This window comes from Dendropsophus ebraccatus, chromosome 7 (genome assembly GCF_027789765.1).
Source record: "Dendropsophus ebraccatus isolate aDenEbr1 chromosome 7, aDenEbr1.pat, whole genome shotgun sequence".
In the NCBI taxonomy this organism is placed as follows: Eukaryota; Metazoa; Chordata; class Amphibia; order Anura; family Hylidae; genus Dendropsophus; species Dendropsophus ebraccatus.
Genome location: NC_091460.1, coordinates 57194960 through 57482024, shown reverse-complemented (window position 1 = coordinate 57482024; position 287065 = coordinate 57194960). Strand labels below are relative to the sequence as shown.

Below are 287065 nucleotides of genomic sequence, written 5' to 3'. Positions count from 1 at the left end.
CCCTTGGCATATTACAACGGGGACAAACTATTTCTTTGTTAGGGGCCATTTTAGATAACTTACTTGGTGTATAATATAACCTATAATTAATAAAAAATTGTGTAATCTTGTGCGACGCATTAAGTGATATATTCTTTCCGATACCCCATATATCTTCCCACTCTTCTTGTGTAATTTCTCCTATATCTACTTCCCACTTTACACTACTTGCATGTGTGACTACCTCCTTCTTCCCCTCCTTTACCAACCTAACTATCCTAGCCATCACCCTTCTTTTAGAAGTGTCCTCTATCATATAATCAATCCACTGTGAATTTTCTTCTAACAAATTATCCGTGTGATCTATTTCCATACTAACTTGTCTTAGTTGCAAATAATAAAAATACCAATTTCCTTCTATCCCATATTCACCTTTTAACTCTTCTAATGAGCGTAATCGCCCTTCCTTAAAGAAGTGTGTCACATACCTCAAATTATATTTTTCCCAAAACCTCCATTCATAATTTCTTCCCAACTCTTTAAACCTAAGATTGTTAAACATTGGTGTACATCTGAATACTCCCTCCAAACCCAGTGCTTTTTTAGTTTTTTCCCAAACTTTGTGCATCAAGTCTAACAATGGCCATCTCTCTCTAGACCTTCTACTCAACTGTCCTGACTCCAAAATTTCCCATACATCCTTTAATCCCCATTTATTTGCTATGCTATGCTATGCTATGCTATGTTTAAAGCAGAGGTAATGGCACGTCTGGGAGTCATCCAAGCGGTGAGGGCTCACAGAGTTCACGAATGGAACTTTGAAAAAAATAAGCCGCCACGTTCCCAGATGTTTGATCTTCTGCACCTAGTTCGCAAATGGCTACAACCAGAGACACTGAGTCCCACTGATATTGTGGATAGAATAGTTCTGGATCGCTTTATGTGTGGACTTCCCCACAACATCTATCGCTGGGTGGCTCAAGGGGAACCCCAAACATTGGACCAGCTGGTATCTCTTGTGGAACGCTATACCACCACAGAGAATCATCTGGATTATATTTCTAAGTCCCAACAGCCTGTGCAACATACTCAAGTTCCTGCAAAGAAAGGGAAAAATGAACTAAAGAAAGTGCTGCCTGCGTTTAGACCCACAACTGGAGGAAAAGTGGATATTTGCACTGGAGGCTCTAAGGTACTACCTGCTAGGCAGGAAGTTTCAGTTAGTATCAGACCATGCTCCCTTGAGGTGGATGAGTAGGAACAAGGGGAATAATGCCAGGGTGACACAGTGGTTCCTGGCACTCCAAGATTATAATTTTGTAGTTGAGCACAGGTCGGCTAAACTACAGGACAATGGTGATGCCCTGTCAAGGGTTCACTGCTTATTGGCTTCAAGTGCCCAGTCCCTTGGCCTTGGGCAGAGGGGGGGATGTGTAACCAGCTAGCAGGCAAAGTGATAAATGGGAGCAGGGACGGAACTACCGCCTAACATCCCCTAACATCAGGGGGCACGTGGCCTCGGCCCCCCAAAGATGACCGCCTGCAACACCTGGCCGCCGAGCGGGCCTACCAGGTGTTCAGTGTTCTGACTGACAGCGCGAGAAGCCATAGGCTTCCCGCCCTGTCAATCATTCTTGTGACCGCAAGCAAGGGTTCTGCTTGCAATCACAAGAGTGTCCCGCTGATGAGCAGCCCTCTGGTGAAGTCCTGGCAGCGCCATTGCTGAGCACTCAGTGTGCGCCGTCGTTGCTGGGACTTCTGGTTTGTGCTCTTAGTACCGGAAGTCCCAGCCGCGGCGGCGCACACTGAGTGCTCAGCGATGACGCTGCCAGGACTTCACCAGAGGGCTGCTCATCGGGCGGAGGCAGAGAGAAGAGGAGACCGGCAACCGACGGGGGAGCGTGTGGTTAGGTGAGTTATGTGTTTGTTTGTTTTTTTAATCAGAGGGGCAACACTGGGGGCTATGTGGGGACTAGGGGTGCACAATACTGGGGGCTATGTGGGGACTAGGGCTGCACAATACTGGGGGCTATGTGGGGACTAGGGGTGCACAATACTGGAGGCTATGTGGGGACTAGGGGTGCACAATACTGGGGGCTATGTAGGGACTAGGGGTGCACAATACTGGGGGCTATGTGGGGACTAGGGGTGCACAATACTGGGGCTATGTGGGGACTAGGGGTGCACAATACTGGGGGCTATGTGGGGACTAGGGGTGCACAATACTGGGGGCTATGTGGGGACTAGGGGTGCACAATACTGGGGGCTATGTGGGGAAGGGGATGCACAATACTGGGGGCTATGTGGGGACTGGGGATCCACAATACTGGGGGCTATATGGGGACTGGGGATGCACAATACTGGGGGCTATGTGGGGACTAGGGGTGCACAATACTGGGGGCTATGTGGGGATTAGGGATGCACAATACTGGGGGCTATGTGGGGACTAGGGGTGCACAATACTGGGGGCTATGGGGGGACTAGGGGTGCACAATACTGGGGGCTATGTGGGGACTAGGGGTGCACAATACTGGGGGCTATGGGGGGACTAGGGGTGCACAATACTGGGGGCTATGTGGGGACTAGGGGTGCACAATACTGGGGGCTATGTGTGGACTAGGGGTGCACAATACTGGGGGCTATGTGGGGACTGGGGATGCACAATACTGGGGGCAATGTGGGGACTGGGGATGCACAATACTGGGAGCTATGTGGGGACTAGGGGTGCACAATACTGGGGGCTATGTGGGGACTAGGGGTGCACAATACTGGGGGCTATGTGGGGACCAGGGATGCATAATACTGGGGACTATGAGGGGAAGGGGATGCACAATACTGGGGGCTATGTGGGGACTAGGGGTGCACAATACTGGGGGCTATTTGTTGCTAGGGGTGCACAATACTGGGGGCTATGTGGGGAAGGGGATGCACAATACTGGGGGCTATGTGGGGACTAGGGGTGCACAATACTGGGGACTATGTGGGGAAGGGGATGCAAAATACTGGGGGCTATGTGGGGAAGGGGATGCACAATACTGGGGGCTATGTGGGGAAGGGGATGCACAATACTGGGGGCAAGATGGGGGATGGGGATGCACAATACTGGGGGCTATGTGGGGATGAGGATGCACAATACTGTGGGCTAAGGATGGACAACACTGGGGGCAATATGGGGGCTAAGGATGGACAACACTGGGGGCTATATGGGGGATGCACAATACTGGGGGCTATATGGGGGGATGGGGATGCACAATACTGGGGGCTATGTGGGGATGGGGATGCACAATACTGGGGGCTATATGGGGGCTAAGGATGGACAACACTGGGGGCTATATGGGGGATGGGGATGCACAATACTGGGGGCTATATGGGGGCTAAGGATGGACAACACTGGGGGCTATATGGGGGATGCACAATACTGGGGGCTATATGGGGGATGCACAATACTGGGGGCTATATGGGGGATGCACAATACTGGAGGTTGTATGGGGGGATGGGGATGCACAATACTGGGGGCTATATGGGGGATGGGAATGCACAACACTGGGGGCTACCCATAGGGGAGATGCACAACACTGGGGGCTACCTATAGGGGAGATGCACAACACTGGGGGCTACCTATATGGGGGATGGACAACACTGGGGGCTACCTATATGGGGGTGGACAACACTGGGGGCTACCAATATGCGGGACAGGGATGGACAACACTGGGGGCTACCTATATGTGGGACGGGGATGGACAACACTGGGGGCTACCTTTATGGGGGATGAGGGACATCTAAAAGGGGAACTACACAAAGGGGCCATCTATGAAGAGGACTAGGGGGCATCTATAAGGGGAACTACACTGGGGGTGGACTACACAGAGGGGTCATCTAAGAGGACTACACAGAGGGGACCATATACTGTACGGCAGGGATAGGGAACCTTGGCTCTCCAGCTATTGCAAAACTACAGCTTTATTTTTGACTGTCCACACATGATGGGAGTTGTAGTTTTGCAGAAGCTGGAGAGTCGAGATTCCCTACGCCTGATATAGATGATGCACAGAGGGTGTCATCTACTATAAATGGATTACACAGAGGGGGATCTCTACTATAGTAGATGCACATGGGGCCATCTATATGGAGGACTGAACAAGGAGCAATCTATAAGCTGTCTACACAGAGTCTAATTTGTCTGTCTGGCAGATTCTGTGGATTTGTGGCTCGGAGAAGTTCTTATAATGGGCCAGGGCATATGGAGAAGAAAATGAAAAGGAAACAACTCTAATGAGAGAAGACCTCCCCTGTGAGTTGCTTAATATAACTGCAGTGTAATTTATATGGTGTAAAGAACCTGTGTAGAGCTGGGTGTGTTGATGGCATAGTGGTTGGTCGAGGAGGGGGGGGCCCCAATCAAAAGTTTGCTATGGAGCCCAGCCATTTCTAGTTACGCCCCTGAATGGGAGGTATGTGCCACTGAGACTTCTCCTCTCAGTGCTGTAATGTTCCAAACAAGTATTACTGAGGGGTAACCCCCATTGTGGTGTTCTTTTAATTGTGAATGATGGGAGTTGTTTGGGCAGAGCTTCAATCCACTCCAGGTTTTTCTTCCTATCTGATGTTTAGCACAGGTGCGGATCTGAGTAAAATAAACAGGAGAGCAGCTAGCATAGGAGGGGGCAGCATGTCTTCTAGTGTGTGAGCTGCTGGATGTCTGAGTCTGCTGAGCTCTCCAGAAGGAAGGAAAAAGTCCTGCCAGACAAGTGAACCGTCCTTGGGGTGAGACACAACCTGAGATCTTGGACTGTGTAACCTGTGGAGCATTTCCACCCATTTTTGTGTTTGCTGCAGAAAGCATATGTTTCTTTATTTTTATGGGACTGTTTTGCTGACTGTTTTAAGTTGCTGTGAAACCCTGGACTGCTACTTTAACTTGCGCTTGGACTGCTACCTTAATACCCCCTGTCTACGTCACCCAGGCCACTATATATATATATATATATATATATATATATATATATTAGCAAGACTACTACTTTAGGAAAAGAATGCTGGTCTTTAACCATCACAATCACAAAGATCATAGTGAAGGAAATAATAGCAGACATAAAGTAACGAATAACATTTTGTCACACGGTAATGACTTGTGTCTGTGTGCCTGGCATGAGCTCAACAGAACAAACTACAGTATCAAGTCAATTAGGAGGAGGAAGCAGGAGAGGCGGCTGCAGAGGAGATGACAATGACAGATTTCCTGCAGAAGTACAAGGAAGGAAAAGCTTCAGGGTCATTCGTATCCTGATAAAACAGCTAAACACTTGAGGAACAGTATTAGGATATTGATGGTGAGGAAATAATGGTAACTAATGGTGAAACAACACCATCTGCTCTGCTCCATAGATGTAGAGGCCCTTTACAGCTCCATTCATCATGAACTAGGACTGAAAGCGGTGGGTCATTTCCTAAGTAGCAGGAGTACCCATGATAGACCACATAACTTATTTATTTTACAACTCTTGGAATTTGTTCTAACCAAGAACTATTTCCTTTTTGCTTCCCATATCTTCCACCAGCTCAGGGGCACTGCAATGGGCGCCCCTGTGGCGCCTACTTACGCAAATTTGTTCCTGGGCTGGTGGGAGGAAGCTATGGTCTTTGGTGATCACTTATTGGAATACCAGCAGCATATACAATTATGGGCTAGGTATATTGACGACGTGGCAGTAATTTGGTCAGGCACGCGCAGCGAGTTCGTGGATTTCATGCAGTGCCTCAATACCAATGACATTGGGATGAGGTTTACTTATGAAATCCAGGAACAAGAATTGTGTTTCCTGGATGTTACCCTTAAGAGAGGGGCTGATGGTAGGCTTAATACGGCCATCTATCGAAAACCCACGGCCGGTAATTGCTTGTTACGGTGGGACAGCTATCACCCACAACCACTTCGCCGAGGTATCCCGAAGGGGCAATACCTCAGGGCTCGGCGTAACTGTTCCTCCCCAATTGCGTTTGAACAAGAAGCAGATACGCTGTATAAGCGTTTCCGCGATCGTGGTTACCCTAACCATATACTCAAAACGGCCTACAAGGAGGCCAAGCAACGAGACAGACGGATGTTACTGGTACCTAGGGACATACCAACAGAGGGACTGTCTAAAACGAGAATCATAGGGACCTATGACTCATCAGCGACCGAGATCAGGGACATACTCAATCGCTTTTGGCCAATCCTTAAATCTGACCCTGTGGTTTCCCAACTAGTGGATGACAGACCGGCTGTCACCTACAGACGGGGTAGAAATTTAGGCGATCGTTTGGTGCATAGTCACTATTCCCCTCCATCTACGCACATGTGGCTGAGACAGGCCCGAATGGAGGGTACCTATAAATGTGGGGCCTGTAAGGCCTGTAAGTATATTCTGCAGGTTCGTTCTTTCCATGGGGCAGATGGGAAGCATTACACGAATCGAGAGTTCGCTAATTGCAAGACCTCTGGGGTCATATACTTGGCAAGCTGCCCTTGCCCCCTTCAGTATGTCGGCAAAACGAAGCGGGAACTACGCAGACGTATACTAGAACATATGGGAGACATCTCCCACAGTCGAGATAAACCTCTTGCTAAACACATGCGATTGGTCCACCGAGTTGACCCATGGACGGTCAAGTTCCAGGTGATTGAGGTACTACGACCCTCACCCAGGGGGGGTGATCTGGATAAACGCCTTCTCCAAAAGGAGGCCCAGTGGATTTACAGACTTGGGACTGTGAGTCCAAGGGGCCTCAATGAAGCACTTGTGTTTTCATCATTCATTGGTTAAAAATGCCCTTATTGTGTGCTCTTGGTGACTGTTTTTTGGTTATTGACATCATATTATGTATCTTTAGTGGCTTTATCAGCCCAGGAATGTAACCCCATATAATTGTATTTATACCATATGTTCTCGCTACCCATCACATTATTCTATATGTGGGTGAATGGTGTATGTTGGGCTATGACTGTTTTCTCTTTATATTTCATTCATCATGAATTACTAGTTATACTTTAGTTACTATATATTTTTCTTTTTATATATATATATTTTTTTTTTTTTTTTTTTTTTTTTTTTTTTTTTTCTGTAAGTTGTGGGCTATTAACATAACTTGCCTTTGCCCTTATATTTACTATGAGGTATTTGCATTGGTAAATATCCTCATACACATCATCAGTGGCATCTCTGACACTTTCGGCGTCCTATGGAAGCTTCTGTAGGCTGGTAAGTGGCGCTTGTGCGCCCTCTATACAAGCAGAGGCTATTTAACATTTAGTCAGGACTGTAGCGGAGTCACGTGACCGCATCTGGGTCACGTGACCGCATCAACCTAGTCATGTGACCACATCTAGGTCACATGACCGCACCAACACACTAGCCTTTACCCGGAAGTAATACCACTATCACTGGTATATATGGGTCACGTGACCGCATCAACCTAGTCATGTGACCACATCTAGGTCACATGACCGCACCAACACACTAGCCTTTACCCGGAAGTAATACCACTATCACTGGTATATAAGCCTGGCCTGCCTCTGATTCAGTGTCACCCTCTCATCGTGGGGTGAACATGGACCTTCGCAGGCAGCACAACTTCAGTCCATCTGTATAGCTAAGTACAACTATTTGCTATATTCATCCGTTTATTTATTTGGGGTTATTCTTTTGTTCTCCTTTGTTATCTCCTTAATTGCTGTCACCATATTGAGTACGAATCATTTACCACTATATTGTGTTGTACCATTCCTAAGAGGTCCATGTATTTGTTATGATGAAAGGATATCCCTCACAGCAGGAATTGGTTTAAGCACATCCTTTTGGAGTGCTATATGTGTTCCCTGATGAATCCATCCACAATTGGGATGGCTGAAACGCGTCGGAACGAACACAGCTTTTGATATAGGCGCTGTGTAGGAACAAGCACAGCTTATATATAATAGGTACTGTGTATATAATATGATATTTCTTGCTGGTTGTTTTTAAGGTGGTTTTGAGTATACACCGTTTTTTCACTCTTTTCTGTCTTCTGTGCTTCTTGTTTCCTACTGGGCACGTGCAATAAGGAAGGGACTGTCACCGTGGTTGGGGCCACCCTGTTAAGGAGGTGGGTTCCCCAAAAGGCAGGGCAAGAGGTTATTAGGGCAGAGAGCAGGGCGCACCACTACTCTCCTCTCCTTTTCTCCCTGACTCTTTAATTGTATCCTAGGTGTTTTGACACCGGGCCATTAGTCCCTAAGTATTAGCATCCCTTTGGGAACGTGGGATATCTCCCCTATGTCTACATTTGCCCTGTAGGTTACCTCACTGTATATAGAGCACATTAGTGTATGTCTTTTTGTTGTTAGTGTGGACCTTTTTGCTACAATTTTTAATGAATTATTAAAAGTTAAGTATTAGTTAGTCCTAAGTGGTCCCCATACGCCGGTGATTTTTCTAGTTTGTCTTGACCACTGGACCTTACGCTACTATGGTGTAACGGCACCTGTATTTCCGTTATTTGGATTTTCATAATGGTGAAACAGGTAAGTAAATTGATTCTCCCATTTTACCTTATTTTTTGGACAAGAGGAATGGCTTAATTTACTATTCCAAGACAGAAATTTTTGAAGGGGTTGTTCAGAATTCGAAAAACAGCCACTTTTTTGCAAAAACAGCCCCACCCCTGTCCTCAGGTTGTGTGTGGTATTACAGTTTGGCTCCATTCACTCCAATGGGCTCCAAAACCAGACAAGAGTGGTGCTATTTCTAGAAGAAACCAATCATGTTTTTCTGAGCCTAACCACTTTTAGTTAAGATCCACTTATTTACTTGTGCCATTAAGACCCTATGAAAACTATTTGGTGTAAAATTAACTTTGAGTCCGCGTGTCAATGAAGTGGGGCCTAGAGCATCCATGCCCAGTGGCGTAGCTACCATAGAGGCAGGGTAGGCAGTTTCTATGGGGCCCATGCAGGAGGGGGGGCCCGGAGGAGAAGATAAGAGCCGCCTCCTTCTGCTTAACCCCTTATGTACTGCAGTGTGTATGTGACCCAATGTTTACTTACATGCTGCAACACAAAAGAAGGGTTAACAAGCAGAAAACAGAGATCTTTGCTTCACTGCTTTGATAACCTCTAATCTCTGTTCTCCAGCTACAAATCAACTAGGAAAATGTGCAGAGGTCAGGGGTTATCAGTGTACCAGCAGTAAAGCAGATATATATAATAAGGGGGCCCCTTTTTGCTATGGGACCCTATGAATCCTAGCTACGCCCCTGTCCATGCCCCAGGCCTGCAGCGCCTTTCCCCCTGCCTTTCCCCCCCCCCCTCCCCCTGCACGCCGAAGATAAAGATCCCGTTCAAGTGCATGCCAGAGGATAAAGGTGAGGCATTGCAAGAGGTGCTGTAGGCGTAAGGCAGGGATGCTCAAGGCCCTACGTCATTGACACCCAAACTCAACGTTTTTTTTACCACAAATATCAGCCCCAAGAGGCAGGCAGACCTCAGGACGGTCATTCAAATAATACTGGCAGTTTAGGCAACATCTCCAAGGGTACAGGTTCGCTTAAAGCTGTTCTTTGTATTTTTTTGAGGCCGAAAACATTTAAATGGTCTACAAACAGATTACAGATTCTAATACAGCATAGTTTCCCCTATATTCTTCAAATAGAGCAAATTACTCATGGGGAACCAGCAGCTGTCCACACCTAGATGAGTGGCATTTAGATTTATACTATGTTCACACTACGTATGAGACCAGCCGTTCTGTGACCCGGCCGGGTAACTGAATGACTGGTCTTTGAAAAGATCATCCCAGCCGGTACTGCAGTACCGGACGGATGATCTTTAGCGCTGCTAAGTTCTGGTGCGGGCGCAGAACTCCCCACTGCACACAATGTGCACTGTGTGCACTAACAGGGTTTTCTGATGCGGGAGCATCCGTGTGGGCGCATCAGAACTCCCCACTGCACACAGTGTGCACTAACAGGGTTTTCTGCGGCCGCTATTCAATGAATAGCGGCTTCAGAAAACTGACGTGTCAGTTTTTTATGACACCACTAGGGATCTCGGCTGGAGTGTATACTATGTGTATACACTCCGGCCAGGATTCCCTCAGAAGGTAGCACTACGTAAGTTCCGTGGGAATCACGGCCGTGGTTCCCACGGAACTTACGTAGTGTGAACATAGCCTTATAGTGGATTTACATCAATCGTGTCGGTAATAAATATTTTTATAAACATGGCTCCCATGGGCTTATTGTTCCAAAGTGTGGCAGAAGGGCGAACTCCCATATATCTGCTAGAAATAGCATCACAAACGAGACCGCCGGATGTACCCCTCATCTTGCCAATGCTCAGAAAAGTCTGGTCACAGATTAAATCCTTCTTGAACTGTACGTCATACACCAAATACACCCCTATATGGCATAATGCAGATTTTTTCTCATTTGTGCAACTTAGATGGGGCTACCTTCTGGGAAACGAAGGGGGTACGTACACTTTCACAACTATATAGTGAGGGTACTCTGAAATCATATGCCCAACTCCAGGCTGACTATGACCTGCCACATTCTGCCTTCTATAGGTATCTGCAATTACGACATGCCTTGGAGGCGCAGTTTGGTAGGACGGAAATCGCTATATCCTCGATACCAATATTGGACACAGTACTCGCTGCATCAGATTCCAAGGGTCTGATATCAGTAATATATCAGGAACTGCTAGAGGCCTATCTCTCAAGACGACCCCTGGTGGTTAAGGAGCAATGGGAAGCAGACATAGGCCCAATAACGGATGAACAGTGGACAGAGGTACTTGCCTTAACTCCCAAATTGGCTGTGTCTGAGACGCATAGGTCCTCTCAATTGTATTTGATACACCGGGTATATAGGACGCCCAAATTTCTACACAGGATTGGTATACGTGCGGATTCTAATTGCCCCAGATGTGGCCTGGCAGATGCACATATTATACATCTGATGTGGAGTTGTACTGAGCTGGAAGAATTCTGGAGGTGGTTGCCCTCATACGAAGGGTGTATGGAGTTGCTGTGCCAATGGAACCCCTAAAATGCATATTGGGCCTAGTGCCTGAGGAGGACGAGCCCACTGGTGTTGAATTAGCTATGTGTAGGATTCTATACCAGGCACGTAAATTAATCGCCTGCCATTGGATACGAGCGGCTGCACCCACCATTGCGGAACTCATTGCCAGACTTAATGAGGTCATACGTTTGGAAAAAGGGGTATATCAGAAAAGAAAGGCATCTAGGAAATTTGAAAGTATATGGGGCCCTTGGCTTTATGCGCCTGGTGTACCGTCCAGAAATCTCCGGCGCGACCCCATGGAAGCCCTCTTGCTACAGGCAGATCGTAATGCTGTAACTAATAGACGAAATGGAACACAGGGTGGGAGGGGAGATTTGCGTGATAGACGGTAGGGTTATCCTGATGGTGGGTGCCCCGGCCTATCCGCTGGGTTCTGAATGGGGAGACTCCTATCCATGTTACTGACCATACCGCTGTGCCTTATTATTATTATTATTATTATTGTATAATGGTTGACATTGGGGTGAGTTGCACACCCTTTTCTTCTTATGATGACAGCCCTTGTCGAGGTAGCCTAGCCAATGTTGATGCTTCCAATACCATATTATTTCTTCCCTGTGGAAGGGATGCTGGTTGGTGGGTGGGGGTGGGGAGGTTATATCTTACATATGTTTTTGTTGGGAAGGGGGAGGGTGGGGAGTGTGTTTTGTTTGTAAAAAATACACGTTTTGTGTGTAAAAAAAACTGTAATCTGATTTTAAAAAAATATATATATATTTTTATAGCGTCCCAATTCATGATCAGTGATAGTTCTATGATTTATCGTCTCTTTCATCAACACTGACCAATTATTTTTCTGTTATGATAATTGGTGAGTGATAATGAGCCTCTAATAGGGGTGTACATGGGCTTGGTGCCTAGGACAGCATGAGCCTCAAGACCTTGTATTCTCTTATAAGACTTTACTTATAGTGGAACATTTTCAGTCATAAAACAAGCCACAAGAGGCTGCTCTACATCCAGAGAAAATTCTGGTTGGGTAGCTGCATAAAGAAAACATCCAGTTAATCTAGTGTGATTCATGTTGCTGGAATATTAGTGAGTTAATGACAGTAGCATATTGCCAGCATGCTACATATATATTAGTCTAATTTTAGATTATTTGAATATTTATTTCATGACAGAAAAACATGTTAGTAGCTGCCCACAGCCCATCTTTCTACTATACTGTACATTGCAAATCCCTCTTAATGTGATTCATAGGAACAAACTACACCACAACATATAGAATAGTATGTAATAGATGACAGCTGCTCCCTCCAACTATATTACCTGCTATGTGCACAAATCTCTAACACAAAGGCTGGTGCACCCATAGTAAGAAGGTTTCTGTGATTAACCTATGATATATGTAGTGTCCCAGTACAAAGTGTACATATATGTAGTGTCCCAAGTAGATTTTTTTTTTTTAATCAGATAACTTTTTATTATCCAACTCATTGCATATACAGTAAAATAAGTCGTTGAATACAAAGAACAGAGAAAAAAGTAAGTTGCTTAATACAAGGACAGTTTCAACAGCATAGATAAAGGCACTAATTAAAACCAGCTTGAAGGCGAATATATATGCAATGAGTCCACACCTTTTTCTGTATTTTCCTCAATACATGCTTGTACCACCATTTGTGCACAGTCCAAACTAAGAGAAAAGTAAATGTCCAGTAACAGTAAAGGTGCACAGAAATAACCTTCTATTATAATAAAGAAAAAGGAAAAAAAAAACCCTTTTGGCTCAACAGGAGCCAAGCAATCCGCATTGCACCTCAGGGAACCTACGAGGTCGCTGAGGCTATCAACCCGTTATCCTAAAGAACGGAAGAGCATGAACCATATACACTTGGAGCCATGGATAATAGAGCTACTCATCTTTAACTAAGCTATCTAGCGTTATTTACCCATTGCGTGGAGAAATTGTTGGAAGGGGTTTGTACACATACGCAAAAGAATCTGGCTGGGTATCCCTGGGGCGTCTAACCATTGACCCCAGATTTGCTCAAATTTACGGGAGCACTTTCTCTTAGCATAGATTCCCTTTTCCAATCTAATATTCATATTCATTCGGTTTACAAAATCAGTTATGACAAGGGCAGGGGCGTAACTAGAACTCGCTGGGCCCCATAGCAAAGTTTTGATTGCCCCCCCCCCCCCAACAACTGACCACTAAGCCGTGAAGAGAGAGCAATATGTATATATAGTATTAGGAAAAGCATTATAGCACCATGACCACTGCCATTACCACTATACTGTTACCAACCAAATCCAGTATGTTAAAGTGACTGTACCACCTGGCCCAGGCTGTAGCACTGGAGGCGGCTGACCCACCCTTAGTGGGAGGAAACCCTAGCCCCTAAATGATGTGACTCCATTAGAATCAATGGAACCCTATCATAGAGGGGCGGGGGTTTCTTCCCACTAAGGGTGGGTCATCCCACCTCCAGTGCTTCAGCCTGGGTCTGGTGGTACAGTCCCTTTAAGTTGAATAATACAAACAATACCAGTTTACATGGGACAAATATTACCACCTCTCACTATTATCACTACATACTGAATAATGCTACCACTGCTATGGAATAAAATCCACAGTCCAATATCACCAGTGGCCATATAGTGGCATGTATAAGCTCTACACACCATAAGTGATTACAGTGCAGTTACAGCCAATAACTCACAGGGGACGTGTTCTTTGAGTGCATCACAGGAGTCGTCTTCTCCAATTGGAGTTGCTCACTTTTTCCCTTCTTCTCCATCCAGCCTGGGCCACCATGGATCTTTAGGATCTGCCAGACAAACAGTTTAGGTTCCTCACTCATCATCCTACACATTTATTTGCTCCATCTGTTCCCTCATATAGTAGTCCCCTCTGTATCCATAAAGTAGTTAGACCACTGTGTCCCTCATTAAGTAGTTAGACCCTTCTCTACCCCCCATATAGTAGTTAGGGCCCTCTGTGCCCCTATATAGTAGTCGTACCCCGCTGTGCATCTGTATAGTAGTTAGGCCTCTCTGTGCAGGTAGCCCCTTTAGTAATTAGTATCCCCATGTAGCTATTTCTCCCATAGTTAGTGTCCCTGGTAGGTAGGCATCCCCCTGGAAGTTAATCTCCCCCTATGTAGTCATTTCCTTGGATCTTGGATAGTTAGCCCCCTCCTGTAGGCATCTCCCCTGGTAGTTATGCTCCATCCTTCCCATGTAGTCATGTCACTTGGTTAACCGATTCCCTCATACAGGCTTCCACCTGCAAGTTACCCCCCCCCCCCATGTGGGCAATTTTATGTAAGTAACCCCCCCCAAATGTAAGCAATCCTGTGTAAGTAACCCCCCTCCCCCCATGTGGGCAAACCCATGCATGCTAATTGCCCCCCCCTTCCAATGTAGGCAATCCCATGTAAAGTAACCTCTGCTCTCCCGTGTAGGCAATCCCGTTAGTTAACCCCCCATGCAAGCAATCCCATGTAAGTTAATCCCCTCTCTCCCGTGTAGGTAATCCTGATAGTTAACCGCCCCATGTAGGCAATCCCATGTAAATCACCCCTCCCCCCCATGTAGGCAATCTCATGTAAATTACCCCCCTCCCCATGAAGGCAGTCCCATGTCAGTTACCAAATTACCCCCCCCCCCCTCCCATGTAGGCAATTCCATGTAAATCCCCCCTTCCTATGTAGACAATCCCATGTAAATCCCACCCTTCCTATGCAGACAATCCCATGTAAATCCCCCCTTCCTATGTAGGCAATCCCATGTAAATTTCACCCCCACCCCCCATGTAGACAAGCCGATGTAATTAACCCCCTCCCAATGAAGCTATCCTCCTCCCCTTCCCCATGTCGGCATCCTCATGTTAAAAAAAAAAAGTTTACTCACCTAACTGCAGCAGCGTCTCCTTCGTCCTGCTCTCAGAGTATGAGTGACGTCACTCAGGCTCCGGAGCGCGGGGAGGAAGAGCGGCCTCTTGTGACCGGAGGCAGAATGCTGCCTCCGGACACAAGAGTGATTGGCAGGGTCGGAAGCCAATGGCTCCTGACCTTGTCAATCACGGGCTGGCATTTAACTGCGAGCGTTCACCTGGAGCGCACGCAGTTAAAGTGACAGGTCCGGGACACCATTTGCAGCACCCAGCAGGCCCGGGAGGCCGCCAGATGCTACAAATGATGAGATCTCAGGGGGCCCGGCTCCCTCGGGCCCCCTGATGCAGTGGGCCCCGTAGCGGCGGCTACGGCGGTAGTTCCGCCTTTGGACAAGGGGTTCAGAGTCGACCCATCTGGAGGCCACCGTTTTTCTTGCTTGGAACAGTATTCTCTGAATACCCAGAACAGTGTGATCATCCCATTGTAGCGCCTCTAGCAGTCCAAGAATATAGTAAATAGGCAGCAAGGGTAACGTTAGATTATATACTCTCTTTATAATATCTTGTACTCCCTTCCAATAGTCATTTAACATTTGGCAGCCCCAAAACATATGTAAGATATGAGCTTCTTCCATGTCACATCTGGGGCAGTTAGATGTTTGTCTGTAACCCATTTTGAACATGACATGTCGGGTTTTCTAAACCCGACATGTCAAGAATAATTGCGGTAGTCTTTGAGCTTCACATAATGACAGAGTGGGAGTCAGCTCCACTATTTCTTGCCATTGGGAGTCACTAATTTGGTCCATATCTTGCACCCATTTATCTTTGACCGCTAGAGGCGCTTTAGCCATTTTGCTCTGCAAGGGAGACATACATACCTTAGAGATGGCTCCTCTTACCAACCCCTTATCCCCCACTTCCGTTAGCACATGGTGAGAATTTATAACCAATGGAGTCAGCGCATGCTGCGTTTGCAAGGCATGTCTAATCTGCAAGTATTTATAAAACACTCTATTCGTGAGTAGGTAAGTATCCTTAAGTGTGTCAAAAGATACAATCATTCCCTCCCTCCAGAGCTGATGTAGGTAGTGTATGCCTAACCGTTTCCAAGGGGAGAAACCCTCTAATTGGACCAGTTCCGGTAGGCTGGGGTTGTTCCACAAGGGAGAAAAATCTGTGAAACCCTTGTGTCCCAACTGCAACCCAACTGTGTCCCAAACTTTACTAAGCAATCTAAGAGTGGGCAGTGCTCGACTGTGTTCATTAGTACAGCCACTATCAACTGCAGCAAGAGGTGTCACTTGCCCGGTTAACCGCATCACCATCCTGCCCGCCACCCCCAGTTCCTCAGCCTGCCCCCACCCTTTCATGTGTTGCAATTGGGCAGCCGGGTAATAAAGAAATGGGTCAGGTACAGCAAGACCCCCTTCAGTCTTGGGACGCTGAAGTGTGTCCAGTTTAATCCTAGCAGATTTCTTTTTCCAAATCAGATCTCTAAATAGCGTACTCATCCGTCTAAAATATCTAGCCGGTATCCATAAAGGAGCATTATGAAGTATATATAGCAACTGGGGCATGAGTATCATTTTAATAACATTGCTCCTTCCCAAAACCAAAAGGGGCAACCTACACCATGTGTCTACTTTGGTTGTACTCCTCTGAAGTATCGGATTAAGATTATCTGAGATATAGTCTCCTATCACTGCCGAAACTACGACTCTCAGGTACTTAAACTTTTCTACACTTTGCAGGGGAACCTGAGGAACATGAAGAGACATTGAGCGTGAGTCCAGGGGTAGTACCACTGACTTGTCCCAGTTAATAGTCAGTCCAGAGTGGGAGCCAAACATGGGGATCATAGACATTATGGGGCCTATGGATTTTTCATCGTCTGCGTATAGGGAAACTTTTTCCTCCCCCATGGGATCCCTATAATGTCTGGAGAGTTACGAATGAGGGACGCCAAGGGCCCTATGGCCATAGCGAATAGGAGTGGCGATAGGGGGCATCCCTGACGTGTGCCCCTATGCAGCGAGAAACGATCCGACAACCCTTCGTTGGCCCGTATACGCGCTACTGGGTTAGCATACAATAGTTTGACCCATTTCATGAATCCCTCCCCTATTCCCATTCGCCCCATAACGGCCCATAGGTACTCCCACTCGACGCTGTCAAAAGCCTTCGCAGCGTCGAGTGAGAGCACCGCCGCCCTCCCCCCTCCCCCCCTTTCCTGGGCCTGGATGGTCATATACAGACGCCTAATGTTCTGAGCCGTGGATCTATTGGGCATGAATCCTGATCCTTCCCCTGGATGACTCAGTAACTGGGAGGAGGCACAGACTTTATTTAACTTGTAATAGTAGGCGTACCTCGGCACCTGCCCGTAATCAGCTTAGCCACATTGGGATCTCTGGAGACGTCATATTATGGAGGATAATTCATGCCCGCCTTGGATACTCCTGGATGTTGCTCAGCACCTCAGAAAATAGTCTCTAATACCATAAGGTGAAGCGAAGAGATGATGCGGCACTCATCCAGTCTTGCAAAGCAGTGTCTTTTATTGTTTACATGCTCGTGGATACAAACAAAACAAAAATGGCTACGATCGTTTCGCGCTCTCACCGCGCTTCCTCTCGGCCACTCAGGCCGAGAGGAAGCGCGGTGAGAGCGCGAAACGATTGTAGCTATTTTTGGGGGGCGACTTACTGACACTTTTTATCTCCTGTCACCAATGATTTATGGTGACAGGGGATAAAAAGTGCTTCCCTGCACTGGGAACATAGTATATACATATAGTATATACCGCCGATCGCCTGTTCCGGGACCCCACAGGGGGGTCCCCGATCACTGCCCCGTGCTCTCCGCTACCTCCGGTGGCGGAGAGCATGGGGCTTTGATAATTTTTTTTATAGTGGTATAAAGAAAATAAAGCAGCACGGTGCACTCACCATTTTGCAGTGATGTAGCTTTATTTAGGATTAAGGTTCAATCCATGCGGGTAGTGTGGACGCCAACACCCTCCACTGGGATGACAGCCGTTTCACGCCCTAATTCGGCGCTTCGTCAGCTGACGAAGCGCCGAATTAGGGCGTGAAACGGCTGTCATCCCAGTGGAGGGTGTTGGCGTCCACACTACCCGCATGGATTGAACCTTAATCCTAAATAAAGCTACATCACTGCAAAATGGTGAGTGCACCGTGCTGCTTTATTTTCTTTATACCACTATAAGAATGAACTTGTTTTCACATAGTGCACGGTAGCACCCCGTATGCTGGTCTATCTAGAGTCATTTTCCTTGTGCTTCTAAGAGGTTCACCTGCAAACTAATAGTGCCGACCGTCTCACTCTCCTTTTCAATATAATTTTTTTTATTTCCATCCCTGTGAACAGAGATAGTCTGTTCACAGGGATGGGGGCGGCCATCTTGGATCTGATGGCCGCCCGGGGAGGGGAGCGGGTTAGTTATCGCCCTACTAGGGGGGCTGATCTGGGGTCTGATGAATACATTTTCATTTCCCCCCACCGTGGATTCACTGTGGGGGGAGATGAAAGCGATCAGCGGCGCCGGTAATGGCCGGTACCGGAGATTACCGCTATAACGTTGATAGCGGCGATCTCCGGTATGGGAGCCAGGGGCAGGGGGGCCGGGGGACATATTAACGGTGGCGGCGGGAGGAGGCAACGTGTCGCAGCCTCCTCCCGCGGCTCGATCGGCGGCAAACATCACATCTCCCCCATAGACGCTGCGGTCGCATCGACCGCGGCGTTTATGGGGTTAACTGCCCGGGGAGAGCGCGGCTCCCCTCCGGGCAGAGGCAGCGGGAGGATGCTGTGTGACATAGCTCTTCTCGCTGCCCGATCTCACATAGGGACAGCGGGGGAGGTAGGGAAAGCATGACGTTTGGGGAACGTCATGTTGCATTAACTACCTGCTTTACCTGACGTTCCCCAAACGTCATTTTGCGGCAAGGGGTTAAGGAACATCAGCTTAGTGTAGCAGAAGACAAGAGATTCTTTATTAAACAGGCCTATTACCATGAAGGAGAGAGTGCAGGACATATGTTGGCAATGATTGTTAGGGCTCAGTCCGGCCTGTCGCATGTAACCAAACTACTGCCTTTACTGGGGCGAGTTACGGATGATAAGGACATTCTAGCAGGCCTTAGTGCCTTCTATAAAGACTTATACACTTCTAAATTGACGGACTCTGATAGACAAGGGATAGACAGTTTTGTTACAAGTATTTCACTCCCTACTTTAATGCCCGCCCAGACTTGTGATTTGGATGCACCAATAACTGTTGAGGAATTGGAACGAGCCCTGCAATCCCTAGCTAATGAGAAGGCCCCAGGGGTAGACTGATTACCCGGTGAATTCTATAAAAAACATAGTGCCATTCTCCTTCCACAGCTGCTGGAAACGTTTAAGGAAGCTCTCCAAACCTGTAGCCTCCCACCATCCCAAATGGAAGCCATTATAGTGGTTATCCCCAAACCGGGTAAGGACCCCACTCGACCTGACTCGTATCGCCCCATCTCTCTACTGACTGCAAATGTCAAGCTATTGGCTCGGGTTCTGGCGGATAGATTGACAACTGTTATACAAGTAGATTTTTGCATGGTTTAATAAAATATCAGCTGACTTTGTTGTACCACATGTAAAATGCTCTGTTAGGCTATGTTTGTGACACGGCCATGTCATTGAATGGTCACTGTCTATGTAGTTCAGCCCAGCAGATACTGTAATTGGAATGCGGGCACATTCGGGTGTGCCCCTGTTCCAATTAGCCATTGCAGACAATATAAAGTCCGGCTGGAGTTGTGCTTTACATCGCCTGCACAGTCAATTTTGTGCAGCCTCATTCAATAAATAGTGGCCGCACCAAATTAACATGTCAGTTTTTTGTGTGGCTGCATGGAATCCCGTCCTGAGTGTATACAGTGTGTATATACTCCAGCCGGCATTCCATAATAATTAAAGTATCGGCCACTGTCATTAAATAACGTTTATAAGAAAATATACGTTGTGTGAACGTGGCCTAAAGATGTAAAATTGAATTTATATGCACATATAATAGTCATACAGTTACAAAATATTACCACTATACAAGGAACAAATATTCTCACCATACATGTTGTGAAACGCCAAATAATACACAATGACAACATATTACCAACCCATAGTGACTAAATCATATAACCAATATTACCACTACACAAGGAAAATATAATACCGCCACATCCTGACCACGTTACCACTGCTTAATGACTAAAAAATACCCCCAGTACTGCTACTGCATAAAAACCACCATAGTCCGGCATCAAAGTGCAGTAACATCCAGTGACAAACAGGCGACGTCTTTTCTCATCGGAGTCGTGCACTTTCCCTTTTCTTCTCCATTCTGTCTAGGTGAAGATTCAATCCATCATGAAGATTTTAGCAGCATCTATTAGACAATCATTTTAGGTTCTGCGCTTTTCCAGCACCCTCTTCACCAGAGATGAGCGAACTTTTCAAAAGTTCGGTTCGACCGAATTTCGGATTTCTTCGTATTTCATAGTTTAAAGCATCTATATGATACGGGGGTAGTGTATTTGGTTGAATTTAGGGCTCTACATGTCAGTAACCTCGTTATCTTTTCTATTTACAAAGCCACAGACACCGGCACTACAACTCGCTCCATGAGGCTTGGATCCACACCAGAATGAGTGAAGTAGTACACTCTTTATGCTATGCACGGTGGTGCTCGCTTGCTGAACGGCAGTCAAGCACTTCCACATACAATCTTCGAATATAGAAAATGCAAGGGCACTCACCAATTTGTGCAGTAGTCTTTATTATCTTCTTAAAACATAGTATAGCAGGCGACGAGGACGCCAAACCTGCTCGCCGCCTGCTATACTATGTTTTAAGAAGAAGATAATAAAGACTACTGCACAAAATGGTGAGTGCCGTTGCATTTTTGTATATTCGAAGATAGTTATCTTTTCGATATCTCAAACTCAACATTACAGGGTCTATGCAGGAAATTCACCATTACAGGGTCTATGCAGGAAAAAGGTCACAAATGCAGTGAAGAAGCAGCAGTAGTCATTGAAGGCCAGTGGAGGTCCAGCAATAGTCATTTGAGGCCAGTACAGGAGCAGCAGTAGCCAACATGGAGGCAAGGCACACCAGTAGTCAACCTGGATGCCAGTTAAGGCCCAGCAGTAGCCAACAAGGAGGCAAGGAAAGGCACACCAGTAGTCAACCTAGATGCCAGTTAAGGCCCAGCAGTAGCCAACAAGGAGGCAAGGGCAGGCACACCAGTAGTCAGCCTGGATGCCAGTTAAGGCCCAGCAGTAGCCAACAAGGAGGCAAGGGCAGGCACACCAGTAGTCCACCTGGATGCCAGTGAATGGCTGAAATGGTTACACAGCTTTCGAGCCATTGACAGCACAGTCTGTAAATAGGATGAAGACTTTAGAAAGTATGTAACTATTAGGTTTAAAACATGTGCCATACACGGGGCGTGCCTCATACCTCCTCAACGCAGCGCGGAGAGAATGTTGCTCCCATTGTCACTCACAACCGCCCCAACTTTAAGATGGCGTGGAGTCAGCCACGAGAGGATTTACGTCTCAAGCAGGCGGTGCAGCTCTTCTCCTGTGTGTCTCTTTTCACCCAGGCAGGCTAAATGCAACACCGCGTGACACCTCTGTGCTACACCCAAGTGGTACAAGGGAGGAACACTGGCGGTTGAGGAGGTTTTGGACCTACTGGAGGAGGTGGAGGGGGACCGCGACACAGGAACCCTGCTGTTACAACGGGGTGGTGTCATCGCCCTTCCCTGGCCAAGTTGCTGGGGGTCCGCCGGCCATATTACATTTACCCACTGAGCAGTAATGGACATATACTGCCCTTGCCTGTAATTACAGCTCCAGATGTCTGTGGGTAAATGTACATTCCACCGTGGCTCCGCAAATGACATCAGTTCACGGAAAGGTGCTGAGTCGACAAATTTAAAAGGCAGAGCCTGGAGCACCAGCAACTTGGCCAGGTGGGCGTTCAGCTTGACTGCTGCGGGATTGCTTGGTGCATATGTCTGCCTCCGGTATAGGGACTCCATGATGCCAGGCTGACTACTGCTAGCAACACAGGGGCCACCAGCCGAAGAAGGGAGTGAAGCCACACTTCGTTCCACAGAGGAGGTCTGACTCTGTGAAAGGCCCCCCTGACTACTGCTGCTTCCTGCTGCTGTTGACCACAGGTCTGCCTGGGCCTGCTGTGACCCACTATCACCCCTTTTCTCCCAGGCGGAAAGGTGGTGGCGCTTCATATGGGCAGCCATGGGGCTGGTGCCAGGATGGCAACTCTTGCCTCTTTTAATGCGCCTGTCGCACAGGCGACAGATGACCATATAGGTATCCTCCGGGTACTTTTTAAAAACTGCCACACAGGCGAGGTGTAGAGTCTAGTACCGACAGGCTGCGAGGATGGGCGGGCGCTGCCGATACTAGGACCTGCAGTGGAGGAGGTTTCCCCAGTGGTCATCTGCTTATCCCGGCTACGATTCCGACTTGTTAGTTGACTACTGCTGCCTGTCTGCTTTTTAGTTGTGGCGGGCCTGCTGGCGGACGGATTCACGGTTGACAAATTCGTAGAATAAGCCATATCCTACCGTGGATCCCATGTAACATCCGATGTAGCATCATCCTGTTCCAGAATGATGCTATCATCCTCATAAGGCTCCTGCCCAGCCCTCTCTCGTCTACTGCCTACTGCTCTCCTGCCAGGCCTAACATGGGCCTGCTCTGATATCGCCTCCAACACAGCTCTGCCCTGCACTTGATTGTCCCCTGTCTCTTCCCCCACATGCTCATCATCATCAAAGAGCAGTTGGCTGCTCATAGATGCCAACAGTTCCCTTGCAGGTGGCGGGTCAAAAGTTAGCGGGATGTTGCTGAGGATGTCAGATGGAGGGCGTGGGGAAATTGCTGCATGCCTGTGCCAAGTCAGGGTCGTGTCCGAGGTACCCACAGATACCTGGCTGTCTGTCTCACTGCTCATCCTTGTGGACATCGAAGTGTGAGCCAGCCACTCCAGGACTGTGGAATTAGACGTGTGGACACAACCCTGGTGTGACAAAGGAAGCTCAGGCCTGCCACTGGACCCTCTTCCTGCGCTACTTCCTCTTCAGCCCCTTGAGCCAGGCTCTCTGCCCTCTTTATATAGCACTTTTTTAAGATATTCTGCTATACACCTGCACCAGGTATTTTTGTCTCTCAGGATAAGACGGATGTGATATACACACACATCAGAAGTATAGGACTATAGTATATCTGTACAACACGTTTTTGTTCCGTGCACTCTTTGCTGCCCTATGCCTTATCTATCTATCTTTCGCCCTCTCTATATTTCTCTCTCAATCACTAGATGGTTCTCCTCTCCGCTTTCCTAATCTTTCCTTTCCTACAATATCTTTTCAGTAGTCTATAGTACACAACAGCAGCAGCAGCACCAGCAGCTTTTTGTCAATGATGAGCTCTGTGCACCGCTAACAGTATGCTTCCTCTCTTTCTTTCTTTCTTTCTTTCTTTCTTTCTTTCTTTCTTTCTTTCTTTCTTTCTCTCTCTCTTTCTTTCTCTCTTTCTCTCTTTCTCTCTTTCTCTCTTTCTCTCTTTCTCTCTTTCTCTCTTTCTCTCTCTTTCTCTCTCTTTCTCTCTCTTTCTCTCTCTTTCTCTCTCTTTCTCTCTCTTTCTCTCTCTTTCTCTCTCTTTCTCTCTCTTTCTCTCTCTTTCTCTCTTTCTCTCTTTCTCTCTTTCTCTCTCTTTCTCTCTCTTTCGCTCTCTTTCGCTCTCTTTCTCTCTCTTTCTCTCTCTTTCTCTCTCTTTCTCTCTCTTTCTCTCTCTTTCTCTCTCTTTCTCTCTCTTTCTCTACACACTGCGTGGTGTGGTCATGTGGCCGCTCCTCTCAAAGCAATACCGACGTCACACAGGGGGTGGGCAAGTTCAAGATCCCTGCTAATTGGATGTGTTCCGGGCATCATGGGAAAGCGCTTTTCCCGCCCGGAACACTTCCTGCTTTCTAGAATGGCGGCTGCTATTTTAGAAAGCAAGAAAAAATAAATAAAAAATCGGAGCGAATTTCCAAAAATCCGAATTCGTTAGGACTTAGATTTTTGGAAAAATCCGAACCAGATCCCATACCGGCTTGCTCATCTCTACTCTTCACCTCTATACAAATTCCTAATTCATACTACCCCAAACATTTAGTAAGATTGCTTCTGTGCCTCCACACCATTATTAATCCTCTTCTTTGCCCCCAAATAATAATAATCCCCCTCCTGTGCCCCCAAGTAGCAATAATCCCCCTCCTGTGCCCCTGAGTAGCAATAATCCCCCTCCTGTGCCGCCAAGTTGTAATAATCCCCCTCCTGTACCCCTAAATAGCAATACTCCCTCTCCTATATCTATAAGTACCATGTACCCCTAAATTGCAATAAACTCCACCTGTACCCCCAAGCAGGGCCGGATTAAGGTTGGTGGAGGCCCCGGGCGACAATCCCCCAACCCCCAAAAAAATAAAAATAAATAAACTATACCGCGATCTATACAGATGGCTGCTTACTGTAGGTGAATTAGCGCAGACCCCTCCTCACTCCTGGCTGTATGGGTCAGCATCCTCTTCTATTATGCACGTGGTCAATAGAGGCTGCAGTACAGGGGAAGATGCCAGGCCCTAGAGACAGGAGCAGGGGGGGGTGGACTAAGTATAAGAGTGTATTCCCACATTGTGTTTGTGTTATCGCAATGTGAGAACACAGCACTTTCTGCGCGCTGTTGCCCACTGTGTTAGGGCTCTATTACATGGCCTGATATCCTGGGTAAGCAGCACCGTTCTGCTAGGGTTCGAGCTGGTGGGGGCCCCTAAGTGGTGGAGGCCCCTGGGCATGTGCCCCTGGTGCCCTCCCTTTAATCCGGCCCTGCCCCCAAGTAGCAATAATGCCCCTCCCGTTCACCAAAAAATAACCCCCTCCTATGCCACCCATGCCATAGATACTGTAATTAAGGTTTTTTAGCAAAGTAAAAAAAATAACGATTTCTCTAGTTGCTCCCATGCTGCTGTGCCTCACGGGATGCTGCCTGGTAAGGGCTCCACGCCAATCTTATGAAGCAGTCTGTGCTAGGCAGACATCACTAGCTGCCAGATCACTTCTAGATCTCAGGCCTAATGCAGCTTGTGGTCTAGATGTGAAAGAAAGCAAAAAACTGCTCCCTGCTCTGTGCCTTCCGTTAGCTGCGTCCGCACCCTTATATTTTAAAGGCACAGGTGACCGCGCCAGGTACAGTACAGGGGCAGGAAGTCCAGAGTAAGACTGAAGTTTCTGCTTCAGTACACATATTCTGTTGTGCAGTATGCTATTCAGGGCCGGGACAAGGAATTTTGGTGCCCTGGGCAGAGAAGGCAGATGGCGCCCCCCCCCCCATCAGAATCGGAGCTCCCCACACAGTATAATGTACTGAATGTGCCCTGTATTAAGATCCCCAATACATACGGTAGTTCTCTTATAACACTCCTACCACCATCCAGTGATTACGTATTACATGAATACTGCTCTAAACAAAAAAGGAAGATATCACCAATGATGCCATTACATAATACCGCCACACCATGACCCCTATCACTACAGACCCTATAACAAAGTGCAGTTACATCCATTCTCTTCCCCTCACCCTTGTGGCAGTGTTTTGCCTGCGGTCACAAGAGGCGCTCTCCCCATCACATAACAGTGCACCCACACACCCCTGACCCTGCAGAACATCGCATAACAGTGCACCCACACACCCCTGACCCTGCAGAACATCACATAACAGTGCACCCACACACCCCTGACCCTGCAGAACATCACACCCACACATCCCTGACCTGTAGAACATGACACCCACACACCCCTGACCTGTAGAACATGACACCCACACACCCCTGACGTGCAGAGCATCACACCCACACACCCCTGACCCTACAAAACATCTCATAACAGTGCACGCACACACCCCTGACCTTACAGAACATGACACCCACACACTCCTGACCAACAGAACATCGCATCCACGCACCCCTGACCTGCAGAACATTGCACCCTAGCAGGGGCGGATTAACTTTACCATAGGCCCCGGGCTGTTCACCAAGCCTGGGCCCCCCCACCCCACTGTAACTATGGCAGCACTAGCCTGGCGTTCATAGTACAGGACAGATAATGTCATGATGTCCTGATTTGTGCAAAATTGCCATAAAAAAACAGATTTTTTGCAAATCATGGCGGAAGTGTAGCCAGGAGACAGTACACCAGTGAAAGTATAAGACTTTTTGGGTGGTCATGGGCCCCCCAAAAGCTCAGGGCTGACCTGCAGAACATCGCACCCACACACCCCTGACCTGCAGAACATCACACACACACACACACACACCCCTGACCTACAGAACATCACACACACCCCTGACCTGCAGAACAGAGCCCTCAGTGTGGCTTACTGCCTGCTTAAAGTGACTGTACCACCAGGCCCATGTGAAAGCACTGGAGGCGGGCCGACCCACCCTTAGTGGGAAGAAACTCCAGCCCCTCCATGACGTGACTCCATTAGAATCAATGGAACCCTATCATAGAGGGGCGGGGGGTTTCCTCCCACTAATGGTGGGTCGGCCCGCCTCCAGTGCTTTCGCATGGGCCTGGTGGTACAGTCACTTTAACCCGGGAAACCAGCTGCCTCATAGAAAGCCTAGAAGAGGAAGATAGCTCCTCCCACACTGGTCACATGGCCATTACATCATCAAAGATCCTTTACACCTCCCTCCGGACACTCTATTCTAGTTTCTACCATGATCCTGCTGTGGGTGAGGGGATTTCTACACTGTCTGCCCGGGAGGGGGAGACAGTGGTAGGACATGCGGGTGTTGGTGGTATGTGAGCAGGGAGGGGCAGCGCCACCAGGAATACAGGAGCCTGTAGTAATTTTTTATTTTTTTTTTAAATTGCGTCGCCTGTAACACCACTAGATTGTGCCCTAGGCCATCGCCTACCATGGCCTACCCTTTGTCCCGGCCCCGATGCTATTAGCATAGCGTGCCACGGAATATGCATACAGGAGCTGAACTCCCTACTCCTGTACAGAGCACTCCTACACATAGTGGATTAGTAAATGCATGACCGCTCACTATTAGATACACTCGTTCCAATGGGTATACAACAATCATTAATAAGCATTCACATGGGTCTATTTCTCACCCGTTTATCTTGTTACCCATAATACAGTTGAAGCCTTACATACACAATTTTATACCAGAAGCAAAAAAAAAAAAGGCTTTTAAATAGAGATGGTCCGAACTCTCCGAGGTTCGGGTTCGTATGAACCCGAACGCTCGGCATCAGATTCCCGCTGTCTCCCGCTCCTTGGAGCGGGTGGATACAGCGGGAGGACCGCCTGGAAAACTGGGATACAGCCTATGGCTATGGCTGTATCCCAGTTTTCCAGGCGGTCCTCCCGATGGATCCGCCCGCTGCACGGATCGGGCAGACATCGGGAATCATTACCGAGAGTTCGGGTTCGAACTCTGTTCGGACCATCCCTACTTTTAAAGTTAAAATATTTCCTTTATTTTAATTTTATCACATTAAAAAATATCATGTGTCCAGAGGTCACAAAATGGTGTCCTGCAAACACACCACCAAAATTAACCATGTAACGGCTCAAATGCCCAATAGCAACAGATATTACCTATATATGTGTGGGAAGTATAAGAATAAAACATAATTGTGGCCACCTCTTAACCATACAATAATTTTTAATATACTAACAATGACTCACCCATGGCAGTGTGATGGCGTCTACCCCTACACACGTTTCGCTTTGGCTACGCTTCCTCGGGGGGGGGGGGGGGGGTACCTCTCTGTCTTTTGCAACTTTTTTTTATCCAATAATGGAAACACTTCGACACATGTCCCCGGAGGGCCGGAAATCACATCACATCCACCTCGGCACTCATCACTGGAACGCACATCCGCCGCGTGGAACACACACAGACATGCGCCCACCGATCCTGAGGCCAAGTAGGAGTGAAGTCCTTGCCCTTACCCCCAGAGCATGTCCGTGTGTGTTCCACACAGTGGATGTGCGTTCCAGCGACGAGTGCTGAGGCGGATGTGATGCAATTTCCAGCCCTCCCGGGACATGCGCTGATACCCCGGAAGTGTTTCCATTACTGAATATAAAAGGTGCAAAAGACAGAGAGGTAGACACACACCCTGAGGAAGCGTAGCCAACGCATAACGTGCGTAGGGGTAGATGCCATCACACTGCCATGGGTGAGTCACTGTAAGTATATTAAAAGTTATTGTATGGTTAAGAGGTGGCCACAATTATGTTTTGATCCTACTTAGGAGGCCTTCTTATACTTCCCACACATATATGGTTAATATCTGTTGCTGTTGCTGTAATATTGAGCATTTGAGCCGTTACATGGTTAATTTTGGTGGTGTGTTTGCAGGACACCATTTTGTGACCTCTGGACACATGATATCTTGTAATGCTTGTGATTTTAATTTGAAAATAAAGGAAATATGATAGAGGAGAGGGTGGATACAGCCGGAGGACCACCTGGAAAACTGGGATACAGCCTTTGGCTATGGCTGTATCCCAGTTTTGCAGGCGGTCCTCTGGCTGTATCCACCCTCTCCACGGAGGTGGAAGACAGCGGGAATCATTGCCGAGAGTTTAGGTTCGTACGAACCCGAACCTCGGCAGGTTTGGACCATCCCTAATTAAAAGCCTTTTTGTTATTGTGGTTGTTGTTGTTGCTTCTGGTATAAAAATGACCGCTCACTATGCAGAGGCAGCTGGAGCTGCCCCCTTAAGAGCATTATGGCAGATGTGGCCCTGCCAAGACTTTCATTACCCCAATTCAGTAGTTTTAAAATACTCATCTGTTCTATCATCTTCTCTTTACTTCTTCTACTTACTTACTTACTTACTTACTTACTTACTTTACTTACTTTACTTCTTCTGCACACTTCACCCACTCACAGCGCACCTTAGTTACGCTGAGGAAGGAAGTGACATGGGTAGAGGAGATGTATGAGTCATTTGTGTTGGACATTGTAGAGAAAGGACGTAAGCTAGACAGCTTTCTAAAGTGGTACTCTCTTGGCCGTGGCCCTCTGCCAGGTACCCTACTCTCAGCAGTTCAGTCTTAGTCAGAACCCCGTATAGGTAGGGAGCAAGACAAAACACAGCTCACAGTTTCTGCTCAGTAATGCTACACAAGACTATGCAGTGTTAAAACCCTTACAGGAGAGGACAAGCCAGAGACCACCTCAACCCACGTCGTGGACTAGGAGAGTCACAGAGCAGGACAGTATCCGCAGACAGCAGTAAGCTAGGAACTGATTCGGATAGAGCAAAGTTGCTAAGAGCCTAGGAACTCTATCTCGCATCGCGGTTGTCAGCAGGGAACCCTCAGCATTCCGCTCATCCCAGGTAACAAGGTCTAGGGCCTTGTGTCACCCTCATAGGACAGTTCACCCGACACTGGTGGGCATAAGGTGGTGTGAAGACCCAAAGGTCAATACACGGACACAAGTATTTTCTTCTTTTTCTTCTAGGCATTCTTGTACCTCATCCTCGAACATCCCGGCAGAGCACAGTGCTACTTGGGTTAGGACTCTCACAACATCCTCCTCTCTGCTACTCTGATTCTTTGTATCTCTCAACACACTACTCAGTCAGCACGACCGTATTCCTCACTGTATTCCTATAACAGATCTGGTTGCTGTGTCGTCAAGTGTCTTATCAAGTGCTTTATCAAGGGAACTATCAAGTGTATTGCACCTTGTCAAAGCACAGCTGTATAACTTGCTGCATACAAGTATGTTTCAAGTAAAAACAAGATTATTTATGATAAAGACACTCTGTGATTCTTCACCTCACAATGACACATTGTACACCATAACCTTGGGACATTTCCCCTTTCTGTAGGTGGCAGTTCCGATAGTGCGGGAGGGTTACTAAATCACTCTGGCCATCCGTGACTACACTAAGGCAAGGGACCCCGTAGTAACCCCGAAGAACACTGTCCACAGCGAAACAGGGTACAACTGGCCTTCTAAACAGGCGTGTCATCACACCTGTGTACCCAACCGGCACTGGCGTCATGACATAACATCTTAAGGCCCGACTGTATCTTGGCCAACCACCATAGAATTGGCATCAAACCTCACCATCTAGCAAGTGACCGGCGCTCCTTCAACACAACATCCAAGAGGGTTACCACACTACCACCAGGACATCAGCAACAGGGAAGTACCCCAGAGGATTAACTGCTTAAAATCTGCTTTACTGCCTCTCTGCATGGCAGTCTGTTGTGGTAACTCTGGGGAACACTCTGGTCCATCTGTCTAGAGACTTAAAGGAGTATTGCAGAATAAACATTTTGTTTGTATCTTGCTTAGGGCCTTCAATAAAAAATACCTACTACTTACCTACAACTGCAGCTGTCTGTCCGGCAATTTCTGGTCTTCCTGTTAAAAAAAACTATACTTACCTATTCTGTTCCCTGCTATCCCACATCTCACTGTAAAGGGACATCCAGTCCCCTGCTGCCCTTCTGCTTCTACATGTTTTCCAGATTCATTGGTTAAGGAACTACCTGCTTAGCCAATCCCTGATTAAGGACATCAATTATGTTTTTAGTAAACATTTTCTGATTTACTTTGAAAATGATTAAGCATCTTTAATGGGCTTCAATAGGCTTTTTTTTTTTTTTGTACGTATCTGTGGTCAGATGATGAAAAATTAAAAAGTGTCAAATTACTGTCATTTGGAAAAAAATGTTGGCATGTCATTCAGGCATGTCAAAAATTTTAATGTGTTGGGGTCTTAGAATTGAGATCCCCACTAATGTCTATAGCTGGCAAAAAGGGGGAGGGGGTATTTTGGTGACTGCTACATGACAAGCTAAGTGAATCCTACATGACACTGTCATTTACAGAAGGGCTTACTGGGTGATAAGCTGTTGTATATCTTCCTACACATTTCTTCCTGTATCATGACTCAAAAGAATTGAGTCTTGTGGTTTACTAATTACATGCGTGCCCTACCATCTGTCTGTAATTAAAAAATGATGATAATTGGAGGTACCTCCATCCTAATCCTCTACCATAAATTATTCATTTTATTGAAATGTTATTCTTTAGACTACAAAGGCAAACTATTATCATTTAGGTTACTTTTACTATAGTGCTACAATTGAGTTCAAAGTATTTCCAAAATGAGATCTTAAAGGGGTAGTGCGACGTTTAACAATCATTCACTAAATAACACACATTACAAAGTTATACAACTTTGCAATGTATGTATGTTAGTGAATCGCCCCCTTCCCCTTGTTTCCCCCCACCCACACCAGACCCGAAAGTGTAGTGCTTTCTACATACCTGCCTCTTGCCGACCCCCGTCCGCCATCTTGTGCCAATGATGTCATCTTCGGATGGACAGCCAAACCGCTCCGATCATTCCTAGTGCCGGCCGCCCTCTGCCGCGTCACAAGCTACTCAGCCGTGATTGGCTGAGCATAACTGTGCTCCGCCAATCGCAGGGAGGAAACACGGGGAAGGGGGCGATTCACTAACATAACATACATTACAAAGTTGTATAACTTTGTAATGTGTGTTATTTAGTGAATAATTGTTTAGCGCCGCACTACCCCTTTAAATGTTATGAGGAATGTTATGAGGTTTTGGTGACAGCATTTTACTATTTTTAAAAGTGTTCAACACAGAAAGTGGTAACAACAACCAGGAACATTCTCTCTGATGCACAGCTTTTTACCATATTCAATGTGCTGTCCCTGGTGCTGAACACAGAGCTGAAGGTGTAACCAACAACAAAGATTTTTAACTTTCTGTGTTGATAATTTTTGAAGCACAAGAGACATTGCAAATCTGATTGCGGCAATCAATTTCCGAGACTATTCTGGTTTTGTCCCATTAACAAAATTTGCTCCTTATTGAATATAGCAGATAGCGGCCATGTTCCAGACATAGATAACCCCCCATTAATTCCTGGGGTATTCAGATATATCATTTTCCCTTTCATTTCTGAAATAAAAGGGTGTTCTGGGACTTTTGACTTTTGACCCTGTACTTTATTTGCTGCAACCCTAAATATTCATGTTGCACTATTAAAAAAGGATTTGTGGCCATCAGAATCTATGCATCCCCCATGCTGCTTTGGGATGTACAGTATACAGTGGTTTGCAGTTAGAATATCAACTTTTTTTTTTTTTTTTCAGTAATTCAATTCAAAAAGTGACCTCATATATTCTATCGAGAGTGAACTTTTTCCAGCATTTATTTTTGTTAAAGGAGTATCCAGCGCTACAAAAACATGGCCACTTTCCCCCTACTGTTGTCTCCAGTTTGGGTGGGCTTTTGAAACTCAGTTCCATTGAAGTAAATGGAGCTTAATTGCAAACCACACCTGAGCTGAAGATAACAGTAGGGGGAAAAGTGACCATGTTTTTGTAGCACTGGATAACCCCTTTAAAGTTAATGATTATGGATTACAGCAAAGAAAAGCCCAGAAGTCAGTATTTCAGAAAATAAGAATATTATATGAAACCAACTGAAAAAAAATTTTTTAACACAGAGATGTTAACCCAATGAAAAGTTTGTACAGTAAATGCCCTCAATACTTGGTTGGGGCACCTTTTGCATGAATGACAGCTTCAATGCGGCATGGCATGGAGGCGATCAGCTGATGGCACTGCAGAGGTGTTATTGAAGCCAATGTTGCTTTGATAGCGGCCTTCAGATCGTCTGCATTGTTGGGTCTGGTGTCTTTCATCTTCCTCCTGACAATACCCCACAAATTCTCTATTGGGTTAAGGTCTGGCGAGTTTGCTGGCCAATCAAGCACAGTGATGCTGTGGTTAGTAAACCAGGTATTGGTACTTTTGGCAGTGTGGACAGGTGCCAAATCCTGCTGGAAGATGAAAATTTCATCTCCAAAAATCTTTTCAGTACAGGGAAGAATGAAGTGCTCTAAAATTTCCTGGGGGACGGCAGCGTTGACTTTGGTGTTGATAAAACACAGTGAACCTACACCAGCAGATGACATGGCTCCCCAAACCATCACTGATTGTGGAAACTTCACACTAGACCTCAAGCAGCTTGGATTGTGTGCAGCCTCTCCATTCTTCCTCCAGACTCTGGGACCTTGATTTCCAAATGTAATGAAAAATTTACTTTTATCTGAAATAGGCACCTTGGACCACTGATCAACAGTCCAGTTCTTCTTTTCCTTGGCCCAGATAAGACGCTTCTGGCGTTGTTTATTGGTCAGGAGTGACACATGGGATGCAACACTTGTAGCCCATTTCCTGCAGACGTCTTGATGTGGTGGCTTTTGAAGCACTGACTCCAGCAGCAGTCTACTCTTTGTGAATCTCTCCCAAATTTTTGAATGGCATTTTCGCTACAATCCTGTTAAGACTGCGGTCCTAGCGATTGCTTGTGCACCTTTTTCTACCACGCTTTTTCATTCCACTCAACTTTCCATTAATATGCTTTGATACAGCACTCTAAGAACAGCCAACTTCTTTAGCAAAGAACTTTTGTGGCTTACCCTCTTGTGGAGTGTGTGAATGACTGCCTTCTGGACATCTGTCAAGTCAGCAGTCTTCCCCATTATTGTGTTGCATACTGAACCAGACTAAGGGACCTTTTATAACAGTTAGGAAGCCACTGCTGGTGTTTTGGGTTAAATATTCAAATTTTCTGAAATACTGACTTTTGTTTTTTTCGTGGCTGTAATTCATAATAATCAACTTTAACAGAAAAAAAAACGCTTGAAAAAATTTACTCTGTATGTAATAACTCTATAGAATATATGAGGTCCCTTTTTGAATTGAATTTACTGGAAAAAAAATTGTTGATATTCTAATTTATTGCAAACCACTGTATGTAATAAATGTTCAACTAGAAGTGTCATGACATTGTCAATGACATTGCCTAAAAAACAAAGTTGACAGCTGCATTTAAATGTCATTTGTCTTCCATCCCTGGTGTCTAGTGAGGGAAAACTCCCCTTTTGTGATGCTATAGCAAAGGGGAGATCCCTTCTTCTTACCAGGCCGGGCTCAGCATCAGAATGACGCTGATCCTGGCTCGGTAAACTATAGATCTGGGCTGCAGCAGCTCAGAGAAATACAGCACTGATATAATTGATCAGTAGTGATGAGCGAATAGTGAGATATTCGAATATTCGATATTCGTATGAATATCCCGCGAATATTCGATCGAATATTCGATCCCGTTAAAGTCTATGGGAACAAGTATTCGATTAGTGAAAAACATCTATTTGACCATTTGGGGGGTAAAACCGGAAGCTGGGGGACTTGAACACTTATCGAATATATATCGAATATTCGCGGGATATTCGTACGAATATCGAATATTCGAATATCTCACTATTCAATCAAATATCTATTCGATCGAACAGTATTCGCTCATCACTATTGATCAGTGCTGTATTAAATATATTACACTGATCACTATGAGAGATCAGTGCAGTATTAAAAAAAAATGTCCCCCAAGGGGAGTAAAAGTTCATTTAAAAAAATATATATATTTTTACTAATAAATAAAATCCCTTCCCCTAATAAAACTTTAAATCACTCCCTTTCCTCATTTTATAAATAAAAATAAATAAATAAACATCTTTGGAATCAACCCATGTAGAATTGCGCAAACTATTAAATTATCACATTACTGATCTCGCAGGGTAAACCGTGTAAGTGCAAAAAACACCAATTTTTTGTCTCAACAAATCCAGAGAATTTGTAATAAAATGTGATCAAAAAGTCACATATATGCAAGCAAGGTACCCGTAGAAAGAACAGATGGTTGCGCAAAAAATGAAACCTCAGCCCCATAGACCAAAAAATAAAAGTGTTATAAGGATCAGAATAGAGCAATTTGAGGAACTTCTAGTTTTTAAAAAAGGTTTTAATTTCTTTAAAGCTGTCAAATAAAATAAAAGTTATACAAGTTACATATCATTGTCATCGTATTGACTTGAGGAACATAGATAACATGTCAGTTTTACCATAGGGCAAACGTCACAAAACACCGCCAAAATCAAGAGAATTACACATTTTTGTCAATTTCACTGCACAAATAATTTTTTCCCGGTTTTGCAGTATATTTTATGAAAAAATTAAGTCTGTCATTGCAAAGTATAATTGATCTTGCAAAAAATAAGGATTCATGTGGGTCTTTAGTTAAAAAAAAATGCAAGTGCTATGGCCTTTTAAACACAAGGAAGCAAAAATGAAAGCGCAATTATGAAAATTGGCCTGGGAGGGAATGGGTTAATAACACAACAAGAAGATGGCATAAAATGAGAGAGAGAGAGAGAGAGAGAGAGATAGACAGACACACTGAGCTCACCCACTCCCCTGAGGCCCTAAGCCATGAGCAGTCATTTGTGGTCTGCAGTACCTTCAAAGGCTGTCCAAGTGGACACAAACTTTTCCATCTTTTCCCGTAGGGACACCTTCAGCTACTCCATCCTTTGTATCTCATCTACCTTCCGGATCCAGTGACCAAAGGAGTCATGGATTTCCAGTGTGCTGGGATACAAGATCTAGCTGCATTCACTAAGAATCATAAAAGTGATTTTTTTTTTTTGCATCTTTTAATGGGGATTTCTGAGAGGTCTAATAGGAAAAGAGCTGGAGTATTTGGAATTGGGTATGCAATTTATTGGAAATTACATTGGGAAATCCCTTCCAGAAGGATCCCAACATTGGACAGGACCAGAAAATATAAAGCAATGTCCCCACTACACCACACCACCACCAGCAGGAAGAAGAAACATCTAGAAACATTTCTTGTAATTTAGATGGCACATAATACCATCTCCCTAGGAGTACCATGTACCATGCCTCTTGAGATTTACTGGCAATTGCCGATATGTGAGTGAAGTGATATATCCTGTCCAGCTGTTGATCAGTCATGGAAATGTTTTAGTCCTTCTCCCAGCTTGCTATAAAAGGGAAGCGAAATTCTTCTAGGGGAGAAGTCAGCAAAGAACAAAACAGTGAGACGGAGTGCTGTAGTGGCTCCAAACCCAAGCATATTGTTTTGAAAGAAGTGAGTGTGTGAGAAAAACCCGAGAGATCTCAGGAAGTGTGATAACTGTCAACTCGCCAGTCCATTCGGGCTGCCAGGTCCCTAATTCCAATTCCAAATGTAACTTTTTTTTTTTTTTAATAAAGTCCTGTCATCTGTAATTCCCAGCTTGCTGCTAAAGTCTAAAGGAGACGTGGTCCTGCCTGGAGAAAACTGAGGGTTACCCAGGATTAGAAAAAGTGTTGAGGGACTGGGCAAGATGTCTGTCTTAGGGAAGATTGTTTGACATCTAACCAATGTGTGCCCTAAGGTAGGATGTGCTGATAAATTCAGGTGCGATGGGTGTATCAAAGCGAAGGATTTAGGGTCAAATGCAAAAACCTCTGTTCCAAGCGTACCCATAGCTTAAGGTCCTCATGGTGATGCCAATCCAATACCCTCTGTAAAACAGAAGACTCATAATAACTTCCTATATCTGGGAGACCTGTACCGCCCAAATATTTGTTTCCGAATATGTAGAAGTGCTCAAGAAGTTTTAGCCGCCCTTCCAGCACAAATGGACCTAGTTAAGTCCTTGGAGAGAAGTCTAAAGAATTGGTTAGGTAATTTGATCGGTAAAGTCTGAATAAGGTAAAGTATACTAGGTAAGAGATTGATTTTATATAAGGTGCATCTACCAAACCATGTATAAAGCCCTTTAGAGTAGACCACCTATTAAGATCTGCATTGATTGTGCTATGAAAAGTAAAATAAAATAGGTAAGTATAGTTCAGACATATTCTTAGAAATCCAGACCCCAGATATTTGAGGGCTATCGAAAAATGAAGGAACCCGCAAGGGTCGTCTGCAGGGCGGCAGGTAGCAAGACATTAAGGGATTTTTGGTAATACATTTTGAAGTTCGCCAATTGAGAGAAGGTCCCTAGTTCTGCTAAGAAATTTTGAAATTAAATCTGTGGGCATGTGTTAAAGAAGAGAAGGTCGTCCGCATAAGCAAATATTTTGAGTTGGATTACTTCTAAAAGATAGGCCTTTGATGTCTGGGTTACCTCTTATTTTTCTCAATAGAGGTTCCAGAGTGAGTATTAAAGGACAACTCCCACGAAATTTTTTTTTAGTTTATTTAACACACATTACAAAGTTATATAACTTTGTAATGTGGGTAAATACCCGGTCTGGCCCCCTTTCCCCACTTTCGGACCCCCTCCCCCCCCCCTCCCCCCCCGGAAGCTAAAGAATGTATACATTTCCTATTACGATCATCACGGTCCTCTTCTCCCGGGCGGCATCTGGTGACAACGACGTCAGAGGCGGGGGGCGGTCCGGGTCTTCTTCCTCCTCGGCGTCTTCATAGAAAGTGAATGGGACAGAAAAGGCTGCTGGTGCACATGCGCACCAGCAGCCTTTTCATTGGCTGGAGCGCATCACATGGCTTCCAGCTTGCTCAGCCCTGATTGGCTGTGGTTGCTGGAAGCCATGTGATGCGTTTCAGCCAATGAAAAGGCTGCTGGTGCGCAAGTGCACTGGCAGCCTTTTCCATCCCCAGGACCCAGAAGTCAGAGACATCGCTGGACGGCGGCAAAGGAGAGGCGGACGGTGGGCGAATCGAGTGGCGATCGTCACCGGAGGGATGGTGAGTATGGTGTCTGTGGGTTTTTTTTTTTGTGGGGTCCCGCGGGAGTTGTCCTTTAACATCAACAGGGATTGTAGGCAACCTTGACATTTTCCATTTTAATTGAAAATGGCGAGAAAAACACCCCATTGACCTTGGTAGCCACAGTGGGAGCTAAATTAAGCGAGGCTAATCCAGGCTCACATAGATGGCCCTAACCCAATATGTTCTAATACAGAAAAAAGAAACGGCCAACTAACCCTGTCAAACGCTTTCTCAGTGTCTGATTAAAGCAGGCATAGCGGTATTTTTTTACTTTGAGAAAAATGAGGTAAGATTTTTCTTTAACCCTACTGTGACCAGACCATGAAAACCAAGGACTACGACCCACATGTCTTTACCCACCAGTTCATGGGCTACACCAGGGGGGGTTAAAGGGGCCAGGTTACATACTTGCAGCGGAATGAAAATTCTGTTGCGGGTATATAACCCCATTAAACTTCACACTACCAGGATTCACAGCAGATTAAGCTGCAAACTCGCAGCGTGAAATCCGCTGCAAATCCATTACGTGTGAAACTACCCTAAAGAGGCTTGGAGATAGGAAGCACTGTAGTATCGCTTCACATTGGAATGTCACTTTAAGATCCTAATAGAATAAGAGTTAACTAATGTTTTAGACTTTTCTCCTTCCAGCAAAGCTGCACTTAAACACAGCACCACTGTACATTTTGCTATTGATTCTAATGTCAGAAGTGAGTAATAAAACCAGCCAATGGAAATATGAAAATAAATTGGCACTTCTTGCCATCATTACCTTCAGGTTTGATAAAGGAAAGTACCTCTTTGTATGCGTGCCATGTTTTCTGTGCCGCTGTATCTTTGTTTTCCCTCTTGTATTTAATTATTGAAATGCGTGAGGCCAAAGCTTGGGATGCATTTCCAGAAATTAGTGTTGACATGGTCACATCTAAATAAACAATTCCAATAAAGATAAGTGAAGCAAAGAGGAAATAATTTGATTCTGCCAAGGCCTAAAGGTTCTCATATGTTTCCAGACATTTTACTTCTTTACTGCATTTTGGCCAATGCTTACAGGTTCACTGACTACAAATCATTATTTTCTTAATACTTAAAGGGGTAGTCCACCCAAAAAAAATTTCTTTCAAATCAACTGGTGCCATAAAGTGCCAGAGATTTGTAATTCACTTCTATTAAAAAATCTTAAGTCTTCCAGTACTTATCAGCTGCTGTGTGTCCAGCAGGAAGTGGTGTTTTCTTTCCTGTCTGACTCAGTGCTCTCTGTTGCCTCCTCTGTCCATGTCAGGAACTGTCCAAAGCAGGAGCAAATCCCCATAGAAAATCTCTCCTGCTCTCCAGACTGGAAATAATACAACTTCCTGTTGGGCATACAGCAGCTGATAAGTACTGGAAGGCTTGAGATTTTTTAATAGAAGTAAATTACAAATCTCTGGCACTTCATGGCAGCAGTTGATTTGAAAGAAATTTTTTTTGGGTGAACTACCCCTTTAAAAGGCATTTCTTAAACTGTACAGGGCTCACTTCTCAAGGCATACAGAATGCTGTTAGCTGTTTATTGAATATCACTAGTATTGCCTTCTTTGATTTTTGTTACTTATGTGCCAGGCTGCTACATTTTTTTTTATTAAAGGGGTTCTCCAGTGAGCGCAATACGGCTAAGGCCTCCTGCTCATTTGCTCATTGGCGCTGAAACTTTTTTCTCCTTCCTCCTTCCTCCTTTCCAAGACGTCGGGGGGGGGGGTAAACAACCCCTTTAACCTCTTAAGGACCCATGTCACTTAAGGACCCATAACGTACCGGTACGCGGGTCTTTTAAGAGGGCGCCACGGACCGGCCGCATGCGATCGGGAGAGATGGCCTGCAGAAATACAATGCAGGCCATCTCTCCCTGTCGGCATGGGGGGGTTGTTAACCCCCCCCCCCCCCCCCCATGCCGACGATCGACGCTTTTGGCTTATCAGTTCAGATCAGCCAATAGCGGCGATCGGAACCTTTCCGGGCCATCGGTGGCCCGATGACCCGTAAAAAATGGCGGTCGGTGCTGTCCGAGGACGGCACCGACCGCCATTACTGTAAAAAGTAATGGTGGTCACGGTGCCACCGGCCCGATCGCCGTTCACGGCGATCAAAGTCCCCAAAACTTATAAATACCTGCTCCGGACCCCTCAGCTAGGTAGCTGAGGGGTCCAGAGCAGGTATTTGTACATTACTCACCTGTCCCGGGGTCCTGATCGGCGTCTTCCGGGTTCGCGGCGTCCTCGTCTTCTCGTCGGGTCTTCGGCTTTTTCCGTGCAGTCCCCTTCGGCTTTTTTCGGCTCCAGCGTCGTCTTTTTTCGGTGTTTGCGCTCTGCTGCCCTCTAGCGGCTGATAGTGTAATACACTTATCAGCAGCTATAGGGATGTTCAGTATGTAATAAAGTTTTTTTTTTTTTTTTTTCCAAATTTTTTTCTCTATTTTCCGCACCCTATCGCCGCTGAGTGTTGATCAGCATCGCACGAAAGTGCGCTGCTAATCAGCAACTCCTCCTTTTTGGTGTAGGGTGTTTTTTTTTTCTATATCCTACTGCCACGGTATGCTGATAAGTGCCGCACATTGTTCGGAAAATCTGTGAAGCACCTGTGGGGTCCAGATGCTCACCGCACCCCTTGTTACATTCCTTGAGGGGTGTAGTTTTCTAAATGGTGTCACTTTAGGGGTGTTTTTTAAGTTTTGGCACCCCAGAGCCTCTGCCAACCTGAAGTGGTACAGTCAGAAATTACCAAATATAACGGAGCCATTGAAATGCACTAGGCGCTCCTTTATATCTGAGGCTTGTGGTTGCGTCAAATAGTGCAATAGGGCCACATATGGGGTATTTCTATAAACTGCAGAAACGGGGCAATAAATATTGGGGTGCATTTCTCTGGTAATAGGTTCATAATTATGAAAAATATTGGATTACAATAAAATCTCTGCACAGAAAATTAAAATTTTCAAATTTCTTACACACTTAGCTTTTATTTCTGTGACTCCCCTAAAGGGTTAAAAAAAACTTTCTGGATGTGCTTTTGCAGAGTTTGGGGGGTGCAGTTTCTGAAATGGGGTGCTTTGTGGGGCTTTCTAACATACAGGCCCCTCAAATACACTTTCTGTTCACACTACGTATATTTGAGGCTGTATGTTTGAGGCTGTATAGCAACCAAAACAAGGAGTGGATTGAAAACACAGAAAGGCTCTGTTCACATAATGTTGTAACTGAGTGGATGGCCACCATTTAATGGCAAATATGTGCTGTTATTTTAAAACAACGGCTGCTGTATTGAAATAATGGAAGTTATTTACCGTTATATGGCGGCCATCCACTCAATTACAACCAGGGGCTGGCTGGCAGATTTTAGCCTGGGGGGCAAGCACACGGCACTGGCCCTTGACTGGCAGGCTAGCGGCCCATCCACCACCCTGGCCCTTACCTGGTATTACCCTCCCCAAATAAGTGCGGGAAAGGAAGATTACACATGCGCCACAGAATTATAGTATTGTGGCCAGTGTTCCCAGCCACGAAAAGCCCTTGTGATATACATCTATTGGATTAAAGGGAACCTAGCTCCAGGTGCACAGCATAGTACCTTAGGGTGCCTTTAAACAGAGAGATTTAGCTGACCGATGTTTGAAGCCAAAGCCAGGAACAGACTATAAGCAGAGAACAGGTAATAAAGGAAAAACTGAGATTTCTCCTCTTTTCAACTCCATTCCTGGCTTTGGCTTCAAAAATCTGTCAGCTAAATCTGTCTGTGTGAATGCACCCTTAAGGTACCATGCTGTGTACCCGGTGACCCTGTTATCAGTGCTGTAATGCCCTCTTGGTTCTCTTATCATGTTAAAACCATCAGCCCTGAATCTCTGCAGCACCAGCTGTTATCAGAGGATGTACTACAACTCCCAGCATATCCTGAGGGCTGCAGACTGTAAGTAAATGCTGGGAGTTGTAGTGTTTGCAGCTGTTGTACTTGGAGGATTCCTGGTGTATTGTATACTGGAGGCTTTGTGAGAGATCAGTATACAGAGTTCTGTGGGGGATCAGTGTGTGGATGTGACCCCAGAACAGAACTAATAGGGGATAGAAGAAATATACCGTTACTGACCAAATCCAATACACCAGTATATAAGAAACATATATTGTCACTGTGACCACAACCATTACCACCCCATACTAACTAATACCACCACACCATAACTGAGATCCAGTATAACAAGACCAATAATACCAGTATAAAAGAAACAAATATCACAACCCCTTCACCACCACCGCCATTACTAACTAACATCCACTGTACAAATACCAGGATCATCCCCATAGAACATGGGTCTCATTATTAAAATGTGTCTGCTGGTTGTGATCTCATGTGTAATCAAAGATACATAATGAACTGCTAGATAGCTATTTCCTACTGGATATCTATCTATCTATCTCCTATCTATCTATCTATCTATCTCCTATCTATCTATCTATCTATCTCCTATCTATCTCCTATCTATCTATCTATCTCCTATCTATCTCCTATCTATCTATCTATCTATCTATCTCCTATCTATCTATCTCCTATCTATCTATCTATCTATCTCCTATCTATCTATCCATTATCTATCTATCTCCTATCTATCTATCTCCTATCTATCTATCTCCTATCTATCTATCTCCTATCTATCTATCTATCTATCTATCTATCTATCTATCTATCTCCTATCTATCTATCTCCTATCTATCTATCTATCTATCTCCTATCTATCTATCTCCTATCTATCTCCTATCTATCTATCTATCTATCTATCTATCTCCTATCTATCTCCTATCTATCTATCTATCTATCTATCTCCTATCTATCTATCTCCTATCTATCTATCTATCTATCTCCTATCTATCTATCTATCTATCTATCTCCTATCTATCTATCTATCTCCTATCTATCTATCTATCTCCTATCTATCTATCTATCTCCTATCTATCTATCTATCTCCTATCTATCTATCTCCTATCTATCTATCTCCTATCTATCTATCTATCTATCTATCGCCTATCTATCTCCTATCTATCTCCTATCTATCTCCGGTATAAGAACACTGACAATAGAACACAGTTGTCAAACTCCGTCCCTCCAGTTGTTACAACACTACAAATCCCATCATGACTGGACAGATAAACCATGACGGGAATTGTAGTTTTGCAACATCTGGAGGGACATAGTTTGACACCCCTGATAAGTTATAAGACCTTATAAGTTATTATAGTGCAGTTACATTCAGTGACTCACAGTAGGCGTCTTCTTTGCATGAAGAGTCGTCCACTTTTCCTTTTCTTCTCCATCCGGCTCCGGCCATCATGAAGGCTTCTCTGGCCATGACTCCTCTCCACGGGATCTGTCAGACAGACATTTTAGGCTTCTTGCTCCAGCAACATCCTCATCAATACATCCCTCCATATAGAATAGCCCCCCGCTGCACATCTCTCCATATAGAATAGCCCCCCCCCCCCGCTGCACATCTCTCCATAAAGAAAAGCCCACCTGTGCATCCCCCATATAGGATAGCCCCCCCCTGTGCATCCCCCCATTTAGAATAGCCCCCCCCCCCCCCGTGCATCTCCCCATATAGAATAGCCCCCCGTGCATCCCCCCCATATAGAATAGCCCCCTTGTGCAACCCCCCTCGTAGAATAGCCCCCTGTGCATCCCCCCTCATAGCATAGCCCCCTGTGCATCCCCCTTCATAGAATAGCCCCCCTGTGCGTTCTCCTTTATAGAATAGCTCCCCCTGTGCATCCCCCTTATAGAATAGCTCCCCCTGTGCATCCCCCCCTCATAGAATAGCCCCTTGTGCATCCCCCCTCATAGAATAGCCCCCCTGTGCATCCCCCCCAATATAGAATAGCCCCCCTGTGCATCCTCCCATATAGAATAGCCCCCTGTGCACCCCCTCATAGAATAGCCCCCTGTGCATCCCCCTCATAGAATAGCTCCCCCTGTGCATCCCCCTCATAGAATAGCCCCCATGCACCCCCCCATATAGAATAGCCCCCATGCACCCCCACATATAGAATAGCCCCCCTGTGCATCCCCCTTCATAGAATAGCCCCCCTGTGCATTCTCCTTTATAGAATAGCCCCCCCTGTGCATCCCCCCTTATAGAATAGCTCCCCCTGTGCATTCTCCCTTATAGAATAGCTCCCCCTGTGCATCTCCCCCTCATAGAATAGCTCCCCCTGTGCATCCCCCCTCATAGAATAGCCCCCTGTGCATCCCCCCCTCATAGAATAGCCCCCTGTGCATCCCCCTTCATAGAATAGCCCCCCTGTGCATCCCCCCCTCATAGAATAGCCCCCCTGTGCACCCCCCCTTATAGAATAGCTCCCCCTGTGCATCCCCCCCCTCATAGAATAGCCCCCTGTGCATCCCCCCCTCATAGAATAGCCCCCCTGTGCATCCCCCCTCATAGAATAGCCCCCTGTGCACCCCCCCTTATAGAATAGCTCCCCCTGTGCATCCCCCCCTTCATAGAATACCCCCCCTGTGCATTCTCCTTTATAGAATAGCCCTCTGTGCATCCCCCTAATAGAATATCTCCCTGTGCATCCCCCTTATAGAATAGCCCCCCATGCATCCCCCCATATAGAATAGCCTCCTTGTCCATCCCCCCTCATAGAATAGCCCCCCATGCACCCCCCCATATAGAATAGCCCCCCTGTGCATCCCCCCCTCATAGAATAGCCCCCCTGTGCACCCTCCCTTATAGAATAGCTCCCCCTGTGCATCCCCCCCTCATAGAATAGCCCCCTGTGCATCCCCCCTAATAGAATAGCCCCCCTGTGCACCCCCCCCCTTATAGAATAGCTCCCCCTGTGCATCCCCCCTCATAGAATAGCCCCCTGTGCATCCCCCCTCATAGAATAGCCCCCTGTGCATCCCCCCCTAATAGAATATCCCCCTGTGCATCCCCCCTCATAGAATAGCCCCCCTGTGCACCCCCCCTTATAGAATAGCCCCCCTGTGCATCCCCCCTCATAGAATAGCCCCCTGTGCATCCCCCCTCATAGAATAGCCCCCTGTGCATCCCCCCCTAATAGAATATCCCCCTGTGCATCCCCCCTCATAGAATAGCCCCCCTGTGCACCCCCCCTTATAGAATAGCTCCCCCTGTGCATCCCCCCTTATAGAATAGCCCCCCTGTGCACCCCCCCTTATAGAATAGCCCCCCTGTGCATCCCCCCTTATAGAATAGCCCCCCTGTGCACCCCCCCTTATAGAATAGCCCCCCTGTGCATCCCCCCTTATAGAATAGCCCCCCTGTGCATCCCCCCTTATAGAATAGCCCCCTGTGCATCCCCCTTCATAGAATAGCCCCCCTGTGCACCCCCCCTTATAGAATAGCCCCCCTGTGCATCCCCCCTTATAGAATAGCCCCCCTGTGCATCCCCCCTTATAGAATAGCCCCCTGTGCATCCCCCTTCATAGAATAGCCCCCCTGTGCATCCCCCCTCATAGAATATCCCCCTGTGCATCCCCCCTCATAGAATAGCCCCCTTGTGCACCCCCCCTTATAGAATAGCCCCCCTGTGCACCCCCCCTTATAGAATAGCCCCCCTGTGCATCCCCCCTTATAGAATAGCCCCCCTGTGCACCCCCCCTTATAGAATAGCCCCCCTGTGCATCCCCCCTTATAGAATAGCCCCCCTGTGCATCCCCCCTTATAGAATAGCCCCCCTGTGCATCCCCCCTTATAGAATAGCCCCCTGTGCATCCCCCTTCATAGAATAGCCCCCCTGTGCATCCCCCCTCATAGAATATCCCCCTGTGCATCCCCCCTCATAGAATAGCCCCCTTGTGCACCCCCCCTTATAGAATAGCCCCCCTGTGCATCCCCCCTTATAGAATAGCCCCCCTGCGCACCCCATCATAGAATAGCCCCCTGTGCATCCCCCTCATAGAATAGCCCCCCTGCGCATCCCCCTTCATAGAATAGCCCCCCTGTGCATCCCCCCAATATAGAATAGCCCCCTTGTGCACTCCCCCTCATAGAATAGCCCCCCCCCCTCATAGAATAGCCCCCCCCCCCCCGGTGTGGCCACATGTTAATGGGTTTAAAAAAAAAAGAAAAACAACTCACCTTTCCTCGGGCCGGATCTTCAGTGTGCAGCAGCTTCTCCCTGCTGCTGCAGCGCGGCGGCTCCTCTCCTCTCCCTTTCCTATCAGGTCCTCAGCGGTGCGCGTCAGGGAAGTGACGTCACCGCTGGGGACCTGATGTAGGTGCCTGCAGACGTGCCTGCGTACAGCACGTCTGCGGCTCCTGGGGGATCAGGCGGCCCGGAAGAGACTGAGGGAATAGCGCGGCGGCCGGCCGCGCTATTCTTTCAGTCTCTACTGCAGAGAGTCGGCCGCGGGTCGCGGCCCACTCATTGGTGGGGAAGACCGGCCCGGGGGGCACATGCCCTCCTGCCCCCCGGCCCAGCCCGCCCCTGATTACAACATTATGTGAACAGAGCCTTTCTGTGTTTTCAATCCACTCCTGGTTTTGGTTGCTATGAGGACCTGACATGAGGACCAAATACAGCCTCAAATATACATAGTGTGAACCCAGCCTTAACCTGAACAGGTCCCTAAAAATATCTGATTTTGAAATTTTACTGAAAATTTGGAAATTTGCTGCTAATGTTTTACGCTTTCTATTGTCTAAAAAAAATGAAAGATAGTTTAATAAATGCTGCGAACATAAAGTAGACATGTTGCTAATGCTATTTAATATATAATTTATGTGGTATAACCATTTTCTGTATAAGCAGAAAAGTTTTAAAGTTGGAAAAATGCATTTTTTCACAATTTTTCACGCTATTTTTTTTTTTTTCATAAAGATTCGTTATAAGTATCGACTCCAATTTACTAGAAATGTGAAGTACAATATGTCACGAGAAAACAATCTCAGAATCAGCCGGATAGGTAAAAGCATCCCGAAGTTATTAATGAATAAAGTGACACTGGTCATATTCATAAAATTTGCTCCTGTCCTTAGGGCCATTTCAGGGGTTAAGGTGGTATATTTGAAGGAGTAAACCAACAAAATGGAGGGGATAAGTGTCTGAATATAAAGGTTTGACTGTGATCTCGAGAACAGGTATCTGACTCTCCCAAATGAAAGGAATGGCAAGTCATGCACATGCGCCACTCTTCCACTCATTGCCTATGGATGCTTCCAGGGATAGGTGAGTACATCCCATAGACATGAATGGCTCCATTAATATGGCAAGAATCTCTGCTTCTGTACAATACTCTGAACAACTATACCCATTAACTGAAACCTGCAGAACAATATCTATAACTAGATATCAGATCAAACACCGATTCTGGTATGATGTAGATCGGGGGCAGGAGAGCACTTGGCCTTTGTGCAGTAAAGTAGAGACATAACTGGTGTGTACAGGGTAAGGGTGTCCTCACACACGTTTTGTCTGGTGTATTTCAGGCCAGAAAAAAACACCAGTGCGGCGCATTGCATTTTTTTCATGCATTTGCGTTTTTTCTGGCATTTTTTTCAAGCGTTTTTGACTTATGTGTGAATGATCTTGTTTGTGGTTTAAGGATTTTTGTGTGATGGACTTTTTTTCCTCTACCATCACATGACCTAGCTGCTGGAGAACAAAAGATGACAAAAACGCCTGGAAAAAAAATGCCATATGCATAGCAATGGTGTTTTTGAGACATCTAGAGCAATCCTGTTGAAGTCTATGGGAGAATAAAATGTCACCGTTTGCAAAAAAAAAAAAAAAAAGCCACACCTTCAGCATGCTGCGTTATAACAAAACTGCCACAGAACCTCAAAAACGCCGGAGAGGATAGAAAAACACCACACCAAAAAAGCATCACATATGTAAGGCATATCATAAACTTCCATTGACTTCCAGCTAACATTTGGCCACTGGCATTTTTAAAATAAAAAACGCCATGGTATTTTTCCAGGATTTTGTGGCAGTATGAAGCCAGCCTTAGGGTGTCCAAAAAACATGTTTTCCTGTGACCCTGCTGTTGCCATGCAGCAGAGCACACACTTTCCCACAATCCTCCTTGCTTGCATGTGCAATGAAGACTAACTGCCAATACTAATAGGAGAGATAAGGAGACTGCAGCATAAGCATGAGTGCCCCCCCCCCCCCCCCTTAGAGGATGCCCAAAGGCGGGACAGAAGAGCAATAGGTTATAAAAATAAAGCGGGCACATGGGGGATATTTTTGTGTACTGTATATATGTGTAATGCATATGTATAATGTGCATGTATGTATTTATGTCTGTAATGTTTAAAAATTTGTGTCGGCAGGGTTCGAACTAAACCTTAAACAAATGGCACTAAAACAGCTATATGATTACAGGTGTTTAGCTGTTTTAGAGCGGTTAAGCAAGTTAGCTCATCAATACTTACCTATCCACGTTCCCCGGTGCCCCCTGTTGACCTTTACATCCAGAATGAGACAAGAGTGACCGTCCGTTCAACCAATCACTGGTCATGGTGCTGTCCCGTCTCAACCAATCACTGACTGAGACAGTGCCGCGGCCAGTGATTGGCAGAGCAGGCTGGAGGCGAATGCGATTGGCAAGAGACACCGCAGGAGGACACAGGGGAAGCATAGGTAAGCATAGGGTTTTTTTGGTCTTCTATGTGTAATAAAATGTGCAGCCACCATCTTTACGAACTTGTTAGTTTATAATGAATCTCAGCTGAGTGAAGGTCAGTTCACTCATTTCTATATGTGTGTAATATGTAGATCAAAATCATACATTTAAAATGTGCACAGGTGGCTGTAATATGTGTATATTCTGGTGTACTGTATTTGGAGGATCAGTCAGTGGCATGGCAACAGGGGTCGCCATTGCAACTGAGCCCTTACACTAAGGGGGATCACTGGCCTCCCTTGCCGCATGCTGTCACTCTACAGTTCTTCTGAAGCAGGTGTAGAAATGTGTGTAGAACTGTGGTAGAGCAGCTCTCTTCCTACTCACTTTTGTCAGCTAAGATACAAGTGAATAGCTGAGTGGCAGTAAGAGGGTAGCCCTATGCTTCTGTCCTGCATAATGCCAGCAGAACAGTGTGATTAGCTCCACCCACATTACACAGGATGCAGACCTGACCAGAAGAGGCCAGAGCACCGGAGCACAGCAGGAGCCAGGAGAGTTGAACATTACCAGGGAGGCTGTGACGCTCCAGGCTGTAGAACCACAACACCCATCCCGCCCCTCGAATAAGTACAAATTTAAAGGGATTCTATATCTGAAATTTGAATTTTTCTATGTTCTTGCATTCCTTTGCTATAAGCCCACAAATAATGGAGTCTAAGTGGTCCACTCCATTATATTCTTGAGCTAAGTAGTCCTCTCTATGCATCAACATGCCCAGTATGTAGGCTTACAGCGGGGAAATACAAAGGAGTAGAAAGATACAGATTACATATTTGGAATCAGCATCCTTCATCTTACAGATGAGATGACTTTAGTTCAGGGTTTTGAGGAAGGTGGGTTGTAGGTGAGTCCCTTTAAGTTCTAGATTTGTTTGTGTACATGGGGGTGATAAGATGATAGAAAAATCAGCGCCATGTTAGCTATTAGGGCATTAAAAGTTGTAGCTTTCCTGTATTAATCTCCTTCCTTAGAGAGTGGAATCAGGAGGACACTGGAGCACACACAAGTGATTTTAGGCTGCACACATTTAGTACACATAAGGATTCAGGACACAGTCTAGTTTCAGTTTTGGCTGGAGGTAAGCATTAATATTTAGAATGTTTAGTTTTTGGCTAAATAAAATGGAACACATTTTGATGTCTTTTTATTTCCTCTATTTTCCCTTCTTTGCATGGTTTTCAGTCATTGGGAAGTCATTGAAGAAAAAGGCTGACAGTCATTTAAAACTCTATTCTGCTTCCTAAGCAATAGGAATCTGGCAAAGTAATGCACAAAAAATAAAATGTACTATTTGAGTATACTTCTCAACCCTTCAGATGGGAAGAGAGGGACACATGAAATATTTATGTGCAGAAATCATCCAGTTTAACTACTTGTACTTAGCTTAGAAGCCATTAAAAAGAAAAAAAAATCTAAGATTTGGAAATCTAAAGTAAGAACAAAAATTATAGTGACAGAGTTAGGCCCAATTCACACATTCATAGAGATATCGTCAGCTGTGGATCCACCACTACAGCCAGCACTGTGGCATCCGTAGCCGTTCACATTAGCACAAGTGCATTCATTGAGAATAGGCAATCCAGAATAAGGGCCCATTCATGAAGAAGATGAAAGCGTCCATTGGATTAAAAAATTTAAAGATACCTCTCACTTAGGGTTCAAACCCACTTGCCTGATCTGCAGCGAGTCTCCTTGCTGCGCTTTTGCAGCGAGACTCGCTGCAGATCCCAGCCCTATACTTTCATTAGCAGAGAAACTCGCAGCAGGGATGTACATCCCTGCTGCGATTTTGTCTGCAGCCCTCCCCATTAACCCCCTAGCCGCCGGACATTATACATTACCGGGTCCCTGTTCCTGCTTGCTTCGGGGCTCCCGGTGTCTTCATGGCCCGCCCGGCCAATCAGTGCGCTGCGGCAGGGCAGCGCACTGATTGGCCGGGCAGAACGTGCCGGGAGCCACCGAAGCAAGCAGGAATGGGGACCTGGTAATGTATATCCTGCCTGCCCCCCCTCCAGCCCCGATCGCCCCCGGCCGCATGCCCTGCCGCAGCGCACTGATTGGCCGGGCGGGCCGTGAAGACACCGGGAGCCCCGAAGCAAGCAGGAACGGGGACCCGGTAATGTATAATGTCCGGCGGCTAGGGGGTTAATGGGGAGGGCTGCAGACAAAATCATGTTGCGCAAGTCATGTTGCGGAACTCCCGAAAGCACCGTTTATGTAAACTAAAAAAAAAGCAAAAACGCAGTGTGAACCTTGCCTAATCCAAGTCTAAAACCATCAGTCAAAATATGCGGCAGAAATCAGAGTTTCAGATTCTCTACCATGTAATTTTTTACTAGCAGAAAAATACACAATGTGGGTAGACTCTTAGGCTGTGTTCCAACATGCCAGTCCTATATCACTCCCCCATGCTTTCACCAATGGCCATGTAATGTTGCCGGTAATTCCAGCAACATTATGTAGCCATTGGTGAATGCATGCAGGTGTGGTTTTGGACACGTGATTACCAGCATATTGAAACGCAGCCTAAGCTGTCTAATGCTGGGGTTACACGGAACGATTATCGTTCAAACTTGCATGATAACGATCGAATTCGATCGATAATCGTACGTGTAAACGCAGCAAACGATCGAACAACGAGCGAGAAATCGTTCATTTTGATCTTTCATCTTGTTCTTAAATCGTCGTTCGCCAAAAATTCACCGATCGTTCCGTGTAAACAGTCGTTACGCGAAAGTCCGGCCGCCCGCAGCCCGGCCGCCCGCAGCCCGGCCCCCCCACTCATCCGCAGCCCGGCCCAGCCTCTGCGCCGGCTCGATCGCCACCCCCTGCCGCCCCGATCGCCACCCCCGCTGCCGACCCGATCGCCACCCCCGCCGCCGCCGCCCCGATCGCCACCCCGATCGCTACCTCCACTGCCACTCCGATCGCCACCCCCGCCGCCCCGATCACCCCCCCCACCGCCACTCCGATCACCCGGGCACGAGCATACGTTACCGGCTCCGCGTAGCAGGTCTTCGAATTCCCCGGCTGCCCTCTTCAGTGCATTGATCGGAGCGGCGGGGGATCGGAGCAGCGGCGGGGGGGTGATCGGAGCGGCGGGGGTGGCGATCGGGGCAGCTCAGGGGGCTGCGTTTGACCGTGGGGCCGGGCTGCGGGCGGGCCGGGCTGCTAGCATGCAATCGCAAAACGATCGCAAAACAATTTTTCCATGCGATATATTGTACCGTCTAAACGCAGATCGTTAAGAAAAAAAAATCGTTACTCCGACATCGTTAATCGTACGATCCGGCCAATTATCGTTTCGTGTAAACCCAGCATAAGGGTCCATTTACACAGAAAGATTATCTGACAAAGATTTGACGCCAAAGCCAGGAATAGATTTGAAAAGAGGAGACATCTCAGGCTTTCCTTTATGACCTGATCTCTGTTCATGTTTCTGGCTTTGGCTTTAAATCTTTGGCAGATAATCAGTCAGATAATCTTTCTGTGTAAATGGACCCTCAGCCTACAGTATATCTGCATGTTTCAACAAGTTGTCATCACAGGTTAAATCCTCGCTACCTGTGTTGGAAACTGTAAAAAAAATCTAAAAAAGTGCATAGAATAAAAATAAAAAAAAAATTCATGGCAATTGGTGTGCAGTTGATATTCCTGTATTCAGGTATATCCTAAACCACCCACCCCCTTCCTTAACATCTTAACAAGAAAGCTGCTACTGGGGACAAAGGTATTGTTTAATGCCGTATATTCAAATAAATAGCTGACCATATGGGCTGTCCAGATCAAGAGCATCTCTTTGTGGTGAATGAAGAGGGGTTCAGAGTGGTTGGGCGTCCACTATGGTCTCCATTTGGAGCGCTGGAGGCAATTTGGGGAATATACAGTCCACATTATGTCAGTGGATTGTCACCCGGATACTTTGAAAAGAGCTTCTAAAACTACTGAGGCCAGAAGTGTTCTCTCATCAGTCAAGAGTGCTAGCCAGTACTATCTGACCACCAGAGGAATCCAGATATATTTTAAAGTGTTAAATGGATGGGAACTTTATTCCAAAAAGGGGTATGAATGCTATGCTTGGGGGTGGGGTGGGGGTGGATTTGGAGGCTTAGGGGTTCAAATCAGGTTTAGGGGTGTGTGATTATGAAGCTCCTAATCACACCATCTGAGCCCATCATTCACACCCTATTTTACATTCACGTTTCCAGGGAATGAGAGCATACTGTACGTACAAAGCTTTTCTTTAGAGTGACAACAAATACCAATGGGAGCTGAAGGGGCACAGGACTCCACAGCTAATCACCAGATATTCACCACTTCGCAACTTCTAAAGTTTGTCTTTATGTAATGTAAGAAACACACTGAAGGGCCTTACACACATTATAAAATATTATACAGACGAGGGTCCAATTTCCAGCACCTCCGCCAATCAACTGTTTGAAGAGGCAAATGAATGAAGGGTTAAGTCTGCAGTACTGCTAGGGGCTCAGAAGTTCACCCTTCAAACAGCTGAACAATAGGGGCTTCCAGAGTTGGACTACTGTTGATCTAAAATTGGTGACCCATCCTGAGAATAGTCCATCAATTTTATCATGCTAGTTAAAGGGAACCTGTCACCAGGACAATGCTATCTAATCTATCACCACTGTGTTATAGAGCAGGGAGAGCTGAGCAGATTGATATATATCTTTGTGGGAAAAGATTTAGTATTACTTGTAACATGTTGATTGAAATACCTGCTCAGAATGAATGTGTTAAGGAGTCCAGTGGGCGGTGTCACTCAGTGGACTTTTAGCATGGAAGCATCAGAGATTTCAATCAATAAAGTACAAGTTATGCTGAATCTTTTCCCATAAAGATATATATCAATCTGCTCAGCTCCTTCTGCTCTATAACATGATGCCGATACCTTAGGTAGCCTTTTCATGGTGACAGGTTCCCTTTAAGCCCTTTAAGAGCTGAGAAGTGCATCCAAACCTTCTTATTAACTTCCCGGATAACCACCTCTATTTTTAGTTGCTCAGTTGTGACTAGGTTCTCACATTTTCAGGCACAAGACTAAAAATATCTAATTCTTTTTCAGTGTTCATTTCCCATCTCGGGGTGTTCTGCGCAATAATGCAGTAGTGAATGCAATTAGCTAAGTGCTGAATTACAGATGGCAAAAACTCCAAAAAAAATAGCATTAAGGTCAAGTGCTCTAATTTATTCTTGCATGACTTGGCGTTCAAGCTGATTCTCTGAAACTCCATGACTTTACATAAGTTATAAAATGGGATTCGTAATGAATATTAATCATCTGAAATAGTTATAAAATAAATACATTAGCAGACAGTACAGGAATTTCCTAATATATGGCTATCACTGTAATGACTTCTTCAAGGAATTATTCTGGGCAAAGCTGATCCATTCTGTGATGTCTATTATAGAGCAAGTGGGGTGGGGAATGACTTCGTTATCGCTCCCATCCACGCCCCGCTCTCCCCATACACTAGAATATTCTGCACGTCTGAGCGATCCTGTGTTTTCTATGGGGAAGGGAGAATTGAAGGGGAATATTATATAGATTTGTAATTTACTTGTACTTAAAAATCTCATGTCCTGTAGTTACCAGTTGCTGTATGTCGTACAGGCAGTAGTGTATTCTTTCCAGTCTGACACAGTGCTCTCTGCTGCCACCTCTGTCCATGTCAGGAACTGTCCAAACCAATAGTGAATCCCCATAAAAAAAACTTCCCTGGTCTGGAGAGTTTCTGTCATGGACAGAGGTGGCAGGAGAAAGCATAAATAAACCATTTCCTGTAGGGCATACAGCAGCAGATAACTACTGGAGCACTTGAGGTTTTAAAATAAAAGTAGATTACAAATCCACATAAATTTGAACACCAGTTGAATTGAAAGAAATTTTAAAGTTTTTGCCATAGTTCCCCTTTAAGCCGCAGCCAGAGAGCTCTTACCATGGCTTATCTATCCCAGAACAAAGGAGTCAGGCAGTGATTTTCTCCTATCTTTCCATACATCATCTGTCAGTGGTTGGTTCAGAGCGCTCCATACACCTCCCTGTGTTCTATAGGCATAAATCAGGCACAATTTTTACCCAGACAGATTACTGAATTTAGGGTCTGGTCCTGTGACAATGGAGTTGCAGGGCCATTCTGTGGCCCCCCTTCTCTGCTTGCGCACGTTTTGCGGGGATTGTGGTCGCTGACTGGCACAGTGATGTTTTTTGGTTAGGGACTCATGTGTATCAGAAGACCTGCACGTGGTACATGAGGCAATATGGTTTGGCCAAATTATATACTAACTTCTGATGTTGGTTTTAAATGTAGCTGAATAAGCTTTCGTATCAGCCATGGGTGCGATGTGCAGCCATTTCTGTCTTTTTGGCTTGTGCAGATTACTGAATTACATTGCACTTTTTAACAGGATTGTTCATTTTGCCATGTACTGTATTGTAAAACAAAAAGGTGAAAATAGAAAACTTTGCATTTCTTTTGGACAATGTATAACACTTTTGGATACCATTTAGTATGTGAATTCTAGAATCTGTTTAGATATGGCTCTGATTATAGATCTATATCTAGTTTTATATAATATTTTTAATTGTATACATGTTTTTTATACCATATGTGTAAGGGTCTGGGTACGGGGGGGGGGGGGGGTATCAGACGATTTTGGAGGTTATGGGTTTAAATTCTAACACTGTGGGAGAGATTTATCAAACATTGTGTAAAGTAGAGTTGTCTTAGTTGCCCCTAGCAACCAATCAGATTCTGTGAGGAATGAAAGTTGGAATCTGACAATTCTACTTTACACCAGTTTGATAAATTACTCCCTATGTTTTTTAAGGGTGGGGGAGGCTGGCGTTTTTAACACTTTTTTAGTACAAGCAATTATACAGTAATAAGCAAATCTCAAAAAATCTCAGCCACAAAAGCCTTTTAGGCTTGGCCCTCAGCATTTAGGAGGTTATCGGCCATACATTCCAGCAGTTATCTATCTGATCACTTTAGGCCTAAGCTAGACAGGTTTGGAAGCACGCCCTCTTGCAACCTTAAACATCACTTGTCAAGTCTTTTTTGGAATTGCATTTCACAGTAATTTTGAAGCTGCATCATATTTCCATACATGATGGAATTAGTTAAGAAGTACAGTAAAAGAGATCTGGTCATGAAGCAGAGAATGATCTCAATAATAGAAGTGTGTTGGGGATTGGTTGTATATATACAGTAATTCCATAAATCAACACTTTGGTATGAGTAGTGCTGGGGCCTGGTAGAAAGGAAGGCAGTAAATGACATGTGAATTCGAAGAACATTATGTATATTATTGGAGTATATCATTGGTGTGATTATTAAAGAATTATCTGCTACATATATTTTCTTTCAGTTATTTACACTGAAGCAATCTTAATTTCTCCCTACAAATAAAGCAAACTTTAAAGTTGGGTAAATCACAGTATGTAATGGCCTAAACGCTCATAAATATTCAATTGTGCTTGGCTCTTGCCCAACTGTCCTTAGAACACAGGATTTAGTAACTGATTGATCGTATGACCTCACACTCTTTATTAAGCCGCAATAAATCTGACCCTTCATTACAGCTTCAACCTTAAAGAGGTTGTACTGGGAACAGAAAACAACTGATACCTTCTGCTCCTTGATCCTTATTTCCTCTCCTTCTAAATATCTTACTTACTTCTGCTCACCGGACAACCCCTTTAAGCCTATGTGCACATTTTAGGGGAGATTTATCAAACATGGTGTAAAGTGAAACCGGCTCAGTTGCCCCTAACAACCAATCAGATTCCACTTTTCATTCCTCACAGCCTCTTTGAAAAATGAAAGGTGGGATCTGATTGGTTGCTAGGGCCAACTGAGCCGGTTTCACTTTACACCATATTTGATAAATCTCCCTCCTTGTGTTTAAGGCTAATTTTCAGTCTCAAAAAAATTTGTTTTGTAGGCAAAAATATGAGATTTCTTTAGCTGTTTTTATTTTTTTTGCTTTTAGGACAGTTTGTATTTTTTTTACTGTTTTTTGAAGCAATTTTTAGCTGTATTTGTAGCTTTTTGGGTTATAGTAAACACGTAGGGGGACATTTATTAAATCCGGTGTTTTTTACGCCGGACTTAAAAATGACCCCGCATCTCCAGCGCTACGGGGATTTATGTAGAGGCGGACTGCCTCTACATAAATCTCGTGCGCTCTGGTGCGCACCGCCGAAAACCTACGGCAGCTGAGGACTGGAGTAGGTTTTCGGCGTATCTTTTGGCGGAACGGATGGTGAATCGCGCGGACTCTGAGTCCGTGCCCTCCGTTCCGCCCCCTTCACACACCCTCCCCGCCCCCCGGCGGAAAGTGCAAATTTGTGAATATTTTATTCGCAAATCGGCCATTTGTGAATAAAATAATGCGCAAATCGGCACTTTCCCACGAAAATCATCCGTACGCCGGATGATACATGTTCCCCTTAGACTATGTTTACACAACGTATAGTTTCATTAAACAACAATGCGTTTTTATGAAACTGCCGATTACATTCAATGTAATGGAATCCTGGCCAGAGTGTATACACTGTTATACACTTCATCCGGGATTCCTTGTGGCCGCAGAAAAAAACTGACATGTCAGCTTTGTGCATCCACTATTCATTGAATAGCGGCCACACAACACTAACAGTTCAGACAATGTAGTCTCAGTTCAGACAAAGTTGTCTAGGGGAGCTTGGTTTGCTTTGTCGCCACTGTGTATGTAGTACAGATTTTGGTAGTTAAAATCCCTACAAGGCTATGTTCACAAAAAGAAAAGGCGTCCCCTTTTTCTATTTTAAAAGACATCTGTTATTGCCAGGATTTAATTGATTTCAATGCAATGCATGTTAACTGCATGTCCAACGTCCAATGCACAGAGGGGGAGATTTATGAAAGGGGTGTAAAGCAGAATTGGCCCAGTTGCCTCTAGCAACCAATCAGATTCCACCTGAGTGCTAGGAGCAACTGGGCCAATTCTGCTTTACACCCCTTTCATAAATTTCCTCCATAGTGTATGAAATAATGGACGTTATCTGTGCCGATGTAAAAATAATGTTTGTGACAATAATTTTCCGACATCTTTTGCAAACACTTGACTTTATTTTTTAGTTGTTCACACTCAGTTTTTCTTTTTTCACTGTCCTTTCCCCATTCTTACTATTCAATTCAATTCAATGGAGTTTTCAATTAAAGACACACCCAAAGGCCAATTACTCCGCCCTAACTAGAATAATATACCAACAGCCGTCATTGCACTGACCAGCGGCCAAACAGCAAAATGACAGACGTTATCTTGGACTCAAAATGATGGACGTCATTTTTTCTTTTAAAAAACGGAGAGGAAAAAAGGTAGAGCGAACATTGCCCAACTCAGTAGTATTGTATGAAGTGTTGATTTACCCATACAATACTTCGACTGTTCCATACATACTGAGTTGTTGTGCAGTCGCCAACCAAAATCTGTACGGCACTCTAGATGGTGGGCGCTCCATCTCTATAATAAACTAATACTAGTTAGGGTCCTATTACACTGAGCGATTTTTAACGATTAATGACTAACGATAAACGATCGCAAACTAGATTGTTTATCGTTAACCTGAAATCGTTCACCATATTACACAGAACGATAATCGTTAGTTATGATCGTTACTATGATCATTATTGTGATCGTTACTATGATCGTTTACTCCTTCTGTTCCCAGAAAAACAATGAACAATGTTCTATTACACTGAACGATTAGTGAAAAAATGCAGAACTTGAGCGAACGAACTTGGAATTACAGCGAACGATTAACGATAATTTTAGGTTCAGATCTAAATCAACGATCAACAACATGCGAACGATTTTTCGATCGTTGCCTGCAATTACACAGAATGATTATTGTTTAAATTAGAATGATTTAACAATTTTTCGCACGATAATCGTCCCGTGTAATAGGGCCCTTACACTGTAGATTTTGGTAAAAGATATACTATTATATATATGTATAGGTTGACCTTAGGCTGAGAAAAGATGAACTTACAGTTCACAAGTCAGATCCAAGTTTTACAAAATATCCTACCTTATACAATAGCAGAGACTGTGAAAGTCACTTATCTTTTACCATTCTTGTGTGAATGCCGTCTTGTCAAAATTAGTTTCTTTTTATGGCACAATGTTGCTCCCTCTGATAGTAGAAATTGGATGTGTTGGGCTATCTAAAATGCAAAAATGAATAGAGGTTTTAACAAGAAGCATTGGTCAGATAATGACACCATTAAAATATCATTTATAGAAATGTTCACTTTCTGGTTTAATATAATTGCTCGATTGTAAAAAAAAAAGTTTTATTTTTGTTCAAAGGAATACGAGTATAAACTACTACAACTATTAAAAAGGTAGTCCAGCGTTACAAAAACATGGCCACTTTCTTCCAGAGACAGCAACATTCCTGTCTTCAGTTTGGGTGGGGTTTTTTTAACTCAGTTCTATTGAAGTGAATGGAGCTTAAAGGAGAAGTCCGGAATTTTTTTTAATTAAAGAATTGTATTGCCCCCCAAAAGTTATACAAATCACCAATATACACTTTTTCCAGGAAATGCACATAAAGTGTTTTTTCCCTGCACTTACTACTGCATCAAGGCTTCACTTCCTGGATAAAAGGGTGATGTCACAACTCGACTCCCAGAGCTGTGCGGGCTGTGGCTGCTGGAGAGGATGATGGCAGAGGGATGCTCAGTGTCCCTCCAGTGCCCTGTGTCCCTCAGTGTCCCCCTGCCATCATCCTCTGCAACAGCCCCCACAGCTCTGGGAGTCGGGTCGTGACATCACCATTTTATCCAGGAAGTGACATCACCATTTTATCCAGGAAGTGACATCCCCATTTTATCCAGGAAGTGAAGCCTTGATGCAGTAGTAAGTGCAGGGAAAGAAGCACTTTATAAGCATTTCCCCTAATAAGTGTATATTGGTGATTTGTATAACTTTTGGTGAGCAATACAATACAAAAATCTTGATGGACTTCTCCTTTAATTGCAAATCACACGTGAACTAGAGATAACAGTGGTGCGGTCTCTGGCAAAAGACGGCCATGTTTTTTGTAGTGCTGGATAACCCCTTTAATATTCATTTGTCACTTGCAGGTAAAGCAGCTGCTGTGTGAGATTAGGTAAAATTACTGACGTTATTGACGTTTTTCTTCCAGAAACAGAGCAGGACTCTTGTCTTATGTCTGTGTCTGGTTTGCAGCTTATCTACATTTATTGAGTGGGGCTAAGCTGCAGTATTACCTAAGAAGCCCTAATATAAAGAGAACCAGTACCTGTTAGTGTAATCTGTACCCCAAAAATGTAAAACCATCAAATACTCTTGGCAGGTAAGCAGCAAATCTGAATTACATTACAAGAATTTGGGGAAGAATAATATGAGTATTTAAGAAATCTAATTTTAAAGAAAAAAAAACATTGTTTGCCATTGCACAATCTGCTCTTTAGTGACAGCGTATTTTTGGAGAATACCATTGGAATGCATAGTATGGTACATGTTATCTAGTCACAAAATCGCTTCTAATAAGGGGCAGGATATTTGTACTGGTATGCTGGAATGTCACCTGTAATAAGGACACCAGTTTTACATAAATCCTGTGCTAGTGCTGTAGCATTGAAAGAGTTCCTGTAGCTAGGACACCCCTCCATATTTGTCTAGTCACTATATCCATTGTTGCTAGGCATGCACGTCATCTTGCAACTTTTACATGACAGCTATGCACTTGCACAATGTATGTTGTTCATTTCTCTGAAACTGCAATTTACTGTAACTTTGAAGAAAAGTGGAACAAACATACACCATAAAGACCATTTAGGCCAATGGTATGGAGCATTCCAAGGTAATATTGGACACAAGCTGGATCTGTTGTACCTGACATCCCATTTGTGGCCTATGGGGTATAATGCCAGACCTATGGATAACTTGGCATAGTTGACCTTTAGTGTTACATAGTTAGTATGGTTGAAATAAGACACGTCCATCGAGTTTAACCAAGAAGGGGATGGACAAAGGAAAGGGGAATGGATGATGGGTATACATCTATGCATGTGCATTTATGTTATTTTAATCTCAAAACCTGTCAAGGCCTATTTTGAAGTGTGTTGCTGTACTCTTCCTTTGTACCTAAAGCAACCATTGTACCACATGGCAAGTGTTCTAGATCACTGTATAGTGTCCCACCAAGGGTGTTACCTGTCTTTACACCTCTCGCAAAAAGCCTGTATTTTAAAGTATCAGTGGTGGTAAGGTATTACTTGAGTTTCGCCACTAAATGTTGCTAGTATATGTACTGTATGCCTAAGTATTACACAGCTATCATGCCTAAAGGGTTATTGGTTCTGTGATCTGTGCACCAATGAGAGCTCTTTTTCTTTTCTACCTATCTCTATCCTTCTCTTTTCCTTGCACTCTCTTCTCACCCACTCACAGCACAGGTTACGGAATGCTGTAGGAAGTTGTCACATGGGGAGAGGAAGTGTAGCCATACCTTTGGGAGACTTATTTTGGATTCTGTAGAGGACGGACGCAAACAAGAACGCTCCCTACAGCCGTCAAGCTGGGCCCTGGCCTATGCCACTCAAGTTCCGGCAGAGCACAGTACTACTTTGGGTTGGGACTCTCTCGACATCCTCCTCTCTACTTCTCTGAACCTCTTCTACCTCTCAGCACACAACCCAATCAGCACGACTACACTCCTTCTTAGCTTAAAGTAACTTATCAAGCTGAAACTTACTGTGTATCCCTGTATCAAGTATACTGGCAGTAAAGAAGAGTTTATTTATTTTAACTGGACTCTGTGATTCTTATCCCAGCACCTACACAGCCATTGCTCCCTAAAATATAAACAGGTGTGCCACCATACCTGTGTGGCGCCACAACAGCATAAAACCTGGCTGAGCTATATCTTGACCACCTACTACACTAGCGGAGTCGCACAGCACCATCGTGCCTCCCAGCGGGGCGACACCACAACTGGACATATGTAAACCTGTTAAGTCAACAAGTTGGAAAGAAGGATCCCACAACCAGGTATAATGATCATGGTTTAAAGGAGAAGTTCGGTGAAAATTTTTATTAAAGTATTGTATTGCCCCCCAAAAATCACCAATATGCACTTATTAGGGAAATGCTTATAAAGTGCTTTTTTCCCTGCACTTACTGATGCATCAAGGCTTCACTTCCTGGATAACATGGTGAGGTCACGACCCGACTCCCAGAGCTGTGCAGTGTATATTGGTGATTTGTATAACTTTTGGGGCGCAAAACAATACTTTAATAAAAAAAAAAATTGCCAGCCTTCTCCTTTAATCTTTTTACGTATTTTGTCTGGGAAATGGGCAGCACTTTTGCATTATATATCCCTGTCCCATTTCTGTGTCTCCCAGCATCTCACTACTAAGCTGTACCCATGATTGGTGGCTCTTGTACCTTCTGTCTAAAAATGTTATCTGATCTGTGTGTATATGAAAATCATTTTTTATTCTTACGTCTCAATAAAATTGTGATTTGTGATTTGTGTCTCTTTTTTTGTAGGGTTGTTATATTGTCAGCAGGGCAGCCCATTGACATTGTTGTGGTCATTGTAGGAGGATCATATGGCAAGTATGCCAGATCGCTGGACATATGTAAACCTGTTAAGTAAGCAAGTGAATCTAGTCCTGTGGTCTACTGCATAAGCTGACAGTAAGGTAAACAGCCTTATTTTCCTTAGACCCGTGTTCCCCGCCCAGTAACTTAAAGAGGACCTATAACCACTCCTGGCCTTTCTGTCTAGCACAGTGCTTCCCAACCTTTTCAACCTCGGGGCACCCCTTCGAGAAAAAAATACCTTGGGACACCCCTACTAAATAATGTTCTACAAAATACGAAAACCGTTCTTCAGTGACTAACAGTTAACGTCTTCTTCTTCGATCTGAGGCATCACTTTCCCTTTTCCTCTCTATCCGGCCCAGACCACCATGATTTCTTCCATCTACGTTTTATCTCTTCAGAACCTGCGAGACAATCATCTTAGGCTCCGCACATTTCTAGCAACTTCCTATCCTTTCTCCCTCTTATAGGCTCCCATACAGTAGTAACTGCTCTATTTGGTGTTATGTGCAGTAAAGCGAATAGGAATGTGCTGTGCCCTTTAATACTATACTTATAATGCCCTCTCATAGAGCGGGCAGAACATCAAAGTGATCTGTGCATTCCTAGAAGCTGCGCGGCCGCAGGCATGCTTAAAGTGACAGTGTCACTATTCCAACCAGGGTCCCGCGGCACCCCTGACGGCTTCTCCCGGCACCCCGGTTGGGAAGCACTGGTCTAGCATATACATGCAATGCACATAGAAATGTATGACACAATAAGCATCGGGCTGTTACCAGTTGGAGTGTGCCCTTACACTGTCTGACACTATCCAATCAAAGCTGAAAGTGCCAGACTGTGCAGGGACATGCCCCCAACTGGTAACACCCTGTTGGTTATTGGGTCATACATTTCTAGGTCCCCATTATACACAGTCAGGGAGAGATCTGTCAATCAGGAGCGACAGGCAAAGTTACAAATGTGACTTCTATTAAATGGTATAGCTACAAATTTACCCCACAAATGGTTGGTGACCTTTGTTCTACACTGGAAGGTCATATGAGGACTCTTTTTACTTGTTTTCATACACTAAACATGTTTTTAGTTGTATCTGGGGTGAAAGTAAAAATGGAATAAGTTCTCCTCCAGAGGAAGAAAGACTGGCTATCTAGTGTCACCTACAGGTTGTTAGTATGCACAGGAATTGTGACTGAACCACACTGTAAAGCAGAGATAGAGAACGTTTGGCTCTCTAACTGTTGCAAAACTACAATTCCCATCATGCTGTTCAGGCATGATAGGAATTGTAGTTTAGTAACAGCTGGAGAGCCAAAGGTTCCCCAATCCTGCTGTAAAGTATCACTGATGTGTGTTGGATGGGAATAAAACTCAAAGAAGTAAATAATCATACACGACAGGTCAGTCATTTCAAGTACGAACAATAAAAGTTGAATGGCTGCACTTTACCTCCTGTTTCTTTCCCAGTACCTTATAGATTGTAAGCCCTCACGGGCAGGGTCCTCTTCCCTATGTATCAGTCTGCCATCTGCCTTCATGTAATGTGTTTTGATCTTGTAATGTTCTTGTTTGTTACCCCTGTCGGCTGTATAGCGCTCTGGAATTAAGTGCGCTTTATAAATAAATAAATAATAATAATAATAAAATTATTGTGAATGTCAGGCTCAATGGTCATGGGGACAATGCTCAAGGGCTAAAATGTCTGAAAGCTTTATATAATAAAATCAAACCAAACATCCAGCATTTACCATACAATAACATGGCCCATAATTACCTAGAAATAAGGGTATGTGAAGCTGCCTAATCATGTTACATGACTGAGACTGAAGATGCCGGCTTTGTTCATTGTAAGGAAATATTTACTGTACATTACTTCTTCTTTCCCGTCGGTTATTTTCCTTTTGAAAGGCTGCAGAACATATACTATTATATACTGTAGCTGTGTAGTCTATTGTTGCTGGCTGCCAACCTCTGCATAATCAGCAATAAATATGAGAAACACGTTGTTCCTGCGAGTCTACAGTCTTCTCAACAACAGCCTGGAGTAACTGGAAAAACCAACTGCTTGATTTTACTGAGACAAGCTCCAGGTGCTGGTCGCCTTCTAGATTCTCATCATCTGTGCAAATGAAATCAGCTCCTCAGCATTAGTCTGGCCGCTCTCACATGTCACTTTCCACAGAATCTTAAAAAGTATGGCCATCGCCTGCAGCTCCGCTTCCAGCATCAAAATCTTCTTAGCTGTACACCACCAATCCTGCATAGTCTCAGCTCAGGCCACTCAATACAAGGGTATTTGAGCAAATTACCATTCTTCTCTTCTTTTTCTTCTGAGTGTTATTTGGGGGGAGGCAGGTACAGTACATGCATTTTTGATGCAGTTTTAGGGTACAAACCCACTTGACGTATTTGCTGTGTGAATCAGTCTTAAAAATAAGCAGGCAAAACGCAGGTTGGCTTTATACGATTGTTCTGCGTTAAAATACGCAATTGCGTATTTTTGAAGCGTGAAGCTTGTTGTTAGCAAAGCATCAGTTAACAACCTGTGCGAAAAACGCATGTAGCTTCACGCTTCAAACGCAGAACGCTTGTATAAAGCCAACCTGCGTTTTGCCTGCTTATTTTTAAGACTGATTCACGCAGCAAATATGTCAAGTGGGTTTGTACCCTTAAGCCAAAGCCAAGAATAGAATAAAGAAAAGAAACTGGAGAAATAGATACTTTCCTATAGATCCTCCTTTTATGATTCACTTCTGGCAATGGCTTTAAAGTGTCACTGTCGTGAATTTTTTTTTTGCAGAAATCAATAGTCCAGGCGATTTTAAGAAACTTTGTAATTGGGTTTATTATCCGAGAAATGCATTTTTATCATGAAAAAGCAGTTTGAAGCTCTCCCCCCTGTCTTCATTGTTCTCCTATGGAGAGAGCTAAAGAAAAGACCAAAACAGGACAACAAAGAGTTAATCTACAAATCCCCCACGGGATATCTCTTCTGACCATCACCAGTGACCTGTCTGAGCTCGGATTACAGCTGTCACCCAGCTCCGTGCCTGTAATCCTCTGTTATCTGCTTTCTGCTGCCGGCTAACTCCCTCCTTCCTCCTCCCCCCTCCCCTCTCCCTAGAACAGACAGGGGACGTCTCCTGCAACAAGTCACAATTTTCAGATTTTTCAGAGTGGATGAAAAAGAGGAAGGAGGGGGGGACCTGGGAAAAGGCTTTTTACATGCAGATAATGGCAGATTTGGCTAATAAACCCAATTACAAAGTTTCTTAAAATCGCCTGGACTATTGATTTCTGCAAAAAAAAAAAATACGACAGTGACTCTTTAAAAACAGCATCAGAGGAGTCAACAGTGATGTGACTGACTAATATTATCATATGACGCTAGATAAACCATTACAGTGTAAAATTTACTGATCGTTATTTTGTTTTGTTTTTTATTTTGCATAAACGCTAGCATCCAACTATTAGCTAGAAGTCAATGGAACTTGCCCTCCGGTCTTCTTGCAATCAGTGCCTGATCAGGGACGAAGCTTCAGACACTGATTGGCTGAAATGACATTTGTGACTTGTCATCTCAGCCAATCAGCTGCCAGATGCTTTTTACAGTGTGCGACACAAGGTGTTAAGTGAGGATGCATGGCATCCACACATAACCCTTTGTGTGCCAGACTGAACAATGTGGCCCCTAGGGGATTAAGTGAGGATGTATGCCATCCTCACTTAACCCCATGGGGACCACATGGAGGTCACAATGTACCCATCCCAGCAAGGAAGGGAGTGAAGTGCCCCCATCCAAGTGCCCCCATTAAGGGACTCTATCGATCAGGTACCAATGAGCTATCCTGTGGACATTTTGCCCACAAAATACAAGTTTGGGCTGGGTTCACACTACGTATATTTCAGTCAGTATATGTATATTTCAGTCAGTATATTTTAGTCAGTATTGCAACCAAAACCAGGAGTGGATTAAAAACACAGAACGGCTCTGTCCACACAATGGTGAAATTGAGTGGATGGCCATCATATAACAGTAAATAACTGCCATTATTTCAATACAACAGCCGTTGTTCTAAAATAACAGCAAATATTTGCCATTAAATGGCGGCCATCCACTCAATTTCAACATTGTGTGAACAGATCCTTTCTGTGTTTTTAATCCACTTCTGGTTTTGGTTGCAATATGAGGACCACAATACTGACTGAAATATACATATACTGACTGAAATATACGTAGTGTGAACGCAGCCTTAGCAAGGAGCCAAATACAAAACAAAAATATGCAACAAGATACAAAGAAGAAAATAACAAAAAATATAAATATTAGAGATGAGCGGATTTCCCGAAGTATCGGCATCGGCATCTGACTCCCGCTGTCTACCGACTCAGTGGAAAGGGGGGATACAGCCTAAGGAACGCCTAGAAAAGTGGGATACAGCCATTAGCATAGGCTATATCCCAGTTTTCTAGGCGTTCCTCAGGCTGTATCCACCAGCTGCACGGAGCCGGCAGACAGCGGGAGTCAGATGCAGATAGTTCAGGTTCACACGAACCCAAACTTCGGGAAATCCGCTCATCTCTAATAAATATATATAAAAAGATATACTTACCTATAAGTCAAGAGTACAACTGTCTAGGGAAACGTGCTAGATTGATATCCAACACACACCTGTATGGAAAGTAGTTTAACATCCAAACATGGTCATGAGCAGTCATCAGCCACACAAACCTCTGTATAGTTTCATTGTAATGTTCCAAAAAGCCCAACCCCAGGCTTACATGCACTGAGCTTATATACCCTCTGTAGAATTACAGAACATAGCAGATATAGAAAAATAAAGAAGATATCATAAATCAAAAAATACAGAATGAACCCATCCATACACCAAAACCACATGAAGTTATTAAATGACAGAGTATTTTAACCTAAAATGACCTTTAAACGTTAGTTAAATATTAAATCACCAGCTAAGTATACAATGCGGGAAAATACCTAATGACTTTTAATGGCTTCTTCCTATGGATATTGCAGAATTTATTTTTTTTTTCAATGAAAGTTTTTATCCAAAGATTTTTATAATTTTTTTTATAAATCAAGGTATTAAACTAGCCTACAATAACATAGACATAATAAATGTATACAGCCTCAACGAGAAAATAAAGGATAATACAAGGTTTAAAGATGTTGCAGAAAATATTATCTCATTAAATGGGAACTCCAGGTAGAGGTTAAAAAAAATAAAACTTCTGCGGAAGCAAATAGCATTACTTACCTGTCTATCCCAGTTTTGAAACTACCAAAAATCCATTATTTTATAGGGGGGGGGTTTCTGTGTTGTGTTTCTGCACTTCCTGGTTGAGCAGATGTACTCTGTACTACAGGTTCCAGAATGCAATGCTTCCCCTCAGCTGTTCATCATAGTCCCCCACCCTGTCTATTCCCCGCCCAAAGCTGTTGCAGAACATCTAGGCTGTGTTCATACATTGCAGTTTCATTGTGTTACTAAATTATCTGCAGTACTTTATCATGTCATTGTGGTCCCCCCCCCCCCCCCCCCCCAGCACGCTGTATTTTCTACCTGTAATGCTGATATTGGAATAAAGCAAAGAACTTTTTAAATTTATTTATTTTTTCTTTTCTTTTCATCTCCACGCACATATTATGATCAAGCATCTTTTATCTTTGAAGTTGATTCCCACTATAAGGAAATTATCCGGTATTATCTTACATAAAATGTACTGTGTATGCCTTGTTTTTTCTCCAGGTGGGATTGGCACTGCCGGCTCTGATCCTCTCTGCCGTTTAGCATCATTTTCTTGTGTTACTGCATCATTTTTGTGCAAATGCTGCAGTACTGCAATGAAACTCCAACGTGTGTGAACACATCCCGAATTTTACTGCAGAGTTTTGCACAATCAGCAAAGTTGAAACACCTGCTTCTGGCCGGTCAGAGATGGTGAATTACGCCCGGCCCCCTATCTGCATCATCAGCCTGTCTCTAGCAGGCACACACAATCTGAGACAGAGACATGGAAGATTTGTATCCTAAGGGGGGAGAGCAGTGGGAGCAGAAGACAATGTGGATTGGCACAGAGGCCATTTTTCTTCACTTCCTGGATTTCTATCAGCTACCAGTGTGGCAGAACCGCACAGATACGGTAATACATTATATAGACACATCTAATTTAATGCACTTTTAAAAGAAAACTTTGCTTCAGATTTTTCAGCACAGGAAGAAAATTGCATCAGTTTTCTGCTCATTTTCACATAGATTCTCATTTTAGGATCAGTGGGCACTTTAACAATTTTTTTAACAAAAAATAACCTGAAATAAATCCCAATTGATCACAATGTACAAATATATGAATGGACAGTACAGAGATCGTTGTAATGGTCTTTTTACTCCTAGGTCTGTAACCATAGCTAGGGGGTATCCTTAACGTCTAGAGGAAATAAGATTTCAGCATCAGCACAGACGTGGATTCTTTACTGTAAGAGCCGTGAAACTATGGAACTCTCCGCCACATGAGGTTGGCATGGCTAATTTATGAAATAAGTTCAAGGGAGGCCTGGATGCTTTTCTTGAAAAAATAATATTACAAGGAATATTCTCTCTGTGATGGGGCAATTGTCATCTGCCTCACAGGGGGGTTTTGCCTTCCTCTTGGCCAGCACAGTAGGGTTTCTCTAGGTTGAACTTGATGTACTCTTGTTTTCTTCAAACCTTAATAACTATACTAAATCTTGAACTCTCCAAAACTATACTTTAATAAAGGGTTTTTTTCTGATTTATTTTTTATTTTTTGCCTTTAATAAAATTACACTGCCTAGCCCTTCTAAAATCTCATTGACTTCTATTGCCAATTCAATTCAGTTGTGTTTTGGGGTACCACGGGTCGTCTCATGGTCTGTGACATCACTGGCTCCTGGCTTGTATAGTGTTTTTTTTGTGTGCGTGTGTAGGAGCGGCCCCAGGCAGTGATAGCTTCAGGAGCGGGTGAGGACAGAGAACAGCAGGCTTACTATGAATATGTACTTGCTGTCATCTGCACAGCCATTCTGCACCTGCAGCTATAGACCGTGCTGTCACAACTGCCTGGGGCCGCTTCTACATCTGAAGGCTATAGTATTCCATCAGTCTTTTGGTCAGTCTTTTTTTACCCAACATCAGAAGTGGAACTGACAGGGCAAAATTTTAATAGAAAGATTTTCAACCCACTCCTGGTTTTGTTGGAAAAAATACTGACCAAAAGACTGACAGAAATACTATATGTGAACATAGCCTTATACAGCAATGCCCGGGACCCTGCACTGAAGGCATCTTGGATAGCTCATTAAGTAAAAAAGTGAATGATAGATGGCCCACTATTGTTATGAATGCTGAGGTTGCAGAGAAGAACCCATTATACTTAAGGTTGGTCGTAATTCTTCAACCAAGTATTGGTAATCTACAATGAAGCAAAGGTTTAGGTAATAAACTTGTCTTGACAAGCAAATATGACATCATCTTATTCTTTATGTGTGGCATCAGAATTCACATGGAAATTAACTATTTGCTGTCTCATTTGATCCTTTTCTATTTCTACAACTAATAAAACTAAGAGGAAAAGTAGCAGCATAAAGATGACTTGTCAGCATTCCCGAAAAGTCTTTTGGAGAAAATACTTCTATACTTAATAAAATAATAATGCTGGAAAGTCTTTTCTAAGAACTTTGCATTGTCTGGTTCTCTATTATTTCTAGTAGAATGTATTTCCAGGTGGAAACAGAGGAGGAGCACAATGCAGAGTTCTAAGAAAGGATGTTCTGCAATTACTATTTCCTGGGGAATAAAGCAGACAGGTCAGGAGAGGCCACAGCTACGCCTCAACCCTTCCCTTACCAAAGGTCATTGATGCATGTATGTCCAGGTCACACTTAAGCACTGCTCTACTCCTCGCTTTCTAAGAGTCATAAATAACGCTTTAATTTTTCCACCTACAAGGCTAGTTGGGGGCTATTTTTTGCACCATGATCTATAGTTTTTATTGGTACCATATTTGTGTAAATTGGAATTTTTCATTGCTTTTCACTAATTGCCTTATTATTTTTTATTGGGGGAGGGGCTTTGTAGTATTTCTAAAAACTTCTTTTTTTTACACTTAAGTCCCCCTAGGGGACTTTTATAAGTAATAATTAGATTGCTTATACTGGTCAATGCAATTGCATAGCACTGATTAGGGATGGTCCGAACCGAGTTCGGTTCCGGTTCGTACGAACCCGAACACTCGGTAATGATTTCCGCTGTGGATTTTTCGGGTGGATACAGCAGGAGGACCGCCTGGAAAACTGGGATACAGCCAAAGCCATAGGCTGTATCCCAGTTTTCCAGGCGGTCCTCCCGCTGTATCCACCCCCTCCACGGAGCGGGCAGACAGCGGGAATCTGATGCCGAGCGTTCGGACCCGAACCCGAACCTCGGCAGTTTCGGACCATCCCTAGCACTGATCAGTGACATTGGCGCTCTGCTAGCAGAGTCTCTCTGAGGCAGACTCTAGGAGACGATTGCCGATCCAACAGGACAAAGATAGAGACTTCTGGTTGTCAGGAAAACTGATCGGTACTCCCGCAGTCCAACTGCGGTCCGCTCCTCTCACTGACACCCTTAAATGCAGCAATTGCAATTGATCACAGCATTTAAGTGACAGCATTTAAAGTGACACTGTCACCCCCTTTGTGCATTCTGACATCTCTACACAGGTGTAAAGGGTAAATTTAGCGTTTTTCATACCTTATTTTATATCATACGTCATGGTGCTTGTTCAAGTAAAAAGTCATCTTTTATCAACTGCAGATTGTGTTAAGTGGGCGGGGCCTCGCAGCATTAGTGCCACTTAGCCCCGCCCACAACGTCACAGTTGGCCCCGCCCCCTCGCCTGCCATTGGAACAGGCTGGCCGAAAGGTCTAGACCCCACCCCCTTTACGTCAGCCGCTGTGCCGCTAATGCCGTGAGGCCACGCCCACTTAATACAATCTGCAGTTGATAAAAGGACACTTTTTACTTGAACAAGCACCATGACGTATGATATGAAATAAGGTATGAAAAACGCTAAATTTACCCTTTACACCTGTGTACAGATGTCAGAATGCACATAGGGGGTGACAGTGTCACTTTAAGCGCTGTTAGGGATACACGGGCCAAGCCTGGCCATCCTGTGACTAGGGGGAGGGGAGACCTAACCAAAACAGGGGAAAGGATCAAAGCCAAGACCAAAGGGGGAGAGAGACAAGACAATTTGGGAGCTCTGGGTTGCACTAGCCCTACAGGTTGATTCACCTCACACACTCATGCTTTACCGCCACCTGTCGCCTTCCGCACACCCAGACACCAGACACCCACTTGGCCATGAACACTGCCTGCTCGCTGGCCAACACAAACATGACACTTCGCTGTATCTGAACCCACCAGTTGCTGTCATACACGTGACCCACCGATCGCTGCCAGACACACACCTACGAAGCACACACACAGAACTTTGCTATGTTGGGACTCACTGGCTGTTTTCATACACGTGACCCCCCAGCTGCTGCCAGACACCCAAACACAACATACATACACAACTTTGCTGCCACCACCCTATCTGTTACTGGGGAGACAGGGAACCCCAAAAGTATTCTACTCACAAGCAGACTCACCAACACGGTAGAGTTAGCCACCCAGTCATACAATACAACTAACTAGGTTTGTTTTAGGGTACAAGACAAACCATCAAACTTATAGGTTCAAATATAAGTTCAAATATTTAGCACAGGATACTTTGTATAATTCTTCCTTCCTAGGGATTTGGGCTTAGAAAGTGGTGCACAAACCAATTCGATTGGATTCCTAACTAAGTGACACTTGCTTCTTCCCTAGGTCTCACTTTTATGTAAGACCTGACAGGGTCACCTGACATCTCCAACTCAGCCCCTCTGGGCAGAGCTTCAGCCAACCCCCTCACCCCCCCCCCCCCTCAGCCCTCAAGGGAACACACCTGGGAACATCAAAAATATACTTTCCAGGTGCCATATCGACGGTACGGGCCCCAGTCCTTCTTCATAATTCACATCTGACCATTCTGATTCCTGGCATATGAAACATGATATGCACCGGACACTCAGAAGGTGAGATACCCCTTATGTAATGATGAGGACAGGTATACAGGCCATGTTTGGACTCCCTGTGATGCCCAACTCTATGATATTGGTTCTGTGGCTCTATGTTTTATTTTGACAAAGTTATGGAAGATTTCATGTTCCTATTCCTTTACTGGCACCCCCTGCTGGCATGGAGCCCTGAGCCTGCCTCAGAGGTGCGATCTCAACACTCTAGCCACAATCTACTCCACCATCTCCTATACAGCTCTATGTTTATTGCCCCTTGCAGAGAGCCTTTTGATCTTTTACAAAGGGTAACCAGACGGCCTGACTCCAAGCTAATCAATAAGTCCATATGATTAACTTGGATCAGCTATGGGCCTGCACCAAAATGCTATTACACTCATTCTATAAAATATCATTTACTATCTATAAAATATCCAGTACCCCCAGGGCCGGATTAAAGGGAGGGCACAAGGGGCACGTGCCCAGGGGCCTCCACCACTAGGGGGCCTCCACCAGCCCAAACCCAGAAGTGGTGTCTGGGAGCCAGTCCCATGCTCAAAAAGCATGTGGAAACCCTACCTGGACACAGCACTGGCCACACTGCATGCTGTCCAGGGAGGGAGAGAGGTGTAGGGTTAATCCTGTGTAAGCATCTCCCTCCCGGCAGGCTCAGACTCCCCCCTGGTGGGTTTTTGAATGGATTCTTCCTGTCAAGCTTCCGGGTGCCTGTCTCTTGCCGAGGTCCTCACTCCCCCTAGCTCCTCCCCCTCACTGAGGAGAGGACTGCGTGGGACCTTAGCAAGGAAACCTGATCTCTCCAGCAGGGATGTGACATCATATATCAGAGCAGGGGTATATACTATATAGCCTGTGTGCAACATATGACATGTAGCCTCTGTGCAGTGTATGATATATAGCCTGTGTGCAGCCTATGATATATAGCCTGTGTGCAGTGTATGGTATATAGTCTGTGTGCAGTGTATGATACATAGCCTGTGTGCAGTGTATGGTATATAGCCTGCGTGCAGCCTATGATATATTGCCTGTGTGCAGTGTATGGTATATAGCCTGTGCGCAGCCTATAATATGTAGCCTGTGTGCAATGTATGGTAAATAGCCTGTGTGCAGTGTATGGTATATAGCCTGTGTGCAGCCTATGATATACAGCCTGTGTTCAGTGTATGGTATATAGCCTGTGTGCAGCCTATGATATATATAGCCTGTGTGCAGCATATGACATATAGCCTGTGTGCAGTGTATGGTATATAGCCTGTGTGCAGTGTATGGTATATAGCCTGTGTGCAGCCTATGATATACAGCCTGTGTTCAGTGTATGGTATATAGCCTGTGTGCAGCCTATGATATATATAGCCTGTGTGCAGCATATGACATATAGCCTGTGTGCAGTGTATGGTATATAGCCTGTGTGCAGTGTATGGTATATAGCCTGTGTGCAGCATATGACATGTAACCTGTGTGCACTATATGATATATAGCCTGTGTGCAGTGTATGATTTATAGCCTGTGTGCAGTGTATGGTATATAGCCTGTGTGCAGTGTATGATATATAGCCTGTGTGCAGCATATGGTGTATATAGCCTGTGTGCAGCATAAGGTATATATAGCCTGTGTGCAGCATATGACATGTAGCCTGTGTGCAGCTATATATGCCATGATCTTTTAGGGTATATTCACATGTACCATATCCGATATAGATTCTACACAGCCTTTAAGTACTTTCTGCTCTTTACTGCTTCAGATAGTGTACATGGTTGGGAACTGGAGATGGGACTTAGACTTGCAAGTCCAGGTTCTGCCTACGATTCACAACTGTATATGCTAGCTTTGGTGGCTAACACAGTGGGCAAGAGAGCACAGAAAGTGCTAAAGTGCTGTGTTCTCGCATTGAATAAAGTGGGAACACACCGCAATTCTCACTCCTCTCCCATCCTGTCTCTAGGGTTTGACATCTTCCTCTGGACAGCAGCCTCCAGGGACCATCATCTGCAGAACAGAGGAGGATGCTGAGCCATACAGCCAGGAGTGAGGAGGGGTAGGTGCTAAGTCCCCTACAGTAATCAGCCACCTGTAAAGATTGCTGTATGGTTTATTGGTGGGGGAAGAAAATGGGGGGGCCCCAACAAAATTGTTGCCCAGGGCCTCCACCAACCTTAATCCGGCCCTGAGTACCCCAATACATATAAAACACACCACACATAAAACCCCTTTACGTATTCATGAATAGGGACAGGGCTGTCCATATTCCTCACAAGCGCGATTGCTGCTATCATTGTAATGGCTCCGAGATTCCCACTCAGCCAGTCAGGGACACTTTTGCAGTCACTGACTGGCTGAGTGGATAGTTCCTGCCGGGTTGTGACGACACATCTGGTGACACATCTTGACGGAAAAAAAAAACAAAAAAAAAAAACATTATGACTCTTAGAAGGAGTAACTAATAACCAAACTACCCTTTCATGGAAGTTTCTCCCAGCTATGATATCCCTCACCAGTTGGCTATGTCGACATTTTCTTTATACTCCAGTCACGGAAAACTCCTCCTTCCATAGTAAGAAGTACTAACAGCAGTATTTTAGTATACTTCCCTACCTCTCTGACAAGTATATTCCCCTTCCTCTCCTCTTTTGGCTGTCTATTTCACTCTTTGCAGCAGCAGCATAGTCCTCCTTCCTTCCCCCCTTGCAGAAACAGTATTATACACCTGTTGTGCACATCATATTAATTTAATTTAATGTTTTCATGTATTTCCATTGATTTATGTATTTTTAGTTTTAGGGCGTTAACCATAAAAATAATTGTTAACATAAAGGGAAATTACATTATGTGATCTTCAGGTAGGGCAGATCAATTAGATGGCTATCCTCTTCAAAGTAATTCACTAATGTAGCTCCACAGGGAACGCTTATATTGACTTAAACATCTTTATGGAAGTGCTTGTATCATTACCATCCGTTTGCACATATTTGTGCCTTTTGGTTTTACCTTTTAACATAATCAGTGTACCTAAATAAATATATATATGTATTCAATGTGTTACTTGCCTGTTCAGTCTCAAAGTCCAACAATAGTGCAAATGTTCAAGGGGTTTATTTAGTAGCCAAGTACATAACAGCAACTTTTTTAATCCAGCAGGGTCTTTTTCATGCTTGGGAATCCTAAAGGAAACCCCCAGTGGACTCCAAAGCCAAATTTGCACAAAAGCCTACTGACAGGTCTGCCAGTATGCAATCTAGTAGAGAGCACTGGTATACATTATATGGTGGTTTAGTGTGGAAAAAAGAGCTATCTGAGAATTAAAGGGAATGTACCCCTAGATTTACTCCATTAAGACACCCAAACAACCTGACTGGTGCTGACGAGCCTATTGTAACCTTACTGTTTATTCCTCATATCGCTGACCTGTTCTAAAGATCTCCTGCAGTTTGTATATATGCAAATGTGCTAGTTTGGCGCACTGGAAGTGGCCCAAAGCACCAATATCTCCTCTGCACTGGGGGTGCTGGGCCCGGCTCCAGTGCACCAAACTAGCACATTTGTTTTCATGCCCTCAGTCATTGAAGAAGAGAAGAATATGCATTAACAAAGTTTCTTCTACCTGATATTCTAAACTATATCTGTATCTATATTCTGATCTATATCTTTATCTATCGGCATATACAGGGCAACCAGGAATAATGCCCAGAGTTCTGCATTGTCTCACTTTATTCCATGTAATTGCTTCTTACCATGTCAGCCTTGGCATGTAACATGTGCCTACGCAGTTCTGTCACAAAAACATACATTTTGTGATAGACACATTGAAATCATTGAATGCCTACGTCTGTGGACACATACCATGGCTTGCCAGAGAACACTTTCCGAAGACTTGAAATGATTCAGCTTCTTTTAGTTCCAAGTTGTAATCATTTGTTTCCTGGCAACATCTAACATCTTTTGATGAAACATGATAGCGTCCTTAAATCTGGGTGAAGTGGAGATGCTGGTCATAAGTAACAAAGAAGAAGATAGGCAGTGAGAGAAAAATAGCAAAATAAATTGGGGTAATCCTCAGAAATAATTACAATAAAAAATGAGCACATAATATGAAACATAAACATAATGTAAAATGTTTCCTTAGGGGAGAAGTCCGGTGATTTGTAAAATGTGACGGCAGGCAGATGCAAGGGTGAACATAATAAAAAAGGGTTACTTACCTCTCACTATGCCCCCGATGTCTTGCTTCACAGACTCCAATGTCGTCCAATGTTGTTGTGGAGTTCCAATGTTGTTGTGACTCAATCTGGCTGATGGATTGCCCGGTCAGCCAATCAGTGACTGCAGCGGTTTCTCACTCATTGGCTAAGCAGGCCATCCATAAGCCGAGTTGTGACGTTGCCGGAGCTCAGCGTGGGTCCCAGAGTGAAGCAGCGCTTCAGAGGAACGGGGAAAGGTAAGTTAAGCTTGTGTTAGGCAGGGGGACAGGTAAAAACGCATACAAGTGAAGCCCTAAAGCTGGCACCCGTCCCGCTGTTCCTGCCTAATTGCCTCGACAGCCCTCAATGGCAGCGGACAACGGGTCGACGGTCCCTAGTCCTCGTTGAGTGTAACACAGAACAATACAAGACAATACACAATAAGGGCAAAGTCAGAAGTCCAAGTCAGAAACCAAACGAGCAGTACAGAATTGTGTCCAAAGGGTAGTCAACGGGTCAATTGCAGAAGTCAGGTAACCAGAATACGAATAAAGGAAAAACGCTAGGTCAAGATACACAAGTTAACTAGGCACTAACGCAGGCAAGGAATGTGAAACAAGGGAAAGTACTTACAGAACCCAGAGTCCCAGCCCCAGACGTGATTGGGGCTGAAGCTCCAGGTCCACCCTAAATGCTGACAGCTGGTGTTGTTAGCTGTCAGTAACTATCACTAATTTCAAACACAGCCGGGGGTGGTGAAATCCCGGTCACGACTACATCAAAGGAAAAGTGCCTTAGTGATGTCAAAAGCCTGAGAGGTTACTGTGGAAGCCGTCGGCGTCTGTCAGTGCTGCGGCGGCGTCCCGCGCTCCGGACCACCGCCGCACCCCCTCACCCTGTCCCACAGCCGCCGGTGTCCACATGCAGGGACCCTGCGCTGCTGCCACTTCGGCCCCTGGGGGCGCCTCACCTCGCCCCGCTCCTGTCCGTCGCTGTGCCAGCCGGCGCGCGCGTCCCCGCCTCCTAGGGCGCACGCGCATCGGCTGTCTCAGAGTTAAAGGGGCAGTCCGCTCCTAATTGGTTCTTGCACATCACACTCTCCTATAAGTTCCAGCCCTGCCCCACTACAGGTGTTGGAGCCTCTACATGCTTCCCATAGCGTTTGGCCCAGCTCCCTGTTGTTCCTGACCTCAGTCCTTGTTCCTGTTCCTGTCCGCTGTACCGGTCCATAGCTCCTGTCCGCTTTAATTAAAAAATCTTAATAACTAGTTCTTGGCTGTTACCTAACAATGTCCTTTTCTGATCAAATAGTATATTTACTCACCTTCTCCAATGCTCATAAAGCTTACAATTAAGTCTTCTCATGTTGCTCCTTCTGTTTGTTCAGTCCTTCATACATTCCTTCTCAGTCTGGATATTTGTCAGAGATCAGAACTGTTTGTTTTCTAAGAGAGAGGAACATTTAAGAAGCAAAGAGCAATTAAAAGTAAAGTAGTATTTATACAGCACATGAAGGGCACTTCTTGTATCTTTTAGCAGATATCATTTTACAGTATGATAGCAAATGCTTTTTTTGGCTGATGTGGATAATCCTGCTTAACTACCTCCTTCCTGCCCTACAACCTTAAAGTAACATGTGTGATACTATTATGTTTGTGATATGAGCAAAATTATCAAAAATATAATATAAGCAAAGTTATACAAATTGCTAATATACACTAATTATGGGAAATGCACATATAGTGCTATTTCACTCAATTTAGTAGATCAGGTAGGCTTCAATTTCTCTATAAAAAATGTGACATCACGACCAGCTCGATATACCTGAAGGGTCCAGCAGGGGGATGATTCCACTACATATACTTTCTACATAGAGTTCAACTTCTATACTTCTTCTATACTACATATACTTCTACATATACTGCGCCCCCTGCTAGACCCTTCAGGTATATCGACCGGGTTGTGGCGTCACTTTTTTTTTATAGAGAAATTAAAGCCTGTCTGAGCTACTAAATTGAGGGGAATAGCACTATAAGTGCATTTCCCATAATTACTGTACATTAGGAATTTGTCTAACTTTGCTTATGTAATAACATATTAAAAAATGTATTTTGCTCTCAGTGCTCTTATTCCCATGAAATTCCCTTTAACTTCTCCAGTTACCGCTAGCGATCGATTGTTATAGCGAATCTTTAAATTATAATCGCTCTGTGTAATAGGGCTTTACCACTGGAAGGAGGAAGAGTGGGTGCCCCTCTCCTTTCCATAGCCATTTTAATGCACTGGTGGGCCCAGTGCAAAGACCTCAAGAACCTAAAAAAACTAGTTTTATGGTTGTAACCAGGGCCAGCTGTAAGGTAGTAGGCTCCTACAGCCTCACAGTCCTCCAGACGACATCCAACACCCACCACCCGACCTCCCCCCCCCCCACACACAACTTCTACTTTCCTCTCCAGCCATACAGACTACAAAACCCTGCCCCCATTCAAACTACCTGCCCCCAGCCCCCACATTTATTACCAGAGCGGTGGCCATGCTGCACGACAAGGCAACCAGGAAGGCAATGTGCGGTCTGGGTGCTGGGTGACGTCATGCCGCGCAGGAGAGGGTACAAAGCACTGCAGGAGGAGGGTGCTCCGGTAGACAGACAACACACTTAACTTAGTAATAGAAATTTGTAAGTTAGATGGGCTTTCTGTCTGCCGGGGCACTCCGAATGAACCACTATGGGAGGAAGGCGGGCGCCAGCTGGGGGGGAAGGGTGCTCCAGCAGACAGACAGCACATCTAACTTTTTCTATTTCTATTACTAAGTAAGATGTGCTGTCTGTCTGACGGCTTAGGTGATGCAGGGGGCCCCTGTCAATGGTGGGCCCAGTGCAAATGCAGCATCTGCCCTACGCTTAAAACAGCCCTGCCTCCATATCTCGGTGCCCTCCAATGATAAGTGTAAAGGGCGGTAAGAAAAATAACAGGTGCACCATAGTGTGAATCTCTATAAAACTAATGATAGTAGTGGGGAGGAATTCACTCACCTGATGATGTTACGCTAAGGGCACACAATCTACAGTGGCCGAATAATGGAAATACTTGATGCAAGCCGCTCCACGTGGATCCTCCACCAGATAGGGAAACGGAGTACTGCACTAGTGGATCACCACTCCCAATGTGCTGGAGACTACTGCAGCAAACTACACATAGTTCCACATAATAAAGAGAATATTCTGCTTCATTACTCATAGTGAAAAAAGAATTGAGAGCAGTGTAAAGGACTTTCTACATTTCACGTGTGCCAAGGCCATTAAAATGCTGCTGTCACCTAAATGGTTAAATATCCAGTTAAATAAGCAGCAGCCCCAGCTACTCATAGCAGCCAAGAGACACAGTGTATGGAGCCGGCTGAAGTTCTCAGCCTCCTCCATACGCACTTAGGGTACAAACACACACACCGTATACGCAGCAGATACGCAGCAGATTTGATGGTGCAGATTTGATGCTGTGTTCAGTTATTTAGATCTAATCTGCTGCGTATCTGCTGCGTATTGCAGCAGTAAATACGCAGCATATACGCTGAGTGTGTTTGTACCCTTAGGGTACAAACACACACGGTATATACGCTGCGTATTTACTGCTGCGATACGCAGCAAATACGCAGCAGATTAGATCTAAATAACTGAACACAGCAACAAATCTGTTGCATATCTGCTGCGTATCTGCTGCGTATATGCTGTGTGTGTTTGTACCCTTAGCTGATTCACACTACGTATATTTCAGTCAGTATTGTGGTCCTCATATTGCAACCAAAACCAGGAGTGAATTTAAAACACAGAAAGGCTCTGTCCACACAATGATAAAATTGAGTTGATGGCCGCCATATAACAGTAAATAACTGCCATTATTTCAATATAACAGCCGTTGTTTTAAAATAACAGCACATATTTGCCATTAAATGGCGGCCATCCACTCAATTACAACATTGTGTGAACAGATCATTTCTGTGTTTTTAATCCACTTCTGGTTTTGGTTGCAATATGAGGACCACAATACTGACTGAAATATACGTAGTGTGAACCCAGCCTTAGGGTGCGTTCACACCTACAGGATCTGCAGCAGATCTGCAGCAGATTTGATGCTGTGTTCAGTTATTTAAATGAAATCTGCTGCAGAAAATCAGCTGCAGATCCTGTAGGTGTGAACGCACCATTAAAGGGAACCAATCAGCCCGTTTGAGCTGATATGGTTCCCTTGAGCATTGTATAAAGCACCTGGAGCGGCCCCGGCACGTACCGGCCGCGGCCGCAGCAGATGCTTTATAACAGAGAAAAAGACTTTTATTCCCCGGCTCGTGACTAGATACGAGCGGGGAAGTAGTCATGGTGGGCGGCTCTACGCTCGTATCTAGTCACTGCGCTCTGCCTGTCAGCAGGCTCAGAGGGGATGATTGACAGGCAGAGAGGTCCGTTACTGGCCTCTCTGCCTGTCAATCATCCCGCCGAGCGCACTGACAGGCAGAGCGCAGTGACTAGATACGAGCGGGGAGCTGCCCACCATGACTACTTCCCCGTTCGTATCTAGTCACGAGCCGGGGAATAAAAGTCTTTTTCTCTGTTATAAAGCATCTGCTGCGGCCGCGGCCGGTACGTGCCGGGGCCGCTCCAGGTGCTTTATACAATGCTCAAAGGAAACCATATCAGCTCAAACGGGCTGATTGGTTCCCTTGACCACATGTGTCACCTAAGGGTTAAAAGAATTTTTGAAAAATCAGATTCAACCTCTTCCACAGCTTTTGGGATGATTGCTATGGAAAAAGGGAAACCATTAGTAGGTAAGAGATATAACAGAAGCTTTCACTTTAACCCCCTTCAGGACCAGGCTATTTTTGGCCTTAAGGTCTGGGGCCTACTTTTTAAATCTGACCTGTCTCCCTTTTACTTACGCGACTTGTGGACTATCACCTATTTTAATGAATCAATCTTCTTGATATGGCACCTCACACACCTGTAACTGTGACACAGCGAAATCTTATATAGTCTTATATAGACTGGTAAAGATTGAAGTAGTGAAGTATCCATCAGAATAGCCCCCCTCCCCTACACACACACAGTTCTATATAAAGGTACCATGTATAACAAGCAAGAATGATTTAGCACAGTCTAATCCAATCCCTGGCTGCAGTGCTTATTGCACCCCCTATAGGTCACACAATAAAATGCACTTACAGTTTGGCTTATACAGCACATCCCTATAGACAATAATGTAATCTGTAAAGTAGATAAGGAAGAAACATTACCATTTTTAAAAAGGCGACCAGTAAAGCGACACCAAGTGCCAGGACTCCAACTCTTCTAACTGATAAGAAAGAGACAAGATGATTGTTATTATTATTACTGACAGTATATTATATAAGACATAGTACAACATGTGTAACTCCTCCTGATGCCAGCCATGTCCTTCATACAGTCATCAGTAGGGCAGGGACTGGCAGCTTGATTGGGCACAGTGGAAACAACTGCTGGAGGGTCTGTTCACACACTGCAGTTATCACTACCGTACAGGGCTGGATAGGAGGCTGTGAGAGCAAAACTAAGGGAGGAAAAACTGACTACTCACCTGTCTTGGGAATACTGTCCCACACTTCTGAAAAGAAGGGAAAGACATGACATACACAATAACAGCAGCATCTGATCCCCAAGACTTTTCTCATCAAAACCCATAGAAACCCCTGACAAAACCTCCATAGTGATGATGTCTCTGTCTCCGTTTCCTCTATAGCAACAACAAAAAGCAACAAAAACAGTAGAATTTTCTTCAGCTCCATCCTCTCATAAGACATGTCCAGGTATGTAGTCCTGGCACTTGGTGTCGCACTACTTGTATTTACTGGTGAGTTTTCTTCTCATCTACTTTACAGATTACATTATTGTCTATGGGGATGTGCTGTATGAGTCAAACTGTAAGTGCATTTTACTGTGTAACCTATAGGGGGTGCAATAAACACTGCAGCCAGAGATTGGATTAAATCCTTCTTGCTTGTTATACATGGCACCTTGAAATCACTGTCAGTAGTCACTGCCACACACTGAACCCTTCTCTGTTTTCGGGATTGGTGTGGGTCCCAGTGGTCATCCTCTCATCTCCTATCCTATAGCTAGGGTATAACAAGCTGAAATAGAAATACCCCTTTAATACACGTTCATTACAGTCATACATACACCACACTCACTGGTCAGATATACCATAAAAACATAGGGGGAGATTTATCAAACTTTGTGCAAAGGAACAATGGTGGAGTTGCCCAGAGCGACCATGTTCCATCTGGATCCTGATTGGTTGCTATGGGCCACAAAACTTTCTACACAAAGTCATGCAGACAACATAAACAGAAATGAATGGCATCTTACCTAAATTGTGGTGAGGTCAAGAGATAGCAGCAGCCTGCGGCAAAGGCGAAAGAGAGCGGAGGCCTGCTGCCTTTTATTATTGGGGTGCGGGATGGACTGAACAGGATAATGGCATCGTTCTCATATAATAAGACATAATGCAGTGCACTGGTGGAAAGAGGGTACTTTTTCATGGTTTGTCCATTTCCTAAATTGTAATAAACTTATATTTCTATAAATGTCCTATTGGTCACATGATTGTGATCTCCATTTGTAATGGGTTGTTAGTTTTTTTTTGCTGATTTTGTAAACTATGTGCAGCCTGCAGAGCTGTGTAATGTACCAGTATGTTACCTCTGAGGTGGACTACTATACCCCTGCCTTCTTAAAATGTTACAGCATACATTATATATTATAAACAGATGTACTGTCGTGATGCCAGTGCCAGTTGGGCACAAAGCTATGGAAGCACACCTGCTTTTAGTTTTAGGTTGGCGAGCTATACCCTTTTCCCTGTGGTCGGTGACCTGCCGGGCTGTGAGGGGGTCCCTTGGGTACTTATCACGGTGGTCTGGAGTGGAGTTGTGACTATCGGTACCGCCAACCAAAGAAAGGGGAGATGACTCAAGGAGAGAGTAGTGACTGTGTAGGTGCCGGAATAATGATGACTGAGTCCTGTTATCATAAATAAAATCTTTACTGTAAAAATACTTAGTACAACAGTTGATCGAAGACAGTATACATGACAGAACAGAATCTGCACTAAGAGCCTTTGGAGTAGAAGAGATGAGCTAACTTGGTTGCATTCTGAGAATTAGAGAGGAGTTTGTGCTGAGGGTTCAGAGTAGTGGAGAGGAGTTTGTTCTGAGAGTTTAGAGTAGTGGAGAGGAGTTTGGGCTAAGAGTCCCAACCTAGAGATGAACGAACCTGCCGAGGTTCGGGTTCGTATGAACCTGAACTCTCCGCTTCTGACTGCCGCTGTCTGCCCGCTCCGTGGAGAGGGTGCATACAGCCGGAGGACTGCCTGGAAAACTGGGATACAGCCATAGCCATAGGCAGACGGGCAGACAGCGGCAGTCAGAAGCCGAGAGTTCAGGTTCATACGAACCCGAACCTTGGCAGGTTCACTCTTCTCTATCCCAACCCTGGGTAGAAATGAGCTCTGCCAGAATTTTAGAAGAAGAGGAAGTAGAATACTGAAGAATACTTTAAAGTAGAAAGATACTTGTGCCTGTGTTTCGACCTTTGTTGTCGTGATACCACCTGTTGCCCTACAGTGTCAGGTGACCCGTCCTATTAGAGTGACACAAGCCCCAGACCTAAGTTAAGCAAGGTGGTCAAATTAGATGGTTACACCTGTGCTGTGAGATAGAGTACGTAGGCTTCTAGCAACTTTGCTCTATCCGGATCAGTTTATCTTGTTTCAGGACACTGTCCTGCTCTTTTAGAAGTGTTCACGGCATGGGTTGGGGTGTTCTCTTACTTGTCTTTTCCCTAGTAGCTTAGCACTGCATATTAAAAATAGGAGTAGCTTTTGAAGAAAAGGTCTCTGTATCTCCCATGTGCATCTATCCACTACCACACACTAGACTACATTGGACTGGACTGGAGGGTGTATAGGAGAAAACCACGGCACTCGATATTGCAAGAATAAGTGAAAAGTTTATTTTTTAGCAAAATGATATACGGTATTTTACTCCGACCATACATAGAAATTATAAGAGCTGAGACCAGGTGCAACGTTTCGGTCCGCTATGGACCTTCCTCAGGCAATAGGGTCTCTTGGATGCTGCATGTAGGGAGAGAGGTCGGTGGACCACTCCACCGACCTCTCTCCCTACATGCAGCATCCAAGAGACCCTATTGCCTGAGGAAGGTCCATAGCGGACCGAAACGTTGCACCTGGTCTCAGCTCTTATAATTTCTATGTATGGTCGGAGTAAAATACCGTATATCATTTTGCTAAAAAATAAACTTTTCACTTATTCTTGCAATATCGAGTGCCGTGGTTTTCTCCTATACATGATTTATGGGTGAAGAACCCAGTTACCACTGAGCACCGGCTTCCACATTCTAAGGCAGAGGTGTGCAGCACTGACCCTATCTGGACTGGAGGGTGGACCTGGCAAAGCCAGGGCCCAGCTGGACTACAGCAGGGACTATTTAGTCTTGCGTCCTCTCTCAACCAAGACTTGGGTAAGACTCACAAAGTGTAAGGGTGCACTTTCTCTCCCCATGTGACAACTGCCTACAGGAGATAAAATGTCCCCTGTGAGTGGTGGAGAAGAAAGTGTAAAGAGAAGGCTAGTTTTAGCTGGAGTCGTGGAGTCTGAGTCAGAAAACATGTACCAACTCCAACTAGGGAGACTCTTATTACACTGAACTACGGCCAGTAGACCATTATTATTGTTCAATTCTTTTTTCAGCATGTTGAAAGACAAGGATCAGTCGACATCAAGCATGTTGGCTGATCGTTGCCTTATACCAAGCAATTATCGTCCATAATGTTTGGTGTAATAGGCCCTTTAGACTGACTAGGCTCAGCTAATTTCCTCTTTCTGGGAAAAGACAGACTGGCCCAGAACAGCCCCCACCACCACCACTCCAGACTAGAGTGTTCCCATGAAAAGTGAATGGGCCTGGTTAAAGTGAATGGAGCTCACTCATCCCCAATATAAGGTACAGCAGTGAAATCATTATTACAAACATTAATACAAGGCGCAAATGTCTGACAACCAAACCACTGGCCATACAAACATACAATGTGACAGTGTCATCCCTACAGCTGGAATTAAAGGCATGACATACAGAGTGCCATAGCTATGGTTGGGTGATGGTTGTACAAACTGCTGTAGATCAAGATTCTTCAGCAGCCACCAACCCCAGCTATTCATAATCCAAAGAGGACAGCCACTCATAACATGTACCGCTTATTGTTTAAAAATTGTTCCTGTAATCTTTTAATATCTTATATATCTTTTTCTTGTCTGTATTTTATAAACCATTCTGCATTTCCATGACAATGACAAATTAGAACCTCCCTCACTTATTTATATAGCTTGAACCTGGTTCAGAACGGAGGTGTATTCAAGCAATTCTATCAACTATAAGCTCAAAAGAGAACAATGAAGAAAGAACAGAGAATGTGAAAACATTTCCTTACAGTAATCAGCTATATTATTATACTATTAAATCTCTAGATACAGCATACTATATATACTGTTTTGCAGCTGGTTCCATCGCCAAAGCTTCTCATATTATTGTAATGTTTTATTGGTATGTCAGGTATAAGTGGTGAGACTATAAGGGGTAAATACCACTTACTTTTGCACTAAATGCTCTTTTAGGGTATGTGCACACTACGGAATTTGGACGGAAATTTGACATGTCAATGTCCGTAGTGTGCACATACCCTTAAGCTACAAGTTGAGCACAACGTGTTTCCAAAACACATACCCAGGGGCACCAGCCCTGCTCCACCTATCACATATGGGAAATATATAACCACCAACCACTGACAGAAGCTACTTGTGTACCTCAGAGTTAAAATCAGACTCCCCTCCTCCAGGCTGTGCTGTCCTGCTCTGTGGTGAGTCTGTCCATAAGATGGCCATAAAAGAGCATGTGACCATGCCCCGCCACCAGTGTCAAACACTGAGACTTTATCCTCAGAGATAACAAATAATGAATTAATCACTTTGTTTCCAGCAATTTAAAAAAATAGTAATAATTAAATCCCCCAAAGTCTCGTTTTATTACCCAATCATGATGCGTGCTCTCATCTTCCAGTATCAAACTTTTCTTTATTTCTAAAGTTCACTTTGATGTAGTCTGGATGTCACAGACTCTATAACTGCTATTTGACTAAATTGCATTCATCAAGTTACTGTATTATAGACATAAAACAGCTGAACAGCTTAACAGTATAAGATTTCATTCCACCGAGAATCCTAGTTATAGGTAATAAGCAGTGTGCAATTTTCTACAAACTTTACCATTAAATTATCATCTAAAAGAAGAACTGCCTGAAGTATACTTCCCATTATGAGTATGATGTTTAGGTCTAAATTCTTGGCTAATTAGTTTAACAGTATAGATTAAATGGATCATAATTCAGCTTTCTTTTACAGAGCTCCAAATCCCCTGCATACAGATAACGAATACAATCATGGCCTCATAACTAATACAATAATGGCTAGGAGAAGATTCCAAACACACAGATTAGCAATTGAATTCAGTTGGAGCAGTGTAAATCTGTATGCAGTAAACTCCCCATAGTGGCAGAAGCAGTTAGCCAGAATTTTAGCTTTCAACTTTTTAGGGGTGAATGTAGATGAATAGCAGTGGATATGGGGAATGGGGAAAATAGTGGGATGTGTAAGTTGCTTTTAACACAGTTTTTAATAATAGGAGTAGAGATGAGCGCTTCTTGAGCATGCACAAGGCTGATCATTTGACATTTGTATACCGGTGGCTGACAAAGTTGGCTGCCGCTCTAGGTCTGCCAGGAAAACAGTATTCAAATACTGAACGATCAGTCTGGAGCATGCTTGTGTAGTGCTCCTCTCTAAATAGGAGTCGTCTTCTAGTGGTCATGATGTCTCCATTTCTTCTTTCTTTCCTTATTTGTCGTCTTTTTCTAATATTTAAATATAAGATCTTTCATGCCTTTCTTTTTTCTTTTAAACAAATAGGACAAATGCTGCTTCAAGAGGCTGGGCTGCTACAAGAGTTGGCTCCCAGTGGGACACTCCCTACTTTTGGTTTCTCTGTAATTCTTTAATTTCCACCTGCAGGGATTCTTTTTTCAGGCCATGGTTGAAACAAATCGCTGATCTCAGGGAGACCAGCCAAACGATAACACTGTCAGCAGCAAGTTAAAGCAATGCAGTGAATTCCTAGGTGCATTGCTATCTGGGTGGTTTCCCTACAGGAGCCACCCCTTGGCTGGGTCCTTCCTAGAGGGATATCTGGCTAGTCATATCTTTACATATGGTTGAAACAAGGCTCTTAACTATCTATCCTTTCCTTCAGACTTCTTAGTTAAACTAACCCCTGTTATATTTTATGGCATGTATATTAGTAGACGTAGAATCAAATGTAATGTGTTAAAAAATGTTACATTTCTGTGAATTTTGGCTGTGTTTTTAGCAAATGCTAAAATTAAGGATGATAAGTTTGACGACTCCCCAAAGTCTCTCAAACACTATTCACTGGCCTACTGGCATGTCTCACAGTGACTGTACATGGATGTGCTGCACAGCACTACACATGGTGGCTGTACATAGGCCTGATGGTCATCTCTCTAACTATGTCCTCCTTTCTTATACCTATCCTAATAAAGCTTTTTATAGGCCCCTTCTATGCAGCTTTGCGATATCACAATGCTCTGTGCCACCATACTGCGTCCAACAACAACATTGAATCCTCCTCCTGAAAGATGGTCATCTGGAGACTATGAGCAAATTTACTGTTGTGACTTTTTACATGATTTGTGAAAGGGGGTGTATCATAAAGTCCTAATTCGGATGTAAAGTTAGGGTCCATTACACAGCCTGATATGGCGCCATGTATGGGGCTTTAGTCTGCACTAAATATTAGCCAATTTTAGTAAATTCCTTCCTAATGGTGCGTTCACACCTACAGGATCTGCAGCTGATTTTCTGCAGCAGATTTCATTTAAATAACTGAACACAGCATCAAATCTGCTGCAGATCCTGTAGGTGTGAACGCACCCTATATCTCCATATGACCAGCAGCACTGGCAGGGTTTTACACATTGTTTTGTACAAATACATAGCAGTCTGCTGGGGAGGTATATTTCCATCTACAGCAGCAATACAGTGTAATGAACAAAAATGAAATAGCCTAAAGGGTTAGTGCGGTGCTCGACATTTATTCACTTAATAACACACATTACAAAGTTATACAACTTTGTAATGTGTTTTATTTAAGTGAATAGCCCCCTTCCCTGTGTTCCCCCCCACCCCGGAAGTGTGGTGCATTATACTCACGGCATTACTGTGGACCCCGGCGCGTCATCATTTGCTCAGCCGCGATTGGCTGAGCATAGTTATGCTCAGCCAATTGCAACTGAGCAGCTGATGACGTGCCGAAGGGGGGCTGTCGTAAGGGACGGCTGGAGTGGTCAGGCCGGCCTCCTGAAGACTACGTCATTGTCCCAAGATGGCGGCCCGGGTCTACAGTAATGCGGTGAGTATAATGCACCACACTTCCGGGGTGGGGGGGAACACAGGGAAGGGGACCAGTTGTATAACTTTGTAATGTGTGTTATTTAGTGTATAAAAGTTGAGCACCGCACTACCCCTTTAATATTTGTTCAAATTCATCTTCAGTTTTGGTTTAAAATGTTGCCGGTGTGCTGGAGACTTGAACAGGTTATTCATTACAGGTTATTCATTGGAGCTGGTGTTCTGCACACATAGAACTTGGTACTAGTGACATTGGATGCAGTAGTCATGGAAACATCAATAGTTGCTTTATTGTAATTTACTAGCAGAACTTGGCAGCATGCCTAAATGCCTTTGCCTCACCAAGAATGGATGAAAGTATATTTATACACTGTGGGAAAGTTCAGATCTCTTCTATAGAATATTGTTATATAACTTGGGTACACTCCTGCCAGGGAACATATTTCTTTGTTGCTTTTTTTGTCACAGATGCATAAATAACAGGCATGTTTATATAAAAAACAAACACTAATAAAAACACCACTAAACAAATGTATTAAATACATAAATAGGCACAAAAAAAAAGAACCCGTCGAGCCTCATTCAAGGGGGGGGGGGGGGGGTTGCCCCTCATCAGTGTGGAGCAAGATTGGTGGGAGCAATGCACCTAGGATTTCATTGCTTTCAGCACTTTAACCAGCAACCGGCAGTGTTATCTTTGGCTGGTCTCCCTGAGATCAGTGCTCTTATGGCTCTACTAGGCATTGCTCCCACCTGGCCAGAATCCTGCTCCACACTGATGAGGGGCAAGACCCCGAAACAGCTGTATATGGATGGACACCTGGCCTTGTTTTTTTCCTTATCATTACATTGACTTATAGGGCCACTTAATACAGTGATTTTGGGTGGTTTCCTTACAGGAGCCATTCCTTGGCTGGGTCCTTCCCGGAAGGATATCTGGCTAGTCCTGTGTTTTGAGACTTTTGAATGAGGCTCCATGGGTTCTTTCTTCCAGTGGATATCAAGAATGGAATTTCAAAGGCTCCCATATATATGGAGCAGCAGTCAAATATGCACAATGTCCCATTCATTGTCTACTGAAGACAGCAGAATACAGTGCTTTGACTCTCCATCACCTGCCTTGGCCCTCTGACAGTCTACCATACTAAGGGAGCTTTGCCCACAGTCTACATATTACATCTTCTGTTTTGGTACTGTGCTTCATTGACTTCCAGACATTGCTAACAGAGACTACTTCAAGGCTACTGACTTGTGTATTCCCTGCTGTGATGCCTCTTAGGGTGGCCATACTGTACATCCGCAATAAGCCAAACATTTCTACAGCCAAACAGCTATTTCTTCTGATTTCCTCGTATGCATAAATGTCTGATTTGGATGAAAGTTCATGTTCTGTCATTGTAAAAAAGAGAGTAATCTGTGGCCAAACTGCTCTGGTGGTTACTCACCTACCAAAGAACAAAACAGTTAGACAACGTAAACTAATGTAAACATCATCTGTCAAGGAAGAGCCAGGAGGCCCTCATACACTTTAGACAGCTAGACCCATTAGAGCTGTGGGTTTTGACAATTTTAGACCACATTGTATGAGAACCTTTAAACTCTGTTTTTTTTTAGTTTAATCTTAAGCCAAAACCATTGCAACTGAAAGGATCCACATTACCTCTGGAAGGCTTTTTCTAGATAGAACTTGACCAATTTAACCAAGCTGGAGTCTACGCTAAGTTCTAGCAAAAGAAAATGACCATTACCTTCTCACAGTTATTCTAAACTTCCTAAACCGGTGAACTCAAAAGACTTTTATTTGCAAGATAAGACTCATTTTGAATAATTGACTCTAATGTAGCTTTTTAGGATCTTTTTGAAGCATAATACATGGTGTTGCATAATGTTCCAGCTATGCAGTACTTTTACTGACTACAAACAATGGAGAACTGTTTTTAATCATACCTCTTTAGAAACATTGTACATAGTTATTGTGCAGCAATTTCTTAGCTTTCAAAATATATTTGAATCCTCCCATAAGCTGTTAAATATGGAAAGGCAATCTATTTTGCTTGTTCTGTGAGCGTCGGGTTTGTCACTATGCAATTAACATGCATTCCTTTTTCAGAAGAAAATTACAGCACAACTTGACTTCCCTATAAGTTTTAGAGGTTTGCTGCCAACTAACCCATTAAGAAAATTATTTTCTTTGACCTGCCAGTGCTTAACAAGCAATTCAAGTAGATGATTGACCGATTGTTAATGGCATAATGGAAATGTATCCAGCTCCAAGAAGAGACCTTCCTCTCCTCTAGAATTCTATACAGTATTTAATAAGAAGCCTTTTTACTGATTTTTCAAGTGGGTGATTCTATAAGAAGATTCCATAGAAGATATTAGATTCTTGTTGGATACGGGGAACCCACATTAACAATTTGCAAATTGTTTCATGCATATGGCACGTTTAAAGAGGCAACCTTTTTGTGTATTTTCATCAGCATTGTAATAGTGGGTGAGTATTGTGGAAAGTCTACAGAGAATAAGAAAGAGCTAAGTAACTTAAAGTGTCACTGTCGTTATAACTTTCAAAGTCTAAATCAACTGCGGATGTGATATAAAGCAAGTTTGCAATATACATTCATTATTTTTTTGGTTGTTGTGCTCTAAAACAAAGCTGAACTTACCAGAAATCCAGGTCCAGTCTCCTGAAGGCAGATTTCCTGACTTGTGTTGGTTGAAAAAAAACAAACTAAACACAGGAATTCCAGCCAGTACAGAGAGTCACGGCTTAATGTATCCATCAGTCACATTACTGCCTCTGTGAGCCTTACTTCTCTCTGTGAGTGCTCAGATGGCCTGAGAAACACAGGACTTCCTGTTTTCTGACTGTTTCCTGTTTTTTTGAGAAACATGAAGTGCCTTGCTTTATATCACATCTACTGTTGATTTAGATTTTGAAAGTGTAATGACAGTGACACTTTAAAGACCCCCTTCCCAAGCCAAATATAGTATTGTACTGTGTACCTTATAAGTAACATAACATGCAACAATTTGTATCAAATGAACATCATACAAAAAAGCTATATGTGTGTCAGAAGCGGACAAACACAACCAGACAGTGGGCCCTGATCTAAACCCACCACTGTCCCTGCCTAATTGCCTTAGTCGACCCTAGGCGGTCGCGGACAACCCCGAAGACATTCCCTGCACTAAATACGTGGAACACCAAACACTACAGACAGACAAACACAATAGAGAGTTGTAAACAAAGCCAGGTCAAACCACACGGGCAACGCAGTACAAAATCGGCACACAAAGAATAGTCACAGGTCAGGCGGGAGGTCAGGAACGCGAGTCAGCAGGCAGAAGGGAATTAGGACGGGGAACGTAGGAATAGACTGGGGAGAGCTGGGACCAGGGGTTAACCTAATAGCCAGCGATCAGAAATTGACTGCTGGATCTTTAACCCCTTCAAGACCAAGCCTATTTGCACCTAAAAGACCAGGCTCATTTTTCAAAATCTGACCTATCTCACTTTATGCACTCATAGCTCAGTGATGCTTTAACGTATGCTAGCGATTCTGAGATTGTTTTTTCGTCACATATGGCACTTTATATTAGTGGCAAAATTTGGTCACTACTTTGTGTGTTTTTTGTGAAAAACATCAAAATATCATGAAAAATTGAAAAAATTAGCATTTTATGAACTTTGAAATTCTCTGCTTCTAAAAAAAGAAAGTTGTATTACATAAATTAGTTACTAAGTCACATTACCAATATGTCCTCTTTATTCTGGCTTCATTTCATAAACATATTTTACTTTTTTAGGGTGTTACGGGGCTTAGAAATTTATCAGCAAATTACCACATTTTCGTGAAAGTTTCCAAAACTGATTTTTTTTAGGGACCAGTTCTTATTTTAAGTTGATTTAGGAGATTTGTATACTGGAAACCCCCATAAGTGACCCCATTTTGGAAACTAGACACCTTAAAGAATTAATCTAGGGGTATAATGAGCATTTTAACCCTACAGGGGCTGGAGGAAAGTATTCACCATTAGGCCGTTAAAAAAATGAAAAATTAAAATTTTCCAATAATATATACATTTAGATTAAAGTTTCTCATTTTCAAAAGGAACATGAGAGAAAAAGCACCCCAAAATTTGTAACACAGGTTCTCATGGGTACAACGGTACCCCATATGTGGGCGTAAACCACTGCATGGGCACACAGCGGGGCTCAGAAGGGAAGGAGCGCCAATTAGCTTTTCCATTGCAGATTTTGCTGAAGAAGTTTCCGAGCGCCAGGTGCATTTGCAGAGCCCCTGTAGTGTCAGCAGAGAGAAAAAAACCCATAAGTCACCCCATTTTGGAAAGTACACCCCTCAAAGAATTCATCTTCGCGTAGGATGAGCAATTTGACCCCACAGGTGTTAGAGGAAAGTATTCAAAGTGGATTCACGGTGGGGGGAGATGAAATACAGCGGCGGCACCGGCCCATTAGTGACCGCCGTTTCGGCGGTCACTAAGGGGTTAATGGGGGTCAGCTGCGGAATCGCAGCTGATCCTCATTATCTCCGGTGCTGTACACAGATGAGAGCGGGATCACTGTCCCTGCAGCGATCCCGTTCTCATCACAAAGCCCCTGTCAGTCAGGAACGTATATGTACATTCCTACTGCACGGGGCATGTGCAATAGGAACGTATATATACAGATGGCTGACGTGAAGGGGTTAAATACAGGACCAGGAGCCCGGACCAGGGTGTGATTGGTCCGGACTCCTGAGTCCTGATTACACACTTGTGTAGGCTGCAAGCCGAGTGGCAGCGGTGTCTGCCTCTCCGTGACGTCACCCTGCGCTGGAGAGGAAGGCGGCGCTGCACTCCAGCCGGGGCAGACACCGCTGGAGCGCGGTCAGGTAAATTCCTGACAATGTGTCTCTATATAAAATCATAAGCACACAAACCTACAGTATGGCAACACAGGATTATGTAATGCACCTGTTTTTCTGAGGCAGTGGCATAATTTAAAACCTCTAGGCCCAATAAAAAAAATCTACAACATGCCCTCCCAACTATATAGATTATAGTACTTGCCTCCTCATACAAAGTATAGGGACCTCCTCTGGTCTGACTGCAACTTCTGTACCTGCTATATATCTGAACAACATAAACCTAAACAGTGGATAGCAGAGAAAACTTTAACGCTATACTCAACATTGAATTCTGCAAAATGGTAACATTTTTTGTGCACCAAATATGCACTGGAGGACAGAAATGGCTGCACATCGCACCCATGGTTGATAGGAAAGCTTGTTCAGCTACGTTAAAAACCAACATCAGAAGTTAGTATATAATTTAATCAAACTATATTGCCTCATGTACCAGGTGCAGGTCTCTGATACACATGAGTCCCTACGCTAAACGACACTGACTGGCAAAGTGTTGTTTGGTTAGGGACTTAGGTGTATCAGAGACCTGCACCTGGTACATGAGGCAATATAGTTTGATCAAATTATATACTAACTTCTGATGTTGGTTTTTAATGTAGCTGATAGGCTTTCGTATCAACCATGGGTGCGATGTGCGATGTGCGATGCTGGGCCCTGTTTAAAAATCTAATTCTCACACCCCACATACAAATTGTAAGTTCGGGAAACAGAGCTCGGCTTCCAGCTGATTGTCAATTAAACAGGGACAGAGTCGGGAGGGAGAGGAGGCATTCCAGAGAATTTTTTTTTATATGTAGAAACACAGACATAGATATATAAGGTACCATGTATCTCCCTTATCTAACAGCTATCTAACAGTGTCAGTAGTTTGGAACGCGATTTGCAGCCTACATATTCCCTTTCTTTGTACTTTTGCCATTTTCATCTATTTGAACTTCTTTGTTTGTTTTTTATGTCAATCTGAATAGAATTTTTAACTTACTCTTTTACTGCAAACACTTCTATGGGAACAGCACTACAACTCAATCACTTTAATTATAGGATTTTTTTTCTAGAGGCCAAAGTATACAGAAATAAGACTATTTAGAGTACAAAAACTTGGATGCCAAGTGAATCTATCTAAAAGCAAAAATAGGCATTAGTTTGTTTGGTGAAGAGCAACATCATTCTTGTAGTATATTCTTTCCCAGCAGGCAGCAAAAGATAAGAAATAAGCAACTTCAAGAAGACACTGTATATATCACTACCCCATGTGGAGGCAGAAACTTCCAGAGCCCCAGAACTGAAACTGCAATAATTTTAATGGATATATTTTCCAATGCAGCATGAAACGCATGGACTGTGTTCCTTGTAGACCTCTTACTTTATTTACTTATACTACTAGATTACGGGATGAATGTTTCTCAATTGATTTCTTAACATATAATGTTATTTCTCTAATGACAAAAAAACAAAAATGAAAGAAGCTTTGGTCAACGCATCCTAAGAAAATGAAAGGAATGAGCAGGTGCAGATGTACAATGACTACAATGCAATATAAAACCAACATAAAGATGCAGCATCAATCTGTAGGTGCTAACATAGAAGAAAACAATGAATATCTGAATATTTTAAATTGCGTTACTGCTTGTGTGTGCCCACTGGGAACAAACAGTGATCTGATTTGGTTATATCCCATACACGTCCCGTAAAGTTGTCGGTAATTGTTAATCCGTAATCACAGTTCAACTTAGAGCACATTGATTTCTAGTGAGCTATTCAGACAGTCCGTTTTGATTTAAATCTGTTCCGTTAAGACATGCTCTAATGCGGATTGTGACTGCGGTACGGATTACCAGTACTATTCGCATTTTACGGAAACAGAAACGGATGCAATCAAGGATGCAAATGCGGATGATTTTCTATGGATCATGGAGAATAAATAGCTGGAGGTTTTGCGGCCCAGAAAAATCAGTGAATGTGTGAATGAGGCCTATACATGGTGTCATGCCATGCAATACCAGATTGAATCTTAGTTAAGCGGTCAGAATATTTGTGTGACCATACTTCATTGTAGACCATACCCCCACAGCATGAAGATTCTGCTGCTAATGTCTTGGTGCCAGATACCACAGGACGCCTTCAGTTCTTGGCAGGACTATACAATGTTTGTCAGTTGTTTTTAAGTGTTGAAGAAGTCTTTCTAACTCACAAAGTTATGCCCTATCCACCAGCTGATCGGTGGGTGTTCAATTACTTGGACCTCTACCTATCATGAGAATGGACTAGCACAATCCCCCAAATGAATGGGGCTTCCTTAGCATGCTCATGCACTATTCATTCTAATTTGGAGCTTCTGAATATTGCAGAGTGCTGAGCTCCATTTCTTCGGGGGACAGTTTTCTTCTGCTCTTGTGATTGGCGGGAGTCCCAGTGGTTGGACACCCACTGATCAGCTTGTTATCCGCTATATTATGCAGAGGGGATCATTGCCAATTGGGAATACCACTTTAAAGGTCTATCTTGCAGCGCAATAGGGTTTGTGATGTCAAGCTAGCTAGTGTATCTCTGGAGCTCAGATTTGCCAAATTGCAAGGAAAAATCAGCATTTACGCATGTCCCTGTCTACCATACAAATAAAATTCTTGGAAAACACTGATGTGGCTGTTATCGGTTTTGTGTATTGCAGCAAGAAATTAAAAGAGAGATGAAGCCTAGGAGATTCTTCCTTTATAGTATAATATATTTAGTCTCTTTTGCTAAAACCCCCACCCAAACGTATGTAAGGACCTTACATACGTCTCATGTTTTATTAATAAAAGGGTATCGCAGGTGGTTGAAAAGTAATGCTGTATCAATGTCATTATTGCCTTCATCAGGCAAACATACACAGTGCATGGAATACAGAATTATTAAAGGGGTTGTCCAGCGAAATTCTTTGTCTTTCAAATCACCTGGTTTCAGAAAAGTATATAGATTTGTAATTTACTTCTATTAAAATAATTCAAGTCTTCTCATACTTATCAGCTGCTGTATGTCCTGCAAGAAATGTTGTTTTCTTTAAAGTCTAACACAGGGCTCTCTGCTGACATTTCTGGCCGAGACAGAAACTGTCCAGAGCAGCAAAAAATCCCCATATAAAACCTCTCCTGCTCTGGAAAGTTCCTGTCTTGAACAGAGGTGTCAGCAGAGAGCAGTGTGTCGGATTGGAAAGAAAACAACAAAGAATTTCCTCCAGGACATTCAGCAGCTGATGTAGTCTTGAAGACTTGAGATTTTTAAATAGAAGTAAATTACAAATTTATATCATTTTCTGAAACCAGTTGATTTAAAAAAAAAAAAAAAAAAAAAGATTTTCGCCGGACAACCTTTTAAAAAAATTATCAGCACTGAAAGCATTACTGGGAGTAATTTATAAATCTGTATAACTTTCTAGCACCAGTTAAGTTGAAAATATTTTTTCCTCAAGATCAGTTTAGCCAAATGATGTCTGGCCTTGAAGTTTTCAGGCAATGTTTAATTTTTATTTTTTTACTGAAAACCTTCTGAAAATATTTAGACTATTTCCAGAATAATCATTGATCCTATCCCCAGTGTCATTGATTATTTATTATTCTGCCAGGGAGAAGAGTTAGTAAATGCTGATGTAATCCTGAAGTTCACAGAAAGTTCTTCACACAGGAGAGCAAGCTCTACAGCAGTAGTCAGACCAGGACGACATTTACCATTCAAAACGTTGAAAGATATTTGTCAAAATGGCTAAGTGACAATATTTAGCATAGTAAAACTAATATATTGAGAGATTATATTTATAACAGCAGGCTGGTCTTCATTGTAAATCATAAAAAAAGAGGTGTTAGAAATTAGTCCCAGGCTACAAGGTTTTTGCACAAGATATAGCTCCTAAACAAATCAGCCCTGGCACATAAATCACCCTAAAATATCAGCTGTGTAATATGTGCTTCAGCACATTTTCAACCATGTGGCTGGCTATCTTCTATTTATCTATTTAAGTATAGAGAAAACATTTAAGGGATTTTTTCTTCAATCAGATATCTCTCTTATGGAAACCTTGTCTCACAGAAGCTTTCTTGAACATTTAGGATGAGTGCATAAGGTGTCAGATTCAGAACTTTTCTGCTGCCAGGTCCTAGTATCTTGCCAGTATCCACTGCCTGAATATATTCCCCCGAATCCAAGATTCCTCTACCTGTCTGTTTTGCTGGAGATGTATGTATTTCAGATAGTTTATGATCATTATTATTACTTCAGCCTTGAATACACAGTGCAGAATGTGCCAAGGTGAGATCTTCATTTCTGTAAATTCCCAGGCAATTACTATTCTTTATGATAACCCCATCCATGCTGCTGCTGCTGCTGCAGAATATGACTTGCATACAGTTCAGATCTCTGATATGCAACCATAGAGCACTGTACTAACTTTAAGATAATGTGCAAAGAAAGCAAATGCTATGTTAAATTAAAATAGAAAGGCAAAGTGCATTTTTAAGATTTAAAGGTTTTTATTTATTTTTAATAAAACAAATACAAAAAAAGGAAAATAAAATAAAACACAAAGCAAGAACCTTATATGAGGAAAGAGGGGAATGGGGGAGAGGGAGAGGGAAGGGGAACAGCATTAACAAAACAATAATTATATGCTACCGTAGTAGAGCTCTCGTCTAGGCGGGCATATCCCGCTCCACCAGGCTGGAGATACAAAAAGAATCAACCGGCAGCACAAGCATTGCAAGTTCTAGAATATAACCAACACAAAGAGATATGTAACACAGACATGGTAAAAAAAAAAACACAGAAAAAAGGAAAAGAGCGAAGGAGCGACAGCATCCGTGAAGGCAGCTAAATGACACAGGGGGCGAACCGACAGGGGAGACTAGAACATTACTACTCTAGGCAACCTCACTGGGTAACATTCCTGTAGAAATCAGAGGTCTGGAAAGACAACCAAGACCCCAAGTGGCAGTGTATTTCTTAGCGGCCTGGGGAGTGACAGCTATTAAATCTTCCATATGATGCATTTGGTTGACTTCAGCATACTAGTCATTCAAAGAGGGGGAATCAGGGGACTTCCATCTCCGAGGCACCACCGTCTTGGCTGCTTGGAGCAAATGGCGCGCAAGCGATTTCTTAAAACGAGACTGGGCTGTAGGAAACATAAATAAAAGTACAGCCTCCGGAGCATTGGGGATGGAGATACCCATAATTTTTTTGGATGATTTGCAGTACTGAGGACCAAAAACCACACATCTTCGGACATCTCCAGCAAATATGCGTCATGGTGCCACCACTGCCCCCACAACACCAGCACTCATCAGGAACCGTTGGGTACCATTTGTACAGGGCAGCAGGAACCCTGTACCAGCTGGAAATTACCTTGTAACAGGTTTCTTGGGCCTTGCAGGTCATTGCTGCCTTATGCGAGAAAAAAAAAGCTTTCATCCACTGTTGCTGTGAAAACTGTTTCCCCAATTTTGCCTCCCATTCAGAGCAAAAGGAGGGTAGATTTTGAGAACGAAGTGACAAGAGCATATGATAAATGAGGGAGGCAGGTGGGTGGGTGCTGCAAAGTGTATTTTAATAAAGCAGTATACACAGACATGACACACTATTATCCACATACGGTTTCCGTTGAAACAGCAGGGTTTAAAAAGTGTGGTGTAACTCAAAGTTTTTGAGAAAAAGTACTATACTAGCACTATTTGTGATATTTTCAGATCTAAAGGTACCGCTCCTATTACCAGAGTACAGTACATTGTTGAAACGTAAAAGAAACTTACACCATCCTAGGCTGTTAGACAACAAGTGTGTTGTAAAGACAACATAACAAACTATGATTTGTCTCAATGCACAATATTTGCAAAACCTGACCTTTTTACCATGTGAAACAGGCTTTCCTTACTGTAAATGTATTAACCACATTTGTTTTTACCCATTATAGACAAATTTTAAAGCATTCTTTTTTTTTTTTTTTCAAATTAGTTTCAATATTTTAATGTAACCTTTTTTTTCCTTTCAGCACTCCTTTAGTTCTTCAATCGGTGGTCACCAAGGTCCTTCTCTGGGTATGTGCACACTGAGGAAAAGGCGAGGAATTCAGCTTGAAATTCAGCTTGAAATTTCTCCCGTAAAAAATGTACAGAGCAAAGTCCCGTTGTGTTCAATGGGTTTTCTGCTCTGTTGTTCCCACTGCAGAATTTCCGAGCAGAATTTTCTGCTGTCGATCTGCTAGAGGAATCCTATAGTAGTCAATGGGGGGCTTAAATTCTGCTTGAATTCTGCCTCAAAACTTTCAGCTACAATTCCTCGAGAATTGCTCAGTGTGCACATAGCCTTGATGGGGGGCTTAAATTCTGCTTGAATTCTGCCTGAAAACTTTCAGCTACAATTCCTCGAGAATTGCTCAGTGTGCACATACCTTTTGAGGGTAGCGACCTGGGAGTTTCCAGTTTTCCGGCCTTGCGGCAGGTGCTGGTGATAGCTGGGAGCTCCTTAGACTCTGCTCCTCTGGGAAGGAGCACGAGCACTCCTCAGTGATCCAGGGGATCCATCTTCCTGTGGTTTAAGTAGCCATTATAACTTGTATATAACTTCCTCTTGCTGATATAGGAGGAAACTGTGTGGGAAACAAGAAGAGCAGATGTGAACTTGGTACCTTATCTTGAGACTTCCTCAACTATGATGAATTTAGGTTTTCAACTATTAAGAGGCTGGCAGTAGGAAAGTGTGAGGCTAATCATTACAGGTAGATATGGGTGAATCGCTCATCTAAACAAAGAGAATTGCTTAATTTGATCAGCGATCCGCTCATCAAGCTGCCGGACTTTCAGCACTGCTCTGCTTCCTGCCGCTCCACCCCATGTGCTGGGGAAAAGCTGGATCCAATCCTGGGAAACTGGGGAAAGTTCCCTAGGATTGGATCCAGCTTTTCCTGGCATCCTGGGAGGAGCGTCAGGGAGCGGAACAAGGCTGAAAGGCAGGCAGCTTGATGAGCGGATCGCTGATCAAATTAAGCAATTCTCTTTGTTTAGATGAGCGATTCACTCATCTCTAATTACAGGTAATATCATTATGTAGACACTACGGGCACTGCTGTTGTTGGAGCTATGTTTTGCACAACATGAACTGAAGTAAAATCTTATGTATAATTATTTAGTGTTTCTGATCCATGTTTATCATCACCATTGCACAAAATGACCAAATCCATTACAGAGACCCCACGGTTTAATCCCTCACAGCTATCATCCAGTAATAGTAATAGTATTAATAATAAGGCGACAATACTGACAGCCTAAATCTCATAGGCAGAAAATAGAAGGCACATTTTCTATAATAAAACTAAACTATGGCATTAAACAGCAGTACTTAAACAGCAAGTGTCTCCTCTTCCTGATGGTTTAGTGTTCCCGAATCTGATGTTTTACACATAGTAGGTGAAATGTACATGTATAATTTATGAGATGTGTAACCCCAGCAGCACTCTGGCTGATCTCGAGCCAAGTCAAAGAATGCCCCTTGTCTTAAGTGACACTTCTACGGCCATCCTTTCACTTTCTACATGGCGTAATCTAAAGCGTCCGTCTTCTGTTAATGAGTATGAGGAAATGCATCCCATATTTTACATGCGCCTCTTGAGCTGTCAAAAAAACACATTTTCTACTATCCACTATGGATTACAAATCCTAATGCTTCTCCTCTGACTCTGACACAAACAGACAGATGTATGCCTTGAAAATGCCACTCTAATATAATACTAAAAATAAATGTAAGCACCATTTTTTTGTCTAAACAAGCAGGATAACCTCCATTAGTATGTTACAGGGGATTTCAGACCCCTGCTAGGCCCATTGTAGGTCATTCTTCAGAGCTCTACTGTAACATCTGACTCAGGGGCGTAGCTAAAGGCTGATGGGCCCTGGTGCAAAAATCTAACGTTATATCCAATTACTCTAATGTGCCACCATGTTCTAATGCCCTGTCACTGCCTCCACCTCATGTAGGTTCCCCCATGAACTAATAATGCCCCCAGAGGTGGCCCCTATGAGCTAATAATGCCCCTAGAGGAGGCCCCCATGAGCTAATAATGCCCCCAGAGGTGCCCCCATGAGCTAATAATGCCCCCAGAGGTGCCCCCATGAGCTAATAATGCCCCCAGAGGTGCCCCCATGAGCTAATAATGCCCCCAGAGGTGCCCCCATGAGCTAATAATGCCCCCAGAGGTGGCCCCCATGAGCTAATAATGCCCCCTGAGGAGCCCCCATGAGCTAATAATGCCTCCAGAGGTGGCCCCCATGAGCTAATAATGTCCCCAGAGGTGGCCCCCATGAGCTAATAATGCCCCTGCTGTGCCCCCATGCACTAATAATTCCCTCAGAGGTGCCCCCATGAGCTAATAATGCCCCCAGAGGTGCCCCCATGAGCTAATAATGCCCCAAGAGGTGCCCCATGAGCTAATAATGCCCCCAGAGGTGCCTCCATGAGCTAATAATGCCCCCAGAGGTGCCCCCATGAGCTAATAATGCCCCCAGAGGTGGCCCCCATGAGCTAATAATGCCCCCAGAGGTGGCCCCCATGAGCTAATAATGCCCCCTGCTGTGCCCCCATGAACTAATAATGCCCCCAGAGGTGCCACCATGAACTAATAATGCCCCCAGAGGTGCCCCATGAGCTAATAATGCCCCCAGAGGTGCCCCCATGAGATAATAAATCCCCCAAAGGTTCACCCATTAACTAGTAATGCCCCCAGAGGTGCCCCATGAACTAATAATGCCCCCAGAGGTGCCCCCATGAACTAATAATGCCCCCAGAGGTGCCCCCATATACTAATAATGCCCCCTGCTGTGCCCCCATGAACTAATAATGCCCCCAGAGGTGCCGCCATGAACTAATAATGCCCCCAAAGGTGCCCCCATGAGCTAATAATGCCCCCAGAGGTGCCCCCATGAGATAATAATGCCCCCAGAGGTTCACCCATTAACTAATAATGCCCCCAGAGGTGCCCCCATGAACTAATAATGCCCCCGGAGGTGCCCCCATGAACTAATAATGCCCCCAGAGGTGCCCCCATATACTAATAATGCCCCCAGAGGTGCCCCCATAAGCTAATAATGCCCCCCAGAGGTGCCCCCATGAACTAATAATGCCCCCAGAGGTGCTACCATGAGCTAATAATGCCCTCAGAGGTGCCCCCTATAAGCTAATAATGCCCAAAGAGGTGCCCCCATAAAATAATAATGCCCCCAGAGGTGCCCCCATGAAATAATAATGCCCCAAGATGTGCCCCCAGGAAATAATAATGCCCCCAGAGGTGCCCCCCATGAAATAATAATGCCCCCAGAGGTGCCCCCCATGAAATAATAATGCCCCCAGAGGTGCCCCCCATGAAATAATAATGACCCGAGAGGTGCCCCTAAAAAAACAAACATCCTACTCACCTAATCCGCGCTGTGTGGCTGCAGGCAGCAGCTCTCCTCCTCTTCTGGCTCCATCTTGCGAGCCGCGGGGACGGGACGTCTGGCAGGCATGATGACGTCACATCATCACGCCTGCTGGAGAGGTCACGTCCCGGCGTCCCATAGGCTGTTGGTATGAAGTTCCGGCAGCCTATGGGAGGGAATGCAGGAGGAGAACGCTGACAGGTCCTGCTCCTGCATTCTGGTCGATTTAATGTTCCGCCCGCTCATTGCGCGGGCGGAACATGAAAGCGATCTGTGCGTCCCCAGAAGCTGCGCGGCCGCAGCTTCTCGGGATGCTTAAAGAGACAAGTGGAAAGGGGGGCCGTGCGGGCCCCCCTAGCGTAGGGGCCCGGTCGCCTATAGCAGCCATAACAACAGGATAGGTGGCAGCACATACCTGTGATCCTCCCCACTAAAGTCTATGGGACAGAATAAAAGAACTGGTCTGGGCAGGGAGGGTGGGTAATGGAGGTCCCAAGGCACATGACCCAGACGTCCTACCTATAATCTACCATATTTAATTACTGTCTTATGATCTAATGATTGTTGTGAAATTATATTGTGCATTGTATGGTGGTGGTACTTGGACATTAGATGACATTTGTACTCATTATAGTGTATCCTCCACAGACTGTGATCCAGTATCTCAGTAGTTGTGCTTCCTTATGGGCAGCATGTTGCATCCCGAGGCCAAATAACATAGAGGTATAATAGTGCATCACACAATGTTTTTAAGGTTGCATGACAGATGAAACCTCATCTGATGGTCACAGTGGTATTAGGAGATTTATGATGCAAATCACTCTCCACTGTAATATTATAGCACAGTTAGGTGTATTTGGCACTTGAATCTATGCATTTTGTGTAGCTCTGAGATAAGATAAAGGTCTGCCTCCTGGCTTATAAGTATATCAACTTCTCCATTTTACTGATTAGATTTGGATATGTAGCAGAACTTTATACTTTAACACTATACGGGCAAAAAGTATTCTACCTATACATTCTACCTCCAGGGGATTTTAGGTTATCCTAAACCTGTAATACATTAATATGGAGTTGCTGGTCCTCTTGCTGGTTCCACTATTTGAATACTTTTTACAAGATTTTGGGATCATCATGGGAATCATTTGTCATTTCATTTCAGCATTTGTGGGGTCAAACACTGATGTTGGACGAGACATCCTGGCTCTCAATCTCTGTTCTAGTTCATCCCAATAGCTTTGGATGGAGCTCAGGGGCGGATTAACTTTACCATAGGCCCCGGGCTGTTCACCTAGCCTGGGCCCCACCCCACCCCGCTGTAACTATGGCAGCACTAGACTGGCGTTCATAGTACAGTATAGATAATGTCATGATGTCCTGATTTATGCAAAATTGCCATTAAAAAAACTGTGATTTTTTGCAAATCATGGCAGAAGTGTAGCCAGGAGACAGTACACCACTGAAAGTATAAGTCTTTTTGGGTGGTCATGGGCCCCCCAGGAGCTCAGGGCCCCGGGCTACCGCCCGGAACGCCCCTATTATAATCCACTACTGATGGAGCCGAGGTCAGAGCACTGTGTGGCCAGTCAGGGTCTTCCAAACCAGGCTTTCCCAGCCATGTCTTTATGGACCTTGCTTTGTGCTGTGGGGCACAGTCATGATGGAACAGAAAAGGGCAGAACCCAAACTGTTCCTACAAAGTTGGAAGCATAATATTGTCCAAAATGTCTTGCCGTGCCGATACATTAAGGTAGAAGGGCCCTTTTACACTGATGGAATCAGTAAGAACTCTGTATATTTGCAGAACCTTTACATGGCTCAATTAATCATGCGGCTGAGCTGCATGAACGATTATTTTGACATGAAGATGTCTGACCAATAATAATTTATATGGCTTATTGACTAAACATGCTGGGTTTACACAGAGCGATAATTCCCCCAATCGTACAATTAACGATTTATAAGTAAAGATTTTTCTTTTATAACGATCAGCGTTTAGATGGAACGATATATCGTACAGAAAATTCGTTTTCCGATCGTTTTGCGATCGCTTAAGCCTATCTCGCACATAGGTAAAATCAGTGAACGACTGTTTACACGGAATGATCGGCAAATTTTTTGCGAACGACAAACAACGATTTAAGAACAAGTTAAAAGATCAAAATGAACGATTTCTCGCTCGTCGTTCGATCGTTCGCTGCGTTTACACGTACTATTATCATTAGCACGATAATCGTTCCGTGTAAACCTAGCAATATACTCGGCTATCAATCGAGTGCTTGCTGATCGCTGGTCCTTTTATACAAGTCAATGATTGCCTTAGGGTCCATTTACACTGAAAGATTATCTGACAGATTATCTATTCGAAATCCCCAGCTCCCCTCTTCAGTGCATTGATTGGCTGAAGAGAGGAGCCGGGAATTTCAAACGGCTCCTCTTCAGCCAATCAGTGCTCCTCTTCAGCACTGATTGGCTGAAGAGGAGCTGTTTTAATTTGTTTACGAAGGATGATTTAAGAACAAGTTAAAAGATCAAAATGAACGATTTCTCGCTCGTCGTTCGATCGTTTGCTGCGTTTACACGTACAAATACCGTTCGAATTCGATAGTTAACGTGCAAATTCGCACGATAATCGTTCCGTGTAAACCCAGCATTATGGTGCTTTTACACAGACAGATTTATCTGACAGATCTTTGAATCCAAAGCCAAGAACAGACTATGACCAGGGAACAGTCATAAAGGAAAGACTGGGATTTCTCCTCTTTTCAAATCCATTCCTGGCTTTGGCTTCCAAAATCTGTCAGATAAATCTTTCTGTGTAAACGCACCCTTATGCTAAGTTTACACGAGGCGATTATTGGCCCGATCGCACGATTAACGGTTTTGAAGTAACAATTTTTTTTTATAACGATCAGCGTTTAGACGGTACGATATATCGTAAAGAAAAATCGTGTTGCGATCGCGCGTCCGCAGCCTGGCCGCCCCCCCGCTCAACCGCAGCCCCCTGCGCCGCCCCGATCGCCACCCCCGCCGCTCCGATCGCCACCCCCGCCGCCACTGCTCCGATCGCCACCCCAGCCGCTCCGATCGCCACCCCCGCCACTCCGATCGCCACCCCCGCCGCTCCGATCACCACCCCCGCAGCCGCTCCGATCGCCCCCCCCGCTCCGATCGCCACCGCCGCCCCCGCCACGAGCATACCTTACCTGCTCCGCATAGCAGGTCTTCAAATCCCCAGCTCCCTTCTTCAGCGCATTGATTGGCTGAAGAGATGAGCCGGGAATTTCAAACGGCTCCTCTTCAGCCAATCAGTGCTCCTCTTTAGCACTGATTGGCTGAAGAGGAGCCGTTTGAAATTCCCGCCTCCCCTCTCTTCAGCCAATCAGTGCTGCCGTGCATTGATTGGCTGAAGAGGGGAGTCGGGAAATTCAAACGGCTCCTCTTTAGCCAATCAGTGCTGAAGAGGAGCACTAATTGGCTGAAGAGGAGCCGTTTGAAATTCCTGGGTCACCTCTTCAGCCAATCAATGCGCTGAAGGGGGGAGCCTGGGATTTTGAAGACCTGCGACGTGGAGCAGGTAACGTATGTTCTTGGCCGTGGCGGCGGGGGCGATCGGAGTGGCGGCAGCGGGCGCGCGGGGGGTGCCGATCGGAGCGGCGGCGGGGGTGGCGATCGGAGCGGCGGCGGCGCGGGTGGCGATCGGAGCGGCGGCGGGGGTGGCGATCGGGGCGGCGGGGGTGGCGATCGAGCCGGCACAGGGGGCTGCGGATGAGCGGGGGTCGGTCTGCGGATGAACGGGGGGCTGGGCTGCGAGCAGGGGGCCGGACTTTGGGCAGCGAGACTTTCGCGCGACGACTGTTTACACGGAATGATCAGCGTATTTTTAACGAAAGACGATTTAAGAACAAGTTAAAAGATCAAAATTAACGATTTCTCGCTCGTCGTGCGATTGTTCGCTGCGTTTACACGTACGATTATCGTTCGAATTCGATAGTTATCGTGCAAATTCACACGATAATCGTTCTGTGTAAACCCAGCATTACACTGCTCCATCTGATGCTTGACATTGTGCTTGGTGATACTGCAAAGCCATGGAACCCAATGCTCGGAGTGCACAGACCATCACACTATCACCAACATGTGTGATTGCTTGCATGATGTTCTTATTGTGGAATATGATGTTTGCTTTATGGGACCAACATCTTCCAAAAAGTCTTTTTTTTTTTTCAAACTGTAAATTTTTATTAAGTTTTTAAAACATTTAGTTTGACAGGTAGAAGTCAACAATGTATGTCAGACAAACATTGGGATAAAAGTACAAGTACATGTCAGTCCTTGGAAGTAGAGAAAAACTTAAAAAACAAAGAACATCAGAGATCAAGCAAACATATCCAGTCTAAATAATTTGGAACCCTACATCCAAAAGCGAAATTAGGAAACAATCACCTAAAAGTAAACAGACCAAACATTGAGCAAATAACAAACAAAAAAAAACGAACAAGAAAAGGACAAGAAACAGAAGGAGGGGAGGAGAAAGAGGGAAAGAGCCTAATGGTCACTATCATTATAACTTTCAAAATCTAAATCAACATTAGATGTGATATACAGCAAGTTTTCTATATACATTCATATTTTTTTTTTAGTTATCATGTAAAACACAGTGCTTCCTGTTTTCTGACTATCTTTCTAAAAAAAAACAGGAGACAGTCAGAAAACAGGAAGTCCTGTATATCCCAGGCCATCTGAGCGCTCACAGAGAGAAGGCAGTCATGTGACTGATGGACACATTGAGCTGTGACTCTCTGTACTGGCCGGAATTCCTGTGTTTAGTCTGTTTTTTTTTTTGTTTTTTTTTTCAAACAGCACAAGTCAGAAATGCATGATAACAGCAAAAAATAATGTATGTATATTGCAAACTTACTGTATATCACATCTGCTGTTGATTTAGATTTTGAAAGTTATAACCACAGGGACACTTTAAGTGTAGCCTTGCTGGGTACAATATGCATCCCAGGGTGCCCATACCACCTCAAGAGCGTCATTCTATTGTGCAAAGATGCACCGAGGGAGTCTAGCATTCGCATTTCTTTCATCCTGGTCCGTCAAGGTAGGGGGGAGGGTTTGCTTCCACTGCCTGGTGATAAGTGTTTTGGCCGCAGTTAGCATTTGCAATAACAGCTTTGTGGATTTTTTACCTATGGTGTTAGGTGTAATATTAAAGGGAACCTGCCACCCCCCACGCTGAGGTGAAGGCTGCCCGACCCCCCACTACAGCCCCGGATACTTACCCCATCTCGCCAAGTCCTGCTCCTGGAGCGGGTGCTGGGACGGAGATATCCTTGTCAGAAGCCCGGCGCGCTGCATAGGTGAGTGCAATCCCCATAGAGAATGAATAGAGCCGTCTTCCAACAAGGATATCTCCATCCGGGCACAGGCTCCAGGAGCGGGACTTGGCGAGATGGGGTAAGTATCTGGGGCTCTAGCTGGGGGTCAGGCGGCCTTCACCCTGGCACTGGGGGTGACAGGTTCCCTTTAAGCAGACAAGTTAGAGAGTTACATGGGACAGGCCTCTGAATAATAGCGGAAAAAGCTCTGCACAACACGGCCCAATAGGTTTAAATAATAGGGCACTTCCAGAAGATATGATAAAGCAACCCAGTGGAGTTCTGGCATCTCCAACACAAAGGCAAGATAGATCTATTCAGTTTGTGTAACAATTCCGGAGTGTTGTACCACATCATTAATAGATTAATTAGGATGACTTCCCAACCATGTATTTATGCCAGATGAGGTGATCAGGTGATCCCAGGATCTTATATACTGTATGTGCGAAATCAAACCCTTCATACTAGTTCCGGCCCTAACAAAAGTTCCATCTTTGACGTATTAGTCCACAGAATATTATCCCAAAAGTCTTGGGGGTCACCTACCGGTAGATATTTTTAGCTAATGCCAGACAAGCGTTTGTGTGCAATGGCTTATACCTTGCTACTTTCACATGGGTGCCATTTCCGCCCAGTGTCTTTTTTATTATTGTGGAATTGTGTTGAATGAGCAGATGAGTCATCAATACCCTCTCGGGAAGGTTTATCTCTCTTCCAAGTTGGTGCATATTGGCTTTCACTGTGGTTTGCAGTCCCTAAGCCTTAGCAATGGCTTTGTAACCATTTCCAGATTGATACATTTCAGTGACTTTGTTTGGCAGCTTTGTTTCAATCTCTCTAGAATCTGGCACCACATGCTATTTAGCTGTTTCACATTGCCAGGCAGATTCAATTTAAAGGGGTTGTGTACATAAAAATGATACATATTTCAAATGGACAAGCATTTCTGGTAAGATGTTTGAGAGCTATAGACTGACTAACCCCCATGGGCCTGCTTGTATTGATAATCTGCTGCCCTTGGTTACAACCCACTAAGGTGGGCCCGAAATGCTCAGTTCAACTGCAATCTGCAGGAAGTACTGGCAGTTGCCTGCAAGCAAGAGGGAGTGTGGGAAAGCGTGTGCTCTGTTACATAGCAACAGCAGGGTCACAGTATAACCAGAAAGTGATTAAATATATGTGGACTGGGGGATTATGCCGAGCTGGGTAAGCGTGTGTGTGTGTGCCGGGGGAAGGGAGGCGTACAGGATTCATGGAGCCCTCCTTGAAGTTTTTTTGCAATGGGGCACCATGAATCCTTGTGGTGATTGAGCCTGGTAATGCTGATCACACTGCAAAGCCCACAAAGACAATTTAAAGTGACTGTACCACCAGGCCCAGGGTGAAGCACTGTAGGCGGGCCGACCCACCCTTAGTGGGAGGAAACCCCGCCCCTCTATGATAGGGTTCCATTGATTCTAATGGAGTCACGTCATGGCTGGGGTTTCTTCCCACTAAGGGTGGGTCGGCCGCCTCCAGTGCTTCTGCCTGAGCCTGGTGGTACAGTCACTTTAAAAATTAAATGCATATCCCACATTAATAATTGAGGTTCTCATTATGTAGATACGCAGCAGAAACATAATTGTGGGAACATTTGCGCCCTGAATGAGGCTAAAACCACACCCCGTTTCTTTACCAATAGTCGAGCCATGTTGCCAAAATCATATCTGGATGTGGCTATTAAAATTCAACCCAATTGTCAATTAAATTTGTCCAACTGGTTAATTCAGTGGCAAAGGGGGCAATTACTTTTCATATAGGACTAGGTAGGGCTAAACAGAGTTTTCCTTGTAATAAATATCAATAACCAATTAATAAGAGCATATTGTGTTCACTCGGGTTATGTTTAGTATGACAAATATGGAGCATTTGGAGCAGACCAAGGATATGTTCCCACATATTGGCCAAAAAAGACATTGTGGGAACATAGTCTAAATATACAGCGGAGTAGCATGGGCGAGGCCAAAGGATTTGTTGCCCTGGGTGCAAAATTCTTAGGGGAGCAAAATTTCAAAGGCGTGGACCACAGAGCAGGGAAATGCAGGAGGGATCACATGACTGTTGAAGGCTACACCCCACTTACATTACATTAAAAGCTAGGTGACCCTCCTCACGCTCAGTATAAGGTGATGGGGAAACCTGAGAGATCCCCTTCGTATTAAGTATGAAATGCTGGAAACGCTGGATGACCCCCTACTTACTCTGTAAGGATGCTAGGAAAGCTGAGTGACCCCCTCCATAGAATCCTGTCTGCGGCCACAGGAGTGGCTGGCTTGGCTGAGCAGGGAGCCAATGGTTCCTTGCTCTGTCAGTGCTTCACTTACAGGTTGTTGAGCAAAAAAAATAAATATATATATATATATATTTCAAATCAGTTGGTGCCAGAATTTACTTGGAATTTACTTCTATAAAAAAAAAAAAAAAAATATTCGGTCTTCCAGTACTTATCAGCTGCTGTATGCCCTGCAGGAAGTGGTGTATTCAGTCTGACACAGTGCTCTCTGCTGCCACCTTTGCCAATGTCAGGAACTGTCCAGGGCAGTAGCAAATCCCTATAGAAAACCTCTCTTGCTCTCCAGACTGGAAAGAATACCATCCCTTCCTGCAGGACATACAACAGCTGATAAGTACTGGAAGACTTGAGATTTTTTAATAGAAGTAAATGACAATTCTCTAAAGTGACTATAGCTCCATGATACGGCCCTGTGAGGGTTTACTGTGTGCCTTACAGGCCCTATACCCACTGTTAGCCAGTGACTTTAGTTGCTACCCTGGAGTCATCTCCTCCAATCAAATTCCAGCTTTCATTTTATTAATAGATGAAACCAGCTATCTGATTGGCTGCTATGGTCACCTATAGCTTTTGGCGCACTACTGACATGTCTGTACAGACGTTGAATGATAGGACCGATGAGATTTGTGCGGCTGGGGGACATGCCTCCCCTCACAGTACGGGCCGGAGTGCAGACATGGGGCAGGGAGACACAATACACTGACATCAATGAGCGTCCAGCCCGCACTCTGGTGTGTGACTGCTACTGGCCGCGTCCAACCGTCACAATACAGGGGTGTACTGCGCTCAGACGGTATTATATTATTGCTCAGATTATACCGTACTCTCTCACCCACACAATCATTGTATATGTAATATAAACACTGCTTTATATGGCGGCATGGCGGCTTATTTCACCTTCTTCCTCCATCCCGTCACTGTCCACGATGCCCCTCCCCCCTGTCTGCAGATGGTACGCTCCGAGCAGGGAGCGGGCGGCCAGGCTGCTGTGTGTTCAGTAGGGCTCGGAGCCGCCGTGAGGAGGACGCGCTCTGCTGCTGTGTGCTGTGGGCTCAGGCTGGGAGGGCGCACATGTGACTCAGTAGGTAGGGGCCCCTGTGAGCCGAAGACTTGCCCAGAGCCGGGCTGGAGGAGCTCACTACTGATGGACTGTGCTGCGCCCTGGAGCCGTGAAGTGACAGTGACCACATCTCCGGCCCTGCTCATCTGGTACTGCTAACACCCCCCTCATTCCCATCTGTGAGATCATGTGTATCCATTCTCCTGTCCTCCTGCACCATGGGATACAGTCAGTCCATGGGATTACCATTCAGCCTTGGTATAGTCCTCATTCACATTGATGAGTCTGGTTAGAAATCACTTTTTATGTTATTACGGTTAAATATTTTCTGGTATCTCTGATCCCAGAATTGTGAGATGGTTGATGCCCCCCCCCCCCCCCATACAGCCCCCCGCCCTCCATATAGTCATTGATCGCAGTGATTACCCATTGATCCGGCTGCTGACAGTCATCTGGTCACTCAATGACCCCCACCCTGTGTCCCTGTCAAGCCTCCCCCCAAGCCCTTTAAATCCCATTCATTGCTATGGTCATATGTCACATCTGCCGCTCTTACAATTCTCTCATTCACATCTATGTTTCTAGATCAGACGCTGCACAGGGTGACATAATTCCTCCTCCCTTTCCATCCATACTCTGTAATTATCTTGTTTTTCTATTACATTGTGTGTTTTATTTCCTTCTATTAAAGTTACTTGTTAGCAATGTATTTACAGCCGTCATCCCTCCGCCGCAGCCCCTGTAATGCTGTCTTCCCTGTGCTCCGCAGGTATCTCAGCCTCCTTCCTTATAGCAGACATCCACGTATCTTGATACATATTGATGCAATCTAATATGTTGTCCACTTAACATTTGCGTAATTATATTATTGTTTCTTCTTTTTCTAGCTTCTAAGTGTTATAAGGGCTGAGGAGCATCACCATCCCATCAGCATGTCTACAGTCCAGACCACCGTGGCTGACATACGGACTAGGGCGGGAGGTAAGTACTGATGACGGAACATTGCACTCAGTTATTGTTGATCAGAATGAATTCTGCATTGCTGCTTATAGCCCTCCAAGCTGTAAGCTACAGATTGATGTTATTTATATAGCACCAACATATTCTGCATTGCCATAGAGAGAGTGTTGGCTCTCAGCCCCCCCCCCTCTTGCGGTTCACAGTCTAAATTCCTGACCATCCTATTGGTGTGTTTTTGGAGTGTGGTAGGAACTGGAGGAAACCCATACAAACTCCCTGCATATTTTTCCTTGGTCGCATTAGAACCCAGTACTGCAATAGTGCTAACGACTGAGCCACCCCCTGCCTACAGATGACAAGCACAGGTCTGCCATGTCAGTATCTACAGATGGACTATCAGGCTGGGTTCACATATGCTATTTTAATCAGTTCTTCAAGAGTCCATTCACACACTGTACAGCCACATATACTGTATGGGTTTGCTGCGGATTGATCTATGTGGCAAAAAATCTGCAGCGTGCATGTGAATGCACCTTGAGAAAGAATCAGGAAAAACTATAGTGGAAAAAGGGTCACTTTTTCTGTGTTTTGGAACCACTTTTGGTACTGCATGTAAACCCAGCTTAAGGATACAAACACACACGGCATATACGCTGCGTATTTACTGCTGCGATACGCAGCAGATTAGATCTAAATAACTGAACACAGCATCAATTCTGCTGCGTATACGCTGTGTGTGTTTGTACCCTTATAGTATATGCTGCCAGGTTACAAATTCATCTCTTCTGCTTCTGACTCCCACAAGCTGGTTGCATTTGGAGACATCAGGTGCTACACAAGTGAAGCTGTCACCTGCAGAGTTTGCATGGGATACCACCAAGACAGATGTGTGATTTCCTGTAATACTTTCTGTAAACATACTCCACAGACAACTCTGCTACATATGCAGATACCCTCTCGTGATGTCTACTAAGAGGTGCTCTGGGTTAACACGATTAGGAGATGTGTCATGCAGAATGAATGCTGTGTTTTATGTCACTGTTGGCTGCAGGACACGGCTATAGGATTACATACTGCCGTCTGTACACTTCATTGCTGTACAGTGATGATGGGTATGTAGTTAGTCTACAAGCAGGTCACTGGAAATTGTTTCCTACTTGTTGTTAATGGTTTATTCATATGGTTCCTATGACTCCTCAGATTCCTGTGTGTATGCTGAATCCAGGACTGGCGCTCCTTATCTCCCTGCTGGCTGACTCCACATTCAATGATTGCCATCTGATACTGCAGTGTATCACAGCGTTGTCTGACCAGGCTTTTAACAGCTTGATATAATAAGGAGATTGTTCTCAAGACTTTGTGTAGCTTAAAGGGTTTTATATAGATAGTAAGGGCTATGATTACAGCACATGCTCTGCCCGATATACACTGGGGAGATTGATCAGAACAAGTGCAGAGGAAGGGAAGCAATTGCCCATAGAAACCTATCAGATACCTGCTTTTACTTTTAGGTGGCATTTAGAAAATGGAAGCTGTAACGTGATTGGCTGCTGCACTACTTTTGCTAAAGGGTTTACCCTATCATATTTTAAACGTTAATCCAAAAATGTAGTCAGCACTTTATTTTATCTGGTTATAGTGTAGTCATATATGAACTGGCACAAGCTGGAAACATGACAGACTCCATTGATTTGGTGTCTGACGTACAGGGGACCAGCTGGCTCAGTTTTCCTCCGCTCAACAGAATCTACAATGAAGACCCAAACAGAGCTTTTAGATGCAAGTGTGAACCTAGCCTTACTTCCTCTGCTCATAAGGTGGACATGCACATTGCTATACAGTATAAACACCAGGTGGCGCCAAGCAATCTAAGGAAGTTTCATATCTCTTAACCAGAATGTTTTTATAACCTTATGTAAATGGTAAATTTTTATGATTTTTACAATGATAAACATTAAATCCCCCTTCTTTCCCTTAGAGCTAATACCCATTTCCCTTGTAAAGGGTAAGTATGGGAGAACTATACTTGGAGTTAAAGTAATGGGGTATGTCCCATTGAGCATATTCAGATAAGCCAATATTAAGGGGGTAATATTACCTAAGCACAGGATAGGGGATGAGTTGTGCATCAGTGGAGATCTGACACATAGGACTGTCTCCAGTTCCAAGAAGTCAATAAGCTTGTAATCCAAATGAACGCAGTTCTACCACTCTATTCATTCTCTATGGGGTTTTTGGACCATGCTGAGCCCTGTCAGTTAAAGTGACTGTACCACAAGGCCCAGGCTGAAGCACAGGAGGCGGGCTGACCCACCCCCAGTGGAAGGAAACCCCCGCCCCTCTATGACGTGACTCCATTAGAATCAATGGAACCCTATCATAGAGGGGAGGGGGTTTCTTCCTACTAAGGGTGGGTCGGCCAGCCTCCAGTGCTTCAGCCTGGGCCTGGTGGTACAGTCACTTTAAGGTTATCATAAATGTGCTCAGACCCAGACTTGCACCCAAGCAATACACTGATATGAAACAGATTAAAGCTTTTCCATGTGGTATCTGCAAAAACATAGACTTGCTTGCAAAAAAAAAAAAAAAAAATCTGCAGCTAGGACAAAATTCAGCACATATTTTTCCTAGACCATGTCAAGGGGTTATAAAACACTTTACTTGCATTGGATGCAGAAAGTTAGCAGATGCCAACCGCAGTCTGTGTCTGAATCATCAAATCCTGTGAATGGGGTCTAATGCAGAGAAGATCCATTGCACTTTGCAGTCACATGCAAGAAGTGCAGAAATGATGGAACAGTCTGTTACTGAAACCACTTAGACCTGTATTTTATTCTGTGTTTTATATGGCTAGTCTCTTGAAGAGAGGCCTGAGAAAATGATTTACAATGCTTGGGATTACGGGGTGAACTACATCAAAGAGTGATAATGTAGGGGACGGTCTGCTTTCTCTTGACTCCGGTCAGCATTGTTTCTTCCTTTGAACCTTTGCGCAGCTTGATGATTATAGCCTGTAAAATACTCTAGAAATAATAGTCCTGAGACTACGTGCTTTACATGATGAGATACTGAAGTGCCGTGGAAGAAGAGAGCCATGGTGGCCGGATGCTTCCAGGAAAGGTTGTGACATCTCTGTCTGCTCTGCAGTTTCTCATAACATTCATTTTTAGCTTGTGCTGGAGATAATGAAGAAAAAAATAGTCTCGGGTGCTAACTCACACCTCTTACGTAAGTGCTCCAGTTACACGTTCTCTGGCACATGACAGGCTGAGGTGTTAAAGTGTTAAAAATAAAATCTTCAAAGTGGTTGGAAATTTAAAGGCGTATTTAGCCGAATGCAATGAAAAAATGATTGGTTCGGTACTGTACAATCACTATGTTGTGGTTTATGTACATAAATGTAACACAATTCAGCTTATTAGTTATACAGTATAATATATCTATATATATGTGTGTGTGTGTGTGTGTTAAAGTACTGGTTGTGGTAAAAAAATCAGGTACAAGAGACATGAATAATGTAAATGACAGACTGGTACATATTAGGTTATAGTCTAGTATAAAGAGATGGGTTCTTAAAGAGACTTCATCAGTAGGTTTAGGCTGTCCTATCTACGATAGCATAAACTAGTCACAGAGAAGCTTAACGGATTAATGTATCTCTTATGTTGCTCTGTGCAGCTGGTTCAGAGATATCTTCCTGGATAACACGGACAATAAGTAGTCCTCTCCATTATGTGCATGAGCCCAGTAGTCCTCAATATTCAAATGAAGCAGAAAACTCCGCCCACCAGCTGGTGATTGGCAGTTATCTATCCATGCTGTGTATAGGCAGTCAGCTATCAATCAGCAGCTGGAGGGAGGGGTGTGGCAAGAATCCTATTCTCCTGCATATTAGGAGAACGGCTGACCTCATTTCTGTCACTAGTTTATGCTGTCTTCATTTAAGGTGGAATAAACCTAGTGACAGATTCCCTTTACCTTTCTATTGAAAGTCCTGATTGTGGTTGAGATCTGGATATGTTGGGGTAGTGAATTTCAGAGTATGAGGAAAGCTTTGGAGAAATCTTGGCAATAGAAATGTTGTGAGTATAGATGAGTGTAACTCAAGCATGCTAGAGTCTGATCGTTCAGCACTTGATTACCGGTGGCTGAAGAAGTTGGGTGCTACCCTAGGGCCGCCTGCAAAACATGGATACTGCTATATGCTTTATCCATGTTTTTATAAACTCCCTGGGGCTGCATAAAACTACTTCAGCCACCGGTAATCAAGTGCCAAATGATTAAATTGGAGCATGCTGTAGTTGTGAGGAGTTGACAAGGCGAGAGCAAAGATGGACGTCTTGTGAAAATCAGAGATTGTGTGAGGAGATGTCAGAGATGATGTATGTGGAGACAAGCTGTGGATAGCTTTGTAAATGTCCCCATACTCGCCAGTATGAAGTGTGTGGGATGCTTCTAAGGGTCCTATTACACGGGACAATGGAGGCCCAATAATAACTGTAAATGAGTGTCGATCTGCTAGATTGGCGCTCGTTTAATGGGCCTATTGCACGGCCCGATAATCATTTAACAAGGACTGCATGGACATTGTTACCAATGTCCTTTCAGCCCTTGCTTAAACTGTATACATTACCTTTCCATGCTGCAGGGCTCCTTATGCGGTCTGCTTCTCACCGGGTCCTGCGCACTGCAGCTCCAGAGCGGCCTGTCTGAGCTGACAGGCTGCTCAGCCAATCACTGGCCGTGGCGGTCCCGGCCATTGATTGGCTGAGCGGCCTGTTAGCTCATACAGGCCACTCTGAAACTAAAGCGTGGGACTTGGGGAGAAGCACAGAGCAAAAGGAGCCCTGCAGCATGGAAAGGTAATGTATACAGTTTTCAAATCGTCAGCCGACGGCCGTGCATCGCTATTAAACGTAGCAATGTGCAGTCGGCGTCTGACATTTATAGATCCGAACCTATATTAACAATCAGGCGATCGTTGTCATCAGCTGACCGTTGTGTTTATTTCACAAATCGATAATAGGATATCGTTTCGTGACTCCACAGACAGATGATGTTGGTGGAGATAGTTTTGTTCTTGGAGAAACAAGTTGACGCCAGAGCAGTTAGGCTATGACCTACGCCTCACCATATAGAACACCTCTCTACACCATAGCTTGGTCCAGGCATATCTTAGAGCTCTAGAACCGCATGGCTTCAGCTGCTAATCTTGCTAGTACAGTCCTCAACATTGATTTTTACCAGGACAAGAAAGAAAATTCATGGAATTATTGCAATCACAGGACAGATAAATGTTATAGCATTTGTCCCAACAGTACTGATATTCTGATATGCTGCTGGGGCTGCATAAAAAAAATAACAAACCTACTTAATATACTTAACTGTCCTGCCCCCCTGCCTCTGCTAGTATCCTCATTGCCTGGTCTCTAGCGCAGCTCTCCTCTTCAAAACTACCAATAATGTACCATGCAGACAGAAAATGCCTGCCTGGCATAGACAGAAAATATTGTTCTATGCGAAGTGGGCATATTCTCTCTGCATAGCACATCATTGGAAGATCTGAAGAGTACTATGGCAGGACCAGACGTTTGGGCCGAGTAAGTGTACTTTTGCTGTTTTTATAGAGCCCCAGCAGCATATTACAATACCAATAATGCCTGCATCGCCCCTCTAAGTAAGATCCGTGTGACTGAAGTGGATCGATCTCCATTGCTTTCTTGCTTTGCACTGTGATGGCCTTAGACTCGAGTGAGGTCAGTGAAGCACCTGTAGCTGGACGTCTGGCTCATAGCTCAGTGTTGTGCAAGCTCAGTTCCTCTAATCCGATGATCTGTCTGTGCGGAGGTTCGCTTCTGTTCACCTACTGCTGTGATTCAGTTTCATCATTGGTTTTCATACCACTAGAACAAGCAAGGCCAAACAGTGCCAACAGCTCAGCCTATATGTTGTTGCGATCTGCTGAAGTGATAAACCAGTGTAAGAATTCCGCGCCTCTGATTGCGATAATTGGCATCTCGACTAACCGGTCATCAAACAATCATACTCTACTGACTTCATCCCATTTCTGAAGTTTCATGTGACTGAAATAATTTGCTTTCTATCCATCTTTTATACCATTAAATCCTTTCACACATTCCGCCTATTTGGTGCTGGGTGCCTGACCATGTGATCATTGCAGATCTTAGTTACACCTGCTTATTGTTTTTCCTTTTGCATAACTTTACGGCTTGTCCTTCTTGGTGTTGCAATTTCAGTGTTGAATAGTGTTTTGTTGGACATCTGTTCTATCACTTAAGTGTGTAAAAATGTATGTAAAAATTGTGTGTAAAAGTATGTAAAAATATTAAGTTGTGGTTTGACAGCAAAAGATGTGAAAACTATTGGGGAATTTTTGTAATGATATCACTAGCCAGCCAACACCCTGCTCTGCACTGTTGAGGGGCAAAAACCAAGAAACAGCTGTTTGCAAATGGTAAATCTTTCCTCTTGGAGAGATTGTTTGGTTTGGCATAAATTCCCCAGTCAATATTTTAAGGCTCCTTGACTGAGCGAGGCTTGACTTGAAGGGAAATCTCTTTGCTCAAAAGGTGTGAGAGCTATTTTGCATATCCTTTCTTCCCTTGTGATATGAAAATGACAACCAAATAGTTGTTTTTAACATTTGTGGGGACATTTATATTGTTGGCTGGTGTGCTATTTGACTTGATGTTATCTAAGGCAAGAAGAACATACCACCCACAACCTGCGGACAGGGATGGCACTGTTGCTGAAAGAAAGTAGCCGTGTTTTTTTTTTTTTTTACCTTAGGCAACCCCTTCATGATTGGAATAAGTTCTCTTCTCATTTGTCTTTAGCTTATGAAATGCTGTAATTTAGCATCCAGACGTCTTATCAGGTCAGGTTAGCAGACAGCGCCTTCCGTTCTTTTATTACCTCCAAGACAAATCTTTCTCACTTACATTTTAATTTCCCTTTGGCTCTGGAGCCTGCACCCTAGATGTGTAAGTAATGTCTGAGATATTAGACGGTAACACTCAGCTTCTTGTTGGTCATAGGAATGATGTATATCCCATCATCATTTGATTTGATCGAAAGAATGGCACAGCACCGTTCTACCTTTCAAAGCGATACACTGCCATAGAACCTGAAAGACCTCATTATAAGTCAGTGGGATTCAATGGTAGGCCATTATCTATCTCAATACTGATCTGTCATTTTAGCTTTTTTTTTGTCTTATCAACATCAGGATCCTTGCTGTGGTTGGTTTCATATACTGTATTTTCCTTGGCAGAACTCGAGTGAGTCCATTGTAAAGTACAGTCCATCAGTACTGCTGGTGTCCATTGGGTGACAGATTTGTCACTGTATTTCACTTTGTAACAGAAGGCGCATTGCACATAGAAATGATTGAAAACCAGATGCATGTCTGCATGCATGCAAATGTCTGTAAACCCATCGCTAAGATTTGGCCTATATAAAGTACCAGTATGTAATGCATAATCACGCTCCCTACCGTGTTTGTAAACCCACAGTCCCATCCATAAGTCTTAGAAAAATTACTTTTATAAAAGGAAGGAGTGGGCTGTATGCAAATTGCTTGTCATTTAAGTGGGCGCCTCTGAGAAGTAGTCAATGTTTCCTGGTTAGTGATGCACAATGCACTGAAATATTGATACTACTATTGATATTTTAGGCAAAAAAATGGATTGTTACCAGGATTCCCTGGTATTTGATGCTTTACGATAAGCTGCACAATAGTGCAGCTTAAAGCGACTCTTTCCTCCACAATCCGACCCCCTCAAACCGCTTGTACTTTAGGATAGCTGCTTTTAATTCAAGATCTGTCCTGTGGTCTGCTCGGCAGGTGATGCAGTTATTGTCCTAAAAAACTTTTAAAATTGGCGTGGCCTAGAGTGACTATGCATTAAACTTTGCACCAGCCCTCCGTCCCTCCTCCCCACCCTCTTCATCATTAGGAATGCCCCAGGCAGGTTTTCTCCTATTCATCACCTATAAGAACACTGCACATGAGCTGCATCGTTAAGGCACCTGTGCAGTTTTCATGATGAATAGAAAAAAACCTGCCCAGGGGCATTCCTAATGGTGAAGAGGGCGGGGAGGAGGGACGGAGAGGCGGTGCAAGCCTAGGGCACACGCTCTCTAGGCCACGCCAATTTGACATACGGCTGCAAGTTTAAAAGTATTTTTTTAGGACAATAACTGCATCACCTGCTGAACGGAGCCCAGGACAGATCTTGGATCTTGGACAGAGCCAGGGAGTTACTTACTGTGTGTCCACCTAGTGATCCTTGTGAGTGGGCAGCAGAACGCGTAAGTTCCCGAAGATTCCCAACATGCTCCTCCTGACTGCTTCGCGCTTCCTGCTGCTGCTGTACGGCTGTCTGGTTCCTATTCCCTGCACCATCAATTCCAACCATTGGGCTGTGCGAGTGTCGGTGGTACCCGGAAAAGCGGCTGAGCTGCCTGCCCGCTAGGGCAACCTGAACATGGGGCAGACTCCAAACTGACCCCATCTGGTCTGACATGTGGTATCTGCATTGTAGCAATAAAAGCAGCTGCTGCAGATCTGAGACGAATGTTATGGCTGCATGGCAGAGAGGCTACACAGGAAAAAATGTGGTTGTGAGTAGATGATGTCCACACCCTCCATGCACGCTAGGGTTAAATAAGGAGAACTCTTGAAACCATTTAGCCATACACGCCGCTTTCGATTCAACACTATGGGGCACAGACTATGATTGTCCCTTACCATTACCATCCTTGGGCGGTGGTCTCCTTATTTGTAAGTCGCTTTCATACCCGAGGAAACAGAGCCATGACTAAGGGCAAGCCAGCCCGAAATGCGTCTGCCTTTTAATAATATATGAATTAAAGATTGCATTTTAAGTGAGCTGGAGAGAATCGTGGTCTTTCCTTTTTCATTTGGATACCCTTAGGTCTGGGGATCAATCTCACATGCTCCTAGAGTGGCATACAGCCTAGTGAGAACACTACACTTTATTTGAAGGGACCCCCGGGTGAGTGCCGACTATCTCTTGTCTTCATTGTCAACAAAGCAATGACAAAAGGCCGGGCTAGGGCTGTCAATCACACCTCAACAGGAGTAATTGAAGCCAAGGCATGGTGACTACTTCTTGGAGGTGCCTGTGGACAATCTGCAATATTATTTTTATTTATTTTAAGTAATTTTCCTAATATCTATGGATAGGATTGTGGGCAAACAAGGTAGAGAATGTTCTGTTATGGTATATTACATGTAGTAACACCTTATATAGGCCGTATCTTAGGATGTGTTTACACAGAGATTTATCTGATAAATTATTGAAGCCAAAGCCAGGAATTGACTATAAGCAGAGAACAGGCCATAAAGGAAAGACTGAGATTTCTCCTATTTTCAAATCCATTCCTGGCTTTGGCTTCAATAATCTCTCAGATAAATCTCTGTGTGAAGACACCCTTAGTTTAATGGCTGGAAGTGAAATGCGCCGTAGGTGTGCTCAATGATTGATTATGTTTTATTTATTTATTTCTTTACATCCCTGTCTATCTTTGAGCGACATGAGAGGGCTGTAACATTAGAATATACAGAAGGCCACATTAAAATATCATGGGATGTACAAACAGTAGTTCAGGGGGTTGCTTATTTTCAGTTTTTTGTTCTTGTGACTGTATGAACAGAACCTTTGTTACCCAGGCTGCTCCATATCATGTCAGATGTCGTCTTACAGATTACATATGCATCTGTATTTCACTCTCTCGAGTGAGTTTTTTCCATCTACAAAGCAGATGCTGCACTTATTTTGTGCACCCATGTAAATGGCCCCCTAGAAGTAATACAGATGGAGAATGCAGTGCAGTGTAGAAATCTTTCACGCTGAATCTTCTGTAAAAGTCTTGTGAAATGACTGCTTTATGGGACATGACTTTGATAAGACTATTGTGTTGTGATAGAGGCAGGCTGCTGGGTCTTCATTATTTGCGTAGTCCCCGGCTGGGTGCAGCGTGGCGGCTGCTGATTCCTTTATCTTCTCCCTGGCAGGATACGAGCTTGTTGGGTGCAGGACCAGGAGGTAACTCACTGGCAGCAGAGTGTCTCACATGTTCTGAAGTCAGAGGCGCCCTCAGCTCCAGACCAGTGTCGCACTATTATCTCCCTGGATTTCTCTGAATACCATTACTGCGATGTCATAATAGATTTATTAGAGCCATTATGTGGCGGTAATTGCACGGCTAGGGACTATTGACATAGGTAAGCTGAGTAACCTTCACCCTTTCCAGTGCTGTAATGACTTTTTCTTTAGCATCTGGATGTTGTGGCTGGTTCATGTATACAGCGGACATGCTGGTACTTACAGTTCTTTTAACGATATTGACCACTGCAGGTTATATGGTATAAGAGCTGAGGTGCCGTCATACTCCCGGTGTAAACAAACACCCCCAATAGCACTCTGAGCTGTGTCTATTCTAGGACCTCCAGGAAGTCACTGCTCTATTTACGGAACCAATGTTTATGTCTGTCTGCTGTTTCCTTAAAGGAGAAGTCTGGCAAAATATTTTATGAAAGTATTGTATTGCCCTACAAAAAGTTATACAAATGCCCAATATACATTTATTACGGGAAATGCTTATAAAGTGCTTTTTCCCTGCACTTACTACTGCTTCAAGGCTTAACTTCCTGGATAACATGGTGATGTCACGACCTGACTCCCAGAACTGTGCGGGCTGTGGCTGCTGGAGAGGATGATGGCAGGGGGGATGCTCAGTGTCCCTCCAGTGCCCTGTGTCCCTCACTGTCCCCCTGTCATCATCCTCTCCAGAAGCCACAGCCCGCACAGCTCTGGGAGTTGGGTCGTGACATCACTATTTTATCCAGGAAGTGAAGCCTTGATGCAGTAGTAAGTGCAGGGAAAAAAGCACTTTATGTGCATTTCCTGTAATAATTGTATATTGGTGATTTTTTTAACTTTTAGGGAGGGGGCAATACAATACTTTAATAAAAATTTTTACTGGACTAAGGATATTTAATGTGTATCGCCTTGCATGAGAACATTGTGCTGTTTGATTCTCTCTCACTAGTTTAGTATAACACATTTCTCTGTATATCCCTGTATATAAGGATATTATAAATTTTGTAGTGCCTTTTACTAGACAAAGCCCTGTTAGGATGAGTGTATGACTTACGATGTGATGGGATCCATGTAGTGGATATAACGGTGCGGAGAAGTGTGTCACCGCTGAGCACATATCACTATGAATAGATATTATGGCAGCATTCTTATGGCCACTGTTCCCCAACTAGTGTCTCTCCATCTGTTGTAAAACTATAACTCCTGTCCCGCCATGACGGCTGCAGATGTATACCATTTTCAGCTACGCAACATTAAGCGTTGCTGACTTGTCATCATCATGTGGTTCTCAAAGAAGAACAGTGGCCTTTTCCCTTCTTTTGTCCTGCCTCAGCCATTGGTGATGGTACAGCTTATGCATTACACAAGTGTTGTTGTTGCCTACTCACCATCGCTAGTCCTAGACCACCATCTTTTTTTTTTTTTTTTTCTTTTCTTTTCTTTTTTTTTCCCCAGTGTGTTTCATTGCTTTAAAAGCAAGTCATGCGATTCCATTCTGACGCACACAGTGTTTAATGTGAATGTGTCAGCTGCGACTAATGTTCCGCTGTTGCTGACACTGTTAGATAGCGGTTAGGTCAAGAAGACAGCATCTTTCATATATCCAGCTGTGCGTCCATAAAATGGGAAAATGCTTTTTTTAGTATTGTGCACAGTGTCATTGTCGTTCCCAAGCTCCTGAAGGGCAGAAAGCTTGATTGCCTCCACGCTCCCCTAGCTGGGCCTCAGTCAAGCAGGGACGGGAGAGGGGGAACAAGTAGGTGTTGCAGCCCTCAGCATTTCAGGATCTTTGGAAAGCCTCCTTGACACTTTGCATAATTTGCAGAATAAAAGCATTTTTCTACTTTATGGATGTACAGCTAGATATATGAAAGGTACCAAGTGCCTTCCTGACCGTACAGCTATATATCAGTGTCAGCAGTTTAGAATTTGAATTGCAAAAGACAGATTCACTTAACGTGTACCTGTCATGGTTACAGGCTCAAAAAATCGTGTGCAAGTTCGTGTTGCAATGGAAATGGCCCGTCCCACTGCATCTGCACACAGAAGTTCGGGAGTGTGGGACAGTGACGGGTACACGTCAAAGGGATTTCACCCCCCTCCACCCCTAAACTAAAGTAACCTATAAATTGCATAAAAGATGCTGATTCCTATATGTAGCTGTGTATTCTTTTGCATTTCCCTGCTGTAAACCTACAAGCTGGTTATGTTGATGCATAGTCAGGAAAGCAGGGGTTGCAGGAACATGGTAATCAATGTATACTTACCAGTCCTCATGCCTCTGTCGGCCTGCTCCCAGGTCTCGCTGATGGCAGTAATTTTCCACCTGCATCCGAATATCACATACCTGGCTCCTCCAGCTGCAATGTCACGGCCCGGCTGATTGTCCCACCCTAGTCACTGAATGGCTGGGAGGGTGATCCATAAGCTGGGTACATGACTGTGCAGCTGCAGGAGTCTGATGACTGTCCGTGAAACTTGGGAGGGGCGCTATGGGGCACAAGGAAAGGTAAGTATACTTTGTTTATTATGTTCCCGCACCCACCTGCCTTCCTGTAATTTTTTATTTTCTTCTCCTTTTAAGTTTAGAGGTTGTTTTGGAGTTCAGATTCCAATTAATGTGTCAGAGGAAGTGGTCTGTCCTGGGTCAGCTGACTTTCTGTAAGGATTATATCATCAGGCGCTGACCTTTCTACCCAGATGTGTTTGCTGCTGCTTGTATTGTGCAATCAGCATATATACTAGTTAGTCTCTTCTACTGAAACTTCTTCTTCTACTGATGCATTTTTGTTCCTGATTTGGTGTAACTGACAGGCAGAGAGTCTGTGTCATTGACTGCCGGGACATATGGGCTTCTAGCTTGTTACGCCTATTTGGGGGGTTGGGAATGTGGCAAGGCCTGCGCCTGATTTACCATGATTTATGTCTGCTCCCAGGAGTAAATCATAATGGAGCAGGTGTAGAATTTTTGTGCCGTCCATACAGTAGGTGCAAATCGGGCCAGAGGTTTGTAGGTCTTAGTGAATCTGGCAGGGCAATTGGGGGTGGGGCCTAATTTAAGACCTGCGTACAAGTATGCCACTCTTGATAAATCTCCCCCCCCCCAGTGTTGCAACTGAGCATGCCCGACCAGAAAGCATAAATAGAGGTCATAACTCTAGGTAATGAGCTATAAACGCCATTAGTGGTGAGTGATTATGTGGGAAACTACTGAAAAGATTTAAATACTGTATATTGAGGTGTTATTTTTCATTTTACGATATACTTTTGAATAGAGTAAACTCGTGTATACCACAATACACCAATAATATGGTAAGTATTTCAGACAAAATAGCTCTCTTCCACAAAGTAAAGACTTTGACCTTTAGTACTATCAGTGGGGCAGTCTCACTAAGGAGACTCATTACCCTTATGGACCTAATTATTTCTAGTAATAAATGCATTTTTTTTTTTTTTTATTTATTGGCACATTCGGCCCCAACCACATTTAATGTACTATCGCTTTTCAGCTGTGAATTTACAGGTTTCCAAGTTATGGAAAGTTTCTTAAAAAATGTTGTGATCACTTACTGCAGCCCCCATTATATTGTTTTCTGACGACCTCTGCACCCCACTCCTCCCCCATATATGATTCATAAGAGTGGTGCTGCTTCTGGGAAAAAGTAGACCTTTTTATCAAATCTCATACAACAGCTTTAACTTTTTTTGGGGGGGTCAGCATTAGACACACTCAGGCCACCCATAGACATGGAGCTCCGATACTCTTGGGAAGGTCAGCAGTTAGCATGTTAGGAAAGTTTATCCATTGTCATCGCTTTTTGGAAAGATCCTAAAAAGACAGTAAGCATGGTTGCTGTATATTATTAACCCTGACATGTCTTTTTTAAAACCATATTCGATGTATAAAGGCCCCAGTTTAGCTTTGTGTCCCTCTCATCCACTTAAAGTACTTCTCCCCCATAACACATGTAAATCTATGCATATCTTGTATCCGTTTGGAATGTAGGACACAAGATGACACATAACTAAACTATTGAACTTGTCAGTGATTTGGTTCCTGGGGAGGAAAGTATTGCTCCTATTATTATTCTCGGTCTAGATAACAGGCGTCAAACTCAGGCCCTCCAGCTGTTACAAAACCATAATTCCCATCATTCATGGACAGCCAAAGCTAAAGATATTGTAGTTCTGTAACAGCTGGAGGGCCCAAGTTCTAGATGATCTATTCCAGTAGGTTCGTTAACTATTACAAAGTTCATAGAAATATCATTAAAAGAAAAGTTTCTGTTTCTTACAGTTAATGACAGTTTCCCCATTGTAACCAGTAAAACCAGTTTCTTCTTGTCATGCTGGTTGTGTATGTGGGTGGCATGTAAATCCGGTCTACTCTCTGAGCTTTAAGGTTATGGCTATGGAATGAAAAGCATTTCTGAAAGGTAAAACAAGTCCACAATACTGGAGTGAAGGTTTCAAGGGCATTTCCACTTAAAACAACCTATTGCTTGTCGATACTTGTGCTTGCATCATCCTCTTCTGTTATAAAAAATTGTTACATTGGTTGGGGGCCAGTATGAACCTGGAAATTAATCCTCAAGTGCACTAAGAATAAAAAAGATGCAATGCGGCACTCACCATTAGTAGAAAACTTCTTTATTTCATTCCAAGAAAGTGCAAGTTCTGGATCGAAGCAAAACGATCAGCCGTTAGGCTGACAGCACGGGCTACAGCCTGTTTCGCAGGAACTTGAAACGCTTCCTCTGGCCTCATCTGGAAATTACCCTATACCTAGGGACCTGTGGGTAGCAGTTGCCATACTGGTTATCACCCAGAAAGATAATTTTATGAGATTTATTTTTTTATAATGTAAATTTAAAAATTGTCAGTGTGAAAAAGTGAACTGTAAGAATGTCTGACCTGTACAAAGAAGTGTGATCAGATGTATCTCGTGTATGTGCTACACAGCTAAGCCTCTCTGCTTAGTGTGCTCCATCATATACCCCAAATTATGCCAGTGTAAACCATAAGGTGGCATGTTTTTTTATGCACAGAGGAACTGTTCTTCTCGTCACCCATCTGCACAGAAAAGCACAGTGACTATACTGTGTGATCCACCCACATATGGCAAACATTGGGCATATAGAGCGTGTGCACCAGATATATACTATAAATAAAGTAGCCGAAGGCTGATTCTTTTTACTGTATTGTCACTACTCTAGTCACTACATGCACATCCAACTAATAAGAGTACATTTTCTGTCAGTGAAAGATGCCTGCTGTAGGGCATATAGTTATAGGCATCATGACTAATAGGAGAATGTATCATGACTTGGATTTGTTATACTGGTCTATAGTAAGAGTGCTCCTGAGCAACATGCACCCTCTTTATTTCCTTTGCACTTCTTTCAAAAGTCTCAAATACCAGCTTGATATATTCTTCCCTTAGTCATTGTGTGCTGGACATAGACCACAGCCCTTTATAACGCAGCCAGCATCGACCATTGCAGTAACTGTGTTTTCTTACAGTGCTGTGTCAACAGTATAGGCTCAAATTATCCCTATCCCATGTACTGTGGTATGTTATCATGTTTTCATAATGGATATTACCTGTTTATCATAAGTACTATGATAATATATGACGTTGAAGGGGTACTTCAGTTTAGAAAAGAAGCAAAAAAAAAAACAATTTTTTCCCACCTGAGTACGCCTTAAGGACGGAGCCACTTTTCGTTTTTGCGTTTTAGTTTTTTCCTCCTTGTGTTTAAAAGGCCATAGCAGTTGCATTTTTCCACCTAGAGACCCACATGAGCCCTTATTTTTTGCATCACTAATTGTACTTTGCAATGACAGGCTGAATTTTTGCATAAAATACACTGCATAACCAGGAAAAAATTCAATGTGTGGTGAAATTGAACAAAAAAAACACATTTTTTTTTTAATTAGGGGTTTTTTGTTTTTACGTTATTCACCCTGGGGTAAAACTGACTGGTTGCATGTTCCTCAAGTCGTTATGATTAAAACGATATATAACATGTATAACTTTTCTTTTATCTGATTGCCGGTAAAAAACCATTGTTAACAAATATATGTTCCTTAAAATCGCTCCATTCCCAGGCTTATAGCGCTTTTATACCTTGGTCTATGGGGCTGTGTGAGGTGTCATTTTTTGCGCCATGATGTTTACTTTCGATCGGTACCTTGATTGCGCATATACGATTTTTTTGATCGCTTTTTATTACATATTTTCTGGATTTGTTGCGACCAAAAATGCACAATTTTGCACTTTGGGATTTTTTTGCGCTTACGCCGTTTACCGTGCGAGATCAGGAATGTGATTAATAGTTCCGACGATTACGCACACGGCGATAGCAAACATGTTTGTTTACTTTTATTAAAAACATGGGGAAAAGGGGGGTGATTCTGACTTTTATTAGGGGAGGGGGCTTTTTACTAATAACACTTTTTTTTTTTTTTTTTTTTTTTTTTTTTACACCCAGGGGGACTTCTAGTATAAGTATACTGATCTCTCATTGAGATCTTTGCTGTATAGTTATACAGCAAAGATCAATGAGATCGGCACTCGGATGCTTTTGGCTGCTGCAGCCGAAAGCATCCGAGTGCCGAACCGGGATCAGCGGCGTTTTGGCGGAGACCTCGGCCGGCACCAGTCACGGAGATCGCTCCTGGCGATCTCCGCCACTAGACACCAGGGAAGTGCTGCATCCGGTAATCGGATGCAGCTGTCATCTTTGACAGCTGCATCTGATTACTGTATTAGCGGGCACGGCGATCGCTAATACCCGCGGGCACGGGCTGCAAGCGACACCCGGGACCTCGGCGGTTCAGAGCGGGGTCGCCACTCTGAACACCTCTTGCAGCCGCATGACATATGGGTACGTCATGCTTCCTTAAGAGGTTAAAGGGGTTATCCAGCGCTACAAAAACATGGCCACTTTTTCCCCTCTCTTGTCTCCAGATTGGGTGGGGTTTAAGACTCCTTTCCATTGAAGTAAATGGAGAATAATTGCAAACCACACCTGAACTGGAGACGAGAGGGGAAAAGTGGCCATGTTTTTGTAGCGCTGGATAACCCCTTTAAGAACTGCCTGATAGATATCTAGATATATCTAGAGCCGCACTGGGAGGAGAGAGCAGCAGTGTGAGACAGGAGTGTCTCTGGCTACCTCAAACTTTCTGTAGGCACTGTAGCTAAAGGGTAGGCTTACATGTATTTTTAGATTCTCTCTCCCCCCCCCCCCCCCCCCCCCCCCCAATGATGGTTTCTTTTATTGCTGCTGTACAGTCTATTATATGCAGTATTATATGCAGTATAGTGTATCCCAATGCCTTTTTTAGTGAGTCTGTCGGGCTTGTACAGTATAGTGTGATCTCATCAGAATACACTGTTTTGCATAATATATACACTTGCCATTGCTACAGTATAACTGGACAGTGGAACCTTAGGCTAGGTTCACACTGCGTTTTCAGCATCCGTTTAACGGATCCGTTTTTTTTAACGTCCAGAAAAATAGGGTCATCAACGTTTTTTTGTCCGTTTTGGTCCGTCAAAAAAAACGGCTCCGTTTTTTTTAATAATGGAAGTCAATGGAAAAACGGATGCACACAAATGAATCCGTTTTTTGCAATCCGTTTTTCATGCGTTTTTTGCAAAAAACGGATGCGTTAAACGGATGCTGAAAACGCAGTGTGAACCTAGCCTTAGCATGCTGGGCTGGGGGTCAGTACAAGCTGGGAGCAATCATCTGAGGTCTGTACACAGCATGGCCTCCAAATCAATGTGCTGATTGGATTAGACTTTCAGGAGTGATGTACATGCCCCACACCAGATCCCAGCTCAGTGTAATGTTGTGTTACTGCAAAGCAATATAAGCTCTTCATTGTGTTCGCCGGCCAGCAAGGGCTTCTTTCTGATAGTGTATATATAGCATTATAGAGCTGGAGGAGCTCAGCAGAGTCATATGTTACTGGTATATCATTCAGTCTAATAATTGCAATTTATATATTTTTTTAATCTATTACTATGCACAGAAAAATGTGTTAATCTTCCAAAATCTTTCTTACTTATACAACAAAACTCAGACCTGAATAAATTGTATAACAGTGGACGGAAGGGAGATGGGACAGGTGATGCAACCTGGGGCACTTCAGTGCACTGGCCACACCTTTTTGACTCCTCAAGCGACCAGATTAAAAAAAAATGAAGATTTGTAGCCACAGAACTGCCTACCTAGCTGTTTGTTTTTATGTGGGTTTTTTTTGGAAATTTTATTGTACCATAGTGTGAATTGGCCTTAGATAATTCAGTAATCCTGTGGCAGATAAGTACATGGCCTTGGGTGTAATGGTGTACTGTTAGAATTGTTTACTTACAGCTTCAATTTTTTTTGTGACCGATAAAACTGTGAGCTTAATAATGTACATTAATTACTAAATATGTATTTGTGTGAGATATGTTAGCGCACAGATTGTGTTTTCTATTTTGGAAGGTTTGGAAGGTTGCATTCAGCAGGGGTAAGGAAGCTTTATACAGTACACACTGAAATCATTGTGTATTGCAGCTCACCATGTCCATTGAATTGAATACAGCTGAGCTGTAATACCACATATAACCTGAGGACTGTTGTGGTGCTGTTTTTGTAAGATAGCAGCTCCGTTTTTCTTATCCTTATTGCCACCCAGCTTTTCTAGGGATGAATAAAAAAAACAAAACTTTTTTTTTTTTTTAATGATCTGGCTAAATCCTCCCTCATTGATAATAAATGACAGTGTCTGAGGACTGTGCAGCCATAGATTATCCTAAATTAATGTATGGTACAAGTACATGCAGATGACTGCTCCTGTGCTGATAATGCTGCTGTAGCGCCCAGCTCCCCGCAGGTTCCTATTAGTACTTACATCACATAGCCCCCAGGGGGCAGACCTGCAGCTCCCACTCCTGATTAATCAGCACCATATGTAACCTGCTGCTATACCTCACGGTGGTGTTGGTAATACAGATGTAGTGCTCGGCTCCCTGCAGGTTACAGCCAGTGCAGCCATACATGAGTCTAGGAATCGCTCGCCTCAGCCTCTATGGGAGTCACTGCCCCAATGATATGTGAGGCAGGTATAACTACTGACTGGCACCAATAGAGCCACCAGCTATGAATGTGTTACACAGCAGTCGCGTTACAGAAGTGGTGAATGCCTCCCACATTATACTAAACTTTTAGATACTCTTTTGCAGCACGGTGGTTTGCACCATTATGGTCTCCTATCATCTGACTACAGGGATGATGGCAGCTGCCAGGTTATAACTGTATTGGCTGCTGATATAATAAGGAGCAGTCTTTGCCTGCTGTATAATGGTCCTGGTGTCTGAGACCCGTGCTGGGATGGTAATGGATAATACCAGTGATAGGCAGAGATAGGCACTACCCCAGGCTTCTCACTGGTCAGCCAAGAACTTCGTTATGATATAGAGGATAACTAACAGTGGCCAGAGAGAGCAGGCTCAATACCGGAGACAGGAAGTAGTTTAGGTGGAAAGTATTCCAGAAGGTATATCAAGCAAATCAATCACATTTAATCACATCTAAAGCCTCTTATTGATGGAAGTGTTCCTTTAAAATATGTTCAGTTGCATTGTTAAAGTGAATCAATAAGGTTATTTGTGCTGCATGTGATCGGGGAGAGGAGCCACACATTGTGATCTATAGAGCTATCGGAGCAGGATATCTGAGATCAAAGAAGAGTAAATCATTACAGGACTCCTGAGTGAGACTGTGAGAGTCCTGCTTACCCCCCCCCCCCCCCCCCACACACACACACACACACTGACATCTCTCCCTGTCTTAGGGTGTATAGAGCAGACTGTCAATCATTGTTTGTGGGCGGCGTAAACAGGGCTCTCACTCTTTCTCTGGAGTCCTGTCATTATTTACGCTGCTTTTACTCAAATCTGTAGATCACAGAGGTCTTCTGTCCCTCAATCACATGGATGGGGATGGACCATAGGCTGTATGCATGTTTTCCAGGACTCCCAAGGGCTGCATCCTACTTCTTCAGCCACCCGCTAATCAAATGCAGAGCGCTCAGGTTTGGACGAACCCAAGAGTGCTCGAGGGTCCTCTAATGGGGAGTCCTCTGCCTACCAATTGTTGAAAAACTACAGCCAAGCTTTAGCTTTGGCTTTCCAGGCATGTTGTGAATTGTATTATCATATGCTGTGCTCAGTTAGGGCAGCACAACTCCACAGATTCACTTAATCTGTAGTTCTTCATAAAAAAAAGACTGACTGAAGCCAAATCATGGCCAGTGTATGAACTGGGCTGTCTACAAGACTGGGAGTAACCTCAAAATAATAATCTATACTCATCCCTCCTGGTCCCCTGCAGCTGCCGCACCAGCACTCCTGGTTTTCCCCTACTCATCACGTCTTCCTGGTTCTGGTGACAACTGTCTCCCGTGGGTAACCTGTCTAAGTGATTGGCTGAACAGGACAATTCCTGTGCTATCTGGATATCACAGGAAGGAGTGTTGACCAGTGGAAGACTGGGAGTAGCAGCTGCAGGGGACCAGGAGAGGTAAGTATAGCTTGTTTGTTATTTGTACCCAACCCCCAGCCAGCCTATTGGTAAGTCTTTGACCACTTTATAGTCGGGTTGGCAATGATCATTGTGATGTACGAATAGCTGACCTGTGTTCCCTCAGCTTGGTTGTAGTTAGTGGAGATTTGTAGAGGCTACGTTACCACCGTGGAACATTAGGTGCAGCTCCTGCAGACTGTGATTCTGATAGATCTCATGTTTCTGAGAAGAACCAGCTGGTGTGGCTCAATTGAAGTGCGCTCTATCCATCATCCCTGTTATAGCCACCCAGTAATAACACCATAATGTCATTTGTATGTTTACAATTTATTATCGTCCTTTCTTATCCATCTGCCGCTGATTGATAACACATCTACAGCACATTGTGGCAGTATTCCAGATCCAGGCACGCATGCCAGAAATGCAGCTTGTATTCTCGCTATTAAGTATATAAATGCATTGCTTGTTCCAGGCATTATTCTTACAATGACTACAGGTAGAGATTTAGACTCAGCAATGATCGATGGAAACTTGGAAGGATACTGTAGAGCATGGAAACAAGTAAATGGAGAGCAGGTAGGCAGTGGCCAGAGAAATTACAAAATGTTTGCTCTCAGTAAGTGCATAACTGTGGGGAATAGATGTTAGTGCCCTGATGTGATGTGGGACAACATGGTGACGTACACTGATCAGCCGTAACATTAGACCTTCTGCTTAATACTGTGTAGGTTCCCCTCATGCCACCAAAACAGACTCTGCAAGACACAACTTTTTCAGCAATTTAATCTATAGCAGCTCTTCTTTGGGATCAGATGAGAGAGTCCATCCTTAGATTCCCATGCTTATCAATGGGCCTTGAGTGCTCATGGCCTTGACACTGGATTACCAGTTGTCCTTCCTTGGACTACTATTGATAGATACAAACCATTGCATTTGGAAATACCAACCATTGCATATGAAAACACCCCACAAGACGTACCTTTTTGTAGATCATTTCACCCAGTTGTATAGACATGTCAGTTTGGCTTGTCTCAGAATTGGCCAAATTTTTATGCTCTGCCTTTTCCTTCTTCTAACACATAAGCTTGTTTTAATGGTTTTAATGTTATTGCAACTTATGCCATGTGTTCACATTGTGGTCCCCACATACATTTCAAACCATACCCCTATTGTTCTTTAATGGCCTTGCAGTGTTTCTTGAAAATGCTGGCAATGTTGCATTGGAGAAAGCAAGGGGACGTGGTTTCAAACTGCAATGTAAGCCTGAGGTAATCCCAGCAATATTGTGTGACACTTGGTTAAGAAATTGGGGCATGGATTCAGCTGCGTTCACAAAGCGTTTCAAACGCAAATTTGCAGTTTTGTCTATCAAACTGCAGCTTGGCTATGTGATCAGCGTGACTTGATCAGATTTATGACAAGTAAAACACTTGTGATGAAGTCTGGTAATGCTGATCACATGACTAGGCCCAGACAGTCAATTTAAAAACTTCCGAGCGCACATAACCAATTAGGCTCTAATTATATAAACAGAACTTTGACTACAGGACCACAGCTGTACATGCAGTACTGTATATGGATGTCGATGGATTGGTTTAGTAATTGTTCACCTCTGCCCCAACACAGTCATTCCCACCTTTCTAGTATCCCTCATATCAATAATGGCAGCTGCTCTATTAGAGGACATGTCCATATCTTATATTCCTTGATAGCCTGATTCCTGATGTAATGCCCCCTTTGGCCTGTCAGCTGTACATGTTGTACTTTATTATGACTCATTTGCAGCAGGTCAGGTGACTGTCGTTGGAAAAGACCTGGCTTTGTGCGTTCTCTGTGTAGACAGAGCAGTGGCGTGGGTTGTTGTCAGCAAGGCATGAACGGCTGTTTGCTTTTCAGCCTTCGTTCATTTAGATTGTTTAGCAATGCAAACACAAGCTGTATGCCCGCAGATCAAAGCACAAACAAATGGAGCCTATTAAAACATACTTAAAGGTAACATTCTCAGATTGTGTTCTCTCCTCTAATGGACAAGCAAATACCCCATGAACCAGGAACCTGCAGCCACGGTGCAAATTACTCATGACATGCAACACTGGGATTGCAAAACTGTTCTATATGGGAAGGTTATGGCTGTACATATTTATATATGCCTTTAGTCATTATATGTAGGCGTTCTTTACTGTAAGAGCAGTGAAATTTCATCAAGTGGTAAACCCACCAATTTTGACAGTATTGGCGAGCCATCTAATATGTTTGGAGGCCTCCCGCTCTCTTCCAATGGATGGTGTCAGGGAGAAAAAGGATCAGGCATGTTGAGTTTCAACTGCCCAATAATTTTGTTCCATGGTAAATAAGCTGCCATCAGCTTATCTCCCCCGCCCCACATTTAGAATGCTGAATGCTCAGCCAAAGGTTCATGTATATAGGGAGAGTAAGCGTTCAGCCAACAACTACCATGTGAAAATGGCTAGCTTTACATTTTAATGGCATATGATATACCACATGGGTCTCCAAACTGCGGCCCTCCAGCTGTTACAATACTACATTTCCCATCATGTCTGGACAACCAAATCCAAAGCTTTAGCTGTCTGGGCATGATGGAAATTGTGGTTTTGCAACAGATTTGGAGACCCATGATGTACCATATGATATCCAGTGCATAGTATTTATTATTATTATTATTATTATTATTATTATTATTATTATTATTATTATTATTATTATTATTATTATTATTATTATTATTATCATTATTATTATCAGTAGTAGTAGTAGTAGTAGTAGTGTGTATCCTAAAGGAGTTATCCAGAATTAGAAAAAAACACAGCTACCTTCTTGCAAAAACAGCAGCACCCCTGTCTTCTCCAGAACTAGGGTTGCCTTACCCCCTATCCTACCTAGAATGGTAACATCTGGCTGAAGAGTTCTTTACATATTGGCTACCATTTTTCTTCAATACAGGTCCTGATACTACAGTATAATGAAATTCTCCGTACACACATTTACAGTGTAGCAAAGCTAAGTTTGTGGCAATCCACAGAAATATATTGCCATTTTGTGTAATACAGATAAACCTGCCGCAATATCTCTTGCTTTAGAATTACACAAATTGTTAGCAAACTGCTATATATGGTATATGACAGACAGAAACACGGTGTAAATGGTCGGGTGCTGTCTGTTTTCTGGGAACATCTTGCCAATTAGTAGAAGGGGATAATGCGGTGAGGCCAGAAGACTTTGTAGTGACTGTAAAAGACGCCATAATGATGTCACTTTCCTTCTCTTTAGGCTATGAGAAGACGGACGACATTTCTGAGAAGACCTCGCTCGCTGATAAAGAAGAAACCAGAACTATTTTTATCAACCAGCCTCAGCTTATAAAGTTCTGCAACAACCGTGTCAGGTAAAGAGCTGTGCGCCTCATTAGAAGAGCTGCTTACAGGCACAACGGGGGCATTGCTGTAAGGCTGCTGTGTCTCAAGTACCTCGGCTTCTCAGGGCAGTCTCCTTGTGAAAGAGGACAAGATGTGGAGGCATTTGCAGACGTCAAATAGGTTCAGGAATGTTCTCTTGCATTAATTCCTGTTTCAGCCATAACCATTTTTATTGTTGGAGGAGGTTGTTGCTAAAATTTCCAGGGAGCGTACCCCCAATATAGGACATGTGATCATCTTATTGGGGGCAGATGGAGATCAATGCTGAAATCCCCCCTCCACCAAAGCAGGGATATTTCTACAGCACAGGCATTGGGTTTCACCATTTAGATATATAGTACAGTCACAGGAATGGACCCAACCTGCTGTTTGTGAACATATCACTGGGTTCTCATATAGCATATCACACAGCCAGTGAATGTATGGCAGAACGGCATGCATATTACAGTGGTTTTGTGGTGCTGTTTTTGGTCTTGTTACTTTTAAATGTGAAACATGTTTTTTTAACACATTTCACCTATAAAAACAGCATAGCCAATGACCACATCGGCAAACATTGAATGTAAAGCGTCTGCAGTTTTGGTGCACGGTGACTGCCACATTACCACTGCTTGTGAAATTATTGGAAATGTCCAATTTATGTCTCCGCTCTGACATATGCCTATATGGAGAGTTAGCTGTCAGCATGTCTGGATATGCTGGGGCATTATCCTGCAACACCCATGCTAAAATAAAATAAAAAAAGTAGACTTTGAGGTAGGGCTGTAGAGTCAGAGGTAGTTTTGGCTGGAGTTAAAAAAAAAAAAAAAAAAAAAAATTTACAGAGATACAACGTCCGTTATTTGGCACTCAAAACAACATCCGCTGTTTGGACGATCAAATATAGGTCTTTGTTTTGAATAAAAATTGCATTGATGTCTATGGACAATGTGTCACTGGAACCAGGGAGTAGTCCGGACCTTTATCCATTAGACAACAGTTGGGGGAGGTGAGTAGCGCTTTTATTTTTACACTGCCCCAGCGTGTGTGTTTATATTTGTATTTGCCCCATACAACCCATTGAATTAGAAGACATTAAGCTATGCTTTCTGAAGTGGTGACAGCACAGATCTTCAGAAGTTTTCATGCCAGAGAAGGTCTGTGCAGTGGGAAACTAACCGGATGATAAAGTAAGTGTCAGAATTAACATTTCTACATTTTCATATTGTGCAGTGCATGGTTTCCCTATTACATGGGCTAGCTCCTTGTAGACAGGCTGATAAATCATAGTCTGGCAGTGTTTTTCCAAGCCGAGAACCCTTGTGCACCCTGTGAAATGTCATCAATAATGAGTAGATAAAATATCTGCAATCACGCTGATTTTCTGCTACTTTTTTCCCGTGTTTTCCAGCACTGCAAAATACAACCCTTTTACATTTCTGCCAAGATTTCTCTACTCTCAGTTCAGAAGAGCAGCCAACTCGTTTTTCCTGTTCATTGCCCTGCTCCAGGTAAACTGCATAATGTTAACCCATCAGCTGAATGCATTGTACATTATTACAGGCTTTTATGGCCGTGTATTCAGGCTGCACAGCTATGCGGAAGGTTATCCTCTACTTATCTAATATTTATATGGGAAACGTTCCTGCCTGTAAAACAACGTCTCCAACGAATAATAGTCATTGCTTTGTCCTTTTCTGCAAAGTAGTTTTGTCTGCAGTTTAGTTTCTTTGTTGCCTATATGATTTTTAAGGAATAATTTTGTGGTAACCATTAAAGCGATGTTAAAATATATATGTTGAATAATTGATGGAAAAATAATGTACTTAAAAAATGGTCCAGAGACTGGGGGTGGAGGGGGGTATTTTGAGGACAAGCAAATGCAGAAGGAGATACTGGAACATTAAATGGTCACTGTTGCTTACCTTCATGTGAAAGCCTATGTAAATCCCACCACATTTGGAAATTGCTTCATAAATCACTCCTTACTCCAGATGAACAGATCTGATGTTTTGGCTACTAGGTGCCTCCCTTTCCTGCAATCTGCTGTCTACTGCCTGTTGGGAAAATCTGTCTCTAGCAATGGCTAGATCAAGACAGAGCACAGGGATGGTGCTTAGTATAGGCTATGTGGAGAAGAGAATGGGAGAGTGTCTAAGAGAGCCTTGGTTGTGTACACTCTATCCTTGAAAGGTAAATCAAGGCTTCCCTCTCATTTATCACCACTCATGGTTCTGGGCAGCTGTCCCTTGTGTAAATGGCAGTGATTTTACTGCTGTATTTTCATGGTGCTGCAATGTGATTCCCCCCCCCCCCCCCCCCCATCTTTTTGGCTTCTCAGCAACACTGGCAATTCAGTGCTTAGTGTAACACCTTCTTTGTTGTATTTTTTTTCTTTTATTCCTTCTCACATAGCACCTTGCAAAAACAGTGCAACAGTAACACTTTCTCCCTCCATGTGACATCTTTGGTACTGTACTGTGTAAATCATCCCCAGTCAGTACATTTTCACCAGCACTATGTCATGGCATATCACAAAGGAATATACACTGTTTTTTGGACAGAGAATTAAGGAAAAGGAAGCCATGCAATCTTGCATCTTTTAACATTTATTTTACTGATTTCCAGACTTCTCTAGTCACCTTGGTTGATGACTGAAAGTACAGGTGTTCACTATGAAAATTAAATAATAAAACATGGACAAGATTGCATGGACAAGTGGACATACAGTAGGTTCTGGGACACTAATCTCTATCTGCGAAATAACATGCTTGTTTATTGTCCCAAAATGGAGGAACAGGGTTCCTTTTAAAGAGTCACTGTCGTGTTTTTTTTTTTTTTTTTAATTGGGTTTATTAGACAAATAAGCCATTTTCTGCATTCAAAAAGACTTTTCCCAGGTCCCCCCCCCCTCCCTTCTGCTCTCTCATCCACTGCTTTTTATCAGGAAATCATGTCTTGTTGCATCAGACATGCCCCTGTCTGTTCTATGGAGAGTAGAGGGGGGAGGAGGAGGGAGATTAGTCACCAGCAGAGAGCAGAGAAAAAAGGATTACACAGGGGAGGTGCATGAAAGAGGTATTCAGAGGTTAGAAAGGTCAGTGCTGACATCAAAGGAGATAGTTGGTGATGTAGCTGTAAATTAAGCTCTTTGTTGTCCTGTTTTGGTGCCTCATCTCCCTCAACTCCTCAACTTTCCATAGACAATCATAAAGACAGGGGGGAGAGCTTCATACTGCTTTTTCATGCTAAAAATGCATTTTTCGCTAATAAACCCTATTACAAATTTTCTTAAAATCACCTGTACTATTGATTTCTGCAAAAAAAAAAAAAAAAAAATGTAAACGACAGTGACACTTTAAGGTAATTTGCAGGCAGGAGCAATATACAGTGGTACCTTGGTTTAAGAGTAACTTGGTGTAAGAGCATTTTGGTTTAAGAGCTCACAGTTTTTCAGAATTGTAACTTGGTTTAAGAGCATTGCTTTGGTTTGAGAGCTCCCTGTACTGGGTAGGAGGGCGAGTTGTTGAGGGGCATGGTCTGCATAGAATGGTCTACATTACTGTACTCTGACCCAGGAAGTCTCTATCACCTTCCAAATCATAGCAGATCCACTTCAGGCTGGGGCTTACATCAGAGGACAGGACTGTGGGGGGTAATCTCTTCATAGCTGTAACCCCTCTCTCCCTGGACAGAGAGCGCTGCATGTGTGTGCCCACGTATGTCCTGCTCATTCCTTCATGCTCCCTGCAGTCTCTGTCAGTCTTGATTTGGTCCATGCTGAACACACACCCCTTCCCCATTTCTGTCATGTGACCACACAGACCTCTCACAGCAGCCCTGCTTCTCTATTCAAGCTTGTTGTACTACGCTACTGCATTATGGGGATTTGCAGCTCCATCCATCCATCTCCAAACTGCGGCTGTTTTTTAGGTTTATGCACATATTATACATTATACTCCACATGCTGGTGGCTATACTGTACAGTAACTTCTAATATAACATAATTTACGTCATTTGTTTTACATGTTGTTCAGAATATAAAATCAGTATTTTTGGGGTGTAGAACCAATTGTCTGCATATCCATGATTTCTTATGGGGAAATTTGCTTTGGTTTAAGAGTGATTTGGATTACAAGCGCGGCCCCGGAATGAATTATGCTCGTAATCCAAGGTACCACTGTATACTGCATTCTTGTTATGGATGCTGGTCCTAGCCTGGAACGTGACTGTAATTCAGAGGCATGAAAGCCTGTATTATTCTTATCTGCTGCTGGCCTAAAGAGCACTGAGGCAGGCAATCAGCAGAATATTGTAACTTCATCGTTCTATAACCCCGTCAGTCATCAGTTATTACAGAGGGGAGCTGATTGTAATATGTGCGGGCCAGTCAGTGTACTGTATGTGATGGATGAACAATGTGTGTCATCCATTCCTGCATAACAATTCTGGAGGTTATGGTTTACCCACTCTAGTATATCGGGATACTCTTAAGGCCCTAAACACACAGATTATCTACCAGATTTTTGCAGCCAAAGCCAGGAATGGATTTGAAAAGAGGAGAACTCTTAAGTCTTTCCTTTATGACCTATACTGTTTTTAATCTGTTCCTGGCTTTGGCTTCAATAATCTGTCAGATAAGTGTGTGTGTGTGTGTGTGTGTGTGTGTGTGTGTGTGTAATAGGTCTACCCTCTGTAGGATATATGTGTACTCCTATGGTACTTTCACATGGAGCGATAAATCGCTCAATCAATTGTTTAATGATTCTGAAGCAATTATTTGTTTTTACGCCGATCAGACAAAGAGATAAATAGTTTGAAACAATTCTTTTTATGATCGCTTTTAGATGGCTTAAGGACAACCCTCACAGAACGGTGAATCTGCGAAAGACTGTTTAGACAAAGCAATCTGCAAATTATCAGTGACCGGTCACGGTTTGAGAAGATTTTAAAAGACCACGATAAACGATTTCTTGCTCGTCTCGGCTAATCGTTGCTGCCGTTTGTCTTTCAACATATTGAAAGACAAACAATTGTGATAGCAGCGATCGGCTTCCGTTGTTCTGTGGAATAGGAGTGGCAGCAGCAGCAGACTGCCGCTATCCTCTATGGGCTGGCCGGACGATCTAGCATTCACCCAGGCAGCTCCCCGTGGCCTTCCCTGCGCTTACCTGCTCGCTCGCGGGAAACAGGATGCAAATGAGCGCTGACAGTGCTTGTTTGCTCCTTTGTCGCCCCGTGTAATAGGGGCTTTAGTGAGTTGTCTATTCTCTGTAGGGCATTAGAGATTTAAGTTGAACACTTTACTGCTATTTTGTGGTTTGTTTGCCCTTTTCTTTTGCCAAAAGCTGAGGAATAATGTGTAATCCCAATCCATTATAATCTTTCTGAAATACAATGCAAAGGTTTTATTGTGTTCTGTGCATTATATACTTGGCATGTGGCACCACTGTTGGTTTTATTTCTTGTTGAATGGACGGCTTACGGTTTTTTGGCAGGCACAGTAACCTAACAGGTTTACCTACACCATAATCTTTAATGTGCTTTTCCTCTTAACAGTTTTCCGATTGTTTGTTGGTTCCCATGTGTCAGTGCCATAGATAGCACCAGGGAGAATGCTGGAGAAGAGCTGCTTTGCATCTTGTAAATCACTATTGCTAGTCCAGGAGAGATACAAGTTATAACTGCGCTCTACCCGTATAGTAAAACATCAGTTCTTGTATGATCATGTCCTTTTAGCGCTAGAGATCTGGCTGCTTTTTCATTTTGACTAGGGGAGGGAAATTGCAGGCATTGTAGCTTGCATTGACTACATGTGTGCTGCAACTGCAGGCTCCTAACACTGCGTGTAAAGGCGACCTTGACTGCATTAAAGAGGTAGTTTTAAAAAAAATCCAGTATTTATCAGCTGCCGTATGTCTGGCAGGAAGTGGTATTCTTTCCAGTCTGAACAGCAGGAGAGGTTTTTATGGGGATTTTCCTACTGCTCTGGACAGTTCTCGTCTCGGACAGAGATCGCAGCAGAAAGCACTGTGTCAGACTGGAAAGAATACACCACTTCTGGCAGGACATACAGCAGCTGAAAAGTAGTAGAAGTCTTGAGATTTTTTACTAAAAGTAAATTGCAAATCTTTGGCACTTTGTGACGCCAGTTGATTTTTTTTTTTTTTTTTTTTTTTTGTGAACTACCCCTTTAATGGAATAGGCCTTAGTTGCAATAACACAACCTGTGGACAGGTCTGGTGCTGTTTTTGGGCAGCCATGTTTTAATCACCATGCCTTTCAACACGCAATTACAATCTACACCTAAGTTTACCACAAGTGCACCACCTTCTCCTCTCTCCTGCCTGTTTGTGTCACTCCTAGTCATGCCCTGTAAATTTGCCAACTACTTGGATAAGTACATAAGAAGAAGGTAGGAAATCCCACATGACAGCCAGGATTTCCAGCCATCCGTAAATTCCTGGACAGTTCACCCTTCCATTAAAGTGTTGTTCTATGTGCAGAATTAGCAGTGTGTTAAATGCACCACGATTACTACAAACATACAAAAACACAGAAAAATGCAACAGCTCACCGCAATGGCAAGATACAGACCCACTACAGACATGAAAATAGTTAAAAGCAGCCCCGCCAACGGCTAAAAAAAATAATGCCACAAAAATAATGAGGCTCTTAGTTACCATTTGCAAACAGAGTAAACCACCCCACCACGATAAGTTGGCCTCATGCTCGGGGCAGACCCTACACTGTACTATGGCCTCTTCATGGCATGTTATGCGCCTATGCTCTGGGCATGCAGGATCCATCTTATACCGGCAAAAGTAATTACACCACCTGGGTGGCGTGCACGACCAAGTAGAGGCAGCCACTCCCCCATCTGGAACATAGAGCATGAGGCCACCTTATAGTGGTGGGGGGTTTATACTGTTTGCAAATGGTAACAGAGAGCCCCATTATTTTTTTGGGAATTTTTTTTAGCAGTTTGGGGGGTGGGGGGGGGGCTGCTATTAACTATTTTCATGTCTGTAGTGGGTCTGTATCTTGCCATTGCGGTGAGCTGTTGCATAAAATCCCATGTCAATGTTTTAAGGCTCCTTGACTGAGCGAGACTTGACTTGCTCTGACCTGTTCCATGGTCCATATTTGCCGTAGTACATTTGTAAATCTTGTAGTTAGATTTGGATATGTTACCAGATGTTCTGTAGGAACAAAAAGCCATTCTATGAAAGGCTATGAATTATTTACACAATAAGACAACTTAGGGAAAGGTTAGGCAAGACTTTAGCCAGTATCTACAATATGTTGCCAATACCAGCAGCTAAGAGTATGTAGGTTAAATTGACTTATTGAAGGTATGTTATACGATTGCTCTTATACCCGATCTTACATTAGCTGTAAGGAGATGCTGGTAGCACACTAGGAAATTGTACAGTACATGTTGGCTATCACAGGTGACACTGTAGAATGGTTGTAGGATCATCCTGAAGCTGAGACGTTGTCTCCTGGTTCCACCACATACACTATAGCAAAGCTTTATCTTTGGCTGTCCAGTCATGATGGGAATTGTAGTTTTGCTGGCAGGCTGAAGGTTTTCCCATCCCTGCATTCTAGTTGCTGTGAGCTGTCCAGCTGCTGAAGGTGCCGTCCTGTCTATACCAGAATACCTAGTTTCTTGAGACTCATATCTTATATTGTTGAAATAGAATAGAAATTCTCTATCTGTACAGAAGGAATGCAGTGTTATGATGTCTGGCTAATGAATATGAATGGCTCTAAGATTCCTCCACCTCATTTTAGGTTTCAAAAAGGGAATTATCTGTACTTAGTTTGCCAGGCTGCTCATGGGTTCTCATGGCTGAATGGGGTGGAAGTCGGACATTTGCTCTGCTACTCTGTTCAGCTCCAAGAAGGGGGGGGGGGGGGCTCCTTCAGGTAACAGATGGGACTACTACCTCGGCACACCATATAGCTATACTCCTGACCTGTATGGCTTCATAACTCCCCCACTGGATGATGCCTCATAGTCAGTCTGCAGTTTTGTTAACATCCAAAGCATGTTTCTTAATGTCTTCCAGAATGTATGCTCAGTGATGCCTCTCCTGACTGGTATTAGCGGGGCCTCTCCTGACTGGTATTAGCGGGGCCCCTCTCCTGACTGGCGGTAGCGGGGCCCCTCTCCTGACTGGCGGTAGCGGGGCCCCTCTCCTGACTGGCGGTAGCGGGGCCCCTCTCCTGACTGGCGGTAGCGGGGCCCCTCTCCTGACTGGCGGTAGCGGGGCCCCTCTCCTGATTGGTGTTAATTAGAATTAGAATGTCTATATGGATTGCACTCTATGGCTATTTCATTCATTGGGGTATGTCCCGGCAGCACATAGATATAGCATTTCCTTGTAAAGTCTTGACAATCGCACCGCTCCCTGAGATGACACCTACCTGATTGCAAAGTCCATTAAAAATGCAATTACAGGATGTGCTGCTCCGGGAGCTGTAAATGCTTCCTTCAGTCTCCAAACTTGTGAATAAAATAGACATTGAACTTCAAGCTGCTTGCAAATAACCTGTCCCGCTGTTAGCAAATGGTTCACATCACAGCCTGTAGTATAACTTACACTGACAGAGCAACAGTACTGCTTACAAAGAACTATGTGACCAAAATTAGAACAAGCTTTAGATTGATCTAATAAAAATAGGTCAGACGGATAGAAATTGTTTAGCTTAAATTTTGTTTTCTTCCATTAGTCTTCTGCACAAACTGAGGTTAGACATATCCTTCAGTATCTATTGCCACCTTCAGTAGTGTGTTTCTTCCAGAGTCCTTGGGGAATCCTTCTGTTTGCATGGGCACCCTACCCCAGTGGTAGCTTTCTAGCTGCTGCTACTGCATCTTCCTTTTGTTGCAGCCTGTGATTTATGGTGGTAGAGGGGTTTTACGTCCAATGGGTGTTGTCCTTATGTAGCCTAACAAAGTATAGGCATTCAGTGGGGTACCTGGGTAATGGCTTCCTGGTGTAAGTTATTAATGCAAAGGTTATGTTGCATCAGGGAATTACATGTAATTCCAGTGGCCTGTATATCACTTTACAGCACATATTGTTTGTCTTTCAGCAAATTCCTGATGTTTCTCCCACTGGTCGATATACCACTTTGGTACCGCTGCTGTTCATTTTAGCTGTGGCTGCTATCAAGGAAATCATAGAGGATGTGGTAAGTGTTAGACATGTTCTAATGTTTTTTTCTCCTATGACTATTGGAATTTCTGCACTTTTTTTGCATCTTGCTTGTGACTCCCCAGCTGTTGGCAGCTTCAGGTACTGTTGTTCACTAGCGGCACCAGAGATGTTGTAGTAGTACTAAAACTTGCTACTGAGGTCAAAACTACAGTTTTACTTCTATAACAATATTGAATTCCATAAACAAATACAGTGGTCCCTCAGGTTACAATATTTTCAGTATGCAATGGTTCTTATATGCCTGCAGAATTCCATGCCAAGTTTCCATGCCAAATTGAGGTTGAAATCTGCTCAGAATCATCATTAGAAATCAGTTCAGGTTTTGACGCTGATTAATATTGATTTCCATAAGGGAAAAACGTGCAGAAATGTGTTCAGAAAATTAAGGTCACTACTTTTTCCAGTGATCTCAGATGGGGGTTCTGAAAACTTCACAGGTCTCCAGCTTAGTTTGGAGATTTCCATGGAAGTCGATGGGACATGTTTGTGGGGTCTTTTTTAATGTAAAACCATCCTTATTTAAAAGTGGAAATAGTTGCAAACTCTGCTGTCAAATCAGCAAAGGATTTAGCAATGTAAACATGGTCTTAGAATGCTTTCAAGTAGCGGATCTACGCAGTTCTTTTCTTATTTAATCCTGTGCTCTTCATATTGGAACTAAAATCCGGGATAATGTTCTAAAAAGAGACGCCTTTAAGTAACTGAGGAATTCCTGCGTTGTCCATAGTCCAAGTCTATCATATTTCTACTACACGCCTCCTTTTAAGTACAAGAGCCTGGCAGGGGGTTGGGGATTAATGGGCATAAGGCTGGTGTACAGTAGTAAATACAAGTGGGTAGAGCTTATTCTTGCATTGCATTTACTGTATAAAGAACCTTGTAGGCATACAATCTGCATGTCCATTTTGCTCAGTAAATTTTCACTCCATTTTTCTTTCTACCTGTCTTATCCCCCAAATCCTCGTGTGACTCCCCCCTACATGATGATTTTATATGGTGTATAAATCGGGTTGATTCTCCAGCCTGGACATGACTGTAGTCTCATTGTTCTATTGTGAACTGTTACCCAGCTTCAGTGCTATATTCAAAGCTGCAATGTTCTCTCTGATGTTTTTGTTGAACATTTCCCTTTATACCATCCCATAATGAATTCCACTCAGGTAGCGGCAGAAGGAGAATGCTTCTGGGAGCAAAGCTTTTCCTGCCCATAGCCTGGCATTCTGGGAGGCCTTTGTCTTCTTGTGGATGTTCCTCTACTGACTTATTAATGTTCTTGTCTTGAATGTGATGAACATTGTAATACAGATGCCAGCCTGGATGAATTACAGCACTGCTTAAAATATCTCTACATATTCTTACTGTGTATAGTGTGTAGGTATAGACAGAGCGAGGGCCACCTCTGATTTATACTGGACTTTTTATTGCAAAGTTAAATATATCATCATATATTTTGTTCTCAAACCCTCCTAGGAAATATGGCTACATTTAAAAGGGTTATCCAGCGCTACGAAAACATGGCCACTTTCTTCCAGAGACAGACCCTCTCTTGTTTCCAGCTTGGGTGGGGTTTTGCTGCTCAGTTCTATTAAAGTGAATGGAGGTTAATTGCAAACAGCACCTGAACTGGAGACAAGAGTCGTGTTGTCGCTGAAAGAAAGTGGCCATGTTTTTGTAGCACTGGATAACCCCTTTTCCAAACCTTTTAGGTACATAAGGCTAAAGTAGCAATAGATAAGACTGTAACATTTTCCTATTTGTTCTTAAAGGGGTTGTCCAGGCTTACAGAACATGGCCGCTTTCTTTAAAAACTGCACTTCTCTTGCCTTCAGTTTGGGATGTGGTTATGCAGCTCAGTTCCATTGAATTTAATGGGGCATTTTTGTAATATCACACAATTTAAGAACAGAAGTGGTACAGTTTTGCAAGAAAGTGGCTATGCTTTTTTTTTTTTTTTTTTTTTTATAAATCCTGGATAACCCATTTCACAGGAATCGGTCTTGTGTTGCCTGACCAATGAGTGATCAAGCAGCTCCTTGACAGCTTCACTCTATCCTGCAAGCCTTGATTTTATAGTTCTATTCCTATACAGGGAATGATTTATTCATCAAGGCTGATGGGGCGGGGGAAGCCGCCAGGGACCACCCTGATGACTCGCGGTTCAGGCAGCATGAAGGGGACAGTAGGAGCCGGAAGGGGATTGTTTACAGCAGACAAATTAGTCGTCTTAACCTAGAAGAAGTACTTCTACTGATATCTCCTGCTTGAGGAGACACACAAGTTGTATTTTCCATTTGTCTTCTCAATCATTGGGGCAGAATAGTAAATTAACAGCACAAGTAGATCCTTTATATCATATTTACTTGATCAATCTGGTAGGATGTGTGGTCTTTTTACAGATAAAATAGCTCTGCATGCTTCTCCGCTATACCTGCAGGTGTGAAACTGGAACAGCTCAAGGGCTAGGAAGAAGATACTTAGGTGTACCCAACTAATCTCTCCTTAGAATCCACATATTCTAGATGGCATATCCTGTGAACAAGGCCACATTCATACAACCCTTCTGTTTCTACTTTACAAATCTGTAAAATTACAGTTGTGTAAAAAGGTCCATTGAAATCAATGAGTATTTCTATTATCCGCAATTATGCATCCGAAGTGTAGTATAATACTGAAAGGGCCCTGACAGTAATGGCACTGGCAGCTGACTATCTACTCTGGGTTTTATGCCCTCAGTCCTGGCTGCTCCCAACTCTTTTGTTACTGCGAGGCAGTAAATAGTGCTGCATAACTATGCTCAAAGGATAATAAAATGGCACAAGGTACATGAAAAGTCAGTCAGGCCATCAACATGGGCAACAACTTGTGGCCATAAGACTGAAGCAAAAACCTATATTATGTAAGGTGTGAACCCAGCCTAAAGGGGCAATACACACTAGCGCCGTACCATATGATCTATTTTGATGTGTACGTTAAAGCCCACACCCCTTATGTATGTTTTCTGTTCTGAATAAGGGTAAATTTCCTAGATACATGCTTTCATATAGGCTGTCCTGGACATAGGAACTTACTGTATACATCATCTACAAACCCTCCTAATAAAATGTAGCGGGAAGCTCCACAATCACAATGTGGGCCATATCTTAGACATAATATATGATCTTTATACTGTATATTACACATAAGAACACATCTACAACAGTCATGTTAGCTTTATTTTTTAAGCTACATGTTTCCTTTGGGTGGTATGTTTCTTATTCCTTTGGGTAGTATGTTTCTTATTCCTTTCCAGCAAAATTAGTCCTCAATTGTAAGGACATCACAATACTTATTGTTCATTGCTCTAATAGATGGCTGTGCCTTTTTTTCTGTGAGATGTTAGTCCTTTAATGCATGCAGTCTTTTTCTTTATGTTGGTGTCCTGTCTGTAATAATACATGCAGATCCATTGTGTAAGTGGTATAGTCTGTGTGCATACGTGCCAGCTCTGTGAACAAAGGACAGTGGAGAGGATGGATGAGTGTTATTCCAATCCTATCCCTGAATGCTTACTCAATTCACATTGCACAATTAACCAGAAACCTGATATCGACTGCAAACAGTGACATCATGATGCTGCAGCCAAATGTCTGGTTCAGTGCCAGCCTGCAGTTGGTATCTTAAAGCTCAACTGCACTGTAAGCCTAAAAACTTCCACACAACTGCAGTGACTTTTACCTGTTTGTGCACTATAACATATAATATAGCTATATATGGATATAAAAAGAAGTATAGGATTCCTATATGTAAATGGATACAGACACTATAATGTGCATCGTAAATCTCTTTACACCGTTGCCTGCTACAAGTTCTCATCAACTATATACAAGTCAATCTGTAAATGTTAAAAGGACCTAGCCAATTATTGGGTGTGTACGGCTACATGAATGATCGCTGTAGTGTTTGTGTGGTGGTGCTTTTTCGTTATTGTCGGTAGAACATCACCTGTTTACATGGGGAAATGCGCTGCTGACAAATGACGATTTATAGGCCTGCACAGCCAATCCATTCCGCTGATAAAATAGTATTTGTTTACATATCAACTGATCGCTCAGCCTTAGGGTGCGTTTACACAGAAAGATTTATCTGACAGATTTTGGAAGCCAAAGCCAGGAATGGATTTGAAAAGAGGAGAAATCAGTCTTTCCTTTATGACCTGATCCCTGTTTATAGTCTGTTCCTGGTTTGAGCTTCAAAGATCTGTCAGATAAATCTATCTGTGTAAATGCACCATTATACGGAGCAACAACCAGCCCTTACACCAGGAATGAGGGCAACTCCGGCCCTCCAGCTGTTGCACAACTACAATTCTCATCATGCCTGGACAGCCAAAGCTAAGCATGATGGGAATTGTAGTTTTGCAACAGCTGGAGGGACAAAAGTTCCCCATCCCTGCTTGACACCCTGCTTCTCCAAAAATTGAAGAGCAGAAGGGTGTGCCTGTTTAGTGTTCAGGTTCAGGTGTTTAGGTTTGTTTTTAGCAACAGTCGGAGAGCTAAAGGAGAGTCTACCATCTCAAAAGTAGGGTAGCCAGCCAAGACTATGAGCATAAAATAAGAAGTAAGCCGAAGGGTTGGAGAACTCACAAGCATGTAACTGCTTGTAAAAGAAGTATTTAGTAACTAAAGCTTCCATGAAAAGTTTGCTTTGGACCCCCACTGATGACTGGTGTCTCCTCCTGTTTAAAAAGTGTTTGAATGGAGAGAGATATTCGACCACAGTAATAAATAGGAGACTCCCACTGATTAATCACTTATTGGAACAATGCTGCACACGTTCTACAAGAGAGCGGCTCTAGTGTGAGCTGGAACATGTTTAGTGGTGTTACTAGAGATGTCCAAACCCAAGCGTGCAGCATCTCACTACCAGTGGTTGAAGAAGTTGGATGCAGCCCTAAGGCTGCTGGGAAACATGGATACAGCCATAGGCCATGTTCACATGGCATAGAACACTGGCCGTACTGTGACCCAGCCGTGTCAGAGAAGATCCGCTCGCTCTATTGTGTCAACTGACATGTTTCTGCGGCCTCTATTCAATGAATAGCGGGCGCAGAAAACTGACATGTCAGTTTTTCATGCAGCCCGATGGAATCCCGGCCGGAGCGTATACTATGTAGATACACTCAGTCAGGGATTCCATTAATTCATATAGCACGTACTGTATGTTTTGTATAAATCACCACTGTTGTTGCAAATTGCAACAACTGCTGTGATTTATGCAAAGCTTACGTTGTGTGAACATGGCCATAGGCTGTATTTACCTTCAGCCACTAGTAATCAAATGCCGAACACTTGTGTTTGGACAGACCCAAGCGTGCTGTAGGTTCGCACACCTCTAGTTGTAACCAATTGGAATGCCGGGATTCCTTGCTCTTATTGATTGTGTACTGCCTTGCACAGTGCTAACCGGCTGGAGTGCTGGCCGGAGTTTGCCATAGAATATACAGTGCATCACAGCTTTCTGTATAGTTGCAGGTCCTTTATAGCGCCCTTCCTGCCCTGTGTCCACTGATATGGGTGCCTGCAATGGGCCTGTAGAACCAGAAAAGGAACTAGAAGAAGTCAATTTATTCACCCAGTGCAATATTTCAACCCGCACTGAAGCATCTCCAGTTTCATACACTTACCATATTGTATGCTTTTTTTCTTCTTTCTTCTCTTAGAAGCCTATAAATAACACTTGCTACTGTACGGTAAGCTGTGCTATGCTTCCAGGCTGTACACTCTGCACATATCCTGGGAGATTTCTTAAGTTAGAAGTGCAGGTTATGGTCCTATATCTCCTGGGATTTACAGAATCAATATTACATCTATCATTTTATTATGTCTCTGGCTGCCTGGATCCCGGTGTTATGCTTTGTTTTTTTGTCATACTTTTAATGGAACCTTCCTTATTGCAGATCGATGCTTAATTTGTGTAGAAGTATGATGTACTAATACAAGCACTTGGGTTTAGGAAGCCGCTATGCTTGTTGTGGTGTGATTATTGGCCTGAATTACTCACCGATTCTTCCTATGCTTCTCACATAATCAATACCCGAGGAGAGCTGCGGTGTGTTGCTGCCAGGCTTGTCAGTCAGTCTGTGCCTGCGCATAACACAGTTTATTTAGTAGATGACCTTCCAGTCATGCTATGGATTTTTCTGCAACATCCCTTTTGATCTTTGAATGTGCAGAGATGCATCGTCGGTATATGAGCGGAGAAGCCATCCCTTTGCTTATTGATTCTCTAAAGATTTATGTGTAACAATGTAATGTATGGCAGGTTATAATGATCTGAAATGAACTACATGGGTGAAAGAACTATAATAAAGCCCTCCTATAGTGCAGCATCCACTGTGATAATGGTCATGTCTTATTGAAGCAATAAAAGCTCTTTACGTCTACCCCTCTCATATCGGCGTCTAGTACATTCTGGTTCTATAATAATATGGCACAATAACAGTGACGTGACCAAACAACCACTGAACTGGATGGTTCACTACTGTGCTTGTATATCCAGTGTGTTCATAAACTCCACCAGAAAGGTGTACAGTCACATTGGCCAAGCCTACGTCTTGTTTTAGCATGGAAAAGGCTTGGCCCAGCCAATGTTTTCTGCTCTACAGCTGTCTGCATTTCAGCATGCACCAGATGTAGGCACACCTGCAGGTTACTAGACTACAGAACAGGGCTTCACTTGTAACTATTGTTTTCCCTGGGTCCTACCTGTAGCTTTCCTGTACTCAGTGATACCTCCAGCCCCCCACCCCACCATGCTGACCAGCCAGCAGTTTCAAGAAGAATCATACAAGCAGTACATATCAATATTGGAAGGTAACAAAAATGATAGTAATAGTAATTCACTAGGAGCTTACAAGATAAACCAAGCAAAACTTCAGCAACTGAATGCAAGTGTCAGTAATGAAGAAATAAACTAGGAATACGGAGAAGAACATACCATTTGACAGCTACGAAGAACATTTGGACTGACTAAACATAGCATACACTGTAACCCGCACATAGTGTGCAGGCCATAGGGTCTTTTAAAGGCTAACTAAGAGAATTTTATGCATAGCTACCGGGGCCTGAACATTCAAGGTGGTCTTAAACAGACTAATAGACGGAAGAAAAATAGCAGAAAGATTCCTGGTATTTGTCACAGCCTGAGAATGTTTACATTGGTGATTCCAGGGGCACAGGAGTCACATCATATAGATGCTTCATGTACTAATCCAGGGGCTGTAATCTTTGTAGGCTTCAGGAGCATTTAGACCACTACACCAGTTGGACACAGCAGTTATGTAAAGTTTTCATTATGGGTGACGTCATCATCTAGGATCATAAACCCAGAGCAACAGGCAGAGTGAAAACCTTAAAGCCGGGGCTGTCTCTGCCCACTGATGTAGACAATACAGTGTGTAAGCTAACAAACTAAGGATCTCCTTTTGTTTTCACCTCAGCAACCCTGAAGAAGCTTAGGGCAAAATGCATGTGGGGTTTAAGGTCACAACCTGGTGCCCCCCTGTCTTCATGGTTTTCTACGGAGAGGGGAGGGGTTGAGGGAGATGAGGCATCAAACAGGACAACAAAGAGTTAATTTACAACTACATCACTGGGCTATCTCCTCTGACATTAGCACTGACCTTTCACACAGGTCCCGCTGTGTAATGCTTTTTGTTTTCTGCTGGCGACTAATCTCCCCCCTCCCCCCTCCCCTCTCCATAGGTTACACAGGACTTGACTGATGTAAAAGAGTCGAGATTTCCTGATAATGAGCAGTGGATGACAGAAAGGAGAGGAGGGGGGGACCTGGGTACTATTGATTTCTGCAAAAAAAAAAAAAAAAAGACTGACACTTTAAATGTGTATAAATCAGCTGGGGTGGTAATGATTGTTAGTGGCACCCAGCTCTATAATATATGCTTACTGCATTCCGCATTGATTTTGGGAGCAGCTGACTTTAGACGTAGCTTGCGGTTTATAAGGTTAATTATTGCCAGACTACACCTAGCTGTAATCTGTATATGTGCATCAGCTGATATTCATATATAAACTGGCCAGTCACATTATTGTAACCACTTCCTACTTTTGACATTGGCAACATGTAGCTCATGAAGTAAGTCGCGTGTCCTGAGGTGGCTTGGTGTGTGATAGGCTGTCAGAGCTGCAGAATATTATTGCCTTTTGTGCCAAGAGTGGCGGTATTTCTGAACCCGTGCAGTTTGTGAACTGATGTGGTGAGTGGAGAAGTAGCAGCAGTGCAAATAAGCAACATGGAGACTGCAAAGCATTTTACTGTGGAGCAGCTCACCACCATAATAAACTTCCAAAGACTACCTTGGCCTCCTAATTTTCCAGACTTAAACCATGTAAGCATCTGTGGGGCCTCCCTTATTGTCATGTTCACTCTGTGGATCCTCCCTTCACCCTCAAGCAGCTGTGTGATGCACTGCATTTAGCATAGCAGAGGCCACACTAGTACATAGGCATACATAATGTTAAGAGGTTGCTATTTATGTAGGCAAACCATTGCTTTAACTGTATTCCATGCATTAATGACACACACACACACACACACACACACACACACATACATATATATATAAAATCTATTAGAGATTACACTGCAGTTACATCTAGTAACTCACAGGGTAAGTTGTCTCTGGTTGCAATTGTTCCCTTTCCCTTCTTTGTCCCCAGTGGGATGATCCAGACATTACTTCCTTCCTTCCTTATCCCTCAACTTAGGTTCCAAATTCTTCCAGCTCTCCAGTTGCCTTTCTCTGCACTAAGTGACCCAAACTGTAATAATGCCCCCTTGGTATCTCACACTATGGGTAGGTAAGTGGGTTTGGTTGCCCATGTATATGTATATATTCCCTTTATCCAGGTCCCCCCCAGAATATAGTCTTACCTCCATAAAAAACAACAAAAAAACCTCCTATAGCTAATAATTAGGCCCACCCTTGTATGTAGTTTCCCCAGTTGATGGGTCCACCTTTTAGTTAATTTCCCTTGTAGCAAGGTCCTCCCAACATTCTGACTCCCACCCTGCACTTTACCTCCCACCCAACCCGAACAAAATAGGAAACTGTTCAAAACTGAGTGGTAGTTTGTTGCACCAGCTGGAGAGCCACAGGTTGGGGAACACTATTTTAATGCATCAAATAAGATGGTATTAGATCTTTGCACACAATATTATGCTACTAATGCTGTGTTGTTTTTTTTTCTTGTTACAGAAGCGACACAAAGCTGACAATTTCGTCAACAAGAAAATCACACAGGGTAAAGTCACAGTTCTCCAGTCTTCTTTTCACTTGGATCCTTAGATAAGATTGTAGCAGGTTATGGAGCCAGTCTTGTGACAAGGTCACGATGTACATGCTTCAGCTGGTTTCATTTTCAAGGGAAGAATTTACTGGCATGCAGCTGGAGTATGTTCTACATAGACGCAATGTTCCCTGAAGGATTCTAAGGATGTCTTAATCCTCCTAGTACACAAACAGACACACAGGCACTTCCTGCAGAGAAATGGGTTTCCTTAATGAGATATAAGAATATGAGAATTATTACATCCCAGCAGCTACACTGGTGAGACTAAATGCTGTAGTACACGGCACAATAATAAGGGGGATGCTAATGCTAACCTGTAAGTTCAGCACTCTCTTCCCCATCATGCTCTGCTCGCTGCCTGTGTTATTACATTTACAGACAGCAAGCAGTGAGGAGCCGGAGGGGCTGCCCGGACATTCTTTAGATGGTTTGGCTTGCCTATTAAAGTCAGTGGCGGTCTGCTGCCACCACACCTATTGCACAGAGCGTTGCCCAGCAGAAGTCACTGCAAAAATCGGGATCTTTAAATCGAATGTACCAGCGGTAAATCGATTTTCTGTTTTTACCATGAATAGACCGGCACAGGCATGCCGGTGCCGCGGTCCTTTTTTGAACTACGGCCCAGTTCCCACGCACAGCGCCAGTCTGTTACCGAGCTCTGGCCTGGCCTGAAGCACTGGAGGTGGCCCAGCCCGCCCTCAGTGGAAGGAAACCGCCTCCCCTGTGTGACGTGGCTCTATTGATTCTGATGGAGCTGTGTCATAGAGGGTAGGAGGTTTCCTCCCAATGTGGGCAGGCCCCAATGGGAGGAAAGGTTCAGAAAAAGTACCGCAGCCCCAGCATCCCTGTGCCGGTCTATTCATGGTAAAAACAGAAAAGCGATGTACCGCTAGTACATTCACATTAAGCATGTCACAAGATCATGATCTGCCGACATGGTACGTCGGCTGATCATGACCTTTCAGCATGTCCTATTACACAAAACGATTATTGACCTGAACAGCAAGTAATCTGCCAAGTAAGACCATTAATAGTTTTGTGTAACAGAGCCTTAAATATACAAAAATCTGTAGATTATTAGAATGGTGATCGTCCTTGATTGAACTTAATGGTCTCAAGTCTTTTGTCAACCATACAGTGTGTGTAGAAATGTAATTCTGGTTTAGTACATGATTGGACAAATGCTGCTTTTAAGGGATTTTCTTAGGGGTACCGCTGTCCCCGCAGTGTAAACTGATAACTCTTCTGCTGATACCCAGGTTGCTGGTAATATTGGGGTAGTTCACATGGTCTGCATTACCATAGCTTCTGTGTTTTCTTGTAGAAGGGTTGGCTTTAAGTGAAGATCCCAGTTTGATTTGCTATATCTTCCTTTTTTAGTAGCCTGTCCACAGCAGTTTGAACCTATCAATTATTTCTTTTACCTCGACAACCTTTTTAATCCATTGGAGGTTTAAGCTATTTACTTATAATATTTAAATCTGCAGGATGAAATCCACAGTGGATTTATGTGTATGCATACCCTATAGCAGTATATCCCTCTGAGCATGCGGATAATATACTGATTAGTTCAACCACTAGAACCTCCACGAATCTGGGAAGTTTAGTGTTCAGAAATGTTCTGTGGCCCCATAGAAATATTAGTGGAGCACTGGTCACACCAGTGTGATGCGAACTGTTGTATCTGGGGACAATTTTGTCCTGGTTTCAGGATCGGTGAGGTTCCTGGCAGTCTGACGCCCACAAATTGACATGTTGCCCACTATACTGTAAGAGCTCAGGTCATAAAGGAAAGCCTGAGATTTTTCCTCTCTTCAAATCCGTTTCAATGCTACAAAAACATGGCCACCTTTCCCCTTTTCTTGCCTCCAGATTGGGTGGGGTTTGAAACTCTGTTCCATTGAAGTAAATGGAGCTTAATTGCAAAACATGCCTGAACTGGAGACAAGAGTGGACAAGTTTTTGTAGCTCTGGATAACCCCTTTAAATCTCAAGTCCTACAGCTGTCCTGTCCTAGGTAGGTTGATGCCCTAATAAGGGACCAGAACCTAACCCTAACTCTGAACAAAAACCCTGAGAACTATTAGATGCTACCTGTGTCACTAGTATAGGAACCTATACAAGCTATGATTTGCTAGTGACCCAATACCTACTGTATGTAGTAAGTACAGGTATAATTTTTGGATTAGTGTTTCCTGACAGAGGTCAGTATTTTATATGTATACATTAGAAGTTATGTTTTACATTTCCTCTCTGTGATATATAGGAACATGTAGCCTCATGTGTCTTGCAAGTGAGCATGGGAGAAAAATAAACTTCATACAGCTGATGACCTGGGCAAGGTGCAACCCCATGGCCCCAGGGTCAAGTAGTACCAGCTAGTTTGTGCCATCCCCCATTTGTAGTTGTAACCTGTTGCATTTAACAACTAAACCATTAGAGTATAATAACTTCATTTCCAAGACTGTATTTATTTATTTTTTTTATTTTGATTTTTCTAAAGTCATTTGAAAAAGTCATAAGAAAAACCTTTCTCTTTTTGCCTTTCAGTTTTACGTAATGGAGCCTGGGAGATTGTGCACTGGGAAAAGGTTTGTTTCTCCTGCCCGTCTTGCTGCTTAGAGTACATGCTACCTGTTTTCAATAAAGCTTCATTGTCTCTGTGGAGCAATTAGAAATATCTGACAGCGAAGCACACAAGGACAACATATTTGTAGTGCTAGAAACATACTGTTCTGTGGAGAATAGGGAATTTGCGTTTGTAGCAGTTACATAATGACAATGTATAAAGAAACAAACTACAGCATCAAGAAGACCGTATAGAAAAGCATTGCAGCAGTGGGGAAAGATGCAATATGTTGAAATCATACTTTTTTGCTTAAAAATATTTTTCTTTTCTATTGTTTCAGTCAGCTTTGTTATTATTATAATATCCCATGTACTGCAGCAATGCAATTGCTTAAATATGTTGCACCTAGTGCCTTCAGGATGTGACCAGAGGAGCAGAGTAGTGCAGCCTGTCCAAAAAATCCAAGATTTTCCTTTATTGTCACACCGCTGCCAGCTGTCATTACTGTTCCATACATGTAATGTCAAAACCACAAGTCACATGAGAGGAGCATGACTGCTTTTGTGACACTATGAACAGCCTAAACATGTTTGTAGCCTTTTTACCCTGTGTAAAAAAAACTTGGTGAGGGCTTCAAAAGAATAGTGGAGTAGTAAGCCACCATTAATCATACTCCTTTCTCATCCAGGGCTGTTTTGTTAATGAGCTAAGCAAATGGGATAAGCAAATTTGCAGTACTAGCGAAGCGCTAGGCTCAGCCGGCTTCCTTTGAACTCCTCTCCTCTCCCGGTTTTCCAGGACTGGATCCAGCTTTTCCAGGCACCCAGAGAGGAGCGCCACAGAGTTCAAAGGGGACCGGCTTACAAGCTGACGTTGAACCTAGCTCTTCGCTTGTACTGTTAATTCGCTCATCCCTGGTGGGGACTTTACTGTTTCTATGTTTACATGTAGTGCCACCTATAGGTAGCACCATATATGTCAGTAATCCTTTTAAAGGTGTTCTCTGACAATTCTCTCCTGAACCAAAATCCCCCAAACATTATTGGGCTTACTAACCAATCCCCTGCATTCATTTTGAAGCCTCTGCCATGTTTCTATGCCGCCCTGATCGTCCTTCGGAATCTTTTGTAAATACTGTTCCAATTTCAGGTGCTGCTTGGGAAACTACACCTCCCGGCATGCTGCACGCCTTCTTTATTACTCCTTGGGATTTTAGTCAAAGAAGAGCCACCAATTGGTAAAGGGCTGTTTTTGAAGGGTTTTGCCTCTTGCCAGTATGGAAAGTATTGGCTGGCTGGTTGAGGTGTCTGTCACAGCTCTGAGAGAGGTACTGGTTCTTCTTTTTTTAAAGTTTTAGGCTGGGTTCACACTTAGTATTTTGGTCAGTATTTTTAGTCGACACACAAAATCTATATTGGGAAGATTTGCAACTTTTTCTTTGTGTGGGACCCATTTATGTTTTGGGCAAACAAAAATGAAAGAACGAAGGATCACAAAGCTATTTTTCAAACGAAGAACCTCTTAAATGCCATGTCAGCAATGTCTGTGACAGAGCCCTAGGCTTGTACATTTAAAGAGCGATTCTATCAGCCACTAAGATTTAAAATGGTTTCTGAATACCCTGTGGTATAAGAAAAATCACAACCCAGAAAGCCTGCAAAATCCCTTTTATCTAATGATCTTGTCTGCCAGGAACTTATGTGTATGACTGTAAAGAAATTCAGAGAAGCACTCTATAATGACGGAGATCAGAGAGCCTAGAATCTGTATGTCTACTTGAGATCTGACATTGGTGTTCTTTACACTTAAAGGACATCTTTTTAGGGATGAAGGCATACACTGATGGCTAGGTACAAAATCTTTTCTGCAGGTTTTTGTGATCTTGTAGCATTGAGAAGTATAGAGGGGGCCTTCCTCATTATGTGCTGGTCAGCTGTCCCATTCACCTGGTTGGTAATGCAAAGCTCTATAGATGCATTAACTTTTCATACATTCTGCAAAAAATATTCTCTGCAGTGCCACCTATACTGTAGGTAGCTACCCTACCTATATAGTGTATTACCTATTAAAGAGTCTTTACACGTGTATTCCAGAAAGATAAAAGATGTGTCAGTCACCATAAACAGTTGTTTGAAGAAACGTTTATTTGGATCTAGTCCACGCAACTTGCATGAGAAGGTAGAAGAAGCTAAGCTGGCGCGTTACAGCTTCTTATGCACATTATATAGACTAGATCCAAATAAGCTTTTCTTCAAGCAACTCTTAATGTCTTAATGATGAGTGCTGCATTTTTTTAATCTTTTGGGGTACTTGTGTTGCTTGCTTTAGATGATAGTGAGCACCACATTGTCTACTTTATGTGCATCAAGACAGCAGCACCCTTCCAATAGGAGTTGTTATATTGGTAGTAATGCCAGTCCAGACTTTCTTTTGGATCGGTAGCCTTAAAACATGACTAGGGATTTTAGCTGAACCATAAAGCCCATCTGTAGACTGCCGTTTTAGGGTTCTTGCCCTTCCCATGTTTCAGAGCAGGTTGGTATGAGAGGGTTTGTGGCTCACCTTGCAAAAATTCAGCGAATGTAGGGAGTCTTATAGGCAATGATTTCCAGGGGAGATGTATGCAAAGTAGCTCTCCAGAAAGTGGAAAGATGTCTCATAAGGTCGATTACCCTTTACATCAAGAATGGGGAACCTTTGGCAATCCAGTTGTGTTGCAAAACTACAATTCCCATCATGCCTTGACAGCTTCGGCCATGGGTCTCCAAACTGCGGCCCTCCAGCTGTTGCAAAACCACAATTCCCATAATGTTTGGACAGCTAAAGCTTTGGATTTGGCTGTCCAGGCATGATGGGAAATGTAGTTTTGCAACAGCTGGAGGGCCGAAGGTTTCTCATCCCTGCTTTAGGCCAATGTCTGACCTTTTCGCAGGGAGCATTGCCTGTAAGACTCCATACACAAGCTGGATCTTCTAATAGAGAGACATTTCTGGAAAATATCCCAAATTCCCGGAAATGTTGAGAATCTTGTAAATGAAAAGAATGTATTATGAGGGTGTGAGTTATAATGGTAGTGTAACAAAGAGAGATTACGGAGTGAATGGCTTGTTGTTCATTCGGTTTAATGGAAGTGCCAAGAGACACATCGAGCAGGAGGACGGATGGTAATGCAGTTATGTTAATGGCAGCGTAGATAAATCTTTAATGTGTTCTACTGAGTTCACTAACTGGAAATAATTGATATTCATTAAGACAGAGTATGGTAGCTTCTTATTTGCCTTCCCTGCTTCGTTTCACTGTTTTTGTCTTTTTCAAAAAGAGAACAGCAGTTCTTATGAATAAATAACATGGTAAACGTCATTGCTTTGGACTGAATTAGGATGTCGTATATACTGACACTTTTATGTACCATGCATGGCTGTATTTAAACTTTCTATTTCAGTGGATTATCTTAATGTTTAAAGTTTTCTTTGTGTGTTTTTTAATGTTTTATAAGGATGCAGTATAATGTTCTTCAAGGGGTTATCCAGTGTTAGAAAAACATGGCCCCTTTCTTCCAGAGACAGCACTACTCTTGTCTCCAGTTTGGGCGGGGTTTTGCAACTCTTTCATTGAAGTGAGGTTAATTGCAAACCACACCTGAATCGGAGACAAGAGTGGTGGTGGTCTCTAGAAGTGGGTGGCCATTATTTTGTAACCCCTTTAAATGTTTAGGGAGGTTTACACAGCTCAGTCATTGTGTGTACAGAGCCATGTGAAGTTCCCCGCATAGTTTATGTAGCTTTCTCCTTACATCCTTGCACAAGGAGATGTGGGGGCAACTATGCTTTTATAGCTGATCATTGGGAGGAATTGGTCTGTTTAGCTGAAAATAATCCCACACTGCCAATATAACAACTATTCTTCATCTCTTCATATCTGTTCTTAACTGATCATCACCTCATGGCCATAGCCAGTGACTGGTTGAGAGGGCAAGTGAGAGTGTAAACACCAGGACTGGAAAACAGATATGCGGGGAAAGTTTTCCACTTTTAAAGTCTATGCACAGTTAGGGCCTGTTCACACTTCAGACCTGTCAAATTTTTGAGCTGAGAGGCATGGAGAGCAGAGGCACATGAGGCCCCCCATTGATAGAGACAGCAGGCGGGATTCAGTGTGGAGTCCGCAGGGGTTCCGAGCTGAATCTTTGTGCTGATACCGTTGTGTGAACAGGCCCTTAAGTATCAATCTGCAAGTTTGTTCTCATTTTGTAGGACATTGCCAGGACAATTTCAGTAGTTTGTACAAAGGGACATACAGTATTTATTGGCTGAAAAAATCTAGTGAGAAAGAGGCAGAATATCACCAAGGATTTATATCAGTTTTCCTGGCACAATAGTCCCTGGTATATTATTGGAAGTATCTCATCCAGTACACCTGACAAGCATACTTTGAGGCAAAAGAATTAAAGGAAAATCAAAGCGGGTATGCATAAAATCAACCGCATCAGTCCAATCTATGAAGTTTTATTAAGTAATGGGTCTTCATTTTTTTTACATTCATATTTGAATTTTACTGTGTGGATTCTGCATGTTTCTTGTAGTCTGACTGCATTTACTTTGCAGGAGGACCACCCTAGTTCTGTCTGTGCTAAATTCTGTGACCGGCCTAAGCTCGGCGTACAGTACATTGCAATTGGCCTTTATAGAGGTAGACAGTCAAAATGGTGATGAGTCATAAAGCTCGGTGCTCCCTTAAGAATCAGAAGTTCCATCAATGTGTTTGGCTGAGGCTTAATAGGTTCTCTCCAGGTAGCTGACCTTACTAGATTCTCATTGCACAGCCACATGACCAGGATGTACTGCGTATTTATAGCCTCTGCTTCTTGTACTAAGGCTGGGTGTCAGCTGTACTTTATATTAGCAGCTTGTAAAGAAATGCTCCGTTCTGCCATGCAGACTTTAGAATGAATTCCTTTGTAACATTTACTAAATAAACCGAACTCCATTATCTTCTATTTGTAAGTCCAATAAGGCCATTCGTTTCTGCAGAGTATCTGGTGATATAGAGGTTCTTAGACATTGTTGCTTTTGGAATGCACCTGGTACATCAGTTTCCATATGGCTGTGTATGGAGAGAAGCTGCTAAACCTAACTTATACACATTGTATGACTGTCCACTCTCTATTGCAAGCCCCACAGGGACTGCTTCTTAGTTTTCCCATTGTTACATCCCCATATCTATATATAACAAGGCAGACGTGATATTTATAGTCTGAAATAGCTGAGCAAAAGCCCCTCTCTAAGCATTTTCCCATTTGCATTGTTGCCGTTTATAGCAGAGACTTCATCACTTAGCCGGAACCATCATGTGGGAGGCAGCACTATTTTTCCTGTCAGATTTCATGGAGTCTATACAAAGCCTTGTAACATACAGTACTAGCTTAGAGCTTAGCATCTCAACCTGCTACTTATATCCCAGAAAGTAATTTTCAAGTCTTCAGGTAAATACTGTTATGCTGTGGCTGGAGTACTATTTGAAAGACTCAGGGTTACTGTAATATAATTCTTTTAAGGAAAATAAAATTCACCAAGTGCCCATTTAAACCGCTTTAAGAAGTGATTGTCATGGACTGTGGCATCTAGGTGGTTACATTGACTGGATTAGAGCTAGCTCAGATGCTGACTGCAGAAACATCCTTAAAGCCACCATAATATGTACCTCACAGGGCATAGAAGGTCGGAGTCTTACTGTCTCCATTGAAGAATACAACAACTAAAAAACATAAAAATGCTTCACAGAAACAGCAGCATTATGCTGTGATGTAAGCACAGCAATAAAAGCTATTTGACTGCACCATGTGAATAAACCCTAAGCGTGTACACTGCTCTTAACTTTTATTTACAATAAAAAGGATAACTCTAGGGTATTGGCTTACAAGATTTGTCTTTAGCAAATAGTGGCTACAATCTCAGGATACTAATTGCTATATAGAATTAGGAGAATTTAGCCAGGCCAAGGCTATTTACTACCTTGCCACTATGCTGACAATTCTTTACCCAGGTCTGCAAAAAAATGAAGAAAAAAAAACAGCTCAGTCTTTGTAAAATGATCTGTGCTTCTCTGGCAGAATCCCATCAAGAAGGCAACGCTGCTGTATGATGGGAACAAGGCGATGGCGCATAGTCACATTGACACAATCCCGTCCTCAATAATGCATCACTGTTCAGCCCCACAGAACATCAGAGCCCGAGGACAAGGGGACGTAATTGAGTTTTGTTACTTGAATAGATGCAGTTTTCTCTCACTTAAATAAAAAGCTGGCTGCTTTATTATTCTATCTGGAAAGACTCGGTCTTGGGGCTTATGCGAGATAACAGTCAACTGTAAAGCGCTCTGGGCTCAGACATTCAACTTTTAAGACCTCAGCAATGGGTTAGGTTTTTATATCAAATTTTGTAAGAAAGCATCAAAAGTTCAGGTTGGTGTGTAATGATTTTTTTAGTACGTGCATGTCTAATGTACAAAGAAGTAGCAGTCCAGACAGCTCACCTTCTGAAAGTGGTGCATGGCAGCAATATCCCGAAATAGGCAGAAATACATGTAAAAAGCGCCGCTGTTCTGCACTGAAAAGCCAACCTTTATTAGTCCATCAAAACATTGGCAAACAAATAGTACACATGCATTTCAGGTCACTTTATGGTCATAGAAATATATATACACAGTCTTGTGTGTGCGTTTATGCATATACTAAATAAATAAATCTAGTAATAATATGTAGTAATATGACCATGAGTAGGGGCACCCCAGCCTGAAACACATGTTTTTTTTTTCTCCATGTGAACTACCTCCTCTGTTATGCAGGTCCACTCCAAAGTAGCCAATGCAAATAAAGGTGGTCTTTTAGCTACAGAGGAGAGTGCTGGCTGTTACATGTATTTCTACATGTTGGTTACATAGACATCCAGTACCATGGGTGTGATTTTACAGGTGTGTGTTTTCTCTTGTGTTTACTCCGCTCTGCAGGGAAAGTTCTGCATACATTTGTTGCACTTAAAGGGAAAGTGAAATTCTTTTATTTCCATTGTTCACTGAAGTATCATTTACGGTATCCAGAGGGGACATGGGATTCTATCAGATTAGCTAGCACTGTGGCCCTTGTATTCTTGGGACTGTAATTGGTCTACACTGTAGGTGTTACACAGCTTTGGTAAATCTGCCTTCTAATAATACACTCCAGCGGTCTAGGTACTTCCATGTAACACATACAACAAGTGTATGACCAGGCAGTACGCACAGACATGTATTTGTGCCCAATCGCACATGGATCAAAGTGGCATTGGGACCCCAGAGGGATAGGTCATCTGTTTGTGGCTTGACTAGTCGGAAGTAATGTCCAACCTCAAGGGTGCCATGAGGGTTCTCATGATGGTCTTCCTTATCTTTATTAACGTGGATCCATTTTAAATATGTAAGAATTGGATAACTTTATAAGACTGTGTTGCCCTAGCGTCCTATCTATATATGTTTTATATGAAGCAATAGTGCAGTATCCCAGTCTATAGGAATGCTGATATAAATTATATTGTGACCAGTAGTGTTTTGCATAATTGTAATAAGTTGCATAATTGATAGCATGTTGTCATACTCCTTTTATATTATAAACATTGTATGATTTGGTGAATAAAGCTTCTCAGCTTTCACTGCAGAATTGAAGAAAGAGCTGCAGTTCTTTCCTACTATTCCCAGTATAGTGATTGTTCTGGAGCGCTGGAGCCTGACGCTGCGCCCACCGCTGACCTGTGGATGAGCTGCTGCTCCATGTGTTTGCACTGCGGTTGTGCTGCTGATTTCTAGCTTGTCTTTGTAAGCAGATCATGGGGGATGTCTGATACCGGACCTGTGATGATCAGCTAAATAAGAGGCTCTTTATCTCTTTACAATATGGTTTTGGTTAATAAGCAAAAGCTTAACCCGTTGTGGTCACCCATTTTTTTTTTAAGAAACTGATAAAGTCAAGATTGATATAACCAGATAGAATTTGTAGTAGACCACCCACATTTTGCATCAGAAAGTGGTCTTCTATAAATAAAAGCACAAAACTCTGGTTGTTTCAGGGTGCAGTGCAATGAACTCTGCTCCCCTTGCTTATTCTGTACCATTGCCTTCACTGTTCATTAGGATGCATGTATTCTATGTATGTATAATATTCTTGCTATTAACATGAGTTACAGATTATTAACCGGTTGCCAGTTTCTTTCAGGTAAATGTTGGCGATATAGTTAAAATAAATGGCACAGAGTATATACCCGCAGACATTATACTTCTCTCATCAAGGTAGAGATGCCCAATGTTGCTAACTCTATGAAGTCTGGTTTCTCTACTGTTTTGGCCTCCATTATGACAAGGAAATAAGGATGAACTCTGTGTAGCATGAAAATGTACTGACTGGAAAATACTATTATAGAAAAAGAAACCTGCTGGAAAACAATTGGCCTATTGCTTCAGTACATGCCGGCACACTGTAACAAAAGTCAGCCATTCATCAATGTTTGTCATTATTTCCTTGAGATGGTACAAGTCAATCCATTCATAATCCAATGTGTTTTCAGATTCTGCTTCACAACTGGGTCTATAGAGTATGTGTATGAATTTTGTCCTATGGTTTCTTTTTTTTTTTAGACAAATGAATATTTGGTTCATCAGCAGATTAGACAAATCTAACCTTCCAATATGTCCCTATTGCACAGGAGATGCCAAGGAAGAAGAGTGTGTCTTACCTTCCTCCTCTGGGTCATTCTGATGCAGTTAGTCATGTGCTCTGCGGTCCGGTGAGACCATTAGGAACCCTGCCCTGCCCCTATTGTGCCAATCCGGCCCACCCCTTTGTGATGATTATGAATGGAGCGGGCTGGATTGGCACTACTGGGGCAGGGCAGCGCTCCTAGCGGTCTCACCGGACCGTGGAGCACAGGATCAGCTGCACTAGAGTGACGCCAAGGAGAAAGATAAGAGAAATACCTTCCTCCTCAGCATCTCCTGTGCAGTAGGGACATAGCAGGTTAGATTTGTCTAACCTGCTCATAGTTCCCCCTTAAGAATTCTCCACCCTTTTGGGGTGATCACAACGACAGGATACAGATTGAGCAACATCCTCCAATCCCAACTCAACCCTTGCCTGCTGCACTAGTTCCATCAGTAGGGGAGAAGTACAACATCTCGCAGGTCATTCCAGCATGCCCCAGCCTGATCACATGAAACATGAATAGGTTATATCTCTGGGACCCACACCTATCTCAATATCAATGCATTTCCACGCATTAATTTCCTAATAGTGGCCATGAAGAAGGACTTTAACAGACTAAAACATGTTGGTTTCTCCTTTTTCCCCCATCATGATTGCGCTGATTATTTTCTGCTGTATACCTTCTTGGGTAATATGTATTCTCTTGGCTTTGCAGGAAGGACTGGCATTTTTATGTGGGAGTGCTGGTCTACTTGCATATGTTTGCTTGTGAAAAGAGCCTTAGGAAAGTCCTAAAAGGATTTTCCAGGCTTTGGCTCTGTCGGACACTCTTCTGCAGATTCCATCACATTTTGACAGAAGAACTAGCTCAACAAGCAGTGCAGTCCCCCCCCCCCCCCACAAACTCCAGAATAAGTTGCTGGGGTCCTTCAGATGCCATTGGTGTATCATTATACTGAAATCTTTTGTATCCTCATACAACCCCATTTTATCAGACCCTGTGGCTGTAAGGTCTGACAAGCTGCCATCTTTCCATCTGTCACTAGTCTACTCTTACTGCGCACCTCTGAAGTTTCACAGGCTCTGCATGCCAGACTGTTTGCAATTCCCTGTCATTCCAGTGAAGTTTACAAGGAAAGATGCGGTGCGCTCATTGTACCATGGCATTTTTGCTCAAGACCCAGTTAGGAAGCGAAGATGAAAACGTCAATCTTTATTTTATTATTCTCTAAATTTCCTGCTTAACACTTCAATTCTGTCTTTTTTGGTGTCTGTTTCCTTTGTGTTTTCCATCATCTCTCCATTCTGATTATGTTCGTATTGGGACACATAGGTGGCTATAGGGGAGATAGTGAAAGTGACCAATGGGGAGCATCTCCCAGCTGATCTCATCAGTCTGTCTTCAAGGTCAGAGAAATGGCGGAGCCAACCATGTGCAAGGGGGTCCTCTTATTTTTATACATCCTGTATACCAAAAAATAGATACATTACATAATTGCAGCTGTAATAATACATGGTAACTAGCCAACCTGTCGTCTCTCCTGACATTGATGCTGCAGTAAATAATTGTATTACCCATTTTCTGGAGCATCTTACCTGAAATTCTGTGTTTTCTTATTCCTCTGTTCTTCCTAGAGGATTATGAATAAAATGGACAACTAGGAGTTACCAATTGTGGGTGTGTCCCTACACTTTCTATCCCCATTCATGACACACTCCTTTTATTCATAAGGTATTGGGTAGAATAACAAAGGACCAGGGGAATACAGAAGTCTAAGAAGGTGGTCCAGAATATTTTTTTTCCATGTGGAATACAGGCGTATACTAAAATAGAGAGGTCAGGGGAAACGACAGATGCTTTTAAAAATGTGCTTTTCTAATTCATCTAATGCCAATATTAAAAGTGATGATCCAACTTTAAGTATTTTTATTATACATATAGAATATACGCACACACGCATTAGTACATGGTCACACATTCAGCATTTGACAAGGATTTAGACTCCGCTTCCATGGCTATATCTCTTTATCCACTGACATTTTTCTACATCTAAGGCGAGTGAATGGGGTATTCTATACCCAGCTCATATTCAGCACAATTCTTTCCACATGGAATATGCAGCTGCACATAAGCCCCACTTAATAACAATGGGGGCTAATCCTCATGTGGATCTAGATCCACGGTAGAAATCAATGTCGACTATGGATTTCTACCCCAAATCCTCTTGTAAAGTACATGTCATCTGTAACCAGGACATGTGAACATACCTTGATAGAAGAAAGACTATCAAAATGAAAACCAGTCTGAGGGTTTTCTACATTTTCTGTACAGAATCTAGAGGATCCCTTGCACAGAACAGATAATCTAATGTGTAGCATGTTAGCAGCTCAGCCTGACTGGCGCTTACCTCTGCATGTATGTGTAAGGCACAGGCACTTGGCTTTTACTGATCCACACTCATGGCTATTGGCTTTCTTTTTCCTGTCTTGCATTTAATGTGCTTGCATGTTTTTAACATCATTTTGCTAACTTGTCTTGAAGAAATGTATTTGTTGATATGACAGATTTTAATTTGCATGCTTGTTTGAGGGAGAATGCAGTCAGCACATGTCATGCTGTATTTAAATGCATGGTGGTTATAATCTGCTTACAATGATGTGCTACCCACCTTATTCTATGATTCCTGTGAACAGTTCAGCAATATAGTTATGTCCTTATGGCTGTCCTACCAGCCTAGCACTATACATGTAGTCACTAGGGTGGTACCAGTGCTTTGTGATTCTGTGCAGGAGATACTGTATTTGATCCACTCCTTGTCTCTGACTATATGAGTTATAAATTGAGTTGTAATACACTTGTATGAAGTCAGCCTTATATTGCTGATGATGCAGTAAATCTAGTTTTAAAGAGGCCCTAATATAGATGCACATCTAACTTACCCCATATCATCTTTGCATTGGGTATTCACAGTACACCTATGGAACAGAAACACCATTTACGTGTTTTTACCATTTATCTTATATGCCCTTTTAATCTGTACCCAACACTGTTACAGGAATCCAATAAAGGGTTATTCTCATCTTATACATCTATGGCAAATGCACAGGATATCCCATAAATACCTGATGCCTCTGGAATCTATACCTGGGGCGGGTAGGTCACATCCATTTGCAGTGGTCATGCTCTGTATTGGCAAGGACTTCAGAAGAGAAGGATTTAGGGGTAGCGATTTCTCACAGCCTTAAAATGAGTCACCAGTGTGGCCAGGCTGTAGGAAAAGCTAATCAGCTAATGAGCTGTACAGCTAGAGGTATAACTAGTAGGAAGAGGGAGATTGTGACCCCGCTGTATAGAGCTCTGGTGAGACCACATCTGGAATACTGTGTCCAGTTCTGGAGACCTCACCTAAACAAAGATATTGATAAAATAGAACAGGTCCAAAGACCAGAGACAAAAATGGTGGAGGGTGTGAGGCATAAACCATATCAGGAAAGACTTAAGGATTTGAATCTGTATAGTCTGGAGGAAAGACGGGAAAGGGGGGACATGATGAAAACTAGGGATGGTCTGAAACTGCCGAGGTTCGGGTTCGTATGAGCGGGTGGTTACAGCGGGAGGACCGCCTGGAAAACTGGGATACAGCCTATGGCTATGGTTGTATCCCAGTTTTCCAGGCGGTCCTCCCACTGTATCCACCCTCTCCATGGAGCGGGCAGACAGCGGGAATCATTACCGAGAGTTCGGGTTCGTACGAACCCGAACTGAACTCTGTTCGGACCATCCCTAATCAAAACCTTTAAGTATGTTAAAGGTCTAAATAAGGTTCATGAGGGAAGTGTTTTTAATATGAAACTGAACTAAAGAACAAGAGGGCACAGTGAGAGGTTATCTGGGGGAAAGATCAGAAGCAACAAAAGAAAATGGTACTTAAAGAGTTGTAGATGCTTGAAACAAACTTCCAGCAGATGTGGTAGATAACTCTATAATAACAGATTTTAAACATGCCTGGAATAGACATATATCTATCCTAAGATAATAAGAAGGGAACTAATATAAGGGCAGACTAGATGGACCAATATTCAGTTTTCTTTGTTTCTATGTAACAGGTAAAATCTGGGTTAGGGGATCCCTGTTCTGGAGATAGGTGGGATTCCCCTCTTTCAGACATTTACTTTATATCCTGTGGGTATGCTATAGATGTTAAATGTTGGAATAACCCTTTAAAGTAAAATGGATACATTTGAGCACTGTCTGAAGTTTAGCTTACAGCTGGCTAACCTTTTTATTTGCCTGCCAATGCAGCTTGTAATTTAATGCCTTTTCTTCTGCAGTTTGTGGGAAGCGTGTTCTGCATTTACTGTAAAAAAAAAATATTAAATAAATAATGAAAACAAAGTCTTTATTTTTACATATACTATGTTTATTGGTCCTTATATATGGTTTATTTTACCCCAGTGAGCCACAAGCCATGTGCTATATTGAGACCTCAAACCTTGATGGTGAGACCAATCTTAAAATCCGGCAGGTATGTGATAATGAATTGCTGTTCTCTTTACAACAGTAAAAAATATGTTAAAGAAGCACTCCAAAAATATTTGGAGTCTCTTCAATGTGCTTATGTTCTGGAGTTCTGTCTACTGTATGTGTAATAAATAGAGATGAGCAAACCTTGAACATGCTCGAGTCCCTCCGAACCCGAACTTTCGGCATTTGATTAGCGGTGGCTGCTGAACTTGGATAAAGCTCTAAGGCTATGGGGAAATCATGGATATAGTCATTGGCTGTATCCATGTTTTCCAGACAACCTTAGAGCTTTATCCAAGTTCAGCAGCCCCAGCTAATCAAATGCCAAATGTTCGGATCGACTCGAATCCGAACCCGGTTCGCTCATCTCTAGTAATAAATGATAGATCATTGACATAGACCTTCTGTCCCCTGACTCATACTCTAGAGCAGTGCTTCTCAAACTGTGAGGTGAGACACTGTGTCTCACCAGTGAGGCGCCCCCTAGTTGTTGGTGAGGGACAGCTGGTGAGGCGGTTTTTACAAAAGTTTTATTATAGGCTGCAAAAATCTCTGGTTTAGCAACATTATTGACTCATTTTGTGCTCATTTTAATGTTATGCAGAGATTAGGAGACAAGTGAAGGGTAGACTGAGCAATAGTTTTATATTTTTAGTTGGACTTCTACCACAAATGGTGAGGCCCCAGCATCCTCTTGGTCAGTCTGGTTAGGCCCAGGCATCACTGTTGGGTGAGGCTTTAGTAGAAAAAGTTTGAGAAGCACTGCTATAGAGCACCATATTATGCAACATCAATTATTGTGATAGATTTCTCTTCTCAGCTCTTACAAGCATAAGGCTAGAGAATCTGCACACAAAAGACAGATATTGTTAGCTAGGGAAGCCTTATTAACTCTGCAGCTACTCACCTACTATATCACTGCACTCCTGCTTCATTAGATAAGGCAGAATTGATTTCCTCGGCAGCAGTCTGTGTGTGTGTGTGGGGGGGGGGGGACACTTGGAGTTGTGTGTCTAAGAGCTGCCAGGTGGGATCTAATAGGTAGCAATGTTATCCTGTAGTTCATAGGAAATCGGCCACACAGGAGAGACTAGCATCCTGTGTACACATTAGAGCATAAACTAAATAGACATGAGTAAAAAAGTAAAACTAGCGCTCAAGTGGCCCAAAATGTGAAACTGCATGTACTCACTCTACAAGGGGGACACATTAGAGCATGTAATTTACTAGTAGTAAGATGGGAGATCGCATTACACAGCTAAGGCATCAATATGATCTCTCACAGACTGCTGCAATTTTTTATCACCCATATTGGCGTCACTATAGTGGGCCACAACTAAGTCATCCCAGTGCAGATATGTAAAGTGGTGGGGAACCGAACAATGGCAAGAAGAGAATGGTGAAGGGATTCTAAGCTTCCATGCACCCAAATAAATTTGAGCATCTTGCAAAGGGCAGAAAACTTGTATATAAGAATGCAGCCCAGTCTATAGAAACAATCTAGGGTAATTCACACTTATTAATATGGTGAACTTCTTTACTGTCTTAGAGCATATCTCACATGAGCCTTTACTTTAGGGTCTGTTTACACTAAGTAAATGTGGCAGAGATTTCTGCCGCAGAATCCTGCCTCAGTGTGCCATACCCTGTCTATGAGAGGGCTTGCATGCCTCCACTCCAGCTGCAAAGAATTGACCTGCTACATTTACTCAGTGTGAGCATGCCCTTATAGTTCTGAAACACTGTCCTCGAAAAGTAGAGACAGGAGTCAAGAATATTTCTTATTGCAAAGTAATTTCTACTTTATACACTGGTAACAGGGGAAGTTTGGGGCATATTATTGGCCCTCCTGAGTCCATCATGAATTCTGGATACATGTGGGCCGTTGTGGCAGTCCCCTGCGGCACCAATTCTCCAATATCCAGAATTCATCAGTCCAGTCATTCATTCACTCTGCAGAAAGGAATCTTCTGGTAGTGCATAGACAAAATTAAGGGGGAGGGCACATCAGCACATCACTTCCTCCTAACAATAAACTTTTGGCTTCATACATTTCCCTTTTTTTTGTTTCTAGGGTCTGTCCCTGACAGCAGACATGAAGGACATTGACACCTTGATGAGCTTATCTGGCAGAATCGAATGTGAAAGCCCAAATAGGCATCTGTATGATTTCAATGGAAACATCAGGCTTGATGGCCAAGGGTAAGCATGAAACAAGTGAAAATCTTTGACATTGACTTTTTTTTTATACCATTAGAAGAAATGGCAATTTTTATCATCTGCTTTTTAAGTGGAATTAAAACTATGTATATTAGGAAATTGTGACATTTCAATATGTATCATATAAACTTTTGCTGAAGCAGTATATACCCATTTTAATTGTCTATCCCATAATTCAGAATGTTTGATTGTTAAACCATATAGAGCAGAAGCTGAAGACCATGATGCACTTGGTTTATACTAATATTACAGTCACCTTTGACTGTCTGACTGTTTGGTTTAGTATTATGTTACGTGTTTGTGATAACATGAATGAATAAAGGTCAGTTTATCCATGATATGAAAAGTCCTATTGAATTTCACTAATATCACATGCAGCTAAATCTGAAAAGCCTGACGTCTGCTGGCCTTTCATAGGAGAGTCCTATATTGCAGTTAGTCATCTAAAGCTATGGCCATGTACTGTATGAAGCTAGAGCAAATGGAAACTGGGAGTATTGTTACGGTTTCTACCCTCACCTACTATCCTTCCTTATACGTAGGTTATACGTTCTCACAAGCAGGGACCTCTCTCCTTATGTGCCAGTATGTCACTCATTAAAGGGATTATACCAGGATTAAAAGATGTCCCCTATCAACAGGAGCTAGCTGATCGGTGGGTGTTCAACTGCTGGGACTCCTACTGATCTGCAGAGCAGAAGTCAATTGTCCTCTGAAAGAATAGAACAGCCACCCCATTCATTATCTACTTAAAGGGGTTATCCAGTGTTACAAAAAATATGGCCACTCCAGTCTCCAGTTTGGGTGTGGATTTGCAACTCCATTCTGTTGAAATGAATGGAGCCTAACTGCAAATTACCTGAACTGGAGACAAGAGTCGTGTTGTCTCTGGAAGAACATGGCCATGTTTTTCTAACACTGGATAACCCCTTTAAGGTCACCATCTAGATTGTGTTGGTGTTAATTCAGAACAGCCCCATACACCTTAGATGGATGTGCAAAAAAGGTGTATGGGGCTCTTCTGAATTAACACCAACACATAGGAGGAGATTTATCAAAGGGTGAAAAATTTAGACTGGTGCAAACTTGCCACAGGAACCAATCACAGTTCATCTTTTCTTTCACCAGAGCTGGAAGCTGAGCTGTGATTGGTTGCTGTGGGCAGTTTGCACCAGTCTAAATTTTACACCCTTTGATAAATCTCCCCCATAATGTTGGTGGTAATAGGGGTAAGGGTATATTCTTGCAGAATTTGCCGCTCAATTACTCTGTGCATATACCCCAAGGCTGAAAATGGAGAATGATGAAAAATAACCTGACCCTTTTGTTCAGAGATAGATAAGCCGTAATAAGAGCCAAGAGCCAACACATCGAACATTTCTGTGTATTGGGAGGACGGGTGGCGGGCAGGAGAGATTGTTGACGTTATCCATAACTGATCTTTCGTCCATCAGTTATTAAAGGTGTTAGGGGACCCTTAGGAACATTGCCTGACGCTGAATTCGGCTACTGTATTTTTCAAAGACCCATAGATACAGGTACATAGATAAATGCAGGTGTGTACGTGCATTCACTTAGATAGTGAATAAGTGGAATAGTGGCCCATGTTTACTAAATCTGTAGCCTCATTTAAATCTATACCAGCTTGTAGATGGTGTACTTCAATCCAGGTTTGTTTGTCATGTCTGTTTTTAGAGATAACATTCCTTTGTGTCAAATGTATGGGAAAAAATGCCTTTACCGTGTAAATTGTTCCAAAATGTTGGAGCGTTTGCATTACTAACTCTGTCCAATCTCCAAATGTTGCCATCTCCCTGTGTCCTAACATTATTCTAATCATGATAAACTGAACCTAAGGATGTGTGTATACAGTATATAGATATGTATGGGCATGATGCATAAAAGGATATATCTTCTATAAAGGGAGATCTGTTTATGTGTTGAGATGACTCCATTAGCTGCTACATGCCATAGAGACGTTCTTTCTTAGACAGTTGGAATAGTTGGTCGGTCATCTGAAGAAAGTGATTGTTCCTTTTCAGTGATTGTTCCTTTTCAGAAGTCTTCCTTAATGAAGGGATTACTCACGTTTCCTTTTCCAAAGGTCAGGAGACCTCATTGCTTTCCCGATTGGCTGACCCAGATATGGATGATCACTCATCCAGCAATCTATTAATAATGTATTGGCATTGTCTAATGAGAATGTGTGTAGATCAGGAGGCATGTGGGAAATAGGAAAGCTCTGGTGACATATTGATTTGCAAGTCTTTGTTGGCTAATAAAACTCCACCATGTTTTCTCCACATGACCTCTGGTGGTGTCATGGAGGAGGACATTTCTAAACTTCCTTGAGGATTTTCTCCATCCCGCACTTCACCTACATTTCTGTACAGCATCACTTAGAATCCTTTTATTCTGTTTAGCACAGTTTTATACAGAATTTGTTAGGTAATTGCATTAGAATTATCATTACTGGCATATATAACATTAGTAGTTGAATACAAAACATGGCAGCTTGGGGAATTTTGTTTTCTATTTTCTTTGTTTGCCCAGTTTGGGAAGCAGACAGGAGAGTCTCTATTTCTAGTAGGAGGATGGGGTCCTATGGGTGGCATGCTGTGATTAGTTTTTTTCATACAGAACACCATAACATAACATTAGCCCCATATAACACTGATGCAGAGTTCACCTGAACTCTCTTCCCCTGCACTGTGTGAAATTAAACATATTTCAATTGTGCAAGTGTTTCTGATAATGTACTCTTACAGAGATGTACCCCATGTGTCTGCACTTTGTCCTGTTGCTTATGCCTACGACATTTCTAGGGTATCCATTACGGCCGAAAATCATGTTATAAAAGGCAACGATCAGCCGACATGCACAATGTCTGCTGATCATGGTCTCTTAATATGTGTAAAGACAAATGAGGAGGAGGATAGCAACAATCTGTTGCGGTTGCCCCGTGCAGTTAGAGCGGTGGCAGCAGACCACCGCTATCTTTTATGGGCTATTTAAAGATCGGGCAGCCCCCTTGCAGCTCCCTCCCCAGCACTTACACGCTTGCTGATGGCGCGTGTAATAGCTGGCAGGGAACGAGGAGCAAGCAGGCGCTGACTTGACAGGTCGGCGCCTGCTTGCTTCCATAGTTTGCCCCGTGTAGTAGGGGATTTAGTCTCTTCTATGTATATGGTAAAGCATGTGTGCTCTGAGTTAAGATAGAAAGCAGGAAGTAATTAGATCCATTAGGGGAAATGAACAGTACATTGATATTTTATTGTGATACAAATTTGTGTGTTTTTTTTTGTTTTTTTTTGTTTTTACAAATGTACGTGGTACACATCTGACTTTGTGTGTTCTCTGTAAGAGTCACTATATCAGTCAGCTGATCAATTCAAGCTAATAAACGTTCTTGCAGGGGGAATGTAGTGTTACATGGCACCTGAATGAATGACCACCTATTTATTACATCAACAACCTGAATTGGGTCTCACCACCTTAGCAGTCAGTATGTCCTATCAGGACAAATAACAAGAGTTGTCCTGTTGATGCAACCTACCGTATATAGAGTGACCCTGTTAGTGTTTCCTGCTTCCCTGAGAGCAGTATATGATAGAGGCATAGATGCTGACAGGACTCCTGGGAGAAAGAAACCTTCTTACCCCACCCACACAGGCTGATTCACAGTCTTCTCTATACTAACACTGATACAGGGCGAGCTGTCAAGCTTTCAGCCGGTGTTTTGGGGGGTAGGCGGCGCAGGGCTTTCTAGGAGTTGTCCAGCTTATATAATCCTATATATCACATAGCTCAGCTTGTCCTATCATATCCTGCTCTTAGAGTGAACATGTCACATGACTTATGTTCCACTACATATCATTATTGGCACCCAGTATATTGGTGAATTGAGGTTTTGATTTTGTTTATGGTTAGGTCAGGGTTTTTACACCTGTTTTAGCAACATAAATCTGGACGTAAGGCGGCATTTCCATTGTTCTTTTGCTGTACATTATCCTAGCTTGCTTGCATAGAAAAAGTAAATGTATTCTCACAAAGTAAAAACGATAAGTAGTATTTTATAAAGCCATATTATCGACACTTATCGTAGATAAACAGTGTCCTCTTGGGAAATATTATCTCTCATAAATGTTTTCAGGACATGTCTTGTGTCAACAATTACTGTAGGCATAAACCTGTTTGTCTTATGTCCTCTAGCACTGTCCCGCTAGGTCCAGACCAGATTCTTCTGAGGGGAGCACAGCTCAGGAATACCCAGTGGGTACATGGCATTGTTGTCTACACCGGACATGACACTAAGCTTGTGCAGGTAATCCATTTTCACTTGGACCTTTTTCTAATATACAGGGCAGCATTTTTGGCTTCTAATAACTCGACCTAGACAGACATGCATGTTAACTAGTTTATTCAGTAAAGGAAAGGAATTTCGAAACTTAACTCTACTCTTTCTGGTCAAGCATGCTCAGTTGCAGCACTAGGAGATATAGGAGAATGAGATGTTTAATCTATGGATAACTGTATCATGTAACATGTAAAACATACACATAACCTAGTCATTGAGTACAGTATTTTTACCTGTACATTGAGTACAGTAGTATTACCCACATGTGTCTGTAATCCTCAACCTTTTGACAGCATAGTTTAATTAATCATCATTTATTTTACACCTATGTAGAACTCTACCAGGCCTCCATTGAAGTTGTCTAATGTGGAGCGTATAACCAACATTCAGATCCTGCTCCTGTTTGGGACACTCATCACTATCTCCTTAGTGTGCTCCATCGGCTCTTCAATCTGGAATGCCAAGCATGAAGAGAAAGACTGGTATCTCAGTCTGAATTGTAAGAGAAAAATTAAATCTATTTCCTAAAATAGTTGTGAATTAAAATGTGCTATTATAAGCAAACAAGCAAAAATGTTAATCGTTAAAGAGCTGTAATAGGCATAGTTACTAGACATGAGCGAACCTCAAACACGTTGGATGCAGCCCTAAGACTGTTTGGTAAACATGGATACAGCCTATGGCTGGGTTCACACACAGTATATTTCAGGCAGTATTTGGTCCTCATGTCAGGTCCTCATAGCAACCAAAACCAGGAGTGGATTAAGAACATAGAAAGGATCTGTTCACACAATGTTGAAATTGAGTGGATGGCCGTCATTTAATGGCAAATATTTGCTGTTATCTTAAAACAACGGCTGTTGTATTGAAATAATGGGCGTTATTTACTGTTATATGGCGGCCATCCACTCAATTTCAACATTGTGTGGAAAGATCCTTTCTGTGTTTTCAATCCACTCCTGGTTTTGGTTGCTATACAGCCTCAAATATACAGCCTCAAATATACTGTGTGTGAACCCAGCCTATAGCTGTAACATCCATGTAACATCCATGTTTTCCAGGACTCCCTAGAGCTGCATCCATACACCTGGTAATGAAATGACGCATGTTCGGGTTCGCTTATCTCTTAGTTACACTTTTCAACCCACTTGATAGCACTGCAGCCTGATATTGGGCTCCAGCTCATTGGACTGCTGTGCTTACTACTCCACAATATGTAGCAGACCTAATTGTGACCTGCATAGGCTACACCTTCTCTCCACTCTGAAATAATCTCCTGCTTACTTGTAGTCTGTGCAAGGATAGGTCAACTACATTAAGCATTCTCATCAAATTATTATGGGATTGTTATTAGTATGCACATGTATGCAGTGAAGCATTCTTGTGCGAGTTCACACTGCCTAGGACTTGAGCATATAGGAAGTTTGTAAGATCCCTCAACAACAGGGACAATGTAGGTAAAACATTGAAAATAAGGTTGTGCCTCTGCTTCATTCATTGGCTAAAAATACAGCTATTGTCCCAGTATAGTCTCTATCATCACTGTATTTGTACTATGTTGTCTTTCTATTTTGCCATCTCAGTATTAAGGCTAGGTTCACACTATGTATATTTGAGGCTGTATTTGTGAGGCTGTATAGCAACCAAAACCAGGAGTGGATTGAAAACACAGAAAGGCTATGTTCACATAATGTTGTAATTGAGTGGATGGCCGTCATTTAATGGCAAATTTTTGCTGTTATTTTAAAACAACGGCTGTTATATTGAAATAATGGCAGTTATTTACCGTTATATGACGGCCATCCACTCAATTTCAACATTGTGTGAACAGAGCCTTTCTGTGTTTTCAATCCACTCCTGGTTTTGGTTGCTATGAGGACCTGACTTGAGGACCAAATACTGCCTGAAATATACGTAGTGTGAACCCAGCCTCAAGGTGTATGTTTTCTTAAATGGGCACCATCACACCCCCCAAAAAATTATGTGCCATAGCAACAAATCAGTTTTGGAGAAGTCTGCTCTTAGCATATTCTTGGTATCATATGACCAAGATGACTCCATAATGTAAGTCTATAGGATAGTCTCACATAGACACAGAGCCGGCAGAGAGGAGCACGGAAGCAGACACCTCTCTACTCTTCTTCTACCAATTGAACATGGAAACAGCCATAGGCTCAGCACCCAGTCACTGATTGATCAAGATATTTGACATGTCTTTGTCATGTCAAAACTTTAAAAAAATGTTAGTAATACTTGCCCAAAATTGTAGGATGCTTTATCTGTCCATACATCAAGCTTTTTTGATGCAAGATTCACATCTTAAAGCCTACCTGTAAAAACTGGAAGCCACATCAGGTCAAAACCAGATTTAGACCGGCTGTAACGTTTCTTATTTGGTAGAGAGAACAGATTCTGCACAGCGATACAGTTGGCTGAGAAAGCTTAATGTCGATTTGTCGAGAACGCCAAGTGTGTTCTGTATGAGGGATCCAAGAAGAGTTAACATCACATCTGTGGACTGTTTGGCAGATTGTTTTGTATGAAAAGCAAGGCACTTGTCTGGAAGCAATTGTAACATATTTCTTTATCTGTGATCACTGAACAGATGGAGGAGCTAACAACTTTGGACTGAATTTTTTAACATTTATCATTCTCTTCAACAATCTCATACCCATCAGTTTGCTGGTGACTTTGGAAGTGGTGAAATTTATACAAGCATACTTCATTAACTGGGTAAGTCATTCAGCAGCAGTGGAAGATGTACAGCTGCCGCTAAGGCAAATGTCTTCCGGGGGCGAATCACGAAGGACATGCACTAAAATATAGTGTACAGTAATAGATACCAGTGTACAAGAAAGACATAGAGGAGCTCAAGCAGTTTCAAAGACAGGTGGCCATAGTAATAATGATTATCAACCTTTGGGTTTAATCTAGAAGAAAGATGGCAGTGGGGTGGCCCAATAACTATGTGTAAATAGATCCTAGAAGAGATCTCTGTTTTGCCTCCTGATATATTTATACCCAAGAATGTAAAGTTTTGACACCCATATAGGAGGGGATTCTTCACTGTAAAAGCAGTGACACTATATAACTCCCAGCCAGAGGAAATGGTCTTGGTGAATCCACTACAAGAGTTCAGAAGGGGCTGAGTGCAGTGCTATCACATTATAGTTAGTGTCTGGAGGAGGGATCATCATCCAGGGATTTATTCTGATTACCAGTCAGGAAAGCATTTTTATCCCCAAATCCATGAGCCATCAAAACTGTGGGCATACCAATTAGGGCTGGGCGGTATACCGCAAAAATACCGATACCGTCACTGGCGTCGGTTAACCGACCTCAACTTAGCCAGGACGGTATCTGCGGTAATTTTGTGTTTCCCAGAGAGCTTCTGCACGCAGTCGCGGCCCGGCGTGAGCGCTGCACGTTATGTGCAGGGACGCCGGAATCAGAGCGGGAGGTGGAGGAGCAGCAGGGCCCAGGTGAGAATGCCCGCCCCCGACACCCGTCCAGTCTGAGCGCCCGCCCTCCCCCTGTCCCATCCGGCGTCCCTGCACACACAGGACATTAACGTGCAGCGCTCGCCGGGAGGGGGAGTTGGGGGAGCGGCACCAGTCCTGTCCGAGCGCCCTTCTCCTCCGGCCGGCGAGCGCTGCACGTTAATGTCCTGTGTGTGCAGGGACGCCGGTGTGCGCGCGGGAAGTGGAGGAGCAGCAGGGTCCAGGGGAGAATGTTCCTGAGTGATCCTGTCCTGTCCGGCGTCCCTGCACACACAGGACATTAACATGTGCAGCGCTCGCCGGCCGGAGGAGAAGGGCGCTCGGACAGGACTGGTGCTGGTCCCCCCCCTCCTCCCGGCGAGCGCTGCACATTAATGTCATGTGTGTGCAGGGACGCCGATCAGATCTCAAGGTGGAGGAGCATATGCATGCAGCTCCCTGTGTACCCATCCACCCCTGCCCGCCCCCCTGTGTACCCAGCCACCCCTGCCCGCCCCCCTGTGTACCCAGCCACCCCTGCCCGCCCCCCTGTGTACCCAGCCACCCCTGCCCGCCCCCCTGTGTACCCAGCCACCCCTGCCCGCCCCCCTGTGTACCCAGCCACCCCTGCCCGCCCCCCTGTGTACCCATCCACCCCTGCCTGCCCCCCTGTGTACCCATCCACCCCTGCCCGCCCCACTGTGTGCCCAGCCACCCCTGCCCGCCCCCCTGTGTGCCCAGCCACCCCTGCCTGCCCCCCTGTGTACCCAGCCACCCCTGCCCGCCCCCCTGTGTACCCAGCCACCCCTGCCCGCTCCCCTGTGTACCCAGCCACCCCTGCCCGCCCCCCTGTGTACCCATACACCCCTGCCCGCTCCCCTGTGTACCCATCCACCCCTGCCCGCTCCCCTGTGTACCCATCCACCCCTGCCCGCTCCCCTGTGTACCCATCCACCCCTGCCGGCCCCCCTGTGTACCCAAACACCCCTGCCCGCCCCCCCCGTACACCCCTGCCCACCTCCCCGTAGAGGAGATAGATAGATAGGGAAGAGATAGATAGGGAAGAGATATAGGGAAGAGATAGATAGGGGATAGATAGATATAGGAGATAGATAGATAGATAGATAGATATATAGGAGATAGATAGATAGAGAGATAGATAGATAGATAGATATAGGAGATAGATAGATAGATAGATATAGGAGATAGATAGATAGATAGATATAGGAGATAGATAGATAGATAGATATAGGAGATAGATAGATATAGGAGATAGATAGATATAGGAGATAGATAGATATAGGAGATAGATAGATAGATAGATAGATAGATAGATAGATATAGGAGATAGATAGATATAGGAGATAGATAGATATAGGAGATAGAGAGATAGAGAGATAGATAGATAGAGAGATAGGAGATAGATAGATAGAGAGATAGGAGATAGATAGATAGGAGATAGATAGATAGAGAGATAGGAGATAGATAGAGAGATAGGAGATAGATAGATAGGAGATAGATAGATATAGATAAAGCAGCAAGAGTCCGCAGCACACCAGCATGTAGTGAAGAGTGGTTCATTCCATCAAATAAGGTGCAGGATACGACGTTTCAATTCACTCCAGAATCATTTTCAAGCATGCTTATCTCTTCACTATATGCTGGTGTGCTGCGGACTCTTGCTGCTTTGTATTTTGGGATCCCCTGCCAAAGGCCTTTCTGTGTTCAGCACCCTCTACTTCAGCCTTGGATGTGCGTCTGTCACGAACGATAGATCGATATCTTTACAGCGTGTCAGTGCAGTGCCATCTACAGCCCCCTATAATGTACGTCCCTGTACTGTCACCTGTATATACTATATACCCATCATATATACTCTGGGTACCTATAGTACATAGCTATATACCTGTATATACACGTCCTGTAGTGTGCACATAGCTGTATACCTGTATATACACGTCCTGTAGTGTGCACATAGCTGTATACCTGTATATACATGTCCTGTAGTGTGTACCTAGCCTTGGGTTGCTGCTCATTGAGTTACTGTACTTTTTTTAACTTTATTGAAACAAACTATCCCCAGTTTGGCACGGCCGAGTTGGTGTGGCTTGTAAAAGGGGTGTGGCTTACAAAGGGGGCGTGTCATAGTTATCATCCAATTATCGTTACCGCAGCTACATATGCGATAAACCGCGATATTGATTTAGGCCAATATCGCCCAGCCCTAATACCAATGCAGAGGTCAGAGAGTGGAGTGTAACAATACCTGGTGTCTCAGTCTTGCAAGTTGCTCTTCTGGTTAGATACATAGAACCCCCTGTACTGAATTTCTCTGTCCCTTTCTCACATCTATGATTGACAGCTCAAGGGTCCAATCAGGAGAAAGATAGAGATGAAAATAACGACTATCATTCTATGTAATATGGTGATCGATTTCAGGTAGCTCTCGATTGCGATCATTAATCTTTATATATCACTTTGTCTGATAGAACCCTTAGTGTCAGCTGGGAACTTAAACGCTACACAACATTAGATAGCAGGTATTATTGTACTCCTCTCCCAGCCTCTGTATAGGGCTGTCAGCAGTTCTGATGGCTGCCTTTAGCTTATCCTAAGGTTCTCATTATTGTCTATCCTATAAATGCTTGAGGAAGGTTGAATATAGACGCCTCCACTTAATCCTGATTGTCATTAAACTAGAAAATTTCCTTTACTTACAGACGGGCTTGGATAAGTTAATTGGTGACATTACTTTAGCATAACGAGGGGCAGGTTAAAGTCATCAGTACATCCATGGTGGTGCTATGTGCTATAAGCAGCATGGGGAGAAGATTTCTGTATGGGATTGACACTGTTCTCTGCTATCATCCTAGGTTGAATTAGTATTTCTGGTTTCCAATTTCTTCCTTGTAATAGCTGCATGACACACAGAGCATTAAAGAAGCCAATGTTTCCCTAACCTCCTCTCATTGCATGTCCATTAAAAGCACAATGTTCTCTGAATGTGTTTGAAATGTTAATGTTGTCTATGTTCCTGTTCTTCCCTTTAGGATATGGACATGCACTATGAACCAACAGATACGTCAGCCATGGCCAGAACATCAAACCTCAATGAGGAATTAGGACAGGTGGGTTGAAACAAAAGCAAAGATGCTTGTTGTTTTCCCCACAGATGTTTACTTTTTGGTTCAAATATTTTTTTAAATTTTTTGTAGGTAAAATACATATTTTCTGACAAGACCGGAACTCTGACCTGCAATGTCATGCAGTTTAAGAAATGTAGCATCGCAGGAAATGCCTATGGGTAAGCTGTAGTTTGTTAAAATATTGTTAATGTAATGTCAGGTTTGTTCTGATGCAATTGGTGTAACACCTCTTTCTTTAGGCTGGGTTCACACACAGTATATTTCAGGCAGTATTTGGTCCTCATGTCAGGTCCTCATAGCAACCAAAACCAGGAGTGGGTTGAAAGCACAGAAAGGATCTGTTCACACAATGTTGTAATTTAGTGGATGGCCCTCATTTAATGGCAAATATTTGCTGTTATCTTAAAACAACGGCTGTTATATTGAAATAATGACAGTTATTTACCGTTATATGGCGGCCATCCACTCAATTTCACCATTGTGTGATCATAGCCTTTCTGTGCTTTCAATCCACTCCTGGTTTTGGTTGCTATGAGGACCACAATACTGACTGAAATATACTGTGTGTGAACCCAGCCTTACACTGCATGCTGTGGTTTAGAAAAGCTGTAGGATACCCTAAAGTACAAGACCAATGTGTACATTAGTCTTGAATAAAGCCCTGCACAGTTTTCCCAGCCAAATTTACCAAGAGGCGCTCACCTCTTAGTAAAGGCTCTGCGCAACAAATCTTCACCTGCTTTTGCCTCTGAGATGTCTCCCCTTGAAGACTGCAGATGCTCTCTCTCCCTGCTGGTATCCTTAAGGCTATGTTACAATCTGCGTCTATAATGGATTCCACCATATTAGATGCTAAAAAAAAGTTCTACATACAGCACTATTTTCTGTCACTATAAAGTACGCTTCACTGTATCCCGGCAGACCCTGTTGTAAGTCAGTGAGCGCTATCAGGAGTCGGTCATATGATACATTCAGTAGAATAATGGCCACCTTTAACATTACTTTTTCAAAGCAGTGCAGTGTATATAACAGATCATTTACTAATACAGGGGCCTTGTCTACGGCCCCAATCTTTCTAATGATGCAGGTCTGTCCCATATTGGTGGCTGTTGCTGTATGCTGCCGGACAGCTCATCTGTCCATACTTTCCTTCCTATGGAGGAGCATCTGATGATACATGTCACTTTGCCTCCTCTAGTATGCCTCCACTCTCTGCTTGAGCACAGTGTATTTCTATCTATGCATACTTCTGTCTGTGTATGGCAGCCTTTGCTCTTTCCCTCCTCTCACAGTAGCGGAGTGTGGATGCCTAACACAGTAGTAGAGTGCTGTCAGATGTACAGTATACAGAAGCAGCAGCACAGCCAGCTGTGTGAAGGAGGTGCACAGACTGTGGTAGTAAATTGAAGTTTAGAACTTTGTTTGATTTTGCCTCTGTTGGTGCCTTCACAGATTCATCTGACAGATTTTTGTAGCCAAAGCTAGGAATGGATTTGAAAAGAGGAGAAATCTCAGTCTTTCCTTTTATGATCTGTTCGCAGTTTATAGTCTGTTTCTGGCTTTGGCTTAGAAAATTTGTCAGATAAATCTCTCTGTGTAAAGGCACCATAAGGGACAGAGAAACAAAATGGCACAATCCTAAAAAAAAAGGGAGGAATAAAACCTTAGGATATGCCTGAAAGTACTTTTTCTGGCATTTTTCTGATAAATAATATAGTAATTCATTTGTTTTCATTTGATATATGAACATGAGTCCTCTCCTGTGACTTATCTGTTTGTTGTGTTTTTATGATTCTCTCTAGTTAAGGTGAACAGAAAGCAGCATGTTGAGCAGTGGAATAGTGTAAATGTGTGTGTGATTGATATAGACTATACATATAGACGATACATAGACTGTTGCTTTCTCTATGTAATGCTGCACAGTCAGAACTCTGCTTTACTTCTTTCCTCCCTGTGCAGTCACTGTTCAGACCCAGAGGACAATAGGTATAGTGACGATGACTGGTAAGTAGAGCAGGTTGCCCCCTCTTGCATGCAGTGCATTGTGCTTGTTCTCCTCTTAAGCATGCTGAATTAGAATTTTATTAGTTGGTAAATAAGGAATTAAGTTCTTTGCTGCCAGTTGTGATGCTAAAGTGCTATAATATCTGTAGATAATAGAGAGAAATTGAATTTTATGCCTGTAGATACATTAGTCCACCTAGATAGTAAAACTGCTATAATCACATTCTGAAAAATTAATGTCCTGAATATGTTTCTTAAAAACAAGATCTCCTTGCAGTGCAAATTACAGATACGGTGAAATAGATTCTGTAACATCTGTCCCATGTGGCTTCTTCAGGCTATAATTTTCCCTAAGCCGACTGCAGCTACTCTCTGGAGTCTCAGCAGTTATATGCATATGTAGAATACATTACATTCTATTGATGATAGCAACATTGTAGAATACATTACATGCTATTGGTGATAGCAACATTGTAGAATACATTACATGCTATTGGGATAGTAACATTGCAGTACTTTTCAGTTGCAAGAATTATTTTTTTCAATAATATTAATAGAAGAAAAACTGACTTGGTCTGATCAAATATAGTTTGCAGGTGCGTTCACACGTACAGGATCTACAGCAGATTTGATGGCGCAGGTTTGAAGCTGCAGATTTGCTTTGAATCTGCAACTTCAAATCTGCACCATCAGATCTGCTGTAAGTGTGAACGCAGCCTAAATGGGTATTCCTCTCAAACTAAACTCTTAAACTGTTGCTGCCCTTGGGGAGAACTTTAAAAACAGCCTATTTCTTACCTTTCTGCACTCCCCCGATGTCCTCCTGCATTCTGTTTGTGTCCCAGATGAACACTCCCACCTCCACTTCTGTCATCTCAGCAGTGACAGCTCGCACAGCCAATTACTGAGAGACTGTTCAGAGCTGCAGATAGTGATTGGCTGAGCAGGCTTTCAGTGCTGAGATGAGTCCATCTCAGAAGTGGAGATGGGACCCGAAGATGACGGAGCGCGCAATGGTAAGAGTAAGACGTTTTACTATGTCTCTGCCCTTGGGGAGAACATAATATTTAAATTAAGCAGAATACCTCTTAGGCTCACATCAGTATCATGACTTCTGTTCATACTGGTGGTACGACAGATGTATTTATCCAACAAATCTTGACAAACAACATTGCTTTATAATAGGGTCCCTAATGCTTCTGTCAAAAATAATACGGTAAAGAGTAGTACAGTGCGGCAGACTACAGCCCCTTTGGGTGTATTCTTACTTCTAGATAATAATAAAATTCCCTTCTGTTGGGACAATCAAAGTTTATTCATTATCAAGCCTCAAAATCCCTGACACGCTTCCTGGCTCATGTACACAGCAGAGACAGAATACAGAATGTATAATGGGTGAATAATCAGAATCCCTTTAACACTTCAGTAGACTGTCAGGGCGTGCTGGAAGCTATAACTCTTCAATGGCTACTGAGACAAGGGTTAGAGCTCACTGCCTTGTGGTACATGACTACCTTCTATGTCCATAGAAACTAGATAGACAATATACATTACAGCTGCACAATTGTTTATGCAACCTTAGTTACCCCTTTTCCTATGAGAGCTGCACAGCGATCAGGGGGTTCAACTACCAACATCCTCAACAAACAATTGAATTGTAGTATTATAGTGGCAATTAGGATGAACGAACATCCATGTAATAGACAATTTGGGTCATAGAAGAGGTTCCAGGAGATGGAACTATGACCATTGATGATTTGTATGCCCTAAAGTAGCATATGGACAGGTTGTCTTTATAATATAATAGTAATAGTAATTTCCCCCAATGTAAGGCTATGTTGGCCCCTTGGTATACTACAGACAGTTTTACTTTTAATACCTGTATCCAATGAGATCAGTATGTGCATGCCTGCATGTGTGTGTTGGATTGTGTAATAGCAATTGTTTACCCAAAGAGCTTGTTTTTACAGTCCACATTCTATATACTGGGGGAGATGGGTAAAACCAAAGGAAACATGTAAGAGTTGTAAATAGCAAGCACTGATTCCACCTAGAAAATTCTTTATCGAGCCATGACTGGTGCATTTTTTCCCCTGAATTAGTATAATATTAATAATAATAATTAAATTTTTTTTTTATTTATATAGCGCCAACAGATTCCGCAGCACTTTACAATTCTGGGGGTACATACATAGACTAAAATCAGACCTTACAGAGATCTACATATAATTATCCATACATGAGGAGTGAGGGCCCTGCTCACATGCATGAGCTTACAGACTATTAGGAGGGGGTGCGAGACAAAATGGCAGAGGGGCAAAGTCCTTCCTTTTTAGCATGGTCCGGCCATCTTTATAAATAAGGCAGTGCCAGTTAAAGATGGGAAAACCAGTCACCAACCAATGCCTGCCAGCTACAGGTCTAAGTGCTTGAATGCCTGGCGTATGTATTTGGGGGAGGGGGGGGCTAATTTAGGGAACCTGGTAAGCCTGTTTGAACAGATGTGTTTTAAGGCTCTGGTGAAGTCCTGGAGACGGGAGTGAGAGGTGCGGCTTGGTGGTTGTTAGTCTTAAGTTGTTAGAGGAGCGTAAGGTACGGGTAGGGCGGTGGACAGAGATGAGGAAGGAGATGTAGGGAGGTGCAGCACTGTGGAGAGTCTTGTGGGTGAGCAGGAGGAGTTTATATTGAATCCTGTGTTTAATAGGGAGCCAATGTAATGACTGGCACAGGGGGAAGGCATCTGTATAGCGGCTGGGCAGGGAGATGAGCCTGGCCGCTGCATTGAGAATGGACTGGAGAGAGGAGAGTTTAGAGGAAGGAAGGACGATTAGTAAGGAATTGCAGTAGTCAAGACGGAAATGAATAAGAGCGACAATAAGAGTTTTAGCAGATTCAACAGTAAGAAAGGGACGGATTTTAGAGATGTTTTTTAGATGCAGATTACAGGAACGTGAAAGAGATTAATTATGAGGAGTGAAGGAGAGATCCGAGTCAAACATAACCCCAAGGCAGCGGGCTTGTTGTGTAGGGGTTATGGTCGCACCACAGACAGAGATGGAGATGTCAGGTGGGGGGTGTTAAGCAGAGGGAGGGAATACAAGCAGCTCAGTCTTAGCAAGGTTTAGTTTTAGGAATAGGGAGGACATAACGTTAGAGATGGCAGACAGACAGTTACTGGTGTTGAAGAGCTGTAGAAGAGCGGGGGTGATATCACGGGAGGAGGTATACAGCTGGGTATCATCAGCATAGACATGGTACTGAAAACCAAACTTGCTGATGATTTGTCCGATGGGTAAAGTGTAAATGGAGAAAAGGAGAGGGCCCAGGACTGATCCCTGAGGAACCCCGACTGTAAGGGGGAGAGAAGATGAGGAGGAACCAGCAAATGATACGCTAAAGGAGCGCTCAGAGAGATAGGAGGAAAACCAGGAAAGAGCAGAGTCCTTGAGGCCGATAGAGCGGAGCGTGGAGAGGAAGCAGCTGGTGGTCTACAGTGTCAAAAGCTGCAGATAGGTCCAGGAGAATGAGCAGGGAATGGTCACCTTTAGATTTGGAGGAGAGGAGATCATTAGAGACTTTAGTAAGGGCAGTTTCTGTAGAGTGGTGAGGACGGAAACCAGACTGAAGGGGGTCAAGGAGAGAGTTGTCAGAGAGGTAGCGGGTTAGGCGGGAATAGACCAGGCATTCCAATAGTTTGGAGATAAAAGGAAGATTAGAGAGAGGTCGATAATTGGCTGTACAGGAGGGGTCTAGGGAGGGTTTTTTCAGTAATGGAGTGATGATAGAGTGTTTGAAAGCTGAGGGGAATACACCAGAGGAGAGGGAGAGGTTGTACATTTTAGTAAGGTAAGTAGTGACAGCAGGAGAGAGAGACTGGACAAGGTGTGAGGGAATAGGGTCACTAGGGCAGGTGGTGGGGCGAGAGGAGGCTAGGAGTCTGGAGACTTCCTCCTCTGTTAAAGGTTCAAATACTGCGAGGGAAGAGGAGGAAACGAGGGAAGAGGATCAACACTACTTGGGGACTGGGAGGTGATCTCCTGATGGATAGGATCTATCTTTTCCTTGAAGTAGGATGCTAGGTCTTCAGCGCAGAGGTTAGTTAGCGGTGTCTGAAGTTTGGATTTGAGGAGGGAGTTGAGGGTATCAAAGAGACGTTTTGGGATAGAGAAGAAATGAGAGAGGTAAAATAAGATTGTTTAGCAGAACGAAGAGCGGAGTAGTAGCTTCTAAGCACAAATTTATAATGTAGGAGGTTTGCATCAGTTTTAGACTTCCTCCACGAACGTTCAGCACACCTAGAACACCGCCGAAGAAAACGAGTTGAAGGTGTGCGCCAGGGTTGTGGGCGTCTGCGTTTGGCTGATTGAGGTGTGAGGGGTGCCATTTTGTCAAGGGTTGTTTTGAGGGTGTCGTGATAGCATTTGGCAGCCAGATTGGGACAGGAGAGCAAAGAGATAGGAGGCAGTGATGAGTGTACAGAGTCTGTAAGTTGTTGGGTGTTGATGGCACATAAGTTTCTGTACATGACCAAGGTTGGGGTGTCAGGAGGAGAATGAGTATTAGTGCTTGAAAAGGAGAGAAGATTGTGGTCCGAGAGCTCAGTGGGAGTGTTATTAAGGTGAGAAACTGGGCAAAGTCTGGAGAAGACAAGGTCCAGGGTATTCCCACCCTTGTGGGTTGGAGAGTCAGAATGCTGAGAGAGGCCAAGGGAGGAGGTTAGAGAAAGAAACTGAGAGGCCGATGGGGTAAGTGGTTTGTCAATAGGGATATTAAAGTCGCCCATGATGAGGGTAGGAATGTCAGAAGATAGAAAGTAAGGAAGCCAGGTAGAAAAGTGATCAAGAAAGCGATAGATGACTGCCACTCTCAGGGAAAAGGGCCGGAAGAGTCTAATGGTGTGCACCTCAAAAGAGGAGAATGAGAGAGAGGGTACAGGGGAAATGACCTGGTAAGTGCAGTCCTGGGAGAGAAGTACACCCACTCCTCCACCATGCCTGTTATCAGGTCTAGGAGTATGGGAAAATTGAAGGCCTCCATGGGTCAGAGCAGCAGGTGAGGCTGTGTCTGACTCTTGAAGCCATGTTTCCGTGAGAGGCAGCAGGTTGAGCGATTTATTGAGGAATAAGTCGTGAGTTTCAGTGAGTTTGTTGCAGACAGATCTAGAATTCCATAGAGCACAGTTAATGGTGATGGGATCTGGCATGCAGGGAATCTTAATCAGGTCAAAATGGTTTCTGTAGGAGGCTGATAACAAGAAGCTGTTAGTAAAGGTTGGAGGACCAGGGTTAGGAGAGATGTAAGCAGGATCAGAGATAGAGATAGAGAGGGAGGGAGATCAGCAGGTAGAAGGGAAGGAGAGAGAAAGACTATTGCTTGATTTGCAGAGTTTGAGTATTAGGGAAGCAAAAGTGATAGCAAAATTGAACATTTTTGGAGAGCAGAAGAGTATATGGAATGCAGTTCCCTTCAGTTCCAATTCTGGTTTTAATTAATCTGGACACTTTAACTGATCAGCACTTAAAATGATCAGGAATGACCAGAGCAGTTCACTATATAGTTAGTTAACTAGCTAAGAAGTACTGCCAGGTGTGAAACATGGAGTGGGTGGGGAAGAGATGGAAGAGGGCAGGGGTAACTGATAGAGAGAAGATTGTAAACAAACAGTTTGGGTTCACTGCTTAGAAAAGAGAGCAATAAAAGTCAGTGCTGAGAAGAGTAGAGCCAGATATCATACCATGAAATGTAAACAATGCAATGGATAATGGGGGTAGGAGTGGATAGATGGAGCCAATTCATACCATGAAATTTAAACATGTTTTATAAATTTGATATTTTTTCTACTTTTCTTTTCAGGCACGAACCACCAAGTAGTGATGGCCAAGGATTTCAAGACTCAACTTTGTTAGAAAACCTTGAGAACAATCATGTAAGTGTTATTGGCCATTAATTAGTTTAAAAATCTATTGTGGCTTATACAGCACTCACTTCCATTACTTTTTCACTAGTCGTTTTTAAGGATTCATACACTGATAAAATGGCTGCTTCTCCTTCCTACCTACTAAATTGGTCTTGTAGTAGGTAGGATGGAGAGGGAGACAGTTTCCTCACCCTGAACTATCTACTCAACCAATCTAAAGGAGTAGTAGCAACATACAGCACGCCAGCCTCAGGTTAGCTAGTTACCTACTGAAAGCATTGAGCACCTACTAGTATAACCCTTTATGAACATGCATTCTTAAGGGATTGTGCAGCTTTACAATTATTGGGGGAGATTAATCAAAGGGTGTAAAATATACACTGGCGTAAACTGCCCACAGCAACCAATCACAACTCAGCTTCCAGCTCTGGTAAAATAAAAGAGCATCTGTAATTGGTTGCTGTGGCCAGTTTATACTATTTACCCTGTGATAAATCTGGGCTTTTGTTTTTTGTTTTATTATTCCAGTGGCACAATAAAAATCATTACAAAGGTTGGCATGGCATTGGGGTAATGGTAAGTTAGTATGGCACTTAAAGACAACCTGTCAGCATAGATTTGCTTACTAAAATAAGCTCACGTGCAGATAGATCACGTAGCCAGTATTCATGGCATACCTTTTATTTTTTGGAACCAAGATATAGCCATTTTTATTTACATGCAAATAATCTTTAAGAGCCAAAGACAGTGTTACCTGGACCACAAGAGCCACAGATTCGGATGGCCCTTCCGTCCGCAGATATACCAGATCCAGCCCTTGTAACTACAGCTAATAACACAGCAAAGTAACATGTTATCTTGTATCATTTGGGGCTATGGCCGCTTTATGCAGGTCTGGACTAAGACTACATTTGAGCATTGTGTAGATGTACAAATTAAATTGGGCACAGAGGGACCTGGCGCATGCTGCTGTCAGAGAACGTTATAATTAATTGGTATAAAATAGGTCTATGCGCCAGCCCCTGTGTATCTGGGGACGGTCATGACTGGCTGAGGAATACATTGTTATTACAAGAATCATTTCATCTATATGTTAACCAGTAATGATACTGCTAAAGCTGTAACTGGTGTGGTGGTGTGGGAGGAGGTGTAGTAGAATCAATAACAGTAAAACAGGCTTTATGATAGTGGTCTCATAGAAAGTCTCATGAACACGTGAAGGCTCAATAGTCCTGTGCAAAAGGTTATATATATTATATTTACTCTAATATAACTGCAATAAGCCATGTTTATCATGGGTGTAATGCGGAAACATGCCCTGTTACACTCATAAACTGGACTTAGTAACTGCAGTTACATTGCAGCCATAAATCCTGCCCTAGTCACCCAGACTAGCCTAGGGATGTATGTATATACCATGGCCACTAATTATTTTGTGATATTTATTTAAGTTAATTACAAACCTAGCATGCTGTATGTACATTTTTGTTTCTAAAATGGTCCTGTAATTACAAAACATGGCATAGACCCCCGATGTATAGAAAACGTCAGCTATAGAGATATAGTAAAGAATTAGGATTAAAGGACAAGTGCCATGAAAAACTTTTTGCCAGTAATTGAAGCACATTACGGTGACGGCAGTCTTTAGTTCTGTGTGAGTTAGGACACTTCCTGGTGGGGGGTGGAGGGGGGGGAAAAGACAGGGAAGGGAGGCAGATAGGTGATTGAAGCACATTACACAGTTATGTAACTTTGTAATGTGCTTCAATACTGGGAAAAAGTTTTTCATGGCAATTTAACATCTTCTGTACAGCAAGTACCAAGCCTGATCAAGTGACAGCTGCAGTCTGCAGGTCCTGCTGCTGAGACCCCTACCTGCCAGGAGGTGTTTTACTTTCTCATTGTCAATAATCCAGGCAGCCACATTGTCTTATAATGGAGCAATCTGGATTGATGCAAACCTCTTCTGACTGCCGAGACCTGGACCAGTTGAAACTTTTGACATGTCTAAAGTGCTTTTTTTTTTTTTTTTTTCTTAAAGACCGTGCCCATTTAAGGGCTTCTTTGGAAAATAATTGACTAAATCCACCTGTTTCTGTGTAATTTATATAACGACCTTCTAACTCTCCCCTGTCTGGTGGGAAGAATTTGGCATGTTAGTTTTTAAATGCCTAATTCCGGAGTGTTATGCCACACCTGGCAGCAGGTTACCCTTCCTACCTTTGTAAAAAACACATAGGCACTCAGCTGAGCTCAAAGTTAATGTGCATAGAGGGATCAGGAGAGAGAGCTGTCATCCAATTGAGCATGCATCTGTGTGTATAGCTACCTTAGTGGTAAAGCCGCACGTGGTGGCAGCTGCATGCAGGTAAAGCTACCAGCTTAATGTTGCTGGTAAACCATGCTATATGTGACCAGTGACAAGCTATGTGGATTGTTATAAAATATAGCAGACAGAATTTTAGGTCATGAGGCTAGAGTGTTGTCAGTCACTAGAATAGGTATTAAAAGGATAGAAGACAGTAGAGCCCAGTCGGGACAGGAATTAAAAAGGTTATGCTGCGAAAATCTTTTTCTTTCAAATCTGGTTTCAGAAAGTTATATAGATTTGTAGTTCACTTCTATTTAAAAATTTCAAGTCTTCCCATATTTATCAGCTGCTGTATGTCCTGCAGGAAATGTTTTCTTTTCAGTCTGACACAGCTCTCTCTGCTTTAAACTGTGTGGAACTGTCCAGAGCAGGAAAGGTTTTCTATGGGAATTTGCCGCTCCTCTGGACAGTTCCCAGAGATGTCAGCAGAGAGCGCTGTGTAAGACAGGACATACAGCAGCTTAATAAAAAAGATTTTTTGCTGGACAACCCCTTTAAGGTCAGCAGCATTGGGCAGTTCATGTATAATCCTTTTACAAATGGGAAAGCTTGCCTCTGGTGTGATTTCTTGGGTTTTTGTCTCCTGCAAACGCTTTGGATGGCATTTGGCTAAATAATGGGCTGTAACCCATTAAAGCGACTCTGTACCCACAATCTGACCCCCCAAACCAATTGTACCTTCGGATAGCTGCTTTTAATTCAAGATCTGTCCTGCGGTCCGTTTGGCAGGTGATGCAGTTATTGTCATAAAAATTTACTTTCAGGGTATAAACCCACACACCGTATACGCAGCAGATATGCAACAAATACGCAGCAGATTTGTTGGTACAGATTTGATGCTGTGTTCAGTTATTTAGATCTAATCTGCTGCGAGTTTGCTGCGTATCGCAGCAGTAAATACGCTGCATATACGGTGTGTGGGTTTATACCCTAAGGGTATAAACACACACCGTATACGCAGCGTATTTACTGCTGCGATACGCAGCAAATACGCAACAAATACGCAGCAGATTAGATCTAAATAACTGAACACAGCATCAAATCTCCACCATCAAATCTGCTGCAGATCTGTTGCGTATTTGCTGCATATCTGCTGCGTATACGGTGTGTGTGTGTGTGTTTGTACCCTTAGGGTACAAACACACGCAGCAGATATGCAGCAGATATGCAGCAGATATGATACTGTGTTCAGTTATTTAGATCTAATCTGCTGCGTATCGCAGCAGTAAATACGCAGCGTATACGGTGTGTGTGTTTGTACCCTTAAAATTGCAGCTCCATGCCCTACGGGAGTATCTGTGCCCTAACTTTGCTCCGTCCCTCCTCCCCGCCCTCCTCATCATTAGGAATGCTCCAGGCAGATTGCCTCCTATTCCCCACCTGTGTTACCAGAGCACATGGGCTGGATCGTTAAAGGGGTAGTCCACCCAAAAAAAATTTCTTTCAAATCAACTGGTGCCATAAAGTGCCAGAGATTTGTAATTCACTTCTATTAAAAAATCTTAAGTCTTCCAGTACTTACCACTTCCTGCTGGACACACAGCAGCTAATGTTTTCTTTCCTGTCTGACCCCGTGCTCTCTGTTGCCTCCTCTGTCCATGTCAGGAACTGTCCAAAGCAGGAGCAAATCCCCATAGAAAACCTCTCCTGCTCTCCAGACTGGAAATAATACAACTTCCTGTTGGGCATACAGCAGCTGATAAGTACTGGAAGGCTTGAGATTTTTTAATAGAAGTAAATTACAAATCTCTGGCACTTCATGGTAGCAGTTGATGTGAAAGAAAATTTTTTTTGGTGGACTACCCCTTTAAGGACCTGTGCAATGTTCAAACAGAAGTAAATGTTCCAGTGGCATTCCTAATGATGAAGAGAGTGGGGAGGAGGGACGGAGGAGTGGTGCAAAGTTAGGGCACAGATACTCCCGTAGGGCACAGGGCTGCATTTTTAAAATAAATTTTTTAGGACAATAACTGCATCAACTGCCGAACGAACCCCAGGACAGATCTTGGATTAAAAGCAGCTATCCGAAGGTACAAGCAGTTTGGGGGGTCAGATTGTGGGTACAGAGTCACTTTAAGTAAAATAATCTTTATATTGCTATTATGAGGCCACTTGCTGTGTTCCTTACACACAGAAAACTGATATGTTTTTATTACAATGACATTGTAATCTTGGATGAGGAAAGCCATATCCTTTAGTTAACCAGTGTTCTCTATATGATGAAGAATAAGGTTTATAGTGTATGAGTAACTGTGAGGTGATTTTTCTTAAATTTTCTTGTCACATCTGTTTTTCAGCCCACTGCCCCTGTCATATGCGAGTTTCTCACAATGATGGCAATCTGTCATACCGCCGTTCCAGAGCGTGACGGAGACCAAATAATTTATCAGGCATCATCTCCCGGTAAGGAAAAAGAACAAACTTGGTAGCTGTTGTCTTAAGTAAGCAGTTTTCTTCCTTTCAGTATGATGCATATAAAGTTGCGACCTTGTCATGTTCTCAATGTTATGGAATACATAATACACTGCGATAATGGAGACAAATTCTCACCTTGAGCAAACAGGATTATCAGCTTTTAACGCAAATGTGAGGAACCGCACTTAGTGCTCACATGAACTTGATTAAAGCAGCATCATTGTTAAAAGCCTATGGGCCCTATTCCACCAGACGATTATCGTTTGCATAATCGTTAACGATCTCAAACGTCCACTATTGCGAAAGACATGAAAACGTTCACTCATTTCCATGGAACGATTATCGTTACTTATGATCGTAATTGCAATAGTTTTTTCTTCGCTATTTATTCGCTATTGCGTTCGTATCTATTGCGAACGACCGAACAATGTCTTATTCAATGCGAACGTTTTGCGAACGAGCAACGATAAAAATAGGTCCAGGTCTTATAAAGCGATCAACGATTTCTCGTTCGGTCGTTAATCGTTAACTGCATTTCAACCGAATGATTATCGTTTAGACTCTAACGATTTAACGATAATCTGAACGATAATCGTCTGGTGGAATAGGGCCCTATGAGGACTGGCCTAAGCAGGACATTAGCTTGACTGCCAATAAGGGTGGGGATAGTTGAAAACTCTTATTTAAAGGACTTGTCCTGGTGACAATCTCTTCAGCTCCCCAATCTCAGTCTAGGACTACCATCTTGTAGAGGCCTTTTTTATTTATTTATTTTTTTACTTTTTTTTTACCTGTGATCCACCATGTTCTTTGCTGAGTATCATTCTGCAAAGCATCCTTGTGTTTCAAATGGAGAGAGGAGGAGTAAGCCGATTCCAGGCTCCTCTGGTGGGGGCCTGCCTCCCCGAAAACAAATTGATCAGATAGTTATAGTCTAATCTGACTGTCTCTTCTCTCCCCACCTCACCTGTTAGCAGCCACAATATACATTAGACAGTTGGCTAGTTCTGCTGAAATTTGCTGCTTCAGCTGACTTTTTAAATATGTGTACAGGGACTTTTAGGTGTGGTACCAGGCACTGCCACACTTGTTTGGATAGTATACTGTAAATGCCTATTGAAAAAAAAAAAAAAAAAAAGGTCCATAGTGCCTTTAGTATGTCGGTCTTATGAATATATTAGTGATGTTTAACTACTGTTTAACATCGGTACCCTCCTCACCAATAAATAATGTTAAATCAGCATGGGAGGTGATATACTCTTTGCAATTTTTTTTTTTTGCCTGCTTTTTATATGAAATGCAGTGCTATAAATTCGTCCACTAGGTGTCTCGCTTACTGGAAAACTGCAGTCAAGGCTCCATCACTAGGCCTAGAGATGAGCAAACCGGGTTCATATCGATCTGAACCCGAACGTTCAGTATTTGATTAGCTGGGGCTGCTGAACTTGGATAAAGCTCTAAGGTTGTCTGGAAAACATGGATACAGCCAATGACTATATCTATGTTTTCCACATAGCCTTAGGGCTTTATCCAAGTTCAGCAACCACTGCTAATCAAATGCCAAAAGTTCGGGTTCGGATCGACTCGAGCATGCTCCAGGTTCGCTCATCTCTAACTAGGGCCATTTGGTCTTCAACAGCAAAAAAAGACCAAATGCTGGAAGTGCTGAAGTCAGTTTATAGATCTATTCTCCTGCTGCGAGAACCTGGTGGGAAGAGAAAGCACTTAGCGGAGTTCTCTTCCTCTTTCGCTTTATAAATTCAAAAATACCGCAGCACGCCTCAATTGCAATAGAAAAAAGTGGTTTTATTCACCCATGTAAGGAAATGCAACGTTTCAGCTCAAGCAATATGAGCCTTTCTCAAGCAGTGAACACACACCCCTCTGTGGGGGGATTTTATACACAGCAAGCCAGTAAACAATTAGTGATAATAAAGTGCAAAAATAGTGCAAAATTATACATATCGTGTATATAAGCGCATCCTGCGTTAATATATCATTGTCATCTATTATATGTCAAATTACAAACTCAGTGTATAACAAATGTGAGTTTAAAATGGAATGAAGAAACATTTGAGTCAATTAAGTAATCAACAACCAACTGTGAGTAGACAGCGGAGGCCAACACAGCGATCCAAACCCTCTGCTGTGAGCAAGCTTGTTTACAGAAAAATAGAAAAAAACTCAACAGATAAACTGACCGTCTGGAGAACGCTCCATGTGTTTATCCCTTGTAAGATGAAGCGCACAGCCATCTTCAAACGCAACTGCGTGCGTGTCAGTATGTTGTGCGCATGCGCTAGGCCTGCGCTAGGAGCCAATAGAGAGAGAGAGGGGAGTGTATACAACATCACATGACTATGACGTGTTAAGAACGTAATCTAGTGTATAAGGCATAATAATGTATATACTGTGAATACAATGAAGAAAATCAGGAGCGTAAAGTAGGTAATGCAGGGCACCAACATGATTCAGTTTACAAGCACACCAATTACCACTGGACTCGCAGTCGCCGGACAATAACTATCAGACTACTGCCGATGTCCGGTATCACCTCTCAGCGCAGGGGAAATCTGCTCCGAGTAGTGTTCCAGACAACCCAGTGGGGGCTCACACCATACATACTTCCCTGCTACCCTATAACCGCATCCTTTAAGTGTGTTAAGAAAAAAGATTGTAGATACAAACACGTACATGTCAATAGTATACACTCCCCGTTAATAACTTGTAGACAGTCAGTTAATCCAAAACGATTATAAAATACAAAAAAGAAAAAAGAATTCTTGAGGGATTCACGCTGTCAGCTGTCGGATGTCAACTCACACTAGAAGTGCTTGATACTCCAATCTAGGTAAAAAAGAAACAGAGAAATGTTAGAATATTATTCAAAAATAATAACTTAAATTACAGTAATACCAAAACAATGTGTGTGTTCATAACACCACACTTCAAGGTAAGTACCTCGGACGCACCATGCTAGGTCACTAGGGTTTCTGGCAAATACTGCATACACATAATCAGAACTGGTTATTTAAACATGATGAAGATTAATTAATTAGTTGCTATTTCGCTTTAGTGATTGGTGGGAGTCACAGCACCCAGACCCCGACTGATTAAAACTTTTGATGTGTTTTCACAAAAGTGTTTTTTTCAAATGTGAAATCCACTAAACTCCTGTGATAGACACCCCTATTCCTCTGCATCTAGATATAGTGTGGTAGTTTGGGTCACAGTTTAGTCTATGGAACAGGCACTAGATATACTGTTGTAAGACAGCTTAGTCTATGGGACAGGTACTAGATATACTGTTGTAAGACAGCTTAGTCTATGGGACAGGTACTAGATATACTGTTGTAAGACAGCTTAGTCTATGGGACAGGTACTAGATATACTGTTGTAAGACAGCTTAGTCTATGGGACAGGTACTAGATATACTGTTGTAAGACAGCTTAGTCTATGGGATTGGTACTAGATATACTGTTGTAAGACAGCTTAGTCTATGGGACAGGTACTAGATATACTGTTGTAAGACAGCTTAGTCTATGGGACAGGTACTAGATATACTGTTGTAAGACAGCTTAGTCTATGGGATTGGTACTAGATATACTGTTGTAAGACAGCTTAGTCTATGGGACAGGTACTAGATATACTGTTGTAAGACAGCTTAGTCTATGGGACAGGTACTAGATATACTGTTGTAAGACAGCTTAGTCTATGGGATTGGTACTAGATATACTGTTGTAAGACAGCTTAGTCTATGGGACAGGTACTAGATATACTGTTGAAAGACAGCTTAGTCTATGGGACAGGTACTAGATATACTTTTGTAAGACAGCTTAGTCTATGGGACAGGTGCTTGATATACTGGGCAAAGGGTCGGGTCACAGCTCAGTCTATGGGACAGGCAGGAAAACAAAGCCTGACAGCCTGCAGTGTTATTACTCTACAGTATCACCTCAATATACCTGAAATAGCCTTTAATAGAGTAGCTCAGGTTCCATTTTCTTTTAACTTAGACAGAAGGCATAGAAAAAGCTGTGTAGTTAAATTGGATCATTTCGTTAATGCTGGGTTTTATTAAACTCTCTTTGAACATTTACATTTTCTCTTTGAAAATTCACATTGAACACTTAAGCCTGAACTTCATTACATAAGGTGTAGTTACGGAGGCTGCTGTAGAAAGGAACAACATGACATTGATGGATTATTCATGAAGCACCCGGCATCTAAGCTCCAGAAAGCTACACTACATGCTTTATACTGTGTGCCTCCTTGAAGTGGTGGAGTATCACTCGGAAGGATTATTTCTCATGGGGGTGCTACATTGTCATAACATCAAATGGCACAAAAGTAAGACTAAGAATGATTCTGAAAAGGGTTGAATAAGGATAAAATCTCATTTAAAGTTGAATGATCCTAACCATAAGGCAGACGGTACTGTGGGAAGTGATGATGTACAGGACGGTGGCTCAGTGGTTAGTAGTCTGACCAAAGACAAATACTTACATAGCGTATGACATTGCTTACTTGTCTGCCCCAGTTCTGAATCCTCTTAAAATCAATTTGTTTTGTGTGTTTTTGGGTCTCTTTATCAAATAATCACTGTGCTTCCTGGTGGATCTGTTACAATTCCCAGAATGCATTGCTTTCCCTCAGCTCATCACAGCCCTCCCACCATGCATACTCCCCTCCCACAGCACTCCCGCTTGTTACCCACCCAAAACTGTTGCAGAATATATCACTTTACTGTTGACTACTGCTCACACTCCCTATGTGCCTGTTAGCTCCTGTTTCTGTAGCTGCATTCATCAGAAGGCAGTATGTTATATATATATATTTTTTTTAAATGTATTTATTTATTTTTTTTTTTTTGGGGGGGGGGGTAAAATATAATTTCTGTCACTTTAATACCCCTTTTATATGGATTATAGATGGACCCAGGTGAGTGATGACAGTCTGTAGAGAGCTACAGAATATGTTGGAGCCATAGAAGTATATTTATGTATTCTTTGGTGGAATTTTGTGGTTGATCATGTTTGTGATTTATAAAATTGGTTGAACAAACTTATCAGTAATCTATTTCATTTTGTAGATGAGGGAGCTCTAGTAAGAGCGGCAAGGCAACTGCGGTTTGTGTTCACGGGAAGGACCCCCAATTCTGTAATAATAGAATCAGTAAGTTATCAATCATTTACTTGTTGTATTTATACATCCATCCATCTATTCAATCTCTTAAATCCCATTGTGATCATATTGGATAAAGAAGCATATCATTTTTCACTGTATTTAATCCCTAAAGCGGGTGGATCAAGGTCTTTACTGGGATAAACATTTCTACAAGTGGAGAATATATTTTGTGCTTCACTTCACTTGTGCATACATCTCTATATAGAGACAGGTTACATGCTTTATGGTCAGCCTGCAAAGCCTATTCATGTAGGCTGTGTATGTATAAGAAATATTGCTCCAACCTGCAACCATAGACTTTGATATGGGAGGACAGTTCTTAGCTAATGTATATTATAAGCTAAGTAGACTAATAGTGCTGTGTTAAATGAGACTGGACTTCAATATTTTGTAATGCCACTTAAACTTCTCTATAATTCGCTATTTTGTTACCATTCTTCTGTATAGACAATTGTCACTCATGCATTGCAGTGCAGTTATCGGTGGGGTCTCTGCACCCAGACCCCAACCGATCAAAACTTCAAATGTGTCCCCAAGACTAGTCAGAAGTTTGTAGAAAGTTTAGGTGCACTTATATGCAAAAATGCAGTGGATACACCATCCCACGTTTCTCAACATCAGTAAGATAGCCAGACCTTCTACTGGGAAAGAACAACCAAGGCAATGGGAGTCTCCAGTCAAGGAAACATCCCTCCAACAAGCCACAGTCAAGTATGACTTCAAATAACCAAGCAAGGTATCAATCGGGGTATTTGCCCCTCAACAGTGTGAAGTAGGATTCTGGCTAGTGGGAGCAAAGCCTAGTAGTGCATTCAAAAGAATGATCAACTAGATCACCGCAGAGACACTATTATGTGTTTCTCAACATTGGTGAATCTAGGAAACTTGCCCCCTGGGAAGATAGAGCCAATGTTACAGATTCTAAGTGACCATGTTCCCCTTTACTGTATAATACCATTACAGTGTTAATGTTTTTTAGAAGTGATGTAATGAAAGAAATGTAGGAGTGTAACAGGCAGTAGTGTCTGTAAGTACCCCCCTCTCAAAAATACATGCACGCTGTGCCAACCCAAGGGGGGTAGGAAAGATTAGCTTTCCACCAAACAAGCATTTAGACGACCTCTATCATAGTGTATGGTAACCTTTACATAAGCCATTCCTCCTAGCATATCTTGTGTTTGGATGTCAACAGCTTTTAATAAGTAAAAGACATGTCTGTTAGGTGGGTGTCAATAGAAACACAACATTTTCATGCATCTTTAATATTCTAGCAATAACTCTATTTGCAATCTTTTGCAGCTTGGCCAGGAGGAAAGGTTTGAGTTGCTGAATGTGCTGGAATTTACAAGGTAAACTATTTTTGTTTTTCCTCTTAAGGTATTAGGTATTGTGTATATGTGTGTGTGTATATACTACATAGTGCCCTTCTTCCATAGAACTGTATAATATCCTGACCTGATCAAGACCTGTTTCAGACAAGTGCATTGATATATATATATGTCCATAATCTGGAACCTAAATGCGGACATATAACAAATCAAAAGGTATCAGTATGTCATCAGTACTGCATCTGTATTTCTGTACCGTAAACTATGATAGACTGAACTATGGATGCAATACAGATGAGATATGTATGCAGTATAGATGTAATACAGATGCAAATAAGGTAAAGAGATAAAAGTAGAACATGCTATGTGCTTATTTCATGTGTTATCGAATAACATTAGCTCCATATTACAGACTGCAAAAGGGCAAATGTAATACTGATGCAAAGTACATGTGTGGAAGACGAACACTCTGTTTCCAATTTATTCTTACATTTCCCAGAGGGATAACAAAGAAGTGGTAGAAGACAGAGATGCTCCAGAGTAGTTTTTATATTGGAATTACAAGTATTTCCTAGAACTGACATGTCGGGAGAGCCGACAGTGTCTTTAACAAATAGCTTTGAGATTAGGGGTTTTTTGGTGCCCTATAGCACTGTGGGTTTTATTGAGGCTATGTTTGGCCTCATATTGTCTGCAGATTTCTCTAAAGTGATGAAAACTTGATTTTAATTGATTTTAATAACCATTTTAATGTATAAACACTAGATGTTCATGACATTTGTCTGATAGGTGAAGTTCCGACTTTGGGTTCACTGTCTGTAAGAACAGGGGTCTTCTGCCGCCTCTTAGAGCACTATGGGGCGATGATTGGTCACACAGACTGATAACCGCCCTCTGTAATAGGCCCAGCAATGAACAAGCCAACACTTGTCCGTCAGCTGTTCACAGGGTTTTAACGGTTTAAATAATCAATCTTGGTCAGCTGCACATCGTCTTATGTAACAGGTAAAAAGCCATGGGATAGCGCCAGCGATTGTTAATGCAGCTTTGGCTGCTGTATACTAGGCCATGCTATATGCTCTGTATACAATCACCGATGTAGAATATTGCACTCCTATTAGGCAGCAGTTGGGTTGTGTAATACAGCCCGTACTTATATAGAACTACCTTAGCCACCACTTTGTCGCCCATATAGATACAGTGGCTGACATAACACACTTTTGCCAAGTAGGTTAAATAATAATGAATTGTATGATTTGACAGAGCTGGCTGATAACACATTGGTAACATTATGTCCCATGATTCTCTTCTTGCAGTAATCGAAAACGTATGTCTGTGATTGTCCGTAACTCATCGGGGAAACTGAGATTGTACTGCAAAGGGGCTGTAAGTAACATTCACTGCAATGCAACTTAATCATTTATATTACACATAACAAGCTTGTACTTGGATATAGAATAAGTTTAAAGATTTTTCTGTCCTACTTTGGATACTGTTTCTATGACTTTTAGGGTGCGTTCACACCTACAGGATCTGCAGCAGATCCGCAGCAGATTTGATGGTGCAGATTTAATGTTGTGTTCAGTTATTTAAATGAAATCTGCTGCGGATCTGCAGCAGAAAATCAGCTGCAGATCCTGTAGGTGTGAATGCACCCTTAAAGGTTTTTTAATCCTTTTTTGTGATTTATTCTTTGTACAAAAAAATGTTACTCTTTCTCATAAAACAGGTAGTCCACTTAAACATAAGCTTTCATATGTTGCTGCCCATTGTAGCTCCTTTGTAATGCTGAGAGGGTTTAACTGAGGTTAAGTTGTTGATAAACTTTCTGTGATTAATCCTCCTGGCATTACAAAAGTTGCTACAAAGTTGCAGGTAGTGACTTTTTTACATCAGCCGTCTCAGAAAGTGAGGGGAGAGATGGCAAGAAAAGCTCACTCACAGATTTTTGCGTCTTCAGCAGAAAGCAGCAGCTCAGAACTGGGGGAAAGAGACTGAACAGATAATAACAAGTATGGAATTATTGTTAGTCTTACCATGAACCAGCAATATATGAAAAGTTATGTTTGAGTGGAATACCCCTCTTAAGACTTTTTGGCCCTTGGCTCAGGAGTGGAGCCATTAGAGCCGGAGATAGACCAATCTAAGCAGCTACTCTGCTGTATTTTTGCTTTCAATGAGGACACAGTAGGGGGTTGTAGAAAAGAAACTGAGCACTTTATTTTTTAAGACCCTTGATGAAAATGTCTTTTGCAACAAAATAGGAACAAAGCAAGAATAAAAAAATAAAAACATTCAAAAGTGTCCATAGCCTTTAAAGGGGTCACCAGATAAACTTTCTTATTTGCTGATTTGTTTAGGTTAAAAATAAGAATGCATGTGCTCATATGCCGATGTGGTTCTGATGGTGCTGGTCCCCACTTCTGAGTTCCTCCTGTCTATCTCCTCTTATCCAATTACTGATTGAGGAAGGTCATTGCTGCAGCCATGTGGCAAAAAGCAAACTACTATAGAAGCAATTAGTAACATGACATTCCAGCTTCTTGGGTGTTCCAGTCCTTTATCAGCTGTAGTTATGTTCTGTTCTCTTATCTTTTCTTTAATAATAGGACACGGTCATTTATGACCGCCTGGCTGAAACGTCCAAGTACAAAGAGATTACCTTAAAACATCTGGAACAGTTTGCTACAGAAGGTAAGATAAATAATTCCACTTTCTCTATGGATACCTCAACACTTCGCAAATCCACCTAGTTAGTGAATACCCAGTGGACACCTTAATATCAGCTAGTCTCTCAGAAGCTAAATGCCAGCACATATTGTATACTGAGATTGGATTGGCTGGCTTCCATGGACAGCTAGATAAACTGTAATACGTTACAATATTACTTCCAACTAACTGGGGAATTTACTGACTGAAATAGATTGACTTTATTGGGCTTCCTAGCAATGTTGTTATCTAAAAGAAACATTTCCTTTGACCATGCTTACAGGGTATATCTACAGTAAGTCAGGAAATGCTTTAGACAGCAAACCATTATGTCCTTGAAATGTTTTGGCATATACCAACGTACTATCCCATTAGAATACAAGAATACTCTGCTGCCATATAACAACATACCTTCAACTCTTCTTTTAAGGAAAAAAACATATTGGGTTTGATGCTATGGTAGCTGTTGGATGACGTTCCAATGTGTAAAGATACTCTGTCACCTCGGAACACTCCCCCAGCCCCTCCTTTACTCTGACTACAGTAATAAGCAAATAGTCCAAGAATCTGATTTTGAATCTCAGTGACACTGTCACCCCCTTAATGCATTTAGATTTTTCTACACAGGTGTAAAGGGTAAATGTACTAGTTTTCATACCATCTCTTACATCTTACGTCATGGTGCTTGTTCAAGTAAAAAGTGAACTTTTATCATCTGCAGATTGTTCTAAGTGGGTGGGGCTTCAGGGCAGCTGCCCCACTTAGCCCCGCGCATCCCTGACATCATTGGCACATAGGCCTCACCCCCTCGACGTCCATTGGTATGGGCCGACCTAGAGGGGGTGGGTCCTAGACCTTTAGTCGAGCCTTTTCCAATGGTCGGCGAGGGGGCGGGGCCTAAGTTCCAGTGACGTCACAGAGTTAAACATCTAAGGCGAGACAGTATGTCCGGACATTTTCCTAGCATGTATATTGAACGTGCACACAGCATTCTTGTTCATCATATGTCGTCTACAGGTTTAAGAACGCTGTGTTTTGCTGTGGCCTCCATTCCGGACAGTGTGTATGAAGAATGGCTCGATGTATACCACAGAGCCTCCACCTCTGTACAGAACAGGGCTCTGAAGCTGGAAGAGTGCTATGAACTCATAGAAAAGGTAAAGGATAGTGTTTTTTTGTGTTCAATTTCTCCTTTGCAAATGTTAGCAATATTATTTTGAACCTGTAGGTAGGATTAAAAAAAAAGGCTGAGCATATCCTTTTATTTGTGTTTTTTAAATGAAAACGTCACCTAGTTTAGCAGCCACCCCCCAAACCTTCCTCAGTAAATTACAGATATGCTTATTTATTTTCTATCGGTGTACTTAGGTGCCTAAAGCAATGCCTCTACCTGCCTAAAAGTCACCTGCCTAGGGTTTTCAAATGTATTCACACATCTGTAGCGTTGTCCACAGCCATCGCTACACTACAAATGTGCGCTTGTAGCTGTGTGCATTAGAACGGACCCATTCATTCAGAATAGGGGATACGTGCCACAAATGGAGGATGTACAATGGATCGCCAGAATTTTTTGCAGCACTGATCCTGGCCCCAACACGGACCTGTAACACATACAGGTAGGTGTATGGGGCCATTGAAATAAATGAGTCCTTATTCTGTCCATAACATGTGTTCGGAATAAGCTTACAGTGGATAAAGAATTGGTAATGATTTTTTTACCTGTCCCAGCTGCTCCTGTTTCGGTTTACGTTCCTCCTGATCTAGCATTGACCTGTCTGCAGTCACATCATGTAAACACATGATCCCAGGAGCAGGGTGAACAGAAGTGATGGGGGTACTAGGGAGGGAAGTAGTATTACACTGTGTTACACTTTCATTTATTTTACACATTACTTTTTTATTTATTTATTTATTTTTTTATAAAATTCATGGTGTTGGAAACGTAAAATATAGAAAAGAATTATGCAAGTGGCAATTCATAAATATGCTTTGATAACACTACATTAGGTTTTTCTGTTTTTTTTTTTTTTTTTTGCTGTTCCCAAGTATAATATATAAAGGAGCTTTATCTAGAGCTTTGATGTAAAATGTAGCTTTGCCCAGCAGGAGTTCCTATCTGTCAGCTATCTTAATGAAATTTTGCTGGGTATATTGCTATTTGCTGTACATGAGCTTGGGGAGCTTTGTGCAAACGGCTTACATATTCTACCTTAGGCTCTGTTCACATCTTTAGTAAGTGCATTCAGCAATAGTGCCAGGAATGTTCCCTGCACATATGCTGAACATAGTGATTGGTCCCTGTTCAAACAAAGGGGGCCAAAACTTTATTAGTAGTTCCCCTGTGTCATGTGTATAGGAGGGTCCCCCAAACATGTCTAGTCTTTTGGTCTCACAGTAGATAACCAGCTGCCAAAGGTGTCTGGCAGCAGCGTTCTCAGCTGTCCCTGTTGGAAAACACACGCTTGGCTGAATGTGCAGATGTATAGGGCTGAACAAGCACATGGCAGACATATAAAGATCTATGTGCTAAGGGATTATGTAACTTGTAAAATAAAGATTGACATGTGTTATGTTCATTACATACAGTGACAATATTACATTGCAGTTCCTACCAGCAAACATTAATTATTCATAGAAGATGAAGCAGGCACTAAATATAGGGTAACAGACAATGAACAGACATCATCATTACGTGCAGTTTTTGTCCCCCCTTCCACATTTTTTCCACCTTTTATGCTGGGTTCAGTAGCGTCATATGGATGCATTTTTGCATCAGTATTATGGCTGAAAGTTCTGGGCTGACTGTGGGCCTGATGACCCAAACTGACTGTTGTTTGACTGGGATTTGTGGCCATAATATAGCCACAAAAATTGTCTGTTATTATGCTAGTATGAACTAAATTTTCTTCTGCCTGGAAATAGTCAGGGCAGAGACAGGGGTGTAATGAAGGGGCAACTGGGTCTAGATCATCGACAAGGAATCTGGGAACTGCTTGTGTTTGTCAGCAGACCAAAGAGTGGCCTTTCTGTACTATTCACTGCCAGTTTGCTCTGTGTGCCCTTATGTAACCACCGCTCCTAATACCTCCTAATATCCTGGTCAGAACAGCCTAGATGGCAGGCACTTAGTGAAAACAACCATTCTGTTTCTCTCAGTCCATTGATTTCCCCCACTCAAATTCTGCCAACAGAGCAAAATGTCTACTGTACACTATCCAAAAGTAGTCTCTGAGAGTTTTTTTAAGGGCAGCTGGTGGTAATACCCAGTGTCTGATAAGACCACTCCTGTAATGATTTACATATCTGCCAGAGAGTTTACAGCAATCTGACATCAGTCATTATTTTTATTTTTGTCAATGAGTGTAGTAGTCTGTGATCAATGTAAAAAGGCAACAGGCTGGAGTTAAAGGGTTACACTGGAGAGGTTTTACTTTTTGCTCCAGTATTTAATGGGCAGTACACATGCCTTCATGGAACAGTACTAGTGTGACCAGAGACTGATGTTTATGGCCAGGAGGGAGTTGATTTCCTTTGTTTCTTGGAAATGTAATGGACAGTAAAATAAATAATGTTATGATTCTTTGGTTTGCATTAAACAGGAAAGTTTCCTTTTTATCAATCTAGAATGTGCAGCTCTTGGTGACCCCATTTTTAAAGAAATGTGATATGAAGTACATTGCGTTCCCCTATTAAAGGTGCAGAGTCCTCATTAATAAGGAATCAGTTCTCCGATCCGGGGACGGCATGCAGTACATCAGCACTCTGACCCACTAAATTAACGGTCTCCTAAATAATTTATTCTGCAGAATAAATAAAACATTCCTCAGTCTGATGTTTTTCCCTGCACTCCCCAGTACCAGTATATCCCCAATGTGAAATATTAATGCACAGAATTGTCAGAAACATGTTCATCCTCTGCTTACTTTTGGCTTCAGATTGAGTTTTGTGCATGTCTCTTTTCCTGCTGGAAGTTCCGTGTGACGTAATGTTACCTATTCCGAAGATGAATGTGTTCATGGAAATGCACCTGCCGGTTTGCTTGTTTAGTCCCCTGCAGTAATGTCTGCTTACTAGGTTCACACCTGTTGAGTATTGCTTTTACAGTCCGCACTTGTAATAGGGTCTACACCTACTGTACAGTCTGGTTTAGTTTTAACATCTTGTTTTCCATGTCATGCGGCAACGGTAGTGAAACTTTAATCACTAAAACAACAAGAGTTGGTGATGTCGTCATTGGCAGATTTACACCGCCCATGCTCAGAAACAGTCCCTAATTCATTGCACAATGTCTGTGGTGTGTCACCACTCTCTGGACCAACGGATTGGAAATTAGCTGATGTATTTCTGTGTAATTGATTAGGGATCTTAAAGAAGGTTTTTAGTAATTTTGTATGTATTTCTGTATGCGTATGTGTGAAGGGGTGGTATATATTAGGTAGTGAAGGAACAGGATGTGTTGGGAGCAGGAAAAATGAACAAGAGTAAGGATCTGAGTGACTACGACGAGGACCAAATTGTAATGGATTGATAACTAGGACAGTGCTTCCCCAGAACAGCAGATATTTTGTGTAGGGTTTAGTATCTACCAAATGTGGTCAAAGAAAGGATAACCGAACCAGTGACATGGTCACCCCCGGGCTCCATAATTTGCAGTGGGAGTGAAGGCTAGCCTGTTTGGTCCAGTCTTACAAAAGACTGGTAGAAAAAGACCCAGCTGTCTATGCTAAAGAAGTGAAGAGGAGATCATATACCTTTAATAACAGGAGCTTTTCCAGAACAAAGGGGTTAGGCAGGGATTTTCCATCACGTCCAAACCCTATTTACACTGAGGTAATCTGTCGATGGATGGTCGGGAGAGCCCCATACATCCTAAACTGACTGCAAGTGGTGGGTATGCACAGGATGCAGAATTGGAAGACAAGTTAGTTTAGGTAGTGTGATGCTCTTGGCAATATAGTCCTGGGAAAGCTTGGCTCCTGGCATCATGTTGTTACTGTGACAATTGCTACTTATTTAAAATATACCCGTCATTTTAAACAACTTTGCAATACATCAATAATACAAGCGATTTTACGAAACTCTCATAGATTTTATTAGACAAAAAAAAACTTTTCCCACTGTACTCAAAGTTTTTTTACAGCCTTCCCTCGCTTATCGGTTTATTATCAAGGCAAACTTGTCTACATTACAGAGAGGCAAAGTGAAGACTGGTTTGCTGTGTCTATTATAACCTATGGAGGGGAGAGGGCTGAGGGGGGTGAGTCAGCAGCAAGAGGATAGAACCAGCCCTGCAGTTTGGAGACTGTCTGGCCACAGAAAACACTGGATTTACAGGTCAGACTGCTCAGTGCTGGTCTAGGAACTTAGTGGGGTAAGATTTGCAAGATGTTGTGCTATGCTGGCTCTTATACTACTTACTGCACATGCTGGTTCTCTCCCCTCCCTGCTTAATCACCCCTTGCCCCCCCCCCTCCATAAGTTACAATGGGCACAGCAAATCAGTCTTCACTTTGCTTCTCTGCAACATATAAAAAGTAAGGAGAAGGCTGGAAAACAGCCTTGTTAGTACAGAAGGATGCTCTTTTGTCTAATAAAACCTATTACAGCGTTTCCTATAATTGCTTCTACTATTTATTTCTGCAAAGTTGTTTGAAATGACAGGTGCACCTTAACCCCTTAAACATTGTACATTCCAGGTACGTCTTCATGGCACCGTTGTTGCCTTGTGTTGGCCTCTTTCGGGAGCATAATGTGTCCCTGCAGCACAAACATTACTCAAGGGTGCTTTGAGTTATATGACAAAGAATTCAAGGTGTTTCCTTCTCATTACAGGATGCTTTGTCTGTGTAAACTGTAAGGGGTATGCAGAAGTCTCTGGACAACAGTGACTCCTTCATTGTAATAAGTCTGAACCTATACCAATTATTCACAGAATATATATTAAAGTGTTCCTATCATTTATAAAAAGTGTCGACACGTCATGCAAGCACATCATAAGTTTTAATTGGTTGAGATTGTATGGAGATCCCCACCGATCTCTAGATATAGCCGGGTGAAGCACATAGCAACACCCTCCTATCCCCATCTATGGAGCTTGTCAGACACCCTTCAGCATGCAGCTTCTGGCTATATGAAGAGATCAGTGATCAAAACATTTGGCACATTTGCATGACATGCAAAATATATGCCAAATGCTTATTTATCAATGACTGTAACACTTCAAGTCTGAGCCATCAGTGTTAAAGAGGCTAGCAAGGCTTAGAAAATAAGCTCTATGGAATCTGTTGACGCTATGCAAATAAATATTAATAGTCTTAATAGAAAAACATGGCCACTTTTTTCCAGAAACAGCACCACTCTTTCTTTCAGTTTGGGTGGGCTTTTGCAACTCCGTTCCATTGACGTAAATAAGCCTCATTGCAAACCCCTATCCAAACTGGAGAGAAGAGTCATGCTGTTTCTGGAAGAAAGCTGCCATGTTTTTCTAATTCTGCAACCCCTTTAGGGCCCTATTCCACCAGACGATTATCGTTCAGATTATCGTTAAATCGTTCGAATCTAAACGATAATCGTTCGGTTGAAATGCAGTTAACGATTAACGACCGAGCGAGAAATCGTTCGCTTTATAAGACCTGGACCTATTTTTATCGTTGTGCGTTCGCAAAACGTTCGCATTGAATAAGACATCGTTCAGTCGTTCGCAATAGATACGAACGCAATAGCGAATAAATAGCGAAGAAAAACTATCGCAATTACGATCATAAGTAACGATTATCGTTCCATGGAAATGAGTGAACGTTTTCAGGTCTTTCGCAGTAGCGGTCGTTTGAGATCGTTAATCGTTAACGATTATGCAAACGATAATCGTCCGGTGAAATAGGGCCCTTAGAGTGCGTTCACACGTACAGGATCTGCAGATTTGATGCTGTGTTCAGTTATTTAGATCAAATCTGCTGCGGATCCACGGCGATACGGTGTGTGTGAAGCTACCTTTGAAAGTCCTGGGGAACCATTTTCAGACAGATACAAGGATATACCTCTAGGTGTCAGCTTCTTCCTAAAACGTATGTTCATAGAAACACACTGGTAGGAGATATCTCATTCATATCCAGCCCTGGCAGGACACCCACTTTTTTTCTCTAAATATGTTATTCTTGCCTTATTTGCTTGTAATATTTATTAGGAATGTGGAATTGTGTAATAATAATGAGAATATTTGTCACTTTTTCATGGATCTTTGAAAGCACGGAGCAGCTGCATAACTTAGATCAGTACAACAATTATTACTCCATAAAAACCTATAATTACCAGAAAATCTGGGCACAGGCTCCTCTTTATTTGGAGGGTTTATTTATGCCGGGGTGTGAAATCTGTCATGCCCTGAGCTTATGCCTTTACTCATTTCCACGTCCCACAGCAGACCTGGTGTTATTGTAAAGCGTAATTTAATCAGGAGTCTGCACTATGTAGCACATTTCATCAGCACACAAAGTGCTAAGACCTGCCATTCTGAAATGGAAAAAAAAGATCTTTTGCTCACTTTCATGTATTTGGCTGAGTCGACTAGACTTCCTTTATGATGATCTGCGGCGCTGACCCTTACAAATCACACTGTACTTTCCTGTCCTGATACCTGAACCTTCGTACAGCAGTCTAGGGGTATAGACCTTTACATTCCGAGTAACACTTACTGACATGGAAAACCTAGTACCTGTTTTAAAGGGGACCTGTCATCTATTTACTTGCACTAGAATGCTTGCCGACAACTACACTAACGGAACTATTGATTTACCCTGATGCAAGTTAGTAGGATAATTATATCATGCAATTTTCTGGTGTTAGTTTAAAGTTACTTTAAGGGTAGCCCTATAGATGCGGCCAATAATTGAATTGGAAAACTGTGCAGAGGCCCTAGCCATGAATAACTTCACCACTATGGACCTGGACACTCATGTTTCAAGTGCTTCTACTGCTTGAAATTATAGTCTATATAGTCAAAAAATTGTGACAGATCTCCTTACAGAATTTTAATATCCATTATCCACCCTTTTATTTTATTTTAGAACCTCCATTTACTTGGGGCGACAGCCATAGAAGATAAACTACAAGACAACGTACCAGAAACCATCGAAACCTTGGTGAAAGCAGATATCAGAATTTGGATTCTAACTGGAGATAAACAGGAAACGGCTATCAACATTGGTACAGTTCTTTTTTACCATTACACATTTTGTTGTGTAACTTTTATTTATTTGGAGGTTAATTGCTCAGTTTTTTTTATAGTTTCTGTAAAAAATGTGCTTGTAGTGTGCAGCTGCACAGATAATTTCTTTCTATCTAAGATATCAGAAGGCATTTAGTAGGTGAGTCCATACCATAAGTAGCTGCAGAGTTATACTGCTCCTCTTACATACACCGCCTCCCCCTGATCTTGTTTTATGAGATGCAGCCTGAAATCTGTTCTCTCTGCTTGTAGAAGCTGACAGGGAGAAGCCTATTGCAAGGAGACAGACTAAACTTGCATCTCATGGGACACACTGATACTATAGTATGAGTTAGGGGACAGAAATTCTATGTCACTGATCTGATGAGATTCCAACATTATATCCTCTGCAAAGTCAGAGGCGTCTAGGGAAATATCGACTATATTAATAGATTTAGGGTATAAACCCACACACCGTATAAGCAGCGTATTTACTGCTGCGATACGCAGCAAACACGCAGCGAATACGCAGCAAACACGCAGCAGATTATATCTAAATAACTGAACACAGCATCAAATCTGTACCAACAAATCTGCTGCGTATTTGCTGCGTATTTGTTGCGTATCTGCTGTGTATACGGTGTGTGGGTTTGTACCCTTAATAATTAATTAGTGGGTGGAAGATAGAATAAATACAACTAATAAATCAGCTACAATAGGTATGCAAAACTCATACTTGACCCTCTGCATCGGTTTTTAATAGCCTATATTAGACCATACAGTAAAAATAAATAAAATGAAAAAAAATAAAAGGTAGTAAAACAAAATGTTAAACCATTTTAACCCTTTTTACTGAGGTTTACAGGCCCACACCTGAAGTTTTACTACTGAGGGAGATTTCTGTCAGGTCCAGTGTTTTCTGAGAGACTTTATGTGGATCCATATCAACATATACAATAATATCTACCCTGTTTTCCACTTTATAAAATGCACCCCTGGTTTAGACAACTGAAAACAGGGAGGGGGGATTCATGTTGTCCGATCTAAGGCAGTGAAGGGACCAAAGTTTATTGAAATGACAGGTCTGACTTAGGGCCCTATTCCACCGGACGATTATCGTTTGCATAATCATTAACGATTAACGATTTCAAATGACCGCTATTGCGAAAGACGATAATCGTTACTTACAATCGTAATTGCGATCGTTTCTCTTCGCTATTTATTCGCTTTTGCGTTCGTATCTATTGCGAACGACCGAAACAATGTCTAAAGGCCCTATTCCACCAACAGTTCTGACGACAGATTATCTGCCAAAGATTTGAAGCCAAACCCAGGAGTGGATTTGAAAAGAGTAGAAATCCAGTCTTTCCCTTGAAAGTCTTTTGACCTGTTCTCTGATTAAAGTCCGTTCCTGGGTTTGGCTTCAAATCTCTGGCAGATAATCTGTCGTCAGATCTGTTGGTGGAATAGCGCCTTTATTCAATGCGAACGTTTTGCGAACGAGCAACGATAAAAATAGGTCCAGGTCTTATAAAGCGATCAAAGATTTCTCGTTCGGTCGTTAATCGTTAACTGCATTTCAACCGAACGATTATCGTTTAGACTCGAACGATTTAACGATAATCTGAACGATAATCGCCTGGTGGAATAGGGCCCTTACTCTCCATGACAGTACATTATACCCACACATACACAGCTCTGCTGCATGCAAAATACATATTCACACACACTCAGCCCTGCTCGATCAAAATACTGCTACATACTCCAGTTTACAGCCACACTTCTGCTACATCCCAATACACAAACAGCTCTGCTACATAAATTCAGGCAGACACACACAGATTTAACGCAGATTGTCCCTACATACAGTACCGTCTTACAGCATATGTTCTGAACAACATTAGGGCATAATACTCATAATGTGAGTCAGATGTCACACTATCTAGGTGGTATGGATTGTCTTTTTCCTAGTATTTTACTGTTAACAAAACAAATCATTCCCATTTTTAAGCTAGTTGTAGTATAATGTTCTCTACACTTATTGTATTATTTATAGATAAAGAAGGAATTAGTATGGTGCAAGAGAAGACTGCTATCCATCATGTAGTTCCTTGATGGCTTTCCATTTGAAAAGCAGATAATATAACATAAAAATGTATCATCCCCTTCACCAGCAAGACCTAGTTTTGCACATACTCCCTCTTTGTGCAAATTTGTTTTGTGTAAGGTGCAGCTTGCTCCCCCATTGTGTACAATTGTGTCATCCTCCACTGATGCAGGGGATGATTAACTCCCCTTTATAGTCTTTCTTCTCTCCATTTCAGACCAGAAGAACTTATCAGTCACAGTCTTTACATGGTGGTTGTTTCTCTTTTCGAAATTTTTCGTCTTTTAAAGTTAATTCATATGGTCAGCATACTGCATGTATTTCTGTATTCCGGTACCATCTGCATAACTGCAATATCGATCAGATGCCAGTAGGTGGCGCTGCTGACGTATACTCAGTTTGTGAACCTGCTGCAAAGCTGCTAAATAAATTGCTTAAAGTGTCACTGTCGTTCCAAAAAACTTTTGGTCTGAGCGCTGCAGTGCGTCCTCTCGTCAGGAAAAAAAGAGTCAGGCTTCATCATTTTTTTAGAACGGAGAGTTGACATGCTGCAGCACAGTCTTTTCCCTGTATGTGACTTTGACATGTCAGACGTTTTTTTGTAATGACAGTGACACTATAAATACCAGTGTGAATTAAGCCCAATCACTGGGGGGGGGGGGGGGTCGGTGTAACATGTCCCTTTGACAACAGAAACGCCTAGTTAAGCAATAATAGAGGAACAGAAAAATGCATAATTCTCAGAAAAGATGCTCCAGTATTAAGTCATAGCACATTATATAGTATGTAATAGAGTTGAACTATCAGGATAGGTGACAGGCCCTCTTTACATTGCAGAATAGAGGCTGGTATTGCTGAGAGGAACGTCTTCCTCACGTGGCCAGCTTCAGCCATTACATGGGTCTCTCTGATGCATACAGGCCATACTTATTATTTATCCCATTAAACTCTAGCACTGTAGATCAATGCATCAGCTTATACTTAGAAGCAGTGAGACGTCTGTATTATTATCCTGTTGACATTTATGTTCCTCTGAATATTTGATGAGAAGTCATCTGTCATTGGTAATTACAGAAGTGACTGATCCCCAGCCGATATGACTCCGCTGCAGCATTGCTGGGCCGAGAATATATGCCTATCATGTGTAAAGGAAAACAATGGAGCTGAACAGACCTGGCTAATGTATTCTAGAGTATACAGCTTGGATGGGAATTCTTTCCTTCAGTCTGTGATACATGTAGGATGTATCAGCTTTCTGATCTGCCTTTAATATAGTGCCTGAAAAGCAAGGCTGGGGAAGAGTAAGAAATCATCTGATTCTCCTGTCAGACGTCTCATTCCATTTTTCCTTTGTAAGTGCTGGTAGCTTTCATTGAAATGAACCTCAGTGGTTACTGGAACGCTATAAAAATGATCTACTCAGCCAAACGTTCTCTCTCTTGGACACAAATAAAAGTTGATGTTTCTGCACAGTATGTACCGTCATCACTCTTTATCTGAATGGCAGCACTGTTAAACCTGCTACCGCTAAAAGAGCACCTTACTGGCATCAGCAGTCACCATACTGCCTCTATCCATATAGAGATTTGTCATACAAGCTGTAATAATGCAGCTGGCAGCGTGTCTGGCGTTACCGCATATGTGACCTGAAACTGAACCCAAAAACTAGAAGGATCCGCTTATGTAATAGTATAAATGGATCAACCATGGGATTCAGTACAGTTGCCAATCATAAGTTGTAGCCAAACCGCTCATTGTGGCTTCTAACAGGCGGTTACCAATTCTGAAGATAAACATAGTTGATGGGCAGTCCACTTGCATGTTTGATGGAGGATTTGGGTAGCGGTAGTCAATGGGCCGAGTATCATCCATCCAACCAATAGCCATATTATGGTGGTCATTAGAATTTACTAAAGGCAAGCAAATTCCACCTGTATAGACTGCAGTATGAAGGGTTTTAAGGGAACATAGACAGAGACAGGTTTCTTTATCCCAATATTCGGATGGGATTTAGGCTTTGTCCACACATCCATAATTTCTGATTCCCTTAGTGCGGAATACTTTTGGGCCAATGCGCACAATAGAAAATGCCTCTGTCTGTACACTTGCCTAGAGCTTGGGCTCCATAGACTTGGATCCTATCTACAAGTACACGGTCCGTGATTGCAGATAGCACATTAGTGGGCCCCAGCAGTCATGGACTGTGCATCAAGGTCTCACACATCTGGATGAGGCCTTACTAGAAAATGCTACGTTTCAGTGAAATCATAGATTGAAACAAAAGCCAGGAATGGGGAGGCTAGGCATCTGGGCAGCTACCTGCTGGATTCTCTGCCCCCTGCTGGACTTGGCTGATAAAGACCTCTGTTTAGCCACTGAAGAGCCACTTAGATGAACAGTCTCCCCATTCCTTCTCTGGCTTGCTTCTTTTTTTAAGCATTAGTCACATAAAATAAAATCTTATGACATGTCAAAAGTTGTGATTGGTTGGGGTCTCAGTGTGGAGACCTCCTTGATCACTTAGATCGGCTGTGCACTGCGCTCCCTGGCATGCCTCTCAAAGCAGCATGTTGCTGGAGACAGTCTTCATTGTAAGTCTGGGGAGCCCGACTATTGCATTCAAGTCGGAGTGAGGGGCACAGCCATCAGAACTTTCGATTTAGGCAGCATGAAGCATGTGATTGGTTCTTTTTAAAAGGAAAAAAGCCATAAATGTTATAAAAAATTGTGGGTACCCTATAAACTTTATAAAGATAACTACTGATGTGAGCAAAGTCTTAGTCTGTAGTGGAAAAACACACTACAGACTGCAGTAAAGAGCAGGAAACTAAGCTTTCCAGGAATAACAATATCATATTAAGGAATGGCAGTTTACAGGGAAAATCCATTGCTTTATAAAAGTAATACTGAGATTTGTGGATTTTCCCTCTAAATGTTAGTTCTTTATAAGAGAAAGTACCAGCAACCATGGTGGAAACCCTTTTAAAGCACATGTACCAGTTTAATCCACATATCAAGCTTTTCATATGACCCTATAAGCGCTGATGCCGCTGGTTCTTTTTGCATTTCTTTTTTAAATAACGACAATATCTTCCAGTATTCATAAATACTGACAAACCACACCCCGAATATATTACATATTCCTACACTTCCACCACCCATCCCCTGGACCAGATGGGGAAAAAAAAAAAAAAAAAAAAAAAAAAGAGGGGGTGCTGGGCCCGCCTCCAGTGCTTATTTTATAAACTGCGCAAATCATAAGAACAAGGCAGCAGATTGAAAATAGGACCAAGACAGTTAAATCAGCACAGCATAAGGTTGTATGAAAAGCTTGATATGTGGATTTAACTGGTACACTTGCTTTTAAGGACACATGAAAGTTCAGGCCACTGCCAAGACGCACTGTGATCTGAAGATATAGCCAGGGAAAAAGCGTGACAGTCTTATAGACTTACATTGTCGGAATTAGCCCTTGTGGAGTGGATCTCACGACCAGCGGACTTTGTCCGCGTTTTTATCTCTGATCACAGTTGGTCTCAGCAGACCTGCAGTGATTAATAAATGCCTGATGACATGTCAAACGTATATTTTTAATGACAGATACTCTTTAAGGCTTGGTGTACCATCTTTAACCTTTCCGAAGTGTTCAATCAGATTTTTAAATGTTCTACAAATGTCGACTTTGAAATCCTACATCTCAAATTACAGCTCTTTTTTTTATGCCTTTATTAACATGGAATAATAAAAAAAAAACACTTTACAGCCTAAAATTTATTGCAGTTGGTTTTTATTACTTGCATTTTTATGTTGAGACCTAAAGAAATTTACTGTGATGGCTGCTGATATTTTATGTGATTATTATAAACCAGTAAAATACACGATTCTTACTTATTACCTTGAAGACATTACCTAAGCCACCTTTAATAGATTCCAGGGGGTTCAGAGAACCTATGTAAAGCATTTTTTGTATAAATTGCTGTTACTTCTGAGATTGCCCACTCTAAAAACTAAACAACTTTTCTTTTCAACAGGACATTCGTGCCGACTGCTGACCAAGAATATGGGGCTGATTGTTATAAATGAAGGATCCCTTGATGTAAGTATAATTTGCTGTGTTATAATATAGTGTTTTTGTTGTATCAAGTACAGATTTTGTTTTTCTTCTGTTATTTGTCTGGAGCTTGTTTGGCTTTTCGAGGTAAAATAAGCAATGAAACATCATTATGTCAATGTTGGCCTCTGGTGTGATCCATAGCTACATTATGTGGTTGAAAGAAGGCAAGCATCCAGCATATTCAGTGTTTCCAGATCCCTTCGCATTGTGCACTTTTCTTCTTTCTTTTTTTTCTTTTTTAAATGAAATGTTAGTATGGATAATACTGAGACTTTAAGACATCTGTTAGTAGGCTACTGCATTGTAGCTTATTCTTAAAGATCCAATCTGACAAAATAATAAAATAGGGATAACTAACTTGGGCCCCTGATCTTAAAGGGATACTCCTGAGAAAATGTTTCCAGACTGGTTCCAGAAAGTGTTATAGATTAAGGGCCCTATTCCACGGGGCGAGCAACGATGTAAACGAGCACAGATGTGCTAGATCACCGCTCGTTTACTGGGCCTATTCCACGGCCCAGATGATCGTTTAGCAAGGGCTGCAGGGACATAGTTACCGATGTCCTTGCAGCATACATTACCTAGCAGGGCTTCTCCTGCGCTCCGTCTTCCACCCCGGGTCCCGCGGCACAGTATGAGCTTCGGTGCAGCCTGACTGAGCTGTCAGACCGCTCAGCCAATCACTGGCCGCGGCGGTCCCGGCCTGTGATTGGCTGAGGGGTCTGACAGCTCAGTCAGGCCGCTCCAGAGTTGACGCTGCGCCGCGGGACCCGGGGAGGAAGACTGAGGAGAAGCCCTGCTAGGTAATTTATGCTGTTTAGATCGTCGGTCACCGCCGCGTACCGCTATTCCACGAAGTGATGTGCAGGTGGCGAACGGCGATTTTAGGTTTGAACCTACATGAACGATCAGCCAATGACACGATCATCGGCTGATCATTCTCTCTATTCCACTGAGCAATAATCGGCTGATTCGGCCGATTATCGCTCCCGTGGAATAGGCCCCCTAATTTACTTACTATAATTTTATAAGTCTTCCAGTATCAGCTGCTGTATGTCCTGCAGAAAATTGTGGGGTTTTTTTTCCAGTCTGACAGTGCTCTCTGTTGCCAACTCTGTCTGAGACAGGAAATGTCCAGAGCAGTAGGAAATACCCATAGAAAACCTGTCCTGCTCTGGACAGTTCCTGACATGGGCAGAGGTGGCAGTGGAGAGCACTACATTAGCTTGGAAAGATACACCACTTTCTGCAGGACCTTAAGCAGCTGATAAGTACTGAAAGACGTGAGATTTTTAAATGGAAATAAATTGCAAATCTATATAACTTTTTCCGAAACAAGTTGATTTAAAAGAGAAAGATTTATGCCAGAGTACCCCTTTAAGAACTGGGACCCTAGTCTCCTGTTAGAATGGAGCTAGGGGTTGCTCTTGCTTGACACCTTCATTCTCTAAATACAGTTTTTGCGCGTTCCATGCGGCTCCGATAGAAAATGAATGGACTGACATGCCGCTCCATTCTAACAGGAGGCTGAAGTCCCTCTTCTCAGTATGGGGGGGCCCAGTTGTCGGACCTACTGTGATCAGTGTTAATTATTCCCTATCCTGTGGTAAAATTAATTCTGTGAATTCAGTGCTACATTGTAGTTGGCCAGCTCTGCAGCGTTCAAAAGGCCTGTAGCAAATGAATAGAGCGGTTGCCACGTGTGTGTCCTGCTACTTTCCTTCAGGGCTACAATTGTACTGGATTCTAGGTGTTGGTGGGTGCCCCCACTAATTTCCAAGTTATCCCAATCATTTGGATAGAAGATAACTTGCTGAACTTTTACCCCCACACGTAGGGTGATAGTCTCTCAAAATTTTGAACGCACAAAGTTTATAACATGTAGTTGTATTTATAACGTAGTCGTAGTTGTGAACGGTCGTGTGCAATGGCCAGCAGCTAGATGATGTCTGACGAAAATGTGATCTGGAAGTGATTGTGCTGTCAGGTACCACCTCTATGCAGATGACACTCAAATCTACCTGGTCCTGTTGTCAACTCTGTGCTATCCAAGATTCCATAATGTCTATCGGCTATATCTTCCTCCTTCTCCTCCCGCTTTCTAAAACTCAACATCATCTTTCCCTCGTCTTGCTCCACCCCTCCATCTAATCTCTCAAACACAATCAATAGCTGCATTCTGTTCCCCGTCCCTAAGTCCGCTGCCTTCGAGTCACCTTTCTTTGAAACTGCAAATTTAAACCCCGACCACCTCCTACCGCCTCCACCTCAAAAACCTTTTTTCTCACCACTTACTCTACAAAAATGCTGGTACACTCTTATGATTTCCTGCTTGGACTACTGTAACATCCTCCTCGCTGGCCTTCCATCTTACACCCTTGCTCACCTCAAGTTTATCCTTAACTTGCTCTGCCTCTCCCCTCTGCCAGTCCCTTTACTGGCTCCCCATTTCCCAATAAATGAAGTTTAAGTTGTTAACCATGACATACAAAGCCATCCACAACCTGTCCCCTCCAGATATCTCTGACCTGATATCCCGCTACGGTCCCTCACACAGCCTTCAATCCTCCAGGAACCTCTGTTTGTGCTCCCCCTCGTTCGTACCTCACACAACCGCCTCCAACATTGTGCCTGAGCCTCCCCCATACTCTGGAACTCTCTACCCCGACACATCCAGCTCTCATCCACCATCACGACATAAACGTAATCTGAAAACCCATGTCTGTGAACTAGGCTACAACCTACAATAATTCTGTATCACACTTTAACTATCTGCCCTTTATCTTCGGTCTCCCTCCCCTTACCTTGTAGATTGTAGTGGTGGTGCCTTGGATTACGAGCATAATTCCTTCCAGGACTGTGCTTGTAATCCAAGTCACTCTTAAACCAAAGCAAGTTTTCCTATAGGAAATCACTGATATGCAGACAATTGGTTCCACACCCCCAAAATAATGTTTTTTTTCTTCTGAATAACATGTAGAACAGATGAAACAAACAATGAGAAACAGCTGAATATGTCATAAGTTATTGTGCAGTATAGCCATCAGCATGTGGAGTATAATGTATAGTAACCGCATAAACCTGAAAATACAGCAGCAGTTTGTAGATACAGGATGGAACTGCAGTAGCATAATACAACAGAGTAGAGCAGAGAAGCAGGGCTGCTGTCAGAGGTATGTGTGGTCACATGACGGCAATGGGGAAGGGGGGGGGGTGTTCAGCATGGACCAATAAAGAAGTGACGATCACAGAGCTGTGCAGGACAGACAGAAACTTTATATTTAGCAGTTTGAATGGCTGAGTGTAAGTGCAGGCACATTATAGCAGCAATGTGTATAGCTGAGTGTAAGTGCAGGCTCATTATAGCAGGAATGGATAGGATGGAAAACACCAGGGCTGATAGAGACTGCAGGGGGCATAAAGGAATGAGCAGGGCAGAAGTGGGCACATACATGCAGCACTCTCTGTCCGTGGAGAGAGGGGCTACAGCTATGAAGAGATTACCTCCACAGTCCTGTCCAGAGATGCAAGCCCCAGTCTGAAGTGGATCTGCCATGATATGGAAGGTGAGGGAGACTTTCTTGGCCGGAGTACAGTGCTGTAGACCCTGCTATGCAGACTATGCCCCTCCTCCAATTCCGCTTCCACCCAGGACAGGGCGCTCTTAAATTAAAGTGATGCTCTTAAACCAAGTTACAATTTTGAAAAACTGTGAGCCCTTCTTGCAAAATGCTCTTTCCAATCCAAGTTACTCTTAAACCAAGGTACCACTGTAATAATAATAGTAATGTCCTTTTGAAAAGGAAACTCTCAGCTAGAAACAGTGTTCCACACTATGGCTACATAGTAACATAAACATGCCCTAAAGTGCTCTGGCAACACCTCCATAATACTTAAGAGCAGCAATAAAAAGCGTTTTTTAGGTGATTGCCACCTCAGACATTTACTGTAAAGTTATGGGAAGTCTCCATACTTACATAGCTACTGTATGTAGCCATCTAAACAGTTTAAGACATCTTTTCCAGCCAACAGTTTCCCTAGTTGGGGGATCCCTTCCTCTCTTGGCCAGAGTGCAGAGTAGTTTTAAAGAGTGTCTTTTTAGACTGGAGGACCTGTCCTTCATTACACAGGCAGCTTATAGATGTGCGTGGGTACAGTGTAATGCTTTATTTGTCATGTAATGTACGAAGAAACCAAACACTTTCTGCCAGATTTGTACAACAACTTGTTTTTGGGGTCCTAGCTGGAGGGCACTTTGTCATCATCTTATTGCCCCAGAGCATGACATGGAAACATTGACCAAAGAAGAGAACCCCTTTTCCCTATAATCTTCATATTAAATGTAAAATCATGTTTACTTTCAAATGCATGGAATGGGTGCAAGCCTGTATATAGCTCATTTATATTTAGCTTACTTAGGTGGAGGTTACACTTTCATTTACATTTGTTTTTGTATACCAGTAACTAGTTTTGTGGTTTAACATTTGGTTGGTGGGGCTCCTGAATGTAATATTATAGTGTGTATGCAAAATGAGATGTATCCAGCGCTTAGACTCCTGCAGCGGTTCCTTTTCCATTACCACTTGTCGACTACAATGTTTGTTTTGTGGTTTTGTAGAACAAATATTCCTGAGATTGGCTGCCGAGTTTTCAAGGACAACAAAGTCAGAAATGATTATGTTAAAGGCACGTTACCCAACATATACATCGTTCTCATAACATTACTTAAAGCTAACACTACACAGAGTTCCTTTTCTTGTAGGAAATGAGAAGGCAGTATGTAGGCTCGGACTGGGCCACCGGGGGGCCGGGGGATCCCCCGGTGGTCCCTCCCCCCCTTAAAGGGCCCAGAGCTAGAGGTGGGCCCCATGTTCTGGATCTCCCTATAATCGGTAGATATAGGGGCCCTCTGCTGCCTTCCACGCTGCTCTAATGATGAAAGAATGGCAGCAGGGCCCCTTCTTTCACACAACTACTGTAAACTCATGGGCCCCCCTCCCCCTGTACTGTAAGTGGAACGGTCCGGTCCTGATCAGCTTCGGGAGTGTCTCTCTTCCTGCCTGTCAGGAGCCCACGTGTGGCAGCAGGAACATGGAGAAAGCTGCACAGAGAAGCAGCAGCAGGGCCCCCTCCATCCCCCTGCAGTCATGTCTTCCCCTCCTGCTGCTGTGTGTGGAGTCGGTGCCGGGGAGAAGGGGGAGAGGCTGCAGCCTGCACGGAAGAGGAGACAGTGAAGATGGAGACTAATGGACCCCTGGAGCTTCCTGCATAAAAAGTCAGTGTGTGTGAGGGTATATAAGTCAGTGTGTGTGAGTGTATATAAGTCAGTGTGTGTGAGTGTATATAAGTCAGTGTGTGTGAGTGTATATAAGTCAGTGTGTGTGAGTGTATATAAGTCAGTGTGTGTGAGTGTATATAAGTCAGTGTGTGTGAGTGTATATAGGTCAGTGTGTGTGTGTATATGTCAGTGTGTGTGAGTGTATATAAGTCAGTGTGTATGAGGGTATATAAGTCAGTGTGTGAGTGTATATAAGTCAGTGTGTGTGAGTGTATATAAGTTAGTGTGTATGAGGGTATATAAGTCAGTGTGTGTGAGTGTATATAAGTCTGTCTGTGTGTGTGTGTGTATATAAGTCTGTGTATGTGTGTGTATATAAGTCTGTGTATGTGTGTGTATATAAGTCAGTGTGAGTGTGTGTATAAGTCAGTGTGAGTGTGTGTATAAGTCAGTGTGAGTGTGTGTATAAGTCAGTGTGAGTGTGTGTATAAGTCAGTGTGTGTGTGTGTGTATAAGTCAGTGTGAGTGTGTGTATATAAGTCAGTGTGAGTGTGTGTATATAAGTCAGTGTGAGTGTGTGTATATAAGTCAGTGTGTGTGAGTGTATATAAGTCAGTGTGTGTGAGTGTATATAAGTCAGTGTGTGTGAGTGTATATGTCAGTGTGTGTGAGTGTATATGTCAGTGTGTGTGTGAGTGTATATAAGTCAGTGTGTGTGAGTGTATATAAGTCAGTGTGTGTGAGTGTATATAAGTCAGTGTGTGTGAGTGTATATAAGTCAGTGTGTGTGAGGGTATATAAGTCAGTGTGTGTGAGGGTATATAAGTCAGTGTGTGTGAGGGTATATAAGTCAGTGTGTGTGAGGGTATATAAGTCAGTGTGTGTGAGGGTATATAAGTCAGTGTGTGTGTGTGAGTGTATATAAGTTAGTGTGTATGAGGGTATATAAGTCTGTCTGTGTGTGTGTGTATATAAGTCTGTCTGTGTGTGTGTGTATATAAGTCAGTGTGTGTGTGAGTTAGGGCTGGGCGATTAATCAAATTAATTTGCCTAGATTTTGAGAATCGATTTCAATCTCTTTGAAAATCGTAAATTCGATTTTCAAAGAAAAGAAAAAAATACCCTCTGACCTGCAGGGGGGAGCAGTGGCGCTCTGGGCAAGCTGCTCCTCCCTGCAGGTCAGAGCGGGAACGCACGCCAGCACCCAGAGGACCAACGCCGCCCACCTATTAGTGAGCCCCGCAGCCCACCCGGTGCGTCAGTGTGTCCGCTATCCTCCCCTCCCCTCCCCCGGAGTGTAAGTGTGTCCCGTAGCCTGCCCGGAGTATAAATGACATCCCCCCATGGCACGGCTTGTGTCTGTATGTTGGTCTTGGTGTGTTTGTATGTTTGTGTCTGTGTTATGTGCCTGTCTGTGTGTGTGCACATCTATTATGTATACAGTGTATAATATGTAGTGTGTAGTTCTATAGATGTTTAGAGACATATACAGAGAGAGAGACAGAAATGGTAGGCTCTCAAGTTTTCTATAGATTTTATTTAAAATGTATGCAGTATGAATGTGGACCATACATATAAGCTTAAAGGGGTACTCCGGGCCAGCTGTATAATCCGTGTATGGCCGGGGAGGGGGGGGGGGGGGAGAGAAGGCTCCGTTAACTTACCCCCCCGATTCCAGCGCTGGCTCCCGGATCGCGCCGCCCTGTTCTCCCGTCCCGCGGCTGCTTCCTGGTGAGAGCTTCGGCATGAGACTTGACGTCTCAAGGCAGCTCAGCCATTCAGCGGTCATAGCTGGCAGCTATGACAGAAACCTACAGAAACGATTGTGACTGACAGTGGGTTATGTCGCTGGTCACATACACTGCTGAATGCAATGTTGCTGTACTAAGGTTAAAAGTTTGGCGCTGGTTATGTATATGTATGTAGGGTGGGCCCCTAGAATCAATTTCCCTGGTGGGCCCAAGGTACCCCAGTCCGACACTGGCAGTATGTATGGTGTTACCCCACATTGTAAACAGCGGAACCTAAATGGGCATGATTACCATATATGCTACAATATGTCATAGAGATATATGAAAAGTTTTTATCCGTCAGCATCTGTGTGCACAGACCCTGAATTGTCAGGAATACAATACCGGGAGGAGTGCATTTTCTCCTAGCAATGTGTCATGTGACCAAGGTGGCTGCATTATGTCTGTATGGCGGTCCCACTCACATAGTCACAGGGAGGGCAGAGAGCCATTTCTGAGGGCGCACCTCTCCCCACTAATTCTACTGGTTAGTCGCAATCTGAACACTCAGACCCCGTCCTAAATAAGCTATATCTAAAGTGTCCCTCTGCTGGGATCTCTAGTGATTAGCTATAGTCTGTGGGGACACCTTACACTTAGGGGGAAATTTATCATATCTATTTATGTATCTATGTGTGTGGAAAGGAAATCCAGCACCAGATCCTCAAGTATAGGTAAAATATTCTTCTTTAATAGAAAATCTTAACATAACAGGAATAGTACATGCAATAGTTGACGCGTTTCAGCACCTCTTGTGCCTTGGTCACAACTTACAACTTGATTCTAAGTTGTGACCAAGGCACGAGAGGTGCTGAGAAACGTCCACTATTGCATGTACTGTTCCTGTTATGTGAAGATTTTCTAATAAAGAAGAATATTTTACCTTTACTTGCGGATCTGGTGCTAGAGTTCCTTTCCACATTCTGTTACCCTGGTTCCAGGTTTTGCTGTGCACCGATTGCAGTTACACAGTGGGTGAGCTGACCACAACGTGTGTATAGATATAGATAGAGATCTACATATACATATATATTTATTATTTTTTTTAATTAAAATAATAAAACAGACACTGGCAACAAAAGTATATTCTTAATGCTTTTTTATTTATATCTATCCAGCAGTGCCACCATCTTAATAGGTGGTCAGGGGGTAACAGATTCACTTTAAGCATTACACTGTGCTCATTCAGACTATTGAGTTGCATGTGTAACACAGAAGACCTGATCCTCCAGAACAAGAGATGTTCTCTGATGAGGTTTCTGAACTGGGGACCCCCACCAATTATCCACTAAGAGTCCATTTACACAGAAAGATTATTTGACAGATTATCTGCCAAAGATTTGAAGCCAAAGCCAGGAATGGATTTGAAAAGAGGAGAAATCTCAGGCTTTCCTTTATAACTGGATCTCTGTTAATAGTCTGTTCCTAACTTTGGCTTCAAATCTTTGGCAGATAATCTGTCAGATCATCTTTCTGTGTAAATGGACCCTTACTCCCTAATGGGGGGGGGGGGGGGAATGAAAATGTGTTCTAAAGAGAATAACAATTTTCATAAAACCTATGAGACATTGGAGGGGATAGAACTGCAGGATAAGACTATACTGAGGCACAGCGTTTTGCAAAAGGGGCGCAAAGGAGGTCATGTTCATTCAAGACTATTTTCAAAGTTGTTTTATTGTTTTATTTTACATCTAAAATTGGAGCATAAAATGGTTACAAAAGTGTATGTACCCTTCAGCTTTTAGGGTTAGAGATAAGAAAACACAAATGTATCAGTCTGAGGAAAGAAATACTCTTCTATTACACACTGCATTCAATCACAGCAATCTGAGAAATGAAAGCTGAACAGTGATTGGCTGCCCTGGGAGGTCCAGACAGTTTTTGTAGTAGAGAGATGAATAAATCTGAGGCACTATGTAGAAAGAAATATAAAGTACATGTCGATACAATACATGGCAGTAATATCATGGCTTTCTCCACTTAATACCCTGTTTAGCACTGTAATTTAAAAGAAATGCCTATATGTGGCAAGTGTCTTGAAAATATTTTTTCTCTTTTGCAGACAACTCGTGAAATTTTAAGTCATCACTGTAGTAATCTTGGAGAATCGCTCAGGAAGGAGAATGACTTTGCTTTAATTATCGATGGAAAATCCCTGAAATATGCATTGACTTTTGGAGTAAGACAGTATTTCCTTGACCTTGCTCTGTCCTGTAAAGCCGTCATTTGCTGCAGGTAACAACACTAAGTTCTTCTGTCTTTCATCCGCTCTCTCAGACTACCTGTCGTTACACAAGATTTTAATGGTTTTGTTAAATTCTGGTGGCAAGGTCATCTTAGTGCTCTTACTACTGTTATTAAGCCCCTAGGAGTTCTCTTCATGGCATTTCCAGGGTGTGGCAAGAACCAAGTTGTTTGCCAACTCACAGGTTCTTGCTTCCTCACATGTTTGGCCAATCATACCACAGTTCCTACTCCCGTCTGCTATACCATGACATACTGCTATTAAAAAGTCCACTGAAGTGAACATGCTTGTACTGTGCTAGAGTACACTACAATAGATGGCATGTGGAGAGGGATAAGGCTATAATTGCCTTTGCTTTGCAAGGTGGTATGTGAGCAGAAATGAAAGACAAATCAACAACACAGCAAAGAAGGGGTTACACTAAGCACTGAACTGCTGCAGGCAGACTGACCAGCTTGCTAGGTATACAGCTCTAGCATTCCTATGCTCTCTGTCTCTCCTGCAGATAATGAATGCTAAGCAGCACCCCATCTTCCTGTATTCTGTCCTGATCTTGCGATTACAGATTTCCCTTAACCACAGACAGTGAACAGCAGCTTGCATGGAAATTAGGCCATTTCAGTATATGAAGAAGCATTGCAGCGTTTGCTGCGTCAACATAAACTAAAAGAACGTCCTATCACATATCAAATGCAGAAAATTTGTTTTGAACGACAGCTAAAAAATGTTCTCATCTCTAACAACTGATTAGCATGTTATGTGCACCAAATGTGTGTAATATGCCTCCATGTGTTTTTTTGTATTTTTTTTTTCTTTTAAATATGTGCACCTTTATGTACATTTGTTAAAGTGGTTATCCAGTGCTACAAAAACATGGCCACTTTTCCCCCTCTCTCGTCTCCAGGTCAGGTGTGGTTTGTAATTAAGCTCCATTTACTTCAGTAGAACTGAGTTTGAAACCCCACCCAATCTTGAGACAAGAGAGGAAGAAAAGTGTCTGTTTTTGTAGCGCTGGATAACACCTTTTAAGGGTATAAACCCACACACCGTATATGCAGCGTATTTACTGCTGCGATACGCAGCAAACTCGCAGCAAACTCGCAGCAAAATCGCAGCAGATTAGATCTAAATAACTGAACACAGCATCAAATCTGTACCAACAAATCTGCTGCGTATTTGTTGCATATCTGCTGCATATACGGTGTGTGGGTTTATACCCTAAAGCATATTTGTCATAAGAAAGAACTTTTGACTTGTCACAAAGACATGTCGAAAGTTTAGCTCAGTTGTTGCCTGAGTGTTCCGGCTGTGATGTTTCAATGTTATATAAACAAAATAATTAAAAAACCTCATTGAATAAATTAACATAAAAAGGACTGAGTCAGCAAAGTATATAATAGGGTTTTGCTGCCTTACATAATTTTATGGTTTATTTAAAGGGTTTCTCCTCTTCAAAAATCTGAGGTGGTTGAAATGGTAAAAAAACAAGTAAAAGTAATCACCTTGGCTATTGGGGATGGAGCGAATGACGTCAGCATGATCCAGACTGCACATGTTGGTGTTGGGATAAGTGGTAATGAAGGACTTCAGGCTGCAAACTCCTCCGACTACTCCATAGCACAGGTAGTGTATTCAACAAGTTAGACCCCTTTTGCATTCTCGTAAGTGCTCTATTTTCTGAGTTTTGTGTGTCTTTTACCTTCTTAGACTATTTAATATTCAAGGTTTGTTCAGTTCAATGTTTCAGGCATTCTATAAAAGTTTTTGTACAGTACTTGCTCGGGAGAGCCGCACAATGGGCCCAATCTATTCCCTTACCCTAGTCTAGTCTGTCGTCAAATATGCAAGTTATGTAGTACGTGTCCTGCTATTTCTGCTGCATCATTAACTTTTAGATGTGTTTGGATGCATACATTAGCAGCTCAGCGGACTTAGCACTTCAATAAAAACATCACTGTTATCAGATAGCCTCTACTCTATTAAGCTCATTCATTCACTTATTCTTTTCTCTGTTTGAAAAATAGTAGTAGTTCTTACATACTGAAAGGTCAATTTGTTTTGTTTTCAGTATTTATTTTATGTTTTTCTTGCAGTTTAAATACCTGAAAAATTTATTACTGGTCCATGGTGCTTGGAATTACAACCGCGTGGCAAAGTGCATTTTGTACTGTTTCTACAAGAATATAGTGCTTTATATTATTGAGGTAAGTGGAATAGTGGAACTTGATGCATAAAATAAAAACATCGATGATTTATCTCAGTGTAAGCCAGGGAATGATCAGTATTAGTGCTCGTGAGGTCATTGATATCCTCTTCTCTTTATATGTATTATCCCTGTGGCAATTTGGTGTCATTTGAACAAAATAGCAAACATGTTAATGTGCATCGTTCATTAAATAGCATTTTGAGATTTTTTTTAATCTACACTTTTGTGCTATGTAGCTTCCAGTGTGTTTGGTTTATTGCCTTGTGGTTGTATTCTGGAATTGTGCTGTCCCCCCCCCCCCCCCCCCACACACACACACACACTCTGTCACACGTTACAGTTCTTTATCCTCCAGACCGTTAAACAAATTATCTTTTTGGCTGTCAGATGTTAATGAGTTTTTTCACCGTCTTTTATGGCTATAAAGAAAACAGATTTCATGTTATTCTGAGGCATTTAGATGATTTCCCCAGTTAGCCATTTTTTGCCAAGTAAAACAAAGTTTTACAGATGTTGACAGGACAGCACAGCAAGGAGAGAGGAGGCAAAGGGCCCATCTAGGAATTTGTTGAGCGGAGACAACTGGCTGTTCTTGTCTTTGACTTGTGTTTTGTGCTGAGCAGGCGTGGGAGCAGCAAGTTACTGACTGTTTGTAAGCTGCTATTTAATATGCAGAAATGCTGCATCAGGAAAGTGGCTCTGGGGGGCTGGACCGCTACGCCCCTCATGTGCTTTGCAAATACCATCTGAACACCCTGTCTGTGCTCTTATTGACTCACAGTTTGCAGAGAAAAACCTTTATGACAAAAAAAAAGAAATGGGATGTTCCCATAGAAGCAGCAGGGCACATGTGCAGCTGTACCGGCTGCTTCTGTACATCTTTAAGGATGGTTTCACATAGCATTTTCGGAAGAATATTGCTTTGATATATATTTTTCCTTTTTTGTTTGAAGAATAAAACATAAAAACACACTAGCATTGTTAGTTTGTCATGTTTTCCATGTTTTATTGCATTTGGGGTCTATGGCTTTTTTTTTATCCAAAAAAAAGTACCCCCCTGGTTTATTCTTCTTCATGTCCTTCTTTAAGACGTATTCAGGTTTAGAAAAAGCACAGATTCTTTCTTGGAAGAAAAACAGTACCACCACTGTCCCCGGGTTGTGTGTGGTATTACAACTCGGCTCCAATCTCTTCAATGGAACTGAGCTGCAAAACCTCACCCAACCTGACAGAGGAGAGGTGCTGTTTCTGGAAGAAAATGTAATGAAATCAAATGTAATCAAAACGCTTGAAAAAAAAAATAAGATTAAATGAAATGCTTGAACATTCTGGTGGTTTTTTTTACAAAATAATTGTAAATATTGTGCCAACATATTCCACAGCATTGTACAGAGCTTGTTATTACTCAATTAGTTTCCCTTCCCATTACCGTAGGTCATACTAGTGTACACTGTGCTTATACCTTATGGGGATGAAGCCATTCTCTTATTATAATAGTTTATACTAGTCTACACTGTGCTTATACCTTATGGGTAAAGATGAGCAAATTTACAATAGGAACAACGCAAATCGTATTGTTAGGATTGACCACCAGCTTGTCAGGCTGCTGGCTTTAAAGTCCATGCCGCTTCGTTTCAGGTGCCAGAAAAACCTGGATCCAGTCCTGGGAAACTTCTCCCAGTTTCCCAGGACTGGATCCAGCTTTTCCTGGCACTCTGGGAGGAGTGGCACGGACGTCAAAGCCAGCAGCCTGACAAGTTGCCGGCTGATCCTAACAATGTGCTTCTTGCTGTTCCTACTGTAAGTTCGCTCATTCCTACTTATGGGAATGAAACCGTTCTCTTATTCATTACTGTAGGGTATACTAGTGTACACTGTGCTTATACCTTATGGGGATGTAGCCGTACTCTCATTCTTTACTATAGGTTATACTACGGTACACTGTGCCTGTATCTTGTAGACGGACTTTTTATAATCCTAAGTCTAATAAGGCTTGGTTCCCCTTGGCATTGTTTTAAGTACAATTTATCATATCTCTTGACACAATTCCTACACACACCTATGTTTCTATAAAAACTACAGACATGCTTTGTGTATTTCCTTTCTTTCTTTCTAACACACATTCAGCAGGTAAGCAGGAGGTAGCAGTGTTATTCTATGTGTGCTGAGTAGTTTTTTTTCTCTCTTTTGCCCGGATGTAGCAATTTGTTTTTGTTAAAAAAAAAAAAGCTGGTGTTGGTAACTGTGAAAGAACTGTTTTGTCCTAAGCCACTATTCTTCAGGAAGCCAGCTTGGGTATATATTGATAAATGGTGAATTTGTAGCAATTCATGCTTCCATAATGTGGCTAAATGAAGCGTTCACTGTGACAAAGCCCAGGACATTGTTTCTAAAATTCATTTGTACGGCATGTCATGCACTTTTTGTATCACCACTGGGGATGTGCCCCCCTCCACTTATGTCTTTAATCCTTTCCTTGCTGGCCAAGATCTCACTTGCTGGGTCAGTGTGGTATTGTAAATTATTGCCAGTAATTTACCAAACTAATCTCTGTTTTATGGACATTAAATCATATATTGATGATTATTCACTTTGTATTCAGGGAATAATTGACATATTACAAAGAGGACCTTACAAGGTATTTTCTCCTCCGTTAAATCGGTTTGTTGGTTTAAAGCAAATTATTATTTGTTTTCCCCAGATCTGGTTTGCCTTTATGAATGGGTTCTCTGGACAGATCCTCTTTGAACGATGGTGCATTGGTTTATATAATGTGGTAGGTTTCAAGCCACCTGTATTGGTATATGTTGGTGAGGAAAATAGCTGCACAGCCCTTGTGTAAAATTGCATTGTCTCACTTTCCTTTAGATGTTCACAGCACTTCCTCCCCTGACCCTTGGAATATTTGAAAGATCCTGTCGCAAAGAGAATATGTTAAAGTACCCGGAACTTTATAAGACTTCGCAGAAGGCGCTAGACTTTAACACTAAAGTAAGTGCAATGTTGTTGAGACTCGTATGTAAGGCTTATCTTTTTTATATTTAATATTATTATTAGTAGTATTATATAAATGTAAAGAATGCAAATAACAGAGCAAACACTGCGTACATTGAATAAGAAGGGGATGCTGAACAGATACAGCTCAGAAGTCAGCCGAACTGTGAATACATCTGGATAAGTATGTAGTAGAATCCCTGCTGTAACTCTTATCTATGTATAAAAACTATAAAACCTTTAAAAGCGAATGGTCAAGAACATAGTGTAGACACAGAGTAGTAAAAAGCTTGTGATTCGCAATGAACTTTATTGCATCAATTACAAATGTGCACATTACTGATCACTTTATTCATCTCTACAGTTCATTCTGCTTCATAATTTTGTATACGTTTAAAGGATATCTTAGAAGTTCTTTGAATATCCTGTAAACCATGTGTGTTCGGTTATACGTTGGCATTCTCTCTTCACCTGATGGTTCATTTTAAGAATGTGACAGGAGCTGTTGTCAGAGAGTCGTGTGTGTGATAGGTCCTAGAGTCACGGCGTTCGCTCTGTCACGTAGGAGGTGAGCTTAACCATTTGTGCAGAAGCCAGTGATGATTTATCTCTCTGTTACATGTAACAGTATACTTTGTTTTCCAGCTCACCCTGTAGATTGTGCCAGGAACACTATGTGTGGAATCAGACTTTGAGAAAATATGATATTGCCGTATATAAAACCCCAAAGATTATAGAATTTACAGTATCCCTTATAATTTACACTTTAGTTGCTGCAGTAACTGTTTTAGAAGAAAAAGTCAGAGCTTCAGTCAACCACTCACTATATCATTCCTGTTGAAAAACAGCAAATGACTATGACTATGGCTTTGGCTGTATCCATGGTTTTCCAGGCAGCCCTAGGGCCGCATCCAACTTCTGCATCCACCAGTAATCAAATGCTGAGTGTTAGGGTAAACCTGAGCATGCTCGAGATTCGCTCATCTCTAGTCAAAAGTATTTATCAGTAAGGGTTTGAGTGTTTAGACCTTAACTGATAGGAAACTACCTGAGGAGGTGCATGTTTTCATGTGCTGAGCGCAGACTTCCCCGACTTTTTCTACCAATTGGTTGCGGTCTGAACACTCAGACCCCAACCGATCAAAACTTTTGACAGGTCTCTATGACATCCAAAAAAACTCAGAATCTGACAGCATCTACTGTTAAAGAAATCCAATTTTATTCAGCAAAGTGCCATACAACATTTCGGCCAGCAATGGTCTTTATCAAGTAAATATACTTGATAAAGACCATTGGTGCTGCTGGACCCCCCAAATTGCCTGGTATGTCTCTTGGACATGTCAAAAGTTTTTTGTTTTGTTTTTTGTGACAGTGCCTCTTTTTAAACCTCAGGTTCATATATGAATAGGGCCATGCACTGCTCATTACTGCTCCATAATGTCCTCCATGCTGCCCAGTGTGAATTATAGAGATTTAATTAGGCAGAATACTCTATTCTTTGTGTGTGCAGTATACAGGAGACAACATGGCAGCTACTCTGTACCTACCAGCTCAAGTACTGCTAAATATTAATTTAGAGATGGAGCCTGCAGAGGGGGAAACTGGTAAAAAAAAAAATACCATACAGGTTATATATTAGTCAGAAATAGTGCCGCCACTCATGTACACACAACAACTTTTTGACAGTCTGTTCAAAGTTCAGTGGCTTTTTGAAGAGGACCTGTGCATCCATCCCCCCAAAAAATAAGATTGTGCTACCGATAAATAGCTTGAAGTACCTAGATTATACACCTTTTTACATAAAGATATTTCCTTCTCTTTTATCATTTAATGCTATCTCTATGCATGGGATATGGAGCTCATAAAAAAGGAGCTCTGGCTGCTATAAAGATATATTAGGAGATTATTCACCACACAGTGTTGGACCTAAATATAACAAGATAATAGTTGGACATAGAGAGAGAGATACATGGTGTGCTGCTATAGATTCCTTGCCCTATCATTGTATGCTGTAGACATTGCTTATGTGGACTGTACAATAGCTCTTTTCCTGAAGCAAATGAAGCTGTCTGCAATAGGCAAATGTAACCTGTCCTTTTAGATGTCATGCCTTAGGCATTCCTTATTATGTGTGCTAATGGATTACTGACCACTCTGGAGAATTGTCTAAAAGAATAAAGAGAAGATGAGGAGAAGCGTGTTAGGCATTGTCATTACGCTATTCGGAATATATTTTTTTTATTAGCATTATTATTTCTTCAAACAAACGCTTGCAGCACATTTCACATGTGAGACATAAGAAAGGAACTCGCTTCAATGCAATCAAACTCAGCTTGAGGATTTCATGGTCGCCATTTAGAAAGTGAAAGAATCCTTGTAGAACAATTTACCGTGAACACAAATCCTGTATACTCCAGTTAGGAGGATGAAAAACATTAAAACAACCCTCAGCGTCTATTTTCCAGCTTTACAAGCTCACACTTTTCTTCTTTTGCTTTTCTGTTTTTGCTTCATAGTATAAACTGTTTTATTGATATGGTCAAAGCAAATGAAGGAAACTTACATAGTTTTCTCAAGTGGGAATCAGTCTTTTTCTCTTGTGTCTTGTGTATTATGTATATCACAATAGGCCAGAGCCTCAGAACACGGAAATTCTCAGCTTCAATATTATGCTGATAAAATTAAAGTATTATGTTGCTTATCTTGGCATATGTAACACTGAATTTTCCAAGGTTACACACTTGCTATAGACTGAAAGAAAAAAAAAAGGAGAAAAAGTATTTTATGTGAAAGTGATTTGAGACTAGTAACCTGACAAATGGGGAATAATGCAATTAATCAAAACTACAGCAAACCACCCAGCGGCCCTCAAACTGTTTTCTCTGGACGCAGTCTTGAAATTTCATATTCCACCTCCTTTTTCCCAATCATTATTTGTATTTAATGTTATGCCGAATGAATAGGTTGGGGAATATATGCATTTCATTTATAGTGTGAGGTATTTGAGATGCTTGTTATGGAAAGAAGGGTGAAAGGTTAAAAAGGCCCCACAGGGGTTACAGGATTAGTATGTGACTAGTGTGGCCAAGAGAATGGGAGCACAGAAACTAATTTATCTTGCACCCACCTGTGCTGGCTGTCTCTGAAAATGTGGAGGTAACCATGCAGTAACCGAGGTGCGGGGGAACGTTTACTGCCATCTGCCAGTTATGGGGTTAATAGGTGGCAAGCGTTAAATGAGATCAGCGCTAATGCACACACTGAATAAAGGAGAACTCGCTCAGTCTCTAATGAATGGAAGAGGAGCAAAGTGGATTTTTTAGCTTAAATATTGATGAAAGCCCCATGGGGGTGTATTTTCTCAGCAAGAAGCTGACCTACAACATGGTGGCCAGTTAGTGTCAGAATGCTCTTCTAATCTGCAGCCACTAGATACTATGTTGCTGCTCCGGGATGTAGATATATACTGTATTGAATTCATTCTAAATATATGAAAGTATTTGAAAAAATTAAATGTAAAAACCTTATAATAAACACAGTGGGAGATATATATTACTGTATGAGTGGAGTGGAGTGCAGCATTAACAGGGCAAAACCAGTCTTACTGATAAATGTGCTACAGCCCTAGTCAGACTTGACCTGTGTTTTTTTTATTTTGAACCATAAGGTAAGTAAATCTCACTCAGTGCGACTTTAAAATGATAGATATGTGATATATGTTTGTAGGTAAATGCAATTGCTTTAGCATTTTTTTCTAGGTCTTATTAACTGCACATTTCCCTAATATTACTAGTTTTTTTTGCTCTGACTTTCTTTAGAAAAGTGTTTCCTATTTGCCCACCATATGATAAAGCTTTGGGCTGGTGTCCTGACAGTCACACTTATTGCACACAGATAAAGAGAGGTCATGGTTCACCAGCTTCTATCTTTACAAATGAATCTCTTCACTTTCTGTATTCTTCCAGGTTTTTTGGGTTCATTGCCTGAATGGTCTTTTCCATAGTATTATCCTGTTTTGGTTCCCACTGACAGCTCTGCAACATGGTAAGACACATTCTTTTACACCAGAAAACATGAAGTAAAATAAAGTGCCTGATCCACTTTATTTTATGAGCATTTCCTTTAAGATTTTGGTGACTTACACAATGGTAAAAGCCCCTAGCAGTCAATCATCGCTCCATAAAGCCTCAAGGCAGAGCTGTAATATGGCATCCACTGATTTATTTAAGGCCCTGCTGTACTGTCTACTTGGCTCCCTGAATTAACTTCTGGCAGCACACACCTAGTTTAAAACAACATAGCAGCAGAGGCTGTAGGGACTGCAGAAAGCCTCATGCACATGGCTTTGCTGTTCAGAGTCAAAGGCTTTCCTACACCCGGGGCAAAGACATAGCTCACTGACATAGTCCTAAATACCATGGTTGAAGAGTGGTATGTTGGCATCCATACCCCCTAGGCCTGGGTCTCCAAACTGCGGCCCTCCAGCTGTTTCAAAACCACAATTCCCATCATGCCCGGACAGCTAAAGCTTTGGATTTGGCTGTCCAGGCATGATGGGAAATGTAGTATTGCAACAGCTGGAAGGCCACAGTTTGGAGACCCATGCCCTAGGCACTTGGTCCACGAACTTGGCGCGAAGATGTCACATTTAGGATAGGAAAACACACAGAGGCTTTTTAGATCACAGCTGGATAGATTTTAAAAGGAATCTGTCATTCAGTGCTCATGTGTCAAGTTGGTATTGCTAAGATGCAGTGTGCATGCCTCCTCACTCCCCCACCCATCCTTACTTTGTTTGATTGACATAAAGGGCTCAGTACAGGAATGGGTGGGGGAGGGAGGAGGTGTGCATGCTGCAGCTCAGTACCACCTCTGTGACACTAGCTTGAAAGGAAATTGTGATTTTGAAAGATGGCCAAAAGCCATCAGCAAGGAGACAGGTTGTTTAAAAAGTATATGTGCAATCATTTACACCCAAGTTCATCGCGTAAAATATGCAGATTTAAGGGGTCGACCAATGAGTGTACAAAGGAGAGCTAGGTTGCCAGTATTACTCAATAATGGTGTACTCACCCAGTTAGTGAATAAATACACAACCCCTGATAATAGAGACTATTCCCAAACATAAAACACATCCTCATGACTAACTCCTGTATAGAAGAATAGTCCATCCCTACATATTTCTCCCACAAAAAGGTCCGCACAACAGACAACAAAAATTAATTGGTGATAAAAAATTTACAAAGCAATAGTGCAAAAGTGAAGTTCTAGGGCTGATTATAAAACTGACAGATTCACTAACTGCTAAGCCTCAGCTGTAGCCCTAAGCAATAGGCTAGCGTGCACTGTGTTGGTGTATTGCAATAAAGCCTTGAATGTTGTTTAACCACTTGTTTTCCCTGCAAAGCAATAGACTGTATGCAATCTTATGGACTGCAAGAGTCAGGAGTTAAAATGAATCATTTGCTTTAATGTTTGTACATAGCCCAGACCTAAATGTGCAGCTTGGCATCCTTATACCACTTGCTATGGGGCTAGTGACTATTTAATGCCAGCAAGTGTGGTAACAAACCTAGCTTTCCAGTGCATGTCATTTATTTATGTAAACCACATGAATCAAATTACCAGCTATTTCGGCTTCTTTTTTTAAGGTAGACGCAGGTGATTTTTCTTTGAAGTTCCTCCCGAAACCAATGTTTTGGCTGCTGTTCAGTCCACAGTCCAAATATCACTTAACTGTATTTTTATAAGGAAACCTTTTTCCAGGGTTCCTGCAGGGCTTCTATATTTTATTCCACCGTCTGTATTACAGTATGGAAGCACATCTTACTGCTGCACTGCAACGCAGCTTATTCTGAATATTCATTTTGAACTTCAGATTTGGAATATCTTTATATTCAAGTTTATAGTATCTAGTGAGGTTAAAGTGGAGTTATCAGACAGAATACCTGATCTTATAAATCCTCCACAGAGCCCATCACTATACATTATTACTCATTGAGTGAGTAAAATGCATTTGATAAGTCCAGATCCTCAGACAGTTATTGGCAACATCCATACAACTCATTGAATACTCTGGCTTGTCAGAAAACAAACACCCTGCAACCTCTGCTGTAAGAGCACAAGCAGGTGGTGGTTGGGAGTATGTTATGGTGACATTCTCTGGGCCCAATCATTCATGTTGAAAGGAAATCCAACAGATTTTGATATAAATCCATTCTTGCAGATCACGTACACCCATGCATGACTGTCTTCCTAGGAGCAATGGGAACTTGCAACAAGACAACACAGCATGTTACATGCCCAGAACTGTCCGACATTGTTTGGAAGAGCTTGACTTGACTTCCAAGTACTACCCTGGCCTCCTGAACCCAAGTGAGCATTTGCGGGACAACCTCAGTTGTCATGTTTGCTCTATGAATCCTCCCCTATGCACCCTCCAGCAGCTGTGGGAGGCACTGCTGTCAGCATGGCCTCAGATACCTGTGACACTCACCAGGACCTTACTGAGTCACTCCTGGCCTGTCTAGCTGCTGTCCATGCTGCACACAGCGGTGTACAATGCAATCATAAAATAGCTTTCCAAGGGTCCATAGCTTTTAGCATCATATTGTAATTGGTTTTGTGTGGCTTGGTTTGTTTTTGATTATCCGCTAATCTTACGGTTTTATTTTCTTATGTTTTTTGCAGATAATGTGTTTGCCAATGGAAAAACATCAGATTACCTTTTATTGGGAAACATTGTTTACACTGTAAGTATAAAGCGTTCCCCGAAATGACACTTTGGCATTGTTCTAAGTGTTATTTTGGAGAAAAACTTAAACTTTAGTTTATGCTTGAAGTTATCATGCGTCTTATGACATTTCTGACCCATAAAGTCTGTTTCTGACACATGACTGCTGAGCCCATGGGCATTCTTGTGAGAAACACTGTATGCTGTAGCCAATGCTATCCAGCAGAGCTAGTATTTCCATGTGCTATGGTAGGCAGGGTAAACACAATTCAAGATATAACTGCACAAGTACAAGCAAGATCTATGCAAGGCATTATGGGAGTAAGAGCATGCTTACTCCTGAGTGAACATGTTTGTGTCCAGTGCTACACATTAAAACTGTTATTTTATACAGTCCGGTTGTTTTCCTTAGCGCAGTTTTCCATCTGCAACCCATGCCATGAGCTGTGGGTTTTCACTCATGCCTTACGGGGAGTCTTTTTTTTTTTTCTTTTTTTTTTTTTTTTAAACATATACTGTACTATCCTAAACCTACCTTATGTAGGCATTTACCATTATATCTTGTTTATGTACTTTTTGAGCATTACATATTAAGGCTTAAAGTAGCACTTACATCTTTCAATCCAACGCAGATCATTTTATCCATTTACAATATAAGCTACTTTATTTACACTGGAAAACTGCAGTATTTGTTAGCGTTGGGCAGCAAGTTACGTATTTAAATTGAATTTGTTCCAATAGGAGATGTTTTCTTTAATTAGAGCCAGATACTGGAACGTGTTTATTTTCTGATTGTATATATTTCACATTTCCTTGTTTTGTGCACAAGTCTTGGAGCAGCCACTATGCCTAAGCATAGAAGTCCAGAATCCGTCATTTTTTTTTATTCTTTTTAACAGTCGGGGAGGAGGTGGCTAAACATAACAGCAGACACTTACTTCCCTGACTCCAGCACCAGGGGTCCGCTGTCCTCCACTCTGGTTCCCAGAGGGACCGTGAACCAGAGCTGGAGCCGGGGAAGTAAGTGCCTGTTATGTTCAGCCTCCTCCTCTCCGGCTGTTTTTAAAAAAAATTACGGACCCCAGACTTTAAGGCCCTTTGTCATTGTGATTATGTAATAATCTCATTATGTTCTTCTCCTAGTTTGTGGTAATAACTGTCTGCTTGAAAGCGGGGTTGGAAACATCACATTGGACCATGGTAAGAAAATAAGAAATTGTGATGAAACATGTATCCACAATGCAAATACAGTAAATATCCTTTGTGCTTGCTGTAAGGCACAGAAAACCATGATCTATAATACAGGGCCACCATATTCAGTGAATATAGGATGTACAATTACAACCTTTATATCATCCTCTGAGCTTTCTTTCCATGTATACATGGATGGTGGTGTCTGCTTTTTTTTAGTCTTTTTGCAGAATATTTAAACCCAGGCTTGTTAATTTCCAGGCCCTTTTATGCGGTGCTTCCAGGCTCATGGAAGTGATGTCACAGACGTGTTCAGCCAATTACAGAGGTAGAACACTGCTGCTGGATGAATGAATAGGCCTCTGACATCATGATCACAAACCCAGGAGCACCACACACTGGAAACAGAAACGTCCTAATATTGGCGGCCACGCGCAGGGGTGGGGGGGGTTGGAGTAAGTGTTTTTTTGTTTTTGTTTTTTTTCTATTACCCCTCTCCTAAGCCTATGTTTGTATAAAAAAAACAATCTGCTGGCACAACCAGTTTAAAACTTTTTTTTTTTCCCCACTCAGGTAGCTGTATAAGGCCTTTTTTTTTTGTTTAAGTTTTTGTTTTTTACCTCTTTTATTAACCCCTAGACGACCCTGGACGTACCTGTACGCCTTGGATACCTGTCCCCAGATGACCCTGGGCGTACAGGTACGTCCTGCGCTTTCCAGGGCTGCAGGGGTTACATATGCCCATATATGGTCACAATGGCTACTGCTCCGTACAGCACACATGTAAACTGACAAGGACCTCAGGAAATTGCTCCCCCTCCCCTCCTGGATTGCTGTGATAGGCTGTTCAATTCTGAACAGCCAATCACAGCCTTTCAGGGGGATTGTGGGAGTGATCCCTCCCTCCTAAGGTCCTTTCTGTCAGGAGAACTCGTGCAGAGAGGGATCCATGTGAGTGATCTGCTGCCCGTGCCCCCTTGTGCCACTGCTGCTGATACGTGGCAGGGAGATTCTTCTAGTAGCACCAATTGTGCTGCTAGCAGTCCCCCTGCCTGTCAGACCTTCCTCAGCCCGCCCCCTGTGTCATCCAACCTCTGCCATCTGCCACCTCCCCTGTGCCATCCGCCCTCCCCTTTGTGCCATCTGCCTCCCCCCCCTGTGCCATCTGCTGATACCTGGCAGGGAGATCCTTTTAGCAGCAACCCTGTGTGCTGCTAACAGTCTCCTTTTGCCATCCGCCCTCCCCTTGTGCCATCTGCCTCCCCCCCCCCTCCATGCCATAGTCACCTGTCATCCTCCCCCCCCCCCCCCCCCGATCCACCTCTGTGTGCCCTTGTGACACCCCCTCAGCTGTACCAGCCTTGTTGGTGGCATAGTGCAGGGTGATCAGCCAGCAGTGCCCTCTGTGTGCCGCCTGGCTAATTTATTTTTCCTCTATTATTGCTACCTATGTGCTTGTCACCAGAGAGGTCCTGGTAGCATCAGGGGTCAAAAGGGCATTCCGGCCTCAAAAGGGTACTCTGTCCTTTTTGGAGGCTTGTCCTGTGTCCACATAGTGATTTATGCCCTTCGGGGGAATTGCTCTATTCATTCCCCCCCACACCCTGCTTTTAACCCCCTTGTGAAAATGAAAGATTCCAGGCTAGACCAACCTTTTAGTCTAAAATTTTTTATTTTTTAGACTAAAATGTTAGTCTAACCTTACATTTTTCATTTTCACAAGGGATTAGAATAAAAAAAATACCCACTAAACATGTAGAGAATTTACCCCCGAGTACAGAAATACCCCACATGTGGACATAAATTGCCAAGTGGGTGCAAGGAAAGCCTCCAAAGGGAAGGAGCACCGTTTTGGAACCTGGATTTGGCCAGAATGGAGGACAGAAGCCATGTTGACTTTACAAACCCCTCTTGCTGCCAAAACAGTGAAACCCCCCCACAAGTGACCCCACTATGGAAACTACACCCCTCAAGGAATCTAACAAGGTGTGTATTGAGCATATGGACCCCACTGGTGGAAGGCACGTAGGTGGAACAATGTGCTGTGAAAATAAAAAAAAAAAATTCATTTTCATGACACATTGTTCCACATTGTGCCTGCCTTCAGTAGGGTCCATATGCTCACTACACCTCTTGTTACGTTCCTTGAGGGGTGTAGTTTCCATAATGGGGTCACTTGAGGGGGGTTCCCACTGTTTTGGCAGCACTGGAGCTTTGTAAACTCAACATGGCCTCCATCCTCCAATCTGGCCAAATCCAGATTCCAAAATCCAAACAGCGCACCTTCCCTTTGGAGGCTTTCCTAGTGCCCACTTGGCATTAAACATCCACATGTGGGGTATTTTCGTACTAGTGGGAAATTGCTCTATATGTGTTGCAGTTTTTTTCTTTTTTTTCCCCCTTGTGAAAATGACAAATTCGAGGCTAGACTAACTTTTTAGTAAAAAAAAAAAGTAATTTTTAATTTTCTTGCCCCATTGTGCCTGCCACAAGTAGGGTCCATATGGTCGCTACACCCCTTGTTACATTCCTTGAGGGGTGTAGTGTCCATAATGGGGTCACTTCCCACTGTTTTGGCAGCATTGGAGCTTTGTAAACTCAACATGGCCTCCATCCTCCAATCTGGCCAAATCCAGCTTCCAAAATCTAAACGGCGCTCCTTCCCTTTGGAGGCTAACCTAGCGCCTGCTTGGCACTTTATGTCCACATGTAGGGTATTTCTAAAAACTGCAGAAACAGGGCAATAAATATTGTGGTGCATTTCTCTGGTAATAGGTTTTCTATTATGAGAGAAATTGGATTACAATATAATTTGTGCACAGAAAATTGAAATTTAAATTTTTTTACACATTTAGCTTTTATTTCTGTGACTCAACTAAAGGGTTAAAAAAACTTTTTGAACAGTTTAGGGGGTGCAGTTTCTAAAATGGGGTGATTTGTAGGAGGGGGGGTTATAACATACCATCCCCTTAAATTCACTTCAAACCTCAACCGGTCCCTAAGAAAATCTGATTTTGATTTTTTTGCAAAAATTTGGAAAATCGTTGCTAAACTTTTAAGCTTTCTATTGTTTTCAAAAATTCAAAGCAAGTTTAAAAAAATGCTGCCAACATAAAGTTGACATATTGCTAAAGTTATTTAGTGTCTAATTTATGTGGAATTACTATTTTCCTTACAGGCAGAATATTTCAAAGTTAGAAAAATGAAAATTTTTCATAAGGATTCTCTATAAATATCCACTCAAATTTACCAGTAATATAAAGAAGAATATGTCACGAGAAAACAGTCTCAGAATCATTAGGATATGTAAAAGCACCCCGACGTCAATAACAGGTCAAATTCACAAAATTTGGCTTGGTCCACTGGGTCATTTTGGGCTTGGTCCTCAAAGGGTCAATGAATTGCAGGGAGTAGAAAAAAAAAGGGGGTTCTGCTCTTTTATTTATTTCTTAACATTCTTTATAGTTTATTGTGCGGCATTAACAACATTATTCCATATTTGCAAATAGAGATGAGCAAATTTACAGTACAAACAAAGCAAAGCAGTTTATTAGCTTGGCAGTCAACTTGTCAGCCGTCCGCCTTTGAACTCTGTGGCACTCTGCTCCGGGTACTTGGAAAAGCTGGGTCCAGTCCCAGGAAACTTCTCCCACTTTTCCAGGACAGGATTCAGCTTTTCCATAGATCTGAAGCAGAGTGGCACAGAGATCAAAGGCGGCCGGCTGATAAGCTGACTGCCGAGCTAACAAAGCGCTTGCTTTGTTTGTACTGTAACTTTGCTCATCTCTGTTTGCAATACAAAATATGTAAAGTGGGGAGGAGTTTGCACATTTCATTAATTTTCATGTCACTGTATTCCAAGAGTTATTACATAAAATAATGTTATGACATAAGTAGGACCACCCAGAATGAGCAGAGATTCACATAATGAAATGACAAGTTATTCTGGAACTTGTTTCACAAAACTATATATCAGTCTGCACAGCTTCTTTTGCTCAAATTGGACACATTTTAACCCCTAGGCGACCCTGGACGTACCTGTACGTCCAGGGCCGCCTACATGTGTCCAGAGCGGGGCCGCGCTCTAAACCGCCGCGGTCTCGGGTACTGCTCGTAGCCCGGGGCCGTGGCTATTAGCAGGCACGGTCCGATCGCCGTGCCCGCTAATAAAGTAATCGGATGCAGTTGTCAAAGTTGACAGCTGCATCCAATTACTTGATGCAGCCATTCCCTGGTGTCTAGTGGGGTGGATCGCTCCTCTGGGACGTTGTCCCGGAGGAGCGATCCACACATCCTCCTCCGTCCGGGATCTGCACCGTAATGTCGCTGATCCCGGCTCAGCACTCAATTGCTTCCGGCTGCAGCAGCCGGAAGCAATCAAAGTGCCTCACTCATTGATCTATGCTGTATATCTATGCAGCATAGATCTCAATGAGAGATCAGAGTGCTTATACTAGAAGTATAAGGGGGCTTCTAGTATAAGTGTAAAAGTAAAAAATAAAGGGGGAAATTTATCAAAGGGTGTAAAATTTTGACTGGTGCAAACTACCCACAGCAACCAATCACAGCTCCTCTTTACTTTCACCAGAGCTGGAAACTGAGCTGTGATTGGTTGCTGGGGGCAGTTTGCACCAGTCTAAATTTTACACCCTTTGATAAATCTCTCCCAAAGTGTTATTAATAAAAAGCCCCCTCCCCTAATAAGTCTGAATCACCCCCCTTTTCCATGGTATAAATAAATAAAAATAAATAATTAAACACGTTTGGTATCGCTGCGTGCATAATCGCCCAAACTATTAATTTATCACATTCCTGATCTCGCACAGTAAACGGCGTAAGCGCAAAAAAAATCCAAAGGTGCAAAATTGTGCATTTTTGGTTGCATCAAATCCAGGAAAATTGTAATAAGCGATCAAAAAGTTGCATATGCGCAATCAAGGTACTGACAGAACACATCATGGCGCAAAAAAATGACACCTCTTACAGCCCCATAGACCCAAGGATAAAAGCGTTATAAGCCTGGGAATGGAGCGATTTTAAGGAACATATATTTGTTAATGGTTTGAATTTTTTACAAGCCATCACATAACATAAAAGTTATATATCGTTGTAATTGTAACGACTTGAGGAACATAGATAACAAGTCAGTTTAACCCCAGGGCGAACGGCGTAAAAAAGAAAAAAAAAAAAAAAGAAGAAAAGAAATCGTTTCGCAGTGTACTTTATGAAAAAAATTCAGCCTGTCATTGCAAAGTACAATTAGTGGCTCAAAAAATAAGGGCTTATGTGGGTCTCTAGGTGAAAAAAATGCAACTGCTATGGCCTTTTAAGCACAAGGAGGAAAAAACGAAGACGCAAAAATTGCGGTCCTCTAAGGGTTAAGTGTGTTAGTTATGTTCCCTTTAAGTGGAAACCTGCCAATGTCATTTTCTGTGTGTGGTTGCCCAGGATTTTATTTCGGGTCCTTCCCGGAGGGATATCTGGCTAGTCCTGTGTTTTGAGACTCTTCAATGAGGCTCCAAGGGCTCCTCTTTTGCATATTCATGTTTCCCAGGGGGCAATGCACCTAGGACTTCACTGCATTCAGCGCATTCACTAGCAGCCGGCAGTGTTGTTGTTTGGCTAGTCACCCCGAGTTCAGCAATCTGTTTCTCTTATGGCTCTACTAGGCATTGCTCCCACCTAGCCAGAATCCTGCTCCACACTGATGAGGGGCAACACCCCGAAACAGCTGTATGTGGATGATTACCTAGCCTTGGTTTATCCCTTGTCATTACATTGACTTATAGGGCCACTTTATATGGTGGTTTTGGTGGTTTCCTAACAGGAGCTGCCCCGTGGCTGGGTCCTTCCCGGAGGGATATCTGGCTAGTCCTGTGTTTTGAGACTCTTCAATCAGGCTCCACGGGCTCTTCTTTTGCATATTTATTTCAGAATGGGATTTTCACAGTTTAGTGACTGCAGATTTGATAAGAATTCAGTGACAGTGGCTTTTAACAATTCAACCAAATAAAATGTCGCTTTTGCAGTTGGTGCTCTTTCTGTATTTTTTTTTATAATTGTTTGATGCATGTCCATGCTTCTCTTCAAAGTCTCTAACCTGTCTTATTCTTTGTCATTAGTTCAGCCATGTGGCTATATGGGGAAGTATCCTGCTATGGATTGTATTTTTTGGGGTCTACTCTTCATTGTGGCCAGCAGTTCCTCTAGCACCTGACATGTCCGGAGAGGTATGATGCTTTCTGTTTATTTTTTTTGTTTTTTTTTTAAGTATTTGTTACAATTGAATGTGTGTGGATTTTATTCTGTACTCTTATTGTATTTCTGGGTATAATAAATTTAATGGCTTGTATGCTCGTATGCTCCTTAGGTCAGATCACAGCCACCATGTAGTTTAAAGCTTTACTGTCATTTGTAATAAATTTTGACATGTCATCAGACGTAAAAAGTTGCTGATCCCATTGGGTCTAGCTGCTGAGATGCACTGGGATCAGGAGATATAGCCAGCCGATATTTATATGAAATAGTTTTTATGGTGGTTGGAGCTGTGTTATTTCATACAGTACTCCAAACAAATTGATGCATTACATCACTTCATAGCCGTATTCTACGCTGAGAGTATATCATCTCATTTAAAGCTAGAAATCTACAGGAATCATTAACACTGTTACCACTATATAGTTTCAGCTCATCAGATTTATTCTACATTTCACATCTTTTCGATGTCCCGATGCCTCGTACTTTATAAAATAGCCATTCTAACACAAATACACCATGCCCTTGACACATTCACTCTGCAGATCCTTTTTTTGGTAATGTGTCAGAAATATTATAATCTCTGTGCCAATTTTTTAACCCTACCTGTGCCAGTATATTAAGGTAAAAGCTTTATACACAACCCCTACTGTCTTGCAACTAGTGTTGTATGTGGCTGTAAAATCCTCCACCTGACCAAACAGTGAAAGTGTGAAGCAGAGTCCGGTGTCCGGGAGTAGTGATTTATGCCGATACATATATTGCTTAGCCTGGAAAGGGGAAAACTCCTGAAATTGCACTCTTGTTAATATATTTAGTTTATTTGTTGAGAAAAGTCTTCATTGTACGGGTCCAATGGGTTCAGGGCATTTTTTGTATTGCATTCCTATATACTCTAGACTGATAGAAAGGGAGTATAAGGACTAGCAATCCCTACCAACCAGGGAGTAATTCTGATAATAGTAGAGGGCAGCGTCTGAGAGTTCAGCTTTACCCACAACACAGTTGTCTCTCGATCTATAAATTGTGGAATAAATATGATAAGTAGAAATGAGTGAATCTACAGTAGGAACAGAGCAAATCACTTTGTTCCTATCTGCATTCTACCCGTCAGACTGCAGGCTTTGAAGTGTGCTCCGCTCTGCCGCTCCTTCCTGGGTGCTGGGAAAAGAGAAGTCCAATCCTGGGAAACTGGGGGACCTTCTTGTAACTCCAATAGCTCCGTCTGAGTAATAGAGAATTGCTAAGTCCCATTTATGAAAATACAGCTTTAAACACCCAACAAATTAAAGTTTTGCCAATCTAGTTATTTCAATGCGCCATCTTTTTCAATATCTCTGATTCCTGTCGGTGAAGAGAACATTTGTGTTTACATACAGGGACCTGAGAGGCAGATACATTTGCATCCAGTCTAGACAGTTCTCTGTTAGCTAAATGGCCTGTACTCCAGAGTGATCCTTAGATCACTAGCATAACTTTTTCTCCTATTGTGATTTCACCTCCCATAAAATTATCTTATTATAATTAGCCAATATATGTGCCTCTGTCTTGAGTACATTTTGCACAAAAAATTGGGACCCTTACTATGCTATTTCTGCAACATCCTTGGGGAAAGGGGGGGCAGTAGTTGTCCTCTCTCCGCTCTGTGTTATGTGACCTGGCCACTAGAGTATTGTTGTACCGTGTTAGCCATAGAAATCAGTAGAATAGAGAAGAAATCAGGCGATACCTTTTGGAGGCTAACTGAGTATATTTGAGTGTAAGCTTTCGAGAGTCTAGCTCCCTTCGTCAGACAAGATGTTATACAGAACTGAAAAAAATCACAGACTTATACACACTTAACAGAGCTCATCAAAGGATTTTAGGAAACTTTGGAATTAACAAAATGTAATATACACAGGGTCTGCTATTTACAACAGGTCCATAAACTATAGCTCATGAGGCGTGACAAGAGGATGGTAAGCTCTTGTTGCTATCTGATTGTTGTCAGATTAATGGCCTAATAGTAATTAATGGTCTTTATAGCCAGAACAGGTCCTACATAGGCCGACATGAAGCTGGCATGGATATTGAGACCATGTTGCAAAGTTTTAAATTTGAGCATTAGTTTATATTCCCATACCCTTCTTTCTCTTTGTGTCTTAAAATGTCCCATTTAGACTGTAACCCGCAGGTCTTCTACTGTGTGTCCCTCTCCAGAGAAATGTGCAAATGTGCATCTGTCCGGCTGTTGTTAATAGTAAATCGGTGCGAGTTCATACGTTGACCTGGCCACATAATGTAAATCTATGGAGCCATCCAGGTCGGACCGACACAGAGCAGGGAGAGGAACTTCTCCTAAGTCATTAGTCTGGTCAGTCCCGGTCTAAACGTCCAGACCAATCAAAATTTTTGACATGTCTCTGTGACATGTCAAAAGTTTTATCTAACGACAGGTACACTTTAAAGTGTTGCAAAAAAAAAATTGAATAAGAAAAAGTGTAATCTCTTCATCACATGGTCCTGGTGTAGAGAAAGAATCTCTGATAGTGAAGTATCTTTTGACAGATATTTGAATTAAGGCAAATGCAGTCACAAATGTGTCACAACACATGTCAATAGTTTTAGCTGAGATACTGGTTACAATTATGACAATAGTAATAAATGTGACTCTGTGTTCATCTACTGGCAGCAAATGAAGGTTCTGGAAATAGTAAGAAATTAAACCTCCAATTTTGTCTCTGTGTTTATTTATTTAGAATAGAACTGAGCAACCTGTTAAGCTTGTTCTAAATAATGTCTCTCTAAAAAATAAATATATATATATATATAATATTTCCAATGATCAGTTAGAATCTAGGGCAGTGTTCCTCAACCTTTGGTCCTACAACCCCCATCATTCCCTGACAAATGGGGGACCCTGATCTAGAAAGTGAGTTCCCTTTTGTTGAAGGACCATAATAATAGCAGTTTTATAACATGGCAGGGTTTCCTATATTTTATTATCCTAGGTTGTTCAGTATAGAAAACCAACCTGTCTAGTGGGTTAAAGGATTTCTCTACATTATAATTAGAAATATTACCCTCAAAAATCCAAATCTACTGCAATCTGTCAGTAAGCATTCAGTTTCCCAAAACCAAAGATGTTTTTATCTACTTTCTCTCCTAGCCAAGAAATGGGTATGCTGAGCAAAAGCCCCCTCTGTTAATTAGTAGGGTGTATGGAAATAAGTTTTTCGAAAACTTGACAACCTCTTTAAAATATACACACCCTTTTATTGTATCGGAATCATTAGTGCATGGGTCCCACTGCTGAAAATGATGAACTCGCGCGGTAACCTATATGTTTGGATATGAACTAAGAAGTCAGGGATTTTCTGAGAAACCTATAGGATGACTGTTCCACCTATAGGAGGTGCCAGATCATCAGTGCCATGTTTTGGTTGATCCAGAAGTAACTACAATGTCTGATTTCTTTCATTTAGTCCTTAATTATTTCAGGCTTTTCAAGTCTAATTTCTGAGCCCCTTATGAATTCCCACAAGAGCCACTTTTGTGGCAGATTCCATTTGGTTTCATAAGAAAGAGGAAACTTGGCATGGACTGCAAATCTCACACATTAGGAACGATTTGTAAACCACAGACCCGGCCTGACACAGCCCATCCTTAGAACAGGCTGCTCCTGTTTCTGCCATTGTCTGAAAGGCTGGAGTTTGCCATTTCCCAGCTTGACCAGCCTGTGTGCGTAGAGATGTGAAAAGTTACAAACAAAAAAATGGTTTCTACAGAATGAGGGGTAGATTTTTTTCTTTTCTCCAACAGAAAGAAGAAGAAAATTCTTTGGGATTTTACTTTTCCCCCCTACTTGATCTAAAATATACAAAGAAGCCTTCTGTCTTAAATGCGGATGTCAGCTTTAAATCTTTTAGGTTTGGATTAACTCAGCAATCGAACAATAAAAAATCTGACAGGCTTTCAGATATGACGCAGAAACTGAAAAAAAAAACTTCCCACCTCCCCCAACTCATGTTCATTTGCAAAGCCAAAGACTGGTGGACTGAATAGTAACTCTGGTTGCCCGTCTATTCATAGTTAGCATTACAATGGTCAGTATTAACATCTTAAGGCCTACATTATTGCTTCTCCTCCATTATACTGGTTGGAATGAGAAACAAGATAGCTCAAATCTAGGAAATCCTAAAGTGTTTCTGGAAACAGCAGCACAAGGGAAGGCATGTGTAAAGGTAACTACGTTGTTTCCTGTAGTTATTCTATTATAGTTCTTCTTAGATTGCTGACTATTAACGCTTTTTTATTATTATTTTATATTTAAATTAAAAAAAATTTATGTAAATGTTTTTTATTTAAATCTGTTTTTTTCTTTGTGGGAAATTGTGGGAAAGTTTGACAGGTGCAGAAAAAACTAACTTGTAACAAATATAAGACTATAACATATAACACAGAAATATATATGTATGCACAAATAATTCTGTAATACATCCATGATCATGAAGATGTGAGGGGCGATGTATCACAGAATATATATCAAGGTTCCTGAGATGATTTGTAATGTACAAACACAGTTTGGGGCAATAGTAAGTGTAGTCCATGCTGCTTGTTGTTTTGATGTGTTTAGTTGCTGTTATACACTAGTATATAGCACTATGCAAAATTGAAAAACATAACCATAAATAATGAACGTTATGTATATGTATTGCAGGCTGATATGATGTTCCGGTCTGGTTTATTCTGGATGGGTCTATTTTTTATTCCTGTAACATCATTGATTTTTGATGTGTTTTATAAAGCGTAAGTATTGTTGCTTTTATAAGCTTTTTGGAGATTTTTTAAGGTCTTGTTTTTTGCTGCTTTTTTCTTAGTGGGTTGAAACATTTAGGACAGTAGTAACTATCTGTCATCTATATACTGTATGCAAGGTTTATTATGTAAAATTGTACAAGCAGAGAGGGATGTTCCATATCATAGACGTATAAAAAGCTTGTGCCTTTTTTTTCTGTATAATCCAATTTATTTATTTTTTACACATTTGATTTTTCTCAGAAATTTACTTTATATTTGTTTTTGCACTAGAAAATAGCAACTTTTCCTTTAACACCAGTTGAAAGCATTGTTGTAAGCACTGATAAATCTGCACAATAACATATCAGTTTGTGTTTTTTTTTGTTTTTTTTTTATCTCTTGTAAACTAAGATTTGTATAATAAAAGGTCTTAATGATAGTTTAATTTATCTTAAAGCATCAAAAGAACCAGCTTTAAAACCTTGGTTGATGAAGTTCAGGAGCTTGAAGCCAAATCCCAAGACCCAGGGTCTGTTGTACATGGAAAAAGGTAAAATTTTATTTTAATAAATCTAAAACACAATGCAAGAAGTAAGTTCCTTTTTGTTTTGGTTTTTACCGCACCAGCCTATAGATGGCTCGTGGTGATCAGATAGTATTATAATAATAGTAATATATTTTACTTTTTACTTTAATTGAGTGATTATTTTTACTTGCCAGGATTTTTTTTTACATTATTTGCTGTACTCTTTCCAGTTACTGTTATTGAGGACAGTGTCTAATGTGTGTATAAACAGCAAATAGTAGAAGTATTAAAAAAATGGTGAGGAAATGTGTTGCATTATTTTTCTAGGCACATTAAACATTAGCATAGGTTAAACAAGATTAGACTTAAGTGAATGGCATCAGTGTGGTTCATTGTAGCTTTGGAATCTAAACATACACTTATTACCATTTCAGCAGGGTTCTGTGTTTTTTCACTATGAAGAGAAATGCATTTGTTCATAGGTCCCTGAGACATTGCCATGGATATCAATTGACATGATTGATATACTGTCAGGAGTTACTATGTCAGTGGTAACGTTGTCTCTGAAAGTGCTGCTGCATTTTGTAGCACAAGAGGAGACTCATGGATTTCAGTAGAAACCAATCAAATCCCTAATTGAAATGCTGATATAGTGATGCAGTACTGTTAAATCACAGTTTTACCCTGTTTTCTTATGCTTTGTATTAAACAGTTTAAAAGTTTTCTATTCAAAATGGTAAAAATTTGTTTGCCTGTAGTTTAACAGAGCGAGCGCAACTGCTGAAAAATGTTTTCAAGAAGAATACAGTCAACATGTATCGTTCAGAGTCTGTGCAACAAAACCTGCTTCGTAAGTACCCGTCCATTATCTGTGTATAAAAGCCTGGAACATTCTGCTTTCAGACCGTTTTAAGGCCTCGTTCCCACTATTTTTGGTTAAACGGCTGTTGTTGCAGGTTTGCCAATTGCATTAATTACTATGGAATTCATAGTAGATTCCATGCCATTGCATAGAAAACTGCCATGTCTATTTTTTGCAGCAACTATTCTTTGAATAGCGGTCGCGCTAAATAAACTATGCAGAGAATGTAAAATGCAGCTACGGACGTACTTTACATTGTCTCCTATGGCTAATTAGAGTGCAGGCACACCTGAATGTGCTGGTATTCCGATTCAAAAGAAGTGGTGTTACCCTGGCTGGTACTGCAGTATTGGCTGTGTTAAACATCTCACACAGTGGCCATTCTGTGATGCGGCAATGTTACAGAACAGCCGCTGTTTTACAGCATGTGAGCATGGACTAAAGATGCATGGAGTGTCAAAATTAGAAATCTGTGTTTTCCAAAATAGCATCACTCTGTCTATAGGCTGTATCTAGTATTGCATCTAAAGCGCATTCACTTAAAATTATGCATGTTGCTTAAGGGGGTTGTCCCTTTTATCATAATAAGCAGTTTTAAGCAGGAGGGGAAAAATGAAATTAAGTCAGAATGCTTCATCTGTTACCTGGGAGACCACAACTCCATGAAATATTGATATGACCCCTTGGGCCTGCCTGTATTGTTATAACAGTATACCTACAAAATAAATAAAGCTTACTCACCTGCCTGATCCCCCGCGCATTCCAGTGGTGCCAATCCCTGCCTCTCACTCCCTCCGCTGATGTGCCAACTCATCACTGAGGAACCATTGAACAGCGGGACTGGGCAACTTCAGAACAGCAGCTGGGTGGGTTAGGGCAGGTCAGTATGGTTTATTTATTTACTTTTAAATGAACCTGATGTATTGTAGCAATTACTACTTTATTTGACGCCAAGTCCATCAAGGTCGCCCATTCAAGTGGCCACTATGTAATAGTAGGTGGCATGTCTGTCTGCCCACATTTTCCCATAGAACTATCAGCTGATAGAATTTTAGCAGCTGAATGCACAGAAATCATCTGATCCCCGTATTGTCAGCCAAGACCAGCTGTGGAAGTGACAGAGAAAAACTAATAAAACAATTTGCACCTTTTTCTATGTTTTGGGCCCAATTCTCATTTTGGCTAAAAAAACAAATACTATGTGTGAACCAATCCTGACACCAAATGCAGGAAAAACATGAGTTAACTTGCTGCATTGTGCTGGATATGTACATTAGCTCTGCTCCTGTATGTCAGCTAGCAATATAAGCTGAGTCTCTTCAGTTAAAAAAAAAAAAAAAAAAAGAAAAATGGCTAGTCTGACAATTGTTTTCAGGTTTTTACTCATAAGGGACTTTAGAGAGACTGCTTCTCTATCTTGACTTTGCATCCGTATACATGAAGCTTAGCATGTAAGATGCCTTACACTGCTAGTGGTCTCCACAGGGAGCAACAATAGCCCCTTTTCCCTCTCTGTTTAAGGTCTAACTGACTGAGTCATACAGGGTTTTCTGGGCAGAAACAAATTGATGGCTCATCCACAGGATAGGACAATCGCTGATAGACTGGGTTCAGGCACTCAGCACCCCCAATGATTATCTATTTGACGCTGAAATTACATAGTGAACAAGGCCAGAAGCAGCTCTGTTCATCGTGTAGTGGTGGCAATGTGTAACCACAGCTCAAATTCCGTTCAAGTGACCATTAGCTGAGCTTCAGTAACCAGGCCCAGCCACTACACCGTGAACAGAGCCAAGTGACACTGTAGTGCAGATGCTGAAAAACTGATCACCAGTGACCTATCCTGTGGGTAGGCCATCAATCTGTTTTACTCACACAACCCCATTAACAAATGTATTTTCTTTGTTTTAATCTTTTTATCGATTTTAGCCAATAAACTGAGACTTTGAGGCCCGTTATTTGTTTTGGCCTTTTTGCTTGCCAATTTGTGACCGAGTATGTTACCTAATTAGCCATCTGTTATTTCAGTCTAGATATGTGTTTGCTCATGTTAACACCATGATTTCTGAAAGTTAGGCCTTTCATGACATATACACTACTTTTTAAAAGCTACAATAGTTTAGCATAACAATGTAAGCATAATCCTGGTGCACTCACTTTGTGATAGGATCCTTTACAAAACACATCATGTCTGAGCTGTCACATCGACATCCATGGTTACCTGTAAAGCTGTAACATCAGTGTGACACCTACATGTGTTACACCACTTCATAAATGGTTCCTCTCCTTTTCCACAGATGGGTACGCTTTCTCCCAGGATGAGAATGGCATTGTCTCACAGTCTGAAGTAATCCGAGCTTATGACACCACAAAGCAGAAACCAGACGAATGGTGAAACAAATCGTGTCCATCAGCTCTCTTGAGATATAACAATAAAATACCAAAACTTCTATTCAGGTTTCAAGAGGATCTGTGGTTAAAACTGTCCCAACTGCTGAAGAATACAACACTGAACAAATTGTTTCTAACCACTGTATTTGCAATTCTTACTTTTTAAGCTTGTTGGTAAGAAGACTAACACAACTGTGATACAAAATGTTGTAGATGGAAAGGTGTTTCAGTATTACGACGAAAGAAGGAATGCCTTGCTGCCTGAGTAACCAGCAAGATACTTCTACTGACCATCAAAGCGCAAGGTCATGAGTCTGCAAGATTGATGACCATTCTGGAAATCAATCAGAAGTGAAGGACCTGAGGACCTCCTGCCCCACTGAACCGGGCACCGAAGTAGAGGGTTAAGTGTCAAACTATTTTAATAAATATGTTTGCCAAAGACGTAATGGGTTTTTATTTATCCTGCGTCCCTTCTCCATGAAATTTCGGAGATAGAAGCAGTATGATGCATTTTGCTTAATAGGAGAAATTCTAATCTAGTCTGAAAAGCTCTGCCCATTCGCCAAGAGGGCCCTTGTTTTTATTATCTGTGACATTTTACACCTTCCGCCTTATTCATGCTTTTCTGTTTATCTTGTAAAGTAGCCGCGCTTGCCTATGTGTTAAGACACAAGAGTTGATGCGTTTTGATGGGGCCCACGACTGTCATGACTTTTACTGCCGTGTCTCGTGATACATTGCTTTTTCACGTCTCCACGTTTTTGCAGTTAGAATAAATTCTGTAGAAATTTCATCCACGTTGTATTTCCACTATGGTTATGTGTTTATTATAGTTAGAAAGGTCTTAGAAAGTTGTCTTCTCTGAACAGTTTTTGTTGCACAAAATTAAAAGAATTCATTCTTAGGTGTAAAAATGTACTTTTTTTTTTTTTTTTTTTTTTTTAATCCCTCTCTGTATTTATAGTTATCAACCAGTCATGTATACTATTCTTGTGATAGTATATAAAATCAATTGAATTCTCTTATTTATTTTAATTTTGTTACAGCTCTTATCCCACCAGAAAGTCAGGCACAGTACATACCTGCTTTTCTTAAATAAATAAATAAATAAATGTATAAAGGGACATTGAAGAATTCTGTCTAATATCAATTTTCCTCCCTACAATTGATGGTTGTGAAAAATTCTTAAATTTTAAGCTTTCCTTCTCAATCTGTTAGCGCATTAGTATGTATATTGTACCTACCACTTTAAAGATATGGCTGAAGATATTACAAAGCTATGAACTAATAGGGAAAATGCTTGCAAATTAGACACAAAGTTTGGAAAAAATATATCAAACATAATATATGTAGATATTGATTTTAAGGATAACTCAGACACAATACAGGGTGATAATAAGATTTAAGTCTGCAAATATACAAAATGATTCTAAGGATAAAAATAGAATTTTATAAGAAAATATAAACTCATATTATGGTTTATGGTTTTATTCATGTAGGTGCGTAGGAGATTAAATAAAATCCAATGACCCTAACCTAAAGTAAATGCCTATACACTGTAATATGCAGTCAATTTCTAAGTGCCTCCATGACCTGTTTTAATGAACACTAAAGCAAAGTTTTCTCTATAACAATACATTTTTAATCTACATTTCCCAACACGGTTATAAGATAAATGAATTACAAAATGTTTTTGTGCCTGCTCAATTTCTTAGAATTCTAATCTAGAAGGAAGCCTGTGGGCCTGAATCTTTTACTATATGGAGCCCAGACATTTCTAATGATAGCCCTTTATAGTTATTAAAAATAAAGGTTTCAGTGGTCACAGAGACATTTTTGGTTTTAGGGCTAACATTAGGGTGAGATTCAGCAGGATTTTTTTAAAATAAGGAATGTGTTAAATAAATTTATATATAGCTTCTTATGTGAAGGGCCATGGTCTCTCCTGGCACGTCTATTTTAGTAAATACTTGTATACCCCTTGAAGAAACTGAGGAGCCTTTTTATTAGATCTGTGTGTTGTGTAGATACTAGTTGTTCCTGTATGAATACATTAACAACTGTGTGTTACCATTTTCACTTTAAATGGGGCATCCCGCAACAGTCTGACACTGGCAGCACCAAATTGGACAATGTCAGAATGTGAACTATTTTTGAAAGACGTATGTATTAAACTGCTTGCGATGTGTCACACATTAATTTACTTTTTTTTAAGGGGTTTTCCAGAAAATGTATATGTGTATTTAATAAACTTGCCCTGCCAAGCATTTCTAAATTCTTATTTAGTTCAGTTGCCAATTCAGTCTAGTTTTGGGGTTCACTGCATGACATGACTGACCAGGCACCTGGCTTGTATACTAATTTAAACGTTTCGAAGGGCTAGGTAGAGCAAGTTTACTAAATACTTAAGAAGACAAACTGACAAAACCCTTTAAAGTGCATGTACCATCAGGTAGGTTTTTTTTTTTTTTTTTTTAAATACATGAGCCGATCAGTGCCGGTGCGGGGATCCCAGTGGTGTGGTCCTTTTAAAAAAAATAAAAAAAAATGCTGCCCAGTTTTCGCGAGTGGCGGCGTTTTTTTTTTTGCCATGCATCGACCCGGCTCTATGCATTGGGGGCGGGGCCCTCCACCCCAATTGTGACCATATACCTTACCCTCTGTGACATGGCTCCATTGGTTCTAATGGAGCCACATCACAGAGGGGAGGGGATATTGTCAAACCTGGGGTAGCGGGCCCATCCCAGTGCATAGAGCCGGGTCGGTGCATGGCAAAAGAACGTCGCCAATCGCGAAAACTGGGCAGGATTTAATAGAAAGAGAAAGGACCCCATCACCGGCATCCCTGCGCCATCGGCTCATGTAAAAAAAAAAAAATTTTTAAAAAGCGATGTACCTGATGGTACATTTGCTTTAAATAGGTTAATAGGTGCCATTGCAGTATGTATTAAATATGCTTTTCATTTTGCATTTGGCAATACGTTTGTATATTTTGTGTCTCATTTGGAGCTAAAGCAGCACCTTTTTCTGCTAAAACTAAAAAAATATATACTTTGAAGGAGATGTATTAGATTTTTAGTGTTTTTTAATCTAGCTGTTGCATTATTTAGAATTATTTATTTGATAGTTTTTACATTGGAGGTCAGGAAAGGTGACCGTCATACTGAATATTAATGTAAAATATTTTGCTGTGTTATTCAGAGCCGCATTTCTAATTTGCCGGCTTGATCCTCATTTTAATAAGTAAACAGCACCTATGACTGGACTGATTTTACTTTGTTTCAGATCATTCCTCTCTGTTTTGCTACTGGATGTATGAACATCTGTCACCTGATGATGAGGTTCATTGACTTTCTGTGACTTAAACACTTGTGGTTGAGATTGAGCGTACCTGTTCTGTCTGCATGAGTTCATATTTTCAAGTACAATGTTTTTATAATGTTTGATTTATGTAAACCCTGTCTCTGGGGGTTTTTATTGACATGCAGCCTTGCACTATGCTTTAGTCCTATATGTGTTAGCGAAACAAATATTAAATTTATTTAACAAATTCATACTTTAAACCACTTGACATATGACTTTCTATATGTTTTTCAGAATTATTGCCACATGACTGTTTGCCCCCAGATAAAAATTTTTGTAAAGTAATCTTCTTGTAGTTGAAATTTGAATGTCTAATTTCCATTGTTTTGATGACACTGGGCGTCAAGAGACATGGGGGGCATAATGGTAGAATACTTGCTGTGACTGTAGCATGTCACCTATAAGGAGTCCCGTTTAGTTAAAGGGAACCTGTCATAATTTTCACGCACAAGTCATCAGGGAGGTCCCTGGCAGTTTCTTTATGCCCTGTCGACCTTGATTGATAATCGCTCCTTATTCCCAAACAAGGAGAAATCTATCAGTCAAGTGGGGTGGGGAGAAGCTGCTGGGGACCACCCCGATGACTAGTGGTTCAGACAACATGAAAGTGATGACAGGTTTCTTTTAATCCGAAGTCCTCTGTATGAGACTCCTCAATTGTTGCACTGTTGCCTCAACAATTATAACATTCAGTGTGCTCCCTCTCTCCATACCTTTTGTCTGATCAGAGGGGAGAACAGAATTATATTGACATATTAAAAGAAGCCATGACAGAATGTGTTTTTTCCTCTTGTTCTTTTCATCCTGTCATTACTTATATATTTTTTTTATTGCATAACTCTGTATATTTTATTTTGTATTCTACTTTTTTGTTTGCTATGAATGTCAATGGGTTGTATGGAATATTTGACTCCTGCTGCTGTAACTAGAAGTTTTGGTGCTGCATGACTAATGTCTGTTCTGTATGTTTTATTCATAACTCAGGTTTTGTTTTTGTGATATGTTTTTTCCTGAAGTACAGTCTACATCACATTTGTAGTCTTTTTGTCAAGAAATGATATGACTTGAAGATGATGGAACTTTTTTTTTGTTTTGTTTTGGATTTTTTTACATCTTTGTGTAGGAATGTGCATGAATAACGCAGTATTTTTCAATGTTTTGTCTCAGTTGTTTCAATTAAATAAAAGTTATAGTTTGAACATGAAAGTGGAAGTTCTTTTTTTACTTTTCTGTTAAAGAACCAAAAAATTCACTTTCTAATTTTATATAGTAAAATATTCAAGAAAACTTGTGTGATAAAGATGCCACCTACCAGAAGAATTGGCAGTATTTTTGTTTTTATACTAATTACAAAAAATTTGAGCTAGTCAATAATCCGAAATTTTAAATATATTTTTTAATTGTCACTCTCAAAGTATATAGAGAAACACTCAAACATATCACCAGTGTGTGGATCCCGGTTTAGCACGGATACCCGGACTTCTGGTGGCAGAATGGATCAGGTCAGCAAACTTCATAACATGTATATTTAATAGGTTTTCACAAAGTAATTGGCACATAAAAAGACAGGTCAGGTTTGAAAAATAGGCCTTGGTCCTTCAAGCCAAAAGTGACTTTGGAATAAAGGGGTTAAAAACTAAACATGAAAAAATATATATATATACCCATAATTCCACAGCTCGCCATCAGTTCAATTTAAGTTCAACAGTGATTTATTAGTGCATCCAAAAAGTGTAAGTGTGTGTATATATATATATATATATATATATATATATATATATATATATATATATATATATATATATAATACACACTCACTGGCCACTTTATTAGGTACACCTGTCCAACTGCACGTTACCACTTAATTTCTAATCGGCCAATCACATGGCGGCAACTCAGTGCATTTAGGCATGTAGACATGGTCAAGACAATCTCCTGCAGTTCAAACCGAGCATCAGTATGGGGAAGAAAGGTGATTTGAGTGCCTTTGAACGTGGCATGGTTGTTGGTGTCAGAAGGGCTGGTCTGAGTATTTCAGAAACTGCTGATCTACTGGGATTTTCACGCACAACCATCTCTAGGGTTTACAGAGAATGGTCCAAAAAAGAAAAAACATCCAGTGAGCGGCAGTTCTGTGGGCGGAAATGCCTTGTTGATGCCAGAGATCAGAGGAGAATGAGCAGACTGGTTCGAGCTGATAGAAAGGCAACAGTGACTCAAATAGCCAACCGTTACAACCAAGGTAGGCAGAAGAGCATCTGAATGCACAGTACGTCGAACTTTAAGGCAGATGGGCTACAGCAGCAGCAGACCACCCGTTACTATATACCAACAAAACACAACAATCACTGAACTCAAGGAGAACAGTGAAAAATTCCAATGGAGTACTTATTTACTAGTCTCTATTGATTGTCCGATACAAAATTTGAATATGCAAAAAAGGGGACTGTGAAGCCTCAGTTACGAGTCTCAAAACACGGGAATACTACTGGGGCAATGATAAATAGACCAACAAGGGGTGCCTCCTAGTGGGGAGAGCACCAAACCACCCTGATACGTAGTCCCTCAGGTCCTAATTTTTCACTGTTCTCCCTGAGTTATCATTCCTCCCTATTTATCATTGCCCCAGTAGCCAGAATCCTGCTCCACACTGGCGAGGGGCAAATACCCCGAAACTTCAGTCTGTGGATGGATGCCTAGCCTTGGTAACCCTTGTCTTATGTCGTTATACTTGCCACAGAGTTAGACTTTGACTTAAAGGGGCCACCCTGGTGTTTCCCTATTTAGGTCCCAAAGCCCGCAACAGAGTGAGGACTTGAGGGACTACGTATCAGGGTGGTTTGGTGCTCTCCCCACTAGGAGGCACCCCTTGGCAATGGGTTTCCTTCTCTGGAGAGAGGAATATCTGGCTATTCCTGTGTTTTGAGACTCGTAACTGAGGCTTCACGGACCCCTTTTTTGCATATATATATATATATATATATATATATATATATATATAACTGGGTCTTGCATAAATCCATGCCTCATGCTAGATTTACTGAAAGGTGCCCTCTCAGTAGATCCAGCGACTCTGGGGCTGCCGAGTACATTTTTGCCATCATCTGTGTATTTTTGCCGAAGTACGCCAAGGGTATCATTAATAAATCCCCCTGTACTGCGAAAAGCAAATGAGTGCACCCCAATAGATTTTGGGTTAACCTTTTAGTTTCCTTTCAAAATCATAATTAAAAATACACACCCACAAATGTTGGCCAATCATTGCTCACAAAGTAAAAATGAGTACAACCTAATGAAAGTCTTAGATACAAAGCTAAAGTTTAGAGTACAACATTCTCATTAATGAAAACTCAACATCAAGTGAGTATAATTATTTATTAGACAGGTAACTATAATTATTACTTAAAGGGGTCATCCAAGATTATATTATTTGAAATATTAAAATATGGCCACTTTCTTCCAGAAACTAACTTCTAGTTTTGGTGTGGATTTACAATCAAGCTCCATTCACTTCTATGGAACGGAGTCTAGATAGCCCCTTAGCTAAGAAAACCTATTTCCATTTTATGATGTAAGCAATGGCACCACATGGAGAAGAGAAATGTCTCAAAACTTGAAAGAGAGAATAATTTCTTGGCACAAGAAAGGTGAAGTCTACAAGAAGAACAGCAAAACTTTACTTATCAATCCAAATACGGTTTCAAAAGTGATAAAAATGTATAGATGAAATTGTAACCAGACACCGAAACAAGACTATCATCTGTTAAGAACCATGTGAGTTCACTGCATTTTGCTAAAGAAGTAGAAATCTAAACTCTGGTAAGTTTTTTCATGACACAACTGAATACACTGCAGAGGAATGGCATATATGGGTGCCATCCACAAAGAAAAGAAAGACTACTGGTACTCTATACTGTGGAGTCATGAGACTGCTGCTGGTGTCCGGGAGCTTTCATTGGTATCATTTTATCATGAATTCCCAGATCCCAGATACTGCTCCACTGAAAGGCTATGTGCACACTGAGGAAAAGGCGAGGAATTCAGCTTGAAATTCAGCTTGAAATTCAGCTTGAAATTCCTCCCGTAAAAAATGTGCAGAGCAAAGTCCCATTGTGTTCAATGGGTTTTCTGCTCTGTTGTTCACACTGCAGAATTTCCGAGCAGAATTTTCTGCTGTAGATCTGCTAGAGGAATACTATAGAAGTCAATGGGGGGCTTAAATTCTGCTTGAATTCTGCCTGAAAACTTTCAGCTACAATTCCTCGAGAATTGCTCAGTGTGCACATAGCCAAAGAGAAGATGCCACCATCACTCCATGCCCTTTGTTGTTGTTCATTTTTTTAATATAACAATGATCCAAAGCACACATCTACGGCCACTGTTGCATTTATGAAGAAATACAGGATGAGGCCATGTTCACACAACGTATATTTAGCATAAATCACGGCCGTTGTTGCAATTTGAAATTTTGAGTATTACCCTCCATCCAGCATTCAAGCTCTGTAAGAGGTTATTCTTAAAGAATGAAAAAAGATAGATGTTACAATTAGTGATGAGTGAACTTGCTGAATATTTGGGTGTACCCAAAGTCTTTGATTCCCAGTGGCTGGAGAAGTTGGAAGCAGCCCTAAAAGTCCTGTGGATACAGTTATAGGCTATGTTAACACTACATAAGTTTCGTAATAATCATGGCCGTTGTAACAACGGCTGTGATTACTACTGAACTTACATAGTGCTGCCGGCATTCCTAGCGGTGCCGCAAGAAACTGACATGAAAACCTGTCGGTGCACATCCGAATTTAGCTGCAGTGAGGATCATTCGGCCGGTACTGCAGTGTCTCACTCCATGTGAACATGGCCAAAGGCTGTATCCATGTTTCTCTGGCAGCCTTAGACATGTCACTTCTTTCGGCGGATAGCGGAATACGCCGGCCCATAGAATGGTGTGTATGGAGCCGGCGGAAAGGCGTGCGGCCGTGCGTGCGGACATACTGCGGAATTCCGCGGACATTGTCCGCGAGAATTCCGTAGTATGAACCCACCCTTAGGGTTTGGGCAGTTACCTCATCACTAGTGGTAATATGGCACCAACTTGTTCATTCCATAGAAGACTTGGTGCTGTCATTACAAACCATGGAGGTCATACTAAATAATAGAAGTAGTAGTTTATGATGTTGGTGTATTCATGTGTGCCTCAACTTAATTGGGTAAAACTGAAGATTTTGTAATCCAAGTTAGATTAACCATGCTTTCCTGATTGATTGATAGATCTATATATCTTTTTTTTAACCCCTTAAGGACCGGGCCTAAAATGGCCTTAAGGACCGGAGCAAATTTTATGAATATGACCTGTGTCACTTTATTCATTAATAACTTCGGGATGCTTTTACCTATCCGGCTGATTCTGAGATTGTTTTCTCGTGACATATTGTACTTCACATTTCTTGTAAATTGGAGTCGATACTTATAACGAATCTTTATGAGAAAAAAAACAAAATAACGTGAAAAATTGTAAAAAAAAAATGCATTTTTCCAACTTTAAACCTTTTCTGCTTATACAGAAAATGGTTATGCCACATAAATTATATATTAAATAGCATTAGCAACATGTCTACTTTATGTTGGCAGCATTTATTAAACTATATTTCATTTTTTTTAGACAATAGAAAGCGTAAAACATTAGCAGCAAATTTCCAAATTTTCTGTAAAATTTCAAAATCAGATATTTTTAGGGACCTGTTCAGGTTTAAAGTGTTTTTGAGGGGACTGTATGTTAGAAAGCCCCACAAAACACCCCATTTCAGAAACTGCACCCCCCAAACTCTGCAAAAGCAGATCCAGAAAGTTTTTTAACCCTTTAGGGGAGTCACAGAAATAAAAGCTAAGTGTGTAAGAAATTTGAAAATTTTAAATTTCTGTGCAGAGATTTTATTGTAATCCAATATTTTTCATAATTATAAACTTATTACCAGAGAAATGCACCCCAATATTTATTGCCCCGTTTCTGCAGTTTATAGAAATACCCCATATGTGACCCTATTGCGCTATTTGACGCAACCACAAGCTTCAGATATAAGGGAGCGCCTAGTGCATTTCAATGGCTCCGTTATATTTGGTCATTTCTGACTGTATCACTTCAGCTTGGCAGAGGCTCTGGGGTGCCAAAACCTAAAAAACACCCCTAAAGGGACACCATTCAGAAAACTACACCCCTCAAGGAATGTAACAAGGGGTGCGGTGAGCATCTGGACCCCACAGGTGCTTCACAGATTTTCCCAACAATATGGAGTGAAAAAAGACAAAAGTATTTTTTACACTAAAACGTTGTTCTAGACTTCAATTTTTCATTTTCACAAAGGGATAAAAGGAAAAAAAAAAACACAAAACATGTAGCGCAGTTTCTCCCGAGTACGGAAATACCCCACATGTGGACATAAAGTGCCAAGCGGGCGCAGGACGAGCCTCCAAAGGGAAGGAGCGCCAATTGGCTTTTGGAAGCTGGATTTCACTGGAATGGATTTCAAGGGCCACGTCGCATTTACAGAGCCCTCGTGCTGCCAAAACACTGGAAACCCCCCACAAGTGACCCCATTCTGGAAACTACACCCCTCAAGGAATCTAACAAGGGGTGCAGTGAGCATATGGACCCCACTGGTGACGGGCACAAATGTGGAACAATGTGACGTGAAAGTGAAAATTTTAATTTTTTCACTTTCACGGCACAAATGTGCCCGTCATCAAGGGGTCCATATCCTCACTGCACCCCTTGTTAGATTCCTTGAGGGGTGTAGTTTCCAGAATGGGGTCACTTGTGGGGGGTTTCCACTGTCTTGGCAGCACAAGGGCTCTATAAATGCGACATGGCGTTCATCATCCATTCTAGCCAAATCCAACCTCCAAAATCCAAATGGCGCTCCTTCCCTTCGGAGGCTTGCCCTGCGCCCACATGGCGCTTTATGTCCACATGTGGGGTATTTACAGACTCGGGGGAAATTGCTCTAAACATTTTGTGTGTTTTTTTTATCTTTTAACCCCTTGTGAAAATAATAAATTCAAGGCTAGACCAACATTATAGTGTAAAAAATGTAATATTTCATTTTCACGCCACATTGTTCCATATTTGTGCCCGTCACTACTGGGGTCCATATGCTCACTACACCCCTTGTTACATTCCCTGAGGGGTGTAGTTTCCATAATGGGGTCACTTGTGGGGGGTTTCAACGGTCTTGGCAACACAGGGGCCTTTTAAATGCAACATGGCCCCTCGAAATTCATTCCAGCCAAATCCATCCTCAAAAAACCAAATGGCGCTCCTTCCCTTTGGAGGCTTACCCTGCACCCGCATGGCGCTTTATGTCCACATGTGGGGTATTTCTGTACTCAGGGGAAATTGCTCTACAAATTTTGTGTTTTTTTTATTTTTTAGCCCCTTGTGAAAATGAAAAAATCAAGACAAGATTAATGATTTAGAGTAAAAATTTAAAACAAAAAATACACCAAATGTTGGTCTAGCCTTGATTTTTTTCCATTTCCACAAGGGGTTAAAAAAGAAAATAAACGCAAAGCGTGTAGGGTAATTTCCCCTGAGTACGAAAATACCCCACATGTGGACATAATGTGCCATATGGGCACAGGGCAAGCCACCAAAGGGACAGAGCGCCATTTAGAGGCTGGAATGGAGGATGGAGGCCATGTCGCAATTACAAAGCTCCTGTGCTGCCAGGACAGTAGAAACCCCCCACAAGTGACCCCATTCTGGAAACTACACCCCATAAGGAATCTAACAAGGGGTGCAGTGAGCATATGGACCCCACTGGTAACAGGCACATATGTAGAACATGTGCCGTGAAAATAAAAAATACAATTTTTTTCATTTTCACGTCCCAAATGTGGCCGTCACCAGGGGGCCATATCCCCGCTGCCCCCCTCGTTAGATTCCTTATGGGGTGTAGTTTCCAGAATGGGGTCACTTGTCGGGGGTTTCTACTGTCCTGGCCGCACAGAGGCTCTGTAATTGCATCATGGCATCCTCTAATGGGAATGGCGGCCATACCTATTTAGCTGGGGAAAAAGGGACAATTCTAATTTATTTGGGGGTGTTAGGCCAATTATTAGTTTATAAGGTTGAAAATGACAGGTGTCCATCAAATTCAACCTGTGTTGATCCAGAGGAAGGCAAAAAACCCTCGTAAGGCAGACGACAGTAGGCTTATCACAGGGAAAAAATTCCTTCCCGACTCCATAATGGCGATCAGAATAATCCCTGGATCAACGTGACCCCTGAAATAGGAGTAAGGGACAGAATTTAGATAATGTAGAACCCCAGTGACGTGTGGTGCGCCTTGAAGCGATCCAGTATGCAGAGGCCGGGGTGATCAGGACAGGCGTCACACTGGAAAATGGTGTCCTTCCTGATCCCCCTGTTACGCCACACTCTGCACTTCTTCTGGGGTCTCCTGTTTTCCAGTGTGGGGGACGTCACCTGGAAAATGTTGTCCTGGTGCGATACGGTGTCCTTCATATCCAGAAGCGCTGGGGCCGCTCCATGGCTGCTAAATATTAGGGCGCTATTACTACTAATGATATGTTCGGATCGTGCCGCAAGCTACAGGGCAGCGAGGGACCGGAAGAGGGGGTGCTGGTATAAAAGTTATCCCCGTACAGGTGGTAACCTTTATCCAGCAGTGGGAAGATCAGTTCCCGAACGATCTCCCCACTAACTCAGAGGATGGGGGGGGAGGAAGCATCTGGGGGCTGGATTTGGGTGTCCCTTCCTTCATACACTCTAAGTGCACGTGCACACTGTGGAATGGCGAAGGATAACCCTTTGTGCATTCCGCAGCTGGCACCCACCGGCAGACTGATGCGGGCGCGCGTCTCCGTCCGTGTCATAGACTCCATTCTATGCACGGGCGGATTCCGCTCTCCGTCAAATGTGTTCATTCTTTGGACGGACGATGGAATCCGCCCAAGCATAACATGGAGTCTATGACACGGGTGGAGACGCGCGCCCGCATCAGTCCGCCGGCGGGTGCCAGCTGCGGAATGCACAAAGGGTTATCCTTCGCCATTCCGCAGTGTGCACGTACCCTAAATCTGTAAGTGTACCCTGAGGTACTCTCACAGAGTTTGTAGAATTTCACGCCATACCGTGATCTCTTATTGGGACGGTACTGGCGGAAAAGACGTGTCTGGGGGGCAGCGTACGCTACGCTACCCCCAGATACGTCATTGGATGATGAAAATTAGGATGAATGGAGGAACAAAGGACCCCCCCATTCATCCTCACTGGCTGTTTTGGTGTCGGAGGCAATAATAGCGTATGCGTCCGACACCGAAAACACCCTGGGGGTCATCTTTATACGGGGATTGGTATATGGGGTATGTAGTGGTGTAGTGTAAAACTTTATTCCGTGTAGTGTAATGGTGTTTTTTACATGTTTTTTTAACATTAAGTATAAAAAAAAAAACTACGCCAAGAAAGGAGTTGCTGATAAATGCCGCACTTATAAGCAGACCGTGGCTGTAGGATATAGGAAAAAAACACTCTACGCCAAAAAGGAGGAGTTGCTGATCAGCGGCGCACTTACGTGCGATGCTGATCAGCGCTCAGCGGCGATAGGGTGCGGAAAATAGAAAAAAAAAAATTGGGAAAAAAATAAATAAAAAAATCTTTCTTCAACCCTATAGCTACTGATATGTGTATTATATACACTTATCAGCCGCTAGGGGGCAGTAGAACGCCAATTCCGGAAAAAGCCGAAGTTTGACGACGCTGGAGCCGATGATTACCGATGGGGACCGCCGGAAAAAGACGATGACTCGTTCGGAACCCGGAAATCGCGTTCGGAACCCAGAAGACGCGATCGGGACGCTGGATCCGGTGAGTATGGGTCAATACCTGCTCTGGACACCTCAGCTACCTAGCTGAGGTGTCCACAGCAGGTATTTAACCCTTTCATGGGGTACTTATATCGCCGTGATCGGCCGGCCGCTCCTGGCCGGCCGGTCCCGGCGATCGGGACGTGGCACCGTGGCCACCGTTACTTTTAACAGTAATGGCGGTTGGTGTCGTCCTCGGACAGCACCGACCGCCATTGCTTTCCGGGCCATCGGGTCACCGGTGACCCGGAAAGCTGCAGATCGCCGCCATATGCTGATCTGAATTGATCAGCCAATAGCGGCGATCGTCAGCACGGGAGGGGTTAATCACCCCCCGTGCCGACAAGCAGGGATGGCCTGCTATACATTATAGCAGGCCATCTTCCCCGATCGGGGAAACCGCGGGCGTAAATATACGCCCGTTTGCGTTAAGGCACGGGTTTTGGGGGCGTACACTTACGCCCGCGGTCGTTAAGGGGTTAAAATAATATTTCTTTATCTTATGCAGTCGTCAAATTTACAATAAATATCTGCCAATCCTCCATCAGGATGATAAATTAAAGGGAACCAATCAGCACGATTGCGCTTACTTCCCAGCCGCATCTGCAGTGGTAGCTTTAAATCGAATTTCTCTGCTTATCAATTATCATGGCAGTGCATGAGACAGGCAGAGAGCCGTAACTAGTCATGGACGGCTCCCCATCCGGATGACTATTTGTCGCCCCTCTCCCTACCTCGTGCACCGGAATAAAATCCCCCCCCCCCCCCCCCAATATAAAGCTTACCACTGCAGAAGCAGCTGGTAGCCACAGAAGACCATGCTAATTGGTTCCCTTTAAATATATTGTTACAATCAGGTGACCGTGTGGTAGCAAAGCACATATGACAATATGGAAATTTCATATCTGCAACAGTTCCTAAAAAATCTAGTAATGGCAAAATTTGTTTTTCACAAACAGGGTTTATCCCTTGCAGAAGGAGGAGATGTAATACTTTTGTAAACTGGTTAATAAAAAATGGTTTAAAAACATATCAAATTAATTCATTTATTAATTGTAATAGTGATTATATTGTATACTGTATGGAATGTAAAGCATTAAATTTTATGCTGGTTGAAAACAAGAATAACCGATCACTTTTACGATATTATAAGGAAGATCCCAAATATGTCAGGTGCATCACAACATTTTTTGGACATGCATAATGGAAACATTGAATATTTTACTTTTTATGGTATAGATAAAGTAAATAGATGTGAGAGGGGGAGATTGGCAGCACAAATTGTTAAGTAGAGAAGTTTACTAAATATTAAATCTATGCTCCCGCTTCCCCAGAGGTTTCAATTAAAAATAGGCCAGTTTTACCCGAAACCCGCTTTAATGCTCTGTAGTGTCATTTTCTATTAATCTACATTCTCGCTACAAATTTTCATTCTGCTGCGAGAATGTAGCCCTTGCCCACTTAACCCACAGCTGCCGGGCTAATACATTTCCTGCCTGCGTTCCCGCCTGCTCCTCAGACTCCCTGACGTCCCGCTCAGCCAATCAGTGTACTGTTCCACTGCAACCACTAATAGTTAAGCAGGACGCCAGGGAGCCTGACAAGCAGGCGGGAGCACAGGCAGGTAATGTATTAGCCAAGCAGCTGTGGGTTAAGTGGGCAGGACTACATTCTCGCTGCGGAACTCAGCGTGAAATCTGCTGCAATGGGGTATGTGCGAAACTGGCCTTAATGTATTTGTATTCAGCCTTAAATATGTTGCTTTCCTTACCACAAGATGATGCTACCTGTTACCCTCTCCGTAGCCGCCATTGCTGGGCTTACCATAGAGCTCACTGTGGGCAATTCCGTAGCGTGCACTGGACATAAGGTCAGGTAGGCGAGTTTCTTTGTAACACTATTTAAAAGTTGTTTGCACACTATATTTGTATGCAGTGATTACACGTCATATTTTATACATCTGTATGGATCAGTGGCTGTAGTGCTGACTTCTTTCTTGGAGGTTGCTATGAAGACCTGGTGAATCCCTGGGTTAGCGTTGCCTTCCTATACCACATCCATTGGTCAGGAGAAGGTTCACATCAAAGAAAGTGACATGGTTATGGTAGTAGCGTTTTTCACTTTTGTTTGTTGAGATATATATGTTTAATTTAATTTTTTTCCATTCTGTAGATATTGAAAGCCTCTTTTTTTGCTTTATTATTCTTAGGAGTTTAAAGTGACACTGTCACCCCCTTTGTGCATTCTGACATCTCTACACAGGTGTAAAGGGTAAATTTAGCGGTTTTTATACCTTATTTCATATCATACGTCATGGAGCTTGTTCAAGTAAAAAGTGTCCTTTTATCAACAGCAGATTGTATTAAGTGGGCGTGGCCTCGCGGCATTAGCGCCACTTAGCACCGCCCACAATGGCATCATTGGCCCCGCCCATTGGTTGGCCAACATAAAGGGGGTGGGGTCTAGACCTTTTGGCCAGCCTGTTCCAATGGCCGGCGAGGGGGCGGGGCCAACTGTGGCGTTGTGGGTGGGGCTAATTGGCGCTAATGTCGCGCGGCCACGCCCACTTAATACAATCTACAGTTGATAAAAGATGACTTTTTACTTGAACAAGCACCATGATGTATGATATAAAATAAGGTATGAAAAGTGCTAAATTTACCCTTTAAACCAGTGTAGAGATGTCAGAATGCAAAAAGGAGGTGACAGTGTCACTTTAAGGTCCTTGTTAAATTTTTGGCTAGCGAATGACATCGCTTTAGAAGTTAAGCAATTAACACACTTTGTTATACAAATTGAATGACAATATATGCCAGGAAAGTTTTTTTTTTTTTTTTTATTCATTAATAAAGCATTGACACTGTACAGTTAAGTACAAAATGGATACATTTTTAAATGCTTTGATAACAAGAAATCCGCTTTTTTTTTATTATTTGGAAAGAGGAGCAGTTTTCAAAATTCCCTTAGTAAGATGATACAAATACAATCCAAAACTCTTATTATATATTTCTGTTTATTGGCTGTAGTATTATAGTACATTTCCTTTCTGCATGTGGAGTAAGATTATGGAGGTTAGGTCTTCAATTAGGAACCACCAAGCTGACCCCCAATGCAATCACATCACTAATCACTAGAATTTAATTCATGATGGGTTTTAAGTTTTATGTAGATAATGTATGGTCTGTTATTTTGTATTCATTTTAGAGAACCTTTACTGCCCAACTATTGGAACTACTACAGCAGTTGTTTCACCAGTAGGAACGTACCGTAAATGTTGGCTATATTAAACATCTTCTATTGCACAGTGTGTCAGGTTTCTTTGCTATATATTGTACGTAATTTGCCTCTACATAAATGTACAAACTGTATACTCTATCATCCATCCTGTATCATCCATTCTACAAGCAGTCCACAAATATAAAGGATTGTCCCTAGTCTCCTTAGTCTTATTGTCGGAAATCAGGACAGTTCTTATTTGCATTTCCATCAGCTTGGAGGGGATATGAAAAGTACTGTGTGGACACCAGAAATGTAGATGATGGATTGAGATGGATGGAATGTGCTGAAGAGTACGGAGGTGGAGGTGATGTCACTAGATAACCAGGATCTGCTCTGGAGGAGGAAAGTCTACGTACTGATCCCCCAGTAGAGGTAGAACTAGTGGCAGTGCTTGATTGTCTAGATGGAGTCCTTAGGCTAGTACTGGTCAAAATCATAGGTAGAGACTCAGGAGGGTAACTTCGTAAGGTGAATCTCATTGGCTGTTGAGTTGTCTGCTTCGGCCTCAAACACGTGCAGCAGTAGACGGCCACCAGGGAGCCCACAATGATGAAGGCAATGAATATGGACCCAACAACGAGGAATGGAACGTATACAGGTTCTGCAAAATAAAATGTAAGATGATATTAGATTCAAAGCAATATACACTATAATAAGTAGTATTTCCTGTGACATCCAATAAGCTCAGAAATATATTGCAAGCTCTAAATATAAGAAAGAACCGGATATTGATTTCTTAGAACTGTATTTATAGCAGTCACACATGGGTGTGCCTTGTTTGTGCCTATAACTGCAATTGGCTCTGTCTCCCATTGTTATATGTAAGTTCTGTGATATAAAAAATACATACGCCCTATTCCAGATGTCTTAATTTCATTCATATTTTTTGCTTTATGTGGTTTTTGACAATTAGGTTAGGTTTGCATAGGTACAAAATGCAGCCCTATTTTTAATCTAATAATGTGCTGCATTGTCCAGGGTACAGAATATGAATGATTCCTTCAGCTCCCCAGCACTCACTTCCTCTCTTCCCACATCAAAACCTTTCGACATGTAAGGGGGTGGGTGGCAAAACCACACCTGTGCGCAATATCTAATAGCTGCACAATGTGTCCATCAATCACATGACTGCCTTCTCTGTGGGCGCAGATGACCTGGGAAAAACAACACTTCTTGTGTTCGGACTCTTCCCCCCCCCCCCCCCCAAAAAAAAAAAAAGAGTCTAAACACAGGAAGTCTTGTGTTCTTCATGATTTCCATGAACTTAAAAAAATTGCAAATTGCTTTATATCACGTCTACTGTTGATTTAGATTTTGAAAGTTAGAACGACAGTGAAATTTTAATGTCTGTGGAAAAATGGCAGTCAATGGACCCGATTTATCAGTCTGGATCAGACAAAAATTGTATGCATTTCTCAAATAGCAACCATTCACAGCTCAGCTTTCCTTTCTCTAAATGGGCTGTGACTGGTTCCTCTCTGAGACAAAATGTCTAATTCTTATCTCCGATTCTAAAAACAATGGCCCAGATTTATCAGTGTGTGCACAGACAGACTTTAAAGGGGTTATCCATTATTAGAAAAACTTGGCCGCTTTCTTCCCGAAACAACAAATTTGTCTCTAGGTTGTGTGTGTGTTTTTGCTATTTAATCAAACAGAACTGGTGTCAGAAAGGGAATCGGGGCTACTAGGCTATGGTAACATCAACACTAACCGACACAAAGGACCAAGTAGCCCACCAAAACATGGGTTACCCCTTTGATGAGGTAGTAAGATATGTTTTAGAGCCATATTTTGCTTTTATTCTACGGTTTGTGAACCTTAAAGTGGCCCTGTAATTACAGCACTAGGGGCATCCTGGGGTGGGGAGGGGGTTAACCACAGCACAAGGGGCACCCTAGGGGATAGACATTAACTACAGTATTAGGGGCATTCTGTGAGGGGTTAACAGTACAGGGGGCATCTACTTAATTGGGGGGTTGACTACTTAATTGGGATGTGGTTTACCTACTGGGTGCATCTACTTTATAGGAGCAGACTGTTGGGGATCTGACTGCCGGGACCACCACCATTCCCTACTGGAAGTTCAGGTAATAATGCGTGTGATCACACCAATTCAGTTCTGTGCACAAGCCTTACTGAATTGTGAGTTGTGGGAGGCTACAATGCTTTGCCTTCCCAAGGTGCTGCCAACCCATGCTACACCACTGATTGGGCTAATTTAATTGCCATGAAAATTATTCACGACACTACAGCCGATCACTGGCCCAAGAGCTCATGTGCTTTACATGTAACTAGCAACTACTGAAGTCATTGATTGTTACAGCATCACATAAGTGTGTATGGGACATCATATTAGCAGGCCCAGTAGGGGACATCAAAAGAGCAACAGATTTAAAGGTGCGTGAATGGTTTTTAGAAGGTTTCCAAGCCTGTGATAATTTTTTATTCTTTTTTTTTTTTTATCCTGAAAACACCTTTCAAACAAAACAATATGGTAAAGATGTACAAATAGCGGAATCATTATTATAGGAATTGTGTATCAAAACAATGGCGAAAAATGAGCCAGAACAAGAAAGTATGGGGAGAGGGGTGGTCTGCAAGGGACAGGAGCAAGAAGTCCTGAAAAAAAGATGACCAGAAGAGACAAGAATAAGAATCGGTGGTGAGAGATAAAGAACCTTACAGATGATTTTGCCATCACTACATGTATCTATGATGGACATGAACACATGAATTCTGGACTATTGATGCATATTGCTCTTTTTTTAATTCTGAAATGGTGAAATGTATTATACTAATACTGTACTATACTAATACTGATACTGTATTAAACCAAGTAGTGCAGGTTTCTCCAGTCTCCATGGTCTGCACCCTACCGGCTGCCTGACTCATATGTCCCATCTACTCAGGGCAAGCTGCTAAGCTACCTGAGCCTGTGAGCAGGAAGTGAACACTTTCACACCATAAATAATGAGGCAGCCTTGTGTTCCAACATCAACACACAGGCAGAAGGAGAAACACATGTATAAAACATGCTGAGAAATCTTTCACCCACACAAGAATCAAATTGCTCTTTGGTGTAACACATCTGCAACATCCCCTCGTATTTACTCCAGGTGACTGCATCCTTGGGGCACGGCTGGCATGTTTTTCAATGCCAATTTAAACATTAAATGAATTCAATAGAATGTTTGCCTTCTATATCAGACGTAATGATTTAATTTACCAGAGTTGCTTAGAGTTTCGTACCACCGATCAGCTCTGCTAGAACTTACAGATTAGTAAAAAGCACTGAAAAGGACATTAAAGGTAGGGAGGGTATATATATAGCACAGAAGCAGACTCTTCTATCCTGGGCATACAACCTGGCGTTACATTGGGTGCCCTCCGTAAAACTACAGTACATGTGATGATAAATTATACAAACATATAACCCCAGGTCATTGCAAAGATCATTTATATTGACATTTTGATGTTGCAAGTTCAGATAAGGTGGACACTTGGACATTATTTGTGTGTGAAAATAGTGTAGCTGCATTCGAATGTACCAGTCCTCTGCTTTGGGAGAAGGCAAGCTGCTGCCATACAGCTCTGGCAGTGGTGTATGTCCCCAAATAGAAAAGAGTCAGAAAGTTGCCTGATGCTTGACTCCCCTAACATCATCTATTGTGGAGAGTTGGAAGGCACTCTAGATGGTCAAACACTCCACCCAAAACAATGGGCTCAGCCAAGTTTTAAGTAAAGTTTATGGGGATCATTTAGGTTGTTAAGGCCTACCAGATGATACCTTTAGGTACTATGCACATGCCAGAGCCTAACACAGTCCCTACAGTTCACTATGATGCCATAAGGATCAACTATAAAGGTTATGGTACAGAACAATTCAGCAATGGAGGCTGAAAAAGAAGTCTGCTCTCCTAAAGTGTACCTATCACTTTGTTGGTGCGGCAGGATATGCTGTGAAAATGCCAGAGATACCATGTATAGAATTTCAGTAGAGGTGGTCATGTCAGGTGGTCATTTGACAATCAGCAGGTGGTGAAAAGTAATGCCTGGGGAAGTGCTACATTTCGGGGCCCATGGGATCCTTTAAGTTGTTCTTTGTTGCCCCTTAAGTGAATTTCCTGGGGGCTTAGGGTGAGGGTTGTCAGGTCCTGGAGTTGTATGGATCTTGTAGGGTCGGAGTGGCTTCTAGTCATGTGCCTCTAGTTGTTCTTCTAGGCTTGGAGCTTATACATACAGCTCTGCTGCCCTGTATAACACCCCCCCCCCCCCCTCCAGACATGAAGAGTGAGGAGGGGGCACAGAGCATGAAGATAACAGACCTGATGTGTGACATAATGTACTTCAGGGAGGAGGAGAAAAAAATGCACCATCCAGCAGACATAAAACATATGGATGAAGGATGATACTCAAACAGATACTGGGAATCAGTATGTAAGGCTAAAAAAATCCCCTTTCTTGTGTTGGTCTTGAAATTTAGTGATGGATGACAATATGTATTATTTTTTGTTTTATTTTTCTTTTAAACTTGCTATAAGATCAGATGACTCATGAAAGCCACTCCGAGATATAATGGCTTACAGAAGATGCTTACAGATGGCTTACACATTTCTGCATTAATAACAATGTACAGTATCATGCAAATGAATAGGGTTCACATAAAAAACAACTATGGGAAAGAAGAAATAAATACTGCGCTGTCCTATACCTAAAGTTTGGGGAATATTGTTATGAAGTGCATACAATGTAGTGTATATGTAGTGCTTTATATGTACTGTACTCTTCTTTACCTGTGCCAGGATGACCTATTCTTTGGACACCAGATGAGTACACTGTGTGTACTATACAAGATCCTGAAGAAGCTCCTGTCTTCTACATAGAAAATGTGTTATCATCTCCATCAGCTCTTATATATGACTTATATATGTAAGGACTTGCTTTATCTGTCTGCTTATTTTTTTATTCTTCATTTTTACTAATGGTGGTATATGGCAAACTTGCTTTCTATGACCTCTACTGTCCATTTAGATTTTGAAAGTTATAACGACAGCGATACTTTAACTCTAAACAATTATTGTAACTTGATAGATAATCTTGTAAGCGGGCCACAGCGGGCTTACGGGCGCAGATGCTCAGTGGACCACACAGTTAGGAGGTTTAGTCCGTAAAGGCGATTTTATTGTGGGTACAACGCGTTTCGGCCACCGAATCAAAGGGGGCCTTTCTCAAGTGAACAGTATTGGCATAAATAAACAGTTTTAATAGCACATCACATTACATAGTATCAGATAACTTCCGTGTCGGAAGGGCATAACCAAGTGGTGTCGCATGTAGGTAATCAATATCAACTGGTCTAATATATTTGACTTTAACGGATAATAGAGTAAAACATCATAAAATATCATATACCACTTACAGTTGGGAGGATCAGCATCGGACGCCGACATGGCCACGTGAGCGTTCGCACGCTCCTATGTCATCACGACAGTACGCAGCGGCATCACGTGATTCCGGCGGCGCTGCTCACGTCAACTGCGTAACATTCTTGCGTAACATCAATATCAGTTGATATTAATTACCTACATGCGACACCACTTGGTCATGCCCTTCCGACCCGGAAGTTATCTGATACTATGTAATGTGATGTGCTATTTAAACTGTTTGTTTATGCCAATACTGTTCACTTGAGAAAGGCCCCCTTTGATTCGGTGGCCGAAACCCCTTGTACCCACAATAAAATCTCTTTTACGGAGTTAACCACCTAACTGTGTGGTCCACTGAGCATCTGGTCCAGAAGCCCGCTGTGGCCCGCTTACAAGATTGTGAATGATACGCCTTCCTTGACGTATCCCCGGCAGGAGCTGCAGTGTCTCACTTTCCTTCTCGTGCTTTATAGAGTTGTGCCTATCCTTGCACAACTTTACTAGGTGAGTGTAACTCATCCTTCTCCCTTTTTAAGATTAGAATTTTTGACATTTTACACCAGGAGGCGCCCCCGCCCTCTCTCTTTCTCTTTGTGTTTAACTTAGATAGATAGATACACACACACACCTGCTAAATACAGAAGGGGGGGGGGGGTCTACAAATGTGGGATACTGTATGTCATATATACTGAGGTAGACCTATTTAATTTGATGGAACCAAACATAGTCTTCTAGTCACTATATTCAGTCAATTTTCCAAAGGTATACTTTTATTTTAAGGGACTCAAAAGCCCAGTCAAAACATAGTGATATGTACTTTACATTTGGTTTATTAACGTGATTGGGCTCACCCCAGTATAAGATAGCACAGACAGTATTTTGTGGACATTTGAATGACCCCTAAGTCTTCTGTATCCATAAGGAGTGTGGACCCCCTCCTTTCACCATCTTGAAGTGCAAAAGGGGGGAAGCACTACATTTATGGATTCAGTGGGCCCATGCTTATTTCCTATTGCAATTCCCTTCCTGCTGGCTGCTGTCCTTGGACTGCATCAGCCGCACACAGTACCTGCCCAAAAGAAGCATCTATGTCCATTCGTGCATTGCCGCCCTGCGACTGGGTCAGTGCAGTGATAGGTAGGACATTAATGGGGAGAGTTATTAAACTGATGTAAAGTAGAATTGGCTCAGTTGCCCCTAGCAACCAATCAGATTCCACCTTCCATTTTTCAAAGAATCTGTGAGGAATGAAAGGTGGAATCTGATTGGTTACTAGGGGCAACTTAGACAATTCTACTTTACACCAGTTTGATAAATCTCCCCCTTAGTGTTTGTCAAACTGTGGCTAAAGCATTTCAGTTCGGAGAACATTGCAGAATCTGAACAGTTTGACAGGTCCACTTGACACTAATGACATTATGTAGACGCCATGATCTGTGGACAATGTATTACCCCTTTACTGCACCACAGAAGTCATTGGTGCTATAAATCATATATAACTGAATCTATGATTTGTTGCTAGAGTTTCCTCCATTTATAATTACCACATTACACTTTCAGTAAAGCCACATTATAACTCATACACCTCTACTATTCATGTCATGAAGGCAGTTTCCACTATTTGGATGCATGACTGGCTTACTACAGCTCTCCATCTGTCTAGCAGCCCAGGAGTTAAACACGTCAGACGGCCTGGTTTCTATAAAGTTTGCAAGGCCAATTTGACACATTCCAAGTAAAACATCCCACTGAAGTTGGCCTACCGCTATGTTGCTTTACTGACTCCTGCTTATACGCCAGAACAGAGGGACTGTTACCAGCTTTAATATTATAGAATGACTGTGCAAATAACGTCCCTCCACATATAAAGCATATCACCTTCATCTTCAGCTATAAGCAGCTGTGCAATATAGTCCCTTCAGCCCAGTATTGCTCCTGGTCACGCCAACTGGAGACAAAAGTAACTGAGTATAGTTTGGAACCTAAAGAGAAGGAAGCAACCAGGGAGAGGGCCAAAACATAGAGTATCAGTCCCTTATATTGTACAAGGCCACTTTATAACATTATTGCCCATGATTTAAGTTCTAGCTTTTAACCTTATGGAACATATAAAGTGCCTAGACATATAAAATTGTTGGGAGAAAACAGCACTGGGTCCATCTAGTCTGCCTCTATATTATGTTCTTTCTTATTATAGATATATGTATATACCAGGCAGGATTGCATTTGGTTATTGTAGATTTACCAACCACATCTGCTGGAAGTTCGTTTCCACAAATGGGCACATTGTATAATACTGTACATAGTTGCACTCACATCAAAGCTTTTAGGATCAGGCAAAACCTTGATCCAACTTGTAACAGGTGTTTGTGCATGAGGATTTAAAAAAAATAAAATAATCTAGGCGCCTTAAAAAAAACATACTCTATGCCCAATTTCCTGCTGCTTTTCTTGTGCCCATGTCCCTACTGCTCACCACTTCCCTGGGATGTTGCATCACACAGGAAATGCCCACTTGGCCAATCACTGGCCACAGCGGTGACCTACATTAGTCACTGAGTGGGAGCCGGCTTTACCTCCTTGATGTCATGTCACAGATGTCTATACTGTAAGCACAAGTCTGGCACATCATTACAGAGAATTTAAAAGGAAACTCACAGCTAGAAAAGACATTTTTAATCTTTTAAATTTCTGCTCTGAAGTGTAAGGTGAGGTGTGACCAGGGCACTTCGATGCACTTCACTGCCCAGGCCACACCTCTATGACTCTTCAGAGCAGAAATAAGCATTTAAGTGATTACAGCCTCAGACAACTACAATGAAAGTATAGACTGTCTCACTGTCTTAACAGCTATGTAGCCATAGAAGCAATTTGGGACATCTTTTCTAGCTGACAGTTTCCCTTTAATCAAGGTTATTAGCATAAAAGTTAATTTTTTAGATACATTGGGGTAATTTACTGGGGTCATCTAGAAGTAGAAAAAGCATAACTGATTACTTCCAGAAACTGCACCTCTCTTGTCCTCAGTTTATGTCCGGTATTGCAGCTCAGCCAGGGGCGTAGCTAATGTTTCCTGGGCCCTGGTGCGAGAGGCCAACTTGGGCCCCCCCCCCCTCCTTTCACGACCAAGTGATGCTATTGGTGTGTATATATATATATATATATATATATATATACACACACACACACACACGAAGACAGATATTACCAATAACACCAGCATATTGGAAGAAGAGTATTATCACCGTACATATTACCGCCATACTGTTACTGACCAAATCCTGTATACTGAGACCAATATTACCAGTAATACCAGTATATAGGAAGGAAACATTACTGCCACACCACAACCACTACCATCACCACCATATTGTTACTGACCAAATCCAGTATACTAAATCACCTCATCCAGTCATATAGAGGTGGCCCCAGCTCTACACAGGCTCTATACACCATATACATTACAGTGCAGTTATATCAGGTGACTCACAGGAGACGTCTTTTCTGATCAGAGTTCTTCCCTTTTCATCTTCTTCTCCATCTGCCCTGGGCCGTTATGAGAACTTCTCCGAGCCACGAATCCACAGAATCTGCCAGACAGACATATTAGTCTCCTCACTCTGGCACCATCCTCATCTATATACATGCTGCACATTTGTATTTGCCCCTTTACACCCTCATTTAGTGTGACCCCCTAATAATATATGCCCCCCTCTGTGTATTCCCTCTCCCCCTATGTTGCCCCCCCCCCAAATAGATGGCCCCTCTCCCTCCATGTTGCCCTCCTTACAGATGGCCCCCTCTCCCCCCACCCTCCCTTATAGATGGCCTCCTCTCCCCCCTCCATATAGATGGCCCCCTCTACCTCCTCCCTTATAGATGGCCCCCTCTCTCCTCACCCTCCCTTATGGATGGCCCCCTCTCTCCTCACCCTCCCTTATGGATGGCCCCCTCTCCCTCCTCCTTGATAAATGGCCCCCTCTCCCCCCACCCTCCCTTATAGATGGCCCCCTCTCCCCCTCCCTTATAGATGGTCCCCTCCCCCCCCCCTTATAGATGGTCCCCTTCACCCCCCCTCCCTTATAGATGGTCCCCTTCACCCCCCCGTCCTCCCTTATAGATGGCCCCCTCTCTCCTCACCCTCCCTTATGGATGGCCCCCTCTCCCCCCTCCTTGATAGATGGCCCCCTCTCCCCCCATCCTCCCTTATAGATGGCCCCCTCTCCCCCCCTCCCTTATAGATGGCCCCCTCTCCCCCCCTCCCTTATAGATGGCCCCCTCTCCCCCCCTCCCTTATAGATGGTCCCCTCTCCCCCCCTCCCTTATAGATGGTCCCCTTCCCCCCCCCTCCCTTATAGATGGTCCCCTTCCCCCCCCCCTCCCTTATAGATGGTCCCCTTCACCCCCCCTCCCTTATAGATGGTCCCCTTCACCCCCCCCCCCTCCTCCCTTATAGATGGTCCCCTTCACCCCCCCCTCCTCCCTTATAGATGGTCCCCTTTCCCCCCACCCTCATAGATGCCCCCCTCTTTCCCCCCACCCTGCAGGCTGATAAAAAACAAAACAAAACTTAACTCACCTGACAATGCGCTCCCACGTTGATCCTCACTCCTTCGGTCTGTCCCCGGCTGCTGCGCAGCTGCCGGGGGTGTCGCGTCTTATCCCCGGCAGCGCGCGCATCCCAGAGCTCCCTGCGCGCCGGAACCGGAAGTCAGGGCCCAAGGCGCGCGGGGAGCTCTGGGATGCGTGCGCTGCCGGGGATAAGACGCGAAACCCCCGGCAGCCGCGCAGCAGCCGGGGGAAGACGGAGTCGGACTCTTGTGACCGCAAGCAAGAGTGATTGATCGGGAGGGCCCCGCGGGCCCCCCTTTGTGGCGGGCCCGGTCGCGGCGGCGACACCCCCCGAGACCACGGTAGTTACGCCACTGAGCTCAGCTATGAGGTGAATGGAGATGAGCTGTAATACCACACACAACACAATTTTGGGTCTGAGGCCATTTTTTATATTTTTTTAATTTTTACATTGGATAACAATACTCTCCCATCTGTAGCCATACAGCAGTAGCTAAACTACAACTCTCGTTATGAGTTGTAGTTGTGCATCAGATAGACAGCTGTAGGTTGAGGAACAGTAGCTGTCAGGGTAGCTACCTCCAATAGGTGGCAATATACGCACATTATGTGAGCAGAGACAATTTGCAAACTCCTGTCTACACATACATGTTGGGGTTTCTTTATTACATCTCTAAGAACCCCAGGGAAGCCAATAGGAGCAACCTTATTAGACACAGACATATCCATGACTCACTTCCACTCACTGTATGTAGCCAGTTAACTCTTCTACCAATGGAGCCTGTAGACTGGCTTGGTTTAGGCCATTAGGGTGTTTGGATATCTGTTATGAGTATATAATAAAAGGATATTATTGTATGAAATTGAATCTAACATTATCAGGCATAGTGCTACCTCTGTCACAGAGCTTAAAATTAATGGCCCTTTGCACTGTACATATTAAAATACACTTCAGACAGGGCATAAAACGCCCTCCGCTGGGACTATTTTGCTGTGAAGTATTGTACAGGAGGTCTGGGTATAGTATTACAGGCCTCACCCTAGGTAATTTGGTTCGAGCAGTACACATTGCTGCACAAGAGATTCTATGCATTGCTTAACTCAAGTGGTTTTACAGAAATTTACGACTGACTGAGGCCGTGCCAAGGGCTGACAAAGAAAAGATTATTATTTTTTTTCTGGATGATTTTTAGGATTTAGATCAAGATATAAAAATATACTGTACTTGCATAAATACTACAAGGACGTATATAAGAAAATCCGTGATAGAGAATGATGCAGTTGTCAGATATGTGTGCGCACAAGCAGCAGAGCTGAGTCTGTCAGTTAACTCTTTGGGATTGGATTGTGCAGCGTGATTATACTCTGAGCTAGATGAGATAGTAGGTTAATGGACAGTTCTATATAACACCATAGATAACAATTATAGCATACTACTATCCACAAGAACAAAGATAACCTGAACACCTATTCCTTCCATAAAATGGCCTTTTCATGTATCTCACTGCCTACTTACATACAGTAGTGGGGATATATGTTTTCCCTTTTGCAATTGCTTCATTAGGAAATTTTATGTTTTTATTATCATTTATTTATTTTTACTATAGATGGAAATAGACTGTGTGAAGAACTAACCTAATATTAATACAGATGAGCAGGTAGGAATCAGACCAAGGATATCACAGAAATGTACAGAAAAAGAGTGCACATTGGGCACAAGGTATCAAGGGGCCATTCACCTCATATGACAAATGGTCACAACATATGATGGTTTCTTAGGCCTTGTTTTCAATCCAGACTTAAAGTTTAAAGGAACATAAAAATTACATGCCACCTAAAAGCAAAGGATGCTGAAAAAAAAGGACAGGACGTCCTTAACCCCTGCTGTCCTGGTTCACTGAGGATGTGCTGCCAGTGCAAGAATACAGAAGAGGTGTTCAATGGTAATATTACTAGGACCAAGCAGACTGGAAATCAAGAGAGAGAGGTAAATAAATAGACAGATATCAGATAAATAAATAAATAAATAGATATGAAATAGATAGATAGATAGATAGATAGGAGATAGATAGGAGA

The 287065-nt window shown here is 42.7% G+C and overlaps 2 protein-coding genes across 6 annotated transcripts in view; one reads left to right on the top strand and one right to left on the bottom strand.

The window, feature by feature from the left end:
- Positions 1-109929: 109929 nt before the first annotated feature.
- Positions 109930-260938, top strand: ATP8A1 (ATPase phospholipid transporting 8A1). 5 transcript variants are annotated; one of them, XM_069977578.1, is made up of 38 exons: positions 109930-109956; positions 113030-113123; positions 137128-137242; positions 138664-138763; positions 146361-146459; positions 155742-155787; positions 158386-158426; positions 168463-168536; positions 171586-171655; positions 173729-173856; positions 178087-178198; positions 178565-178730; positions 180837-180964; positions 184761-184838; positions 184926-185014; positions 186816-186860; positions 192714-192786; positions 197446-197551; positions 202656-202738; positions 204050-204099; positions 205395-205464; positions 206688-206772; positions 207805-207944; positions 214851-214989; positions 221129-221193; positions 230342-230514; positions 231964-232147; positions 232618-232728; positions 235432-235506; positions 235599-235721; positions 239690-239768; positions 242415-242476; positions 243601-243657; positions 249771-249878; positions 254603-254691; positions 255140-255232; positions 255967-256058; positions 258368-260938. In XM_069977578.1, the coding sequence occupies exons 1-38, from the start codon at positions 109945-109947 to the stop codon at positions 258463-258465; spliced, it is 3552 nt and encodes a 1183-aa protein (XP_069833679.1). In that variant the 5' UTR covers positions 109930-109944; the 3' UTR covers positions 258466-260938. The 5 variants fall into 5 exon arrangements, with proteins under 5 accessions (XP_069833679.1, XP_069833678.1, XP_069833680.1 ...); XM_069977577.1 differs by lacking the exon at positions 168463-168536 and adding an exon at positions 166647-166720; XM_069977580.1 differs by lacking the exons at positions 109930-109956; positions 168463-168536 and adding exons at positions 112070-112291; positions 166647-166720.
- A 13697-nt stretch (positions 260939-274635) lies between these two features.
- SHISA3 (shisa family member 3) overlaps positions 274636-287065 on the bottom strand; it is a 14079-nt gene continuing 1649 nt past the window's right edge. The window contains exon 2 of the mRNA XM_069976507.1: positions 274636-275589. Coding sequence (XP_069832608.1) covers positions 275156-275589 — 434 coding nt within the window. The 3' untranslated portion in view covers positions 274636-275155. The remainder of the gene's footprint in view (positions 275590-287065) is intronic.

Coding starts and splice junctions, on each gene's coding strand:
- ATP8A1 (XM_069977578.1), top strand. Junction 168,537..171,585: donor CTCATCAGTCTGTCTTCAAG/GTCAGAGAAATG, acceptor ATTTTACCCCAG/TGAGCCACAAGCCATGTGCT. Junction 239,769..242,414: donor ACTGACAGCTCTGCAACATG/GTAAGACACATT, acceptor TGTTTTTTGCAG/ATAATGTGTTTGCCAATGGA.